This window comes from Oncorhynchus keta, chromosome 28 (genome assembly GCF_023373465.1).
Source record: "Oncorhynchus keta strain PuntledgeMale-10-30-2019 chromosome 28, Oket_V2, whole genome shotgun sequence".
NCBI lineage: Eukaryota > Metazoa > Chordata > Actinopteri > Salmoniformes > Salmonidae > Oncorhynchus > Oncorhynchus keta.
The window spans coordinates 27902934-28156378 of NC_068448.1; the positions used below are offsets into that span (position 1 = coordinate 27902934).

Here is a 253445-nt window from a genome sequence, read left to right on the forward strand (position 1 = left end):
TAAACCCATGTGCCTTCGGCAGGGGCGGGCATCTTCCTCCTGAAGAACCAGGTTGATATCTCAGCCTTTAGACTCAAGCTGCAGAACATTGCTGAGAGTCAATGCAACAGGAAGCTGCTTTTTCGCCTGCCCCAGGAATGCATCGTGCAGCGGTAGGTGAACAATAGGGCTGTGAACACTGTTCTATTAGGACATTCAGTACTTTGTCTGCCATATGGAATTGCAGGTTATATGATCATATCATAGAGATAGATAGAGGACATCTTTGCAGCTGAGCCATTATTGCGTCTGTGAAAGCATGGGCAGCGCCATTAAGGCAATCTCCAATTTGAAGTAGTCCATTTTCTTCTTCACAATTGGCTGATCCCTCCTGATGACTCGGTTGGACATGACTCCAACAAGGTCACCAGTAGGGATCAGTCAATGAAGTTGGAAGTCCCACCCAGTTGACTACATTGAAGTGGTGGATGCCCTCAATGGCGATGTCTTCAATGGCCACTAGAGGTCTCTATCATTCTCTATGGATCAAATACATTTGGAAATTCGTGTTTAATTCAATGTGGTTATACTGTAGTACTCCGCGGCAGCCACGCAACTTGTATAAACCAAATTTAGAAAAGTGTTTGAAAATTCTCCATGAATTGCAAAACTGCCAGTGTCAACCAGAATCGGATATGTTATTCCATTTCTTACCAACAGAGGGAATTCAAGATCTGTTTATAAAAGAGAGATACTGTAGATACAATGCTTTGGGCCTGTATATGTGCTGGTCTAGGATCAGTTTAGCTTATAGATAAAAATGAATAAGATGATATGGACTGGCTTGATCCTAGATCAGCCAAGTGGATTATAATATATAATAACTAATGTTTCCTCAGGTATGTCCAGAACACTCTGCTCCTGAAGGCGAGAAAGTTTGACGTGTGCTTCTATTTCCTCATTGCCTGCGCCACACCCACACACCTGTTCTTTCGCCATGGTTACCTGCACTTCCTGTGACCTTTGTGACCCCAACCCCCACAACCCCTCTTCCCATTTGACCAATAAGATGAGTAGAAAAAATATGCTTCTCTTGCTCGGCTTGCAAAATAATTTTGCATCCCCTGACCTGCAAGTTTAGTAATATAATCTGACATTCACTATTTCAGAATCAGGTTGTCAACAGATGCATCGCCATAGAATACTGCATGAAAATAGACCAGAAACCAGGTCATAAAATAATGGTACCAGTCCACTTTCAACAACTCTCTCTCTCTGGCCCATTCATGTGTATCCTGATCCCCTTGCTGTTTCCCCACAGTACAAGCAGAAGAAAAACCCTCTGTACAGTGTGCTGAAGGAGGATGACAAGCTCAGGGTTGACAAGGGCCTGCCTAGGGAATGGGTGCTGGGTACTAGGTATTTTGATCTGATTGGGTGACTTCATGATTTTCGAGAACTTTAAGGCTAATTTGTTTTTAATATACATTGTGTGTGTGGGTTTCAATATATCTGTTAGTGATTGGTGAAATTAACATCTGAAGTACTTGCTGTGTCTGGGTCTGTCCGAATCTAGGTTTGGCTGTTGAAGATGAACTGTAACCCAGTCCACCACACCAACTGCAAGGTCCTGAAGGAAGTGATTCCCAGTACTGTTGAGGACACTTCAGGTGAGCACACACTACCCTTAACCAGTTCTGTTGGATTGTATGACCTAACTCATTTCTCCTCAAATACAGCTGATCTCAGAAATAAACTCATTTCGGAACTTTGCCTTCGTAATTCATGATAGTGAGATGATTTGTTGATGTGTCCCAGTTCTCCTTTAATTTGTTAGTTTGCCCGTGTGTGGCTGCTCTCTGTTTTTCTGTTGGAGCGTTGAAAATAGCCTAATGTGTAATACTGTAGCTATGCCTTATCTCCTGCATGTCTGACTCTGGAGATCTTCAGCAAGTGTCACTGTTGGCTGAAGCTGCTGCCACTGGCAAGTAAAAGGAACTTTTAATAATGAGGAGACTGCCCCTGTCCCTGTTCTCAGCCGCAGGAGCAAAACGGCAGTACACTTCCGAGCCCAGCGCTCACAAATAGTGCCTCCACCCAAAAGCTCTCCACCACCAGCAGGACTCAGAAGGCCGAGTCTGTAGCATCAGTGTCTGGGGAGGTAATTGTAGAAACATAGTTTCTCCTACAGTCATGATGGCTGTCTCTGAATCCCTCACTGGCACTGATACCACTCAACCGCCACCGACCCTCCTGTCCCTGTCACTACACTTAATGATCCATCCCTGCAGGCTGCTCCTAACCAACCCACAGGCCCAGCAGGCACCCCCAGAGCCCATCCCACCCCAAAACCCAGTACTCGGCCCCCCAAGCGAGACCGCACTCAGCTGGAGCTCCGGCTCAGCAATTTCTGGTAGTGGCTCCCGGGGGAACACGCAACACTGCAAGCCACTAGACCTCCTGCAGGTGAAGAGCACCTTCATGACCCTTTCCATTCTGGCTCTGAGTGAAGGCTTTCACCTCTCTGTGCGACGCCTGCCAGTCACCAAAGCCTGCCCCCACGCCCACCCCGACCAGGCCCAACCCTTCTGCTACTCTGTAAGGCCCATCCAGTTCCACCTGGCCCAGCCGGCACCAGCTGCCCCGTGTGGACAGACAAACAGGAGAAGGAAGGGGGGCAGGGAGGAGAGGGGGGCCAGGAGCCAGGTGAAGACACACAGAGCTCAGCCAAGGAAGAGAAAGAGCACACGGAGCTGTGATATATTCACATTGAGACACTCATTTTGGTTAGTTGGCAGCAATATGGAACCTCGTCATGAAAGGAATCCCGCTTAGCTTTTCATTACAGAAAATCCCTAGATCATGTATGAAAATAATAAAGTATGTTTATCCTCTGACCAAAACAGATGATTCTGTCTTTGACGCTTTGCATTTTGAGGTGGCTTCAACAATACAATTGCACGATCAGTATGACAACTGGTCCTAGCACACCTACTCAACACTGTTCTAATCTGTAACAACAATAACAACTGCAGCACAATACACACACAACCGTGTTGAAGCTGTGGCTTGTTTTTATGACTGCTTTGTCTCTCATGTAAACAGGAGGATTCTTTCAACAACAGTCAACAGTGTCTCTTGTTTCTCAATTGCTTAATCTGCAGAATTCTAAAACGGAGGCTGATAGGCTTCAGAAGAAGTTAAGTTTTCTTTGTGACACCGTCAAAGTGAAAATACCACTGAGGAAGTTGCGTGGCTCTCTGGGTGGTCTGAGTGCAAACTGACAGGAAGGAAGAAAGAGTGCACTGTTACGCTGCTCACAGTTTTTCGCTTCTTGACTAAACTCATCTCAGGAACTTTGGCACCTTTTTCTTGGTATTTCAGGGACAGTGATATTGTGTTTTAGGAAAAAGGGGGAACTAAGAAGTTAAGCGACAGGCGTGTCCTCTTTTCCTCTCCATCCCCCCTCCCTCTCTCTACATATCCCCCTGTCTGGTCTTAGTGTGGTGCAGAAGCTGTAGGGATGGGTGCAGATGGAGGCAAATGGTACAGTATAGTTAGTGTGAGGACTAGGGCCTGAGGGTGAAGGAAAGAGTTCTCAGTCTGTCTGGACTGGACTAGGCTGCAAGAGGAGAGGAGAGGGCTACCTGGTCATGGGATGCTGTAGTGTGACTCAGAGAGGAGCGCATTCTGGGATTGACGAGGTGGGCCCTGACGAGATCGAGCTTCTGGAGATTGACAACTCAGGGTGAGTCTTTGTTTGTTGATAGTTTGATGTATAACAGAGGACCATGAACTATATCAATCCCTCATGAGAGCGGTCTGTTTAAGTTTGATAGCCATTCAGCTTTTCACAACCTCACAATCCCATTTTAAGTTGATTCGGAAACATGACTGTGGAGATTTTTATATACATATTTATGACACGACAGCATCTAAGACTAACAAGAAAATTCTCTGATATCTCTGTTGAAAATACTGAGCCTCTTAGCTTTGGAGGAAAGTTTGAATGAATACTATTAAATAGTACCTATTGTTGGATTTTGGCTGATTAAAGGTCATAAGACGAGGCATTGAGAGGAAGTGGCGAACCTTTGGGTGATGGGTGGAAAAAATAGTGCTTCAATCACTGTGGCTTCCACTATCCTTTTCAAACAAACAAGTTTCAAATTATGGAAGAGAGATCACTGTGATAAACAGTCCGGGTTTATATTCAAGTCTCTTCGTCTGTGTTTCTGCAGAGTTTTTGCAGTTGCCAGCACCAGTCAATCAGAATAACTATATAGCCTAAGGCAATACCACAATCTTATATTGCTTTAGCTTTTACAGCGAAGCGATGATGATCATGGTTTTAATAGGAAATGGACAATGAAATTGGAAGACCTCTTTCTCTGAGCACTTTAGTTCCATGAGTAAGAAACAATAACATTTGAGGGCATATATTATGGAACAATGAATATATCTGTGTCGTTTTCATTCACACAAAAGCACACACAGAGGCAGAACGCTAGTTTGGACTCTGTTTAGACATGAACATATTGATGCGACACTGATATGATTAGGACATGAACGGCCGGTGAAATCAATCAAATGTATCAAAATGTATTTTCAGAAGTTGTCACAAAGTGCTATACAGATACCCAGCCTAAAACCCCAAAGAGCAAACAATTCAGATGCAGAAGCACAGGAGGGAGGGATATTGTCTCGCTAATTAGCAGACAATACTACCGCTCATCTCTCTTTTGTCCAGCCTGGTCTAACACTGACCAGGCCACTAAATCCCCTCATTAAAGGAATGGGGGCTTAAAACAAGGAGCTAATCAAAATAGCAGCTCACAGACAGCATGTGTCCAAACTGAGAGAAGACGAGGGATCAGCCACCAGCAACATATACTATGCACACACGCAAGGATGCTTGTTCGTACACACACAGAGATAGACACACAAGCACAAACACAGATGTAACATAACTGTTACCATACCTAAGGAATGGTTTAGGGGTGTGTGACTACTATAACACTACCAGATAAATGGTCCAATGAGGGCAACAGGTCTTTGTGTGAGGTGATCAGATGGTGGGTGTCTGCTCCTTGTGTGCACCCCACTTTAATCTGCTTATGAATGGACACTGGTCGGGTGGAGAGGGCTCAGGCTGTAAGTGGGGTGGGCAAATTGGTCTACAGTAAAAAAAAAAAAAAAAAATCCCTCTTCTACATTTGCTGTCACCACACTCAGTTCAGGGGAATTGCACATGTGTTTGTAGACTAGTTAGGTTTGTGAGATGCTACAGTAGAGTGTGGGGTAAATGTAACATGGTTTAATGGGATATGGTAAAATGAGATTTGGGGTTGACTGCTGATACAGTATATATTATTGTTTCAGGATGTGGACTCTAGGAGAGAGCAGGCTTCAGCTCTCTGTGAGGAATGGAAAAGACGGTCCAACCTCTCGCTACCCTTCAGTGAGACACCTCGATCAGGAGGTCAGTGGAGAAGGAGAGGGTGTATGTGAGTGAGAGAGAGAGAGAGAGAGACAAACAGAGAAAGGGAGTGTCTGTATGAAAATGACATTAAGATATAAATTGGAAAAAGTTCTGCCATGCACTTATCACACGGTAAAACCCCCAGATTTGTACTCGGGGGTTTGAACTTGCAACCTTGCAGTTGCTAGTCCACCGCTCTAACCACTAGGCTACCCTGCCGCCCCGCCCCACATTAATGATACAATAATACTGATGTATACTAATGTAAACTCCTCCACTACATCCTATTTTTACATGACACCTACAATATTCTATTCTATTCCCATAGATTATGCTATGGGGCAGGAGCAGAGAGGAGCTATACCACAGCATATACAACCAGCCCATCCGTGATTGGGAGGGCCAGCCTGCACACATGTATGGAGAGATAGTGCACTCCTCCTGTGTGTCTCTCCACAACAGCTACACACAGGTAACATCTCTCTACACCATGTTCATATATGCTGTAGATGTCAATCAGCACTCACTGACCAGCACTCACTGTCCAGCACTCACTGTCCAGCACCCACTTTCCCGACTCTAGGACTTCTGTACTGATGTTCTGTTCATGTTTTCTTTGTTTATGTTCCTATAGGAGACAAGTGAACACTATCTGGTGCTGTTCTCCTTCCACTTATTGATTCTATATCTGGATCCCTCTCGTCAAGACTTTATCTACGAGGTTGGTTGCTTTACAGATGGGGAAATACTGTAATGACACAGATGCATGTTGAACATTTAACTTGAATGTACATGTCATTCCCCTAAGGCTAGTCAGTGTGTTGCTTCTTCTTTCTCAGGGCATCCTGCCTCTCTCTGGACTGTCTTTCCAAGCCACCTCACTGGACTCCAACAAGCAACACATATTCCAGATCAGTGGTGAGTCCTATTATCATAATGGATCAAAAAGCTTCACAGTTCAATAAAGCAATTAATACACAAGGCTGTTTGATTTATTGTGGTTTGTCACAGCTGTGCTATGGTCATAGGTGTGAAGCAAGCCATCAGAAAAGGGTTTAATTATTGTATTGAACATGGCAAGCATCTCCCTCCCACTATTAGGTCCAATGGTGGACTCCAAAGTCTTCACCTGTGCCAGTGCAGCCGAGCTGAACAAATGGATACACCACATGGAGGAGAGGAGATACAAATCCATTAGCCAACCGCTAAGCCCCTCCAGCTGTGCGCTGTCTTACCTGGTAAGGTATCCAATCAGAACACCCCCTAGAAGAACCACCCCCTTTTGCAGTAAATTATAGATCTTAAACAGATGTGTCATTGTTAAATCTAAAACCTCTTAACAATTGTGAGGTTTACTTTGCTTGATCACAAATTGAACATCTAATGAGCTAAATACATCATCATGAAACGACATTTGTAAAAAAGAAACTCTCCAAATATGAAGCTACATTTCTGTTGTAATTTACTGTAGGTACCCTGCGATGAGAGCTGGAAGAAAGAGGAACTGAAAAAGTATTTACTGCAAGCCCCAATAAGGCACTGGGAAGGGGCCCCTATCCAGCACATGGGCCAGCCAGGATACATATCCATGGTCCACATCTTCAATACACAGAGACAGGTATCTAACACAACCCACGCTGTAACTTCTGTACTCACCACTACTCTGAAGTCCATTTCAAGGGGTCTTGATAGCTTAATAGTTGTCATGCTAGCCGGAATTTTAGAAATGCTAAACAATTGAAATATGTCACAATAAGGCACGTTGTCCAGGAATGAAAAAGTCAAACATATGTGGAATATTGCAATTTAGCAGACACTCTTATCCAGAGCTACTTACAGTAGTGAGTGCATACATTTTTAATACATTTTTCTGTACTGGTCCCCCGTGGAAATCAAACCCACAACCCTGGCATTGCAAGTGCCATGCTTTACCAACTGAGCAACACGGGACCAAATGGTGGCAGAAATGGTGGCACAATGACCATAAAACTGCAGAAATCCATTATATCTCCAGCACTAAGCCCCAAAAGCTCAACAGCTGCTCAAGAGCTCAACAGTATTTTATGCAAGTAGTAAGCTGGGTAGGTGAAGCTAGCTAACCAAATTGTACTGAGATTAAAACTCACCGAATGACACAAATCCACCAAAAATGGCATCACTGCTGCCACCATTGTAACTTTAGGGGCTGTATACAGCTGGATGGATGACTTCCTGTAAGCAGCAAGGACTGGGTGATGGAGAATGATGGAGATGGACAACTATTTAGGCAGACCCCATTGATTAGGCTGTGGTAACTAGTGACAACCCTTTGAATACCATTTGCCACAACTCAAGAACTCTGTCTCTTCCTGTTTCAATAAAGGTATTAAAACACGATTAATGCATTGGTAAATCAGATAACAGATCATTAGTTCCCATGCAAAGATGTTCTATTATATTGACAAGATAGTCTAATGACCGCTCTCACAATGTAAATTCATGTCCTCAAAGATGGAAGGCAGTCGGGAGGAGGCGAGATCAGATGTGACCATTCTAGCCAATGAGAGGGCAGATAGCCATGTAAACAACAGGCACAACTCCGATATAAAGTAGTTTTTCTCAAATCTGTCGTAATGCATACACTTACATCAGTGCATTCGTAACAACCTAACCATTACGAAACTTCTATTCGAGCAAATGAGCCTCACGTAGCATATTAGTAATGATTTTTTTGTTGACCAAATTTGACACTCTCTTATTGACCTCCATACAAGAATTCCTCACTTCGTGGTCTTATTTTCATGGACAGATTTTTGGCGGAGTAAACCCTCTCACTTCGCCTCTTCTTCTCTTTTCACAGGTTAATACTGAATGACATATTTCCAGAATTAGGCGAACACAGTTTCCTTCTAAAACACACATTCACCACATATTAGAAATGTGTATAAATGCCATACGAATTAAACAATTACAATTACAATAATCCTATACTAGTTTACTCAGTCAGAACTATCTGCTACATAAAAAAAGCATATATAAATAATGCTAATATTAATACATATACGAATAGTAAATAATGATCATAGGGCTAATAATAGTACTTGATTATGCAAATAGTCATATTGCTAATGAAAACAGTAACTATAATGATAATAGTGGACTTGAGATAAAATAAACACTGTGACAACATTGATACATTCTTGCAGGGACTTCATGAGCGGCTACTCGTACTCTTCCCTCAAGATGTCCTCCTGCTCTCTGTGGATAACGAGCGCCTCAGTGTGAAATATGAGGTACAGTCAAATTATGTTCTCAAGGATACAATGTCACAGTAAACATTGTGAATCTGGTGACCTTACCTAGTTTGCCAATTTCCGCTATACAGTAGATGTTGGTGTGACATTCTAAAATGTACAGTTCAGAAGATGTTGTAATTTATAGAGCTGATCCAATACATGACACTTCAACCTGTTTGTCATAACACTTTAGGGTAAATTGTCTCGGAAAAGCATCGCAGCCGTGGAGAGGTCTGCATTACCTGGGAGGCTGGAATTTGAGTTAACAGGTAAAATACAAAACAGGCATTACGTACGTCAAAATGCTCTAACACTTTTGCATAATGAAGCAAAAGGACCCGAAATTAAACATTGAAACTGCGACTAGATCTGCAGCAAGTCAACTGTATCAAGTGTTGCTGTAGACAGTGGTGAAGAGCATTGTCCTTCTATTGTATGTTGTGTGGTGCAGGTGAACTGATGGAGCCGCTGCAGGTATCCTGCACCTGTCTTGAAGACTATCAGAACTGGATCTTCCAGCTACAACAGGTACAGTACCATTACAGTCCCATTAAAAAGGGAAATGAGGGAACAAAGATAAAACTGGTTGGAAAAACTGTGTGGCTGGCCTTCTCTGCCTATATATATTGATTCCAATTGAGCCATATATACATGTATATCCATTTTGTGAAGATGCAGGATGCTAAAAAATGTGTTAGCTTAGCCTTGAACTGTTATGATGGCAGATTAATTTACAGAAGAAATCAAGTTAGTGACAGTAAATCCCCAAAAGTAGTCCCAAAATGTAATAACCTAAAAATTCATTTATTTTCTCACATAGCTGGAAAAAAACCTCCAAGCTACCTCAAACCACACGGCTCCACCCCTCATGCCAAAAAAACTGTGGAGCAGGAAGGAGTCCCGGGAACCAATGACAGTAGCACAAAACTGAGACACACTGGCCAATGGCCTCACTCAATAGAAGACTCATGCCTCTTTTCATCAATAGACACTGAAATTGTGGATAGCATGTACTGTATACAGTGTATATGCATACATTATTCAGTCGGGTACAATGAAATTAAGAGATTCTGGTGAAATTTCTTATGCTGTAGGTTACTGTCTGTAGAACTCTGCTTCACTAGTGACAGTAATAGCAATGGATAGGGAGTATATTTTTAGTGCACTGATCTTACAATATTTTTCGTCAAATCGCTGTTTAAACCAAAATAGAAAATGTAGTGCTGTTCATGACCTTTTCCATATTTTCTATTAGGTTGTTCTTGATACTGTATGTACAAACTCAATAAAAACGTTTTTTTCATCACTACCTTCCCCAAATTGCGTAGACCTACTTATTTTGTACAAGGAACTCAAACTTTATGTCATGTCAGCAAACATTCAGGCTCCACCTACATACTGTATTATTGGGAGAAAAAAATGTCAGTAGTCATTTAAATCACTGAAAAATGTAAGTATGTGCATTTATTTCAGGGGTAAAGCATTTACAGTATTGTGCTCACAACCAGAGATCTCAAGTAGCTCACATGTGTTATTAGTCTTTTGTAATCTATATTTTTCAATTCTAATATTTGTTATAATGGTATGGCATGTTTTTGGCAGATCCTGGCCCTTATAAATTACAGTCATAATAGTAAATTAGACATATATTCATTTAAACATGTAAGTACATCTACAGAATGTAAATTTACATCATTTTCTCCATAGAGAATAACCAGCTAGGAGCATAAACAAATACACATGCTGCAACAGCAATCATTTAAATTAGTACTAACAACTCAGAAATTCAACAAAGGTATATTTAAAAATAATAATAATGTGCCAATGGAATGGTGTACATCTACATGTAGATTGTAGTAGTGGTTGGTAAATAGTATTGTGTGCTTCCATCTTAATTTTGGTCTACGCGTAAACAGCTCTCAATGTCAAATCACAGGGAAGATGTACAAACTCTGTAATCCTCAATGTTTTGTTGAAATTGACTTTCTCCATTAGTAAATTAGTAGGCTAGTCATGATTTGAATGTAGAGTATGTCTGAAATTGTGTTTATTTGAATGCTGAGAGGACTCTTTAAGATGACAATTAAAGTGCTTGGGGCAAAGAAAAACACTTGATTTCTGATGTCCCAGTAGTTGTGTTACAGTAGTTGTATATGCAGTCATAGCAAGCGTGAGTGAAAGGAAATTACTGCTATGCAGCTGGAAAACCATACTACTTAGCTATATTGCTTATGGTCAAGATACGCCAAATCTTATGAGCACCTGCAGACTAAATAAAGCTCCCACATCCAGATCACCTGAAACTGCTCAGCTATCATATAACTGGTGTTGCGTAAAAGCTGGGACTTATAGATATTTGGGGTTGAGAGTTACTACACCATTACGATTGGACATTCCAAGTGTAAGTTAAAAGCTGCAGGGTGGAGAGGACACTTAAAAGAGCTCCTCCTCCAGTTTCTGTGTGACACACTTGATGCGGATGTTTTCTCTGAGGTTGCGGAGACGCGCACTGCGATTTGTGATCTCCTCTACATTGGTTTTGGGGAACCAGCCCCGCTCCCCATCTGACAGCCGAATGCCCTCCACCCAGCCTGTGGATATAGAATACACGACAACCTCAGCAAACGAAAACACACCCAGTGACATTATCACTTGTGGCGGTCTGTATGTTTTACACTGAAACTTTGGGTTTGACATATGATAGAAAAGTCCTATGAACTACTTTAAGGGTACAATGTTTTTATCTTAATGAAGTTGCCCTTTAAATGTATACTTATTATGATAGTGTTTAATGTGAGGTCGCCAAATGGAGTGTCTCACCGTCACTTGTAATGGTCTTGGCTTGAAGAATATCAGCCTTCTCCAATGTTAGCTCGTCATGCTCTTGGGCCTGGTAGCTCTTGATGCACTGAACTTGAGAAAGATCTGAGAGGAGAAACAACAAAATGTATCGAAATTCATGAAAAAGGTGTAGTGCTGTTAAAATCTATTTTTACACCTTTTTAAAGCATGAAGAAATATTTTCCAGGTTACAGTCAATTAAACAATAGAAACTCGGTGACACTGCAACATGCGACTGCTTATACTCACCATCATTCTCACTGGCCTGCTCAATGTCTTCCAATGGATCAGAGGGGAACATGGCTGTGATCCATCTCTGTTTCCCACTCCTGGGAAGAAACAAAACCCATGTAGAGGCTGTCAGTTCTTACATTATCACTACCATTACAAATCATGATCGTGATTGATAGCGGTATGTGCACTAGCTCACTCAGTGTGGGCCTTGAGCAGGATGTGGTGTTTGAGCTGCTGGCCCTCACACAGCTGGAGGTGGAATATAAAGCCTGAGATGCCCTGGAGCTTCTGACTGAAGTCCTTCACCTTCAGCTGCCCAATCTTAGCGTGAACAAACACCATGAACTTCCACGTGCTGCAGACAGATCAAGGACAGGAATTTGTCAATGTATGCCATGCATCACTCAATCAACCAGCATTTAGGACATAATGCTATGAGCTATACATGCCATTGTATAGTATAGCATGGCACAGGTTAGTATACTGTAGTATAGCATAGCATATTTTAGCATATCTTAGCATAGCATAACTCCATATATATAAAAAAACATACAGTTGAAGTCAGGAGTTTACATACACTTAGGTTGGAGTCAATAAAACTCGTTTTTCAACCACTCCACAAATTTCTTGTTAACAAACTACAGTTTTGACAAGTCGGTTAGGACATCTACTTTGTGCCTGACAAGTAATTTTTCCAACAATTGTTTACAGACAGATTATTTCACTTATAATTCACTGTATCACAATTCCAGTGGGTCAGAAGTTTACATACATTAAGTTGACTGTGCCTTTAAACAGCTTGGGAAATTCCAGAAAATGATGTCATGGCTTCAGAAGCTTCTGATAGGCTAATTGACATCATTTGAGTCAATTGGAGGTGTACCTGTGGATGTATTTCAAGGCCTACCTTCAGACTCAGTGCCTCTTTGCTTGACATCATGGGAAAATCAAAAGAAATCAGCCAAGACCTCAGAAAAAAGTAGCAGACCTCCACAAGTCTGGTTCATGCTTGGGAGCAATTTTCAAACGCCTGAAGGTACCACGTTCATCTGTACAAACAATAGTACGCAGGTATAAACACCATGGGACCACGCAGCCGTCATACCACTCAGGAAGGAGACACCTTCTGTCTCTTAGAGATGTACGTACTTTGGTATGAAAAGTGCAAATCAATCCCAGAACAACAGCAAAGGACCTTGTGAAGATGCTGGAGGAAACAGGTACAAAAGTATCTATATCCACAGTAAAACGTGTCCTATATCGACATAACCTGAACGGCCGCTCAGGAAGGAAGAAGCCACTGCTCCAAAACCACCATAAAAAGCCAGACTATGGTTTGCAACTGCACATGGGAACAAAGATCGTACTTTTTGGAGAAATGTCCTCTGGTCTGATGAAACAAAAATAGAACTGTTTGGCCATAATGACCATCGTTATGTTTGAAGGAAAATGGGGAGGCTTGCAAGCCGAAGAACACCATCCCAACAGTGAAGCACGGGGGTGGCAGCATCATGTTGTGGGGGTGCTTTGCTGCAGAAGGACTGTGCACTTCACAAAATAGATGGCATCATGAGGAAGGGACATTATGTGGATATATTGAAGCAACATCTCAAGACATCAGTCAGGAAGTTAAAGCTTGGTTGCAAATGGGTCTTCCAAATGGACAATAACCCCATACTTCCAAAGCAAAATGGATTAAGGACAACAAAGTCAAGGTATTGGAGTAGCCATAACAAAGCCCTGACCTCATTCCTGGGCAGAACTGAAAAAACGTGTGCAAGTAAGGAGGCCTACAAACCTGACTCAGTTACACCAACTCTGTCAGGAGGAATGGGCCAAAATTTACCCAACTTATTGTGGGAAGCTTGTGGAAGGCTACCCGAAACGTTTGACCCAAGTTTAAAAAATAAATAATTTAACCCCCTTTTTCTCCCCAATTTCATAGTATCCAATTATTAGTAGTTACTATCTTGTCTCACCGCTACAACTCCCGTACGGGCTCGGGAGAGACAAAGGTCGAAAGTCATGCGTCCTCCGAAACACAACCCAACCAAGCCGCACTGCTTCTTAACATGAGACAAGGATATCCCTAATGGCCAAACCCTCCCTAACCCGGACGACGCTAGGCCAATTGTGCGTCGCCCCACGGACCTCCCAGTCGCGGCCCAGTCGTTTGACCCAAGTTAAACAATTGAAAGGCAATGCTACCAGATGCTAATTGAGTGCATGTGTGAACGAAATAAAATATGAAATAAATCATTCTCTCTACTATTATTGTGACATGTTACACTCTTAAAATAAAGTGGTGATCCTATCTGACCTAAGACAGGGAATTTTTACTAGAATTAAATGTCAGGAATTGAGAAAAACTGAGTTTAAATGTATTTGGCTAAGGTGTACAGTATGTAAACTTCTGACTTCAACTGTACATTTTACACATTTAGAACTCACTCTTTCCTCCTGGACAGCAGAAGACAGTCATTGAACAGATGCAGATAAACAGGCCTTGTGGGCAACTTGAACTTTGACCCAGAAATACTCATGGTCTGTGTGTCCACCTCCAGCAGTTCCCCGTGTTTGACCAGCCAGCGAGACTGGGAGATCAGAGGGAATATCTTAAACGGGGAGATGTATGTTATTAATGAGCATGAATGAACAGTTAATGAATTATTACTGGGTTTAGAGGCATAGTAGTTTCTTTACTTGGGATATACAATGGGCAAACATGATAGGGTTAACCCATACTATGGCAATAAGAAATAGGATTCTTTGTTCTCCAAAACCAATACCGCAATGGATAGAGGAAAGGGGAACATACTGTACATGAACATACAGTAGGTGTACTGAGAATGAATGTTCTCCGTGTTCATAATGAGTGATGTTTTCATCTACCTTGCCCTCAAAGTGGATCTTCTTATTGAGGTGAATGAGCTCTTCCATCCTCTTCATTGATTGCACACTGGAGTTACACTCCTTTATAAGCTGTTTTGGGCACAATAGTCTATTATAAAAGAGTTTCATTGTTTCTTAAAAATGCAATGTCTATGTCTATGCAAAGTCTACTGTTAATGACCAGAAATTGGCCTCACTCCAGCTTTTGGTATAAGGAGTGGCTGAGGTTCTGAATTCTTTGCAACCCTCTTGCCGATAACTAACGATCTGAAGCTTCTGTGCATGTGCAGGATTCTCTACTTTACGCACAGTCTCTGATCTGCTTGTTCGGCTGCTCAAAGAACAGGCTAATCTGACTAATTTCAGTGATGATTGGGGAATGGTGCTCGTGCAAGATGACAGTATTCGACATAACACAACCAACTATAATAGCATATTATAAGGCTACTGTAAGACAAAAAACACCACCTCATTTTTTCTTTTTTTTACTCATGCGGAAAAATGTGTGCTTTGATTGAAACAAAACACAGGTAGGCCTATGCTACTTATGTTAACACCATCTACTCAAAAATGTGCTCACTGTTCATAATTTCAAAACAACACTGCACTTCGAAACAGCACTGTACATAACTCAAGAAGACCCAAATGCATATTCCCATGAAACTGATTGAGATCAAATGGTTGGCATGCAGATGCTGCATGGACATTTTACTGGTAAAACTTGAAGAATTAGCAATCACGATTGACAGTGAGAAATGTAAAGGGAGGGTGACCACAAAAATGTGCGTAAAGTATTTTGTATATTTTCTGTTACCTTTTTCAGTTCATTGAAGGCCTTGGTGGCTGTGTCTTCACCCCTAGAGCCTGGTGTTGTCCTCTTCAGGATATTCTACAAGATAGAAGGAAGATAGAACATTTTGGATCTAGACTTTCACCTCAGGGCACTGCAAAAACTTACTGCTGTGTCCTGGCATGTTCGCTGGTCAGTAACCTGATGTAAGATAGAGTAATGTTCTGTCCCTACAGCCAGGCATGAATAGTTGAGTTTTATGGTGAACAAGGGGCGCTCTATATCGTACTTCCACCAGCATCTTAAGCCGTGTGATCCTCTGGAAGGGGAGGATGAGGAAGGAGGCAAGGGGAAGACGCTGGCAGATGGGGTCTTCCTCCAAACGAGCCAGGATACCTGGGAAGCGAGCATTCTCCTGTCTACAGAGAAAATATAAAACACTAAAATCAAGCAACATAGTCGGAAAACCTTCACTGGTATGGATTGGATATGTAGTGTATATCCATGGTCACGAACCCTGGAGAGCTACGGGGTTTCGTTCCAACCCAGCACTAACGCACTTGGTCTTGATGATTAGTTGATTAGTTGAACCAGGTGTGTTATTGCTGCGCTGGAACAGAAACCTGCACACCCTCTATGGGTTAACCACCCAATCCATATGTATAAAGCAACTATTTAAGTGTGTGTACTAGGCACTGAGTGACATACGGTCATTTTCAAGCATCATACTTACAGACTTGAATGTGCAACAAAGACCAATAGAAATAAACACAAAGTAAGATGGCTCACAACAGGCGCTGGTAGGTCTGTTCCTGGTAGGCCTGGTTGGTCACGTAAGGGAGGTAGACCCTTCGCAGGGCGGGACAGTGGGCCAGGACGATGTCGCATACGTCAAAACGCAAGATGTCCTCCTCCAACCTGTGCTCCAGGTCCTGCAGGAACCTAGACCGAGAGGAAGAGAGAGCGAGAGGAAGAGAGGGAGAAACAAAGAAAGTGAAGAATTCAGAGCAAAAAGAGTGAGTGATTAAGATAGAAAGATGCTGAAAGCCAGAGAAATAGAACCCCCAAATACTGAGCGAAAAAACAAGACAGAAAAAAACAGAAATAATCTCATGATATATATTCAAGAAATGTCATGTTACTATACTATACCGCTCACTGACGTCCTTGACCTCGGGCAGCTTGGAGAAGAGCCACTGTCTGTCCTGGGTCCCCAGACACTCCCCCAGCTCCTGGGACAGCATAAAATGGTCCACCGCGATGGCCAGGCTCCGGATGTAAGACGCCTCAGATGTCACTAGCTCAAACTTGGCCTGTGACGAGGAGACATTATGGGCCTTTCAGAAGCAATAGGAGCACCTCTCACTCACAATTAAAATCAAGGTGCTTTATTTATATTTAAAACATAGTTAAAATAAAATCATGAATATAATGTTATGACCACAAATGTTATGTCAAAATATGTTAACCCATAAAAAATGTAATCCATCACATAGATGAAACAAATCAACTTAGCTGGACATGCTAAAAGGACATGCTAAAAGCCTGTAGGGTTGCCATAGAGATGTATAGAGGGTGCACTTTCCACAAAAGTCATGCACAACTTCTATGCATCCCTTTGAGTGCTGACTAAATCCCAATGTGGCTTGATGTCATCCTCATGCTCTCACCTCCTGTAGTTTGCGCTCCTCGTTGCTGAAGTTGTCCAGCTGATCGCTGGTCTGGACATCGGGGATGTCCTGCCACAGGGAGAAGGCGGAGCCTCGTGACGAGCAAAAGGAGCTAGACGGAGACAGATTGGACGGAGATGGGGCCTCCCCAGCCCCTTCTACCCTTAGCCTCTCCTCCTCAGCACCTGGCTCCTCCCCCTGCTGCCTCTGGATTTCTCGGTTGATTGCAACATCACTGTACTCCTGGTACAGAATTGCTGAGGAGAGTGAGAGAGAGCAAGAGCAAGAGCAAGAGCAAGAGCAAGAGCAAGAGCAAGAGCAAGAGAGAGAGAGAGAGAGAGAGAGAGAGAGAGAGAAAGAAAGAAAGAAAGAAAGAAAGAAAGAAAGAAAGAAAGAAAGAAAGAAAGAAGGAGCGCAAGAGAGAGAGAGAAGTAAGAAGAGTATACAGGGTTGATTGAGAATTAAAATCGTTATTGAAGAAAGTTGAAAAAAATACTTTCAGATGTTATGTTGTTATGTAGCATGTAGCTGAACAAGCGTGAAACAATTGCTATGCCATATAAATACCACTGACACTGGAGGTGGAGAACGGAGGTGGAATTAACCAAATTATTGACACAGGATAAGAGGAAAGTAAGACTCACAGCTGGGGAGAAACCGTGACAGACGATTGGAGCTGCTGACTGTGTGAGAAGTAAACCAATCCTCCTCGACGGATTTCTTCCTTATACTGTGGGAAGGGTTGTAGTTATAATCATTATAGCAGTGTTATTTACAGCAGACATCTTTACGACCCACTTCCAGCAAAGACGTATAGTTGAAATGTGACTTTGTGAGTTTAATCCTGATAATATATACCCATTTTAGCTGTTAAAACACACTTTTTGATTGCGAATCCAGTGCTCCGTCGATGTTGTTGCGTGTTATTGTCAGCAGTGGGTAGTGGCGGTACAGGTCCTACAGGACTGTGGGGGGCGCTGTGACTGGAACCACCTGAGCCACGGTGCCTGGAAGTGGTCTTATCTGGAGAAGAAGAAGGTTGTCACGCCCTGGTCTAAGTATTTTGTGTTTTTCTTCATGTATTGGGTCAGGCCAGGGTGTGGCATGGAGTTTTTGTATTGTGGTGTGTTTTGTCTTGGGGTTTTGGTGTGTATGTATTTGGGATTGTAGCTAGTGGGGTTATCTAGCAAAGTCTATGGCTGTCTGGAGTGGTTCTCAATCAGAGGCAGGTGCTTATCGTTGTCTCTGATTGGGAACCATATTTAGGCAGCCATATTCTTTGAGTTTGTCGTGGGTGATTGTCCTGAGTGTCTTGATGGCCTTAGTCTGTGTTAGTTTGCACCAGTTAAGGCTGTTTCGGTTTTCACTACGTTTATTGTTTTGTAGAGTTTGTGTTTATTCGTGTTTACGTTGTTTAAATAAACATGAATCGCAATCGACACGCTGCAGTTTGGTCCGACTCTCCTTCACCACATGAAAACCGTGACAAAGGTAGATGAGGTAGAGGTCTTCATAAGTCCAACAGACCCACAATTCTGAGATCCAACCCAGGACACGAGCAGGTCCGCGTCTTAAATTCTGACTTTTGTCTTGGATCTGGGTGGGTCTGATATAATTGCCATGGGCATGTGCAATTAAAATTGATTTACCGACTAGACCCATTTGGACCTGTCCTCTGTTAATTTACTGTTTGTGTGATGAGAACTGCTAAATGACTTAAATGTAAATGTAAATGTAACTGCACAAGCTTGTTATCTGTGTCAGCCAATTGCAACTCAATAAAACGTATAGCTTATGTCCAGCTGAAACTGGTTCCAGCTGCTCACCTCACGTGCGACCTGCTGCTTAGGGGAGAGAAAGAGAGAGAGAGAGACAAAGACACAGAGACACACACACAGAGAGAGAGGTAGTAAACAAAGCCTTGGGCGAGGCTACTGTTGATTGCAAGGATGGATTCTCTTTCAATGAAGTAAATCGAAAGTTAGAGGACAAAGAGTATGGTGGAGGCCTCCCGGGTGGCGCAGTGGTTAAGGTCGCTGTACACCAGCTGTGCCATCAGAGACTCTGGGTTAGAGACTCTTGGCCTAGTGTCGTCCGGGTTAGGAAGGGCTTGGCCGGTAGGGATGTCCTTGTCTCATCGTGCACCAGCGACTCCTGTGGCGTGCCGGGCGCAGTGCGTGCTAACCAAGGTTGCCAGGTGCACAGTGTTTCCTCCGACACATTGGTGCGGCTGGCGTCCGGGTTGGATGCGCGCTGTGTTAAGAAGCAGTGCGGCTTGGTTGGGTTGTTGTATCGGAGGACGCATGACTTTCAACCTTCGTCTCTCCTGAGCCCGTACGGGAGTTGTAGCGATGAGACAAGATAGTAGCTACTAAAACAAGTGGATACCATGAAAAGGGGGTAAAAAACTAACAAAAAAACAAAAACAAAGACTATAGTCCTCGGGGACAAGTTTTAATATTGTAGTGGACAAAGATGAGAAGAACGTTCGCACGGCCAAATGGATTGTCTGCAACTTGTTCTTTAGGTTTGATGCAATTTTCTACCTTTAATTTATTTATTTAGTATTTATTATCAATTGTTTAGTCATTAATGATAATAATAATTATTATTATAGGCCTGTTGTAAAATAAATAGCATTAGCCTATTACTGTCATTTGTTGGGTAAGCCTAAAGTAGGCAATCACATTTGTTGGTAATAGCTGCAATATAAGCCTGTTCAAAACTTTTTTAAAGATTTCATTCTGTTTTGCCATTTTTGTTGTAACGTTGTGTTTGTTGCAATATAATAGAATTACCTGTCGGCCCACTATGCTACTCCCACTCAAACCATGAAAAGGAATAACCATAGAAGGCAAGATGTAAACAATGACTTGACTTACTTTTAATCTTACCCTAATAAAGTTAAGCAATTTTTGTGAAAGTTTGGTGTGGTGTGGCTATTATTAGGTTTAGAATAGGTTTAGCTACTGCAGGCCTGTGAAGGCAGTGCGCGTCGGCACTACAACTGACTCCGACAGTGGAACTTGAGGTGAGGAATAATGTTTTAGGTCTACCAGAGTTACTCCTTTAATCAAAAAAAATAATGCTTATTTTTATAAAAAATACTCTGCTTGAAAATTTACGAATAAGCCTCTTTCTGTACGCCTATATCTGTATAGCAGTAGTAGCTTATCTGACAAGTATAAAGAAATGCATGTCGATGTAGAGAAAATGATGCCGGCATATCTCTATCTTTGTCTTGGTCTCTATAGCGCTAGGCCTAATGTTGTCTCCCTTAATATTTGTTTTATATGAATATCATACAGTGGACGCCCAGACCTATGCCTATATGCAAGCAATGCCCTGATGCATTTAGTGCTCAAATCTCTGACAGCTGAAACATGTGGTACACAATTATTGTTTTAGGAAATTAAAAACCAATAAAACAATAGACTATATGTTTTGAATATGCTACACATTGAAAAACAACAATAGTTTTTTTGTAAGTTGTTATTGGCAGTTTTTAAAGAGACGTAACTGTGGATCATTTGGCCAATACAGCTTGTTTATTGATGGCACTGGCAGTGCACAGTTGGAGGTTTCTTTCTCTCTCTACTCTCGGATCTGAACGGGTCTCTCGGATCTGAACCAGCATGGGTCTGTTTGGGTCTGTTTTCCAAGGTCCTTTTTGGGTCTGACTGTCCAAGGGTCCATTTGGAACGGTCTTTAATTTCTTCAAATTAATTTACGCATATCGGGTCAGGTGGACCCATGAAGACCTCTAGATGGAGGTGGAGGAAACTAGCAGACACACAACCACCACAGAATGTTGCCTCAAATTGCAAAATTATTTATTAGCATTCTTGGCTAATGCGGGACACTTACAGTCAGAGCTGGGGCTGAGGTTGCTGGAGGTCTGCCTGTCACGGGAAGCCACACGAGCCGACAGCGACTTGCCTAGCTTTAGCGTGAACGAGTTCTTCCTCTGGGACAGCTGCAGCCGTGAGATCAGCTCAGAGGCAGAGAAGCGCCGCCGCTCGTGTTCCGCCATACGAGAGCAGGCTAAAGCGCTCCCCCCGGTGGCTGAGGAATTCTCTACAGCCCCAGAGTTCAAGACAGAGGAGTCCTCTGACGACCGATGTGGCTCTGCGGACAGAGGTGGAATCTTTGGAGGGTTGGGGGTTTGGGGGTCTACGGCACCCCCTGTTGATGAGGGACTCGCGGCATCTTCAGGGTCTCCCCTGAGGTCCTCTTCCAGAAAGAAGTCAAAGGGTCCTGGGAAAAGGTAGTCGCCGTCCAGAATGGGGCTGGCCAGAGACTCGTCACTCAGGCTGTCTGGTGAGTACACCCGCACCTTACGCCCTGGGACACAACACAAACAAGACTCAGGTGAAAATGCCCCCCCCCAAATATTTCTGAAGTAAGTGTGATTTTTAAGTCCTACAGATAAAAATAGGTGAAGTGGGAAAAAACATTCTCATGATGAGGACTAACAGAGAGTTGAAGATGTGAAATGAATAGATACTGTACATACGGATGGACTTTTCCCTGAGGGAGCTCTGTGATGACCTCCTCTGGGGTCGACAGGTATCTGGGCTCTGCAGCCATGGAAGCTCGGGAGAGGATGGAGAGCCAGGTGGCTGAGAGTCCCAGGAGTCTGTGTCTCTGTACAGAGAGGACAGGGGGAGGGACAGGGGCAGGCTGAGGGCTGTGTGGAGGGGAAGAAACACAGATGACACCGTCATGGGTCTCTCATACTGCTCCTGCACTGGAGGGTTAGTCCTGATATCTTCCTGGATAACCAACTCAACCTCGCCCCCTAGCGTCGGAGAGTCTAAACTCAGGTCCGTATTAGTATCAGTGTAATAATCACTTCTCCCACTGCCAATTTGTGCTTCACTCGTGTGTTTAGGATGATTCAGAGGCAAAGGGCTGAAGCGTTGAGTGTCTGCAGTTGGGGAGCCCCAGCCTTTGACGCTGGGTGTCACAGGCGGCTGCAGCTCGATGAAGGTCAGAGTCTCCTGCTGACACACAGCGATGTGCTTGTGGTGGCACTGCCGGAGGAGAGGCATGTCGTCCGGGGCCTCACTCAAACTCTGGGACTCGCCTGAGACCGGGATCCACATAATGGGGCTCTTTCCTCGGAAACGGAAGGCGTGTAGATGAGGCTGGAAGTCAGGGAGAGGGAAGAGTCCATATCCAGGAAGCATGACTGAGAGAACACATGGGAGCTGCAGAAGAAAGGAGAAAATGTTTTTGCCATAAACTTCAATTGCCAACATAATATCCTCTTGCCATATCTGGTAAAACAGCACTGACTGTAGGCTATATTGTATTAACTTATCTCTGTTAAACACTTCATAATTTGGTCTCATTCCTGCTTCCCTCTATAGAAGGCATGAAATACAGTTGAGCAGGTCGAGAACCTCAAGTTCCTCAGTGTACAAATCTTTAAGGACTTAAAATGGTCCACTCACACGGGCACAGTACTGAAGAAGGCGCAACAGCGGCTCTTCCCCCTCAGAAAGTTGAAAAGGTTTGGCATGGGCCCTCAAATCCTCGAAAAACTCTACAGCTGCACCATTGAGAGCATCTTAACTGTCTGCATCACTGCTTGGTATGGAAACAGCACTCCCCTCGATTGCATGGCACTACAGAGGGAGGAGCAGACAGCCCAGTACATCACTGGGGCCAAGCTCCCTGCCATCCAGGACCTCTACGTCAGGCAGTGTCTAAAGGTAGGCCCAGAAAATTGTTAAAGACTTCAGCCAACCAAGCAATAGACTGTTCTCTCTGGTTCCGCACGGCAAGCGGTACCGTTGCATCAAGTCTGACACCAACAGGCTCCTGAACAGCTTCTATCCACAAGCCATAAGACTGCTAAATAGCTAACAGAATGGCTACATGGACTATCTGAGTTTACCCCTGCACTGAGAGGACTTTTCTGCACACTCACAGGACTCTACACACTCACCCACACTGACACTTCAACACACACATAAAATGCACACACATTTATACTGACTTTACTCACACACACACACACACACACACACACACACACACACACACACACACACACACACACACACACACACACACACACACACACACACACACACACACACACACACACACACACACACACACACACACACACACACACACTCATCATTTACGCTGCTGCTACTCTGTTTATCATATATCCTGAAGTCTAGTCACCGTAACCCTACACATACAGTGCATTCAAAAAGTATTCAGACCACTTTACTTTTTCCACACTTTATTACATCACAGCCATATTTTGAAATTGATTAAATAAATGTTTTCCCTCATGAATCTACACACAATATCCCATAATGACGAAGCAAAAACAGTTTTTTAGAAATTTTTGCACATTTATAAAAATAAAAAAAAACTGAAATATAACATTTACATAAGTATTCAGACCCTTTACTCAGTGGTTTGTTGAAGCACCTTTGGCAGCGATTACAGCGTCAATTCTTCTTGGGTATGACGCTACAAGCTTGGCACTCCCGTATTTGGGAGTTTCTCCCATTCTTCCCTGCAGATCCTCTCAAGCTCTGTCAGGTTGGATGGGAAGCGTCACTGCACAGCTATTTTCAGGTCTCTCCAGAGATGTTAGATCGGCTTCAAGTCCGGGCTCTGGCTGGGCCATTCAAGGACATTCAGGGACTTGTCCCGAGCCATTGCTTACAGTTTGTGTATGCCAAAACAGGCCCCCTCCACTCATAATTGTCCAGGTTTTGTAATGTATACTGTTCACAAATTGGATGTTTCCTGTGATATTTTCAGTTTGTTCTACCTCTCACTCACTATGTAACAATCTCTTGTGGACAGTGTGAACGATATACTCGTTAAGGAAGAAGTCTGTTCATTGGAGCACAATGGAGGTTGAACTTGGATACATGTATAGGAGTGTGCCTTTCACCTGCCCCCCCCCCCCGCCCCCCAGGTCTGGCCCTGTGCGGCTGCTGAGCCATGTCTTCCTGCTTTAATTAAAGACTGCTCCACATACAGCTCTCAGCCCCCTGTATTTATTCTCCACACACCACCTTCATCTACAGATTGCATGGCCAGTGCCACAACAGGCACACATTCAGAACCCTTCAACAGACGGCCAAACCAAGTGGGACAGTATCCTCAGCCCCTGAAACCTTTCACTTGAGAATATAGACCCATCTTTCTCTCACGGTGTTTAACCTTTAACCTGGATGTTATGATCAGTGGTCAAGAGATTCAGAGAGAGAGAGAGAGAGAGAGAGAGAGAGGAGGGAGAAAGAGAGTCACAGTCTGGGCCGTTGGCCCACAAATGATTCACCCACTGACTCATGAATAAGAGTACTGAACTTCACTCTAGTGTTACTAACTATAAGGAAATTATGAACAGTGAGGGATGTTCTTGGAATGATAGTTTCTCACAACAGACCTTCATAATGCTGTGATAGTTTCTCACAACAGACCTTCATAATGCTGTGATAGTTTCTCACAACAGACCTTCATAATGCTGTGATAGTTTCTCACAAGAGACCTTCATAATGCTGTGATAGTTTCTCACAACAGACCTTCATAATGCTGTGATAGTTTCTCACAACAGACCTTCATAATGCTGTGATAGTTTCTCACAACAGACCTTCATAATGCTGTGATAGTTTCTCACAACAGACCTTCATAATGCTGTGATAGTTTCTCACAACAGACCTTCATAATGCTGTGATAGTTTCTCACAACAGACCTTCATAATGCTGTGATAGTTTCTCACAACAGACCTTCATAATGCTGTGATAGTTTCTCACAACAGACCTTCATAATGCTGTGAATGTTTCTCACAACAGACCTTCATAATTCTGTGATAGTTTCTCACAACAGACCTTCATAATGCTGTGATAGTTTCTCACAACAGACCTTCATAATTCTGTGATAGTTTCTCACCACATACTTGATTGATAGACAAAGAAAAAAGAGGTATCCTTCTAAGTAAAAGAACATCCTCCTAGCCATCGGTTTCTTCCTACTGCACCCCTCCTCACAGCACAGGCAACTCTCTTTACTCTCTCTCTAACACCACTCAGGTAACAGGTACAGGCTCCCAGTTAAAGAGAGACACACACGGACGCACACCTGCTGCACAAACAGCTCCTTCTCCTTTCACATAACCACACCCACTCTTGAGTCCACAGATAGGCAAGTTGCAGCCCTCTGCCTCTTTTGTACGCACGCACTCACAAACGCACACACGAATGCAGACACAATCGGTTGCCTGTTCCCTGCTTTAGACAAAGGCCTTCTTTATCCTTATGGCTCGGGGTAGGTTGCCTGGTACACAAGATATCTAAGAGGGTGTGGGAACTGTTTGTGATCCTTCCACACTAGAGAAGAGTCAATTACTCTCACAGTAAATGAATGCATCTTGAATATATACAGTGCACTCCATAATTATTGGGACAGTGAAGCATTTTTTCTTCTTTTGGCTCTATACTTTAAATGTTGGACGAGGTTAAAGTCCCAACTGTCAGATTTAATCTGAGGGTTATTTCATCCATATCGGGTGAACAGTTTAGAAATTACAGTACTTTTTGTACATAGTCCCCTCATTTTAGGGGACCAAAAGTATTGGGAAAAATTCACCCTGTATATGCAAAGTGCATTGGGAAAGTATTCAGACCCCTTGACCTTTTTCCACATTATGTTACGTTACAGCCTCATTCTAAAATGGATTAAATTATTTTTTCCCTCATCAATCTACACACAGTATACTATAATGACAAAGCCAAAAACAGGTTATTAAACATTTTTGCTGAAATATCACATTTACATTAGTATTCAGACACTTCACTCAGTACTTTGTTTAAACACCTTTGGCAGAGATTACGCTACAAGCTTGGCACATCTGTATTTGGGGAGTTTCTCCCATTCTTCTCTGCAGATCCTCTCAAGCTCTGTCAGGTTAGCTGGGGAGCGTCACTCCACATCTATTTTCAGGTCTCTCCAGAGATTTTCGATCGGATTCAAGTCCGGGCTCTTTGTCCCAAAGCCACTCCTACGTTGTCTTGCCTGAGTGCTTAGGGTTGTATTGGAAGGTGAACCTTCGCCCCAGTCTGAGGTCCTGAGTGCTCTGGAGCAGGTGTTCATCAAGGATCTCTCTGTACTTTGCTCTGTTCATCTTTCCCTCGATCCTGACTAATCTCCCAGTCCGTGCCGCTGAAAAACATTCCCACAGCATGATGATGCCACCACCATGCTTCACCGTAGGGATGGTGCCAGGTTTCCCCCAGACGTGACGCTTGGCATTCAGGCCAAATAGTTCAATCTTGGTTTCATCAGACCAGAGAATCTTGTTTCTCATGGTCTGAGAGTCCTTCAGGTGCCTTTTTTTTACGTGCATGTTAGTGTCTTCCGTCTGGCCACTCTACCATAAAGGCTTGATTGGTGGAGTGCTGCAGAGATGGTTGTCCTTCTGAAAGGTTCTCCCATCTCCACAGAGGATCTCTGGAGCTCTGTCAGAGTAACCATCGGTTTCTTGGTCACCTCCCCTGACCAAGGCCCTTCTCCCCCGATTGCTTAGTTTGGCTGGGAGGCCAGCTTTAAGAGTCTTGGTGGTTCCAAACTTCTTCCATTTAAGAATGATGGAGGCCACTGTGTTCTCGGGGACCTTCAATGCTGCAGACATTTTTTGGTACCCTTCCCCAGATCTGTGGCTCGACACAATCCTGTCTCGGACCTCTAGGGACAATTCCTTCGACCTCATGGCTTGGTCTTTGCTCTGACATGCACTGTCAACTGTGGGACCTTATATAGACAGGTGTGTGCCTTTCCAAATCATGTTCAATAAATTGAATTTACCACAGGTGGACTCCAGTTAAGTTTAAGAAACATCTCAAGGATGATCAATGGAAACAGATGCACCTGAGCTCAATTTCGAGTGTCATAGCAAAGGGTCTAAATACTTAGGTAAATAAGGTATTTCTGTTCATGTTTAATACATTTGCAAACATTCCTCAAAACCTCATTTTCGCTTTGTCATAATGGGGTATTGTGTGTAGATTGATGAGAACAAATAATCATTTAATATATTTTAGAATAAAGCCTTAACTAACAAAGTATGGAAAACGTCAAGGGGTCTGAAAACTTTCCGAAAGTACTGTATTTTAAAGTAGTAAAAACAAAGTATTTGGTCCCATAACATACAATGACTACATTAAGCTTGTGTCTCAAACTTGTTGGATTAATTTGCTGTTTGTTTTGGTTGTGTTTCAGATTATTTTGTGCCCAATTGAAATGAACCGTAAATAATGTATTGTGTCATTCTTTGAGTCACTTTTATTGTAAAAAAAAATAACAGAATATATTTCTAAACAATTCTACATATAAATGGATATTACCATGATTACGGATAATCCTGAATGAATCGTGAATAATGATGAGTGATAAAGTTACAGACACACAAATATCATCCATCCCCAAAAATGCTAACCTCCCCTTGTTTTGCAAGGGTGAGATGTTAGCATGTCTTAGGGGATATGATATTTGTGTCTATAATTTTCTCACTAATTTGTAGTGTCACAAGCTTGATGTAGTCATTGTGTGCTATGAATATGGGACCAAATACTTAACCTTTTAATAAGTGAATTTGTCCCAATACTTTTGGTTCTCTAAAATGGGGGGGACTACGTAAAATTTCTAAATGGTTCACCCAATGTGGATGTATAAAGATGTGCGCTGAGAGTCAGGAAGCAAGTTCAGGGAGTGAGTGTTTTTAATAAATAAATGCAACATAAAACAAATCAAGAACAATGCACAGACTTAACACTGGAACCGAAACAGAAGCAACATTACCTGGGGAAGGAACAAAAGGGAGGGACATATATAGGGAAGGTAATCAGGGAAGTGATGGAGTCCAGGTGAGTCTGATGACGCTCAGGTGCACGTAACGATGGTGACAGATACGCACCATAATGAGCAGCCTGATGACCTTGAGGCCGGAGAGGGAGCACACATGACAGGATGAAAATACCCTCAAATTAAGCGGACAGTCTGCCCTTTAACCTCAGAGTCATTATTTGATATTGTCACAGGCGTCGTAAGAAGCGGACCAAAGTGCAGCGTGGTGAGCGTACATATTCCTTTTTTATTAGAATGTCACCAACAAAAACAATAAACAAGACGATCGTGAAGCTTAACAGGGCTATGATGCCTCTAACAAAGTTAACTACCCACACTGAAAGGAGGGAAAAAGGGCTACCTAAGTATGATTCCCAATCAGAGACAACTATAGACAGCTGTCCCTGATTGAAAACCATACCCGGCCAAAATATAGAAATAAAGAAACATAGAAAAGAAAACATAGAATGCCCACCCCACATCACACCCTGACCTAACCAAATAGAGAAATAAAATGGTCAGGGCGTGACAGATATCAAATCGAACTTTGAGTATTGAGCCAAAAGAAGAAAAAATGCCTCACTGGCCCAATAATTAGGGCACTGTACATGTCAGGTGGGGAAAATGTTATTACCAAAGCAGTGTGGGATAGTATAAGAGACACAAGTTGGCTGACACACACTCAGTTAGTTAGTATGGTCATACACACATGTACAATAAGACAGTATCCAGTCTGATTCTATAACCTGTTCATATCCAGTCTACAACTGTGTTGTGCCCCAAAGCCTTAGGGTGTCGATACTATCATGCAGCAAAACATGTAACACCTTGCAAACCTGCCATGTCTGTCCATTCCATCTAGGCACCGCATCTACTGATAACTGCCAACAAGGTAATCTCCATAGTAAGTTATGTATTTCATGCACTCATTACATTTCTCATGAAGTTACATTTTCATTCATTCAATTCAAAAGCTTATAATTTGATTTTGGTTATAAGGTGTTATTTGGGAGTGTTATGAACTTTGGTGTAGGTGTTTGTTTCTATGTCATTTTAATAAGCCAAGACAGAATGTCTACATCGTTAATTAGTAGTACACTAGCATCTCTTTTGAATATGATTAAGAACAATGTAATTTGTGGCATAATCCCGTATCAGACTCATATATCATGGATATGACCATAAATTCAGGAAACAGCAGGGGGAGTATCCCCCAACCACATCGACGGGACAGTAGAGGAGAAGGTGGAAAGTTTTAAGTTCCTCATCACTGACAAACTGAAATGGTCCACCCACACAGACTGTGTGGTGAAGTCGTAAGAGTGCCTCTTCAATTTCAGAAGGCTGAAGAAATTTGTCTTGTCACCTAAAACCCTCACAAACCTTTACAGATGTACAATTGAGAGCATCCTGTCGGGCTGTATCACCGCCTGGTATGGCAACTGCACCGCCCACAACCACAGGGATCTCCAGAGGGTAATGCGGTCTGCACAACGCATCACTGGGGGCAAACTACCTGCTCTCCAGGACACCTACAGCACCCTATGTCACAGGAAGGCCAAAAAGATAATCAAGGACAACAACCACCCGAGCCACTGCCTGTTCACCCCACTATCTCCCAGAAGGCGAGGTCAGTAAAGGTGCATCAAAGCTGGGACCGAGAGACTGAAACATCTATCTCAAGGCCATCAGACTGTTAAATAGCCATCACTAACACAGAGAGGCTGCTGTCTATATACATGGACTTGAAATCATTGACCACTTCAATAAATGGAACACTAGTCACTTTAATAATGCCACTCTAATAATGTTTACATATCTTGCATTACTCATCTCAGATGTACAAACTGTATAATATTCTATACGATTCTACTGTATCTTAGTTATGCCGCTCTGACATTGCTCGTCTATATGTTTATATATTTTTAATTCCATTCCTTTATGTGTATTGAGTATATGTTCTAAAATTGTTAGATATTACTTGTTAAATATTGCTGCACTGTCGGAACTAGAAGCACAAGCATTTCGCTACATCCGCAATAACATCTGCTAATCACGTGTATGTGACCAATAGAATTGGATTTGAAATTCAATTCTGATTCAAGTCTCCATGTCACGTTCTGACCTTAGTTCCTTTTTTATGTCTTTGTGTTATGTTGGTCAGGGTGTGAGTTGGGGTGGGTAGTCTATGTTCTTTTTTCTAAGTTGTTACATTTCTATGTGTTTGGCCTAGTATGGTTCTCAATCAGAGGCAGGTGTCGTTCGTTGTCTCTGATTGAGAATCATACTTACTGTAGGTAGCCTGTTTTCCCCATTTTGGTTGTGGGTGTTTGTTTTCTGTCTCTGTGTCTGCACCAGACAGAACTGTTTCGGTTTCGTTCGTTCACGTTTTTGTATTTTTCAGTGTTCTATTAAAAATCATTCTGAACATGTACCACGCTGCACCTTGGTCCTCACCTTCTTCCACCTACGATGTTCGTTACACTCCATGTCTGTATCCTCAGACACTTTAAGTTAGCATGTTTTCCATTTGGCAGGACAAACCATAAAGACAGAACATAGTGTGATCTCTATGGGATAGAAAAGGGTAATAATGTCATTGTGGTATTCACAGCAGTTAAACAAGCACATTGTGACTGTGGTAATATGGTATGATGACTGGTGTCACTGTTGGGATTGATTAACAGCCTTACGACAGTCAACACTCTTTCAAGAGTCAGTCCTCCTCAATCTCGATCAACTTGCATAAATCTCTCTGTATCTCTTCCCAGTTTCAAAGGGAAAGTCAGGGGACAGACAGAGACCTGTCCTGAAGATGGAGTCGTGCGTCTCCTCCATGTCCCTTGTCCAGAGTTATGTGGTCTGTTATGGGATGAGTGTGTTTGAGCAGGCGGAGCAGAGTGGCCTGGCGGTGTGGTGTGACCCCGTCCTGTGTGTGTGAGGAGGCAGTAAAGCCCTGTCACATCGTGACATGGGGGACTCAGCCTCTATGCCATAGACATCTGATATACCCTGTGACATCATTGGACTCTGCACTATCGGCTATGCTGGTGAGGCACCGCCATATCATTGAAATGGCCAGACTGGGCTTTCCCATTCAAGTTAAGTTCTAGTAATTATATTTCTATGGGCAAAGTGGTATCGGACTATGAAGGAGATTATCAAACCTTTCCTCCACTAGAACTGAGAGTAATGTGAGGAGATTCATTCAGGATTGGATACTGAGATGAAAATTACATCAAATGTATTTATAATGAAACCCCACCTGAAAAGCAAGTGCAACACTCTGAACCACTTACTGCGACCATTCCCTCAAAATCAAAAGACTAAAGTGTATAGTCGTTGATGTGACTTGCTGGGTAGATGTTTTTAAAAAGGGGTATTCTCATTTCTCCTTGTCTGCTGTGTGCACCCATAGGTGAGGTTCTCTGAGGCCATGGATGGAAAAGAAAGTGCCCTTAATGTTGACACTTGGTATGGGTCCTAAGCCTGTTCGGATCCTAGGGCAGCTACCCCTGCCCTTTTAAGACATACTGACAACCTGGCTTACCATTGCACAAAGAACTGACATACAGGGAGAACTTTGGTGGACGGACACACACCTGAGTATAGCGAGAGAGTGATTTTAGCTGTCTTTGATTAGAGGGACACAACATTAGAAAGATTTCTTGTTGAGTATATGACCTCCGACAAATTCGGCAAAGAGTCGGGATCCTAGCTAACAGACAGCACAAACAACAATTTATTATTTAAAAGCCCACAAAAATGTGGAGCTTCTCGCATGTAAACAATAAGACATCTGCAGCTTTGCCTTCCCCCTCTCGGTGCACCAGCACATCCTGTCCCCTCGACAATAATATCCCCCCTGTCAAAGAGACAGATTGTGTGAAGGAGACGAGCAGCAGACACAGACTCGGCTTAGTCAGGAGGGTAAGTTTCAAACCTGGGGTTCAAATACTATTTGAAATCATTTCAAATACTTTAGCTGTGCTTGATTGAGCTTCTGTGTCACAATGAACCATCAGAAAATTCCCAAAAGTGCAATCCCCGCCCATCTGGCACTTTAGGCAGGGTAAAGTCAAAATATTTGAACGATTTAAAAAAGTATTTGAATCCAAATCTGACGAGTTTATGAAGGAAGTACTCTAATTAAAGGCTGATTTCTTGTCTCAATTCAGATATCAAAATATTAGTAAATGTGCTCTATTATTGCTTTGTATTGATCTGTTCACTTATCTAGGTTAGTCTCATTTAGATTACATTTATTTTGCAAGATGCTGCCTAATAGATGGGGATAAATTACTAATTACATTACATCTTCTTCTAGGAATAGCATTGAATTCAGGTGAATGCCATAATATTGAATTGTAAAAAGTAGGCTAAGGATGAACTGAAGACCTCTCATCACAAAGCAAACTGAAGCCCTGAGATGTTTGAACTTTTCAACAATCCTGTGTGAGAATCCACATCATCGTAACAATGGACAGCACTGTTTCATTGACTATGGTAGATCCATAAATTTGGATGCATTTGTGAAGGCCTTAAATAACTTAGGACTTTGAAAAGTAAGGCAAAGGAATCTTGCCAAAGTTCTGTTATTGATGTGTTATTTACATTTAGTTCAGATCCACTCAAACAGCTTTCAATCAAAGATTGCTTAATTCAGATCTGATCATGTGTCAGAACTTGTACATGTACTTTGAACATTCTGTTGATGCATCTGTGGTATTCATCCACTTCTACCTCTTTCTCTGCTCCAGTTTCGATCCAAGACAGCATTTTTTGTCTTTCTCTCTCCTTTATTATCTGGACAGGTATGGACAAGTCAACTGAGGGCTGCTTGTTTTGAAACATGATTGGGGTTGGTAGAGAAACCACCTCAAAGTTGAATAGGCTGGCAGGTAGCCTAGTAGTTAAGAGTGTTGAGCCAGTAACTGGAAGTTTGCTGGTTCAAATCCCCAAACTAACTTGGTTAAAAATCTGTCTATGTGCCCTTGAGCAAGGCACTTAACCCTAATTCCTCTGGATAAGAGCATCTCCTAAATTACTAAAATATACGCAGTAATGTTTGTTTTGCATGTAGGGGGAAGATACAAACTATTAAAAAACAAAGGATGAAAGAGCACAGCCTCGGGAGGTGAAATGGAGTCAGGCTAAAATGCTAACATTTGAACATTTCAAAGGACAAACTCCTTAGTTCTCTTTCAAGTTGGCAAGTAAATGACAGACACTGTACCTTGCAGCCATATCTGGGGTTCATTTTTGAACAGAATACTAACATGTACAACTGAAGGGATTAACTCATGAAGAACACTGCACAACTGTCTTTTGATTGAAGAACTGTTTAACTTTATTGTAGGACAGAAATGTATTATTGTGCATGAGTGCATATGTGCGTGTGTGAAACCCTCCCTATATCAATTTAGATTATGCGAGGCCATAGCCAACTCAGTAGTTGGAACAGCCTGCAGGCTTCAGCTCTAGATGGGTGTGCAAGAAACATTGTCAGGAAGGGCCTTTCACACAGCCCGTGAGCCAAGCTTCCTCTCAGCTCGGGTTTATAATTCACATAGAGGACCAGGGCCAAAATTTCCCCTCAGCTCTGTTTTATAATTCAAATACAGGATCACCACACACACTCATAAACAAAAGGAGAAACATACACGTTTGTGAATCTAATGGGTATTTTAAAATATATGTTTTCTGAATACACCCAAAATATGAGATATCATCAAGGGGAAAAACTGGTTGGTTGTTTTATGGTATGTACATTTTTAGATTTATCATTCCATCCTTTCCACGTTTGATCAATGCACTGTACGTATCAATGTGATATCACTACAGAAAATGTGTCAAAAATGTATTATAAAAAGTCACATTTGCTTACAATTTAAATGATATGTACATCATCGAGGGCACACTGCCTGCCCTCCAGGACATCTACAGCATACGGGGCCACAGGAAGGCTAAGATGATCATCAAGAACCTCAACCACTTGAGTCACAGCCTGTTCACCCCACTAACATCTTGAACATGGAGACAGTACAGGTGCAGCAAAGCTGGGACCGAGAGACTGATAAACAGCGTCTATATCCAGGCCATCAAACAGTCATCACTAGCCTTCCTCTGCCCAGTACCCTGCCCTGAACCTTAGTCAGCAGCATACCACTCTGCATCTCACTGCTGGCTTGTCTCTGAAACTAAGCAGGATTGGTCCCTGGATGGGAAACCAGATGCTGCTGTAAGTGGTGTTGGAGGGCCAGTAGGCGACACTTTTTCCTCTTGTCCCCCCCAAAATATGCCAATGGGTGCTGTCTTTCAGATGGGATGTTAATTGGATGTCCTGACTCTGTAGTCAATAAAGATCCCATGGCACTTATCGTAAGACTAGGGGTGCTAACCCCGGCTTCCTGGCTAAATTCCCAATCTGGCCCTCATACCATCATGGCCACCTAATCATCCCCAGCTTCCAATTGGCTCATTCATCTCCCCTGTAGATATTCCTCAGGTTGTTGTAAATTAGAATTTGTTCTCAGTGAACTTACCTGGTAAAATAAGGGTTAAATGAAAGACACAGTCAATACCCAGCTACCACCCAGAACTCTACCCTGCACCTTAGAGACTGCTGCCCTATGTACATTGACACCCCTTGACTTTTTCCACATTTTGTTACGTTACAGCCTTATTCTAAAATTGATTGAATTGCTATTATAATGACATTTTTGGTAACTTATAAAAAAATATATATATATATTTATGCAACGATGCTCCTGACAGAGCTTAAGAAGATCTGCAGAGAAGAATGGGAGAAATTCTCCAAATACAGGTGTGCCAAGCTTGTAGCGTCATACCCAAGAAGACTCAGTGCTGTAATCGCTGCCAAAGGTGCTTCAACAAACTACTGGATAACGGGTCTGAATACTTAAGGAAATGTGATATTTTTATAAATGAGCAAAAATGTCTATAAACCTGTTTTTGCTTTGTCATTATGGGGTATTGTGTGTAAATTGATGAGGGAAAAATACAATTTAAAGCATTTTAAAATAAGGCTGTAACGTAACAAAATGTGCAAAAAGTCAAGGGGTCTGAATACTTTCCGAAGCCACTGTACACCCATGCATACGTGTACACACTCAAACACAGCCACATGTGCACATTAAATGCACAGGACACACATGCATAAACACAAAACACACACACGTGCATACATGTATACACGCACAGACTGTCTGAGTGACAAGTGATGGGAGAGAGGGAGGGGAGGGACGTAGGGAGGGAATATGAAGGAAAGAGAAGGGGAGGGAGTAAAGTGTACACTACAGTAAATTAAGTTGTAAACCTCAGTGAGGTCTAAGTGAAGGCACATCACTCTTGACCTCAAATAAAAATCCATCACTCAGAGGACCATCACTCAACTGTTGACTCACAGCAAGAAAACCTTAGATCAACATAGTCATAACATGATAACTAATAATAACCATTATGGATATTCTAAGTTTATAGTAATATACAGGCCATTTCCCTGGAATGATTTACCACTGACTCAATGATCAGTGATGATAAGGAACCCACCAGGCATAGTTGAACCAACCTTCTGTCAATGTTTCCACCGCAGCTGTGTTTTTGTCTGTGGGGTCTGAGTCAGTCAAGTTATGGCTGTCTCCTTCACCTCCCCCAGACAACAAACATTACTATATGACTGTGACATCACAGACTGTGGGAAGCCCCCACAGCCACACAATAATTATGGTCTGATCCAAAGAGTGCTTTAGTCACAACTTTACCCAATATTTGTTATGGTATATTCTATCATATTTGCCTATATGATAAAATTACTCTGTCAATACTTTCCTTCCCACAGCAATATATTCTGGTGTTAAAATTGCATGCTGAGGAGCAAAACAGTCAGCGATCAAGGGATATGTTTAATTTCCTAACGAAAGATACATTCAACTTGGACAATTCTGCAATCTATATTGAATCTGTTTATGTAAAGTGAAACATTGGCTCTTAATTCATTGTTATGTACAGATCCTCGTATAAGCCTGGAGTGCAGCAGCTGTTGTATGTCTATCTGTTTCTGCAAGTAGATATATGCTATAAGCCGGTAGGCAAATCAGTAGCACAGACTCACACACAGAGATATACCCTCACACACATTCATTCAACCAGCACAGACACCGACACAGACAGAGACACGCACAGGCTCGGACGCAGGCACACACACTCACACACAGTCTTTTCCCAATGACAGCGCACTTAGTCATACACAAGACAGACTAAATGACTTGTGGGTATTCTCTAAGCATCACCTTGGCACTCTCTCTCACTACAGCCATTAGTGTTACATCAACTATCTATATCTAAACAAGAAGTCGTTTTTTGGGGACATGGCCTCAATCAAACTTAGTTAAAAAAACAAAGCCGATTAGAGCATGCCTGCATCCCAAATGATACTCTATTCCCTAGTATTTATTTGTTGAACCTTTATTTAACTGGGCAAGTCAGTTAAGAACTATTTTTTTTATTTACAATGATGGCCTATGAACAGTGGGGTAACTGCCTGGTTCAGGGGCAGAACGACATATTTTTAACTTGTCAGCTCAGGGATTTAATCTAGCAACCTTTCGGTTATTGGTCCAACGCTCTAACCACTAGGCTACCTGCCGCCCCACTTTTGACCGACATAGGGAATAGGGCGCTATTTGGGACAAACTCCATGTAATAGCCTCACAGGCACTAAACAGTTATATTGCTATGCTGTTGAGTGTCATCATTGCATCAGTTGTTTGTTCCTCAAAAAGGTCTGTAAACAGCTTAGCCAGATTGCAGTTCCTATGAGACACAGAGTTAAATGGGCAAATAAACATGCTAGGAGGCAGAGTGAGGGAGAGAAAAACACGCTCCCTGCACAAACACTGCTGTGAGAAACACAAACGCACGCACACACACACACACACACACACACAGACACAGACACACATGGCTGCTCCTCAGTTTACAGTGTAGTCACTAGAGGGCCTGCAGCTGAACTGAACTGTCTCCTGGTGTAGACTAAGATGTGGAAAGAGTGTGTGAACACTACAGCACCAACTTTCAGCAATGTACAGTTCATTTAATACCCCCCCAACCTATTCCAGACGTGCACTTACCTGCCCTGCTCTGCAACTACTCACAGCTCCTGCCTGCTACTGTAACCACTACACCTCAGCCTCAAAGCCTCACAAAACCTAAGGTCCTATACTGTACCCAAGAAGATGGAAATAGAATCAATGCAAACAATAACACTTCCAGTGGTGGAAAAGCACCCAAGAGAGATACCTTAACTGAAAATGACCCAAGTAAAACTGAAAGTCACCCAGTAAAATACTACTTGAGTAAGTCTAAGTATTTGGTTTTAAATATACTTAAGTATCAAAAGTAAAAGTAAAAAATAAATAATTTCAAATTCCTTATATTAAGCAAACCAGACAGCACAATGTTCTTGATTTTTAAATTACGGATAGCCAGGGGCATACTCCAACACTCAGACATACAGTATATAATTTACAAATGCTTCATTTGTGTTTAGTGAGTTCGCTAGACCAGAGAAAGTAGGGTTGCTTTCTTGATAAGTGCGTGAATTTGACCATTTCCCTGTCCTGCTAAGCATTCAAAAATGTAACAAGTACTTTAGGGTGTCTGAAAAGATGTATGGAGTAAAAAGTACATTATTTTCTTTGGGAATGTAGTAAATTAAAACTAAAAGTAGTAAAAATAAAGAAAACCCTAGAATGAGTAGTGTCCAAACTTTTGACTGGTACTGGATACTAGGGTTTTCTTTATTTTTACTATTTTCTACATTGTAGGATAATAGTGAAGACATTGAAACTATGAAATAACACATATGGAATTATGTAGTAACCAGAAAAGTATTTTTTATATTTGAGATTCTTCAAAGTAGCCACCCTTTGCCTTGATGACAGCTTTGCACACTCTTGGAATTCTCTCAACCAGCTTCTCCAACAGGCTTTTCCAACAGTCTTGAAGGAGTTCCCACATATGTTGAGCACTTGTTGGCTGCTTTTCCTTCACTCTGCGGTGCAACTCATCCCAAACCATTTCAATTGGGTTGAGGTCGGGTGATTGTGGAGGCCAGGTCATCTGAGGCATCACTCTCCTTGGTCAAATAGCCCTTACACTGCCTGGAAGTGTGTTTTTGGTCATTGTCCTGTTGAAAAACAAATGATAGCGCAAACCAGATGGGATGGCGTATCGCTGCAGAATGCTGTGGTAGCCATGCTGGTTAAGTGTGCCTTGAATTCTAAATAAATCACTGACAGCGTCACCAGCAAAGCACCCCCACACCCCCTCCTCCTCCATGCTTCATGTGGGAACCACAAATGGAGATCTTCCGTTGACCTACTCTGCGTCTCACAAAGACACATCAGTTGAAACCAAAAATCTCCAATTTGGACTCAGACCAAAGGACAGATTTCATTAAGAAGGAAAGAAATTCATTAAGAAGGAAAGAAATTCTGCAAATTATCTTTTAACAAGGCACACCTGTTAAATGAAATACATTCCAGGTGACTACCTCATGAAGCTCGTTGAGAGAATGCCAAGAGTATGTAAAGCTGTCATCAAGGCAAAGGGTGCCTACTTTGTTTAACACTTTTTTGGTTACCACATGATTCCATTTCATAGTTTCGATGTCTTCACTATTATTCTACAATGTAGAAAAAAATAAAGAAAAACCCTTGAATGTGTACAGTAGGTGTGTCCAAACTTTTGACTGGTACTTTATATACCTAGTGAAGTAAAGATACCCCAAAAACGACTTAAGTAGTACTTTAAAGTACAGTGCCTTCAGGAAGTATGCATACCCCTTGACGTATTCCACTTTTTGTTGTGTTACAGCTTGAATTCAAAATTGATTAAAACAAAATTATTCAACCATCTATCTACACACAATATCCCATAATGACAAAGTATTTAAAAAGTTTTTTAAAATGTTTGCAAATGTATTGATAATTAAATACAGAAATATCTCATTTACATAAATACCCCTGAGTCAGTACATGTTAGAATCACCTTTGGCAGCAATTACAGCTGTGCGTCTTTCTGGGTAAGCCTCTAAGAGCTTTGCACACCTGGACTGTACAATATTTGCATATTATTATTTTTAAAATTCTTCAAGCTCTGTCAAGTTGGTTGTTGATCATTGCTAGACAGCCATTTTCAAGTCTTGCTATAGATTTTCAAGACGATTTAGGTCAAAACTGTAACTCGGCCACTCAGGAACCCTCAATGTCGTATTGGTAAGCAACTCCAGTGTATATTTGACTGTGTGTTTTGGTTATTGTGCTGAAAGGTGCATTTATCTCCAAGTGTCTGTTGGAAAGCAGACTGAACCAGGTTTTCCTTCAGGATTTTGCCTGTGCTTAGCTCTTTTCCGTTTCCTTTTATCCTAAAAAACTCCCTAGTCCTTGCCGATGACAAGCATACCCATAACATGATACAGCCACCACCATGCTTTAACATATGAAGAGTGGTACTCAGTGATGTGTTATGTTGGATTTGCCCAAAATATAACACTTTGTATTCAGAACAAAAACAGGATGCATGTTTTGGAATATTTGTATTCTGTACAGGCATCCTTCCTTTCTGCTGTCATTTAGGTTAGTATTGTGGAGTAATCACAATGTTGTTGAGCCATCCTCAGGTGTCTCCTATCACAGGTATTAAACCATATAACTACTTTAAAGTCACCATTGGCCTCATGGTGAAATCCCTGAGCGGTTTGCTTCCTCTGAGCGGGAAGTTTGCAAGGGAGTTAGGAAGGACGTCTGTAGTGACTGGGTGTATTGATATGTCATCCAAAGTGTAATTAATAACTTCACCATGCTCAAAGGGATATTCAATGCCTGCTTTTTAAAAATATATATATTTTTTAACCTATTTACCAATAGGTGCCCTTTGTGAGGCATTGGAAAACCTCCCTGATCTTTGTGGTTGAATCTGTTTGAAATTCACTGCTCGACTGAGTGACCTCACAGATAATTGTATGTGTGGGTACAGAGATGAGGTAGTCATTCAAATATCATGTTAAACACTATTATTGCACACAGAGTGAGTCCATGCAACTTATTATGTGACTGGTCAAGCACATTTTTACTCCTGAACTTATTTAGGCTTGCCATTAAAAAAAGTTATTTTTATTTTTTTATTTTATTTCACCTTTATTTAACCAGGCAGGCCAGTTGAGAACAAGTTCTCACTTACAACTGCGATCTGGCCAAGATAAAGCAAAGCAGTGCGACAAAAACAACAACCCAGAGTTACACATAAACAAACGTAGTCAATAACACAATAGAAAAATCTTTGTACAATGTGTGCAAATGTAGAAGAGTAGGAAGGTAAGGCAATAAATCAGCCAGCAAAATATTAACAATTTGGAATTAACACTGGAGTGATAGATGTGCAGATGATGATGTGCAAGTAGAGATACTGGGGTGCAAAAGAGCAAGAGGATAAAAAACAATATGGGGACGAGGTAGTTGGGTGTGCTATTTACAGATTGGCTGTGTACAGGTACAGTGATCGGTAAGCTGCTCAGACAGCTGATGCTTAAAGTTAGAGAGGCTATTTTGTAAATGACATCGCCGATGTCAAAGATCGGTAGGATAGTCAGTTTTAAGAGGGTATGTTTGGCAGCATGAGTGAAGTAGGCTTTGTTGCGAAATAGGAAGCCAATTCTAGATTTAATTTTGGATTGGAGATGCTTAATGTGAGTCTGGAAGAAGAGTTTACAGTCTAACCAGACACCTAGGTATTTGAAGTTGTCCACATATTCAGTTGTCCACATAAGTCAGAACCGTCCAGAGTAGTGATGCTAAGCGGGCGGGTGCGGGCAGCAATCGGTTTAAGAGCATGCGTTTAGTTTTACTAGCATTTAAAAGCAGTTGGAGGCCACGGAAGGAGAGTTGAATGGCATTGAAGCACGTCTGGAGGTTATTTAACACAGTGTCCAAAGAAGGGACAGAAGTATACAGAATGGTGTCGTCTGCGTAGAGGTGGATCAGAGAATCACCAGCAGCAAGAGCAACATCATTGATATATACAGAGAAAAGAGTCATCCCAAGAATTGAACCATGTGGCACCCCCATAGAGACTGCTAGATGTTCAGACAACAGGCCCTCCGATTTGACACACTGAACTCTGTCTGAGTAGTAGTTGGTGAACCAGGCGAGGCAGTCACTTGAGTAGCCACGGCTATTGAGTCTGCTGATAAGAATGCGGTGATTGACAGAGTCAAAATCTTGGCCAGGTTGATGAAGACAGCTGCACAGTACTATCTTTTATCGATGGTGGTTATGATAGCGTTTAGGACCTTGAGTGTGGCTGAGGTGCACTCACGACTAGCTCGGAAACCAGATTGCATAGTGGAGAAGGTACGGTGGGATTCGAAATGGTCGGTGACCTGTTTGTTAACTTGGCTTCTGAAGATTTTAGAAGGGCAGGGCAGGATGGATATAGGTCTATAACAGTTTGGGTCTAGAGTGTCTCCCCCTTTGAAGAGATGACCGCTGCAGCTTTCCAGTCTTTGGGGATCTCAGACGATAAGAGAAGTGGAACAGGCTAGTAATAGGGGTTGCAACAATTTCAGCTGATAATTTTAGAAAGAGAGGGTCCAGATTGTCTAGCACAGCTGATTTGTAGGGATCCAGATTTTGCAGCTCTTTCAGAACATCAGCTGTCTGGATTTGGGCGAAGGAGAGGCGGGGGGCTTGGGCAAGTTGCTGCAGGGGGTGCTGAGCTGTTGGCCGGGGTAGCGGTAGCCAGGTGGAAAGCATGGCCAGCCGTAGAAAAATGCTTATTGAAATGATCGATTATCGTAGTAGATCTGTCGGTGGTGACAGTGTTTCCTAGCCTCAGTGCAGTTGGCAGCTGGGAGGAGGTGCTCTTATTCTCCATCAACTTTACAGTGTCCCAAAACATTTTGGAATTAGTGCTACAGGATGCAAATTTCTGTTTGAAAAAGCTGGTCTTAGCTTTCCTAACTGACTCAAGACATTTCAGCTTTTTCTTTTAATTAATTTCAAAACATTCCTAAAAACATAATTCCACTTTGACATTATGGGGTATTGTTTGTAGGCCACTGACACAAAATCTAAATGTAATCCATTTTAAATTCAGGCTGAAACACAACAAAATGTGTAAAAAGTCAAGGGTTGTGAATACTTTATTTACAGTTAATACTGTATTTTTACTTAAGTACTTTACACCACTGAACGCTTCCAATATAATATTTTACAATTTTAATGAATAATTGATGTGAAAGTTTGAATCTGTACTTTAGGTGGTGTTCCTAAAGTATCTATATGTAGTGACAGATGCCTGTGTGCATTATATGGATACATAATCCTTATACAGTACACAATACTGTCTCAGACTGTAAAGTCAGTCTCTGGATTAGAGCAAATGTGAGGGATTGTTATTGTTATTGTTGTTGTGCATATTTTACTCTATTACATTTATTGAGTTGTTAAATGCACTTTAAAATACATTTTAATTTCATAACAGTGAAATATTATGGAGTACACCCATATGATACTGAAAATTGACCCTTGAACTATCACAAACTGTCTTACTCTAAAAGCACATTATGTCGACTGCACATTAGAGGAACACACACTCTCAGTTCAAATGCCATGAAAATAACATAATATGACCTGGTGCTTTTTTCAATATCATGTAAAATTTAGGGTGTTTTTGATTATCTATTTTTCCGTCTACCTCAAAATGTGTGCATCTGACCCGCAGCAAAGCAATAGTCTGAAAGCAGCACCATGGCACTGTTTTGACTCCCCCCAAAAAAAAAACACAGCCAGGATTAACTTTCATATTGAACATCATAATCCGCCCCATACCAGACCACACCCTTATCCGAAGGTCACAACATCTAACAATGGTACACACTGAGTCTACATTCCACATTACAATGCACAGAGAGAGAGAGAGATAGGAATCCATATGGATAGATAGGCTATACTACCTCATGAGTATCAGTAGCTTCTGGGCTGGACGGTTGCCAGCGACAGTGTGAGAATCCAGGCCATCCTAGCGTCTGGCTGAGCCTCTATGTGCTATCCATGACTGCCTTGTGTTCCTCCCGGCTTCTTTCCCTTCAGTTGTTCTCCTTCACTTTTTACTCCACTCGTCTGAAGACCAGTGTGCCCAGGCAAGGGAACTGGTTGACAGGGTCCAGACTCCTCCGTTGTATCCCTCTTCTCCTTCTCCACCAAAAAGCAGTTTAAAAAAATGTTTTAAGTGTTCGCTCTTCTGGCTACTTACCATGCAGATCCCTCTTTAAGCTTTTGCTCTCCCTCTCCTTGCTCACAATCCTTCTCGCTCTCTTTCTCTCCCTCTGCTACTGTTGGGGTAGTGCACTCTCTCCTATTCTTTCTATCCTCCCTCTCCTCTCTCTTTGTCGGTCTCTAATAGTTTAGTGTTGCATATTAACACCTGCTTATAGAAAGAGAGGGAGAGAGGAGTGAGCTAGCAGTCATCTGTTTGAGTGAAAAATATTTCCTCTCTGTGAGTATGTGTGAGAGTGTGTCTGTCTGTGTGTGTGTGTGTGTGTGTGCATGCATGCATGGGTCGGATTCTCGTGTGTCAACAAAAATGTACTGCAAGTGGATAGCAGGCAGGTAGGAGGGGGAAAGGGGTGGGAAGTAGACAGTGTGTGTGCTCAGGCATGTGTGTGTGTGTGTGTGTGTGTGTGTGTGTGTGTGTGCGTGCGTGCGTGTGTGTGTGTAATTAAGTAGGTAGAAAAATATCAGTTTGCAGAAAGAAAGTATCTACAAGACATGCTTGAACTCCTTGGCTTCTACCTCTCTAGCACTGTAACTCCCTAATTAAACATTTAAAAAACAACAGTTAACACTGACGTGTTTTGAAGTTGACTTTCTGAGTTTTATTTTCATGATGTCTAACAATTAACCAGAAATCAATCATATAGATTCTGTCTCTAGTTGGCAGTTGATGTGCTTTCATAACTACTCAATATTGTACATTCAATCTTACAATAGCAACTTGTTTGTGGATAAATGACAAGTTGACACTTTTCAATCAACACATCAACTGAATACCATTGGGTGGTGTTATGGGTTCTCACTCCCTGCCTTTGAGTGCTTCCCTGCTCTGTTAAGTGTGGTGTTGAGGTATAAGGGGAGAACTATTAGTACAGTGTCTCTGTCCTAAATAGCACCTTATTGCCTACATCGTGCATGACTTTTGACAAGTAGTGTAGTGTACTACAGTATATAGAATATGGTGCCATTTGGGACACACAGTGTCTGGTGGAGGCTGTGTCCACGTTGCATACCTGCCTCCACTAGTTGACATGTACTAGCGCACACTTCCTGCAGGCTGAATGGCAAAGGAACACACTCACAGCAATCATAACAATCAAAACATGAACGCTACAGCAGTAGAGAGAGAGGGCGAGAGAGAGAGCGAAAAGAGACAGGGCGAGAGAGAGAGTTGCCCAAGGCAATAGGAATATTTTGGAAGGGTGCGTAGGAGAAGAGGGAAAGGAGGGAGAGAAATCATTAACAGAACACCTGTCTCTCTCTGACTCCTAATAAATCAGAGGGGTTTCATCTGTCTGGATTTCTCATTTTCTGAGGGGGTCATGTTTCCGAGCGAGTGGGGAGGAAGGGAGGAGGAGATTTTTTGGTAAGATAAGTTCTCCGGCATTTCGAAATTTGAGAACATATTTGAGATTTTATTTGACAACGGCAGTATCTAGCACTTTGAAAATGTATTTGGAGGATCAAAAATGTCAAATTCATCCAACCAAGCAGATGTTGTAGCTAGCGGGTGCAGTGAAATGCTTATGTTAGTAGCACCTAACAATGCAGTGAAATATCAAACAGGCACACAAATAATTCATTTCAAAACCCCAAAAAACGGAAAGAACAACAAGAAATCAAGAAATGTCGGAACGAATCCAATTAACAACGAAAATAGCACTGTAACAGTAATCCAAATGCAATCTATAAGTACAGTGTATACATTGGATGAATTTACACAAGATATACTAGAAATTATATATAGAGCAGTAGAAATATTAGTGTGACCTATGTCAAGAATCCAACATAGAAATAAATATGCGGTGTATATAAACAGTGTAACTAAAATTCAATGTACAATAGTATAAATACTACAATGAGCTATGTCAAGAATACAATATGTACTGTAAGTACACAGTACAAAACCACGTAGGAAAATGGATAGAATTGCAAGAAATTAGCTTCCAGAAATGAGTCCGGAATATAAATAATATTGTATATGTGTCTGTGAATGATGTGTATAGACATTATGGACAGTATGTGAATATAAATGTGTGTACAGCAGTAGTTATATAGGATGAGCCATTACTAAAATACAGTATATATATATATAAAGTAATTAAAACAGTATGTAAACATTATTAATATTGAAATGCAAAACAGTTCGCACAAAACAGGTAACACATGCAGGAGGACTTCAATCCTATGATAGTACAGCAGTAACTCTTATACCAACAAGATAAACAAGATATGTTTCGGGTTTTATCTCCATACAAATATAGTGTAGTGATAGTATAGAAAAGCAGGACCAGTTTCACATATGTAAATATTTATGTATACCTACACACAACAGAGCAGGCTGTCTGAAGAAAAGTGTAGACAACATTACTGTTTGAGTAAATCAAGCTTGTCCTTTTAACACAGTGAGAGCATTACAAATCCTCAGAGTTGAAGGAGGTCAAGTCATCTGCTAATAGTCAAGTAAAAAAAATTGGAATAATACAAACCCACTATCACATACTGAAAACCAGGTGGTGGCCTTCTGGCCAATAATACCAGCAAAAAGCCACTGTAGGTGCCAGGTTTTGTCCCAGCCCAGCAGTAACAAATATTATTAAACTAATCAAAGTTTTAATGAAAAGTTGGTCATTGAATCAGATGTGTTACAGCTTGGCTAAAACAAATACCTGCAACCACACCGGCCCTTTGCGGATAAGTCATCCCTTCCGGAAACAAACCTAGAGACTGACCATAGACAACAGACGGAGAGCAACAGGGAAACAAATCCATTGATGGGGCCCGAAATGCAAAGGAATCTCTTATCTCCCTCTACCCCTCCTCTCCATCTGTTCTGCTTCTCTTGGTGCAGAAGTTCAGCACTACCGTTCTAACTCATGTTGCCAAAGGACGCGTTGCTTGCTTCGAGGCATACAGTACAGTTGAGTTTGTTCAGGGAGAAAATGAGGAAGGAGAGACAACATGAGTACAGCTTTGGTTAGAACAACTGTAGAGAACACTGAAGCACACAAGAGCAAACATACATATAGCAAACTTCATATCAGAATATTACATACACTGAGTGAACAAAACATTAAGAACACCTTCCTAATACTGAGTTGCACAGCTCCCTTTTGCCCTCAGAACAGCCTCAATTCGTTGGGTCATGGACTCTACAAGGTGATGAAAGCTTTCCACAGGGATGCTGGTCCATGTTGACTCGAATGCTTCCCACAATTGTGTCAAGTTTACTGGATGTTCTTTGGGTGGTGGAACATTCTTGACAAGCATGGCAAACTGTTGAGTGTGAAAAACCCAGCAGTGTTGCAGTTCTTGACACAAACTGGTGCGCCTGGCATCTACTACCATACCCCGTTCAAAGGCACTTAAATATTTGTCTTGCCCATTCCCCCTCTGGATGGTACACATACACAATCCATGTCTCAATTGTCTCAAGGCTTAAAAATCCTTCTTTAACCTCTTCTCCCATTAATCTACACTGATTGAAGTGGATTTAACATGTGACATCAATAAGTGGATTTAACATGTGGATCATAGCTTTCACCTGTATTCACCTAGTCAGTCTAAAAAGCAGGTGTTCATAATGTTTCGTACACTCAGTTTATATACCTAATAGAAACACAACAGACTGCAGGAGTGAGATTGTCTACTCACCCCATCCAAGACCTTCACGACAAGAAACACAACGACCAAAACGGCATGGTCAGAACACAGGGAAGCACACACACCACCACACAACTGACACGACCACAAAGAGAAACAATGGTTGAGAAAGCACCAGTCTTGTGCTGATGGGATGCGGCGAGAGAGAGAGACTACATATTCCAGGGGAAGAGCGTTATGGATGCATTAACTTAGGTTCATGTTTTATGGGTTAGGCTTTGAGCACTTGAGCATTTCTGTGGCCATATTATGACCATTGTAGTCCAGTCTTTAAACATTGCGTGTGGTTAGCCATTGCTTATGTGTGTGTATGTGTGCGTGTGTGCGTGTACGCACATGTTCGTGCACAACTAGGTTGTCAACTCGGCAGACAACAGAATCTGAATTGTATTTTATTTTATTGAGTATGAATGACAGAGCAACCAGGCTAGCCATTGGTGGGGGGCATTGAGTCAAGCCTTTGGTGGGGGGGCATTTAAAAGGCTATAAAGTCTGCAATTAATTTATGAAGACCAAATTGGTTTCAGTGATAGTGTAATATGTAACTTAATAACAGCATCTTTAGATAATTTCAGTCAAGCAGTTACTTCAACATGTCTCCTGTTTTTACCACCCATAATACTCCAGGAAATTTACAGTGGATTCAATGAGCGTCCTGAGTCCCAAATGGAACCCTATTCCAAATATAGTGCACTACTTTTGACCAGAGCCCTATGGATGCCCTGGTCAAAAGTAGTGCACTATGTAGGGAATAGGGAGCCATTTGGGACTTACACCGAGTCATCAATTCATATCCTTAATGACTTACTGTACGTCTGTATAATTTCATATGAACAGGAGCCCTAGCTAATGAGTAGCCACAGGTATAATATTTAACATGGATAACACACTCCCTAATGAGGTAATGGGTGTTTTACTATTGGCACTGTATCAAACAATGGAGTGAGGTGAGTGAACACATAAGAGCCTGTGTCCCCCAATAGTTTTAATATGCTTTCTCTCCTTGTCTCCTTCCCCTCAAGAGGCTTTCTCTCAAATCAAACTTTATTTGTCACATGCCCAGAATACAACATGTGTAGATATTACCGTGAAATGCTTACTTAAACAGTGCAGTTCAAGAAAGAGTTAAGAAAATATTTACAAAATAAACTGAAGTAAACAAGAATGAAAAGTAACAATAAAAAAAAAACAATAACGAGGCTATATACAGCGGGTACCGGTACCGAGTCAATGTGAGGGGGTACAGGTTAGTCGAGGTAATTTGTACATGTCGGTAGGGGTGAAGTGACTCTGCATAGATAATAAACAGTGTGTGTGTGTGTGTGGGGGGGTCCGGTGGCCATTTGATTAATTGTTCAGCAGTCTTATGGCTTGGGGCAGAAGCAGTTAAGGAGTCTTTTGGTCCTAGACTTGGCGCTCCGGTACTGCTTGACTTTGGTGACTGGGGTCTTTGACCACTTTTGGGTCTTTCCTCTGACAGTATGTATATAGGTCCTGGATGGCAGGAAGCTTGGCCCCAGTGATGTACTGGGCCACACGCGCTACCCTCTGTAGCGCCTGACGGTCAGATGCTGAACAGTTGCCTTACCAGGCGGTGATGCAACCGGTCAGGATGCTCTCGATGGTGCAGCTGTAGAGCTTTTTGAGGATCTTGGGACCCATGCCAATTCTCTTCAAGTCTCCTGAGTTGGAAAAGGTGTTGTCGTGCCCTCTTCACGACTGACTTGGTGTGTTTGGACCATGATAGTTCGTTGGTGATGTGGACACCAAGGAACTTGAAACTCTCGACCCGCTCCACTACAGCCCCATCGATGTTAATGGGGGCCGAACAGGCCCGCCTTTTCCTGTAGTCCACGATCAGCTCTCCTGATGACCATTGATTTGAAAGGCCTTGGACAGGTTAAAATGGCAAGGTGGTGGAAACCCATTAAGTGTACGTTTATCACCGGTCATGATGGAAAGGAGACAAACCAGGAAGCCTTTTAAGGGATCCAGGACATATCAAAGAGTCATAACAAGCAGATGACTTTGCATTGCTTCTTTGGTAGGTCAATGATACAGCATGAAAGTGGAGGTGGGGCCAATGGTGGCTTGCAATGTGTGTGTGAGTGTGCCTGTCTGTGTTTTGTGCATTTATTTACCCAGGAAAGTCATGACAAATTACAACACATTCTCTTTTGCAATAACGACCTGACCGACCTGACCAGCACAATGATTCCGTGCAGCAAAGCAGTGTGTGTGTGGTGAGGGTGTGTGAGCATCGCTGTGTTCCACTAACCTTGGCTGGAGGCCGAACCTCGATGACTCACCAACAGGGCCTCCTGGTTGTCTGCCAGGGCCTGCTTGGCCAGGTAGCGCTCCCTCTTCACCTTCAGCCCCAGAGACTCAGGGACGTCCGGCACCATCCAGTCTATCGCTCGCAGGACAATGAACACCACATGCTGAAGAGAGGGAGGGAGGGAAAAATAGCACACATTAGCGGTGACAGGAAGGTAGAGAATAGAGAGAGAGAGACAGAGAGAGACAGATGGAAAAGAGGGCCGAGGGTGAAATTACAGAGAAACCTCAGTGGAAGTAGAGGGATTCTGAGAAGAGCAGTATCAACAGAGTTAAGGTGATAAAATATTAAAGAGTAAAATAGCATGTGAGGATGGAGAGTCAAAGATTAGTAGGGAGCAAGCAAGCTTCAAATGATCAAAGGTACACAATAACATACACAGGTAGTAGATAAGAGGGTAAGAACAGGACAAGACAAGTAATGAATAGAAAGGTGGGCATGGCAGGCAGGCAGGCAGGCAGGCAGGCAGGCAGGCAGGCAGGCAGGCAGGCAGGCAGGCAGGCAGGCAGACAGACAGACAGACAGACAGACAGACAGACAGACAGACAGACAGACAGACAGACAGACAGATCCTTGCGTACCTCAAAAGCGATGATGAAGCCTAACCTCACAGCCAGGAGTTCCCAGTAAATCAGAGTGTAATTTCCATTGTTGTCCCTAAAGGCTTTATATCTACAGACAACAGAACACACAGTCAGGGTAAGAACAACAGATCAGGGTTGCCAACATCAATTGTGCCCTCTACTGGACAGACTTGGGCATGACATTTAAAACATGCTAAAACAGGAGAATTCGACTTTCATGGAGTTTTGGTATAAAAATGCTTATAGCATTTGTTAGCAGTTGGCTAGTTTAAAGGTGTCATGATGTTGGCCTGTTGGGGGAGGTTAATGACCCCCATAAATACCTTTCCCCTTTTCCCTCTCTCTACAGGGCTCCGGGCAGCCGAGCGGAAATGGAGGAAAACTCGCCTCCCTGCGGACCTGGCATCCTTTCACTCCCTCCTCTCTACATTTTCCTCCTCTGTCTCTGCTGCTAAAGCCATTTTCTACCACTCTAAATTCCAAGCATCTGCCTCTAACCCTAGGAAGCTCTTTGCCACCTTCTCCTCCTCCTCCCTGAATCCTCCTCCCCCTCCCCCTCCTCCCTCTCTGCAGATGACTTCGTCAACCATTTTGAAAAGAAGGTCGACGACATCCGATCCTCGTTTGCTAAGTCAAACGGCACCGCTGGTTCTGCTCACACTGCCCTACCCTGTGCTCTGACCTCTTTCTCCCCTCTCTCTCCAGATGAAATCTCGCGTCTTGTGACAGTATCTGGTGTGACCACCATTTGCCTCATGTAGTGTGACACATCTCCTCCGCATAGAGTTGATCAGGCTGTTGATTGTGGCCTGTGGAATGTTGTCCCACTCCTCATCAATGGCTGTTGTTCACTTCGATCCAGAGCATCCCAAACATGCTCAATGGGTTACATGTCTGGTGAGTATGCAGGCCATGGAAGAACTGGGACATTATCAGCTTCCAGGAATTGTGTACAGATATGGGGCCGTGCATTATCATGCTGAAACATGGAAGTGATAGCGGTGGATGAATGGCACGACAATGGGCCTTAGGATCTCGTCACGGTATCTCCGTGCATTCAAATTGCCATTGATAAAATGCAATTGTGTTTGTCGTCCGTAGCTTATGCCTGCCCAAACTATAACCGCACTCTGTTCACAACGTAGACATCAGCAAACTGATCGCCCACACGACGCCATACACGCCATCTGCCCGGTATAGTTGAAACCAGGATTCATTTGTGAAGAGCACACTTCTCCAGCGTGTCAGTGGCAGTCAAAGGTGAGCATTTGCCCACAGAAGTCGGTTACGACACCAAATAGCAGTCAGGTCAAGTGGTGGTGAGGACAACGAGCATGCAGATGAACTTCCCTGAAACGGTTTCTGACAGTTTGTGCAGAAATTCTTCAGTTGTGCAAACCCAAGGTTTTATCTCATTTTGTCTGTCATAGTTGAAGTGTATCTATGATGAAAATTACAGGCCTCTCTCATCTTTTTCAGTGGGAGAACTTGCACAATTGGTGGCTGACTAAATACTTTTTTTGCCCCACTGTATATACATATACACATATATATATATATATATACTCACATATATATACACACATATATATATATATACATATATATGGCACGTTGTGTTAGCACGTTGTGTTAGCTAATCCAGGCGTATAATTTTAAAAGACTAATTGATCATTAGAAAACCCTTTTGCAATTATGTTAGCACAGCTGAAAACGGTGGTTCTGATTAAAGAAGCAATAATACTGGCCTTCTTTAGACTAGTGAGTATCTGGAGCATCAGCAGTTGTGGGTTCGATTACAGGCTCAAAATGGCCAGAAACAAATACCTTTCTTCTGAAACTTGTGAGTCTATTCTTGTTCTGAGAAATGAAGGCTATTCCATGCAAGAAATTGCCAAGAACCTGAAGACCTTGTACAACGCTGTGTGCTACTCCCTTCACAGAACAGCGCAAACTGGCTCTAACCAGAATAGAAAGAGGAGTGGGAGGCCCCGGTGCACAACTGAGCAAGAGGACAAGTACATTAGAGTGTCTAGTTTGAGAAACAGACGCCTCACAAGTCCTCAACTAGAAGCTTCATTAAATAGTACCCGCAAAACACCAGTCTCAACATCAATAGTGAAAAGGCAACTCTGGGATGCTGGCCTTCTAGGTTGTCACCTGGAATGCATTTAAATTATCAGGTGTGCATTGTTAAAAGTTCATTTGTCGAATTTCTTTCCTTCTTAATGCATTTGAGCCAATCAGTTGTGTTGTGACAAGGTAGGGTTGGTATACAGAAGATAGCCCTATTTGATAAAATAGCAAGTCAATATTATGGCAAGAACAACTCAAATAAGCAATGCGAAACGACAATCCACCATTACTTTAAGACATGAAGGTCAGTCAATGCAGAACATTTCAAGAACTTTAAACGTTTCTTCAAGTGCAGTCGCAAAAACAATCATGTGCTATGATGAAACAAGCTCTCATGAGGCCTGTTACAGGATAGGAAGACCCAGATTTACCTCTGCTGCAGAGGATAAGTTTATTAGAGTTACCAGCCTCAGAAATGGGCAATTAACTGCACCTCAGATTGCAGCCCAAATAAATGCTTCACAGAGTTCAAGTAACAGACACATCTCAACATCAACTGTTCAGAGGAGACTGCATGAATCAGGCCTTCATGGTCAAATTGCTGCAAAGAAACCACTACTAAAGGACACCAATAAGAAGAAGAAACTTGCTTGGGCCAAGAAACATGAGCAATGTACTTTAGACCGGTGGAAATCTGTCCTCTGGTCTGATGAGTCAAAATGGGAGATTTTTGGTTCCATCTGACATGTCTTTGTGAGACGCAGAGTAGGTGAATGGATGATCTCCGCATGTGTGGTTCCCACCTTGAAGCATGGAGGAGGAGGTGTGATGGTGTGGAGGTGCTTTGCCAATGACACTCTCTTGTGATTTATTTGGATATCAAGGCACACTTAAACAGAATGGCTACCACAGCATTCTGCAGTGATACGCCATCCCATCTGGTTTGCACTTAGTGGGACTATAATTTGTTTTTTAACAGGACAATGACCCAAAACACACCTCCGGGCTGTTTAAGGGATATTTGACCGAGAAGGAGAGTGCTGCAACAGATGACCTGGCCTCCACAATCACACTCGCAAGGTGGGGATGTATTTGGGTACACAGACCCGCAAGCCACTGTGGCCCCTCATGATGAGCTCAGATTTTTTTGTGGCCCCCACCCCATCAAAAATGCCCATCCCCAACTTAATTGCAAAAATCTCGCACTATCCCTTTAACAACACCAAAATGTGGATTGCAGTCACTCCTTTTCCATAGACTGCTGCCAAGCGATGGAATCACATATCTAAACATGTCATTTCACTGAACCATGCCTTTAAGTATGTACAACAGCTATACTATATCTACTATATTATGTTCCAGTGTGTATTTATGATCACAGTTACCTGCACATGGGATGGCTGGTGTAGCTGGGAGGAGCATAGGCCAGAGTGAAATTAACATATCCGTTCAGATCGTTGTCAAACTTGTACTGGTAGAGCAGTCGTGGTAAGAAATCCGACGTGAAGGCGATCAAGAAAGCCTGAAAGGGGTAGTATGACATACACAATTATTTTATGGTACAGTAAATTAAAATGAACACAAATGATAAAAACTCGACATAATAATATTAGAATCCTTTTAATATACTGCTTAAAGTGACATTACAAAATCAAAGTTTATCAGATGTTTTCAGACCAGGTGTTTAAAAATAAATAAATACAGCACACGGGTAATGACTCACGTTGACGATGACGGACAGGTGCGACAGGGCCTCCAGGATGTTAAACCACACGCCGATGTTCTGAGCGCGCTCGGCCACAGGCCGCCGGTACTCACACACAAACTTGTGGGCGTCCAGGCGCACCTCGGCCCAGTTGTTGAGTAGGGCAAAGAGCGGTGCCAGGGGGAACGCAGCCACGAAGATTGTGATAAAGCCAAACTGGAGCACTGTGGACGAATGGAGAAGGTCATAAGTTAGCAACTCTACTGAGGAAGTCGAGGGATAAGGGTGGGGGGAGTTGACAGGAGGGATTTTTCTTTATTCTTATGATAATATAAGAAAGTAATGCATTGACAATACACCAACAATATCCACTTGAAAGAACAAAAAAGTCATGCACCATTGATACAGCAAGATTCACACATTTTTATGTATGCAAACCGATTTGTGTTTGTTCTTTGTTTGTTTGTGTCCCGGAACGGTGAGTTCTACTAACTTGATGGATTTACACTTTATGTAATTCATTAACTTTTAGCCTTCAAGTATTGTATTTGCATGTATGCAATAAAAATCCACTGAATCCATAAGGAATATATTCTGAGAGTCTCAGAGTGTGGTTGTTGTCTTACCGATCTCGAGGTACTCCTCAAACAGGCCCTCGCACTCCACCAGCTGATAGTCCTCCTCCCACCGCCGAGGCTCCTGGGAGTTCTGCGTTCCCCGCACCTTATTCAGCGCCCTCTTCTGTTGCCATGCCTTCACCTTACTAAGGAGAGGAGGAAAGGAGGAGAGGGAGGAGAAGAGAGGAGAGAATGAGCAAGGGTGTAAAAACAATTTAAATAGAGAGAGCATTTCTCAGCACCACCACAATGGCTCATTTGCTGGCTGGGCCAATACTGCAGTACAGTATACTACAGGCTGACCTCAATCATCAGGTGAATTGTGTTTCTTCCGACACATTGGTGCGGCTTGCTTCCAGGTTAAGTGGGCGGGTGTTAAGAAGCGTAGTTTGGCGTGTCATGTTTCGGAGGACGCATGACTCGACCTTCGCCTCCCGAGCCCGTTTGGGGAACTGTAGCGATGAGACAAGATTGAAATTGGGGAGAAAAAGGGGTTCAAATGAATTTTTAAGCCGAATTAGGTCAAAACTGTAACTCGGCCACTCAGGAATATTTACTGTCTTCTTAGTAAGTAACACCAGCGTAGATTTGGCTTTGTGTTTTAGGTTACTGTCTTGCTAAATGGTGAATTCATCTCCCAGTGTTTGGTGGAACTTTGGCAGAACTTACTTTAGTGCCTTGTTGCAAACAGGATGCGTGTTTTGCAATGTTGTTGATCCATCCTCAGTTTAATCCTATCACAGCCATTAAACTCTGTAATTGTTTTAAAGTCAACATTGGCCTCATGGTGAAATCCCTGAGCAGTTTGCTTCCTCCCCGGCAACGGAGTTAGAAAGGACGCCTGCATATTTGTAGTGACTGGGTGTATTGATAAACCATCCAAAGGGTAATTAATAACTTCACCATGCTCAAAGGGACATTAATTGTCTGCTTTAAAAAAAATAGACCTATCTACCAATAGGTGCCTTTCTTTGCGAGACATTGGAAAACCTCCCTGGTGTTTGTGGCTGAATCTGTACTTGAAAATCACTGCTCAACTGATGGACCTTACAGATAATTGTATGTCTGGGGTACAGAGATGTAGTGTTGGATTCTAACTTGAAATATACTTATTCCTGTCACCATATTATAACTTATTGATTACGTTTAAGGGTGAATAGTAACTTTTTGTATGGAAAGTTACTGGGTGAGACAAGAGGCAATTTTCCAAAACATCTTAATGTTGAATTTTAAATTCCTAAGGAAGGAGGTAAAGAGCAACAATCTAGTCAGTTCCTGATAAGGCAGGCCGGTTTCGGGGAAATTAGTACCAGGAGGGATGTGGTACTCAACTCAAGATAAGGTCAACAGTTGAAGAGAGAAGAAACCTCTGGGAGGGGGGCCAGAGAGGCCCGCTATAACAACCCTTTATCTACAGTCCACACACACTTACATGCCCATGACAATACCAATGAGAGGAACAGAGTGTTCGTTCTTGCCTAGTAACATAGACAGATTTCTATCCTAGTCATATAAGGTGACTCCGCCTAGTCAGAAAGTATGAATATACAGTATGCTTGTGTGACTTGTATGTGTCTCTGCAACTATAGCACCTAGTGGGTTGAATAAACTTGGTTTGAGCTTTTTCTTGTCATCTGTTTGAGATTTTACTCTATTTGTTCAGAACAGAAGGAATTCAAAAATCATGTTAAACAGTATTATTGCACACAGAGTGAGTCCATGCAACTTATTAAGTGACTTGTTAAGCAAATATTTACTCCTGAACTTATTTATACTTGCCATAACAAAGCTGTTGAATACATATTGGCTCAAGACAGTTCAGCTTTCCATTTTGAATTAATTTGTAAAAATGTCTAACAACATAATACCATTTTGACATTATAGGATATTGTGCTTAGGTCAGTGACAAAAACATCTAAATGTAATCCATTTTAAATTCAGGCTGTAACACAACCTAATATGGAAAAAGTAAAGGTGTGTGAATGGACAACAAAAGGGTTGGCTAAAGCAAAGCAGATCGTGCTCCCAAAAACATAATACTTTCATGGCCAAAAAGTTATACAAAGGATGACATAGTCATAACTTCCAAATGTTCACTGAGTCATGGATTGATGTCAATAGTAGACTAATGGAAAATTTGACATAAAGCTGCAGTATGTAACTTTTTGGGTGGCGTGATCAAATTAACATAGAAATGTGTGTTATAGATCTGTCTTTCGCATTGAACACAAGTCTAAGAAGCGCTTGATCTGTTCTATGTATAGATCAATGATGAAACTCTGAGCGCAGCCCTATCCAGAAATCTGGCAATGGCTTCTGATTAAATTCAGTTTTCACAGAACCGCTTGTTGCAATTTCGATAAGACTCTCTTATTCAGATATCGGTAAGTGGACTGGACGCAGGACATGAAAGGGATAACGAATCCAGTTGTTTGTGTCATCCGTTTCTGGAAAGTACCTGCGTAATTGCGCACCCAGCTCACTCAGGTGCTTCGATATATCACATTTGACATTGTCCGTGAGCTTGAGTTAATTTGCACACAAAAAATCATACAATGATGGAAAGACCTGTGTGTTGTCCTTGTTAATGCAGACAGAAAAGAGCTCCAACTTCTTAATCATAGCCTCAATTTCGTCCCGCACATTGAATATAGTTGCGGAGAGTCCCTGTAGTAATCCTAGATTCAGATCATTCAGGCGAGAAAAAACATCACCCATATGGGCAGGTCATGTGAGAAACCCGTCATCATGCAAGCGGTCAGACAAGTGAAACTTATGGTCAGTAAAGAAAACTTTAAGCTTGTCTCTCAATTAAAAAAAGAAAGAGAAAAAAAACCTCACCCAAATGTATAGCTCCGTTGGAAAATATGAATGGACTGTTTGAAAATGTGAAGAAAATCATTTAAAAAAAAATGTGAATCACATTTGTATTTGGCGAACCTTTGACAGCCTTGCACTGCTCTACACTATACTTGCTTGTTTTGTCACATAAACTGAAATTAATAGAATTATTAAGTGATTTCTACATAGTTCATCTTTAAGTGGAAGTTAGGATTCGCCCCAGAGGTAGAAGTAGGATAGTCAGGAAGGAAACATACGGGATAACAAACTCCTGAACATTGCTGATGAGCTGTTTCCCCACCATGATGATGAAGAGCTGCTCAGCCAGTTCAATGAGACAACCCCCTGGACCACACTGAAACACACACACGCGCAAAGTAGAGACACACAGAAATGCATAACATCAATATACTGGTACACACTTACATCAGGTAACATGAAAATGTCTGTATGAGAACATGGCTCTTTGTATGCAAAATGGGTTGTAATTTCTGAAAACTTACATCTTCATTTCTCATGCCAAGCAAGGTACCATAGTGTCCAGGATAACCCACAAACCTGCCAATAGAATAGGGTTTTCAAACCAGCCAGATACCTGTTGCATCATCTAACAATAAACACTACCTTCTATTCTCACCTTCCCTTGAAGAATGCCACATAGAAGGGGGAGGAGTAGAAGTTGACAAACTGGAATACAAACACCTTGAAGGTAAATGCATCTTCGTACTGGGTCTGTGTTCTGTGCATCTCTGTCCAAACATCCCAAAACAAACAAATCAAACAATAAAAAAAAATCTTTAAACAAATATGAATCCATGAAAGTAAGAGAAAAAACTTTGAGGGTAATATTATGCATTAAATGTACTTTACCGGTATCCAAATACATATGCTGTACTGTAATGACACCACCACTTTCAATATACTACTTGGTGCTTAAATGGTCTTCACGCTTATCTGATAGACAATGTTTTTTATTTTAGGCCACTGTGATTGATGTAGACACTTAATCTAAGTCCAAGGAAGTGGATTTCCCTGTGGGTAGATGTATTACGTGGAAGTGTATTGGCTGAAGCAGAGGGGGAGGTGTCTGAGGGTCATGTTCTTACCCCATTTAGTGAGCTGCAGTGCCAACGCAGTATAGACCTGCCCCATCAGCAGAATCAGGGCCAGATTCACCATACTGCTGGAGATATTAGCAATGTTCCCTGCCTGAGGGATCACACGCACGCACGCACGCACGCACACACGCACACACACACACACACACACACACACAGAGAGAAAACCTAAGCTAATGTATCCAAGATTATGTATCTCTCCAAGCTAATGTACAGCATCTCCTAGCATTAGCTAAATGCAGGATGTCAGCCATTATCAGGTGTTTTGAAGGGTATTCTGACCCAGTGTCAGCAGCTGTATTTATCAGAGCAGAGTATTGTACTGTACCTGAGTGCGCAGCACAAAACTGCCTGTGCGGTACATCATCACACTCACTATTCCACGGTACATAATCACTGACACCAGGAAAATCATAACCACACACAGCTAGGGACAGGGGTAGAAAGAAAAAAGAGGAGTGAGGAGAATACGACAATTATTAGTCCAACTACACCTTATTTACACACTGTCTCAAACGCAGTACACTAAAATGGCATCCTTTCTTGGCCTTTTCCTGATCAGTAGGGTATGACGTTTTGCCAACTCGTTTAGTCATTGAAGCGCTTTGAGATCCTTTGAAAAGCTCTATAACAGTTCAAATAATAATAATAATAATTGTCATGTCAGTGACAGATCTGGGACCTGGCTACCCCTGACGTACTCCGCCACGTAAAAGACCATAGAACAAAGGACACAAAGAGAGTAAAACTGAGTGTCTTACCATGATGACGATGACCATAGAGCCAGTGAGCATGCGAGACAGCCGGGCCCTCTCTGGGAAGTAGGGCTCTTTCACTCCCGTCACTGGGTTGTACTCTATAGAAGGAGCCATGGCCGCAAACTCAGGCCGCGGACGCTCCTAGGTACACACACAAACCAATGGGGGACATATGTTCGGTGGTGAAAGTACTTAAGTAGTTTTTTTTGGTATCTATACTTTACTACTTATATTTTTGCCAACTTTTACTTTTAGTCCTCTATATTCCCAAAGAAAATAATGTACTTTTGACTGCATACATTTTCCCTGACACAAAAGTACTCGTTACATTTAGAATGCTTAGCAGGACAGGGAAATGGTCCAATTCACGCACTTGTCAAGAGAACATCCCTGGTTATCCCTACTATCTCTGATATGGCGGACTCACTAAACTCAAATGTTTCATTTGTAAATAATGTCGGAGTGTGCCCCTGGCTATCCGTAAATAAAATTAAAAATGAAAAAATCATGCCGTTTGTTTAATATAAGGAATGTGAAATGATTTATACTTTTGGTTCCTAAGTATATTGTAGCAATTGCATTTACTTTTGATACTTAAGTATATTTGAAAACAAACACTTTTAGACTTTGACTGAAGTACATACAGTACACTGAACAAAAATAAAACACAAGCATTTCAAAGATTTAACTGAGTTGCAGTTCATATAAGGAAATCTGTCAATTGAAATAAATTCATTAGGCCCTAATCTATGGATTTCACATGACTGGGAATACAGATATGCATCTGCTCGTCACAGATATAAAAAAAAAAAAAAAAAAGTAGAGGCGTGGATCAGAAAACCAGTCAGTATCTGGCGTGACCTCCATTTCTCTCATGCAGCTCGACATCTGCATTGCATACAGTTGATCAGGCAGTTGATTGTGGCCTGTGGAATGTTGTCTCACTCCTCTTCAATGGCTTATTTCTGGATAATGGTGGGAACTAGAACACGCTGTCGTACTTTGTCGATCCAAGGTATCCCAAACATGCTCAATGGGTGACACGTCTGATGAGTATGGAGGCCAACAACTGGCACATTTTCAGCTTTCAGGAATTGTGTACAGATCCTTGTGACATGGCGTCGTGCATTATCTTGCTGAAACATGAGGAGACGGCGGCAGATGAATGGCACAACAATAGGAGACGGCGGCAGATGAATGGCACAACAATAGGAGACGGCGGCAGATGAATGGCACAACAATAGGAGACGGCGGCAGATGAATGGCACAACAATAGGAGACGGCGGCAGATGAATGGCACAACAATGTGCTTCAGGATCTCGTCACAGTATCTATGTGCATTCAAATTGCTATTGACAAAATGCAATTGTGTCTGTTGTCCGTAGCTTATTCCTGCCCATACCATAACCCCACCACCACCATGGGGCACTCTGTCCAAAACATTGACAACAGCAAATCGGTTACGAAGTCGGCTACAATGCTGAACTGCAGTCAGGTCAAGACCCTGGTAAGGAAGACGAGCACACATGTGAATAAGAAATAAGCTTTTTGAGTGTATGGAACATCTCTGTGATCTTTTAATTCAGCTTATGAAACATGTGACCAACACTTTACATGTTGCATTTATATATTTGTTCAGTATAGTATTTCACTTTTACTTGAGTCATTTTCTATTGATAATTGAATACTTTTTCCACCGCTGCATATGTTAACAAAGCAGTCTCCATATCTGTGAACAATACTACAGTAAAACTGGATAAAGATGTGCCCTTGCTCAAGAACTGGGTTATTTTACAAATATGTCAAATATGAGGCTCAACTTAGTTTTGTTGATTCTCTGTTTTTATAGTATGTACGGTAACACATATCACAGAATTATGAAAGAATAGAAATGTAAATGAATGAATTGGCTATTATCCAGACCTCTTCCTCCTGGAAGTCCATGCAGTCCCAGTGGTGAGCCAAGGTGGCCATCTTGCGTTTCCAGTACTCCAGGAAGGTGACAGCCCAAAAGGACATGAACACACTGAAGAAGACTGTCCCGGGGTGGTCAAACAGGTAGCCCACCTGCCAACACATACACACAACATGGGCCTGTCATCTATGGATTCCTTATAGTGGGATGGCTAAGCTATCCATAACGATCGTTCATTATTGTGATAAAAGCAACACATTAGGCATAGAGGTTTCAATAGGCACATCAAACAGTCACTCACACCCCCTTGTTACTGTAAATGTCCAGCATACAATACCTTAGCCATGGGACAGATATCAGACATGTTCCAGGGCTTGCAGGTCTTACAGAGAGGACACATCAGGTAGCTGCCCCCACTATTACAGATCTCCTTGCTGTGGACAGTCAGACACACAATCACAGACACAGACTTCACTACTTTTAGTCCAGGCTGTGTCTGAAATGGCACCCTATTTCCTATATACAGATGTTGAATCTTAATTTGACCCCTTTTGTTGCAGGAGGAAAATAATCCTGAAGCAGGACGATTTTAATACCTGAAAAAATATTTAGAATCGATGCCAGGGGGCAGCTGGAAGCAGTGTTTGTATCCAATGCAGTACCATACCTACATTGAACCTTATGTAAGGTAGGTGCAGGCTGCAGTGCATCTCTTGTGGATTCTTATGTGGATTCTTATGTGGATTATAATAAATGTACATATATTTGGAGGGGGTATATGTCGTTTTCGTTACGGAAAATCTTTTAAATTTTTTTTAAATCAATCGTTTTTTAATATGTTCAAGGCATGCAATTGTGCCTGTGTGGTCTAGCAGTTTACCCGACACACATATGCCAGAGTTGGCATGGGTTCGAATCCGGCCCACTCCCCTTTGACTCATGGATGAATGTCTATTTTTGACACATTAATTCTGCGTGGTTACAGGGTTAATTCCGCATGGTTAAAAAAGGGTTAAAAAAGAAACAACACAAAAGGTTAACAGTTTAGGCATTCATTCCGAGGAGTTAAGGTTAGGGGCGGGCTATGGTTTGGGGAAGGCTTAAAACAGTGCATTCGGAAAGTATTCACACCCCTTCCCCTTTTCCAAATTGTGTTATGTTATAGCCTTATTATAAAATGGATTAAATAAAAACATATCCTCAGTAATCTACACACAATAACCCATAATGACAAAGCAAAAACAGGTTTTTATAAATGTTTGCACATTAAAATAAAAAATGTAAATAAAAAAAACTTTATATTTATCCTTTATTTAACTAGGCAAGTCAGTTAAGAACATTATTATTTACAAAGACGGCCTACCGGGGAACAGTGGGATTTTTGCCTTGTCAGCTCAGCGATTCGATCCAGCAACCTTTCGGTTACTGGACCAACGCTCTAACCACTAGGCTACCTGCCGCCCCAATCAATACTTATTTACATAAGTATTCAGACACTTTGCTACGAGACTCGAAATTGAGCTCAAATGCATCCTGTTTCCATTGATCATCCTTGAGATGTTTCTACAACTTGATTGGAGTTCACCTGTGGTAAATTCAATCAATCAAATGTATTTATAAAGCTCTTTTTACATCAGCCGATGTTACAAAGTGCTATACAGAAACCCAGCCTAAAACCCCAAACAGCAAGCAATGCAGATGTAGAAGCACCTCATCTCAACATCATTGAGATGTTTCTACAACCTCATTGGATTCCACCTTTAGTCAATTCAATTGATTGGACATGATTTGGAAAGACACACACCTGCTCTGACAGTGCATGTCAGAGCAAAAACCAAGCCATGAGGTCAAAGGAATTCTCTGTGAAGCTCCTAGATTGTGTGGAGGCACAGATCTGGGGAAAGGTACCTCCATCATTCTAGTCAGGATCGAGGAAAAGGGGGGCCTCCCAAGTGGCGCAGTGGTCTAAGGCACTGCAGTGCATAGACATCACTACAGATTAGATCCCAGGCTGTGTCGCAGCCAGCCGCGACACGGGAGACCCATGATGCGATGTACAATTGGCCCAGCGTCGCCGGGGTTAGGGGAGGGTTTGGTCGGCCGGGATGTCCTTGTCCCATCTCACTCTAGCGACTCCTGTGGTGGGCCGGGCGCATGCATGTTGACACGGTCGCCAGTTGTACGGTGTTTCCTCCAACACATTGGTGCGGCTGGCATTCCAGGTAAAGCAGGCAGTGTTTCAAGAAGCAGTGCGGCTTGGCAGGGTCGTGTTTCGGAGGACGCATGGCTCTTGACTGTTGACTCTCCTGAGCCCGTAAACTCACTTAATTGACAACTTCCTTCACTTGATTTGGTCCACCGCAAGCCTCCGAACCCTCTGCAATACCGTGACACCCTCTGTACGGAGCCTCCTGACCACATTTCCGGATCAAGCATAAATCGTGACCTAAGGCATGTCACAATTTTCGATGAGGGTTGTTGATATCAACCGCCTGTATTCAATGGAGAGGGATGCTCTTAGCCTCATTCCATGAATATGCATAGGCATCTCAAGACAACTCCAATATAAAGTGTTTTTTCTAAAAGTTGCATGTTATACTTATATCAGTACACTCGTAACAACCTAAGCATTACAAAACTTCTATTAGATCAAATCAAACCTTACATAGCAAGCAAATACGTCATTACATTTTTTGTTGACTGGACTTCCAGGATCCAGCAGGTGACCACACATCTGCCACTCTGATCCTCAACACCGGGGCTCCTCAGGAGTGCGTGCTTAGTACCCTCCTGTACTTCCTGTTCACCCACGACTTCGTGGTCAAGCACGACTTCAACACCATCATTAAGTTTGCTGACAACACAATGACAACAATGAGACAGCCTATAGGGAGGAGGTCAGAAACCTGGCAGTGTGGTACCAGGACAACAACCTCTCCTTCAATGTGAGCATGACAAAGGAGATGATCGTGGACAACAGGAAAAGGATGGACGGGGCTGTAGTGGAGCGGGTAGAGAGTTTCAAGTTCCTTGGTGTCCACATCACCAACAAACTAATGTAACAGATTTTTTTGTGTTTGTGCTTTTCTTACAACTAGTTTCTGTGTTCTATTTATGTGCTCTTCTATAAACCAGTTTCTGTGTTCATGCAAGTGGCTGACTGAACAAATCCTCACTATCAGTAGCTGCAATTTGGCAGTATGCCCAGACCTTGTTTTGAGAACAAAAACGAAAGATATCTCAGTTTCAAGGTCTCAGCTTAGAGAGACAAAGCCTTGTGAGGTATTGGTCTGTCACATGTTATGAACCAGTATTGGTCGGTCACATGAATGAAACAAAATGGTAATGATTGATTAATTATGCTAAATCATGCAAATATAACTGTGTATAGCCGTATAGAAGACAACTGCTGGGACGGCCCAGGGGGATCTCCTGATTGAAGTGTACTATGGTGCATTGAGTTGGTTGGAACCTCTCCAGCGCACTGACAAATGAAGGATTGTTCTTTTAAGATTGACTTTGAGTGTCCCTGTGTAAGAATTTCCATGACAGTATCATGGTCGAAACACACCTATAAACTCGTGAAGAGGGCCCGACAATGCCTTTTCCCCCTCAAGAGACTGAAAAGATTTGGCTTGGGTCCCCAGATCCTCAAAACTTTCTACAGCTGCACCATCGAGAGAATCCTGACCGGTTGCATCACCGCCTGGTACGGCAACTGCTCGACATCTGACCGTAAGGTGCTGCAGAAGGTAGTGCGTACAGCTCAGTACATCACTGGGGCCAAACTTCCTGTCATCCAGGACCTATATACTAGGCGGTGTCAGAGAAAGTCTCAAAAATGGTCAAAGACTCCAGTAACCCAAGTCATAGAATGTTCTCTCTGCTACCACACGGCAAGCGGTACCGGAGCGCCAAGTCTAGGTCAAAAAGACTCCTTAACATTTTCTACCCCCAAGCCATAAGACTGCTGAACAACTAATCAAATGGGCACCTGGACTATTTGCATTGACCCCATTCCCCCCACTCGGTACCGGTACCCCATGTATATAGCCTCATTATTGTTATTTTATTGTGTTACTTTAAAAAAAAGTTTTACTTTAGTTTATTTAGTAAATACTTTCATTGTTGGTTAAGGGCTTGTAAGTATTTCACGTTAAGGTCTACTCCTGCTGTATTCGGCGCATGTGACAAAAAGGTATTTTGATTAACATCACAGCTTTATGAAATAAAATATTAAAGCCACACAATACAGGCTTTTAATCCACACCAAAGACCATAACTAAATGAACAAATGATACATAGCCTAATTATAAAACGTGGGCGAGCATCCACACTGGAGGAACTTTTATCGTTCTATATCTGTCAATCAACTGATGTCCAAAATCAAAATGTGTAAGTCAGTAGGAGGAATTTAGTTAGTTATGCCAGAAGGGCATTGGCCGGAATTGAACCCAAGCTGACATGGTAGGTCTATGTGTACGCACTGAAGACAGCAACCCTAACCGCTAGACCCCAGGCCATAACTGAACTCAATTTTGAAAGTTAATTCATGACGTTAGGATACACTTGACACTTCTATGTTGTATCCTAGTGGAGATCAATATCTATATTGTGTTATTAAGCTATATAAAACAACGGTTGTTGATGTGTATGGCTGCATTTCAGATAAAAAAGTAATAGGAACTAAGCATATTTGAGTGAGAAAGACAACCCCAGTCTGCATTTGCATGTAATGCAAAGATTATTATCCCTTGATTTCCTGCTACACAGTAAATTACCCGAGACTAAAGCTCTCTGGCTTTTATAGAGTACAGTGAATGATAGCACTAATCCACAATGAACAGGAGGATTTACAATAATGCCCGTGGGCTTGTAAGAGGCTCAATGCTATTCTTCCTTCTCTCTATTATTGCATCTTTAGTCTCACTTTCTCCATGTTCGCTCTTAATGTAAATCTTCTGTGATTCACCACCAAGCCATCAAACACTGATACCCGAGGAAGCAATTATCAGCATCTTGCCATGGAAACAGATTTGAGATGGAAAACACTGACCAAAATGTTTTTCTCCCCCTAACACACACAGAAACGAACACGGACACACATGCGAGTGCAAGCACACACACACACGTCTTACTATAATTGTGAGGACCAACAATTGATTCCCATTCCAAATTCTATTTTCCTTAACCCAGAATTTAACCCTAACCTTAACCCCTAATCCTAACTCCTAATCCTAACCTTAACCCTAACAGCTAAGACTAAAAAAGCCTTTTTATTTTGAATTGAGGACAGGCAAAATGTCCTCACTTCTCTGAATTTTAGTTTGTTTGCTATTCTTGTGAGGACTTCTGGTACTCACAAGTATAGTAAAATGTGCACATACACACAAACACACATATACAAACACACACAGCACAGTGAAGCAATGCAACAGACTAAGTGCTGCATGAGTACACTGAAGAGGACTCTTGTGGGTAATGCATTATGTCTGAGCAGCCTGCATGACATTTGCAGACTGTGCCTTACACTAGGCCACTCTGTTGCATAAATTATACTGGTACAACATCACTTTGATCCAGCTTTTCGTCTCTATTCATAGTAAAGATATATAATCTGACCTCTATACTGTACAGTTTTCAAACCATGAACCTTGATAACAGCCAAAGGAATGAATCTGTTAGAAAAGCATTGTAAGTGAAGGAGCTTCAGGACTCACGCAGGAGTGTTGGTCCCCATGGACATGAGTCCTGACACAAAGACAAAGGCCCCCACCACCGCCGCTGGGAGCAGCCAGGCTGTGTAGAACCCTACAGAGGAGGATCAGAGAGACAAAAACCTCCTCAACAACTCTCTATGTCAAACAATACAATGGGGGTAACTCACAAAACTGTACTGTTGTGGTAAATTGACCACATATCATAAGTGAAAAGATATTGATCTCTCTTTCATCTAAGTCTTCGTAAGTATGATGCTTGCCACTAAATCTCAGATTTTTCTGATGTGTTCAGTTTCATAAGGCCCCCACCCCAAAGTATAACCATAAAAGCAGTACAGAACAAAATATTGGTACTGTATCAGATTTACTATATGAGGAATCCTGCTTACCCAGCCAGGCAAAGTAAAGGGCTATTTTCTCTCCAAAGTATTCTCTGATGTGGTCAAGTGGCTGGTACTTGTACCATTTAGACCAGCGGGCCCAATACTGGAACAAGACCTGCCTCTGGTTCAGCTCATCTGGATGCACCTCATACTCTGGAAGCTCAAAGGGGCCCTAACAAACATACATGTACATACACACATTTAACAAAGACTGGTGTACTAGGCAGATGTCTTTGTGTGTGGCGGTTAGGGCTGTCCCCGACTAAAAAAATTGTGGTCGACTGAGAAGTGTCCTGATCTGTTTAAATGTATTTTTCCATATATACAGTGCATTCGGAAAGTATTCAGACCCATTGACTTTTTCCACATTTTGTTACGTTACAGCCTTATTCTAAAATAGATTAAACACATACATCTACACACAATACCCCATAATAACAAAGCGAAAAGAGTTTTTACTTTTGTAAATGTATTTAAAATAAATAACAGAAATACCTTATTTACATAAATATTCAGACCCTTTGCTATGAGACTCGCAATTGAGCTCAGGTGTATCCTGTTTTCATTGATCATCATTGAGATGCTTCTACAACTTGATTGGAGTTCAGCTGTGGTAAATTCAATTGATTGGACATGATTTGGAAAGGCGCACACCTGTCTATATAAGGTCCCACAGTTGACAATGCAGGTCAGAGCAAAATCCAAGCCATGAGGTCAAAATAATTGTCCGTAGCTCTCTGAGACAGGATTGTGTTCTCTGGTTTGATGAAACCAAGATGTACATTTATTTTATTGTAAATGAAATTGGGGCCTGAACAAGCGTCACATCTGGAGGAGACCTGGGGAAGTGGGGAAGGTTTTCAGTGGCAGGGACTGGGAGACTAGTCATGGTCGAGGGAAAGATGAACGGAGCAAAGTGCAGAGAGATCCTTGATGAAATCCTGCTCCAGAGCACTCAGGTCCAGGCTGGGGCCAAGGTCCACCTTCCAACAGGACAATGTTCCTAAGCACACAGCTAAGACTACACAGGAGTGGCTTTGGGACTTGAAGGCCGAACTTGAATCCGATCAAACATCTCTGGAGAGACCTGAAAATAGCTGTGCAGCGACGCTCCTCATCCAAACTGACAGAGCTTGAGAGGAACTGCAGAGAAGAATGGGAGAAACTCTCCAAATACAGGTGTGCCAAGCTTGTAGCGTTATACCCAAGAAGACTCGAGGCTGTAATTGCTGCCAAAGGTACTTCATCAAAGTACTGTGTAAAGGGTGTGAATACTTATGTAAATGCAATATTTCAGTTCTTTATTTTTAATACATTTGCAAAAATGTCTAAACTTCTTTTTGCTTTGTCATTATGGGGTATTGTGATTAGATTGATGAGGGGAAACAATTTAATCAATTTTAGAATAAGGCTCACGTAACAACGTGTGGAAAAAGTCAAGGGGTCTGAATACTTTCCGAATGCACCGTATACAGACACACCCTATGTGTTAGTATAAAATCAACTATATATACACCGAACTTGTCTGATGCTGTAAGCACACTGTTTCATTTAATAATTAAGACACACAAATGACTCAAGAAAGAGCCCGATGGTCACATTGTGTTAAAAAACAAATCCAGCGAATGCCTGAGTGACTGGCCCACGTTGTCTTGATCTCCTCCCTACTGCAGCGAAAAGGCACCACATAATTTCAGCCATTTAGTTACTTACTTGTTTCTGACTGGAAGGTTTGGTTACCGAAATCCCTAATTTATTTAGGAAAAATTCCCTATTCCCTCAACCCTTGCACTCTGAGTGAAATTGCTTGATCCGACATTTTGCCTTTGCATGAGGCTTGGTGCTCACAAAATCGGTAGGCTATTTAACAAACACAGAAGGCAACAGAAGCAAGATCTGCCTTATCTCTGTAGACATATATGGATTATTTATAAAGCCAGACACATTTAACAGTTAGGCTACTGATTATAGACCTACTTAAGTTGGAGATTCCTCTTGCCTCAATTTTCCAAGACAATTAGGCTACGGTTGTTTCCTCGTCTCTGCTGCTCCTGCCTCCACCACATTCTTCTCAATCCTAATAAGCGTGTTAATTTTGCTATTATGCACATAGCAACATAGGAAAAGGCGCCAAATCTACAGTGCAAGATTGTTTCAGAACTGCGGACAGCGACCGTACCCAAACGGGAGAAAGCGCATTAAAATAATATTAGATTTATTAGTGTTGTACCATTATTTGTACATAATATAACCATATACAATTTCATTATCACGTCTTAGAGTGATGGACTGTGCCATCCCCGTAGCCTCTGCAATGGATTAGTCCACTGAGACAGGCGTGAATTAGACAGGATTCTTGTGCACCATGCAAAAAAAGAAAGAAAGAAAGAAGAAATCTCGGTCGACCAACAGCCTATCGACCAGTCAACTAATGGTGTCAGCGTTAGCGGTGGTACATTAAGAATGTCTCTGACCTCATGCAAGGGAAACGCTGCAGTGTATGCCCCCTCGTTGAGCAGTCGAGCCACGCCCACCTCCGCTCTCTTCCTCTTGCCGTACACCGTTCTCGCCAGAAGCTCATACACCTGCCATGGACAGCCAATTGGCCATATGAGAATGACATAGTCTGAAGTAAAGCATTTTTGACCACATATAGGTCGGCCTATATACAGTACAGTATGTCCATCTATTCCTGGTGTACATCCATCATTATCCAACAAATGGGTAAAGATGCAGAAAGTCAATAAATGCACTCACTATACGGTGTCTCTGTGTGTTAGTAAAGTAGGTGTCATGGTTCTCACAGCCGAGGAACCTGAGAAGTGACAAACAGAGCGAGGTTAAACCTGTAGTCCTTTACAACTTACAGTAACAGGGTCTTTTAATAAAGGTCAGCACGCAATGTGGCTCAACTAATTGTTGAGGATTAGCAATCAAATCCGATATCAGGAAGTTTCCGGGATGTAGGGACTCACTTCTCCATCTTTGACTTGCGAAAGGCACAAGTGTAGTAGTCTAGTGGCCTGTTTGGCAGGGACTCCGCCATGAGGTTGGGAATGTATAGTTTCCGAAGGATCCGGTCAGAAGTGTTGAAGTTTGGGTTCGGTTGGGCCTGCGACACAAAAACAACATTCTCCGTAACACTCCACACACCATAGTATCGGTTTTACCGTATTTTGCACTACTGTATTTTGCACTGTCATAAAGTGTAGTGTTAGCACTGACCTGTAGGGGTGCTCTCAGAATGAGCTCCTCTGCGTAATACACCAACACATCCCAAGGGGCGCTCAGGTTCAGATAATGGATGGTTTTTTTCTCGCTCGCCGTCTCCTCCTAGTGCCAAACATCAATCATTACAGAACATTCACAAAATTATTAATTATATGTTACAGTGTGCTGCAGCATATAAGCATTATTAGATTGAACAGTAAAACTGTCAACAGAGCATTAGCATTAAGAAGGAACAATTGTTATTGGGAAAGTAGAAACACTAGATCTAACCACTAAGTCTTGTGGAGCTAGGTGAGTTAGTAGTGTATATTATATTACCTTTTCCAGCAGTATGCCGGCATTCTGCAGGTTTTGGGTGAATTTGTTCCTCCATCGAGCCAGCTGAGCCTTTCTCCGCTCAGACCTGCTGCTCCCCTCCTCTGCCCTGGCTCCGACCTCCTCCGGACCGCTGGTCTCAGATTGGCCCCTCCATCTGGAGCGATGCTTTCTCGGTTTCACCTCCCATACTAGAACAAAGTCTGATTCAGGATCAGTCAGACAAAGCCATAGGTTAGAGTTTGATTGGTGGCTTGTTCTTTATACTGTCTGTTACCAGGGATCTGCCACTCGTTTCCTGGAAAGCTACTGGGTGTGCAGGCTTTTATTCCAGACCTGGACTAACACACCTGATTGAAATGATTAAGGCCCAAAGTGAAGACCATAATTATTTAATTATTTGAAAAAAGGTGATTTTAGTGCTGTGGTGGAAACATTCAAGTCAAGCAACTTAAAGTAAAATGTAATACTGTATAGATATACAGAAAGCCTAAAAGCACCTATTTTGGTTCTTCCATCTCTAAAGTAGTTCCCCCCTAGTGGTTGTTCCGGTCGGCTACTCGTTTTATCACAGTGTATATAGATGGGGTCATCCTCATCATCGTCATTATCATCAGAAGAAGCCGCTGCAGCTGAAAGCTGAAAATATTTCCGTTATATAATGTATATCAATATAACGTCCATTTACATATCAGATAAATAAATAGGACAGGAAAATGGCTGTAATGACAGTGAAATCTAATTGTGTCCTCGTGTTACTATTGTATTTGTATTCTTATTTTTAAACTCTGCATTGCTGGGAAGGGCTCTTAAGCAAGCATTTCACGGTAAAGTCTATACCAGTTGTATTCGACAAATAAAATGTGACTGATTTGGAACGAGCTGTAGCTATTGCAATAGGCAACAGCACAAAAGCTTTATTCGCAATATTGATTTTAGATTCAATCACCACAAAATAACATTTTCGTCAAAATGAAAACACTGTTTTTAGGGAAAATATTTTTTGGGGATCATATTGACATCAATACAACTATATGAGGAGAAAGCTTGAAGTCAAATCAGCACTAACCCCCATTCAAGATGCACTGCAACATTCAACATTCTAGGTAAGTCATCATCAGAGCAGCAATTGGATGAGACCAAATCAGGGAGGGAGTGGGGGACACTTACATATCTTGGTGGGATGAAACCCCCGTTCTGCAGACTCCCATAGCTGTCTGTGGTTTGGGGTTCGCCCCGATTGCCCGTCACGTAATCCAGATCGAGCAGCACCTCCCTGTCACCTCCTGTGGCCAGGAGCAACTCCGAACCCTTCCTCAGCATGTTGAAGAAGATGAGGAGGGTCTGCGAGTGTCCGTCTCTAGTCAGTCAGTCTGCTTAGAGAACTACGAAACACAACATACATGCATAAACATACAAACTGTATGTCACATGTACCGTATATATACACTCAAACTCTGATGAAGGTATTCATGCAGTGTTGCCATGCAGGTTCATTAATTAATTGCTATCATTCAAATGAATCAAATCAGATTAAATGAAAAGGAAGAATGGATACATTATTCCAGCAAGAGATGGAGGAGTGGAGGGGCGAAATGACAGGATACTTCTACCTTAGTGGAGAGGGGGCTGGAAATAGGAGAGAATAACGGGTGGATCTGCAGTAATCTCTGCCTCTCTCCCTCGCTCTATCTCCTCCTCTCCACAGGGAGAGAGCCGAACAGAGTAGAATACCGTAATCCTCCCAGAAAAGAGGCAGCTGAGTTTTGCTCCATCACTCTCAGCAGAGGAAACATGCACATGGCCCCATGCCAATAAATAATCTAACACCCACTAAGGGAGAGGACCAGCATTATTTTAGGGGTGGTGATGGATGTTGGGCATATGAGAGGGGAAAGGGTTTATCCGATCTTCCTGTCGGAGTGTATTGCCCCAATCTTAATTAATACACACATTGTGTGTGTTGGTTCTCGCACACTGGTACACACTCATGAATAATAGAGGGGGGGATACATTCAGGATTGTATTACTTCCCCGACCATAACGTCAACTAATCTACATGGTCTTCAACACAGAAGGGGAGAAGCGGTCGAGGGGGGGGAAACTGTGTCAGTGTATGTTCCACTCAAATTGGGACTCCTGCTTTTACTACAAAGGAGGAAAGACAGATCCTTTGTGCTCATTAAAAAACAATGAGTAAGTAGTTACCATGACACCAACCACCAGCCAAGATTACACAGCGCAACTGCATTCTCATGCATTCTTCTGTATTCTCATGTGTCAGAAGGAGCTCCTTGTTTCCAGTATGTTACAAACTGGTTCATGATTCCTGATTGTTACAAGTTTCTGCATTTCCTGAAAGGTAACATTACAGTTGCTAAACTTCTTGCTGAACTGATGTTATAAACCACAGTATTTATAATTTTTTTATTTACTCTGACAAAATTGCCTCTAAGCCGTGGAAAAGGGAACAGATCAGCTGTCCAGTCTGTTTGAACACTCTGACAGACCGTACAACTCTTTGAAGTGGACACAACTTCTGCATCAGCAAATGCAGGGATGAAAGTGGAAGCAGCAGCACTGAGGTTTCCTGCTGCCGGGAGACGTTCAGCAGGCGCCCCACACTGACCAAGAACTCAATGCTGGAAAAGATGGAGAAGCTGAGGAAGATGACTCTACTCAACAGCACTATTGGTTATCCGTACGCCAGTCCCGACATGTTTACTCTTGTAGGGTCCAGGAGGAAGGCAAAGGCTGTCAGGAGTGGTCCTACTGCCAGTCTCAATTTAGAGCTCATCTGAATGTCCCTCTGTTACAGAAGCACACTCTGGTGGGTGTAGTGGTCAAGGAGCTGCAGCTGGAGAAGCTGTGTTCCCAGCATGACAAACTGCTGGCCATGTACTGCAGGCTTGAAAGGTGGATCTGTTCTCTGTGTGCAGCCGATGTCACCAAACAGCTGAGATGGAACATGTGGGTTTCCATGGGTTTCCATTTGTATGTGGAATGTCAGAAAATTATTGTCAGCGAATAGCTCCATGAACAAGCCCTCTAAATGCACAACTGGAAAAGTGAAAGTAAATTATAGGTGGTTGGAACGAGTGGTAGGTATAACAGTTCTGTCTAATACACCCAACATGAGACTCAAAATGTGGGTCAGTATGGTCATGTAACATATAACATGTAACATATTGGGGTGTTAATCCTTACAAACTGAAATGTATGGATTTGGTTGTGGTTTGTTCCCAAAGGATCTCCTGGCAGTGGAACAGAGAAAAAAAAGTACATGACTTTACTGAGCCACCATTCAGTTTGCCAGTGGAGGCTCATCCAGGGAGGAGGATGGTGCTCCTCATTAACGTACTATATGTTACACAATAGACACCTGGTGATGACAAATTAATAGACTGAAAAAAAGGATAGTACGTGCTATATAGTATTATCTAAATGAGAAACTCTAGTTAACCAACCACAATCAACTACACATTTTTAAGACATCATTGAGGATAATTGGCAGAATCTACCACACACCGAAAACCGATTAATGAAAGTTCTGGAGGCTAAATGCAAAACTGGAGAAAATTGAAAAAGTCTCCATATTGTCGTTTTAGAGAATTTGTCAGCACGTCCTATCGGCTTCACAACCACAGACTGTGTAACCACGCCAGCCCAGAATCTCCACATCCGGCTTCTTCACCGCCGGGATCATCTGAGACCCACCACCCGGACAGCTGATGAAACAGAGTTGTATTTCTGTCTGTAATAAAGCATTTTTGTGGGGAAAAACTCATTCCCAGGTGAGTGGGCCTATGCCCTCCCAGGCCCACACATGACTCCTGCATGCTTTGTTGACTATGAACTTTGTTTACCCAACCGTGGGACAGACTATGTTTGTTCCCACACTCGGGACTCTGACTCTCTATTGGTTACACGGACTCATGGCCCCCCATCCTATTCTAACCACCTCTCGCCAGCTTTGTATTCATGTTACCTGATGAAATAGATATATAATATGATTTTGTTGCCATCAAATGTCATAACTCTCCCTGTCCTCTGCCGTGCCTTGATTCTACTGTTGCTATCCCCAATTCTGACACGTGCTCTGATATTGGTTCACTGATTTCTGTTCTTGTAAAAGCCTGGGTTTTCCTCACTTTAACACCAGAAGCTTATTACCTAAAATGGATCAATTGAAAGTGTGGGTTCACAGCTCCAATCCAGATGCGTTGGTCATTACGTCGTTAAGAAAGAGTGTTTTGAATACTGATGTTAACCTTTCTGGTTATGACTTTTTCGGGCAAGACAGATCTTCCAAAGGTGGGAGAGTGGCAATCTTTACCAAGGATCACCTTCAGTGCTCAGTTGTCTCCACCAAGTCTGTCCCCTAACAATTTGATTGGCTGGTTTTAAGCATTCAAATTCCAAATAGCTTTTTGTTGACTGTTGCTGGGTGTTATCGTCCTCCATCAGCACCGGCCTGTATCCTACCTGCCCTAAACTCTCTGCTGGTCCCTTACACTAAGTCTCAATTTGTCCTGCTAGGTGATCTAAACTGGGACATGCTTAAACCACCTGACCAAGTCCTAAAACAATGGGACTCCCTAAATCTTTCTAAGATTATTAATCCTAATCCCACTAGGTATGATTCCAAACACCTAGAAAAGGCTACTCTCCTCGATGTTATCCTTACAAATAATCCTGATAGCTGTCAGTCTGGTGTTTTCTGTAATGACCTTAGTGATCACTGTTTTACAGCCTATGTTCGTAATGGCTGCGGAGTGAAACGACCTGTTCTGATTTGTCATAGACACCTGCTAAAAACCTTTAATGAGCAAGCCTTCCTTCATGACCTGACCTCTGTAAATTGGCACAGAATCAGCTCGAAGACACTTGGACCTTTTTCAAAATATTTTCAGTGATATTGTTAAACACACCCCCATAAAGAAAATGTGAATTAAAAACAGGTTCGGCCCCTGGTTTGACAGTGATCTTGCAGAGTTACGCCACCGACTGGCTATTGTTCAGGCAAATAAGAAATAAGTACACTCAGGCTATCCGGAAGGCCAAAGTTAGTTACTTTAAGGAGCAGTTCTCTCTCTCTGTGGGTCAAACCACAAGAAGTTCTGGAAAACGGTTAAAGACCTGGAGAATAAACGCTCCTCCTCACAGCTGCCCATGTCCCTTAAAGTTGATGTGGTTGTTACTGACAAGAAGCACATGGCTGAGCTTTTTAATCACCACTTCATTAAGTCAGGATTTCCATTTGACTCAGCCATATCTCCCATCCCTTCTAATGCAACTCGCCTCAATTCTCCTCCCTCTTTTCCCCCTGCCCCTTTACAAAGTTTCTCCCTGCAGCCGGTCACTGAGTCCGAGATGCTAAAGGAGCTCCTTAAACTTGACCCCAAGAAACCATCTGGGTCAGATGGTTTAGACCCTTTCTTCTTTAAGGTTGCTGCCCCTATAATCTCCAAGCCTGTCTCTCCTCTCTGGGGAGGTTCCCATTGCTTGGAAGGCAGCCACAGTTCATCCTTTATTTAAAGGGGAAGATCAAGCTGATCCTCACTGTTATAGGCCTATTTCTATTTAGCCCTATTTATCAAAAGTGTTGGAAAAACTTGTCAATAATCAACTGACTGGGTTTCTTGATGTCTACAGTATTCTCTCTGGAATGCAATCTGGTTTCCGCTCACGTTATGGATGTGTCACTGCAACCTTTAAGGTATTCAATGATGTCACAATTTCCCTTGATTCTAAGCAATGTTGTGTTGCTATTTTTATTGACTTGGCCAAAGCTTTTGATATGGTAGACCATTCCATTCTTGTGGGCAGGCTAAGGAGTATTGGTGTCTCTGAGGAGTCTTTGGCTTGGTTTGCTAACTACCTCTCTCAAAGAGTGCACTGTATAAAGTCAGAACATCTGCTGTCTCAGCCACTGCCTGTCACCAAGGGTGTACCCCAAGGCTCGATGCCAGGATCCACGCTCTTCTCAATTTACATCAACAACATAGCTCAGGCAGTAGGAAGCTCTCTCATCCATTTATATGCAGATGACACAGTCTTGTACTCAGCTGGCCCCTCCCCGGATTTAGTGTTAAACGCTCTACAACAAAGCTTTCTTAGTGTCTGACAAGCTTTCTCTGCCCTTAAACTTGTTCTGAACACCTCCACAGGTGTGATTGCTCTCCCCACAGGTGTGATTGCAACCTCTGAGGGTTTAGAGCTTGAGGTAGTCACCTCATACAAGTACTTGGGAGTATGGCTAGACGGTACACTGTCCTTCTCTCAGCACATATCAAAGCTGCAGGTTAAAATTAAATCTAGACTTGGGTTCCTCTATCGTAATCGCTCCTCTTTAGCGAACAAACTAACCCTGAATCAGATGATCATCCTACCCATGCTAGATTACGGAGACGTAATTTACAGTGCCTTGCGAAAGTATTCGGCCCTCTTGAACTTTGCGACCCTTTGCCACATTTCAGGCTTCAAACATAAAGATATAAAACTGTATTTTTGTGAAGAATCAACAACAAGTGGGACACAATCATGAAGTGGAACGACATTTATTGGATATTTCAAACTTTTTTAACGAATAAAAAACTGAAGAATTGGGCGTGCAAAATGATTCAGCCCCTTTACTTTCAGTGCAGCAAACTCTCTCCAGAAGTTCAGTGAGGATCTCTGAATGATCCAATGTTGACCTAAATGACTAATGATGATAAATACAATCCACCTGTGTGTAATCAAGTCTCCCTATAAATGCACCTGCACTGTGATAGTCTCAGGGGTCCGTTAAAAGCGCAGAGAGCATCATGAAGAACAAGGAACACACCAGGCAGGTCCGAGATACTGTTGTGAAGAAGTTTAAAGCCGGATTTGGATACAAAAAGATTTCCCAAGCGTTAAACATCCCAAGGAGCACTGTGCAAGCGATAATATTGAAATGGAAGGAGTATCAGACCACTGCAAAATCTACCAAGACCTGGCCGTCCCTCTAAACTTTCAGCTCATACAAGGAGAAGACTGATCAGAGATGCAGCCAAGAGGCCCATGATCACTCTGGATGAACTGCAGAGATCTATCAGTCGTATATTGCACAAATCTGGCCTTTATGGAAGAGTGGCAAGAAGAAAGCCATTTCTTAAAGATATCCATAAAAAGTGTCGTTTAAAGTTTGCCACAAGCCACCTGGGAGACACACCAAACATGTGGAAGAAGGTGCTCTGGTCAGATGAAACAAAAATTGAACTTTTTGGCAACAATGCAAAACGTTATGTTTGGTGTAAAAGCAACACAGCTCATCACCCTGAACACATCATCCCCACTGTCAAACATGGTGGTGGCAGCATCATGGTTTGGGCCTGCTTTTCTTCAGCAGGGACAGGGAAGATGGTTAAAATGGACGGGAAGATGGATGGAGCCAAATACAGGACCATTCTGGAAGAAAACCTGATGGAGTCTGCAAAAGACCTGAGACTGGGACAGAGATTTGTCTTCCAACAAGACAATGATCCAAAACATAAAGCAAAATCTACAATGGAATGGTTCAAAAATAAACATATCCAGGTGTTAGAATGGCCAAGTCAAAGTCCAGACCTGAATCCAATCGAGAATCTGTGGAAAGAACTGAAAACTGCTGTTCACAAATGCTCTCCATCCAACTTCACTGAGCTCGAGCTGTTTTGCAAGGAGGAATGGGAAAAAATGTCAGTCTCTCGATGTGCAAAACTGATAGAGACATACCCCAAGCGACTTACAGCTGTAATCGCAGCAAAAGGTGGCGCTACAAATTATTAACTTAAGGGGGCTGAATAATTTTGCACGCCCAATTTTTAAGTTTTTGATTTGTTAAAAAAGTTTGAAATATCCAATAAATGTCGTTCCACTTCATGATTGTGTCCCACTTGTTGTTGATTCTTCACAAAAAAATACAGTTTTATATCTTTATGTTTGAAGCCTGAAATGTGGCAAAGGGTCGCAACGTTCAATGGGGCCGAATACTTTCGCAAGGCACTGTATAGATTGGCAGGTAAGGGTGCTCTCTAGCGGCTAGATGTTCTTTACTATTCGGCCATCAGATTTGCCACCAATGCTCCTTGTAGGACACATCACTGCACTCTATACTACTTTGTAAACTGGTCATCTCTTTATACCTGTCGCAAGAGCTACTGGTTGATGCTTATTTATAAAATCTTCTTCGGCCTCACTCCCCCCCCTACCTGAGACATCTACTGCAGCCCTCATCCTCCACATAAAAATACCCGTTCTGCCAGTCACATTCTGTTAAAGGTCCCCAAAGCACACACATCCCTGGGTCGCTCGTCTTCTCAGTTCGCTGCAGCTAGCGACTGGAAAGAGCTGCAACAAACACTCAAACTAGACAGTTTTATCTCATTCTCTTCATTCAAAGACTCCATCATGGACACTCTTACAGTTGTGGCTGCTTTGCGTGATGTATTGTTTTCTCTACCTTCTTGCCCCTTGTGCTGTTGTCTGTGCCCAATAATGTTTGTACCCTGTGCTGCTGCCATGTGGTGTTGCTACTATGTTGTTGTCATGTTGTGTTGATACCATACTTTGTTGTCATGTGTTGCTGCCATGCTATGTTGTCGTCTTAGGTCTCTCTTTTTGTTGTCTTGTCGTGATGTGTGTTTGGCCCTATATTTTTATTTAAATTATTTTTAATTTTTAATCCCATCCCCTGTCCCCGCAGGAGGCCTTTTGCCTTTTGGTAGGCTGTCATTGTAAATTAGAATTTGTTCTTAACTAACTTGCCTAGATAAATAAAAGGTTAACATTTAAAAATATATATAATAATAATTGTAAAAATTGCTGCGCCACTGCCCAGTCATGTGAAATACATAAAGTTGAAGTCGGAAGTTTACATACACCTTAGCCAAATACATTTGAACTCGGTTTTTCACAATTGCTGACATTTAATCGTAGTAAAAATTCCCTGTCTTAGGTCAGTTAGGATTACTACATTATTTTAAGAACGTGAAATGTCAGAATAATAGTAGAGAATGATTCATTTCAGCTTTTATTGCTTTCATCACATTCCCAGTGGGTCAGAAGTTTACATACACTCAATTAGTATTTGGTAGCATTGCCTTTAAATTGTTGAACTTGGGTCAAACATTTCAGTTAGCCTTCCACAAGCTTCCCAGAATAAGTTGTGTGAATTTGATCCCATTCCTCCTGGCAGAGATGGTGTAACTGAGTCAGGTTTGTAGGCCTCCTTGCTCGCACAGTCCCTTCTGCAGCAAAGCACCCCCACAACATGATGCTGCCACCCCCGTGCTTCATGGTTGGGATTGTGTTCTTCGGCTTGCAAGCCTCCCCCATTTTCCTCCAAACATAACGATGGTCATTATGGCCAAACAGTTCTATTTTTATTTCATCAGACCAGAGGACAATTCTCCAAAAAGTATGATCTTTGTCCCCATGCGCAGTTGCAAACCGTAGTCTGGCTTTTTTATGGCGGTTTTGGAGCAGTGGCTTCTTCCTTGCTGAGCGGCCTTTCAGGTTATGTAAATATAGGACTGGTTTTTCTGTGGATTTACATACTTTGGTACCCGTTTCCTCCAGCATCTTCACAAGGTCCTTTGCTGTTGTTCTGGGATTAATTTGCACTTTTCGCACTAAAGTACGTTCATCTCTAGGAGACAGAACGAGTCTCCTACCTGAGCGGTATGACGGCTGCGTGGTCCAATGGTGTTTATACTTGCATACTATTGTTTGTACAGAGGAACGTGGTACCTTCAGGTGTATGGAAATTGCTCCCAACATTTTTTTTCCTGAGGTCTTGGCTGATTTCTTTTGATTTTCCCATGATGTCAAGCAAAGAGGCACTGAGTTTGAAGGTAGGCCTTGAAATACATCCACAGGTACACCTCCAACTGAATCAAATGATGTCAATTAGTCATTTCAGGTAGTTAATTGGCCCCAATTATTATTATTATTATTATTTTTTTTTGTAAGTCGCTCTGGATAAGAGCGTCTGCTAAATGACTTAAATGTAAATGTAACACAGGACTGATGGTTGCTGATAAATGGGCCTCTGCACGCCCATCTAGATATTCGATTTTTAAAAAATAATAATACATTTGTATTTTATTTTTGGAATTTTTTTTTTTTTTTTAATCGGCCGTTTACAGCTACAATAGTCATTTACAACATTAACAATGTTTACACTGTACAGTCGTGGCCAAAAGTTTTGAGAATGACACAAATACTAATTTTCACAAAGTCTGCTGCCTCAGTGTCTTTAGATATTTTTGTCAGATGTTACTATGGAATATAATTGCAAGCATTTAATAAGAGTCTAAGGCTTTTATTGACGATTACATGAAGTTGATACAAAGAGTCAATATTTGCAGTGTTGACCCTTCTTTTTCAAGACCTCTGCAATCCGCCCTAGCATGCTGTCAATTAACTTCTGGGCCACATCCTGACTGATTTGTTTTGTTCCCCGAGCCACTTTTGCCTTATGGCAAGGTGTTCCATCATGCTGGAAAAGGCATTGTTCGTCACCAAACTGTTCCTGGATGGTTGGGAGAAGTTGTTCTCGGAGGATGTGTTGGTTGGTACCATTCTTTATTCATGGCTGTGTTCTTCGGCAAAATTGTTAGTGAGCCCACTCCCTTGGCTGAGAAGCAACCCACACATGGTCTCAGGATGCTTCACTGTTGGCATGACACAGGACTGATGGTAGCACTCATCTTGTCTTTTCCGGACAAGCTTTTTCCGGATGCCCCAAACAATCAGAAAGGGGATTAATCAGAGAAAATGACTTTACCGCAGTCCTCAGCAGTCCCATCCCTGTACCTTTTGCAGAATATCAGTCTGTCCCTGATGTTTTTCCTGGAGAGAAGTGGCTTCTTTGCTGCCCTTCTTGACACCAGGCCATCCTCCAAAAGTCTTCGCCTCACTGTGCGTGCAGATGCTCTCACACCTGCCTGCTGCCATTCCTGAGCAAGCTCTGTACTGGTGGTGGCCCGATCCCGCAGCTGAATCAACTTTAGGAGACGGTCCTGGAGCTTGCTGGACTTTCTTGGGCGCCCTGAAGCCTTCTTCACAACAATTGAACCGCTCTCCTTGAAGTTCTTGATGATCCGATAAATGGTTGATTTAGGTGCAATCTTACTGGCAGCAATATCCTTGCCTGTGAAGCCCTTTTTGTGCAAAGCAATGATGATGGCATGTGTTTCCTTGCAGGTAACCATGGTCGACAGAGGAAGAACAAATGATTCCAAGCACCACCCTCCGTTTGAAGCTTCCAGTCTGTTATTCAAACTCAAACAGCATGACAGAGGGATCTCCAGCCTTGTCCTCGTCAACACTCACACCTGTGTTAACAAGAGAATCACTGACATGTCAGCTGGTCCTTTTGTGGCAGGGCTGAAATGCAGTGGAAATGTTTTTTAGGGATTTAGTTCATTTGCATGGCAAAGAGGGACTTTGCAATTAATTTCAATTCATCTGATCACTCTTCATAACATTCTGAAGTATATGCAAATTGCCATCATACAAACTGAGGCAGCTACCTTTGTGAAAATGTATATTTGTGTCATTCTCAAAACTTTTGGCCACGACTGTATTACAGATCAATTTGATGACATTTTTATGGACAATTTATTTGAGCTTTTCTTACAAAAACAAGGACATTTCTAAGTGAGCCCAAACTTTTGAATACAGCTTTTCAAACACCAAATGACACCTCTTAGATTAATTTTAAAGAAACAAACAAAACTGAAGCAAAACAGGAAATAAAATAAAAGGCTGTTGAGGGAATAGCCTAGTCCTTACTCTCCATAGTCTACGTTGCAATAAGCCATCCATCAACGTTGTTCATTAACTTTGCTTAGAACATCTGTAATCAGGTCATTAAAACAAAGTAACTAAGACCTGCTCTTTAAAAGTTAAGGTTTTAATTATTTTATTAATGTAGTCCTATTCACAAGCCTTTTTTCATACATTCATTATCATATGTACAATATAAAAACATTCAATACATGCAGGAGGGTTAGCATACAATAGATTCATCCCATTATTGTTTATATAATGAAAAAAATAACTGCTAAAACAATATACATACAGTACCAGTCAAAAGTTGACACACCTACTCATTCCAGGGTTTTTCTTTATTTTTACTATTTTCTACATTGTAATGTAATCATGTGGTAACCAAAAAAAGTGGTAAATCAAAATATATGTTTTATTCTACATTATTCAAAGTTGCCACCCTTTGCCTTGACAGCTTTGCACACTTCTTGGCATTCTCTCAACCAGCTTCATGAGGCAGTCACCTGGAATGCATTTCAGTTAACAGGTGTGCCTTGTTAAAGTTAATTTGTTGAATTTCTTTCCTTCTTAATGCATTTGAGCCAATCAGTTGTGTTGTGACACGGTATGGGTGGTATACAGAAGATAGCCCTATTTGGTAAAAGACAAAGTCCATATTATGGCAATAATAGCTCAAATAAGCAAAGAGAAAAGACAGTCCATCATTACTTTAAGACATGAAGGTCAGTCAATGCAGAATATTTCAATAACTTTGGAAGTTTCTTGAAGTGCAGTCGCAAAAACCATCAAGCGCTATGATGAAACTGGCTCTGATGAGGACAGCCACAGCAAAGGAAGACCCAGAGTTACCTCTGTTGCAGAGGATAAGTTCATTGGAGTTAACTGCATCTCAGATTGCAGCCCAAATAAATGTAACAGAGTTCAAGTAAGAGACACATCAACTGTTCAGAGACTGGGTGAATCAGACCTTCATGGTGGAATTGCTGAAAAGAAACCACTACCAAAGGACACCAATAAGAAGAACAGACTTGCTTGGGCCAAAAAACACGAGCAATGTACTCAGTGGAAATCTTTCCTTTGATCTGATGAGTCCAAATTTGAGATTTTTGGTTCTAACCGCTGTGTTTGTGAGATGCAGAGTAGGTGAACGGATGATCTCTGCATGTGTGGTTCTTATCGTGAGGCATGGAGGTGGTGGTGTGATGTTGTGGGGTGCATTGTTGGGGACACTGTCTGATTTATTTAGAATTCAAGGCACACCCAGAATGGCTACGATAGCATTCTGTAACGATTCGCCATCCCATCTGGTTTGCTTAGTGGGAATATCATTGGTTTTCAATAGGACAATGACCCAAAACACACCTCCAGGCTGTGTAAGGGATATTTGACCAAGGAGAGTGATGGAGTGCTACATCAGATGACCTGGCCTCCACAATCACCCGACCTCAACCCAATTGAGATGGTTTGGGATGAGTTGGGCCACAGAGTGAAGGAAAAACAACGAACAAGTGTATGTGCGTATGTGGGAACTCCTTCAAGACTGTTGGAAAAGCATTCCTCATAAAGCTGGTTGAGAGAATGCCAAGAGCGTGCAAAGCTGTTATCAAGGCAAAGGGGGGCTACTTTGAAGAATCTCAAATATATTTTGAACAATTTTGGTTACTACATGATTCCCTATGTGTCATGTCATAGTTTTGATGTCTTCACTATTATTCTACAATGTAGAAAACAGTCCAAATAAAGATAAACCCTGGAATGAGTCGGTGGCTGAACTTTTGACTGGTACTGTAGATATAAAAACTAAATGTAAGAACTAGTCAATAAAAATATGTAATCCACCATCGGCCAGCAATGTCCAACATTCAAATTACTGTTCATAACAACAAACTTCACTTAACTCTGCATACGATTCCAAGATGCTTCATATTTCCTTTCCTCAATCAAATATTGACAAACTTTTCAAATACCGTTCAAAAGTTTGGGGTCACTTAAAAATGTTCTGTTTTTGAAAGAAAAGTGCCATTTTTGTCCATTAAAATTACATCAAATTGATCAGAAATACAGTGTCGACATTGTTAACCTCTTGAAGCTAGGGGGCAGTATATGTTTGGAAAAATAACATTCCCAAAGTAACCGGCCTATTTCTCAGGGAAAGAAACTAGAATATGCATATAATTGACAGATTAGGATAGAAAACACTCTAAAGTTTCCAAAACTGTCAAAATATTGTCTGTGAGTATAACAGAACTGATATTGTAGGTGAAACCCTGAGGAAAATTACACTTACATTTACATTACATTTAAGTCATTTAGCAGACGCTCTTATCCAGAGCGGCTTACAAATTGGTGCATTCACCTTATGACATCCAGTGGAACAGCCACTTTACAATAGTGCATCTAAATCTTATCCAATCAGGAAGTGCCTCTTATTTTAAAACCTCTCTGTTCCTATGCATGCCTATCCTCCATTTAAAGGGATATCAACCAGATTCCTTTTTCTATGGCTTCCCTAAGGTGTCAACAGTCTTTAGACATAGTTTCAGGCTTTTGTTCCTCCCGCTGTTATTGAAAAACCTACACACTCGGTTGATATATTATCAAATATATATTTTAAAAACTACCTGAGGAATGATTATAAAAAACGTTTGACATGTTTCTGTGGACATTATGAAGACTATTTGGAATTTCCGTCTGCGTTGTCGTGACCACTCTTTCCTGTGGATTTCTGAACATAACGCGACAAACAAACAGAGGTATTTTGGGTATAAAAATAATCTTTATGGAACAAAAGGAACATTTGTTGTGTAACTGGGAGTCTCGTGAGTGAAAACATCCGAAGATCAAAGGTAAACGGTTAATTTAATTTCGGGAACAAGCTTCCTGATGCTACGTGTACATAATGCTATGCTAGGCTATCGATAAACTTACAAACTTTTTGCTTTCGCTGTAAAGCATAATTTCAAAATCTGAGACGACAGGTGGATTAACAAAAGGCTAAACTGTGTTTTGCAATATTGCACTTGTGATTTCATGAATATTAATATTTTTTAGTAATATTATTTGACTGTTGCGCTATGCTATTCAGCGGTTTCTGACGAAAATGATCGCGCGACAGGGATGGTAGCGTCAAGAAGTTAATGCTGTATATGATTATTGGAGCTGGAAACGGCAGATTTAAAAAAAAAATTGAATATCTACATTGGCACAGGGAGGCCTGTGTTCCAATGGCAAGTTGTGTTAGCTAATCCAAGTTTATTATTTAGAAGGATAATTGATCATTACAAAACCCTTTTGCAATTATGTTAGCAGTTTAAAACTGTTGTTGAGTATCTGGAAATCAGCATTGTGGGTTTGATTACAGGCTCAAAATGGCCAGAAACAAATACCTTTCTTCTGAAACTCATCAGTCTATTCCTGTTCTGAGAAATTGCGGCTATTCCATGCGAGAAATTGCCAAGAAACTGAAGCTCACAACGCTGTGTACTACTCCCTTCACAGAGCATTGCAAACTGGCGCTAACCAGAATAGAAAGAGTGGGAGGCCTTGGTGCACAACTGAGCAAGAGGACAAGTACATTATAGTGTCTAGTTTGAGAAACAGACGCCTCACAAGTCCTCAACTGGAAGCTTCATTAAATAGTACCCGCAAAACACCAGTCTCAACAGTCAACAGTGGGCGACTCCGGGATGCTGGCCTTCTAGGCCGAGTTCCTCTGTCCAGTGTCTGTGCTCTTTTGCCCATCTTAGTCTTTTCTTTTTATTGGCCAGTCTGAGATATGGCTTTTTCTTTGCAACTCTGCAACAGTAATTTACAACATTAACAAAGTCTACACTGTATTTCTGATCAATTTGATGTTATTTTAAAAATTGACAATTTTGTTTTGCTTTTCTTTCAAAAACAATTAATTTTCGAAGTGACCCCAAACTTTTGAACGGTAGTGTATAAGTACCGTAATTGTACATTTCTCTAAAATAGACTTAAGTATAGGATAGGTACCAACAAAAGACGAAAGGAGATATAAAATGACAAGTCAGTTGAAACTAAAATGTAGGACACGGTTACCCCTGGCTTGAGGTGTTGGGTCTTTTCTGCATGGGATCTAGGCTACTACCTTTAAATTATTTGTACCATTTCTAACCTGAGATGCAAAATACTAGGATGTTGGCTTCCCACGCCTACAGAAAAAGCAGAATAGAGGCAAGACCACAATGCTCAAAGCAGAGAATATGTTTACTACTATTACTATAATACAATGGTTAGACAAGGAACACACATAGGTCTTATACTGACACTTAAACAGTGTGTGTATTATGACTTGTCAGAAGCCCAATTCTCAACAGCAGTATAAGGCCACATTCAAGAGTAATACTTTATTTGGTAAAAATTGGGCCTGAGGCCAATATCTCCAATCAAATTAAGGTAATGAAAAAGGCCACATGATTATCAGGAGCAACTGGCAATGAAGCTGAAAGCCTCCAGAAACCTTCTCCTGATGATAGAGCAATTCCAGGATAGCAATTCCAGGATAGCAATGGCATTGGATAAATTCTCTTCTCGCCAATAGCAACACAAAAATTGAATTTTGACATGTCTACATCAGCAATTAGCTACATTGTCAAAATAATATTTGTGAGGATGATTTGCTTTTACTTATGTATGAATAGAATATGAGGTGGGGGATAGATTGTTTCAGGGGTAAATTGGATTGATGCAATGACAAATCATATGAATGAAGTAGTATAATCACTAGTCAACTAGATTTTTCTAGTTGACTAGAAAAGCAATGGTCTGTTGTGTCTCAACAGCGATATTACCACTTCATTGAGTGTTCTCCCAATGGGACGAAATAACTAACTACGACCTTCTCTTCTGAGCAACATCAAAACTACAGGGAGAATAATAAAGTAGGGATGCACTGATACCTCCACCAGACGTAGAACATAACTACATTGACACTTCCCACATCTTGACCAGGCCACTCTCAACATCTAAAACTGCAATGACAGACACTCACCTGATAAAGGAGTACTCACTCAAATAACAAAGACTAGAACAAAAACAATAAAATTAAAGTAAACTTATCCCCTTTATAAATTGCACACAATTACACTACAATAACAAGTCGTGTTACAAATAAACAACTATTTGCTTAAAAGTAAAACGCAACACTGAACATGAACTTTGCACACAACCCCAATGAACTTATCAGTCCCCTCAAAATCGAACAACATGGACCAAACCCAAAAGCAATGTGCAATCTCGCATTCGATGGCAAGTTAGTCTCTCCTCTCATCATTCTTGTTAAAAGTGTATCCATGCTAGGTTATCCCTTTCCCCACTATGATACTCCAATACTGACTTTGACCTGCCAAACCATCATAACTAAAAGTGGAAAACCCAATGGTAAACCAACATGGCTGACAAAGGCAATAGACGAGTGCTGTTAACGTCACAGTCCAAGTGGTAAACTCTCCATAGACATTCTTCATAGTTTAGGCCACTTCAAGTGACCGTTGATCCTTGAGCAAAATATCCATCACAACCCGTGCATTGGAGAGAAGGGTTGAGTTTTGTGAGGTATTTTTCAATAGACAACCTATATGAGCAGAAACCAATGTATGTTTGGATTCATGGAGGGATGGGCAATGTACATTTGAGTACGGATTGATTATAATATAAGTCAATACTATACTGCACCATACACCACACTATAAACGTCGTGCAGTCGTTAAGGTTCAAAATAACACCTTAAAGCTGTTTGCGAACAACATCTTATTCTATTGGGTAAGGGGTGCACTTCCTACCCTAACGTCCGGCTTGATATTTGTGAAGGCCAGGAGTGTGAACTGAGATTCAAACTGACATTCGTCTCGCTACATCTGATGATGATGATGCGACCCCTCGTATACTTATAATCTTCATGATGTACACAAAACGGAGTGTGTTTCCCTCTATTTGGCTATTGTCATAATTAACAGGTTTGGTGTGAATTCCATTAAAACTCTGTCTCCCAAACAAATTCAATTCAATGATCGAAAAAAATCCTCATAGAAAATAATGGTCCAATTTCTATCCACTTCCAGAATTTACAGATTTTGAATGCGATTGACCCGAATCCTGGTGTTTAGAGTAGGAGTGCTAGTGAAAGCCTTTTGTCCTATATGTCCGTCCACCTGTCTGTTTGTCCATCAGCACCAGGGCTCTCTCTGGGCGCGTCCCCGGGCAAGGCTGTCACTCCTCTGCCAGGCGCTCCTCATCAGAGCCAGGGCATCGCCACAACGCTTCTGCACCAACGGCTCTGACACCCTCCTACGAGGCAGACACACCTGGATCATCACAAGAAAATGAAAGAGGGGTGGGGGAAAAAAGTGTGAGAAAGAGATTGAGATTGAGACACAGGAAATCATGTTATTGATATAATGCTTTTACCGTCACAGCAAATCCTTTCCTCTTCCATTCTTCTCTACCTTACCTGGAAAATGTCTCTCCAGACACTCTCTAGTGCCTCCAGCAGGCGGTCTCTTTCTTCACAGCCACTGAAGTACAGCACCCAGGGAGGCAGGAACTGAGCTCGGTCCGATGCAAACTCCTACACACAAAGTAAGAGAGATGGGAAGAGAATGTGAGGGAGAGGTCAAGACAAGAGACATACAGAGGGAGAGAGTAGAGAGTGAAAGAAAGAGAAAAAGAGCAAGGGAGAATGAAAGAATGTTAGAAAAAAAGAGTATGGGGCAAGATAAATAGTCAACTCCAATACCTGTCAATGCCTTTCTAATTTCCCCTCAGGGATTAACAGTAATATTTAATTGAGAAGAAAAATGGATGGGATGCACATCTTTCCAGTTTGAAGATTAAGGTGTTAGTTGATCATCAAAACAGGAGGACCCAAGGCATTCTTCATTTAATTTGAGAAACAGGAAAAAGTATCTGCACATTTCCAGTCAGATGCAAATGTATTTTAATAGTAGCTGAGCCTTCAGTCAGTCGACCTTCATGATAGCTCATCTACTTTTAAAATACATTTTCATCGGACTGGAAGTATGCCGAGACCTTTTCCTGTTTCTCCAGTTTAGCATTTTGCCTCCAGCACCTTTACTAATCGTTTTTGGGTGTGCGGTAGATTCAGCCTATTATCTACAATATTCTTCATATAAGTAAAATGCCTTTATAGTGGTGGCATGTTCAATAGAACAAATTCAATTTGTTCAGAACATTTAATTGAGACACAGAAAGAAAAGACTAGAGAGCACAGGAAAGTGAGGACAACCGCCATTTGGTCAGAGGTTAGGCAGGCGTGAGGTCACTCACAACAACACAATACTCCTTGTCATCCTCCAGACTGACAGAACTAATGTCAGAGAGCTCAGCCCCGCCCAGTGAGCGGAAGAAGCTGGTCTGGCAGTCCTGGTGGCATGTCAGCAACTCCCTGTCCGTCACCACCAGGCAACAGGGGATACACGGCGTGGGCGGCACTCCCTGGGGGATCACCTGCAGTCACAGAGAGAGGGGTAAATAATGAAAACATTTATATTGGGGGGGGGGTCATCTAGGGAAACCAGTCTAATATAATTCTAGAATACAGACATACAGTTGAAGTCAGAAGTTTACAAACACTTAGGTTGGAGTCATTAAAACTAGTTTTTCTTGTTAACAAACTATAGTTTTGTCAAGTCGGTTAGGACATCTACTTTGTGCACGACACAATACATTTTTCCAACAATTGCTAATAGACAGATTATTTCACTTACAATTCACTGTATCACAATTCCAGTGGGTCAGAAGTTTACATACACTAAATTGACTGTGGCCTTACAAACCTGACTCAGATACACCAGTTATGTCAGGAGGAATGGGACAAAATACACCCAATTTATTGTGGGAAGCTTGTGGAAGGCTACCCGAAACGTTTGACCCAAGTTACACAATTTAAAGGCAATGCTATCAAATACTAATTGAGTGTATGTAAACCTCTGACCCACTGGGAATGTGATGAAAGAAATAAAAGCTGAAATAAATCACTCTACTATTATTCTGACATTTCACATTGTTAAAAAAAAGTGGTGATCCTAACTGACCTAAAACAGGGAATTTTTACTAGGATTAAAGGTCAGGAATTGTGAAAAACGGAGTTAAAATGTATTTGTAAACTTCTGACTTCAACTGTATTTAGCCTATGTACTTAAGAACTACTGATAAACAAAATAAAATAAATCTGGAATTCAAGATTTAAAATCATGGAAAGATCCCTTTTCTGCAGTGAACCATCGATTTAATCTGGAAGAACTGTACTCAAAAGGTGGGAGAGAAGTAACGACATGGTGTGGGACCGTTCATGCATACAAAGGTTTTGAATACTACTAGGGTATTCTGCTCCTCATGCCAAAAACATGGTAAAATCTGCATGTATAGCCATGCATGGTCACTAATTTTCCCACAGGGATGTGAGCAAAGCCAAGCAGCCATGAGGTGAGTTTTAAACATGTGCTGGGAAGTATGTAGGTGCTATGTGAGTGTGTGTGTATACACGGCGTGTGTGAGTCAAAGTGTATCTGTGTCAGAGTGCAGGGTGTGTGTCCTCACCCCTTTGGAGACTGACTGGCAGAGCACCAGCATCCAGTCGGACATGTCTCCCTCATTGTCAGCGCTCAGCACCAGAGGAGGCCGCTCTGTGAGGATCACCTGGAAGGCATGAGGCAGCTCTGTGCTGTTGGAGCGCCGGCAACCTCCGCAGTGCTCACCCCTCGATTAAGAAAAAGTGAGAGTACACATAGATGGTCAAACAACAATTAAAAGATGAAGTCAACCATAGCCTACTATTTCCAATTAAATAAGAGAGGGTAAAACATTTTATTTTCATAGCAATAGATGTAGTATCTATGGGTATTTCCTAAACAATGACTTCGGATGATTCAGCAAAATAAGTGTGATCAACTATGTTTGAACCCAGTCCACTTGTTCTAACCACTTAACCCATAAAATCTCTAGCCACAAATCCATTCTCTTGAGAAAATTACCCCACCATAAACAGACACAGCACACGTGATTATGAGCAGTAACACAGTATGACTTACCCCATAGTGATGGACATCAGTGGTGTCGCATCACTCTTTTCTGTATACTGGTACAGATTCCCATTGCTGAACAAGAGGATCACATTATTGAAATATATTATTGTATGTAATGTATGAAAGAGCTATTCATATGAAATGTATGATTAGCATTATATTATTACATTTAATATTGCAGTTTCATTAAAATAAGAACAACATGTTAAATGGTTATTGTAGCCATACTTCAACCTGTTAAAGTAAAGTTACACAACATTCTATTACAAATGTAAGGGGCAGATATGTAAAATCGGTAGCACTTAAAGCATTCAGGTATAATGCTTTATTACTTGTTTTAAGCCTTTATAATGTCTAATAACAAGCTGTTGTCTTGTGGCGGAGGAATCAGAATTAGTTGTGTAACATAGATAAATAAGATGTTTTATTTATCTAATATGCTTATGTGAGATACTTATCATTAGAATGTATCCTTTTGGACTATAGTGTTGGCAGTTGCATTTTTTTCTAAGCTGAGGCTCAGTCATTTGGGGCCCAGAGAGGGGAGAGGTCAGGATTGTCTTTTACATGTCTCTGGTGCTATGCAGAATATCAGAAAGGGAAGAGGACAGGATGGGACATTGTCTTCATATGTGAATGTATCTGTTAAATCATGTGAAGGGATGGCATGATTAAGGGGGGAACCAATTAATTGACTCCACAATGTCTGTGTACAAGTCACTCCCCTCAGTGAGCTTGTCCACGAGTGGGGAGAAGAGGGGGTTTACTTGAGATGGGAGTATATAGAGTTGACAATTGAGAATAATTGACCATTCAATTATGCCTTGGATGAGGTAATGTTTTGGTACTATGAAGTACCAGGAACGAGATTAGAAACTAGTTTTAGAAACCAAACTGAGCGATAATTTATAGCGAATGCAATCTGGCTAAGGGATACTCCTTTCTCAAGTAAAAGGCCCTTTGTGAAGAGATCCTAAGATCTGTGGTTTGTCATGTAAGTTGAGAGGGGTGTATCTTTGCTATAATAATCTCAATTGCCATTATGTTGGGACTCTCAACAATTAATTATAAATAGTGAGTTGTTGAAAGTCAGGGCTATTGTAAAGCTCATATTATTAAAGATGAAGATGAAGTTTAAGTATAACTCTGATTGGTGTGTGGTTTGTAACTCTCCTCATTTGGTAATACAGGATATTTCCACAACAGTCTACATACTGCCTGTTGGTATTTGGCCTTTTACTCTTAATAACTATTTAATCAAACTGTATTAAAACAAAATTTACCAATGCCTTGCTTTGTCCTCACAACTTTTTCACCCTGGACACTTTACCTGGACATAGTTCTGCCGGACCACATCCAGCCGAAAAAAGCTAAGTAACATTATGCCTTCTCATTGCATTCGCTGTACTCATAATATACAGGAGAACTATCACGTTATGGTGATGATAGCAGAGTTGCAAGCTCTGCATCAGATGCAAATCGTTAGGCAAGAGCAATTTAAGTGTTGGAAAGAATGGTACAGCGTCTGTGCTACCAATAAATACAGGTAGTTGTGTTAATCCCCCTGCACAGTCCCAGCAGCCAGATCATTTTCTCATGGCTTCTGGAAAGCAATGCTGTCGGCATGCTCCACCGGTGCCGCTCACTCAGGCGATATTAACTTTCACCCGGTTTTCCCCACTGAGTCAGAGCCCGAACCTTCTCATGTCTCTGAGCTGCCGAAGCCTCCCTCCCACAAATTGAAAACCCTAGTCATTGGAGACTCCATTACCAGCAATATTATACTTAAAAATAATCATCCAGCGATCATACATTGTTTACCGGGGGGCAGGGCTACCAACGTAAAGGCTAATCTGAAGATGGTGCTGGCTAAGGCTGAAACTGGCACGTGTAGATGGCATAGGGGTATGTTGTCCACGTAGGCACTAACAATGTTAGGATGAAACAGTCAGGTCACCAAGCGCAACCAAATACTTATTTTCCACCATCATTTGCAAATAAATTCATAAAAAATCCTACAATGTGATTTTCTGGATTTTTATTTCTCCTTTGTCTGTCATAGTTGAAGTGTACCTATGATGAAAATTACAGGCCTCTCACCTTTTTAAGTGGGAGAACTTGCACAATTGGTGGCTGACTAAATACTTTTTTGCCCCACTGTACATATTACCTCAATTACCTCAACACCGGTGCCCCCACACACTTACTCTGTACTGGTACCCCCTGTATATAGCCCCGCTATTGTAATTTACTGTTGCTCTTTAATTATTTGTTATTCTTATCTCTTACTTCTTTTTTTAGGTATTTTCCTCAAACTGCATTGTTGGTTAAGGGCTGTTGTATTCAGCGCATGTGACAAATAACATTTGATTTGATCATTAGAAAGCAAATTAAGGACTCCTCTTTGAACATGCATATTTCTCTAAAATGCATTTGTCCTGAGTCTGCACAGAACTGCCAAGACCTAGGATCAATGGAGATGGAGTTTTTTTTTTAAATCCTGAAACTCTCAACACATTTATGAAAATAGTCATGGCCTCTAAACCTTCCAGCTCCCTACTGGACCCTATTCCAACTAAACTACTGAAATAACTAATTCCTGTGTTAACCACAATAAACGTCTCCCTATTCTCCGGATGTGTACCAAACTCACTAAAAGTGGTAGTAATAAAGCCTCTCCTGAAAAAGCAAAACCTTAAACCGGAAAATGTTAAAAACTAAAAACCGGCCTATATCGAATCTATTTTTTATTTTTTTATTTCACCTTTATTTAACCAGGTATAGTTGAGAACAAGTTCTCATTTGCAACTGCGAAAGATAAAGCATAGCAGTGTGAACAGACAACACAGAGTTACACATGGAGTAAACAATTAGCAAGTCAATAACACAGTAGAAAAAATGGGCAGTCTATATACTGCAAAAGGCATGAGGAGGTAGGCGAATAATACAATTTTGCAGATTAACACTGGAGTGATAAATGATCAGATGGGCATGTACAGGTAGAGATATTGGTGTAAAAGAGCAGAAAAGTAAATAAATAAAAACAGTATAAAAACAGTATGGGAATGAGGTAGGTGAAAAAGGGTGAGCTATTTACCTATAGACTATGTACAGCTGCAGCGATCGGTTAGCTTCGGATAGCTGATGTTTGAAGTTGGTGAGGGAGATAAAAGTCTCCAATCAGCATTTTTGATTCGTTCCAGTCACAGGCAGCAGAGTACTGGAACGAAAGGCGGCCAAATGAGGTGTTGGCTTTAGGGATGATCAGTGAGATACACCTGCTGGAGCGCGTGCTACGGATGGGTGTTGCCATCGTGACCAGTGAACCATAAGGCGGAGCTTTACCTAGCATGGACTTGTAGATGACCTGGAACCAGTGGGTCTCGAATATGTAGTGAGGGCCAGCCGACGAGAGCATACAAGTCGCAGTGGTGGGTGGTATAACCTTTAGTGACAAAACGGATGGCACTGTGATAGACTGCATCCAGTTTGCTGAGTAGAGTGTTGGAAGCCATTTGTAGATGACATCGCCGAACCGAGGATCGGTAGGATAGTCAGTTTTACTAGGGTAAGCTTGGCAGCGTGAGTGAAGGAGGCTTTGTTGCGGAATAGAAAGCCGACTCTGGATTTGATTTTTGATTGGAGATGTTTGATGTGAGTCTGGAAGGAGAGTTTGCAGTCTAGCCAGACATCTAGGTACTTATAGATGTCCACATATTCAAGGTCGGAATCATCCAGGGTGGTGATGCTAGTCGGGCATGCGGGTGCAGGCAGCGATCGGTTGAAAAGCATGCATTTGGTTTTACTCGCGTTTAAGAGCAGTTCCTGCCATCATGAAGAAAAATACATACGAAAGGATCCAGTCTCTTTTAGACCCCATCATAGTACTGAGACCACGCTCGTGAAGGCAGGAAATGACCTTTCAATGGCGTCAGACCAAGGTTTTGCATCCATCCTTATGCTCCTCGAACTTAATGCCGCTTGACACCATCGATCCCAGCATACATGGACTTGCTCCTACCCATCTCTCTGATTTGGTCCTGCTGTACATACCTATACATATGCTACAGTCACAAGACGCAGGCCTACTTATTGCACCTAGAAATTCTAAGCAAACAGCCGGAAGCAGGGCTTTCTCCTATAGAGCTACATTTTTATGGAATGGTCTGCCTATCCATGTGAGAGACGCAGATTCTTGACCTTTGTATTTATTAGGGATCCCCAAGCCAAGGCAGCAGATACTCTTCCTGGGGTCCAAACACAGTAAGGCACTTACATCACACATAAAACAAAAGATAACACATAATATAACATTATTGCACCACTACATATTTACATTACAAAACAACATTACAATATTCTTCTGTGTAGAGTTTGTGTGCTAGCATGTGTGTGCCTGTGTCTGTGTGTTTTCACATTCCCCAAGCTGTTCCATAAGGTGTATTTTTAGCTGTTTCTTAAATCTGATTCTACTGCTTCCATGTAGTCATGGCTCTATGTAGTACTGTGCGCCTCCCATAGTCTGTTCTGGACTTGGGAATTGTGAAGATACCTCTGGTGGTATGTCTTGTGGGGTATGCATGGGTGTCCGAGCTGTGTGCTAATAGTTTAAAAATAGACACCTCTGTGCATTCAGCTTGTCAACACTTCTTACAAAAACAAGTAGTGATGAAGTCATCCTCTCATTGACTTTGAGCCAGGAGAGATTGACATATATAATATATTAAATGATAGCTCTCTGTGTACATTTAAGGGCCAGCCGTGCTGCTCTGTCCTGACCAATTGTAATATTCCTAAGTCCCTCTTTGCAGCACCTGACCACATGACCAAACATTAGTCCAGGTGAGACAAAAGTAGGGCCTGTAAGACCTGCCTTGTTGATAGAGTTGTTAAGAAGGCAGAGCAGCGCTTTATTATGGACAGACTTCTCCCCATCTTAGCTACTGTTGTATCAACATGTTTTGACTATGACAGTTTACAATTCAGGGTTGCTCCAAGCAGTTTAGTCACCACAACTTGCTCAATTTCCACAATATTAACTACAAGATTTAGTTGAGGTTTAGTGAATGACATGTTCCAAATACAATGCTTTTAGTTGTTGAAATATTTAAGACTAACTTTTTCCTTTCCACCCATTCTGAAACGAACTGCAGCTCTTTGTTAAGTGTTCCAATCATTTCAGTTGCTGTAGTAGCTAACATATATAGTGTTGAGTCATCCGCATACAGACACAATGACTTAACTCAAAGTCATTAGTGCCTCCAGGACACCTACACCATCTGATGTCACAGGAAGGCCAAAAAAATCATCAAGGACAACAACAACCCAAGCCATTGCCTGTTCACCCCGCTATCATCCAGAAGGCGAGGTCAGTACAGGTGCATCAAAGCTGAGACCGAGACACTGAAAAACAACTTCTATCTCAAGGCCATCAGACTATTAAACAGCCATCACTAACATTGAGTGGCTGCTGCCAACATACTGACTCAACTCTAACCACTTTAATAATGGAAAAACTGATGTAATAAATGTATCACTAGCCACTTTAAACAATGCCACTTTATATAATGTTTACATACCCTACATTACTCATCTCATATGTATATACTGTACTCTATACCATCTTGCCTATGCTGTTCGGCCATTACTCATTCATATATTTTTATGTACATATTCGTATTCATTCCTTTACACTTGTGTGTATAAGGTAGTTGTGAAAATGTTAGGTTAGATTACTTGTTAGATATTACTGCATGGTCGGAACTAGAAGCACAAGCATTTCGCTACACTCGCATTAACATCTGCTAACCATGTGTATGTGACAAATACAATTTGATTTGATTAGTAAAGATTGAAAAAAAATGCGCCAAGACAGCTGCCCTGGGGCATTCCTGAGTCTACCTGGATTATGTTATAGAGGTTTCAATTAAAGAACATCCTCTGTGTTCTGTTAGACATGTCATTCTTTATCCACAATATAGCAGGGGGTATAAAGCCATAACACATACATTTATCAGCAGCAGACTATGATCGATAATGTCAAAAGCTGCGCTGAAATGTAACACACCTCCCACAATCTTTTAATCATCAATTTCTCTCAGCCAATCATCAGTCATTTGCGTACGGGCTGTGCTTGTTGAATGTCCTTCCCTTTAAGCGTGCAGAAAGTCAGTTGTCAATGTTCTTTTACTGTAAAATGGCATTGTATCTGGTCAACACAATTTTTATTTTATTTTTACTAAGGGTTAGTAACAGGCTGATTTGGCTGCTATTTAAGTCAGTAAAGGGGGCTTCAGTAAACTGGCCCCCTCCCAGTTAGGGGGAGCGATGAACTCTACAGCAGAGTCTCACAACTCAATCGCTGGTTGAAAACTGTTTTCTGCCCCTCCCAAAAGATATCATTTGTAGATAATTGGTCCTCTTTCTGGGACTCACCCACAAACAGGACCAAACCTATTATTATTATTATATTATTATTATTATTATATTATATTATTATTATTATTATTATTATTATTATATTATATAAACCTGACCTGCCGAGGAGTGACGGACTCCATCCTAGCTGGAGGGGTGCTCTCATCTTATCTACCAACATAGACAGGGCTCTAACTCCTCTAGCTCCACAATGAAATAGGGTGCAGGCCAGGCAACAGGCTGTTAGCCAGCCTGCCAGCATAGTGGAGTCTGCCACCAGCACAGTCAGCGTAGTCAGCTCAGCTATCCCCATTGAGACCGTGTCTGTGCCTCGACCAAGGTTGGGCAAAACTAAACATGGCGGTGTTCGCCTTAGCAATATCACTAGGATAAAGACCTCCTCCATTCCTGTCATTATTGAAAGAGATCATGATACCTCACATCTCAAAATAGGGCTATTTAATGTTAGATCCCTTACTTCAAAGGCAATTATAGTCAATGAACTAATCACTGATCATAATCGTGATGTGATTGGCCTGACTGAAACATGGCTTAAGCCTGATGAATTTACTGTGTTAAATGAGGCCTCACCTCCTGGCTACACTAGTGACCATATCCCCGTGCATCCCGCAAAGGCGGAGGTGTTGCTAACATTTACGATAGCAAATTTCAATTTACAAAAAAAAAGAAGACGTTTCGTCTTATGAGCTTCTAGTCATGAAATCTATGTAGCCTACTCAATCATATTTTATAGCTACTGTTTACAGGCCTCCCGGGCCATATACAGCGTTCCTCATTGAGTTCCCTGAATTCCTATCGGACCTTATAGTCATAGCAGATAATATTCAAATTTTTGGTGACTTTAACATTCACATGGAAAAGTCCACAGACCCACTCCAAAAGGCTTTCGGAGCCATCATCGACTCAGTGGGTTTTGTCCAACATGTCTCTGGACCTACTCACTGTCACAGTCATACTCTGGACCTAGTTTTGTCCCATGGAATAAATGTTGTGGATCTTAATGTTTTTCCTCATAATCCTGGACTATCGGACCACCATTTTATTACGTTTGCAATTGCAACAAATAATCTGCTCAGACCCCAACCAAGGAACATCAAAAGTCGTGCTATAAATTTACAGACAACACAAAGATTCCTTGATGTCCATCCAAACTCTCTCTGTCTACCCAAGGACGCCAGAGGACAAAAATCAGTTAACCACCTAACTGATGAACTCAATTTAACCTTGGGCAATACCCTAGATACAGTTGCACCCCTAAAAACTAAAAACATTTCTCATATGAAACTAGCTCCCTGGTATACAGAAAATACCCGAGCTCTGAAGCAAGCTTCCAGAAAATTGGAACGGAAATGGCGCCACACCAAACTGGAAGTCTTCCGATTAGCTTGGAAAGACAGTACCGTGCAGTATCGAAGAGCCCTTACTGCTGCTCGATCATCCTATTTTTCCAACTTAATTGAGGAAAATAAGAACAATCCGAAATTCATTTTTGATACTGTCACAAAGCTAACTAAAAAGCAGCATTCCCCAAGAGAGGATGGCTTTCACTTCAGCAGTAATAAATGCATGAACTTCTTTGAGGAAAAGATCATGATTATTAGAAGGCAAATTACAGACTCCTCTTTAAATCTGCGTATTTGTCACATTCTGACCTTTATTTCCTTTGTTTTGTATTTATTTAGTATGGTCAGGGCGTGAGTTGGGTGGGCAGTCTATGTTTGTTTTTCTATGTTTTGGGGTATTTCTATGTTTCGGCCGAGTATGGTTCTCAATCAGAGGCAGGTGTCATTAGTTGTCTCTGATTGAGAATCATACTTAGGTAGCCTGGGTTTCACTGTGTGTTTGTGGGTGATTGTTCCTGTCTCTGTGTTTGCACCAGATAGGACTGTTTAGGTTTTCACTTTTCTTGTTTTGTTTAGTCTGTTCATGTATAGTGTCTTTATAAATTAAACATGAATAACCACCACGCTGCATTTTGGTCCGCCTCTCTTTCACCAGAAGAAAACCCTTACAGTATTCCTTCAAAGCTCAGTTGTCCTGAGTCTGCACAACTCTGCCAGGACCTAGGATCAAGAGAGACACTCAAGTGTTTTAGTACTATATCTCTTGACACAATTATGAAAATAATCAGGGCCTCTAAACCTTCAATCTGCATACTGGACCCTATTCCAACTAAACTACTGAAAGAGCTGCTTCCTGTGCTTGGCCCTCCTATGTTGAACATAATAAAACGGCTCTCTATCCACCGGATGTGTACCAAACTCACTAAAAGTGGCAGTAATAAAGCCTCTCTTGAAAAAGCCAAACCTTGACCCAGAAAATATAAAAAACTAAAATCGGCCTATATCGAATCTTCCATTCCTCTCAAATTTTTTAGAAAAGGCTGTTGCGCGGCAACTCACTGCCTTCCTGAAGACAAACAATGTATACGAAATGCTTGAGTCTGGTTTTAGACCCCATCATAGCACTGACACTGCATTTGAAGGTGGTAAATGACCTTTTAATGGCATCAGACCGAGGCTCTGCATCTGTACTCGTGCTCCTAGACCTTAGTGCTGCTTTTGATAACATCGATCACCACATTCTTTTGGAGAGATTGGAAACCCAAATTAGTCTACACGGACAAGTTCTGGCCTGGTTTAGATCTTATCTGTCGGAAAGATATCAGTTTGTCTCTGTGAATGGTTTGTCCTCTGACAAATCAACTGTAAATTTCGGTGTTCCTCAAGGTTCCGTTTTAGGACCACTATTGTTTTCACTATATATTTTACCTCTTGGGGATGTCATTCGAAAACATAATGTTAACTTTCACTGCTATGCGGATAACACACAGCTGTACATTTCAATGAAACATGGTGAAGCCCCAAAATTGCCCTCGCTAGAAGCATGTGTTTCAGACATAAGGAAGTGGATGGCTGCAACCTTTCTACTTTTAAACTCGGACAAAACAGAGATAGATGCTTGTTCTAGGTCCCAAGAAACAAAGAGATCTTCTGTTGAATCTGACAATTAATCTTAATGGTTGTACAGTCGTCTCAAATAAAACTGTGAAGGACCTCGGCGTTACTCTGGACACTGATCTCTTTTGAAGAACATATCAAGACTGTTTCAAGGACAGCTTTTTTCCATCTACGTAACATTGCAAAAATCAGAAAGTTTCTGTCCAAAAATGATGCAGAAAAATGTATCCATGCTTTTGTCACTTCTAGGTTAGACTACTGCAATGCTCTACTTTCCGGCTACCCGGATAAAGCACTAAATAAATTTCAGTTAGTGCTATATACGGCTGCTAGAATCCTGACTAGAACCAAAAAATGTGATCATATTACTCCAGTGCTAGCCTCCCTATACTGGCTTCCTGTCAAGGCAAGGGCTGATTTCAAGGTTTTACTGCTAACCTACAAAGCATTACATGGGCTTGCTCCTACCTCTCTCTCTGATTTGGTCCTGCCGTACATACCTACACGTACGCTACGGTCACAAGACGCAGGCCTCCTAATTGTCCCTTGAATTTCTAAGCAAACAGCTGGAGGCAGGGCTTTCTCCTACAGAGCTCCATTTTTATGGAACGGTCTGCCTTCCCATGTGAGAGACGCAAACTCGGTATCAACCTTTAAAACTTTACTGAAGACTCATCTCTTCAGTGGGTCATATGATTGAGTGTAGTCTGGCCCAGGAGTGTGAAGGTGAACGGAAAGGCTCTGAAGCAACGAACCGCCCTTGCTGTCTCTGCCTGGCCAGTTCCCCTCTTTCCACTGGGATTCCTCTGCCTCTAACCCTATTACAGGGGCTGAGTCACTGGCTTACTAGGGCTCTTTCATACCGTCCCTAGGAGGGGTGCGTCACTTGAGTGGGTTGAGTCACTGATGTGATCTTCCTGTCTGGGTTGGCGCCCCCCCCCCTTGGGTTGTGCCATGGCGGAGATCTTTGTGGGCTATACTCTGCCTTGTCTCAGGATGGTAAGTTGGTGGTTGAAGATATCCCTCTAGTGGTGTGAGGGCTGTGCTTTGGCAAAGTGGGTGGGGTTATATCCTTCCTGTTTGGCCCTGTCCAGGGGAGGTCATCGGATGGGGCCACAGTGTCTCCTGACCCCTCCTGTCTCAGCCTCCAGTATTTATGGTGCAGTAGTTTGTGTCGGGGGGCTAGGTTCAGTTTGTTATATCTGGAGTACTTCTCCTGTCCTATTCGGTGTCCTGTGTGAATTTAAGTGTGCTCTCTCTAATTCTCTCTCTCTCTTTCTTTCTCTCTCTCGGAGGACCTGAGCCCTAGGACCATGCCTCATGGCATGATGACTCCTTGTTGTCCCCAGTCCACCTGGCCGTGCTGCTGCACTGTTCTGCTTTATTATTATTGGACCATGCTGGTCATTTATGAACATTTGAACATCTTGGCCATGTTCTGTTATAATCTCCACCGGGCACAGCCAGAAGAGGACTGGCCACCCCACATAGCCTGGTTCCTCTCTAGGTTTCTTCCTAGGTTTTGGCCTTTCTAGGGAGTTTTTCCTAGCCACCGTGCTTCTACACCGGCATTGCTTGCTGTTTGGGGTTTTAGGCTGGGTTTCTGTACAGCACTTTGAGATATCAGCTGATGTACGAAGGGCTGTATAAATACATTTGATTTCTTACAATAGAACAGCCAAAGACAACAGCTGGTGCAATGGATGAGGTCTAGCCGTTCTTTCACCTCGAGTGGTTTCGCTTTATAAACACATTTGATTTATTGAAATTTGATTGGTTATATTAAAAGGCGTAATGTGTAGCTTTGTGGACGACCCGACCAAATGCACATAGAAATGTGAGTTATAGATCTGTCATTCTGACTGAAAGTCTGATAAGCAGAGGATCCGTTCTATGTGCGCTATTTCTATGCTCCCCAGCCTTAAGTACACTGGCTTCAAATAGCTCAAAATAATCTTATTTTTGGTTATTGAAAATATATTTCACAGCGGTTTAGACATGACTTGTTTTGTCACAAACTGAAATAATGGAAACAGTTCAGAATTTTAGCAACCAGGCAATGGTGGAGGGATTTCTGCATATTGCTCCACTAAAAGCCTATGGCTGCCCATACATACCTCAGTACGAGGTAACAGCTCTTCCAGAGCTCCTTGCCCAGGTAGGTGGTGCCAGCTCTGTAGAGTAAGGGGCCCTCTTTAGTGCTGGAGGAGTCTCCAGCACCCACCAAGGCTGTCTGGGGGGCCAGAGTCATATCCATGGGGTCCTCCCAGTGGACCAAAGAATACAGGCGGATGACCACTTCAGAAACCTACAGAGACACACAGTGTCAGTAAACAATTCTATCATTTGTCTATTACTCATTGTTATACGTGTTGGGCATATACACTACCATTCAAAAGTTTGGGGTCACTTGGAAGAGTCCTTGCTTTTGAAAGAAAAGCTGATTTTTTTGTCTATTAAAATAATCAAACTGATCAGAAATACAGTGTAGACATTGTTCATGTTGTAAATGACTATTGTAGCTATAAATGGCAGATTTTTTTATGGAATATCTACATAGGTCCATTATCAGCAACCATCACTCCTGTATTCCAAGACTGAAAACTGTTGTTCTGATTAAAGAAAATATAAATCCGGCCTTCTTTAGACTAGTTGAGTATCTGGAGCATCAGCATGTGGGTTCGATTACAGGCTCAAAATGACCAGAAACAAATCACTTTCTTCTGAAACTCGTCAGTCTATTCCTGTTCTTAGAAATTAAGGCTATTCCATGCTAGAAATTGCCAAGAAACTGAAGATCTCGTACAAAGCTGTGTACTACTCCCTTCATAGAAAAGCAAAAATTGGCTCTAACCAGAGTAGAAAGAGGAGTGGGAGGCATTGGTGCACAACAGAGCAAGAGGACAAGTACATTATAGTGTCTAGTTTGAGAAACAGATTCATTAAATAGTATCCGCAAAACACCAACAGTGAAGAGGCAACTCCGGGATGCTGGCCTTCTAGGCAGAGTTCCTAGTGTCAGTGTTCTTTTGCCCATCTTTTATTTTTATTGGCCAGTCTGAGAAATTGCTTTTTCTTTGGAACTCCGCTTAGAATGCCAGCATCCCGGAGACGCCTCTTCACTGTTCTATGAACAGCATTGTAAAAGTTCTTCAGATTCTTGGCAATTTCACACATGGAATAGCCTTCATTTTTCAGAACAAGTATAGACTGGCGAGTTTCAGAAGAAAGTTCTTTGTTTCTGGTCATTTTGAGCCTGTAATCGAACCCTCAAATGCCAGTGTTATTGCTTCTTTAATCAGGACAACAGTTTTCAGCTGTGCTAACATAATTGCAAAAGTGTGTTCTAATGATCAATTAGCCTTATAAAATTATCAATTTGGATTAGCTAACACAACGTGCCATTGGAACAGGAGTGATGGTTGCTGATAACGGGCCTCTGTACGCCCATGTAGATATTCCATTAAATATCTGCTGTTTACAGCTACAAGTCATTTACAACATTAATTTCTACACTGTATTTCTGATCAATTTGATGTTAAAATGGACAAAATGAAATGCTTTTCTTTCAAAAACAAGGTAATTTCTAAATGACCCCAAACTTTTGAACAGTAGTGTATACTGTAGAACACATATGATTGAGCTGGTGATGTCTACTGATGCATATAACCACTCCATCAGATGAAATCCATAATTTATGACGGTTAAGTGCCTCTTGTAATTTGATTCCAATCAAATTTAGACTTCACTTCTTGAGCATAAATCAGTATCCAGGCATTTTTCAACATGACATTTGTCTTTCATTTACATGACAGTCCATGAGAAATTATGTTAGTGTGCAGGCCTAGCTAGATATCGGTGTTCCTCACCTCACAGTGAGACTCCTGGGAGACAAACTTAGTGAGGGCTAGTTTCTCCATGGTGGCATCGGTCAGCACCGAGGGGTAAGGAGGCTCCCTGCACCCCTTAATCATGGCCGACTTCAGGGCTGCCAGGAACCAGCTGAAAGATAGAGAGAGAAGGAAAAAGAGCATGCTGGATTAGAAAAGAGAGGGAGGGATAAAGAGAGTGATTTCCTCTACTGGTCTCCTCTCCTTCATCTATACTGATATGAAAACATGATCTAAGTGAGGGCGTGCCAACTAGGAACTTTCTTTCTCAGTCCAGCCCTTTAGTGTCCGTGCATTTGGAGGAAAGGAAATGGGAGAGGAAGCCACCTTAGACTATAAAGATGCCACCAGGGACAAGGGGAGAGCAGGGCAGAGGAGAGGAAGCACTCACATAGTCAACGAGGAGTCGGATGTGTCCAGGAGAAACTGCCGTCTTCGGTTTGTGCAGACCAGCGTGACCGTCTGCTGGTCCACGCCCACCTGAGAGACGGACAGGGACAATATCACAACTTAGTGGAATGGACATTGACAATAACTCTTCCTTCTTGTCGTTTTCCTTCTGTGCATCAGCTTTTTAGGTGTTGGTCGTGAAGCAAATGTGCTATATAAAACCAACTTTTACATTTTTATGAAAATTGTTAAGGCTTCCTTCAATCACTTCCATTAAACAGCCCAAAGTGCTTCATAGCCTAAAATGATATGGTGGCATCCACACTATCTGGAAAATCAATTCCATTACATAACTGTAGAACATAAAATAAGAATTGGGCATTCACTTTCTTAAATTCCAGCTGCTGCACATTTGTCCATATAAGACCGGCAATTTGTATTTGCACATGTTGAAGTCGAATGAAAGACAGTCACAGGGACAATGGCTTTCAAAATGGCTGCGTGATTGTCGGCCATATTGGAATTCACATAAACAACACTAGAATGACCTGAACCTAGTAAACTCATGAACGATCTGACCTCATTAACCTTGTAATTTAAGGATCCTGCATGACCCTGACGCTAAACATTGACCAAGACAACCTTCAAGCTAACCTGGAAGAAAACCTATTGCGCGCTTGCAGAAAACACAACCATGTTACATTACAAGAAACCAGTCACAGACAATCTTGACAGTAGAAAACATATCCCAGCAGTGTAGACAACTCACAGAGACATAGTCCAACTCATTGTAAGAGATGGCGTCCTCCACTGTATAGGGCTTTTCTGCTGCACCTGAAAGAGCGAGAGAAAGGGAGAGCGAGAGACAGCATGACAAGCAAAGTCAAAAGCCACCACCAAATGTTGCTCTTATCCAGAGCAACTTACATACATTTTACATGCATACAGATTTTTTTTTATTGTTCCCCCTGTGGGAATTGAACCCATAACCCATGCTCTACCAAGTGAGCCACACGGAACCCACCATTAGAGAGCGAGAGAGAGTGAGACGGAAATAACGAGTATCTGAGAGCGTGGTGAGCAGTAAACCCTCACCTTTCCTCAGCAGGTAGATGTAACAGTCAGTCAGCAGCAGGTAGAGAGGCTGCAGGTCTCCCTCCATGTGACCCGTGCTCATCCTCACCATCTGGGAACAGACAAAAATAACCAAAGACTCAGGACTGCACCTTTTCATATAGACTACAAAGCATACTAATCTCACTGATTTACTTACCAATACCTTTGAAATCAATTTGTTTCAGATAGTGTACAAATAAATAACTTTCCTCATATTGCGTTGCACCCACCCTCTTTTGCCCTCAGAACAGCCTCAATACGTCAGGGCATGGTCTCTACAAGGTGTCGAAACATCAACATGGATGCTGGCTCATGTTGACTCCAATGCTTCAAGTTAGCTGGATGTCCTTTGGGTGGTGGGCCATTCTTGATTCACACGGGAAACTGTTGAGCGTGAAACCCAGCAGCGTTGCAGTTCTTGACACAAACCGGTGTGTCTGGCACCTACTACCATATCCCATTGTCTTACTCATTCACCTTCTAAAATGGCACACATACACAATTCGTCTCAATAGCCTCAAGCTTAAAAATCCTTCTTTAACCTGTCTCCTCCCCTTCATTAACATTAATTGAATTCAATTTTACAAAGGATCATCATTCAACTGGTCAGTCTGTCATGGAAAGAGCAAGTGTTTTAATGTTTTGAACACTCAATGTATGTGTATAAAGATACATTCAGAGTAGAGATGGTTGGGAGGCCCTGGCAGCGTCCCGATTATCCATGCTTCTCCTAAAGTGTGTGCTTGCACACACACTCAGTCATGGATTTAAATGCATTAGATTGAAGGAAAGCATTGGCTGGAGGGAATTTCCACCATTGTCAAATCCATAACGGGGAGTATTTAAATGCACATTTCAGAATAAGAGTGTTAGAACTGATAAGGCCCCGGGAATTGATGAGGAATTGAAAAGCTGTATGGTTGAGAAGCACCAGGCAAAAGGAGTGGCGAATAAGTCTGTCCCCACATCCAATCCGAATGACAAACTTACTGTAAATTGAGAAATTGTGTGACTAAACTGAACAAAAAGAAGAATAAACTGTATTAATGAAACCAAGATAAATGACAAAGTATGACGAAAAAAAGCTTTGCTATAATACAAATTAAATTATGGGGCAGAAAGACAAATTCAACTCCATCTTTCATTAAATCAGATAGCTCATTTATCACAAAACCTTTTGATGTTGCCAATTACATTATTGACTATTTCATTGGCAAAGTAGGCAAACTTAGGCATGAAATGCCAACAACTGTGAGCTATCATATTCATGCATAAAATACCAAACAATGAAGGGAAAGCATTGTAATTCAAAACTGTGTGTTGTTAGTGTGGGTGAGGTGGAAAAGGTATTGTTGTCCATCAATAATGAGAAACCACCTGGTATTGACAACTTAGAATGGAAAGTTATTGGGGATGGTAGAGAACTATATCGCCACTCCTATTTGTCATTTGTCAAAAAATGGCTTCCCTCCAGGTTCGAGGACAGTCATTCCGTTACCAGCCAACCAATCAGCTTGCTGCCGACTCTTGTTCAACTTTTGGATACATTTTTTGTTGTTGACCAGATACAATACTATTTCTCTGTAAACAAATTAACAACAGACTTTTAGCATGCTTATAGAGATGGGCCCTCAACATGTACTGCACTGACACAAATGACTTATAATTGGTTGAAAGAAACATCATTATAGCCATTTCATTTCTTACTTGTTTCTCTGAGGGAAAAGATCTGTAACAGAAATAGCTATTTTTTTGTGGAAAAACATTCCCTATTCCCTCCATCGTTGCTCTCTTTACATAAAACATGCATGCTTACGGATTCGGTAGACTATTAATCACTCAAACTGGCAACAGAAACAAGATCTGTCTTATTTCTGTAGATATTATGGATGATTTCTAAAGCCAGACACACTTAAAAGTCGGGCTATTATTACTTATAGACCTACTTAAGGTATACTCTCTCTTCAATTTTCTTAAACAATTAAGCCAAGGGTGGTTTCCTCACTCTGCTGCTTCCTCAGCAGCATTGTTCTCAACACCAATATGCTGGTTAAGTTTGCTATTATGCACATACCAACATATAAGGAAAGGCGCAAATTTAATGACGTACTGAAGATTATGTTTCAGAACCGCGAACAGCAACTGATATCCATCGTGGGAGAAAGCGTGTTTGTTATAAAATAATATAATATTTATTAGTGCTGCACCATTATTCTAACATAATATAACCATGTACAATTTCAGTACCACGTCTTAAGAGTGATGGACTGCGCAAGCCCCGTGGCCTCCACAATGGATTAGTCCACTGAGACAGGTGTGAATCAGACATGTGTATTGTGCACCACTTAAATCAATTTGTGACTAAAGAAATGTCGACCAACAGCTTATTGACCAAACAATCGACTGCCGACTAAATGGGTTCAGCCCTAATCAATACAACAGTATGCTTATGTCTCTCTTGGCTAAAAAACTACATGTTGGAAATTCCAAATTGTTTGCATAGGCAACTTACGCACAGCACTGACACACACACGCACACACGCACGCACGCACGCACACACACACACAAGCCACCAGGGGTCTTTTCACGGTCCCCAAAACCATAACAAAATCAAGAAAATGTACAGGATGATTGCACGGAACTCCCTTCCATCAAAGATTCCTCAAGTGAACAGCAAACCTGGTATAAAAAAAAAGATTAACACCTCGCCACACAACGCCTCTTCCCTATTTGACATAGCTATTGTTTGTTTCTACTGATATGTAGACTATGTGTGATGTTTTAAATGTATATAGTTCTGTCCTTGTCTATTAAAGGAGTACTTCTATTTTTTAAGTAAATGGCATGTTATGGAAGGGTCCAGACACCTTTGTGATTTCACATGTTTTTGAGAAACTACGGGGGCCCTGAAAAATCATGAACAAAGGCTCTAAAAAAATATTTTAAAAAACAAACAAATGCAGTGCATTCGGAAAGTATTCAGACCCCTTCCCTTTCTCCACATTTTTTTTTACATTACAGCCTTATTTTCTTTATCTTTACAAAATACCCCATAATGAGAAAGTGAAAACAGGTTTAGACATTTTTGCACATTTATTTAAAAATACCTTATTTACATAAGTATTCAGACCCTTTGCTATGAGACTCGAAATTGAGCTCAGGTACATCCTGTTTCCATTGATCATCCCTGAGTTGGTTCTACAATTTGACTGGAGTTCACCTGTGGTAAATTCAATTAATTGGAAATTATTTAGAAATACACCTGTCTATATAAGGTCCCACAGTTGACAGTGCATGTCAGAGCAAAAACCAAGCCATGAGGTCGAAGGAATTTTCCGTAGAGGTCCAAGACAGGATTGTGTCGAGGCACACACCTGGGGAAGGGTACCAAAAAAAAATTCTGCAGCATTGAAGGTTCAAGAACACAGTGTCCTCCATCATTCGTAAATGGAAGAAGTTTGGAACCACCAAGACTCTTCCTAGAGCTGGCCGCCCAGCCACACTGAGCAATCGGGAGAGAGGGGCCTTGGTCAGGGAAGTGACCAAGAACCTGATGGTCACTCTGATAGAGCTCCAGAGTTCCTCTGTGGAGATGGGATAACATTCCAGAAGGACAACCATCTCTGCAGCACTCCACCAATCAGGCCTTTATGGTAGAGTGGCCAGACGGAAGCCACTCCTCAGTAAAAGGTACATGACAGCCCGCTTGCACCTAAAGGAATCTGAGACCATGAGAAACAAGATTCTCTGATCTGCTGAAACCCAAGATGAAACTCTTTGTCCTGAATAAAAAAGGGAGGAAATCTGGCACCATCCCTACGGTGAAGCATGGTGGTGGCAGCATCATGCTGTGGGGATATTTTTCAGAGGCAGGGACTGGGAGACGAGTCAGGATCGAAAGAAAGAAGGAAGAACTGAGCAAAGTACAGAGAGATCCTTGATTAAAACCTGCTCCGGAGTGCTCAGAACAAGGGCGAAGATTGACCTTCAACAACCCTAAGCACACAGCCTGATTACACCCCCTCCACCCAACATAATATACTAGGCTTACCTTGAAGAGCTGCTCCTCGGTCTCTCTGAAGACGTGGATCATGAGCAGTAGCAGATGATTGTTGTCCACCCTGAAACAGCCACACAATCAGAATCGCCCCAAAAAAGGCTTAACAGTTATGTAATTTTGTGCACGACCGACAGATTTCCGATCAAAATGCTAGTAATAGATCTGTCATTCCGATTGCTTCCCTTCAGTAAGTTTCATTTGTTTATTTTTACTTTCAGTTTTGTACATCAGACTCATACAGCTACAAAAACAAGCTATTTCTGCCCAGATAGATTTTTTTGTTATTGAAAAAGATGGTACAATGATTATCTACACTATACATTGCTTGTTATGTCACAAACTGAAATCAGGTGGACATCTAAGAAAAAATATTTTCCAGATATTGTGCCTTTAAAAACCGCTAGAGTCGATGTCTGCCTTGCAGCAATCTAACTTGCATAGTAACAAAAATCACCATCAAAATCAGTCTATTTTTTTGTTGTCTGCATCTCAATCCACCACATCCACCAACAGTGGCCTTCCGCATCTGCGGTGGAACGTGGCCGAGCTAGAGCGGTGTTTGTCAGACAGTGAGACATCCCAAAAATCGGTGTTGTCGCTAAAGTGTCTGAATGGTTTGGCCTATAAACTAATCATCTGACCACTCTACATAAAGATGAGACTCTCATTAACACGATGGTATTCTTTGTTTCGCTCTACGGCCAAAAGCATCATGGAACTCGACTGAAGTTGGTACCGCTTATCTGCCAACTTCTGTCTGTTGCGTCCGAACAGTTTGAGCTACGCACTAATATGACCCCTCTATGGAAAGGTTAGACTCTCACTAGCACGTACATGTCGGAAAATGAAGGTATAAACAGAGTGTACAAAATATTAGGAACACATTCCTAATATTGAGTTGAACCCCCTTTTGCCCTTAGAACTTACTCAATTCGTCAGGGCATGGACTCCACAAGGTGTCAAAAGCGTTCCACAGTGATACTGGCATATGGTGAGACTCCAATGCTTCCCACAGTTGTGTCAAGTTGACTCGACTTCCTTTGGGTGGTGGATTATTCTTGACAGACACGGGAAACTGAGTGTGAAAAATCCAGCAGCGTTGCAATTCTTGACACACTCAAACTGGTGCGCCTGGCACCTACTACCATACCCTGTTCAAAGAAACAAACCTTTGGCCTTGTCCACTCACCCTCTGAATAGCACACATACTTCCAGTTCCTCTATGTCCAAATCACTAAAGACTTAAAAATGGTCGAAACACACACGTACAAAAGGTGCGACAGCGCCTCTTTCCCCTCAAGAGGCTGAAAAGGTTTGGCATGGGCCATTAAATCCTCAAAAACTTCTACAGTAGTACCATTGAGAGCATCTTGACTGGCTGCATCACTGCCTGGTATGGTGCTAGAGGGTGGTGCGGACAGCCCAGTACATCACTGGGGCCGAGCTCCTGCCATCCAGGACATATAAAATGCATTCGGAAAGTATTCAGACCCCTTCACTTTTTCCACTTCGTTACATTACACGCTTATTCTAAAATTAATAAATAATCCCCATCAATCGAAATACAATACTCCATAATGACAAAACAAAAACAGGTCTAGACATTTTGCTAATTTAGTACAAATATTAAACTGAAATATCATAATTACTTAAGTATTCAGACCCTTAACACAGTACTTTGTTGAAGCACCTTTGGCAGCAATTATAGATCCTCTCAAGCTCTGTCAGGTTGGATGGGGAGCGTCGCCCCACAGCTACTTTCAGGTCTCACCAGAGATCTTCGATCAGGTTCATGTTTGGGCTGTGGCTGGGCCACTCAAGGCAATTCAGAGTAGAGGTCGACCGATTATGATTTTTCAACGCCAATACCGATTATTGGAGGACACACAAAAAAAAGGCAATGCCGATTAAATCGGCCGATTTTAAAAATGTATTTGTAATAACGACAATTACAAAAATACTGAATGAACACATTTTAACTTAATATAATACAGCAATAAAATCAATTTAGCCTCAAATAAATAATGAAAAATGTTCGATTTGGTTTAAATAATGCAAAAACAAAAGTGTTGGAGAAGAAAGTAAAAGTGCAATATGTGCCATGTAAGAAAGCTAAAGTTTAAGTTCCTTGCTCAGAACATAAGAACATATGAGAGCTGGTGGTTCCTTTTAACATGAGTCTTCAATATTCCCAGGTAAGACGTTTTAGGTTGTAGTTATTATAGGAATTATAGGACTATTTCTCTCTATACCATTTGTATTTCATATACCTTTGACTTTTGGTCAATTGGCACTTTAGTATTGCCAGTGTAACGGTCTAGCTTCCGTACCTCTCCTCGCTCCTACCTGGGCTCGAACCAGGAACACAACGACAACAGCCACCATCGAAGCAGCGTTACCCATGCAGAGCAAGGGGAACAACTACTCCAAGTCAGAGCGAGTGATGTTTGAAACGCTATTAGCGCACACCCAGCTAACTAGCTAGCCATTTCACATCACATCGTTACACCAGCCTAATCTCGGGAGTCGATAGGCTTGAAGTCATAAACAGCAGAGCTGCTGGCAAAACGCACGAAAGTGCTGTTTGAATGAATGCTTATGAGCCTGCTGGTGCCTACCATCAGTCAGACTGCTCTAGACTTAATTATAACATAATAACACACAGAAATGCGAGCCTTAGGTCAATAATATGGTCAAATCCGGAAACTATCATCTCGAAAACAAGACGTTTATTCTTTCAGTGAAATACGGAACCGTTCCGTATTTTATCTAACGGGTGGCATCCATCAGTCTAAATATTGCTGTTACATTGCACAACCTTCAATGTTATGTCGTAATTACATAATATTCTGGCAAATTAGTTCTCAATGAGTCAGGCGGCCAAAACTGTTGCATATACCCTGACTGCATGCAATGAACGCAATAGAAATGACACAATTTCACCTGGTTAATATTGCCTGCTAAACTGGATTTCTTTTAGCTAAATATGCAGGTTTAAAATTATATACTTCTGTGTAATGATTTTAAGAAAGGCATTGGTGTTTATGGTTAGGTACACGTTGGAGCAACGACAGTCCTTTTTCACGAATGCGCACTGCATCGATTATATGCAAAGCAGGACACGCTAGATAAACTAGTAATATCAATAACCATATGTAGTTATAATTAGTGATTATGATTGATTAAGTTTTATGCTAGCTAGCAACTTACCGTGGCTTCTTACTGCATTCGCGTAACAGGCGGGCTCCTCGTGAGGCAGGTGGTTAGAGCGTTGGACTAGTTAACCGTAAGGTTGCAAGACTGAATCCCTGAGCTGACAAGGTAAAAATCTGTCATTCTGCCCCTGAACGAGGCAGTTAAACCACTGTTCCTAGGCCGTCATTGAAAATAAGAATGTGTTCTTAACTGACTTGCCTTGTTAAATAAAGATTAAATAAAAGGCGTAAAATAAAAACCGGCAAAAATCGGCATCCAAAATTACCGATTTCCGATTGTTATGAAAACTTGAAATCGGCCCTAGTTAATCAGACATTCCGATTAATCTGTCGACCTCTAATTTAGAGACTCCCAAAGACGCTCCTGCATTGTCTTGGCTGTGTGCTTAGGGTCATTGTCCTGTTGGAAGGTGAACTTTTGCCCCAGTCTGAGGTCCTGCGTGCTCTGGAGCAGGTTTTCATTAAGGATCTCTCTGTACTTTGCTCTGTTCATCTTTCCCTCGATCCTGAATAGTCTCCTAGTTCCTGCTGCTGAAAAACAATCCCCACAAGATGATGCTGCCATCACTAAGCTTCACCAAAGGGATGGTATTGGCCAGGTGATGAGCAGTGCCTGGTTTCCTCCATACGTGACACTTGGTATTCAGGCCAAAGAGTTCAATCTTGATTGTATCAGACCAGAGAATCTTGTTTCTCATGGTCTGAGAGTCCATTAGGTGCCTTTTGGCAAACTCCAAGCGGGCTATCATGTGCCTTTCACGAAGGAGTGTGTTCCATCTGGCCACTCTACCATAAAAGGCCTGCTTGGTGGAGTGCTGCAGAAATGGTTGTCCTTCTGGAAGGTTCTCCCATCTCCACAGAGGAACTCTGGATCTCTGTCAGTGACCATCAGGCTCTTGGTCACCTCCCTGACCATCAGGTTCTTGTTCACCTCCCTGACCAAGGCCCTTCTCACCCAATTGCTCCGTTTGGCCAGGCTGTCAGCTCTCGGAAGAGTCTTGGTGGTTCCAAACTTCTTCTATTTAAAAATGATGGAGGCCACTGTGTTCTTTGGGACCTTCAATGCTGCATAAAATGTGTTGGTACCCTTCCCCAGATCTATGCCTTGACACAATCCTGTCTCGGAGTACTACAGCCAATTCCTTTGACCTCAAGGTTTGGTTTTTGCTCTGACATACACTGTCAACTGTGGGACCTTATATAGACAGGTATGCCTTTCCAAATCATATCCAATTAATTGAATTTACCACAGGGGGACTCCAAGTTGTAGAAACATTGCAGGGATGATCAATGGAAAAAGGATGCGCCTGAGGTCAATTTCGGGTCTCATAGCAAAGGGTCTGAATACTTATGTTTTGCAAACATTTCTAAAAACCTGTTTTCACTGTCATTATGGGGTATTGTGTGTAGATTAAATAAATAAATCCTCAATCGATTTTAGAATAAGGCTGTAATGTAACAAAATGTGGACAAAGTGAAGGGGTCTGAATACTTTCTGAACGCACTGTTTGTCAGACGGCCAGTAAAATCGTTAAAGACTCCAACCACCCAAGCCATAGACTATTCTCTCCTCTTCCACACGGCAAGCAGTACCGTTGCATCAAGTCTAACACAAACAGGCTCTTGAAAAGCTTTCTTCCCAAGCAATAAGACTGATAAATAGTTAACAAAATAGCTACACAGACTGAGTTAACATCTTTATTGACCTTTTACTTTTACACTGTCTACATGCACACTGACAGGCCCTACACTCACTCAACCATCTGCTCACTCACACATAATATGTACTCTACACACACACACCCACTCACATACAAGCTGCAGCTACTCTGTTCATCTTATATCCTTTTGCCTCGTCACCTTACCCCTATACATACTGTATCTACTCTCCATCACTCCAATATCCGGTGTAGGCCGTCAATGTAAATAATAATTTGTTCTTAACTGACTTGCCTAGTTAAAATATATACAGTGGGGCAAAAAAAGTATTGAGTCAGCCACCAATTGTGCAAGGTCTCCCACTTAAAAAAATTAGAGAGGCCTGTAATTCTCATCATAGGTACACTTCAACTATGACAGACAAAATGAGAAGAAAAGAAATCCAGAAAATCACATTGTAGGATTTTTAATGAATTTATTTGCAAATTATGGTGGAAAATAGGTATTTGGTCAATAAGAAAAGTTTCTCAATACTTTGTTATATACCCTTTGTTGGCAATGACAGAGGTCAAACGTTTTCTGTAAGTCTTCACAAGGTTTTCACACATTGTTGCTGGTATTTTGGCCCATTCCTCCATGCAGATCTCCTCTAGAGCAGTGATGTTTTGGGGCTGTTGCTGGGCAACACAGATCTTCAACTCCCTCCAAATATTTTCTATGGTGTTGAGATCTGGAGACTGGCTAGGCCACTTGAAAGGCTTCTTACGAAGCCATTCCTTCGTTGCCCGGGCAGTGTGTTTGGGATCATTGTCATGCTGAAAGACCCAGCCACGTTTCATCTTCAATGCCCTTGCTGATGGAAGAAGGTTTTCACTCAAAATCTCAGGATACATGGCCCTATTCATTCTTTCCCTTACACGGTTCAGTCGTCCTGGTCCCTTTGCAGAAAAACAGCTCAAAGCATGATGTTTCCACCCCCATACTTCACAGTAGGTATGGTGTTCTTTGGATGCAACTCAGCATTCTTTGTCCTCCACACACGACGAGTTGAGTTTTTACCAAAAAGTTATATTTTGGTTTCATCTGACCATATGACATTCTCCCAATCTTCTTCTGGATCATCCAAATGCTCTCTAGCAAACTTCAGATGGGCCTGGACATGTACTGGCTTAAGCAGGGGGACACGTCTGGCACTGCAGGATTTGAGTCCCTGGCGGCGTAGTGTGTTACTGATGGTAGGCTTTGTTGCTCTCTGCAGGTCATTCACTAGGTCCCCCAGTGTGTTTCTGGGATTTTTGCTCACCGTTCTTGTGATCATTTTGTTCCCACGGGGTGAGATCTTGCGTGGAGCCCCAGATCGAGGGAGATTATCAGTGGTCTTGTATGTCTTCCATTTCCTAATAATTGCTCCCACAGTTGATTTCTTCAAACCAAGCTGCTTACCTATTGCAGATTCAGTCTTCCCAGCATGGTGAAGGTCTACAATTTTGTTTCTGGTGTCCTTTGACAGCTCTTTGGTCTTGGCCATAGTGGAGTTTGGAGTGTGACTGTTTGAGGTTGTGGACAGGTGTCTTTTATACTGATAACAAGTTCAAACAGGTGCCATTAATACGGGTAACGAGTGGAGGACAGAGGAGCCTCTTAAAGAAGAAGTTACAGGTGAGAGCCAGAAATCTTGCTTGTTTGTAGGTGACCAAATACTTATTTTCCACCATAACTTGCAAATAAATTCATTAAATATCCTACAATGTGATTTTCTGTTTTTTTCCCCTCATTTTGTCTGTCATAGTTGAAGTGTACATATGATGAAAATTACAGGCCTCTCTCATCTTTTTAAGTGGGAGAACTTGCACAATTGGTGGCTGACTAAATATTTTTTTGCCCCACTGTATAGCGAAATCCCTGCTCCTTGTAAATCCCTGTAAATATGCTATTGGAACTTTACCATGTATATAGTATGCTTACTTAGTTATTGTGTTCTTCATATTTCTTATTTATTGTGTGTTTTACTAGTATTACATTATTATTGATTATTGCAAAAATCCTTCTTTAACCTGTCTCTTCCCCGTTCATCTACACTGATTGAAGTGGATCATAGCTTTCACATGGATTCCCCAGGTCAAGAGCAGATGTTCCCAATGTTTTTACTCAGTGTATTGTGGAAGTAGTTTAGTGCCCAAAACAATTGGTTAAATATGGGTAAAAAATGTAATAATTTCTTACATTTTTTAAATAATCGCTCAGATATAGGACAGACACTTAAACGTGTATGAATCTATTATTCAATGTGTTTATATGGGTTAATTAGTGGCCAAATTCAATGTTTCAAATACATGTTTTATATATTCTTTTGATACCTAAATGGGTTCTAAAATTCTAAATAAAATAGCTCAATGATCCTTGGTATGACCATCTTAAAACAGTTCTATGTTAGCAGGGTAGAACATCCCCCCCCCAGCTTAGACAATGATTAAAAAAGGTTCCATTCATGGTTCACCCAAACATGTGTAATTAATCTCCCAACTCACTTGAATTCAGCAGAATGGGAGTTTTCTGTTGGACTGAGCCTGTCCTCTTCAGTTTCTCCAGCAGGCAATCCATTCTCAACCACCCCTGCCTCCTCTAAGAAAGGGTCCTGTCCTGGTGGTGCCTCTGCCTCTCTCTCATCTTCATGGCCACCAGGAAGAGCCTGCGTCTGGCCATGCCCTGCAGTGTCATGGTGGCCACCACGTGTGGCAGCAGCATCTGGACTGTGGGGGATAAAGCAGTAAAAGTCTGCAGGGGCCGGAGGGGCCTGCAGGAAGCTGGGGCTCGGGGCCAGAGCAGGGCGCAGCAGGAGGGGGGCCCCAGCTTCCGGGTCAGGCGGTTCAATAATCGGATCCCCCTGAAAGGGCTGCTGCCCCGGGGGCTGGGAGTTGGCTTCAGGGCTGCCAGAGGAGGACCTTCTAGGGAGGGAACTCTGATGGGTCTTTTCCCCCTCCTCCCCCTTATCTTCTTCCTCTCTGTCTGGTCGCCACCAGGCCTGGCCCCCGTCCAGAGCTCCATTGAGCCGGTCCATAACATCACGTAGGGGCTGGCCCACACTGTCCATGGAGGTGTCAGTCATCTCCGGCAGCCGCAGGAGACCCTCTGACTCATCCTCCTCCTGGCCTTCCTCATCCCCCATCCCTCTCCTTCTCCTCACTGTCTCGGCCCCTGAGCCCTGCGGCGGCCCCACAGAGGGGCTACAGGAGTCTCCATCCAGCCCCTCTCCCCCTCTCGCCTGAGTTCCGTCTTCTACTTCCGCTTGCTCGGAGGCCGCTGTGTTCTGTTCACTGCTCACCGTGGAGTTGCTGGAGCCCTTCACGACATGGCGCTTCTTGGCTGGCTTCCTTCGTCTGGCCATCCTGGTGGAAAGAAAAGCAGTACGTCATAATAGTTAGTCCATGTGTACTCCTCCTAGGTCCATTTGAATTCCTAACATTTCACAAGCCAAAAAGCTAGGTGACTTGCTGACCTGTATGAGTGTGCCAATAAATGAGGGCTTCGCTTGACCTGATAACCCCGATGTTTGTTGAGCTAAAATGAAGTTGGAACATGCCATTTGGATTCAATAACTCCAAGCTCTGTGTGTTGAGGCTGAGAAAAAGTGTGGGCAACATAAACCTGATAACCAGTTAGTGGCTAAGCAGCTAACTAGCCTAAATCTCATGTAGTTTTACCCATAGAGACTAATGTTAGGAGTGTGTGCTGTACCTGATAACCTCCAGCTCGTTGCTGGTGCTCTCCGTGTCGTCCATGGTGGTGGTGGTGTCGTGGGGGTGGCGGCTAGCAGTGTGGACGGGGGTGATGTCGGCCGAGGTGTTGGTGTCTGAGTCCTCGTTGAAGGGGTTGTGTCTGGTGGGGCTGCGGGGCGGGGAAGTTCCCCTCACTGGGATGATGGCAGCCCGGAGAATCACAGAGTCTTTGAAGAACGTCTGAGGGTCTGAGGCGCTGGAGCGAGGACAGATAACCGGGTTGGTGAGGTCACCCTCTGCGGCAGGACGGGAGAGGAACACACACAGTAAACAAAATAGCAGAACATTCACACATACAGTATGCTACAGATACTGTACACATTCTGGATCCAAATAATGAGAATGGATACTGGTGGTGCTTTGGCTGGGACAGGGATTAGGGCACGCAACCACACATTTCCCACAGGATGCACAGGACAAAGACAGGCAGGCAGAAAAAAAGACAATCTTTTTGAGTGACAGGCATTGGTGAAACTATGTCAAATGAATGCAGTGATAGTTTATTTTATTTATCTGTTATTTTACCAGGTAAGTTGATTGAGAACACGTCGTGTTCTCATTTGCAGCAACTACCTGGGGAATAGTTACAGGGGAGAGAAGGGGGATGAATGAGCCAATTGTAAACTGGGGATTATTAGGTGACCGTGATGGTTTGAGGGCCAGATTGGGAATTTAGCCAGGACACCGGGGTTAACACCCCTACTCTTACGATAAGTGCCATGGGATTTTAATGACCTCAGAGAGTCAGGACACCCGTTTAACATCCCATCCGAAAGACGGCACCCTACACAGGACAGTGTCCCAAATCACTGCCCCGGGGCATTGGGATATTTTTTTAGACCAGAGGAAAGAGTGCCTCCTACTGGCCCTCCAACACCACTTCCAGCAGCATCTGGTCTCCCATCCAGGAACTGACCAGGACCAACCCTGCTTAGCTTCAGAAGGAAACCAGCAGTGGTATGCAGTGCTATAGTACATGCTACAGTTGGTGACAAAAGCTTTGAAGGCAGAGTTGAACGTAGAACAAAGCCATGCAATCCAATGGTTCCAATGAGAAATAGAGGATATACCACATATATGCCGGCAGACACCAGAGTGAGTACCAGCTACATCAGGCATTGCAGTTCTCTAGTATTATTCCACATCAATGCTGCGTAAGCTTCAAGGTCACGTCTTGTAAAATAAACGTTGCGTGGTTAATTAAAACATAATAGACAACATTAACAATTCACCAGTGCATAGAAATGTCTGCTTAGAAAATAACTTACCTGGCAATAAAATCGTATGAAATGTTGGCAATAGTGCCACATTTTCTTGCATAAAGGTGATTCAGTAGTGTCTTAAAAGATAAGTGTAAAAGCACAGCAACAGTGGATTTTAATATGCTTACGAATCCATCTAGCCTACTTCCCAATAAACTAAAGTGCATAAAACAGAAGCCCCTTCATTGACTTTTCTACCATTTCCCTCTCAGCATTGATATTGCAATTGAGATACTCCAATTAAACCACTGACTACACAGAGGACCAGAATGCATTGAGCACACACTGTGGGATGGAGGACATGCATGATGCTGTGATCGGGGAGGAAGGGAGGAGAGGGGTAACCATGTCCCACCTTCCCAGTCTGCAGTTGGCTGCAACACGGGGAAGATGTCACCGAAATCATAATCTAAAAAGGAGGGATAAGACTCAACGTTAGAACTGGAAGGTCCGAGACAGAGGTAGAACATGTGACATATGAGAGAAATATGATACACTTGATGAGAACAGTTACTGGTATGGATAGGCAGAGAAAACTACAAATGAATGGGGGCTCAACGGTTTATGGAAAGTGACAGGAGATAAAGCATTCACACCCTGGAGTTCATATACTGTGCCATGTGATCAATGAAGAGCACTTCAATGTGAGTGCTAAGCTACTATTTCTACATTAAAACCCATGAGCCACAAGTGTCTTCCTGATCGATCCAACTTCAGCATCAATACTTCATTACTTGACAAATCAGCCTATGAATTAGACTAGTGACACCACATAAGACAGACGGGGAGAGACGGGGTGGAGAGAAAAGACAGAGGTGGATAGGTGGAGCCCGACCTTCGCTGGACGGGGCGATGGCGCTGTCGTCCCACTCCAGGTTGGTAGAGGTGAGGGAGGTGAAGGAGAGCAGAGAAAGGCTGTCAGAGCTGGGAAGGCGCTCCTCAAAGTCCAGCAGATTCTGGGGCTTGTAGTACTCCGGCATGTAGGGTGCCACATCCAAGTAAGGGACATCCTAACATCCAGAAAACAATTGGGGTTTGAGAGTGTTCTTGATGTTACATCACACATTCCCTTTTGACTGAACTATTTATTAGTTTTACACACAAACCAAATACTATGTTTAGATTATTTGGTTAAAGCCTGAACCGTTGGAAGTGTATTAATATGAATTATAATGGTTGTAAAGCACTGTCTAATAACTGACCAACTCCAGATCAAAGCGAATGAACTCCAGTCCCGACACCAATGTGAGGAAGAGTGTGAGGTGATCATGGCTGCACACCAATGCATTTCTGGGAAGAGATTCAAATCAGATGGTTTATGTAGAATAAGGATTATACGCATTAGTCATACAGACACACTTTCATACTCATCATATGCTGCTACTACTCTGTTCATCATTTTACTCTTATTAACTATCCTTATGCCTAGTCACTAAACCCTGCCTTTATGTAAACTCAACAACAACAAAAATCTCCCTTTTTCAGGAACGTCTTTCAAAGATAATCGAAACAACCTCACAGATCTTCATAGTAAAAGGTTTAAACACCGTTTCCCATGCGTGTTCAATGAACCATAAACAATTAATGAACATACACCTGTGGAACAGTCGTTAAGACACTAACAGCTTACAGACAGACGGTAGGCAATAAAGGTCACAGTTATGAAAACTTAGGACAATAAAGAGGCCTTTCTACTGACTCTGAAAAACACCAAAAGAAAGATGCCCAGGGTCCCTGCTCATCTGCGTGAACGTGCCTTAGGCATGCTGCAAGGATGCATGAGGACTGCAGATGTGGCCAGGAAAATTAATTGCGATGTCCGTACTGAGACTCCTAAGACAGCGCTACAGGGAGACAGGATGGACAGCTGATCGTCCTCGCAGTGGCAGACCATGTGTAACACATGCACAGGATCGATACATCCGAACATCACACCTGCAGGACAGGTACAGGATGGCAACAACTGCCCGAGTTACACCAGGAACGCACAATCCCTCCATCAGTGCTCAGACTGTCCGCAATAGGCTGAGAGAGGCTGGACTGAGGGCTTGTAGGCCTGTTGTAAGGCAGGTCCTCACCAGACATCACCAGCAACAATGTCGCCTATGGGCACAAACCCACCGTCCCTGGACCAGACAGGACTGGCAAAAAGTGCTCTTCACTGACGAGTCGCGGTTTTGTCTCACTAGGGGTGATGGTCTGATTTGCGTTTATCGTTGAAGGATTGAGCGTTACACCGAGGCCTGTACTTTGGAGCGGGATCAATTTGGAGGTGGAGGGTCCGTCATGGTCTGGGGCGGTGTGTCACAGCATCATCGGATTGAGCTTGTTGTCATTTCAGGCAATCTCAATGCTGTGCATTACAGGGAAGACATTCTCCTCCCTCATGTGGTACCCTTCCTGCAGGCTCATCCTGACATGGCCCTCCAGCATGACAATGCCATCAGCCATACTGCTTGTTATGTGCGTGATGTCCTGCAAGACAGGAATGCCAGTGGAAGGAAGGCCATGGCCAGCGAAGATCTCAATCTCATTGAGTACATCTGGGACCCGTTGGATCAGAGGGTGAGGGCTAGGGCAATTCCCTGAAGAAATGTCCGGGAACATGCAGGAGCCTTGGTGGAAGAGCAGGGTAACATCTCACAGCAAGAACTGGCAAATCTGGTAGAGTCCATGAGGAGGAGATGCACTGTAGTACTTAATGCACCTGGTGACCACACCAGATACTGACTGTTACTTTTGATTTTGACCCCCCCATGTTCGGGGATACATTATTCCATTTATGTTAGTCACATGTCTGTGGAACTTGTTCAGCTTATGTCTCAGTTGTTGAATCTTGTTATGTTCATACAAGTATTTACACATGTTAAGTTTGCTGAAAATAAAACGCAGTTGGCAGTGAGAGGATGTTGCGACAATGAGCTCACACTCTGGCTGAGTGTGAGCTCCGGCAAAGGTCATGAATTTTTCTCTCTCTGTACATTCAAGACCAGTTGGAGTCCATAAAGGGAGTCCTGCGGTAACTGAAAAGCAGTCTGGAGATCTTCAACAGCCTGAACCAGAGAAGGAGAACATTAATAAATTACTAGCATCTGCATATAGATGCAACTTCGGTTGCATCCCATTTCCCAAATGCTGTCACTTGCCACTGGCATAGCTGCAGCTTTGGTGATGTGCCCTGGTCTAAAGCCAGACTGAACTGCTCTCAGTATGTTCCTTTCAATTAATTTGTTTTTAACTGTGTGTTCATCAGGGATTCAAAGACCTTGGCCAGGATATGGAGTTTAGAGATAGGATGATAGTTATTAGCATCTGAGGAATCTTGCTAATATAAGCAGATTTCCAAATGCTGGGTATGGAATTGGTCAAGAGACTCAAGTTGACAATGTGAGCCACAGGTTCAGTAATAATACCATCTGCTATCTTTTAGAGGTAGGAGGGATCCAGGTTGTTTGGACCTGCAAACATTTTAGTGTCTCTTGCCTGTAGAGCTTTACAGACCTTAGCAGAAGAAACAGGCTCAAAATGTTAATGGTTCACAAGGGCATTTAATTTACAGTAATAGAGCTTACATTAGAAGCCTGAGCAACAACATTATCAAAAACGTACAGCATGCAGTTGAAGTTGGAAGTTTACATACACTTAGGTTGGAGTCATTAAAACTCACTTTCAACCAATCCACAAATTTCTTGTTATCAAACTATAGTTATGGCAAGTCACTAAGGACTTAATTTTTCCAACAATTGTTTACAGACAGATTGTTTCACTTATAATTCACTATATCCCAATTCCAGAGGGTCAGAGGTTTACATACACTAAGTTGACTGTGCCTTTAAACAGCTTGGAAAATTCCAGGAAATTATGTCATGGCTTTAGAAGCTTCTGATAGGCTAATTGACATCATTTGAGTCAATTGGAGGTGTACCTGTAGATGTATTTCAAGGCCTACTTTCAAACTCAGTGCCTCTTTGCTTGACATCATGGGAAAATTGATTAAGGACAACAAAGTCAAGGTATTGGAGCGGCCATCACAAAGCCCTGACCTCAATCCTATAGAAAATTTGTGGTCAGAACTGAAAAGGCGTGTGAGAGCAAAGAGGCCTTACTAACCTGTCTCAGTTACACCAGCTATGTCAGGAGGAATGGGCGAAAATAGACCCAACCTATTGTGGAAAACTTGTTGAAGGCTACCCGAAACGTTTGACCCAAGTTAAACAATTTAAAGGCAATGCTACCAAATACTAATTGAGTGTATGTAATCTTCTGACCCACTGGGAATGTGATGAAAGAAATAAAAGCTGAAATAATTCTCGGTACTATTATTCTGACATTTCACATTCTTAAAATAAAGTGGTGATCCTAACTGATCTAAGACAGGCAATTTATACAAGGATTAAATGTCAGGAATTGTGAAAAACTGAGTTTAAATGTATTTGGCTAAGGTGTATGTAACTTCAACTGTACATGAAGTGCTTGTTAAAAAACCCTACAATATGGGCTTTATCCTTCACTTTATTAGAATCCATCATTAATTGGTCAGGAAGGCCAGAGGAAACATTAGAACCTGACATTGATTTAATATCCTATTTTATTTGTCACATGCATCTTAATGCTTACTTTCAAGCCCTTAACCAACAACGCAGTTTAAGTAAAAATAAAAAGTAACTAATTAAAGAGCAGCAGTAAAACAACAATAGCGAGGCTATATATAGGGGGTACCAGTACAGAGTCAATGTGCGGGGGCGCCGGTTAGTCGAGGTAATTGAGTTTAATATGTACATGTAGGTAGAGTTAATAAAGTGACTATGCATAGATAATAACAGAAAGTAGCAGCAGCGTAAAATGAGGGGGGTGCTAATAGTCTGGGTAGCGATTTGATTAATGTTCAGAATGTTCAGTGGGGCAAAAAAGTATTTAGTCAGCCACCAATTGTGCAAGTTGTCCCACTTAAAAAGATGACGCCTGTAATTTTGATCATAGGTACACTTCAACTATGATAGACAAAATGAGGTAAAAAAAATCCAGGAAATCACATTGTATGATTTTTAATTAATTTATTTGCAAATTATGGTGGAAAATAAGTATTTGGTCACCTACAAACAAGCAAGATCTCTGACTCTCACAGACCTGTAACTTTTTATTTAACCTGTTATGGCTGCATCCCTTTGTTCTCAATTTCCACCTGAAGACATACCCTAATCTAACTGCCTGTAGCTCAGCCCCAGAGGCAATGATATGCATATTCTTGGTATCATTTGAATGGAAACATTCTGAAGTTTGACCTATAACTATATACAACATATCAAATAACTATATACAACATATCAAAAAGCAATTCTAACACACACAAAAGAAAAGTTTAAAAAATAAAATAAATAAATAAAAAGAGTACACCCTTTGGAAGTGCTCGACACAATATTTTGCTGCCTGTGCGATGTCCCACAGCAGTCTCTTTCTGATGTAAAGCAGAGGCAAACTGAACAAGTGGTTCAGTTCATGCGACACAGAACACAACGACGCCTCCATGCTGTGCCCTTTTGGCCCTGAGGCACAGTCATGCCTGCAGTAATGAACTGTGGCATATGAACACCACTGGGGGGGCAGAGGTAGTGCGGGCAGCATGGCACCCGGGGCTCCCAGTCAGAGTCGCTATCACTGTGAAAGAAAACATTTAAAAAAATATTTGTATTGTATGAGCCTTTTATCATCACATAAAATAAACAGATATGTATTGTATAGAGCAGAGGGAACAGTCACTAAGGTGAAGTGCTGTTCCATTCAACTCCGGCCATTGTTGTGGGCCTGCCCTCCCCTGAACAGCACCCAATGGCTATTTTATATGGAAATGGAGAGGAGTAGCAGGCGCAGTGGCCTGTGTGTTTGCTGTTCTACTCCATTCCATTTTAATTAAAAAAAAATGGAAAATATAATCTGACATGGAATACATATACACACACAAACAAACCACACATTTCATTTCAAATTGTATTTTTTTTGCTCAATATATATATATTTATATTTCATAAAACGGCATTAGCACTTACCCGTCCAGAAGTACATCCTGTCCTTGCAGAAACAGCTCCTCAGTTCCTGTTTGAATCATAACACTCAAAGATTCCTCAAACAAAAAAATCTGTCTCACTTTCACTTTTACTTTAGACTTTGACTTCGCTTTTCCTGATTTATTCGCCATGAAAAGTTCAATGAAATCATTGAAAATACAACTTTAAGAAATACAGCTGCGTGTAACAAGCCTCACAGCAACTCCTCTGATCGCCAAGGCGAGAATGGAGTTCGTTACACATGCGATATTAAACAAGGAATGGTGCTCCAACCCAAAACCATTACATACTGCCGTTTACCTCAGCTCATTGGCTATCTACCCAGCTAGATTTCAAGAAGATCAGTGGTCATTGGGCAGAAATACAGTCCATCAACGAAGCTTCGCTAAAATGATTGGTGAGCAAGGTAGTCATTGCTCGTTGTCTTCAAATCAGTTCACTTCGGTCAATACGCCCCGCAAAAAAAAAAAATGTTTGGCTGTGTTGCAAACATCCAGAGGAATGCACTGAAATCAACCATGACTAGATAAACAATATTTTACCGTGTGTAATTACGTCGAATGCTCCGTAAAAAATTGATAGAGATGGAATTCACAGCACAAACAGGTTCAAATGTTTCGATTTAAGCTAGAAAAATGGATTTTATCAAAGAAAACGGCACTTCATTTGATCACTGGGACCCTCAGGAAGAGAAATAAGAGCAAGATATCAGAATGTAAGTCATAATTTTACCTTCAGATGTGAATGTGTAAAAACTGTCATGGTGGAAAATGTTTGTTGCTGATTGCTCTTCTCAAACAAAAGCATGGTATTTGTTTTCTGTAATAGCTATTTTAAATTGGAAAACGTAGTTTGATTACCAAGATTCTAATCTTTTGAAGGGTGTAAGACACTTGCATTTTCAAAAATGTTTAATGTTACGACGTTGTATTTTTATTTGTCACTCTGAAATTTCCCCTGATGTTGATCCCTGTACAGGGATCGCAGCCATAACAGGTTTTAAGAGGCTCCTCTGTCCTCCACTCGTTACCTGTATTAATGGCCCCTGTTTGAACTTGTTATCAGTATAAAAGACACCTGTCCACAACCTCAAACAGTCACACTCCAAACTCCACTATGGCCAAGACCAAAGAGCTGTCAAAGGACACCAGAAACAAAATTGTAGACCTGCACCAGGCTGGGAAGACTGAATCTGCAATAGGTAAGCAGCTTGGTTTGAAGAAATCAACTGTGGGAGCAATTATTAGGAAATGGAAGACATACAAGACCACTGATAATCTCCCTCGATCTGGGGCTCCACGCAAGGTCTCACACCGTGGGGTCAAAATGATCACAAGAACGGTGAGCAAAAATCCCAGAACCACACGGGGGGGACCTAGTGCATGACCTGCAGAGAGCTGTGACCAAAGTAACAAAGCCTACCATCAGTAACACACCACGCCGCCAGGGACTCAAATCCTGCAGTGCCAGACGTGTCCCCCTGCTTAAGCCAGTACATGTCCAGGCCCATCTGAAGTTTTCTAGAGAGCATTTGGATGATCCAGAAGAAGATTGGGAGAATGTCATATGGTCAGATGAAACCAAAATATAACTTTTTGGTAAAAACCCAACTCGTCGTGTTTGGAGGACAAAGAATGCCGAGTTGCATCCAAAGAACACCATACCTACTGTGAAGCATGGGGGTGGAAACATCATGCTTTGGGGCTGTTTTTCTGCAAAGGGACCAGGACGACTGATCCGTGAAAAGGAAAGAATGGATGGGGCCATGTATCGTGAGCTTTTGAGTGAAAACCTCCTTCCATCAGCAAGGGCATTGAAGATGAAACGTGGCTGGGTCTTTCAGCATGACAATGATCCCAAACACACCGCCCGGGTAACGAAGGAGTAGCTTCGTAAGAAGCATTTCAAGGTCCTGGAGTTGCCTAGCCAGTCTCCAGATCTCAACCCCATAGACAATCTGTGGAGGGAGTTGAAAGTCTGTGTTGCCCAGCAACAGCCCCAAAACATCACTGCTCTAGAGGAGATCTGCATGGAGGAATGGGCCAAAATACCAGCAAGTGTGTGAAAACCTTGTGAAGACTTACAGAAAACATTTGACCTCTGTCATTGCCAACAAAGGGTATATAACAAAGTATTGAGATAAGAATTTGGTCAATAACAAAAGTTTATTTTCCACCATAATTTGCAAATAAATTCATTAAGAAATCCTGCAGTGTGATTTTCTGGATTTTTTTTCTCTCATTTTGTATGATGAAAATTACAGGCCTCTCGCATCTTTTTAAGTGGGATAACTTTCACAATTGGTGGCTGACTAAATACTTTTTTGCCCCACTGTATGTGTGTGTGTGTGTGTGTGTGTGTGTGTGTGTGTGTGTGTGTGTGTGTGTGTGTGTATATATTAAATATTGTATTTTCTTATTCCTTGTTTACTATTTACTATTTTTATTATATTTTGATTCTGCATAGTTGGGACAGGCTCGTAGGCAAGCATTTTATAGCAAAGTCTACACCCGTTGTATTTGGTGCATGTGACAAAATTATATTTGTTTTTAGTCTAAATGCATAATTTAGGGCTCTTTGGGTCAGAACACTCACTTGAAGTAATACTTCTGCAGCAATCCTTGGTTCTCTTGGAAGAGACGGAGATAGCTTTCTAATGAGCTCTCACTCAGTGCTAGGTATAGCCAGGCACGACCTGCATAGAAAATAAATATAAACAAGGGACAAATATGGGCATATGTAGGCATATTTACTAGTACCATGTATTATTTATTTCCTGCCTGAACTTCGAAATAAGTAGGCCTGCAAAGAAACTTCTGTAAAAAGATAAACATATGTGCAAACACCAATGGTAATTACTGTAATCCTGACCTCAAATAACAACATCATCATGCTACATTTCTGGCATGTGGCACAAGAGGAACTTACAATTGGCAAACCACTGGCTAACATATGTCATTCCTTTTATCACAGTAAATATAGGTGTATGAATTGATTGACAGAAATGGCATGTATGTATTAGGGTTAACTGCTGTGAAACGTTTGTTTCTCAAGTTGCCCACAAGACTGACCATGAATGTGGATGTGTGCGTAAGAAAGCAGTAAAAATTGTGTTCTTACTTCGCCCAAGGTTGGTTGCTATGTGCTGGAGCTCGTCTACCTGCCGGACCACTTCCCTGCGGGTGAAGTGTAGAACCAGTACCCAGTAACCTGAGGAGATATCCTGCAGCCTGCAATGCACAGACTATGAGAATTGAACTGAGTTAGGATGTATTAAAGTACTGAGCAGATTTAGCTCTCAGTCTTCTTACCCATAGAGTAGAGCATGGTCAAGGTGCTCACACAGTCGCTGTAGGACCCGGTCGTGATTCCTGATGGCTGGAGTTTCATCCTCACAGGCAGCAAAGTAACTCTGCAACTGCAGTCAGAGCACAAAACATATGGAGCTGACAAGAGTACTAGGCCCACAGCCAAACTAGAAATATAGGGATATCTTCTTCATGAGATGTTGAGAGGAGTCCCTCAGTGACAGATATCTGCAAGCATGGCGCCTGAAATTGGATAATTGCTACTGTACATCTTATCCACTAAATGGTATTACTATGACTGACTTAAAAGCATTAATCAGACTTTTGTTCATAACCCCTGAAAAAAGACTAGTTTAACAGGACTGACTGAATATAAAGGAATGTAAGGATCTTAAATTCCAGTCACCTGATGACGATCATGTGACTGGGAACAGGAACAAACTGAATATAAACTGGAGAGGACTTGAAAATCATACCAGGCAAGGTCTATTAAAGCACTGTCAGTCTGGCACAGTGCAAATACTTTGGAAGGATAGGACTGAACGTTAAGTGTACAGATGTATGCAAAGGTGAACATCAACAAACATTCAACCAGGGTTTAGCTTAATTGATTAAGTAACCCAGAAGTCAAATTGAATGTGGTCACAGTATGCGTAACTATGCCTATATTAAGCAAGCATATTGAAATGTGTTTGGAAAATAAGCAACAAAAGTTATTTTGGTTTTCATAAATAGACCTAGCTAACCGAGGGTTGTTGAATTGGCCGTGACTCAGAATTTTAGAAGCAAGAAAGTGTGTTTACGTGACAGCATTAGCGAATACAACACAGTGTCAGCTAAATTAGCAAGACAAAACACCCATGACATTACACACGTAATCCATGTGTTTAACGTTAGCTAAACAATCTTCAAAGACCTCACAGATAGTCAGCAAATGTTTTCTACGATGAGTCAGGCCCACCTATCATGGCAAGCAGGGTAATACTGGTGTTTACCGTCTTCAAATAAGTTAGCTGATCTTACTAACATGACTTTGAGTTAACTGTATGTGTATAGACTTGATATCAGTCTTACCTTCTTGACAGACGAAGAAATGTTTTCCAATATTCGGTCCTTGACTTTGAGTTGATCCATCACTGACTGGTCTCCTTGGCTGCCTGCAGCTGTCAGCTGATTTCCAGGGGTCTCAATGTGGTCTGCTGTCGATGTTCTCAAAGCTAGCCAGCCATATATTTTCAACACTGATAATTGGCTAGCGAAGCGAACAACATATCAAACAAAGAGCTGGCTAGGTAATGTAACAACTAGCATAAGACAACATGGCCATGGCTAATAACGTTTATTGGCAATGTCGTCCTCCTACTAAGGTTCGAATGGCTAACGTCGTTAGTCAACCGAACTGGCCAGCACGTTAGGTGGCGTCAGCGCTAGTAGGGAGTAAATATCCTGCTGTCGTAGCCGGTAACTTTTACTTTTTGTAGTTGGGTAGCACTCAACTTGTTTAAACTTATGTTGTAGTTCAACTTTATGTAAAATGTAGAAACCATGACCAAGTTTTAACAAGCTCGATGTTTAGTCCGGAGGAATATATTCAAGACAATGCTAACCCAGTTTCTAAAGCCAGGGGTGCAACATCGCGAGGCTTCCGGGAACGCTTGCGAAACAGAGCAAGCAGAACAGACCGGGGTTTCGGATTTAACAATTCAATTACAGAAGTGAAAAGGTATTCTTTAATTAATTTTCTAGAAATGTCAATACACAACCTAGATTCGAGCCCACGTCTTAAGTAATTGAACATGTTATTACTCCAACCTCGTGAAATTGACACGTTTTCCTTTGTCAAAAATTACTTTATCGAAGGAGTGCCTTTAAGTCGGCGTCCAGCACGTGCGCATTCCGAAGCGAGACCATCATTAGACAGAAGTGTTTCTGCGCATGAGCTTAGCTAGCCAACGTCGCCATGACATGGCCTAGAAGCGTGATCGGGTATCTCCATTTGGGAAGCAATTTCTGCCCATCTTCATACTGTACTGTCTATGGTTAAGTTTAGCAGCTAGCCATTTGAAGTGAATATAATTGACTGATAAGTCACCAAATGCCTGTGAACGAGCCCGTGACACACTAACATCACCTCCAACAAATGTGGGTAACTGATTTTTTTTTGTGCTGTAGTTTTTATTGTACTACATGTTCTCTACCCTATCCAGCTCAATGATTTATATATATACACACAATTGATCCAGCTGCGGGTTACTAAATTAGATTAAGGATAGTAATAAGACTTCAACAGAGTGGAATGTCAACATTTTATTGTAGTTTAAGGATTTGTGTAACGTTTGTTGCAAATATGTTAGTGTTTCTATTGGCAAGTCTATTTGATCAGACAAAACACAAATATTCAGTGCATGTACTGCATCAAGATGTTTTTTATCCTCATACACAAGGGGGTGGGATAAACATACATTCATGGGATTTTTCCAAACAAGTGTTCCATCTGTTATTGAGATCGTGAAGCAACCATATCCAATTGCTGACTGAATTCAGAGATGTGTAAAATAATCACTCAAATGATCTGTGCACAAGTGTATTATTTTCAGAATTACAAAAAATCTCAGCCACAGCTGAATTAGTTTGCCTGCAAAGCCCTCATTAAATTCCCCCACAACCAATAGAGAAGCAACATGTTCAATTCTCACCAACTCTTCTTGCAGACTCTGCCAGATGATTTAAGCAACCAAGAACCTTCACCCCGATAAGGCAAATTCTTAATCTTACCACCCCTCCCTCCTAATTTAATAAGCGTTTCATCTCCCTAGTCTGATTTTTCCTTTTCTTTCATGTGAAGGAAGACTATGCTGAAGACAAAGAGTCCTCCCATCATGGAGAAGACACTGGCATAGTAAGGGAACGCTGAGGGGATGAAGCGCTCATACTGCGTGTGCTGCAGAGGACGCACCGACACCTATGGGAGAGGACATGTATACATTAGCAATTGAGTACTATACTTTGTTTGCTTATAGTGTGACACGTACAATGAATTAGCTGGTGTAGCCCTTGATATACTCAAGAGCCTTTCAAAACAAGACAGTTCCCTCACCTGAGTAGAGGAGTACAGGTGTGTGTAGCCTAGCCTGTTGTAGTCCACCTTGAACTGGAACACTCCATACACGTCAGGCAACTTGAACTGGACGCTGTATTTATCTCCTATTCAGGTAAATATAATTATTTGATTGACATCAAACTGTTCAATCAATTTCCACAATGTAAATAATTATGAAAATAAAGAGTAATCTCTGAAATGTTCATACCATTTTTCTTGAGGTAGGTCCTGACGAAGGGGTCGATTCTCACAAACTCCAACTGGATGTCTTCCCCATCAAAGGGAATCCAGCTGCCCCCGGACAGCATCTCAATTACAACGCTGTACTCCTGTGTCGGAGGAAAAGGACAGAAACAATTGGCACATTTTCACATTTTAATGTTTCGTTAAATTTAGAAAAATAACTAAATACTGTCATAATGGACAGCAAAAATGTCTTACCACGAGATGTTGATGGATTAAATAGTGACTCACCACAAGGTCTGTGATGGTGTAAGCTGCAGGAGGGGTGCTCTCCCCCACAGGATGATGTGTAACGGCTCCCACCCGGAGTACACCGGCTTCCTTGAACACCCAACGGGACAGAGCCTCGGCTAATTCCATGTTCCCAGTCTGAGCGTACCTACAAGAGATCCAAGACTGGAATTAAAACACAGTTATTCCATTTCTTAAAATATAAAAAGGTGATTATTGAACAATGAAAATCAGATTAAAAGTAGGGCAGGCAACAACAGAGCAGATGATGAAAAGCATTATGAGAAAGGGTTACCTCTGGGAGCCAGGTGTGGCCTTCTGAACAGCGGCGTTGAAGTAGGCGTCGCTGAAAAAGTGCAGTGAGCCACTGAATACCACTCGGGCGTTATTCCTGGCCTGGAGCCCAGCAATCAAAAGAGTGTTCTTTCCAACAGCATGGGGGTACTGTCCAGAAAGGAGAGCGTAGTGTCAACCAAAATATAAAGTTTCAGTTATAAACACCGTACACACATAAGTTAGTCAAATTTCAAAGGAGAATGTTTGATAAGGAAGGAAACAGTGCTGGTATTACCTGAGAGATGGGTCGGTCAGGGAAGTAGGAGTAGGAGGTGGAGGAGCCAGTCAGAATGTCCAGGACCAGGGGGTTATCTGGGTCTGCCACCATGCTGGAAGAAGGGGAGAGGACAAAAATCCTTTACCATAGAAAAATATGTCCATAGGGGTATAATAACATAATACCAGTGTAGTAACTCCCTCGTTTAGAACTGACAATACTTGTTCTCAACTGTAATGGTAGACTCACCCAACACCCTTGAAGAGGATGGGTTTGTCACTGGGGTTCCCAACAATAGTGGGAGCCTTCAGAAGATTGTCTGGATCAGCAACAATCAGGGTATGCTAGGGGAAGGAATAGGGGGGGAAGTTTACCTCTTATGATTCACTTCATTCGCCTACCTCAAGTGCTCTGCAATTTTAATGGTCACTCAATACCCATTTCACACCTTTTCTTGAGACTTAACTTAGGAATTCTACATTATTAGACAGAAGTGTATTGACACATGCCCCTGTAAGCAATTGCAAAACCTAATGCTATAAGGTTTACATTAGAATGTTCTTTCTTCTGCTTACCTCACCAGGGTCTGACACATCGTAATGGTGATGATCAATGACAGCAGTCTTCTCCTCATCAAACTCAATTCCACATTCACTGCCTATCTCTCTCAGAGGGTCACCTAGGACAAAGGAGATTACAGGAGAATGGCATTAGTTACTGTGAAACATTCTGACCAAACCGACTCAGTGCGCGCATGTTTTGTCTATCCCCATCAGACGTGCTCATGACAAGCAGGTTTAAATACCAAACCAACTGAATGAACTATATTCATTATTGGACAGGTCGAAACACACATGAAACATTCATGGATATTTAGCAAGCTTGCTGTTGCTAGCTAATTTGTCCTGGGAGATAAACATTGGCTTGTTATTTTACTTGAAATGCACATGGTCCTTTTTTTCTTTGTAAAATTTTGACCCATTTTGAGTCACAAAATCATGTGTTCTCTACTCTGACAATTAATCCATAGATAAAAGGGGAACCCTAGTTAGTTTTATTTAATTAATCTTCCCTCCTTCATTCTTATTCTTCTGTGGATTCTATATGGCAGTTGGCAACCAAATTTAAGGCGCATTACCACCACCAACTGGACTGGCGTGTGGATCTTGTTCATCTTTCAATCAACCACGTGGGTTCGTATGCTCCTAAAAACCAATGAGTAGAGAGGCAGGACTTGCAGCGGGTCAAGCGTCTAAAATGGAACTAAGTTTGTTGATGTTTGGATGAAATTATTAAATAACCCGTGTACATTTATTTTGCAACATCTTGGTTATTTTGGTAAGCACGTACACGTTGTAGAAACAACATCTGTGGTTTTTACACAAGTAAGAATAATATATTTTTCACTTACCAATATCAGAGCTTGCAGCAACCAGGACATTGCCTCCACCATCGATGAAGGAAGTGATTGTCTCAACACTGATGTTGCCACCAAAGTCTTAAAAGGATAAAAGTTGCATTAAATATTTAGTACTCTGTTTGTTGTAACAAAAATGATTTGATGCAAGATAAATGTCAAAAATTATAACTGCAATGTTAGGTAACTAACCTTCCACGGATGGGGAGAAGATGATGAGGTGGTCATAGAGAAATTGGCCATATTTGATCAGTGAAAGAGAAGGATCATCTGCAGTCTTGAATGAAAGGTCAAAGCCACGATCTGCAAAGAGGGACATAGAACTACATCAGCCTGGTGGAAATTGATTTGGAATTAAGTCCGCTAAGTTACTTTGTTTTAAACCATTTTGATGCCCAGGGTGGGTTAACACAGCATTTCTAGTGCATAAAAAACAACACACACGTATGCATCATTTTGGGATAAACATCATGTAACAGTACATGCGCAGTAGGGACTGAAAGAATGTGTATGAAGTAGTAGTACAATCACAGTGCAAAAACAAACATTCTCAGGTGCCCCGGACACGTAGTTGTGCAAGTGGACAGATACGACCTTTCTTTGCCTTTAACATCGACAATGATAGCTAGCTAGTTACTTCTTTTTTTCCCCCCCAAATCAATGCCACATGCCCCAGTAGTGACACCTATTCCTACCCTATGGAACGTTGCGTTGGCAACCTAGCTAGCAAAGATTAGCTAACAAGCTAACGTTAGTGGAGTTACGAGCGCTAACTAAGATAACATTAGCTTACTAACGGAACGAAAACAAATTAATGAAAACAAATCTTCGTTATGGATTTTTAAAAAATAAACGTATAATTGTAGCTAGCTATCTAACAAATGGCTGAGAAAAGAACATGTATTCCTTCCACCTGCCAGACTGCGGAAGAAGATTGCATGGGTATCTCTGATGTTGAGGTTGTCCAACAAAACGAGCGTCTTTCCGTCAGCCAATGCCATGTGCATCATGGACGATATCATCAAGAATAAAATAAAATTATTTCCCAACAATCTGGATTTTGTTTGAGCCATGCTTACAGTGCGTTTTTTTAACAACAAAGTAGAACTGCACCAATTCATTTGCTTGTCTGAGGTCCACTTCGCCATTTTGGAGAAGAAGTCGACGTCAGCGTTCTTCTTCTTCTTTTTAAAATGTGTACTGGCTGATCGCAACCAACTGAAAGGCGCATACACTGCCATCTACTACACTGGAGTGTGTGAGGCCCTATTAATCTTTTTGTTGTATCTTGCCCTGTGTTTGCGCCTACTGTTTTTGAGCGTGAATTCGTTCCACTTTGTGACACAAAAGGGAGGGAAAAAATGTCCCTACCATCTAACCCTACACCCATTAAACCTATCCTATCTGATCCGATACTATCGCTCAACACACCTTGTAACTCCTCTGCAGTAAAATATCATACACCCAAGTACTTCTCTGCAGCTACCACCACAACATCTATTTTCTGTGATTTACGTTTCCATTTCTGCAGTACAGTTGATATCCATGGCTATGAATGTTAAGGAGCCAACCTCACTGAAACACATTTAATTCCTATCACTCTCTATTGGCCTCAGCCTACTCACAGAGAGCTTCTCAGGATCCCTTACACTGGACCCCTTTTCCTCTGCTACTCTCTTCACTGCCTCAGCATACAACACCTTCTGAACTACTCTGATCCTGGCAACCTCAACCTACCTTTCTCTCACCAGACACTTCTGATCTCCAGGACCATGGGCACCCTTACAGTTAACACACACAGCTTTTCCCACCAATACTACACATTACTTTGTCTCATGCCCTCCTGCACACTTCTCACATCTAAGAATCTCCCTCCTACACACGGTTGCAACATTACTATAAGCTTGGCACCTAAAGAACCATAATGGCTTCAGAATAAAAACTCTCACGGGATAAGTGACATCCCAACTTGACTTTGTCGGGCAAAGACTCTGCATCAAAACAGAGCAGGACAGACAGTGTATTCTCTGCTTCACCACACTCTCCACTGGGTCTGCGTCACACCAAACGGCAGGCGTTGCAGACACCACAAATCTTCCAAATTCAGTTGGTCCTCCTCAACACTTAACATCACTCCAATTATCATTCCTTTCAATTGCGCCCAGATAGCAGAGAAAGTCACAGGTCTTGTCCTGGGACACCTGCTCCTTCAGGATGGAAGACACAAAAGTTACTTTCACCGATTCAACAGTCCCCAACCTCTTCTTCACCCATCCTGATACCACATATGGATCAGCCAGAAGGCAAGGATCCATTCTCTCCAATGTTGTGTCAATCCTAAAAAACAATCTCCTACCAAAGCTATGGTTACCTGCAGATTGACTTGGTGAATGCTTGACCGCCTCGTACTGTCCTTTGTCTTCCTGACTATGTTCCCGATGTCTCTATCTAGGGGGTAAAACCTCCTCTGAACATTTCAAGATACAAAGATGGAGATGTGTCTGACTTCAATTACTTTCCTAGCACCAGCCAATGCACATTTTTCAATATGCATCTCTATCTCTATTACTGGCTAACGGATCTGAGCTGCCTATAAAAGCAAGCAATAATGCAATATCTCTTTGATTAGATAATTGCACAACAGATCTCTGTTAACAAAACAGATCTCTAAGTCAGTCCTAAAAGTAAATTATGTTGACCTGATTGCTCTTGATCTCTCCCACCACAAGATGGTTCTTGTGCTACTCAATCTCAGGAAAGCGTGCAACATATTGTTGGCCCCATGTTTCGTGAGCTGAAATAAAAAATCCCAGAAATGTTCCATAAACTCAAATTTGTTAACATCCCTGTTGGTGAGCATGTTTTCCTTTGCCAAGATAATCCATCAACCTGACAGTTGTGGTATATCAAAAATCTGATTAAACAGCATGATCATTACACAGGTGCACCTTGTGCTGGGGACAGTAAAAGCCTCTCTAAAATAAGCCATTTTGTCACACAACACAATGCCACAGATGTCTCCAGTTTTGAGGGAGCGTGCAATTGGCATACTGACTGCAACGTTGCTTTAGAGAATTTCTCAGTATATCGAACCAGCCTCACAACCACAGACCACGTGTAACCACGCCTACCAAGGACCTCCACATCTGGTTTCTTCACCTGCGGGATTGTCTGAGATCAGCCACCTGGACAGCTGATAAAACTGTGGGTTTGCATAACCAAAGAATCTCTACACAAACTGTCAGAAACAATCTCAGGGAAGCTCATCTGCATGCTCCTCGTCCTCACCAGGATCTTGACCTGACTGCAGTTCATCGTCGTAACCGACTTCAGTGGGAAAATGCTCAACTTCGATGGCCACTGGCACGTTGGAAAAGTGTGCTCTTCATGGATGAATCCCGGTTTCAACTGTACCAGGCAGATGGCAGACAGTGTATGGCGTCCTGTGAGCGAGCGCTTTTGTTGATGTCAACATTGTGAACAGAATGCCCCATGGTAGCAGTGGGGTTATGGTATGGGCAGGCATAAGCTACGAACAATGAACACAATTGCATTTTATCATAGCAATTTTGATGCACAGAGATACCGTGGCGAGATCCTGAGGCCCATTGTTGTGCCATTCATCCACCACTATCACCCCATGTTTCAGCATGAAAATGTCCTAGTTCTTCCATGGCCTGCATACCAGACATGTCACCCATGGAGCATGTTTGGGATACTCTGGATCAACGTGTATGACAGTGTGCCAATATCCATTAACTTTGTATAGCCATTGAAGAGGGGTGGGGCTAAATTCCACAGGCCACAATCAACAGCCTGATCAACTCTATGCGAAGGAGATGTGGTCAAATGGTGGTCACACTAGATACTGACTCGTTTTCTGATCCACACCCCTACTTTAAAAAAAAGAAGGTATCTGTGACCAACTGATGCATATCTGTATTCCCAGTCACATGAAATCCAAAGATTAGGGGATCATTTATTTCAATGGACTAATTTCCTTATATGAATTGTAACTCAGTAAAATATTTGAAAATGTTGCAAATCCAGTTTATATTTTTGTTCAGTGTATATTTTGGAATGGCTGATGTTAATTTCGGGAGGCTGCCATCAGCGAAAAGGGAACAAAACACATTTTCACAACCCGCCATATAATATCTAAGTGGCGCAACGTTCTAAGGCACTGCTTCTCAGTGCTAGAGGCATCACTACAGACCCTGGTTAGATCCTAGGCTGTATCACAACTGGCTGTGATTGGGAGTCCCATAGGGTGGTGCACAATTGGTTAGGGGAGGGTTTGGCCAGGGTAGGCCATCAATGTAAAATAAGAATGTGTTCTTAACCGACTTGCCTAGTTAAATAAAGGTTAAAAAATAAAAACAATGACAATCGTTGGCTGCTATGTATTGATAATGTGACTGTCTTGTTGGTGTGTAGCCAGTGACTTTTATAGAGACCACTCGAATTACCTGTGTTATTTGAGAAAGAAAATTATAGCTGCGTTCAAGGCTCTAAATTTAAAACGAAAATATTGGTAGCACTGGTACTCCCTTCCTAAAGAAAGGTAGGAGCCCCCCAATTAAATTTAGGAGCACCAGAATTTTTGGGGGGAGATACAGTCTATATTGGGACTATATGAATTCTAGCTACATTTGAAGCACATGTTGTGCCATAGAAATGTATGTGTAACACTGTAAATACATCAGCTTATTATAAAAGCTAAAATGTTGATATGAATACCTGTCATTGAAATGACAAAATAAGTTGTTTCTACATTGTGTAAAGCACTATATTCTTATTGAAACGCATTACATTGTACACCGTCTCTTTAAAAATGTCAGGTTTGTGACAATAACGTGCAATAAATCTCGCTCATTCACCGCTTTCTGGTGGCGCTTTGAATGCCTTGTTCAAAACAACTGAGAACTCGGAAATCTCCGAATTCCCAATTCAGCGCGTTCAATACAACTGGGAACTTGGAAAACGAGCTCCACCTGGAAAAAAAATCATTTTGAACGTTCATCCAACTCAGAATTTCCACTCGGGCCTCTTTCTAGAGCTCCGACTTTCCGACCTGAAGGTAACTGACTTCATGATTTGACCTCGTATTTTTTTATTAGTTCTCATAAACCCCCTACGAAAAGTCCAATTTGACAAAATCTTTATCCCTTCTTGACAAAATCCACACACGCTTCCGTGACGCTAATGTTGGGCCCGGGTTCTCCCAGGCTGCCGGCTTGGTGTAGGATCAGATAGAGCCAAGTAGTGGAATAGTGGTGCGTTTTTTTGGATGTAGGGTTAGTTAGTAGGGCAGTTTTTCTTCCCTATTCACCGTCCTTTTCCCTTCCATTTTTGTCTCAAATTGCAATGAATTCACATTCCAGAAGTAGGCAGAAACGCAGGGCCCAGATAAGAGAAATGGATTAATAACCTCGATTAATAGGGAAGGCCTCACACTCCAGTACAGAAGGTGGCGCTATATGCACCTTACAGTAAATTGTGATCTGCCACACTCATTTGAAGAAGATTTCTTGGGAGAACGCTTTCTCGCTAGAATAACAAAGACCAACTTCGTGAAATGTGAGTACAACGTTTATTTATTCAACAAATTACTTTCATTTGAATGTTTAATTCGATCATTGGGGCATGCAACGCCGAGTGTGTTTTCAACATCATCCCACTAGCCAAGCAAGCTATCTAGCTAACTACTGTTAGCTTACGTTGTTGGACACTACCGTCCGATTAGTAACGTAGGGACGAAAAACCCGTTTTGGTGATTCTTGGTAAATCATCCAAATAAATAAATCACTGCAAGTTTTTGGACTCATTCAGCAGTACAATACCATTAAATTAAATGCTCAATTCAATTTATTTTCCTATAACTTTAGTTGAAAATAATGCAGCCGCTGCTTCCTGTTGACAAGACATTAATAAATAGCCCAATGTCCAACAGTTTTAAAGTGTCCAAATCAATAACCAATATGCAGAAACAGTTCGTGATATATTGAAAACGTAAACATACAATTTACTATCTACACTTACATTTGCAACAATAGTAATCATATTACTTGTATTTTTTAAACGAGCACCCTATAAACTCCACACGCACCAAAACTCCGTTTTGTCAAGTGGTACTAAATCATTAATCGATGGGGTGATATTCACTGTTCAAACTACCACAACTCAAAACCACATGGAATGAGGATATTTTTACTTCACTGGTTAGAGGATACCCTTCACAACGGTCAGCTGCATTTTGGAATGTTGCATTTGGATATGGGGGTCACCAAAACAAGAGAAACGCAACATTGTTTTGTCAATCACTCCAATCTATTATCATGTTGAAATAAATTGCCCGAGAGGGGGGAGATTAGGTTGCACGTGCTGTTAAATCTCACACACTCAAAAACCACACGGAATCTGAGAATCATGTGTACATCACTGGTTGGAGGACAATTTGTAGAAGAACGCTAGCTACAATTTGAAGTGTTGCATTTTGATTCAAGTAGGTCACCAACGAGGTAAGTGTAACAACACCAATCTGTTAATCACTTCCATCGATATCATACTGACATCAATAGAACAGGGGGTAAACGTTTGGGTTGTAGCGCTGTTTAAACTAACGCTATTCAAAGGCCACACGGAAACTTGGAATAACCTGTACATGGTTGGTTAGATGATAATTTGTATAAGGCTTCTATCTTTATTTTGAAATGGCGGATGTTGATTTTGGGAGGCTGCCATCGTGGAAAAGGGAATACAACACTTTTTCTGTTTAGTTAAGGTATAAGGTATCAACATTGACAACGGTTAGCTGCTATTTAAGTAATCGTTTGACTTTCAATTCCGTCTATTGTTGTGTAGTCATCGACTTTTATATAGACCGTCCGAATTATCTGCGCCATTTGAGAAATAACATGTTATGAGCGTTCTAAATCCTGCTACCCTCAGCGTGTATGACAAAATCAACATTACAACACCAAAGATATTGATCTGTTTTAAGCTATTTATATTTTGTCATCGTGTTGACGATAAACTTTTATACTAACATCACCAATCTGAGGTAAAAAGCATGTGTAACCCTCCCCCCATTCGATGTGGTCAGTTTGTGTAATGTAGTAGTAACACACAGTTTATATACTGTCCACATCATGGAAAGTAGCGTAATATACATTAATTACATATTAGTCCTATTTTGTATTTTGATATGGCAAAATAATTAAATATCTTAATTTAGGATGATAATAAATTATGCAAACTCACAGATTTGTTCAATAATCACATTTCTCACAAGTTTATCCATTTAGAGATGTAAAAAAATGCTCATAAACACAATTTAACCATTGCTCTAGACTGGAGAGACCATGGATAGGGTCTCTGCAGCAGGCTGAACGTTTATGTCCCTGCTGATTGCCAGCAGGCGGTGTTTAGATAAACAACCAAAGTTAAACTAACTAGTTAATTGTACATTCAGGAATGTGTCAACTACAAAGAACCGCTTATTTTTTAAATCCTGAATTGGTTATTTGGCTAGCCAGGAAATGTTGCAAATCATCGTTTTAAATCTGTTTTCTTTCAGGGACTAAACAGGCCAATTGACGCTTTACCAGGACAAAGCACTCTTTCCTGACTGGTGTGGAGGTAAGATATTGTAACATTATCTGATTAAAAACATTCGACATTCAGCTAGTTGTTTTCTGCTTCATGATGGCTTACTAGCCAATTAATTGATTGTGCATCCTTAGCTACATGTATTAATGTTGTTTCCTAGTGAATACATGCATTCAGTGTCTAATTACTGCCAGTTCCCTACCTCTCTCTGTATTGGGTTGAGGGGTTGAGGGGCTGGGCAATGTTGCCAGTTAATTTTATTTAATTGTATCATTATTTTAGCAGGGAGTCACCATTGAGATGAGGTTCTCTTTCACAAGGGAGCCCTCTATATATAATTTCATGAATCTAAAAATTAAATACTATATGAAACAAGTAAAATACAGCACTACACAAATATTCAAGGAAAACTACATTCCTCAATAAGCAGGTCCCCAATCAATAATTTAAATTGCCAGAGTGGCACCAGAACATGCAATTGTAATGTATTTTATAGTTGGTTCCAGCAATGCGGTGCTTTAAAACTAAAAGCAGATTTACCTAGTTCGGTGGAGACCTGAGGAACCTTAAGATTCAACCAACCTCGTGAATGGGATTTTATATTTGAACAGTGAAGTTAGATAAGTCGGAAGCTTGTGTAGTAGTAGTTTGTAAACAAAAAGGTAATAATTAACTGATCTACGGGACATTAATGAGAACCAGCCAACCTTTTGATACAGCATTCAGTGGTGAGTATTGAAACTGTCACCTGTGAAGGGCGCTATGGGAGACATGGCATCCAAAGGTTTAACAGTAATGGCTGCTGCAGTCTGGTAAATGGTGTCACCGTAATCAAGAACTGGCACGAAAGTTGAATGTACAATCTGCTTCTTGCTATTTAGGGAGAGGCAAGATATATTTCTATAAAGAAGCCCACATTAAATCGTGGATTTTTAACTAGCTCATCCATATCTTTTTTTAAACATTAAATATTGTCAATCCAAATGCCCAGGTATTTAGTGCCGGGAACCAGATTGAAGGGAGAACCAGCCAATGAATAAATATGTAGTCAAATGTTTTTTGTTTGCGAGGATTAGAGAACAACATACAACAGTCTTGCCCGCATGAAGTACACGTTTTAAACCAAACAGGCTATTTTGTAAGGCAACAAAGTCAAATTGCAGCTCTAATATAGCCTTGACAACAGTTGGGACAATAGCATACATAAGTGTATCTGAATACAGATGAATATTACAAGTTTTAACAATTCAATATTATTTATATGAATGGGAAAGAGAACAGGTCCCAATACTGATCTCTGCGGTACACCTTTTGTAATATCCAGAAAACTAGACAATCAGAAATCACGCATTGTGACCTATTTGACAGATATTTGTCAATAAAAGTCAGAGGTATTCTACTCAAACTGTAAAGACTTTTATCAGTAAAATTATTAACCTGACAATGTAAGGGGTTATTAATTGTTACAATGCACAGGCCATGTTATGATGATGGTTCAAGATAATCTGATAATTGTTATGAACATGTTTTGAAGTATGAAATTATCATGCTTATGAATATGTAAAACTACATAATGATGGAACATTAAAGTACAGAAACATTAATGGTGCTTTCAAGACAACTGGGAACTTGGGGGAAAAAAACAGGGTCAAATCACAATGTCAGTAATCTTCCAGTTGGAAAGTCTGAGCTGTAGAAAGATGCCAGAGTTTCTGAGTTAGAATTCCAAGTTGGATGCACTTTTTAAATTGTGAAAGAGCAAAACATTTGGCACATATGAATTTCAAGGCAACCTGCAGTGTTGTTGATGCACATTTGACAGAGAAGAACAGTGTTCATTTTCATGTGAGAGAAGCTGAATTTATATGTCTTGTATGTTGATCCAAACACCGTTAAAAGAAAAAACGTCAGTGCTGTCATGTTTGGGAATTACTCTGCAGTAATATGATCAGTCCAAAACATTGCACAGCCCACAGACTTAAGTGCCTGCCTCAGATAAGATGTTTGCATGTCTACAGCTGGAGGGAACCCTCGGTGAGTGACGTCGGCACCTGTTTAGCTTTTGCATAGAAGTGCCCCCTCCCCGTTCAGTATCGAACATGTCCCTAACAAAATACATCACCTCTGTGGGGAGATTAAACTCGCCAAATCTCGTTGCAAAGATGTTTGGGAAAATACAACATGTTTGTAACACTTTACTTGACACCCAGCGTCCTTACACATTATGAAACGGTCATAACCATGTCATAACAGCTGACATAACCTGGCATAATTACACCTGTTGTGACATATTAGATTATTTTATGGCTGGTTATGACGCCTACATAAATGTCAAAACCCACAACCTACCACACAAAGCAAAACATTTCATTACACCATAGCTTACTTGTCAGTAGTATGTTTATGTTACCAAACATTTTTTGGAATTGACCAGAATTTAATATCATTGTAATTGTGCACACATTGATGTCAGACATGCAACTACCCAAATGCTTTGTTTCTGATGACTGGGATGCATGCAGGAGCAGATTTAAGAAACAGGACAAGACACCCTCTATTTGACTGATGACTGACATAAGGGAAAGTACGCGATAGACATATCTGGCTTATATGATTATGATGGTCATAATGATCATAATGCTTTATGACAAATTATTTAAAATATGACAGAGAAAAAAATGACTAAATAATTTGTTACAACAACAAACAAAAGGAAAGTTATTGGCAGGAAAAAAACACATTTGAACATAACCAGCCATAACATGATGCAATTTGTCTCAGCAGGTGTACATATATGGGTCATGAGTGTTATGACTATGTTATGAAAAGTTATGTTAGCTGTTATGACATATTTTGACATGGTTTTGACCGTGCCATAACGTTATGATACTGGGTGTCAAGTAAAGTGTTACCCAAATTTCTTTGGAAAAGCAGACTATTTTTAATTTATGTCATTAACTGTTTTGTCCCTCCCCTGTAGTCCCAAATTAAGTCCATTCAAGTGATTGAAGATATCACAAAAAAAATCATTTTCTCTGGAATGTGATGGGTTTCTTCTGACGGCAGTCGAGAGATAATCAACTCTCCCATCCCTAAGCTCACATACTCCCTTGAGAGCGTTAGGTCTACCCTTATTTAACCACTGAATCATGATGCTCAGCAGACATGTCTTTCAGCAGACTAAGAAACAAGCTATGTTGAAGGCTAAATGTTGATCAGATAAAGTTTATGATGGCCATAACTGAGTCCAGTGCATTCTTTAACTCACCGCAGAGTTTAGCGCAAAGCACACTCAGGCAGTGTAGTCACATCTGCGGTGAAAGAGTCCATACCACCTATAGGCGGCCAGACAGACCCTGTACCCCTGTTAGCTGCTCTGATTGGCTGTAACTGGTATCTTAGTGCTATTGATTGACAGCACTTAATGGGCAGGACGTTAGGAAAACAGATTCTCCCATTGGAGAATGTTGAACTCATTTTGGCACTAAACATTGGATTTCTGCATGGATTTTTAGCTGATGAAATTGTTTTTTATGTTTGAGCAAATGGCCAATCTAAATTGGTAAAAGGCCGCATCTTGCCAACTGGCAGCCAGTTGAATAGCCCTAACCTAACATTTCAGCTTGTCTGTGTCACTCTTGCTAGTAAGGCGCTTTGCTTCCTTTTTTATTTTGGAAGACTGTCAGTTCAACCTCACATAAGATGCAAGTCACTGATATGAGTGTGGTCATTTCATTACCTGAAATGGTTATTTTTAGATTTTCTTTTCAGTCAAGCTCAGAAATGGACAATACATCTTCTTCAACCAGAGAAGTGGAGAGTGTATTTGTAAGTATCATTGTATATCACAACACAAAATGGCTGATATTATTTAAGTCCTGCAAAGTTGTCACCACTTGTGTTTGGGGAGAAATGTTTGGGGATAATTGTACAATAGCCATTTTGGAGCTTGTTTCTCTTCCATTGTGTGTCAGCAGCAACTATGTCATGTTTTAGGCTGACTGTGAACTGCAATTCTGCAGAGGCTTCTGCCTTCCTGATTTTCAAAAACCCTTGACATACTTTGCCTTCAGAAAGTATTCATACCTCTTGACTTATTCCACATTTTGTTAAGCTGCTGCTACTCGCTGTTATTATCTATGTATAGTCACTTTACATATTACCTCGACTAACCTCTACCCCCACACATTGACTCTGTACCGGTACCTCCTGTACATAGCCTCGTCATTGTTATTTTGTAACTTTTTATAGTTTATTTAGTAAATATTTGCTTAACTCGTATTTTTCGAAAACTACATTGTTGGTAAAGGGCTTGTAAGTAAGCATTTCACGGTAATACCTAGTGTATTCGGCTCGTTTCCCCCCCATCTACACACACACAACCCCATAATGACAGTGAAACATGCTTTTAGAAATGTTAGCGAATGTATAGAAAATGAAGGATAAACATCTCATTTGCATAAGTATTCACAACCCTGAGTCACTACTTTTGTAGAAGGACCTGTATCAGCTTTGCACATCTGGATTTGGGCATTTTCTCTTGTTCCTGGCAGAGTTTTGTAAATTAGATTTTTTTTTTTTTAAATATATAAATATATATCAGCTAAAAAAGAAACGTCCTCTCACTGTCAACTGCGTTTATTTTTTAGCAAACCTAACGTGTAAATATTTGTATGAACATAAGATTCATCAACTGAGACATAAACTGAACAAGTTCCACAGACATGTGACTAACATAAATGGAATAATGTGTCCCCGAACAAAGGGGGGGTCAAAATCAAAAGTAACAGTCAGTATCTGGTGTGGCCACCAGGTGCATTAAGTACCGCAGTGCATCTCCTCATTGACTGCACCAGATTTGCCCGTTCTTGCTGTGAGATGTTACCCCACTCTTCCACCAAGACACCTGCAAGTTCCCGGACGTTTCTGCGGGGAATGGCCTAGCCCTCACCCTCTGATCCAACAGGTCCTAGACGTGCTCAATGGGATTGAGATCCGGGCTCTTCGCTGGCCATGGCTGAACACTGACATTCCTGTCTTGAAGGAAATCACGCACAGGACGAGCAGTATGGCTGGTGGCATTGTCATGCTGGAGGGTCATGTCAGGATGAGCCTGCAGGAAGGGTACCACATGAGGGAGGCACAGCGTTGAGATTGCCTGCAATGACAACAAGCTCAGTCCAATGATGCTGTGACACACCGCCCCAGACCATGACGGACCCTCCACCTCCAAATCGATCCCGCTCCCGAGTACAGGCGTTGGCGTAACGCTCATTCCTTCGATGATAAACGTGAATCTAACCATCACCTCTGGTGAGACAAAACCGCGACTCTTCAGTGAAGAGCCCTTTTTGCCATTCCTGTCGGGTCCAGCGACGGTGTGTTTGTGTCCATAGGCGACATTGTTGCCGGTGATGTCTGGTGAGGTCCTGCCTTCCAACAGGCCTACAAGCCCTCAGTCCAGCCTCTCTCAGCCTATTGCGGACAGTCTGAGCACTGATGGAGGGATTGTGCATTCCTGGTGTAACTTTGGCAGTTGTTGTTGCCATTCCGTACCTGTCCCACAGATGTGATGTTCTGATGTACCGATCCTGTGCAGGTGTTGTTACACGTGGTCTGCCACTGCGAGGACGATCAGCTGTCCGTCCTGTCTCCCTGTAGCGCTGTCTTAGGCGACTCACAGTATGGACATTGCAATTTCTTTCCCTGGCCACATCTGCAGTCCTCATGCCTCCTTGCAGCATGCCTAAGGCACGTTCACGCAGTTCATCTTTCTTTTGGTCAGTAGAAATGCCTTTTTAGTGTCCTAAGTTTTCACAAGTGTGACCTTAATTGCCTACCGCCTGTAAGCTGTTAGTGTCTTAACGACCGTTCCACAGGTGCATGTTCATTAATTGTTTATGGCTCATTGAACAAGCATGGGAAACAGTGTTGAAACCCTTTACAATGAAGATCTGTGAAGTTATTTGGATTATCAGGGTCCTGGGATGTTTCATTTATTTATATTTATATATTTATATAGTTGAAGTCATAACTTTACATACACCTTAGTCAAATATATTTAAACTTAAGTTCACAGTTCCTGACATTTTAATCCTAGTAAAAATTCCCTGTCTTAGGTCAGTAAGGGTCACCACATTATTTTAAGAATGTGAAATGTCAGAATAATAGTAGAGAGATTATTTATTTCAGCTTTTATTTCTTTCATCACATTCCCAGTGGGTCAGAAGTTTACATACACTCAGTTAGTATTTGGTAGCATTGCCTTTAATTTGTTTAACTTGGGTCAAATGTTTAGGGTAGCCTTCCACAAGCTTCCCACAATAAGTTGGGTGAATTTTGGCCCATTTCTCATTTTGTGAGCATTTCTCCTTTGCCAAGATAATCAATCCACCTGACAAGTGTGGCATATCAAGAAGATATTTAAACAGAATGATCATTACACGGATGCACCTTGTGCTGGGGACAATAAAAGGCCACTAAAATGTTCAGTTTTGTCACAATGTCTCAAGTTGAGGGATGCTGACTGTAGGAATGTCCACCAGAGCTGTTGCCAGAGAATGTTATGTTAATTTCTCTACCATAAGCCACCTCCAATGTCGTTTTATATATTCTGGCAGTACATCCAACCAGCCTCACAACCGCAGACCACGTGTATGGTGTCGTGTGGGCGAGCATTTTGCTGATATCAACGTTGTGAATGGAGTGCCCCATTGTGGCGTTGGGGTTATGGTATGGCAGGGATAAGTTACAGACAAGAAACACAATTGCATTTTATCGATGGCAATTTGAATGCACAGAGATACCGTGATGAGATCCTGAGGCTCATTCATCAGCAGGAATCACCTTATGTTTCAGCATAATAATGCATTGCCCCATGTCGCAAGGATCTGTACACAATTCCTGGAAGCTGAAAATGTCCCCGTTTCTGGCCTGCATACTCGCCAGGCATGTTTGGGATGCTCTGGATCGACGTGTAGGAACGCGTGTTACAGTTCCCGCCAATATCAAGCAACAAGTGTAGTGGGACACCATTCAACATTCCAATCAACAGCCTGATCAACTCTATGCGATGGAGACGTGTCACGATGCATGTCTGTATTTCCACTCATGTGAAATCCATAGATTAGGGCCAAAGAACAAAGATCATACCCCCAAGACATGCCAACCTCCCCTGTTATTGCTAATGGTGAGAGGTTAGCATGTCTTAAGGATATGATCTTTGAAACACAACCAAAACAAAGCGTGAATGCAACAAGTTTGTGTAGTCACTAGCTTGATGTAGTCCATGTGCGCTAAGAATATGGAACTAAATACTAAACTTTTGACAGAGGGGTCAAAATTATCTTCACCCATCTTTTTAAGAGAGAAAAAATATTGAAACAATCTATTTCTCTGAGAAATTATATCAGTATAAAATAATAATTAGAAAACTTTTTGGAGCATAAAATATAGCTCAGTATTGGTATTTAGTTTAGTCTTTTTTGCTCTTCTTTATCAAGGGTGCCAATAATTTGAGGTGACTATGTATTATATGGGCCCAATGAGATCTTTAGCTATCTAAAAATGGTCTACCTGAGCAAGTCACCATTCCGGAAACTTTAAAGTCTGAAGATTATCCCTGAGTTGATATTTCTGTCTGTGACAGAGTCTGAAGAGGTCGAGCAAGACTGAGCTCAGGCCCAGATACTGTGGATATCATATTTCTAAGGCCACTCTGATTTGTGTTCATCATACAGGGATGAAATTAGTCTCATTCCTTTCACAAGGACCAAATCTGTCTCGGTATCCCTTTAGCTGTGGAGTTAGTCAGGAACTTAGAGACCTGATACATGTTTTACTCTGTACACTAGCATACAGAATAGATAATGGAATGATTACAAATAAGAAAGGAGCATGGTTTCATTTTATTACTTGATTGCATGAAATAGGCCCTTTCAGAATAATAAGGACACAGTTATTGGTTTAGTAAATTAGTTGATATGTTGGAGTAAAACAGTTCAGGTTTTCAGTGATCAGACATTTACATTTACATTTAAGTCATTTAGCAGACGCTCTTATCCAGAGCGACTTACAAATTGGTGCATTCACCTTATGACATCCAGTAGAACAGTCACTTTACAATAGTGCATCTAAATCTTAAAGGGGGGTGACAATGACAATGCATTTAGTAAAACAAATGTATCAATTCTGATTTGTTTTCATGATTTCAGCTCAACAAACACATGCTTGGATATGATTCTGAAGATTCAATCAGCAACATAGAAATAAAAGAATATGAATATGTTCCAGGAACAGAAAGTGACAGTGAGAGCAGCTTAGAGGACTTCACTGCATTAAAGGACAAATGCACCACTAAAGCAAGATCTGCACCTAAAGATGGCCAACTTGACAAAGACTTGCTTGGTTATGATTCTGAAGACTCAATCAGCAGCATAGAAATAACAGAATATGAATATGTGCCAGAATATGAATATGTGCCAGGAACAGAAAGTGACAGTGAGAGCAGCTTAGAGGACTTTACTGCATTGAAGGACAAATGCCCTACTAAAGCAAGATTGGAACCTAAAGATGGCCAACTTGACAAAGACAGGATTGGATATAATTCTGAAGATTCAATCAGCAGCACAGAAATAACACGAGATGAATGTGTGTCAAGAACAGAAAGTGAAAGTGAGAGCAGCTTGGAGCACTGCACTGTATTGAAGAACAAAGGCCCCACCAAAGCAAGATCTGCTCCTAAAGATGGTCCAAAAAAGACTTATAAGAGACATAGAAATACAGAATCTGACACCTCTGTGCAAGAATCGACAAGTTCACTTGAAGTCATGCACGTTACAAAGACTAAAGATGGATCAAGAAGATACACCAAAAAACATTACTGTCTCTTTTGTGAGAAACCACAATCAAAAATTGCCCGGCATCTGGAAATGATTCATAAAAGTGAAGCTGAAGTCGCAAAGGCCCTTTCTTTCCCAAAGAACTCCAAGGACAGAAAGCTCCAACTGACTATACTGAGGAAACGAGGGGACAGAGCACACAACATGCAAGTCATAAGAGAAGGCAAAGGTGTTATAGTTCCTTGTAAACAAACCAGTTCCCCAAATGGAAATCCAAAAGACTTCTTGCACTGTGCAAATTGCCAAGGACTCTTTAAAAGAAAATTCCTATGGAAACACATGAAACGGTGCCCACTGAGTGGTGTACGGCTGAAACCTGGTAAAACACGAGTGCAGGCTATTTGTGCCCATGCACAACCTGTGCCAGATGGGATAAGCAAGGGACTGTGGAAACTCGTCAATGATATGACACAAGATGAGGTGGTAGATGTCATAAAGAGAGACAAATGTATCATCCAGTTCGGGGAGCAACATTACAACATCATGGGACACAGACGTGCCAATCATGAATTGATACGGCAGAAAATGCGCGAGCTGGGGAGACTGGTTTTGAAAGGGAAGCATGTATCACCTCTCACGAGATTGGAGGAATACATTGATCCAGCTAACTTCCTCCACACAATCAGTGCAGTGAAAGCTGTTTGTGGCTTTGACAGTGATAAGAATACACTAAAGACACCTTCACTAGCCTTAAAACTTGGCCATAACCTTCAGAAGGTTGCAGACATAGTTAGTTGTGAGGCTAGGGTCTCCGGTAACAAGAAAAAGGCTCAGAAGGTAGAGGACTTCAAACATATCTATAAGACATGCTGGAGAGAGTACATCTCGTGTCATGCTCACAAAACATTTGAAGAAAATAAGTTCAATGCTCCACTGATCTTGACATTTGCTGAAGATGTCAAGAAACTGCACATCCACCTTCAAGAAAAACAGAAAACATGCTACAGCCAACTTTCCAAAGAACCTAACAGGAAGACGTGGGCACAGCTGGCTAAAGTCACTCTGTCACAAATGACGGTCTTTAACCGAAAAAGACTAGGGAATGCCTCCCTGATGACAGTGGCCTCATTCGTGTCTCGAGACAAAACTGCTTTACATGACGATTATGGGAACTCCCTTTCAGATGTTGAACGGGCGCTATGCCAACATTTTAGTCGCATAGAAATATGTGGAAAGCGATCAAGAAAAGTCACAGTGCTTCTATCCCCTACAATGATCAAATCAATGGAGCTGCTTGCAGAGAAGCGTGAACATTGCAGCGTTCTGAAGGAGAACATCTATATGTTCGCCATTCCAGGCTGTCCAACATCATTCAGCGGATCAGACTGCCTGCGTCTCTTTGCCAAGAAGTGTGGGGCTAAATGTCCAGAATCCCTCTCGTCCACCAAGTTGCGTAAACACATCACCATGATGTCTACTGTACTCAACTTAAATGACACCGACATGGACCTGCTAGCCGATTTCCTGGGACATGATCTACAGATGGACAAAAAATATTACAGGTTACCTGAGGGAACACTTCAGCTGGCAAAAATCACCAAAGTCCTCATGGCGATGGAGCAGGGAAGGCTAAACGAATTCAAGGGGAAAGGTCTTGACCAGATCCACATCAGTCCAGTGGGTATGTAACAATCTGTCAAGTTGAACCTGGTACCTCAACCCTGTCATGGTGACATTTTCTGAGCAACCTGTCTATTTCGCTCTCCTTGCTAAGAGATGTTCTTGCTTGCTTGTATTTCAGAGTGTGTTGAGCTGGATGAAGAGAGTGATACAGACTTTACTGAAGAAACTCCTGGAAGGTCATGTGAGCCACAAGGTAAAGATTTTGATGTGGAATGAAAGCATTTAATGCCCAGCAGCTTTTAGAAACTTGTTCAATTTTAATTTCCAGCCATAACATATTCATAAATGACACACATTGTACCTTAGGGCCAACAGTTTAATTGATACTGTATATGCAGACAGCATGTTGTAGGATTTCAATACTGATCCATGGGATTTAGGAATTTGTATTCATGTGTTTCCATTGGCTCACCAGAGAGGACACGGGAGGCCATGGCAGGAAGATCAGGTAAGGAACCTGCCCAAATTAATCTTATTGATGTGTTTGTTCCCTCTTCCACTTGGCTCTTTAGTCTCTACTATTCTAAAATGTCTGCATGCATTTCCAGCACTTAGTCATGTCAAAATAGTTTCTCTGTTTACTCCCACAAACATTTTTATTATAGACATATTAGTCCTTGCACGTAGACTCTGGTTGGTGAATTAGTGGTTTATATTTCCTGCCAAGCCAAATCTTAGAGCTCTATTCTTTAGTAAGTGGTACTCAGCCACTTTGCTGAAGGAGTCTCAAATTGTGGCTCTAAAAATGAACAAGTAATCCACACACTCGTGATTTCATTACTCATGCTCCAACAATTACATTCTTATAATGCAATGTTCCAATTTTTTAAAGAGAGACTCAGCGAGACCAGTGTTCATTTTGTTAGCTGTTTTAGTCTTAGTCACATTTGAATAATTTCATCTCTCGTTAGTTTTAGTTATCTAAAACTCTGGACAATTTTAGTGTAGTTTTAGCCACAGCAATTTATTATAATTTTTACAGTTAGTGCAATCATCTTAAGATAGCTAGGTGGGACAACCACATATCACAGTAATTTTTCTACCCATCGTAACTATCAAGGGGGCAAATAACATTGCTTTCCAAAAATGCCTGAAGTATTACTGTACTCCTAATACTCAACAAATAGCATTTGTTTTTCCCATCGGTAAATGGCAACTACAAATCGCATTTGCGGATCGTGAGAAACCCCATCCGAATCAATGTGGTCAAAGCAAAAATAGCCTACATGAAAGTAAGAGAGTGAGTAAACGTTATTGTTTCTACACTGAACAAAAATGTAAACGCAACATGTAAAGTGCTGGTCCCATGTTGGATGAGCTGAAATAAAAGATCCCAGACATTTTCCATATGCATAAAAAGCTTATTTCTCTCAAATTATATGCACAAATTTGTTTACATCCCTGTTAGGGAGCAGTTTATCCTTTGCAAGATAATCTATTCACCCGACTTGTGTGGCATATCAAGAAGCTGATTAACAGCATGATCATTACACAGGTGCATTTTGTGCTGGTGGGGGTGCTGAGGAGTATTTCTGTCTGAAATAAATCCCTTTTTGATGGGAAAAACACATTTTGATTGGCTGGCCCTGGCTCCCTGGTGGGTGGGCATGTCATAGGATTCGGGAGGCCATGGCGGCCTCTATAGTCTCTCCTATTCTAAGATCTCTAAAACTCTCTAGAGGCTCTGAAACTTAATTCTGTAAGAAACTGAGAAGATATATATTTGGCCATTTTAACAATTTATTGAATCAACTATAAATGGCAATATATTGAGTATGGACTCTGATCCTTTTGGGATACTCCCTACAACAAAAGCACCATAACAAAGTTCACAATTAAATGAAAAAAAATAGGTAGAGAATGGAATAATCTACATTCCCCATAGGGATAGAGCAGACCCAAAGCAGGTGGAGACTGGGGTGGAGGTAGGTGTGGAGGTAGGTAGCCTAGTGGTTAGAGCGTTAAGCCAGTAATCAAAAGTTTGCTGGTTCGAATCTCTAAGGTGAAACAATCTGTAGATGTGCCCTTGAGCACTTAACCCTAAGTAAGTCGCTCTGGATAAGAGTGTCTGCTAAATGACTGAAATGTTAAAAAAATAAAAATGTATCCAGTTTGTAAACAGCATGCAACATAACGCATGACTTCAGTTAAGCAGAAAAAGCGCATGCATAGAATTCAAATACAGCATGATGTATGGTGACGCAGCAAAAATGCCTCAAATATTTTTTAATTGTTGTTTACTTGTCCCAAGGTTCTAAGAAGAGGAAGTGGAGTGAGGAGGACAAAGGGACAGTGGAAGAAACATATATTCAATTCATGGACTCTGGAGCTACTCCAGGGAATGCAGACTCTTGCATGCATCAAGGCAGTGCCACAAGCCCTCAGAGAGCAGGACTGGCGGGCAGTGAAGTATTATGTCAAGAACAGAATTACAGCACATGTGAGCAGGAGTACCAATAAATGTTGTAGTCTGTCTGGCCCTCTGTCTGCTTGTCTTTCTGCCTCTGTCTGTTCCTCTACCTGCATATCTGTCTGCTGCGTGTCTCTGTCCCTTTGCCTGCTTGTCTGTCCCTCTGCCTGCCTGCCTGCCTGCCTGTCTGTCAGTCTGTGCCTCTGCCTGTCTGAAATGCAGTGCCTCCAGATTCCCTAGTTGTAATCAAGACGATATTATGTACAATGTTTAGTATTCACACAATTACCCCAATAATGTAAAAGTTAATTTGCAGTTTGTTTATCAGATTTTTTATTTTTTTTTGAACGGGTATTTAGTCCTAGGCAGTGTTGTGATTAGTTATAAGAACATGTAACAAAAGTAATGTTACAATATTACTTTGCATAGAAAGTAACGTTATATTACTTTGTTACTTTCATGAACAGTCTGACCTCACTGTTTGACTGTCAGATGGAGTGAGGCAAGCCATGCGTGCTCTACCAAAGATACTACTAATAATATCTAATTCGTTAAAAAAATCAAACATCTTGGTCATTACTTTTTCTTCCTAAATGGTGTAGACTGGTGTATTTGTCTGAATTTTGCAGTAAAGATTATACAAGAGTATAGACTACACCCATAGCCTGGCCCCTTTGCGACATAAAACATTTTATGCACTCGTGAAATGTTGGCCAAGAACCGTTGTACAAATAAACATGATGGCTTTCTTTTAAACTTACCATGTGTTATTCACTACTGCAGTTATTTTTAAAGGTTTCCCAGAGTTTTATCTTCAAGTACATTATTAATAGCATAACAAGAAGGCATTCTGTAGTCGCAGATAGTTCGACAGGCAGGCAAGCTGACGCATTGGACCACCAGCAAGTTAATTAAATCAACATTGATGAACAAATTGTAGCCAAATTAACCTCTACAGCATCGGTGTATCCCCTGCCGGACGGTTGAGCTAACGTAGGCTAATGTGATTAGCATGAGGTTGTAAGTAACCAAAATTCACAGGACATAGACATATCTAATATGGGCAGAAAGCTTACATTTGGTCATCTAACTGCACTGTCCAATTTACAGTGAAAGAATACCATATTATTGTTTGAGAGTGCACAATTATGAACTTTAAAATGTATTAATAAACCAATTAGGCACATTTGGGCAGTCTTGATACAACATCTTGAACAGAATGCAATGGTTCATTGGATCAGTCTAAAACTTTGAACATATACTGTCGAAATTGTGGCTATATTCCTAAGTCATATTGGCCTTTCTCTTGCATTTCAAACATGTTTTTTACATTATCTTTTAACAGATCTAATGTGTGTTATTCTCCTACATTAATTTCGCATTTCCACAAACCTCAAAGTGTTTCCTTTCAAATGGTATTGAGAATATGCATATCTTTGCTTCAGGTCCTGAACTACAGGCAGTTAGATTTGGGTATGTCATTTTATGCAAAAATTTTATAAAAGGGTCACATCCCTAAGCAACTTTGAATTGTGCACGGATGAGTTGAATGCAGTATTTGTTTGCATTCTCTATATTATGTACCGAATACGTAACAATATCTAGACTTCCTAGATTTACCAATTAGGCTTACATCTTTATGGCCACATGGCTTCGTCTGCTTACTTCCTATTTAAAGAAACAAACAGAAAATCAAAATACTAATGAATGAATACTGGGTCTTAATCTATTAACTGTCCATAGAGGAACTGCATAGACTGAGGAGAGAGGCTGTAACTCTGGATGGAGTATATGGGAGGGGTCTGGGATGATTTGATTGAGACAAACATCAGACAGGCCAAAAATATCCCGCCCCGCAGAGGAGGCTCCCTTGACCAGACATTTTGTTAAAAGGGCAACTTTTCCACGAGGCAAGGAGGCAAGCAGACCAGATCACAGCCCCGCCCCAAATTCTAAAGAATTATGACTGGCGTGTCTCAGTTTCATCTTCGGTCTCTGTCTGTTCATAGACAGTCTGAAGGGATGGTGTTAACTCACACCCATTACCTTTAACTGACTTGCCTAGTTAAATTTAAAAAACATTACAAATAAAAATGGCTGTCTGGATTAGGTGGGTGACTGTTGGATTTGATTTAGTTTAGTGGCCGCTAATTGACAATGCTCAGAGCACTGAACTGATACTGGTTGTGTCCAGTGCTTTCCCAGTGTCTTGCTGGCATTTGAAGAACATTTTTTCAGGTTCTTTCTTGAAGTTGAGTTGGATAAATACATTAACTTAAAAATATATTGTTCATGAAAAGCTATATTCTTATTTTATACGACCCAAAATACACTTCGCCAGTTATCTAGATTAGAATCCATCTTCCCCCTTGTGCCCCTAAACAATAGCCTTATTTCAATTAATTAATTACAACTGAGGCGTTGGATAGCATACCTCTTTTTTAAATAGGAAGACATAGGCTCCAACAAAGCCCTCGTTGTTAAGTCTAATGAAGACGATTGTTGAAATTAATTAGGCTACTCAAATGACTTTCAACACCATTTGCAGTCCACCTCTGATTGTCGAGGCCACGCTTCACTTTTCAGCACTCCAAAGCTGTCGGCCCGCTTACCTTTTTAGTTGACTGTCTCCTGCCCTCTCTTCAATAATTGAGGTTAATATACCTTTTGCATTATTTAGATGGGGTAACTTCCTTCTTGGGACATTACTTTTGGGACATTTTGCATAAAAATAAATAAATATGGGGGGCCAAAAACGGTTGCCTGTTGCCGACCCCTGCATTCAATGGTCCCCAGTTTGAATGTTGTACAGCAGGGGGGTGGGCACTAATTTTCCCCGGGCTGCCACATTGAGAATTTCAGTGTGCATCGTGGGCCACATGCCTCATAAAAATAAACACCAAATAACAAACTTATTTAACTCTAAACACTTATTTTCAAGGTAATGGTAAAACACACAGATAGGCCTATAGCAATGTGTTTTGCTTCTTTATATATATATATATATATATATATATATATAATTTAACTTTATACAATGTCCAAAAAACAAGCCAAACGGTTTCTTCCCAAACTTTGGACACAGATGTTCATGTCACTGATGCAGAGACTCAGAGAGACCCAGAGAGTGGCAGCTTCGTATGAGGTATTGTCAGACCCCAGTAAGAACTTGACTGCTTTGCATTTTATTCTTATTCTTGAGTGCCACATCACTGCACATTCCACACTCCATCTCTTCTCCTTGTCCTTCTTCTGTCACAGCCTTATCTTCCTCCTCTGGCTGGGGGTCAGCTTGGGCCACCACCTCTCCTCCCTCCTCCTGAGTCACCTCATCCCCTTCCGCCTCAACCTCTCGGGTGTGGAAGACGAGCTCCCCTCCCTGGATAACCTGCTCGGAAGTGGGTTGCCAGGTTGTGGTAACATCTTCCCCCACGGTGGTGGCAGCTGCGGTGTACTGATGGTAGAAGTCAGAGTCAGCTTGGAACATGACCAGGGCCTGGGCGGTGTGGATTCGCACATGTTGGGCCAGTGAGCTGGCGTCCAGGAACTTCTCACCGCAAGAGTCGCATGCATACAGGATCTGAGTGTTGGGGTCTGGGAGGGAGAGGAGATAGACAGTGAGGATGTATGAGGAAGTTCTGAATAGTAAAAGTTATTCAAAGCTGTGTGTGGCCAGTCTCACCTGCTTCCTGCACCTTCTCCACAGCCTTCGCAATCTCAGCTTTCAGAGCCTCCGTCTCATCTGCTGACACTGATGTAGCCACAGGCACCACTGGAAACAGACAGAATCCCATATAAACACATGGCAGGATAATTTTATTTTATTCCCTTTGTTCTGAGTCCATTTCCTTCTTACTCTTACACAGCCACCTTCCTTTCATCCCATTCCTTTTAGTCACATCCCTTGCATAGTCCCCTTCTCCCACCCGTCTGAACTACATTACCCAGCATTCGCTCCATCTGACCTGTCAGCTGGGACACAGTGCTGCCAGCCAGGGCCTCTGTTGCCAGGGTGACGATGTCCTCGGTGGTGACAGTGACTATGTTGATCTCATTTTCGTCCATCTCCGAGGCCGACCCGCCATGGAACCCGTAACCCCCGTCATCACTGTCACCCCCGGCAACCACCAGGCGCTTCATCCCAGCCTTACCCTGGTGGACGGTCTTGACGTGGGAGCGTAGATTGTCGACACGATTGAACCCGCGACCGCACTTGTCACACAGGAAGGGCTTCTCTCCTAGGGGATGGTAAAAAAAAAGAGAACAAGGCAACCGTAAACATGTCCTCCCCCAAGAATGATGCAGCATCCCCATTGGGCCAATCACTGTAATTTTGTAAGTTTAGTCAAGATCGGGCCAGTGGTGTCTGATATCGCGTGACTTACGTATGTACAGATCCATAGCCCGTCCGTCCCCCTCCCCCTGATTTCATCATGGGGGACAATAAATGTGATTAATGCTCTTTATTTTATTTATTTTTTAATAGGGGGTGCTTATACTTGTGTATCCCGCTTCCTCGGAGACCAGGTCATGGCCAGGGATCAGCCATTATTGACAGCAACCCTGGAGCAATTAGGGTTAAGTGATAGATCAGCAGATTTTTCACCTTGTCGACTCAGGGATTCGAACTATCAACCTTTCGGTTGCAGGCCCAACACTCTAAACGCTAGGCTACCTGCTGCGGTTAGAGCGTGGGTAATTGTCAACTGTATCGAATTAGTGCCCAGGTTACACACTTGTGTTATTTGACCACATTAGTCACAGGTGATATCTCAGACACCACCCGTGGGGGAGAATTACTTGAAGGGGGAAGGTAGACTAATGCAGTTAATGTTATACCTCAGGGGAAGGAGGTTGGAGGCACACTAAAGATGGAGGGGAAAGAATGTGCCCAGATACCCAACAGCTTTGTTATCTAGATAAATATACACAAGATACCTATATTCCACAAGATAGTGACATATTATAGACTTCTTTGACTATCCATTAATATCCACTACTCCCAGCGAACCTTACTTTTTCACTCACAGTTAGTTGTACATTCCATGTCTTCCTACCTGTGTGAATGATGATATGCTTGGAGAGGTCCCCGACGTTGACAAACGCCTTTTTGCAGTTGTGACACTTGTGTGGCCGGATGTTATCATGGTGACGGATGTGATTGGCCAGCTGACTGGACTGGACAAACCTGGAGTTGGAGATAGAGCCCTTTTTGTCTTGATGCCCTATGTTACATCAATAGGATTATAGTGTGTGTGTGTGTTTACCTTTTGCCACAGCGGTCGCAGACATAGGGCTTCTCTCCGGTGTGCTGGCGGACATGAGCAATGAGTGAACTGGCCTGGGTGAACCCCTTCCCACAGATCCGGCACAGACACGGCTTCTCCCCTACAGGACCCACACACAAGCATGCACACAGACATTAAAATTACATGACAGTCTCCAACCTATCATGCTATGCACAGGCATTCCCTGTTCTTTCTGCACATGTTTAGGCTACACATGTTTGGCTACACATGTTTGGGCTCCCGAGTGGCGCAGCGGAATAAGGCACTGCATCTCAGTGCTAGAAGCGTCACTACAGACCCTGGTTCGATTCCAGGCTGTATCACAGCCGGCTGAGATTGGGAGTCCCATAGAGCACCGCACAATTGGCCCAGCGTTGTCCGGATTAGGGGTTGTCCATCATTGTAAATAAGAATTCGTTTTTAACTGACTTGCCTAGATAAATAAAAAATACAAAGAAAGAGGTCAATGTGAACATAATCCTTTAAATCCAGGACTGTTACCTGTGTGTATGCGCTCATGTCTCTGCAGTGCCCCTGGGTCAGCGAAAGCTCTCTGGCAGTGCATACAGATATAGGGCTTCTCCCCACTGTGCACGCGCAGGTGTCTCTTCAGGTTCCCTGGGAATCAAAGACTACAGTTATATATCAATGCGACGACCAGAGACTAGTTATATATCAACACATCGAGAGACCATGGCCTGTGTTCATAAAGTGTGTAAGAGTACTGATCTAGGTTCAGGTCCCCTCCCTGTCCATGTAATCTTATTAGGACCAGTGTTGCCTTTTAGATCATAATGAATAAGATTACATGGACAGTGAGTACCTGATCCTAGATCAGCACTCCTACTCTCTGAGATGCTTTATGAATACAGGTTCGGAAGTCCATGTCTGGTCTGGTTTTACCGGAAGTGGTGAACTGTTTGCCACACTCTTTGCACTTCAGAGGGCCGTCTGTGATGTGGATCTTCAGGTGAGCCTTTAGATTCCCAGTCTGTCCAGACAGAGGAATAGCCAGGTTAGATTCAGTTCAACATTTCAATGCAAGGATAGAGAGTGACTATATACAGGATTGTACAAAATAGGGCTACTTAAATCAAACACAGCGGTGTAAAGTAACTAAGTTTAAATACTTTAGAGTATTTACTTTTTGAGTATGTACTTTTTGGGGGTATTTATATTTTTGAAAATGTTGACTTTTACTCCACTACATTCCTAAAGACAATATGCATTTTTTACTTCCATGCTTTTTTCCCTGACACCCAAAAGTACGCACCTATCAATATAACGCAATGTCATCCCTACTGCCTCTGATCTGGTGGACTCACTAAACACAAATTCCACATTTGTAAATGATGTCTGAGTGTACCCCTGTCTGTCTGTAAATAAAAAATGTAATAACATTTTCGCTGTCTAGTTTGCTTAATATAAGGAATTGAATGTAAAGCATTTAATTTTACTCAAGTATGTCAATTGAGTACTTTTTCCACCACTGTACTTAAGTACATTTAAAACGGGATACTTTGACTTTAAAAAATAATGACTCAATAGTATTTTACTGGGTGACTTTTACTTGAGTCATTTTCTTTTCAGGTATCTATTTTTACTCAAGTATGACAATTGAGTACTTTTTCCACCACTGCTCAAACACATTGCCACGCTATCTCCCAACTATTTACATGCAGGTCAAATTCTCCCTACTATCCCCGATACTGGTCAATGTAGTGGTCAAGAAGTGGTCCTAACCTGGTTGAACCGCTTATCGCAGTGTGGACAGCTGTAGCCCTTGTCTGCGTCGTGGGTCTCCAGGTGGCGCATCTTAGCGGTGGGGTCGGAGAAGGCCCGGTCGCAGTAGTTGCAGTGATACGGCTTCTCGCCGCTGTGCACCAGAATGTGGCGCTTCAGGTTGCCAGACGTGGTGAAGAGCTTGCCACAGTCCTTGCAGCTGTATCGGGCCTTGCCTGTGTGCCTTTTGCGGTGCAGGTTGAGCAGGCTGATCTGCCGATAGCTCTTCCCACACGAGGAGCAGCAGTAGGGTTTCAGGGGGCTACACAGAGAGAAACACAAGCTATTTAAGTAAGATATAGCTACTTACTTTGGTCCTGAGGTTCGAGGGGATGTTGATGAAACTGTGATTACTATGACTGTCTTGATTTTTAATTCACTATCAATTTGATCATTGTTATTATCAATTAATAACTATTTTACAAGAGGACGTGTTGCACAAATGCGTATCGTCTCTGTCATACAAAGGGTTGTTATTGAACACTAAGGGATTTGTTTGGCATTGGGCCAAAGAGACACAGAAAGACCGGCGATGAGGTTGATACTAACCTGTGTGTTTTCTCGTGAGCCTTGCAGGCAGCCGGATCTGAGAAGGCCTTGTGGCAGTCACGGCAGCTGAAAGGTTTCTCTCCTGTGTGAATGCGGATGTGTCTTTTGAAGTTACCCGTGTGGGTGAACTTCTTTCCACAGTCCTAGAAAACACATGGCAATTTAGTGAGTTAGATATGCTCAATCCCGAATTACATGAATGTGAATACAATATTCTCTAGTAGACTATTTTGAATGTATACTGAACAAAAATATAAATGCAACAATTTCAAAGATTTATATAAGGAAATATGTAAATTGAAATACATTAATTAAGCCCAAATCTATGCTTATGTTAGAGAAATTAACATTCCATTTTCTGGTAACAGCTCTGGTGGACATTCTTGCAGTCAACATGCCAATTCCATGCTCCCTCAAAACTTGAGACATTTGTGGCATTGTGTTGTGTGACAAAACTACACATTTTAGAGTGGCTGTTTATTGTCCACAGCACAAGGTGCACTTGTGTAATGATCATGCCGTTTAATCAGCTTCTTGATATGCCACACCTTTCAAGTGGATGGATTATCTTGGCAAAGGAGAAATGCTCACTAACAGGGATGTAAACAAATTTGAGCACAGAATTTGAGAGAAATAAAGATTTTGTGTTTATGGAAAATGTCTGGGATCTTTTATTTCTGCACATGAAACATGGGGTCAACACTTTCATGTTGCGTTTATATTTTTGTTCAGTGTATATTATTTTTTACTAGGTGTTTCCAATGACGGACTATTCCCTCTAATCAGGGTTGTTTGTAAAATGCTTGGTTCAAAATAATTTTGTATCATCGTACCCCCGGACAAAGGCCATGCAACCGAAACAAGTCGGTTAAAAATAAATCATGGTTCCATTCCAAAATGTATTTGAATTAATTATATGAAGAGTGCCTTGGTCCTCCTTTCTTTTTGAAGACAATTTTGTCTATATGATGGTTCATTTGAAAGGAAAATATACATACACAGTTCAAAACAATAAGTCCTCTAATAGGGAATGGGTCATCCAAAAACATTCAATCCTTTACATTTCTAATCGCAGTGTGCAAAATAACCACACTCAAACTAGCACACGCAAACACACACGGTCCTCACCTCACACTTGTGTGTCACAGAGCCGTAGGACCGTGACTCGGTGCGGTCGGTGACGGCACCCGACTGTAGCTGCTTCCTCTCCTCTCCGCTCTCCGTCCCCTGGCCATCTTCTCCCTCATCCTCCTCCTCTTCTTCATCCTCCTCTCCACCTCCCTCTTCTTCATCCTCCTCCATCTCACCCTCTTCAACCTCTTTTTCTTCATTTACCGTCTTTGATGCGCTGTTCCCCTCATCTGAGTCATTATCTATGAAGAGGAATTGTATAACCATCAGACACTGTGGCCCACTGCAGTCAAATATTTTGAAAATGTAGCCGTCCATCTTTCCTTCCTCGAAGTAGTCACTGATCAAACATGATTGGGTAGGAGAAAGCATGGCAGATTAGTGATTGCTCCTAGGTAGGAAGGTCAGTCAAGCTGTTTGTTTACCCTGAGAGTGGTTGCGATGAGGAGCTCTCCTTGTCCTTCTTCTCCTGGTACTCATGTAAGATATACCGGCTTCAGACTTGAATGGAAACTCTTAAGAACAAAATACATCTTTATCCGCACAGCAATATTAAACATACAGATCACCAATGAAAAGTATGAAGACTAATTCACTGACTGGGAGTGTAGTCCACATCCGAGTGGTCATCTTGACACTCAGGCACATCTTTAGTAGGGCTCTCCACCTCCATCTCCTCTCTCTCTGCTGTGGCCTTTCTTGGTGCGGCGTAGTTGGAGGTTTTGGAGGGTCTTCCTCTCCCCGGGGTCTGTGGGTTGGGTTTGTCGGGGGTCTTACTGTTGATCTGTCCATCGTCTGGGGTGGTCTCGTTCGGGTCCTCCTGAATGCCCTTTGACCCTCTGTCATCTGCTGTTTTTAGCATCTCCTCGTCATGTGACCATGTCTCTGATGGATCCTTCTCTATGTTCTGCTCTCCTTCCTCAATCTTGTCTTTATGGTTTGGAAGAGATTATGGGAGAGAGCAATATAAACCACAAAATGTACATTTCCTGAAGAAAATCAATGTGCTTGCTTCAGCTGTGCAAAGCTATGACGGATAACATTAGTGGGCTTGTTAAAGAAAGCATACTAATTATTGATGGATATTTCTGTGTACTAATAACCAATGTTTGTGTACTGATCTGTACTGTACTCACTGTCATTTAAGTCTTGTATTGACTGGGATGTTGTGGAGAAAGCCAGCGACTGGTAAGCAGAGCAGGCATTGACTATCTCCTGCATCTGAAGGAACGTGGCCACTGCCACCACATCTTCCAAATTCTGAGAACTCAGACTCAGCTTGGCCGTGTACATGAACTCAAGGACTTGGCCCAGACCTGCAGAATACACACAGGAATGGATCCATGAGCCCTGCGGTGACTGTGAGACAGAATTTATTTTATTTATTTAACTAGGCAAGTCAGTTAAGAACAAATTCTTATTTACAATGATGACCTACACCGGCCAAACCCGGACGATGCTGGGCCAGTTGTGCGCCGCCCTATGTGACTCCCAATCACAGCCGGTTGTGATACAGCCTGGATTCGAACCAGGGTGTCTGTAGTGACGCCTCAAGCTGAGATGAGATCCAGTGCCTTAGACCGCTGTGCCACTTGGGAGCTCAAGCATGATGTTCAACATGGTCTTGGATATTAAGGTAAAGCAAATAGAGTTCAGATGAATTTGATATCACTTTGCTTCATCTTATAGCAGAACCAAATTACCTGGATTGCAGTTAGGTTACATTAAAAGTACATGGTGCAAATTATCAATGCAGTTTAAGATCCTGCACAGATTATAACAGCAATTGTGAAGATCTCCACAGATCTGCGATGTCTTATGCATGCTATCTTGAACACTATAAATCAAATCAAACTTCAAATGCACTTTAAATCAAGTTTGATTTAATTTAGCCCTATTTTTTTACTTCGATTTTTGTTTGAGATGGAGACATGAAATCAAACATATCAATTATTATTTTGTAGATAAACTGGAACTAAACAAGACCAGGGTTGGGTAGGTTACTTTCTAAATGTAATCCGTTACAGTTACTAGTTACCTGTCCAAAACTTTAATCAGTAATGTAACTTTTGGATTACCCAACCTCTGTAATGTAATCTGATTACATTCAGTTACTTTTAGATTACTTACCCCTTAAGTGGCATTAGAAGAAGACAAAAATGAATGTTACCAATTGAACGACATCTATTGCAGGATACATCAATGTTAAAGTTTACATAGCTGGCCATATATGGATGTACATTTTTACTTTATGGGTTGGTTATGTAGGCTTCTTCTAAAACAACGCTTTCTACTACATATAATAATTCCATTAAATTATATCTTTACATTAAAAACCAAAGTCTATCAGAATTCCAGTCATTCCAATAAATATTATACCCTTTGATCTTCAAGAATAGGACGTGGAAATATGGAAGTCTAAATTAGCCATATTGTTTCACCTGAGCATAACCCCAAAACTAAAGATCCAACCCAACTCTGTTGTTTATAATTTTGTTGTCATGGAGGACTGATTGGGCTCATTGATTCAAGTTCAAAAATAAATGTGGCGCTCATGGAATGGCATGCTTTGAGCACTACCGAAAAGTGCTGTTTACATGTGAAAAATGAATGCCATATGCTGCATTTGCTATAGGCCTATTGTTTACCTTTTAGTTGGTGACACTTTGATATCTTGCTAATATGCAGCTGTTTAAAGGGCAAATCCATAGATGAAACAATAATAAAACGGTTGCCCCATCTCTGTTTTGGTAAAAAGCTGAGGGATGGGCCCTCTCAGATTAATAGGCAGTGCTATGGATGCAAGGACTGACCATCCATGATATCAAAATGATTGTTGTAACTGTGTTGAGACTATACAGTGTTTGTTTACATTTACAATGTTAATAAACATTGGCGAAAAACAAGCTTATATTTTGGGGTATCATGGAGTGTGACAGTTGAACTAAACTCCTGAGGCATTTAGAATGTATATTCTTCAAGAATCTATATATATATCCAAGTCCAAAAATATATGTATCAACGACAGATTGCCCCTTTAATCTATAAAAAGTGTGCGAGTTTGAACATGTGTCCATTAGGTCTATGGATTAAAATGTTTTATCAGCATGAATTAGATTGAGTAATAAAAGCCCCACTTTTATTCCATAGGCTGGGATCCGCAATGTGCAGCTGTTGCAAGAGCACATTATTCACTGGCTGTCCCACTGGTTTCAAAAACAATGATTTATAGGCAGCTTAAACTTCTTGAATTCAACCATTATTGAGTTGAAATTAGGGTTGCAAAGAGTCTAACAACTTTCCTGAAAATTTCTGAACATTTTCCATGGGAAGTTAAGCACGGGAATTTTGCCTAAATTCATAAAAAAAAGTTAGCTTATAACAGTGAACCGTTTTTGTGGGATACACATAAGGCAATTGTAGGTCTTGTGGCATATTTTGGATAAACTATCCCCAATTCAATGGAATTGCATGCACAGTGCATTCTTCATCACATGTGCAGGGCACTCTTCCATCACATGTACAGCTGATTACATTTACATTTACATTTAAGTCATTTAGCAGACGCTCTTATCCAGAGCGACTTACAAATTGGTGCATTCACCTTATGACATCCAGTGGAACAGCCACTTTACAATAGTGCATCTAAATCTTTTAGGGGGGGGGTGAGAAGGATTACTTATCCTATCCTAGGTATTCCTTAAAGAGGTGGGGTTTCAGGTGTCTCCGGAAGGTGGTGATTGACTCCGCTGTCCTGGCGTCGTGAGGGAGTTTGTTCCACCATTGGGGGCCATAGCGAACAGTTTTGACTGGGCTGAGCGGGAACTGTACTTCCTCAGTGGTAGGGAGGCGAGCAGGCCAGAGGTGGATGAACGCAGTGCCCTTGTTTGGGTGTAGGGCCTGATCAGAGCCTGGAGGTACTGAGGTGCCGTTCCCCTCACAGCTCCGTAGGCAAGCACCATGGTCTTGTAGCGGATGCGAGCTTCAACTGGAAGCCAGTGGAGAGAGCGGAGGAGCGGGGTGACGTGAGAGAACTTGGGAAGGTTGAACACCAGACGGGCTGCGGCGTTCTGGATGAGTTGTAGGGGTTTAATGGCACAGGCAGGGAGCCCAGCCAACAGCGAGTTGCAGTAATCTCCCAGACGGGAGATGACAAGTGCCTGGATTAGGACCTGCGCCGCTTCCTGTGTGAGGCAGGGTCGTACTCTGCGGATGTTGTAGAGCATGAACCTACAGGAACGGGCCACCGCCTTGATGTTAGTTGAGAACGACAGGGTGTTGTCCAGGATCACGCCAAGGTTCTTAGCGCTCTGGGAGGAGGACACAGTGGAGTTGTCAACCGTGATGGCGAGATCATGGAACGGGCAGTCCTTCCCCGGGAGGAAGAGCAGCTCCGTCTTGCCGAGGTTCAGCTTGAGGTGGTGATCCGTCATCCACACTGATATGTCTGCCAGACATGCAGAGATGCGATTCGCCACCTGGTCATCAGAAGGGGGAAAGGGAAGATTAATTGTGTGTCGTCTGCATAGCAATGATAGGAGAGACCATGTGAGGTTATGACAGAGCCAAGTGACTTGGTGTATAGCGAGAATAGGAGAGGGCCTAGAACAGAGCCCTGGGGACACCAGTGGTGAGAGCGCGTGGTGAGGAGACAGATTCTCGCCACGCCACCTGGTAGGAGCGACCTGTCAGGTACAATCCAGCGTGGGCCGCGCCGGAGATGCCCAACTCGGAGAGGGTGGAGAGGAGGATCTGATGGTTCACAGTATCGAAGGCAGCCGATAGGTCTAGAAGGATGAGAGCAGAGGGAGAGAGTTAGCTTTAGCAGTGCGAAGCGCCTCCGTGATGCAGAGAAGAGCAGTCTCAGTTGAATGACTAGTCTTGAAACCTGACTGATTTGGATCAAGAAGGTCATTCTGAGAGAGATAGCGGTAGAGCTGGCCAAGGACGGCACGTTCAAGAGTTTTGGAGAGAAAAGAAAGAAGGGATACTGGTCTGTAGTTGTTGACATCGGAGGGATCGAGTGTAGGTTTTTCAGAAGGGGTGCAACTCTCGCTCTCTTGAAGACGGAAGGGACGTAGCCAGCGGTCAGGGATGAGTTGATGAGCGAGGTGAGGTAAGGGAGAAGGTCTCCGGAAATGGTCTGGAGAAGAGAGGAGGGGATAGGGTCAAGCGGGCAGGTTGTTGGGCGGCCGGCCGTCACAAGACGCGAGATTTCATCTGGAGAGAGAGGGGAGAAAGAGGTCAGAGCACAGGGTAGGGCAGTGTGAACAGAACCAGCGGTGTCGTTTGACTTAGCAAACGAGGATCGGATGTCGTCGACCTTCTTTTCAAAATGGTTGACGAAGTCATCTGCAGAGAGGGAGGAGGGGAGGATTCAGGAGGGAGGAGAAGGTGGCAAAGAGCTTCCTAGGGTTAGAGGCAGATGCTTGGAATTTAGAGTGGTAGAAAGTGGCTTTAGCAGCAGAGACAGAGGAGGAAAATGTAGAGAGGAGGGAGTGAAAGGATGCCAGGTCCGCAGGGAGGCGAGTTTTCCTCCATTTCCGCTCGGCTGCCCGGAGCCCTGTTCTGTGAGCTCGCAATGAGTCGTCGAGCCACGGAGCGGGAGGGAGGACCGAGCCGGCCTGGAGGATAGGGGACATAGAGAGTCAAAGGATGCAGAAAGGGAGGAGAGGAGGGTTGAGGAGGCAGAATCAGGAGATAGGTTGGAGAAGGTTTGAGCAGAGGGAAGAGATGATAGGATGGAAGAGGAGAGAGTAGCGGGGAGAGAGAGCGAAGGTTGGGACGGCGCGATACCATCCAGTAGGGGCAGTGTGGGAAGTGTTGGATGAGAGCGAGAGGGAAAAGGATACAAGGTAGTGGTCGGAGACTTGGAGGAGTTGCAATGGGGTTAGTGGAAGAACAGCATCTAGTAAAGATGAAGCGTATTGCCTGCCTTGTGAGTAGGGGGAAGGTGAGAGGGTGAGGTCAAAAGAGGAGAGGGGAGTGGAAAGAAGGAGGCAGAGAGGAATGAGTCAAAGGTAGACGTGGGGAGGTTAAAGTCGCCCAGAACTGTGAGAGGTGAGCCGTCCTCAGGAAAGGAGCTTATCAAGGCATCAAGCTCATTGATGAACTCTCCAAGGGAACCTGGAGGGCGATAAATGATAAGGATGTTAAGCTTGAAAGGGCTGGTAACTGTGACAGCATGGAATTCAAAGGAGGCGATAGACAGATGGGTAAGGGAGAAAGAGAGAATGACCACTTGGGAGAGATGAGGATCCCGGTGCCACCACCCCGCTGACCAGAAGCTCTCGGGGTGTGCGAGAACACGTGGGCGGACGAGGAGAGAGCAGTAGGAGTAGCAGTGTTATCTGTGGTGATCCATGTTTCCGTCAGTGCCAAGAAGTCGAGGGACTGGAGGGAGGCATAGGCTGAGATGAACTCTGCCTTGTTGGCCGCAGATCGGCAGTTCCAGAGGCTACCGGAGACCTGATTCTCAAGATCTTGCACACTAATGATATGCTATTGAGCCCACACTACTACACTGTCTGAGCCAAGGACTACATGCATTCAGGTAAGTTTTGATTACAGTACTGGGTGGGGTGAATATATATGACATACATTATTTTTTGTTAACTAGTAAATGGTGGCCTACAGCAAAGTGTGTTTAAATAATTTCTAACTTATTAACAATTTCTGAAAGTTAGTTTTTGCTACCATGTGGGTTTTAGCTTGCTTGAGTCTGCTAACTGAGGAGTGTTAATTCACCTGTTTCCAAAACATTTATCCTACAAAGGAGTTGTTTAATCTAACTGCTTAACTATCTATGTGTACATGGAATTGTATTTGGGTTTTTTAAACAACTTTTTAAAATAATCTTTACAGCGGGCACTATCTGATGTGTGGATACATTTCACTGCAGCTAATGTAGAAAGAAAAGCTGTGTACATTTACAAATACTGTGCCAAATCATATGTGAAGAATGCAACAAAGTTTCAGAATCAGCCAAGTGCATGAAGTTCCCTCAGCGCTCACAACAAGCAACCTCTGACAAAAGTCCCTCTACTTCTATTCGAGGTGAAAATTATGAATCAGACACCTTATCGATAGAAACAGCTCATGGTCCTCCTGGAATCAGAAGTTTTTTTGACTCAATGGAGGAACGTAGTCAGAGAAATGCTGATGAATGTCTTGCTAGAGCTGTGTATGCAACTGGTTCACCTCTGATGCTCACAGGCAATGTGTGTTGGAAGAGATTTATGAATGTTCTTTGCCCAGCATACACCCCTCCAACCAGACATGCTTTATCTACTAATTTGCTGAATGCAGAGTTCAACAGAGTTCAAGTGAGGGTCAAGCAAATCATAGAGTAAGCAGACTGTATATTGCAATCATCTCTGATGGGTGGTTGAATGTTCGTGGGCAATGAATAATTAACTACATAATCTCCACCCCTCAACCAGTATTCTACAAGAGCACAGACACAAGGGACAACAGACACGCCGGTCTCTACATTGCAGATGAGCTGAAGGCAGTCATCAATGACCTTGGAACACAGAAGGTATTTGCACTGGTGACAGACAATGCTGCGAACATGAAGGCTGCTTGGTCTAAAGTGAAGGAGTCCTACCCTCACACCACACCCATTGGCTGTGCTGCTCATGCATTGAATCGGCTCCTTAAGGACATCATGGCAGTGCAAACAATGGATACCCTCTACAAGAGAGCCAAGGAAATGGTTAGGTATGTGAAGGGCCATCAAGTTATAGCAGCAATCTACCTCACCAAGCAAAGTGAGAAGAATAAGAGCACCACATTGAAGCTGCCCAGAAACACCCATTGGGGTGGTGTTGGCATCATATTTGACAGTCTCCTGGAGGGGAAGGAGTCTCTCCAAGAAATGGCCATATCAAAGTCTGCCGATATGGACAGCCCCATCAAGAGGATCCTCCTGGATTATGTATTTTGGGAGACAGTGGTAGCAGCCTGAAACTCCTGAAACGTATAGCAGTAGCCATTGCACGGATTGAGAGAGACAATGCCATCCTGTCTAATGTTCAGACTCTGCTTGCAGATATAAGAGAAGAAATCTGTACTGCCCTGCCCATTTCACTGAGAAAACTGCAGTTCTGAAATACATCAAAAAGTGTGAAGACTTCTGCCTGAAGCCCAAACACGCTGCAGTGTACATGTTGGACCCCAAGTATGCTGGCAAGAGCATCCTGTATGGTGCAGAGATCAACAAGGCCTATGGTATCATCACTACCGTGTCTCGCCACCTTGGCCTGGATGAGGGCAAAGTTCTTGGCAGTCTTGCAAAGTACACTTCCGAGCAAGTGCTTTGGGATGGAGATGCAATTATGGCAGTCGTGCCAACATATCTCATCAGCCACCTGGTGGAAGGGAACTTGTGGATCTGAGGCTCTTTCCCCTGTTACCTCCATCATCCTCCAAATCCCACCAACATCAGCCGCCTCAGGGCGCAACTGGTCCTTGTTTGGGAACACATACACCGAAGCACGCAACAGGCTGACCAATAGAAGGGCTGAAAAATTGGTGGCCATCCGGGCAAATTTGAGGCTTTTTGAGCCTGACAACGAGCCATCTTCAACAAGATTGGAAAGTGACAGTGAAGATGAGGCCTCAGAGTCTGATGTTCAAGAGGTGGACATTGAGCAGGTCCAGGGAGAAGACACGAAAGCCTGAGAGGAAGACAACCAAAGCTTCAGTTTTTAGACTATCATTTTACAGATGTATGTTGAAAACGTTTTTGGGAGATACGATGGATCATTGGGGATCATTCAATATTCCCTTTCTTTTGTTGTTCAGTGAAATCATCCCATGTGAAGAGTCAACTAATTTAATTAAATTCGTAACTAATTATTTTTATTTTTTTCTATTGGAAGGATTTAATCATTTGCAATTATGTCTACTTATGATAAGATAAAATGTTTATGTTTCTGTCCCAATATGATATGGTAAATATATCCAATGTAAAAAACATTTACATTTAAATTAACATTAATTTCAATATATTTCTGTTAATTCCCATATATTCCCATGGAAAGTTTCCACCTCTGAATATTCCCCAAAATGTGCAACCCTACTTTAAATACACATTTAGATTTGTGAACAGCCATCCACACAACAACCACAATCCGTAAGGCGCAAATAGCTAAATGAGAGAGCAGCAGTGTAATTCACATCAATGCGGAGTGTGGTGTCAGGAAAATAACCTCACACTCAACGTCAACAAAACTAAGGAGATGATTGTGGACTTCAGGAAACAGCAGAGGGAACACCCCCCTATCCACATCGATGGAACAGTAGTGGAGAGGGTAGCAAGTTTTAAGTTCCTCGGCATACACATCACAGACAAACTGAATTGGTCCACTCACACTGACAGCGTCGTGAAGAAGGCGCAGCAGCGCCTCTTCAACCTCAGGAGGCTGAAGAAATTCGGCTTGTCACCAAAAGCACTCACAAACTTCTACATATGCACAATCGAGAGCATCCTGGCGGGCTGTATCACTGCCTGGTACAGCAACTGCTCCGCCCTCAACCGTAAGGCTCTCCAGAGGGTAGTGAGGTCTGCACAACGCATCACCGGGGCAAACTACCTGCCCTCCAGGACACCTACACCACCCGATGTTACAGGAAGGCCATAAAGATCATCAAGGACATCAACCACCCGAACCACTGCCTGTTCACCCCGCTATCATCCAGAAGGCGAGGTCAGTACAGGTGCATGGACTGAAAAACAGCTTCTATCTCAAGGCCATCAGACTGTTAAACAGCCACCACTAACATTGAGTGGCTGCTGCCAACACACTGTCATTGACACTGACCCAACTCCAGCCACTTTAATAATGGGAATTGATGGGAAATGATGTAAATATATCACTAGCCACTTTAAACAATGCTACCTTATATAATGTTACTTACCCTACATTATTCATCTCATATGCATACGTATATACTGTACTCTACATCATCGACTGCATCCTTATGTAATACATGTATCACTAGCCACTTTAACTATGCCATTCTGTTTACTTTGTCTACATACTCATCTCATATGTATATACTGTACTCGATACCATCTACTGTATGCTGCTCTGTACCATCACTCATTCATATATCCTTATGTACATATTCTTTATCCCCTTACACTGTGTATAAGACAGTAGTTTTGGAATTGTTAGTTAGATTACTTGTTGGTTATCACTGCATTGTCGGAACTAGAAGCACAAGCATTTCGCTACACTCGCATTAACATCTGCTAACCATGTGTATGTGACAAATAAAATTTGATTTGATTTGATTTGCGCTATGTAGATACCAATAATAAGTGATATCTGTATCGCTATAGACTACACTGCTGTCACCCTTACCTCCAAGTGTTTATTCACATTGGATAATCTTTGGATGCCGACAGCATTCGCAACATTGGAAGAAATTGCTTGGACTGTAGCCTACAAAAGCCTATTCCTGCTCTTTTCCCGCGATCCATCAAACCCATTTGGTGTGTCATTATAGTGTTCTCTGACTTGTGGTCAGACTCGCTCAGGTGTAACTATCTTACATTTGCGCCTCTTTTCTATGCTGATTTAAACATCATTGAGAAAACAGAAGTGACAAAGATTAATTTTTCCGCAAACATACTTTCTGCATTTAAAAGTAATCCTCAAAGTAATCATCTAGTTTTTCAAAAGTATCAGTAATCGGATTACAATATTTTAGCTGGTAACGGATTCCAGTTACCGTTATTTTTTTGTAATCCATTATATGTGGAGTCTATTAAAATGTAACATGTTTCAAATGAAACTGTTGTTAGTTTGTATCCTGTTTAGTGAATGATTACTGTGAGTATTAATGGAGTTTAGGCCATGAAACTGTGTATATGCTAATTTAGAAATGTTGACCTAATCAGATAAGAGGAAACTGCCTAGGATCAGAGAGCAGGGTCAGGCCCAGAACAGATGATGGACAGGGTGTGATTCTGACATCTGGCTAAACAAAGAGAGAACCATGGACATTCCACAAGGGAACCAGAGGGAAACTCATTGGGGTCATAAAATCTATAGCTGGGGAGGTGACATGTGACACCTACAAGGGAAGAGTATAACATGTGTTGTGAGTTTTCTAAATGTACGCACTCAGCTGACTGTATCCATGGTATTAAACACTTGAAACTTCTCTTAAGCTTTTGGTCTCAATTCCGTATTGTAAAGTGGTTGCAATAGCATTTTTCTCTTTAACATATGTAATGGATTACATGGAATCCGTTACTCCCCAACCCTGAGCAAGACTAAGTCAGTGGCACAGATTAAACTGTCTCCTTCAAATGATCTCCTTCAAATGTTGATATTTGGTTGCGTTCACAACCAAACACAATTCAATATCACTAAATATCATTACATTTGAAATCAACCAGTCCTATTTTATTGCCTATTTTTAGCTGAATTCTGGGTTCAATTGCTGTTAATGACTTAGCAAATGTTATATACTGTAGAGATAAATAGCATCATTGATGACTGATAATATATGATCACATTTAATTTGCTCTGTTAAATCTACCCTTTGGAAGGACTTCAATAGCAAAAGTGAATCAGTGTCATTTTTAAGTGGAGATCTCTCAACAATCATTCTCACGACAGCACATTGGTAATAGTCATTGACAAATAATTAATATAGCTTAGCTGGGCTTGGTTAAAACATCGGATGGGAGACCAAAGGATAGCTGTAGATAGATCTATTCTCCATTAGGAGGTACTGACCAGCCTATAGTATTTTTTTCTTATATTGGGGCCTAGTGGTTAGAGCGTTGGGCCAGTAACCGAAAGGTTGCTAGATCGAATCCCTGAGCTGACAAGGTCATTCTGCCCCTGAAGAAGGCACTGAAGAAGGCCACTGTTCCCAGGCTGTCCTGTAAGTAAGAATATGTTCTTATCTGACTTGCCTAGTTAAATAAAAAAAATATAGTGTTGATAATATGACATCGTTTTAAAAGTACAAATAAAAAAGTTGAAACAAGATTTGTCTGTGTTGAAATTAAGTCACCATGATGACATAATCCAGTGGTTGAAATTTCACTCTCAAATGTTTACGTTGATACAACATTGATTCAACCAGTTTGTACCCAGTCGGATGTACCTGCTGCATTGCTGATGTCCAGGTGCACCACATCCTTCTGGTCCAGAAAGAGGGTGTGGAAGTAGGCGCTGCAGGCAGCGAGCACGGCCTTGTGGGCCTTGAAGTCCACCCCGTCCACCACGAAGGTACAGTCACACAGCAGTCCCAGCTGGCGCTGGTGGTTGAGCTGTTCCAAAACCTTGCCACTGTGCCAGGGAAAGTCCATCCTGGTGAGAGTGGGCAGTGGTGGAAAAAGTACCCAATTGTCATACTTGAGTAAAAGTATAGATGCTTTAATTAAAAAATGACTCAAGTAAAGGTGAAAGTCACCCAGTAAAATACTACTTGAGTAAAAGTATTTGGTTTTAAATATACTATCAAATATAGTGTCAGAAGTTAATAATGTCACATTTCTTATATAAAGCAAACCAGACAGCATCTTTTTCTTGCTTTCTTTGCATATACGGATAGACAGGGGCATGCTCCAACCCTCAGACATCATTAACAAACAAAGCATGTGTTCAGTGAGTCCACCAGATCAGAGGCAGTAAGGATGACCACGGATGCTAAGCATTCAAAAAGTAACAAGTACTTATGGCTGTCAGAGAAAATGTATGGAGTAAAAAGTACATATTTTTGTTTGGGAATGTATTGAAGTAAAAGTTGTCAAAAATATGAATAGTAAAGTACAGACACCCCAAAAAACGACTTAAGTAGTATCTTCAAATATTTTTACTGAAGTACTTTACACCACTGAGTAAATATGGGTTGTGTTGGATTTAGTCAATCAGATGAGGTAACACATTACCACTGTCAAACTTATCAAAATGTTTGAAAATGTAAAAAGCCATGACTGGAGGGGATTCTCGTTTCAAATGTGACTAATATGATCATACAGTATAATCACCTACAGCTAGTTGTATTCCTGGGTGATTTATGACATGCAATTTAATAATTTGACATGGCCTGACAACCAAATCATCGGTGCTCACAAGATATGGGGTTGTTTTATAGATAAAGATGTTAAAATATTCAGTTTATAGCAATGCAAAATTCAATTTATCAAAAGAGTTGGCCTATACCGCCTATATGGCCTCCCGATTATTAATATCAGAGTCCTAGTTTAATAATCGACGAGACATAATGTTGGTCGTTTTCAACTTCTTCCATTTTTGTTGGGTTGACGATGCAGTGGATTGATTACAAATACTACATCCTTCTACATTCGCTATCCGGGATTAATTTAGCCTGCCTAGACATACATGTTTTGGGGCCTTTCGTTCTGCCCGTCCTTAGAGCCTCTTTGTGTGCTTTAAGCATGCACCATCTTTCAAAAGACGTACATTCAAAATACCTCTTGATGATCGCTGAATTCCCTGCTCCAAACGCTTGTTATGGTGTTGTTTTGTACTATTTTAACACAATCCGTTGAATTCCTTCAATCGATTTTTTCGGTGATCGATCTAGCCCCACGGACTCGATTTACCCCCATCTTCCACTCTCTGATCGATTGATAGTGGCCGGGTGGATAGTTTACATATTGCGCACGCGCAGTTTTATTCCTGCGTATGGAATGGTGTTTAAAATGACCACGCGATGGCGCGCTATGCCTGATCGTACTCAGGATGCTTCCAATGTGGTTCAAATCAAATGTTATTTGTCACATGCGCCGAATACAACAGGTGTAGACCTTAAAGTGAAATGCTTACTTACAAGCCCTTAACCAACAATGCAGTTTTAAGAAAATCCCCCCAAAAGTCAGAGACAAGAATAACAAATCATTAAAGAGCAGCAGTAAATAACAATAGCGGGGCTATATACAGGGGGTACCGGTACAGAGTAAATGTGCCAATGTGCAGGGGACACTGGTGTCAAGATAATTGGGGTAATTATGTACATGTAGGTAGAGTTATTAAAGTGGCTATGAATAGATAATAACAGAGTAGCATGGGGGGGGGTGCAAATTGTCTGGGTAGCCATTTGATTAGCTGTTCAGGAGTCTTATGGCTTAGAAGCTATGGGTAAAAGCTGTTCAGGAGTCTTATGGCTTAGAAGCTATGGGTAAAAGCTGTTTAGGAGCCTCTTGGACCTAGACTTGGCGCTCTGGTACCGCTTGCTGTGCAGTAGCAGAGAGAACAGTCTATGACTAGAGTGGCTGGATTTTTAGGGCCTTCCCTGGATGGCAGGAAGCTTGATCCCAGGGATGTACTGGGCCGTACGCACTACCCTCTGTAGTGCCTAGCGGACGGAGGCCGAGCAGTTGCCATACCAGGCAGTGATGCAACCTGTCAGGATGCTGTTGATGGTGCAGCTGTAGAACCTTTTGAAGTTCTGAGGACCCATGCCATATCTTTTCAGTCTCCTGATGGGGAATAGGTTTTGTCGTGCCCTCTTCATGACTGTCTTGGTGTGCTTGGACCATGTTAGTTTGTTAGTGATGTGGACACCAAGGAACTTGAAGCTCTCAACCTGCTCCACCACAGCCACGTTGATGAGAATGGGGGCGAGGTCTCTGACCTCCTCCCTATAGGCTGTCTCATTCTCAACACAGTGATAAACTTATTTTACTACTCTCACAACTACTTTGTGCTGCCCTAAACTTTTATAGTATGTGCTTATAATGGTCATAATGACATGCTAAAATAATGGACAGCTCTGGTGTAAATGTTTGAAAGGGGTAAGTGAGAAATGTAGTGATGTGCATTTCTTTGCACTTTTTAATCTGTTTTTTTCTCTCTGTCACTGGTCTAGATCTTCTGAGCCATGACAAACACCATACATTGATGAACACAACAGTTTATATTCTCAAAATAGGAAATCATTTATCAATCAACTACTCACAAAACTATTACAATGTACAAAACTGGTATGATAGCAGTACTGTAGAGTTCAGTAGAAGAAGCATTACTTTATTGATGGATGGGATAGGGTGTGCACACACATGGAGGTGATGTGTGATTACGGTAGCAAAATGGTTTTCTGGAAAACCAGAGAGTTTATTGAAAGACATTTTTCAACCCCATGTGTGATAACTGTGGGAAAACATAAGAACAAAGTAGGCTAACTACGGTCAATTCAAAGCAGCTATATGGGAGGAGGTGGTATGGCAGAAGAGGAAGACATCCAGAATGGACAGGTATAATAGTAAAGACAGGCAACTTTTATTCTAGTGTAAAAATGTATTTATTTCAATCCTGCCCTCAGCTCGCAGCACCCAATTAATCATCAATTTGGAGCGCAGCTACATATGACCTGATCATAATGCCCATGGTCAATTTGGTTTGACATTTGATATCCCTATCGGGCAATTTAGGGACCATCAGTAAATCAAACAATATTTAAAAATGCCAATAGCTCCAAATGTCAATGTCTTAAAAACCTCAAACTACACATTTTAGAAATTCATGTACAAATAGTGAACTAAAAGATTGAATAATATTGTCCCATTTACATTGTGTAAATTATTGACGTTCCCTAAGTAGCCCTAGAGATTGGCTAGCCTATGTCAAACCAATTTTGCCACGGTCGCACACGAGCCGGCTGAAGTTAATTGGCGAAAGTAGTTGGCAAGTTATCTAGAATGGTGAGTGACTAACTGTGTACTGTTTTGGCAGAGTGAATGTACAAATTCCTGCCATGTACAAACACACACACACACACAAAAAGACACCCACATTAAACGCCCTCCCTTGAAGTCAACTCTCATTTGGCTTCAGTCATGGCCGCTGCACATCTTAATGACCAAATCCCCCCAGCCACAATTATTAATTTACAGGTGAGAGAGAGAGACTCGAGTGGTGAAGCATTTAGAAACAGGTGGTAAGGTAAAGTGAGACTGGAGTTTAGAACAAAATGAAGAGAGACTAGAGAAGCAGAGAGTGAGCGAGAGCGTGTGTGCTTGCATGTGTACATGCATGCAGAGAGAGCGATAATGACCTACACACAGGGTGAGTTAAATTACATTAGCAATCTTCCAGAGACTGACTGGCTTTTCTGTTTTTCATCAGCTCTGCAGAGTGGTCATTAGCTGGCACAGCTACAAAGTCAGAAAATCTGATTTTAAACCTAACCTTTACCACACTGCTAACCTTAAATTAAAACACATTTTCATGAATTCTTACAATATAGCCTTTTTCGTCTCAAATGAACGATTCATAATGAAAACAAAAAAAGGGCTTGTGAACAACATCTACAGATTAATCAATCTGGGCATGTCTCCTCTGGGGTCCGGGTAATCAGATGAGCCGTTGGTGGAAACAGGCACAACGCACATGCACACGTACACACACGCACACACACGCACACGCACACACACACACACACACACACACACACACACACACACACACACACACACACACACACACACACACACACACACACACACACACACACACACACACACACACACATTTCTCCCAGCTGGATCAAATATTTGCAAATCCATCCATACAGCAAATGGGCTCTATCACAATCAGGTACAGTACCTTTTCTCTGGTCAAGCTAGCTAGCTAACACCCAGTTAGCTAGCCATCTTATTCCTTGTGTTGGTTGAGAAAGTAGTTCTTACCTTGCTAATTACTGTAGACTTAAGTTAGATGTAACCTGCTAGCTAGATCAATTAACAGTTTTTTCTCATTGTAATATTAAATGGTGGGTAAACTCACTTAACTAATGTTGTTTATAGCTTTAAAATTAGGATCCTATACCTTAAGTATTTGGTTTATCTAGCTAAGTAAATGTCTTTCTCTTTTACTTTTCTTATTTCAGAGAGAGCATGTACACCATCTTAAGAAGTATGGAGAACTAGCGGCAAACACACTGAAGAGAAAACATGCCCCTGACTCCCTTCACCATCAAGCAGAGCACATTACTGAAGACAGTGTCTCAAAAATCCATCGACCAAGCTGTGGTGAAGTATGTGGTCCAAGGGCTGCAAACATTTACTGTTGTAGAACAAGAACCATACAGAGAGTTTGTCCAGGATCTGCAGCCTAACTTAAATAACTTATCAAGGCCCACACTGTGCTCCAGGATGATGAAGCCTCCAAAGAAAATAAGAAGTTGACCGAGGCCATGAGAGGAGTTGACCACATCACCACCACCACTGACTGCTGATCTGCAAGACAACAGAGCTTCACTGGTGTCCCTGCTCACTGGATAGACCCTGAAACACATGCCCAGCATCCCTGTCAACGGTTGAGAGGATCGCACACCTTTGATGTGTTGACAGGCGACCTTAATGACATCCATTCTGAGTTTGAAAGCCGGGTTAAGATTGTGAGAACAACAGACAACGGCTCTAACTTCTTCAAAGCTTGCCAAGATTTTGGATAAGATTAAAACAACGAGACAGTGGAAGCAAAGGAGAGGTGGCCATCAGAGTTTTCTGCACAGACTGAGATTCCAGTGTAAGTAAGGATTATGCATTATTTTGTCATAATTGAAGGTCTTGAATGTTGTCTAAATCTGTTTCAGTGTTTCTTGACCGTTTGCTTGGGGACTAGCAACTGTTTCACATGTTGTAGCCATACACTATCATTGATCCATTTAGTCAACCAGCCATTGAAATAATGTTGTTAAATCAGGTGAAATGATTAGTGGTCCCCTTTGTATAGGGTTAGGAAACACAGTATTATTATATACAGTTGGAGTCGGAAGGTTACGGACACTTAGGTTGGAGTTATTAAAACTTGTTTTTCAAACACTCCACAAATTTCTTGTTAACAAACTATAGTTTTGGCAAGTCAGTTAGGACATCTACTTTGTGCATGACACAAGACATTTTTCCAACAATTGTTTACAGACAGATTATTTCATTTATAATTCACTGCATCACAATTCCAGTGTGTCAGAAGTTTACATACACTAAGTTGACTGTGCCTTTAAAAGAACATGGAAAATTCCAGAAAATTATGTCATAGCTTTAGAAGCTTCTGATAGGCTAATTGACATCATTTGAGTCAATTGGAGGCGTACCTGTGGATGTATTTCAAGGCCTAACTTCAGACTCAGTGCCTCTTTGCTTGACATCATGTGAAAATCAAAAGAAATCAGCCAAGACCTCAAGACCTACAAAAAATTGTAGACCTCCACAAGTCTGGTTCCTCCTTGGATGCAATTTCCAAACGCCTGATGGTACCACGTTCACCTGTACAAACAATAGTACGTAAGTATAAACACCATGGGACCACGCAGCCATCATACCGCTCAGAAAGGATTCTGTCAGGAAGTAGATGCCTTCTGTCTCCTAGAGATGAACGTACTTTGGTGCGAAAAGTGCATATCAATGCCAGAACAACAGCAAAGGACCTTGTGAAGATGCTGGAGGAAACCGGTACAAAAGTGTCTATATCCACAGTAAAATGAGTCCTATATCGACATAACCTGAAAGGCCGCTCAGCAAGGAAGAAGCCACTGCGCCAAAACCTCCATAAAAAAAGCCAGACTATGGTTTGCAACTGCACATGGGGACAAAGATCTTACTTTTTGGAGAAAGGTCCTCTGGTCTGATGAAACAAAAATAGAACTGTTTGGCCATAATGACCATCGTTATGTTTGGAGGAAAAGGGGGGAGGCTTTCAAGCCGACGAACACCATCCCAACCGTGAAGCACGGGGGCGGCAGCATCATGTTGTGGGAGTTCTTTGCTGCAGGAGGGACTGGTGCACTTCACAAAATAGATGGCATCATGAGGTAGGAAAATTATGTGGATATATTGAAGCAACATCTCAAGACCTCAGTCAGGAAGTTAAAGCTTGGTTGCAAATGGGTCTTCCAAATGGACAAAGCCCTGACCTAAATCCTATAGAATTTGTGGGCAGAACTGAAAAAGCGTGCGTGAGCAAGGAGACCTACAAATCCTACTCAGTTACACCAGCTCTGTCAGGGGGAATGGGCCAAAATTCACCCAACTTATTCTGGGAAGCTTGTGGAAGGCTACATGAAACGTTTGACCCACGTTAAACAATTTTAAAGGCAATGCTACCAAATACTAATTGAGTGTATGTAAACCTCTGACCCACTGGGAATGTGATGAAAGAAATAAAAGCTGAAATAAATAATTCTCTGTATTATTCGGACATTTCACATTCTTAAAATAAAGTGGTGATCCTAACTGACCTAAAGCAGGGAATTTTTACTAGGATTAAATGTCAGGAATTGTGAACTTAAATTTAAATATATTTGGCTAAGGTGTATGCAAACTTCTGACTTCAAATGTTTTTATTTTGTTCATAGGTTCAATCCAGCTGAACTCTCCTTCGCCTTCTTGCTTGGTTTGTATAGATGGGGGATGGATTAATGTAGGCTCACAACTGCATGATTTCTATTGTCATCTCCCTTGTATTCCAGGAATGGACTACATCTAGGTGATGGCACCAGTTCATCAGATGAGGACTTCTTCTTTGCCATGGATACATCTCAAACACAAGAAAGCGCCAAACAGCTGGACGGATACCTAACCTGTTCAGCTGATCATATGGCGTTGCTCAAGTCCTTCCCGGCAGTCTATAAGCTGTCTTTGAGGTTAAACACACCTTTACCTGCATCAGCTGCCTGTGAAAGTCTGTTCAACATTGCAGGATTTGTTTTCAGCCCCAGGAGAGCAAGGCTGGACTCCATAAACTTTGAAAACCAGCTTTTACTGAAGATGAACCGTAAATTCCTCAACTTCAAGTAATGACAGCTTAATGCGAACAAGCCCAAGGACACGGATGCCTTATGCATTTTGTTAATTTGTTTAAAATTCACAGGTTATAGGTGTCCTTGTTACAATGGCATGACCTGACACACTGATTTCTAATAGAGTTCCATTAGTGATGATGTCGTCATATTCCTACAGTGAGGTATGTACTTTTGATGATCTCAAATTATACTTTTTTTATGTTTAGGGTTCTATTATAGGATGTTTTTTCTAAAGCAAAGTGATTAAGTGCGTATGTTTACTGGCTATATTCCTTCATTATTAAGGCATAATTATATTTTGTCTGTAAGATGTATTTTGAAATGTTGCCTATTTGAGAATCCACTTTTTAAATCTTCTTGCATCCGTAGGTCTGGCTGTTTTTGCTTTTTGGATTTATGGCTCTCACGTTTCTTACTTTTGATACTGAAGTACACCCACCACTGCCTAATATAAGGAATTTAATGTAACTTTTACTCAAGTATGATTGAGTACTTTACACCACTGTACCCTAAGTACATTTAAAACCAGATACTTGTACTTAAGTAGTATTTTAATTGGTGACTTTCACTTTAGTAATTTTCTATTAAGGTATCTTTACTTTTCCTCAAGTATGACAATTGAGTACTTTTTCCACCACTGGCTATCATACACATCCAACCATGACGGTAGCCTTGACTGCCAGATGAGTCTTTAGTTAAATGGTGTCTCTAAACAAGGCTAATCTTGTAGATCCTGACAAATCTGCCTCTAAATATTGCATAGCTGTAAAATGTAGTGAGCAAAATTAACACAAGACCAACATGACGCACATGCCATACATTATGTATACATTACTTTCTGGGGATAAAATGGCTGGCAACTGTTAACTATGTTAAACACTCTCCTATGAACATGACATAGCAGCCGTCTATAAATACATTCATTTTGACACAGTGTAAGCTGCTGAATGGAAATGTAGTGTCACTGGGTTTGCCGACTCGGACTGTCTCAACTCAGGTGTGCGCACACACAGCAAGCATTTGTATGTATCGGTCGACATTACTTTTGTCTCTCAACACATCAAAATTACCCCAACACTAATGTTTTAACTAGAGCATGCTGGAGCTCTCTCCCCTGAAACAGTCGAATCCTCATTGGGAAAATCCTGTTCCCATGACAATCCCTTACTCTATGCGTTGCTGTGTGCTAATCCGGTAAGGAGGTGAATGTGTGATGACATGTATTTGAAGATGGAGGATTAGATTACTTGTGATGAATTGAGTAATTACTCAATCTCCTGCAATCCTAGGATCAGCTAACTGAAAAGATCCTGAAAATATATCCTTTAAAGTAGCAGGATTAAAGCAGTGATGCTTTGAAGGAGATTTGGAACACACTAAACAAAGAAACAAATAGCTGTCTATCCAAAATGGAGATGTATGGATAAACCACTTCTCCAATATTTTTGGCCCTATAACAAATAAACATCAAAAACATATGCATGAACAACTACAAATCTTGCAATCAGCTATTAAAGACTTAGAACCCACTGGATTCTCCAATTACATTGAATAAACTACAGGACAAAATACAAAGCCTCCAATCTAAAAAAAAAACTGTGGTGTTGATAGTATCTTACATTAAATTATAAAATATTCGGACCACAAATTCCAATTGGCTATACTTTATCATCCTCAGCTCTGGCATCTTCCCCAATATGTGGAACCAATCAACAGAAGTGGAGACACATTTGACCCCAATAACTATCGTGGAATCTGTGTCAATAGCAACCTTTGTAAAAATCCTCTGTATTATCATAAACAGCACACTTCTACATTTCCTCAGTAAAAACAACATCCTGGGCAAATGTCAAATTGGCTTTTTACCAAATTGCCGTAAGACAGACCACATATCCACTCTGCACACCCTAATTGACAAACAAAACAAAAGTAAAGTATTCTCATGCTTTGTTGATTTCAAAAAATATTTTGACTCAATTTGGGATCTGCTATATAAATTGATGGAAAGCAGTGTTGGGGGGGGGGGGACATAGCATAATATTCATGTACACTGATTTCCTTCCTCAGGGCTATGGGGTGAGACATGGCTGCCGCTTAAGCCCCACCCTCTTCAACATATACAGTATATCAATGAATTGGCGAGGGCACTAGAACAGTTTTCAGCACCTGGCCTCACCCTGCTAGTATTCTAAGTCAAATGTCAAACCTTCCATAACAAAGCCATCACCTACAGAGAAATGAACCTAGAGAAGAGTACCTTCAGCAAGTTGGTCCTGGAGCTCTTTTCACAAACACAAACAGACCCCACAGAGTCCCAGGACAGCAACACAATTAGACCCTACCAAATGAAATTACTTGACACATTGGAAAGAACTAACCAAAAAACAAAGCAAACTGGAATGGTATTTGGCCCTAAACAGAGAACAGACAGTGGCAGAATACCTGACCACTGTGACTGACCTAAAAGTAAGTAATGCTTGGCCTTGTAATTGAGAGTCCACCATAGGCAGACCTGGCTCCTGAGAGAAGACTGCCCACTGACCACAAAATGAGTTGAAAACTGAGCTGCACTTCCTAACAGAGACATATTTCAGTCAGATTAGACAGACCCACAAAGAATTTGAAACCAAATCAAATTAAGATAAACTCCCATATTTATGTTTGAAGCCTGAAATGTGGCAAAAGTTCGCAAAGTTCAAGGGGGCCGAATACTTTCGCAAGGCACTGTATTTATCAGTCTATTCATTTTCCCTTTTGTACTTCAACGAAACTCAGCAAAAAAGGAAATGTCCCTTTTTCCAGACCCTGTCTTTCAAAGATAATTTGTAAAAATCAAAATAACTTCACAGATCTTCTTTGTAAAGGGTTTAAACACTGTGTCCCATGCTTGTTCAATTAAACATAAACAATTAATGAACATGCACCTGTGGAACGGTTGTTAAGACACTAACAGCTTACAGACAGTAGGCAATTAAGGTCACACTTATGAAAAGGCAGGTCCTCACAAGACATCACCGGCAACAACTTCGCTTATGGGCACAAACCTACCTTCGCTGGATCAGACATGACTGGCAAAAAGTGCTCTTCACTGACGAGTCATGGTTTTGTCTCACCAGGGGTGATGGTCGGATTTGCATTTATCGTCGAAGGAATGAGCGTTACACCGAGGCCTGTACTCGGGAGCGGGATCGATTTGGAGGTGGAGGGTCCGTCATGGTCTGGGGCAATGTGTCACAGCATCATCAGACTGAGATTGTTGTCGTTGCAGGCAATCTCAACGCTGTGCGTTACAGGGAAGACATCCTCCTCCCTCATGCAGGCTCATCCTGACATGACCTTCCAGCATGACAATGCCACCAGCCATACTGCTCAGTCTGTGCGTGATTTCCTGCAAGACAGGAATGTCAGTATTCTGCCATGGCCAGCGAAGAGCCCGGATCTCAATCCCATTGAGCACATCTGGGACCTGTTGGATCGGAGGGTGAGGGCTAGGGCCATTCCCCCCGAAATGTCAGTGAACTTGCAGGTGCCTTGGTGGAAGAGTGGAGTAACATCGCACAGCAAGAACTGGCAAATCTGGTGCAGTCCATGAGGAGGAGATGCACTGCAGTACTTAATGCACCTGGTGGCCACACCAGATACTGACTGTTACTTTTGATTTGGACCACCCTTTCTTCAGGGACACATTATTCTATTTCTTTCTGTTAGTCACATGTCTGTGGAAGTTGTTCAGTTTATGTCTCAGTTGTTGAATCTTATGTTCATACAAGTATTTACATGTTAAGTTTGCTGAAAATAAACGCAGTTGACAGTGAGAGGACGTTTATTTTTTTCTGAGTTTATTTGCACATTGTTTCAAGACAATACATAGCCAATAATAACATTTGAAATGTCTGTTTTGAAACTTGTGAGTGTAATGTTTACAGTTCATTTCTGATTGTTTATTATCTATGTTTCCCATGCCAATAAAGCACTTTGAATTTAATTGATATGGCTAAGTTGAAATCAGAGTATGGGAGCATGTATGATCTGAATGTAAGAGAAAGAAGAGTATGTAGGAGGAGGCTGACCTCTACTGGTGTTCATTTACAAGTGCAGCATTTCCATAATTAAAATGAAATAACCACACACAATCACATGTACACACGCCCCCAAACTTTATGTCAAGGTTTTTGCATGAAACATACGCTGGGAAAATGTGTCTTCTGGAGTATTCCCAGAAGTGTCAATCATTGCCTTCCCTGGAGTGAACTAGCTTGGCCCTAAACTCGCCTCATGTCCCCTCCCCTCTCTCCCATAACCTGTCTTGACCCCCCTCCTTCTGTAAACCTCTTTCTAGGGAGTGTAGATAAACAGCTATTCTCAAATCCAGGGTCTAAATCAACAACTTTCTATTGTCAGTGTTATTACTGAGGCTTGTATTGACTCTCCACTTTCCTCTCCTCTGTCTCCAGCATGTTGACATGTTTTACGGCAAATTAAATCAGTAATCTAGGAGACTGTCGTTTTAACTCAGGAAAGTCAGATAAACAGACATCTGCAGAGTAGCACCATGTGAAAGATTCAATAGAATGTCTTTGTAGAATACTGATGTTTATAGCATGCTTTTTGTTTCATTTGGTGTCTGATGTGGAGCTTGTTCCAACACTTCACAATACTATAAAAACTACCACAAAGAGGTGGTTCTACGCCTTCTGATTATACTGTAAACAAGGGACTCATGTTATGAGACCATTATGAGACAGTGTACTGTTTTTAGAGACTTTGTTGGCGATAATAACTTCATTAGAGCATAGATTCTGAATGTTTCACAGGTATTGGCAAGGTTTGTAATTGTTTGTGTAAGGGCATTGTTACTTTCCTTGGAGAAAAAATAGATCACGAATGACAATCAATTAAACATATGAACCTGATTACAAGAGCAATCAGTGGAGAATGACATTGGAATTTGCTTAATCAGACTGCGGACTAATTTGCAGAGTAATAACGACCAACAATTGCATTGATGGATTTGACCCGCTTTCAGATTTGGAAGTGAAAGCTCCAGAGAAAATGGGATTTCTTGTAAATAAGCTATTTATTTCAATTGAGTCCATGTTTGAGTTAAAGATGAACTATTTAGTTGTAATAAAAAGTACCATAAGTTGTTTCTAAATGATGAAAGTCCATCATTCAAAACTGTCCATTAAGACTTGAGTTTCTAACATTTGCTAAAATCCCAACTGCGCTCTTTTCAGAGTTCACCTACATAGGCCAAGCACAACAATATGACTACTGGGAAACATTTGTCTGAAAGAACAAAGTGTACAAATACGTGTCCACCACAGTAACCATATGATACTTCACAGGGAGGTGTCTGTAGCTTTCCCAACATGGTTTGCTACGGGAGAGTTTTATCCCATCTGACTCGATGCTGCCGAAACATGCACAATGCCTTGTGTCTCGCAGTTCTAGGCCTCCTACTGTTCCCAACACAATGAAACCAAAACATTGACTCAAGGATTGCAGGATGGACAGAAAATGTTGAAAACCAATGTCTGCAGAATTCACTACTCTTTTTTCCCCTGCCACTCCCAATCTCGTTCTCTCCCCTTTCTCTCCAAAACCACAGGTAGCACTTTAAGCTCCACACGTCACGATGACAAACCTAAAATGGCCACCTTGTTCTCAAAAACGTGGCTTTTGGACTATGGTGCCTTGCCTGCAGTTAAGTTGGCAAGGTCTTTCCAAGGCCACACTGACAGGAAATTGTATTAATCCAGAACTGGGATGAAGTAATGTCACTTGGTTCTTAAAACGATGCCAGAGCTGGGGGAGACCACCTCGGCCAAGGCCTAGTCCTGAGCTGGATAACAGGGCCAGGCCTCAGGGCAAGACAAAGCCTCCTCCATCTGCCTCCTAATTGGTTTAAGGACTAATTATCTGCTGGGGTTCACGTTGTGCACCAACGATTACTGGCCCACAAAACATGTAGACACAAGGAAACATAGCAGTGGATGAATAGCAGATTGGCTAAAAGGACAATAAAGTTGGGAAAGACATGTCTTGCTGTGTGGGCCAAGAGCACTTGAATGATGAGCTTCTCGGTTTTGTTTTCTGTGAAATGTGTTTAACCCTGAGGGTTCGTATATCCAGAGGAGGGAGCAGCACTGGAGTGAATATTATTGTGGCTTAACGCATCATCCAAATGTAGAATTATTTATACCAAACCTGGGGCCCACATGTACAACTATACCACCCAGACTGTGTGTAGTTAAACTCAAAGCTTTTGCAGAGCAAATTCTTACTGTTAAGAAGCACCCATGAGAATCCACACAGACAAAATATTCATACCCCTTGACTTACTAAACTTTGTGTTACAGCCCAAATTTAAAATGTATTAAATAAATACACATTCTCACCCATTGTTTGACATTTTTGTTATTTTATTGAAAATAGTACAGAAATATCTAATTTACTTAACTATTCTCTCCTGAGTCAATACTTTGTAGAAGCACTTTTGGCGGGAATTACAGCTTTGAGTCATCTTGGGTATGTCTTTATCAGCTTTGCACATCTGAATTTGGGCATTGTTCTGTTGGAACGTAAATATTCGCCCCCCAGTCTAAGGTTGGTTGCACTCTGAAGCAGGTTCTCATCAAGGATTTGCATGTATTTGACTCCATTCATTGTTCCATCTATCCTTACCAGCATCCCGGTAGCATGATGCTACCATCACAATTCTATTTCGGAGATCTACGGACAGTTCCATAATTTCTGCTGTAACATGCACTGTCAAGTGTGGGACCTTATATAGACAGGTGTGTTTCATTCCAAAACAAATCCAAACAATTGAATTGACCACAGGTGGACTCCAATCAAGTTGTAGTGAATATCTCAAAGATAATCAAAGATTATTGGATGCACCCGAGTTCAATTTGGAGTGTCATAGCAAAGGGTTGTGAATACTTAATGTATATACAGTTGAAGTCGGAAGTTTACATACACTTAGGTTGGAGTCATTAAACTTGTTTTTCAACCACTCCACAAATGTCTTGTTAACCAACTATAGTTTTGGCAAATCGGTTAGGACATCTACTTTGTGCATGACACAAGTAATTTTTCCAACATTTGTTTCCAGACAGATTATTTCACTTAATCACAATTCCAGTGGGTCAGAAGTTTACATACAGTAAGTTGACTGTGCCTTTAAACAGCTTGGAAAATACCAGAAAATTATGCCATGACTTTAGAAGCTTCTGATAGGCTAATTGACATCATTTGAGTCAATTGGAGGTGTACCTGTGGATGTATTCCAAGGCCTACCTTCAAACTCAGTGCCTTGACATCATGGGAAAATCAAAAGAAATCAGCCAAAAAAATTGTAGACCTCCACAAGTCTGGTTCATCCTTGGGAGCAATTTCCAAATGTCTAAAGGTACCACGTTCATCTGTACAAACAATAGTAAGCAAGTATAAACACCATGGCACCACGCAGCCGTCATAACGCTCAGGAAGGACACGCGGTCTGTCTCCTAGAGATGAATGTACTTTGGTGCAAAAAGTGCAAATCAATCCCAGAACAACAGCAAAGGACTTTGTGAAGATGCTGGAGGAAACCGGTACAAAAGTATCTATATCCACAGTAAAATGAGTCCTATATCAACATAACCTGAAAGGCCACTCAGCAAGGAAGAAGAAACTGCTCCAAAACCGACATAAAAAAGCCAGACTACAGTTTGCAACTGCACATGGGGACAAAGATCGTACTTTTTGGAGAATTGTCCTCTGGTCTGATGAAACAAAAATACAACTGTTTGGCCGTAATGACCATCGTTATGTTTGGAGGAAAAATGGGGAGGCTTTCAAGCCGAAGAACACCATCCCATCTGTGAAGCACAGGGGTGGCAGCATCATGTTGTGGGGGTGCTTTGCTGCAGGAGGGACTGGTGCACTTCACTAAATAGATGGCATCATGAGGGATGAAAATTATGTGGATATATTGAAGCAACGTCTCAAGACATCAGTCAGGAAGTTAAAGCTTGGTTGCAAATGGGTCTTCCAAATGGACAATGACCCCAAGCATACTTCAACAGTTGTGGCAAAATGGCTTAAGGACAACAAAGTCAAGGTATTAGAGTGGCTATCACAAAGCCCTGACCTAAATCCTATAGAAAATTTGTGGGCAGAACTGAAAAAGTGTGTGCGAGCAAGGAGGCCTACAAACCTGACTCAGTTACACCAGCTCTGCCTTGAGGAATGGGACAAAATTCACACTTTTTCTGGGAAGTTTGTGGAAGGCTACCCGAAATGTTTGACCCAAGTTAAACAATTTAAAGGCAATACTAACAAATATTAATTGAGTGTATGTAAACTTCTGACCCACTGGGAATGTGATGAAAGAAATAAAAGCTGAAATAAATCACTCTCTATTATTATTCTGACATTTCACATTGTTAAAATAAAGTGGTGATCCTAACTGACCGAAGACCGGGAATTTTTACTAGGATTAGGAATTGTCAGGAATTGTGAAACTGGGTTTAAATGTATTTTGCTAAGGTATGTGTAAACTTCTGACTTCAGCTGTACATTTTCAAAAATGTCTTAAATATTTTCCCTTTGTCTTTACAAGGTATTGTGTGTAGATTTATTTTGTTTTAATCCATTTTTAATTCAGGCTGTAATAACACAATGTGGAATTGGAATAAGTAAATCGGTATGAATTCTTTCTGGAGGCATTATATAAACGGTAATCAAACAGTATTCAATAAAATAGGTAAAAGTAATTCTGTAGTTCAGATTATTGCGGAAGCTGAGAATCTCGCAAGACTTTGTGCAATATCCTTCCCAGGTTCAACCAGCCAAGAGCTTTTGAAATGCTTCCACTGCAATATGTGTGAGAGTATTTCATGATTATACCAAATAAAACCTTGTCAACATCATTACAATGCAATATTTTATATCTGAGACGACTTAATAGATGACAACGCAATGAAAGCAGGAAAATGGGGAAACGACTTAGGAAGAGAATCATTTTTAAAAGCCTGAGAGTAAGGGGGGAAAAAAAGAGAACTGAAAGACGAAGGAAGACCAATATAGACCAAATTGGAGGATGTGTTTTTTGGTCAGGAACCCATCTCTAAAATTAGCATGAATGTAAATTCCACAGTGTTGCCGGTTTTAAATCCACACATAAAAATGAGAGCTACTCAGAACTAGGTTTGCAAAACTACAGAGAATTCTGTAATTTTGGTAATTAACAGGTAATCTATGGCAATCTATGTTAACTTTTGTCATTTTTACTTGAAAACATGAAATAAAAATGTATTCATATATCGTATTAATTGTTTGTATGTGTCAATATTGTCCATGAGTTTCTAGTGGATAGACCCTATGATTCAAGAGAAAATGGCCTAATTAATGAAAAAAAGCATATCATCAACATTTACATTTACATTTAAGTCATTTAGCAGACGCTCTTATCCAGAGCGACTTACAAATCAACAATGGCATTATTTTTAATGAACTATTTCCAACTATTGACTTATTTCACAACTGCCACCAGTTTGGCACAAAAACATTGACATCAAAGACATATAGTATATAGTAAAATATAAAGGATATTTCATGCTGAAACCCTCATATTAAACACCAATGGTATTAACTAAGTTGATGGTTTAAATTCAGGATAATGTTTTATTGCTTTGTTGTTCACTTTTATTTAAGACATTGTACATATGATAAGGCCACACAGAGAGCCATAGATAATGACAGACACAGTACCAAAAAGGCCACTACATGTCATGTGATAAAACTCCCCAAAAGACTTGAAAATTATACAAATTCTGGTATTTTACTGCTAAACTTCAAAAGTTAATATACCCTGCCTTTGCAAGCCTACCTAGAACAAAAAAAGGAATGGACGAGAGAAGTCATATGTGAACAGTGGCATGATCATTTCTTTCCCCCTCTCTTTTATAGAAGAACAGAGACATCTTCAAAGCCACAAAAAGGAGGAGTAAAAGCCACAGCCAGCCCACAAACAGAAGAATCCACAGGGCAGACTTTATTTTTACCATGTGTCCCAGACACAGGCATTGACTCACAGCCTTCAACACAATCACTGCATGTGTGCTATTGTGGACTGCAGCTAAGCCACGTATGACGTGTGAGTGCACAACTGCATGCATGTGTAGCACATGGGAATGTGTGAAACTTACTCCTCAGCCTGAAGTGTCTCCACTTGCGCTGCCAAATTGCTAACTATTCAGTGGCACCGACTGGTAAGATGCTTTGTGACGGTGGTCATGTGTGCTAGTAAAGCAGAGGTCCTGAGTTTGAGTCTTGGTGTGAGACGAATTAGGAGGAAGTGGTACTCAGTAAGCAAGCAGTGTTACAAATAGTGCTAGGGACCTTGGATCTGCATATGCACTCAACGCTAAGGTTGCTGTGGAGTAAGTTTGGTGGGTAAATTAAGCACATGGGCGCAACTTTGGCTTTAGAAGTGGGGGGACATACATATTTTTATCCAGTCGGATAAACACTCCAAACAGTCTACACAGCCACTCAGAGGCGCTGCATGGTCCTAAAGCACACTGTTGCCATGTTTTGTATCTCATTCCAATGATACAACTGGGGTGGGGGGGGCAAAAATGCAATTTCAGTCCCCAGTGAAAGTTGCACCCCTGTGGGAATGTGTGAAACTCACTTCTCAGGTTGAAGCTGCTGAACCACTTGCGCTGCTGAATTGTTAACTTTTCGGTGGCGCTGGAAGTGGTACTCACTAAGCAAGCAGTGTGACGTCTGTTACATAAGCACACACCAGCTCGAACACACACCAAAGGTGTGCAAAATGAAATGACTGTATATACAAATAAACTGACAAGACATACAACAACTGTTGGCTTACATATGTTCTGACATGGATTACCACACAAACATGAATACAAACATTTAGCAAAGAAATAGCTTGTTATGGTTCTGCTCTTGTTTTCCCCTCTGGGAACATAGACAAAAGGTTCCACTTCATATGAGACACACTGGAAGGGTGGAAGACTTTCTTTCTTTTCTGTTCACACAAAGCCGTGACTATTTCTAGGTGTCACATTCACCTCAAAGTGTCGTAGATTACACACTGCAGGCCGAGACTAAGTCAAGGACAGTCATGCTTACATGACTATCACTGTGCCCACTCTACTCTCTGTCTACCTGTACTATTTCCTTGTTAGTTCTTTGTTTGCCCATTTTCCCAGCTAGACTAAAGTCTATCTAAATATTTACATTCCCTTTCTTGTATGTTCGTCTTATCTATAGAATGCATTACATGCTTTGTTACCTGCATCAATCAATCCCAGCTGATACATTTAAAATATATAGTGTCACACCCAAGTGACTTTCAATACAAGGTCAACCTGAATGAGATTAGGAGAGGCTTGGTCAACACCAAGTGCAATTTAAAGGAAGGGGCATGTCTGGGCTTGCTAGAATACATTGTACAGCAGTTTTCATTGTCATCTGCATGTTGACCATGACTCATTACAGATTTTAAATCTCGAAAAGCCAGTGTTACCAGTTGAGTAAATGGATGATGACTGGTCTTATTATATGAAGTTTAACATAAGCTTAAAGTTCATGGGAGAAGTTCTGATACTACACGTTGGTGACTTCCCAAGGGAAAAGTCAATTCATTGCAGGTCAAGATATCATCTCTTTTGAAACAAACAAAATCATAAAGTCTAACTTTTTATATCATTGTTTTTATATATACGTATATATATATATATTTAAATGTGTTTTATTTAACTTTTATTTATCTAGGCAAGTCAGTTAAGAAGAAATTATTATTTACAATGACACCAAACCTGGACGACACTGACCCAAATTGTGAGCCACCCAATCACAGCCAGATACAGCCTGTATTAGAACCAGGTACTGTAGTGATGCCTCTTGACATTGAGATGCAGTGCCTTAGACCGCTGTGCCACACAGGAACACAATTTCAGGGGTTGTTCGTTTTTTTGCTATGAGAATCTAATGCCCTTTCCAACTCAAATTATTTAAATTACTGTATGTTGACACAGGAACTGCATTCATATCTATTAAAACTGGAATTAAGTTTATGTAATACACAACTCTTTAATATAAGGAAACACATGTTTGTGACTCAAAATGTGTGTAAATATAATATGAACAGCCATATTAAAATTACATCCAGGTTTAATTTAAAAATCCCTTACTCTGTAGCCTATAAAACATAAAAATAAACGTTGATACAGAAAAACAAAATTCTCAGTACTGTGTGTAAACTACATCACCAAGTGGACAATGCAAAATGAAATCAAATTTCAGGCTTAAGTTAAGGTAAGTGGTGTTTTGGAGTGTCAATCAGTCAACAGAAATTAATTAAAGTATATATTGTATTGTAATTTGCACTGTACTATGTATTAGGTCTAGATAGTGTGTACTGTGCATTCAGGAGGTATTCAGACCCCTTGACTTTTTCCACATTTTGTTACGTTACAGCCTTATTTTAAAATGGATCAAGTTTTTTAAAATTCTCATCAACCTACACACAATAACCCATTACAACAAAGCAAAAACAGGTTTTTATAAAATGTTGCAAAATGTATTAGAAATGAAAAACATAAATACCTTATTTACATAAAAGTATTGAGAACCTTTTGCTATGAGACACCAAATTAAGCTCAGGTGCATCCTGTTTCCATTGATCATCCTTAAGATGTTTCTACAACTTGGAGTCCACCTGTGGTAAATTCAATTGATTGGATATGATTTGTAAAGGCACACACCTGTCTATATAAGGTCCCACAGTTGACAGTGCATGTTAGAGCTAAAAACCAAGCCATGAGGTGGAAGAAATTGTCCATAGAGCACAGGATTGTGTCGATGCACAGATCTGGGGAAGGGTATACAAAAAAAAAGTCTGCAGCATTGAAGATCCCCAAGAACACAGTGGCCTCCATCATCCTTAAATGGAGGAAGTTTGGAACCACCTAGACTCTTGCTAGAACTGGCCGCCACGCCAAACTGAGCAATTGGGGGAGAAGGGCCTTGGTCAGGGAGGTGACCAAGAACCCGATGGTCACTCTGACAGAACTCCAGAGTTCCTCTGTGGACATGGAATAACCTAACAGAAGGACAACCATCTCTGCAGCACTCCACCAATCAGGCCTTTATGGTAGTAGCCAGACGGAAGCCACTCCTCAGTAAAAAAAATCACATGACAGCCCGCTTGGAGTTTTCCAAAAAGCACCTAGAGGACTCTCAGAACTATGAGAAATAAAATTCTCTGGTCTGATGAAACCAATATTGAACACTTTGGCCTGAAACCCAAGTGTCATGTCTGGAGGAAACCAGGCACCGCTCATTACCTGGCCAATACCATCCCTTCAGTAAAGCATGGTGGCAGCATAATGCTGGGATGATGTTTTCCAGCGGCAGGGACTGAGACACTAGTCAGGATCGAGGGAAAGATGAGCGAAGCAAAGTACAGATGGAGAGATCCTTTATGAAAACCTGCTCTAGAGCGCTCAGGACCTCTAACTGGGGCGAAAGTTTACCTTCCAACAGGACGACCTTAAGCAAACAGCCAAGACAACGAGGGAATGGCTTAGGTCTCAATGTCCTTGAGTGGCCCAGCCAGAGCCTAGACTTGAACCCGATAGAACATCTCTGGAGAGACCTGAAAATAGCTGTGCAGCGATGCTCCCCATTCAACCTGACAGAGCTTGAAAGGATCTGCAGAAAATAATGAGAAACTCCCCAAATACATGAGTACCAAGCTTGTAGCGTCATACCCAAGAAGACTCGAGACTGCCAAAGGTGCTTCAACAAAAGACTAAGTAAAGGGTCTAAATACTTAAGTAAATGTGATATCAGTTTATTTTTAATGCATTTGCAAAGATAGCTAAAAAAACTGTTTTTGCTTTGTCATTATGGGATATTGTGTGTAGATTTATGAGGGGGAAAAAAGGCTGTAAATGTGGAAAAAAAATGTGGAAAAAGTGAAGGGGTCTGAATACTTTCTGAATGCACTGTATGTACTGATACGTAGGCTGTGTGACATTTTAAATGAATGTATTTCAGTCTTCGACTAGTAATGTTCTGTACTATGTATTATGTCATGCTTCATGTGGACCAAAGGAAGAGTAGCCGATGCTTTTGCAGCAGCTAATGGTATCCTAATAAGTACCAAATATGAATGAAAGGCAATAGTTTATTAAGACTGAAAAACAACCTTCAATTACAAATAAATCCCAGCTCAGTGTAAAAATTACAATAAATAAAAGTACAAAAATAGACTTAAATAGTATAAAATAGAGTTTACTTTTTAATCAAGAAACTGCTAATTTGTCTGCTTAAAGAACCAGTAGTCAAAAATTTAATTTTCCTGTTTTTTTTTATTTTTAAAATATACACGGAGAAAACATTAAGAACACCTGCTCCTTGCATGTCATAGACTGACCAGGTGAACAATGATCCCTTATTGATGTCCCTTGTTAAATCTAGATAAAGGGGACGAGACAGGTAAAGAATAATGTTTAAGCCTTGAGACATGGATGTGTGCCATTCAGAAGGTGCATGGGCAAGACAAAAGATTTAAGTGGCTTTGAACGGGGTATGGTAGTAGGTGCCAGGTGCACCGGTTTGTCAAAATGGCAACAACGCTGGGTTTTTCACACTCAATAGTTTCCTGTGTATCAAGAATGGTCCACCACCCAAAGGACATCCAGCCAACTTGACACAACTGTGGGAAGCATTGGAGTCAACATGGGCCATCAAACCTGTGGAACGCTTTCAACACCTTGTAGAGTCCATGCCCCGACGAATTGAGGCTGTTCTGAAGTGCAAAAGGAGGTTCAACTCAATATTAGGAGGGTGTTCCTAATGTTTGGTATCCTCAGTGTAAATTTCCACACTATGTGGTTGGAATAATACTATGACATTGAAAATGATAATGCCCGTTTAGCGTAAGAGCTGTTTGAAAAGACCGCCTGAAAATTTAGCCTGTTTTGGTGGGATGGAGTTTTGGCCTGCCTGGTGACATCACAAGGCAGTTAACTAGTTAATAGACCAATAAGAATTCCAAATCTCTCTGCCATTAACAGCTAGTTTTCCCCTCACCACTCCCAGACATTCTTATCAAAATTCTTGGTTGAGATATCGCTCTTTGTTAAGAATACATTTTTTTCTTTAAAAAAAAAATATATATATTTAATTGAAAACCACAGTTAATGATTTGATATTGAGATAAAACAGCTGTATTGGGGGCTTTAAAAAGGCAAATTATACAAAAGACAATAACCCAGGAAAAAAATCCCTTTTACAAATGGAAATTTAGTAATCTAATAATGTTCACAAGACATATGAAACAAGGACCATCATATTTTCATGAAATTAGACAGTACAAAATGTTACATAAAAGAATTCAAGTCGTGAAGAGAGAGTAAACTGATTTTCAGTCTTCTTTTAAGAGCATTGGGGTACATTATGAACAGTGTCTTTTGGATATAGACTAGTCCCAGACCTGTTTGTGCTCTTGCCAACTCCATTGATGTCATTGTTTGATGTGAGTTGACGAGCACAAGCAGATCTGGGGGGAAAAATGTGGATATGCATGAGCTGGTCAATAAAGACGGAAGGAAATGTATACTTTCTTGGCATTACCAGAAACAGCCACTATCAATGGAATGCAATCAGAGGAAAAATAATACACCAAGCTTACTAGTATATCTGCATTGTCAAAGCAAATAGTTTCATCCCAGAAAAATGTTGTTACTGAACACCATATAAGAAATCTGGATAATGCAATCGGAATAAGAATAGTTTCCAAGTTCAGATTTTTTTATTTTATTTTATTTTTTAAATACTACTTTACTGTCACTTTGAAATTGCATATCAAACTACACATTACACTGTCTGAAATCTCACAAAGCATTTCTAACCCTCCGAAAAGCTACTTTTTTAGGCATTTGTATTTTCAAATAACTTTGAAAAAAAGGCACACACTCAATGTATTCCTGGCTTGAAGCTTGACAATACCTTTCCAAATTAAATTCATCATTATTAATATAATTCTTTCTGCATCATTTTATTTCAAATGTGATCTTCCTATGGCATAATGACAATAAAAATGGCAAGTTAGATCTTTTAGATGAGACAACTTAACCCAATTGTTACTCATTTAAGTGCTACACAATATACAGTGCATTCGGACAGTATTCAAACCCCTTGACTTTTTCCCCTTTTTGTTACGTAACAAACTTTTTCTAAAATGGATTAAATCGTTTTTTTTCATCATTAATCTAAGCACAATACCCCATAATGACAAAGCAAATATAATTGATTTCAGATGTATACAATTTTTTTTTTAAATACCACATTTATTTTGTTGAAGCACCTTTGGCAGCGAATACAGCCTCGAGTCTTCTTAGGTTTGACTCTACAAGCTTGGCACACCTGTATTTGGAGAGTTTCTCTCATTCCTCTCTGCAGATCCTCTCAAGATCTGTCAGGTTGGATGGGGAGCGATGCTGCACAGCTATTTTCAGGTCTCTCCAGAGATGTTTTGATCGGTTTCAAGTTCTAGCTCTGGCTGGGCCACTCATAGACATTCAGAGACTTGCCCCGAAGCCACTCCTGCGTTGACTTGGCAGTGTGCTTAGGGTTGTTGTCCTGCTGGAAGGTGAACCTTCAACCCAGTCTGAGGTCCTGAGTGCTCTCGAGCAGGTTTTCATCAAGAATCTCTGTACTCACTGGGTGACTAGTGAGATATACCTGCTGGAGCACGTGCTAAGGGTGGGTGCTGCTATGGTGACCAGTGAGCGGAGATAATGCAGGGCTTTACCTAGCAGAGATTTGTTGATGACCTGGAGCCAGTGGGTTTGGCAACGAGTATGAAGCGAGGGCCAGCCAACGAGAGCATACAGGTCACAGTGGTGGGTAGTATATGTGGCTTTGGTGACAAAACGGATGGCACTGTGATAGACTGTATCTAATATGTTGAGTAGAGTATTGGAGACTATTTTGTAAATGACATCGCCGAAGTCGAGGATCGGTAGGATGGTCAGTTTTACGAGGGTATGTTTGGCAGCATGAGTGAAGGATGCTTTGTTGCAAAATAGGAAGCCGATTCTAGATTTAATTTTGGATTGGAAATATTTAATGTGAGTCTGGAAGGAGAGTTTACAAACTAACCAGACACCTAGGCATTTGTAGTTGTCCACATATTCTAATTCAGAACCGTCCAGAGTAGTGATGCTGGACGGGCGGGCAGGTGCGGGCAGCGAACAGTTGAAGAGCATGCATTTAGTTTTACTTGCATTTAAGAGCAGTTGGAGGCCACGGAAGGAGAGTTGTATGGCATCGAAGCTCATCTGGAGGTTAGTTAACGCAGTGTCCAAAAAAAGGGCCAGAAGTATACAGAATCGTGCCGTCTGCGTAGAGGTGGATCAAAGAATCACCAGCAGTGAGAGCGACATCATTGATGTTTACAGAGAAGAGAGTCGGCCCACGAATTGAACCCTGTGCCACTCCCATAGAGACTGCCAGAGGTCCGGCCATACAACAGGCCCTCCGATTTGACACACTGAACTCTGTCTGAGAAGTAGTTGGGGAACCAGGTGAGGCAGTCATTTGAGAAGCCTTGGCCAGGTCGATGAATACGGCTGCACAGTAATGTCTCTTATCGATGGCGGTTATGATATCATTTAGGACCTTGAGTGTGGCTGAGGTGCACCCATGACCAGCACTGAAACCAGATTGCATAGCGGAGAAGGTACGGTGAGATTCGAAATGGTCGGTAATCTGTTAACTTGGCTTTCAAAGACCTTAGAAAGGCAGGGTCTTATGAGACTCAAAATTGAACTCCGGTGCATCCTGTTTCCAAAGGGTTTTCGTTTTGTCATTATGGGGTATTGTGTGTAGATTGTTGAGGAAAAATTATATTTGATCAATTTTAGAATAAGGCTGTAAAGTAACAAAATGTGGAAAAAGTCAAGGGGTCTGAATACTTTCCGAAGGCGCTGTAAGTGATGTTCTTTGTTGCAATCAATCAATACAAGCCTTTACAGCATGTTAAACTGAACATGATGAGTACCTCATATCTTTTCACACTGTTTTTATATAAACTCAAATTCATGATAGTTTAACATCTGAATTAAGCCCACATAAGGCATAACAGTAGCCAACAACAGCCCAACCTGGACTTTAAGACAATAACCTCAAGACTGGCATATACCAGTGCCCCATGTTAACTTATGGCCAGCCCCTTTCAGGTCCACTCTCTGCTTCGAGTCCATTTTCATTATTTTAGCAAGAGATTACGCCGACCAGAATGCATTTCACTCAGTGAATTGCAATGGCATCGGCAACACCAGAGTCATTCCGAAAAGGGCACAGCAGTCCACGTCACACAAAGAATCATATTAGTTGAACTAAGTATAAGTGGTTGTGTCACTTTTTTCATTTTCTCTTCTCAATATTGGGTGCTAGAGATGGAAGCATGCATCCCAAAAATATATAAAACAAAGATTGAGCAATGAACTGTATCTGTACAATGGAGATGGATAATAAAAAATATATACAGTATAATATACACAGTCTAATTAATACATCTATTGCTGTATAAATTCAAAAATATTAGCAATCACTTAACAAGTCTGTTACAAATCTCCAAGAATGTACAATATGTCAGTCTCTTTTGGCTGGACCATGGTCCTACGACGTGTTCAGTTTGGTTCTGCCTGTCCAAAGCCGTTCCCGCAGCTCTGCTCCAGTCCAGTCCAACACTGAGTTCAATATTCAGTCAGAGTGTTGCCCGCTTTAGTGCCGATTCAAATTCCTGTACCACTAGTATTGAGTCACACTGCAAATACACTCAGGGTGCTGGTCTGGTCTTTCAAGCCCAGGATGCTATATGCAATTCTCTTCAGGTGGCCGGGCAGTCTTACGCCAATGTTCTTGATATCCCTTTGAAAAAGAAGACGAGAGAGATTGAGAGAGTCATTGGATAGCAACGGGGGAATTCACGTCTTGACTTGGTTCAGATTCCTTTCATGTCACGTGTCAAACTCATTCCGTGGAGGGCCAAGTGTCTGTGGGTTTTTGCTTCACCCTTGTACTTGACTGATGAATTAAGGTCATTAATTAGTAAGAAACTCCCCTCACTTGGTTGCCTAGGTATTAATTGAAAGGAAAAAACTAAAACCTGCAGACACTAGGCACTAGCAAAGCAAAGATAGCAACCTATTGAGAATAACCTCTAGAGACTAGCTGGGAGGATGGAAGGACAATTTCACATTTTCAAGAAAGGGCAAACCCCTCACATGTCCACACGTGCTAGAATCTGGCAAAGGTGTCCCACATCTAAGTCACTCATTACCAGGTTTAATTACATTTTTAATTAGTTAATGAGGATTTCCCATCTCGCCCATCAATCACTTCTCTCGCGAGCAGAGGGAGTGTCGTAAATAGTTCCTGGCTAGGTCGAGTGCAACCAGATGACAAGAGATCGAGCATGGGACCGAAAATCTCACCAGGGAATATATGACACACACTTCAAAGACGTTTCCCCTGTTTCCACACAGCGCTCATTTTCATGTGTTTTGTCTGAAGACTAACTAACTCCCAGATACTGTAATTATTGAAAGACTGATATGATATTTTGGGACAGTGCTTTCGTCTGAATATCTGTTTGGGGTGTGTGTTGCCCTAAAGTCCTCTCCTCATCCACAACTGTTCTACACTACATGTGCCTTAATTTCCCTTATCTCCACATTGCCCCTTCTACTCTAGTGGCTGTTCTCTCTTCTTCTCCTTCTCTTTTATGATGCATAAGTCACATTGGCTTTTGCCCTACACAGCCATGATCTGCTGCAGAAGTGCTGCCCTGGGCTGCTGGTGTGGGCAAAGGAGGGAAAGAATTGTAAAAAGGACAGAGGGAAGAAGAGAGGGGGCAAACCACAAGCCACCACCAGGCCACCACAAATGAGCCCTGTCTTTCTTTCGCTCTATAATTTCTTCCATCTCACTTGTTTTCTCGAGTTGTAGAAATGCCAGAGCTTATATTGTGCGTAAACTGTTCTCTGGCTTTGAAAGCAACTTTTTCAAGAACAAAACCCCAAAATACTCTGCAGAAGTCATATCCATAACATGTTTTGGAAAACTAAGAAAGGGCCCAGCTTGGGAACCAGTTGTTCTCCATTGTGCAGATACTCTATACATATATTTGTACTATTCTATTCCAACAATCTCAACCAATCTTAGATTATTTGCAATCAATAGTTTCTCAGATTAGATATTTTTTATGGTGAACATCTCATCTAGCAACAAACAATGTCCCCCCAAAATAAAAATAAACGCTTAAAAAAACACGACTCACTCGTTCTTCATCTGCAGCACCTGGTCCATGGTGAACACTCCGGCACAGGTGAAGTTCTCACTGTACTGGCTCATCTTGATGGACTCCAGCCACTCGGACACCGACCTGAAGGGTGAGCCATCCGAACCACTGGTGCTGGGCAGGCGGATGGATACGCTGGAGTAGGGAAAGTAGAGAAGAGCAAGGAATAATCATCAACAGCCGGCCGACAATGAAGACAAGGAAAAGGCTGTAATAACCCTGCGAGGAAACAGTGAGATAAAAAGTATTTGGTGCAGCTATGGAGAAACTGATTAAGGAAGGAACCTGACAGCTCTTTGTTTTTTGTGTGGCGGCAGGTAGCCTAGCAGTTAAGAGCGTTGGGCCAGTAACCGAAAGGTTGCTGGTTCGAAACCCTGAGGTGAAAAATAAGTTGACGTGCCCTTAAGCACGGCATTTAACCCTAATTGCTCCTATATTTCTCTAAATGACCAACATGTAAATGTGTTTAAAACATGTTCAGACACACATTATGCTGCCACACTATCCTACCAAGAATTTAACCAAATCTGCATTTTTTTACACTCCACTCTGTTTTGCTGTTTAATTCCCTTCTAGAGATTAAAGAACTCTTACCGGGGGTCGAAATCTGCGATTGCCTTCAGGGACTCAGGGCTCCTGAGCAGCTTGTCCAGCAGGCTGACAATGTCCGGGAAACGGGGCCTTTTGGAGCGTTCCTGCAGCCAGCACTGCAACATGAGCTGGTAGACGGTTGATGGGCAGTCCATGGGCGCCGGCAGCCTGAACGCCTCGTTGATGGCCTTCATTACCTGACAATCAGAGGCTAGAGGTTACTTTGAGATCTCAGACTAGCACCAAAATTATTTTACAATCATTCGTTCTGAACAGAACCACATTTTTTCCCCCCCAACTCTTCCAACCAGCAAAATAAATGTTCTGACTCGGTTCGAACCCCCCCCAAAATATTGGTTTATATCATTTCTTTCTGTTATTTTTTAACCTGTGAAATCAGTTTTTTTTTTTTTACATCTAGCGCATTAAATTACTTCACCAATCAGTGCACATAGAGCAGGCAAGCTAGTTGTTTACATGTTTGATCGACAGTGTAGCCTATGGCGCAGGATGCGACAGAAATTTTGCGGGTGAGATGAGCGCAAGAGAGAGTTCAGGAGGCTTAAAGCACTGGGCATCTTGTTATGACACGCATTATCTGAATTAGGTCCACAGAATTATACCTAGGAGGAGCGGCTTCTATGGAGGAATGTTGAATGTCCTTTGAGCTAGCTAGCTAACAAGCTTGAGCTAGCTAGCTAGCTGTGTGTGCAGAGCGGCACCAGAACTAAAAACACGTCTTACCCTTTTGCACTTCTTGTATATTGAAAAAGTTAAATCTCTCTCCCATCTTCTGAATCACGCTTGTAATGTCAGTACAGTAGCCTATGGTAACATCAGTACAGTAGCCTATGGTAACGTCAGTACAGTAGCCTATGCTTCAGACGTTGGAGGGCAGGTAGCCTGGTAGCCTAAACACGCACAAGGATTTTCAGCTTGCAGGCAGATCCTGGAATAAGCTTCTGAGTGACAGAGTGAGGGCTTTGCATAGGCACTTTGTTGCATTTTTTTGTGGGATTAGAGCAAAATGCCTGGAACGTTAAAGAACGTTATTAACTGGTTCCCATGCTTTAAAAATAACGGTTCTGTACCAGTACAGTATGGATCACATTCGTTTCCGTTCCTTGAAAATGTTTGTTATTTTACGGTTTTCGGTTCTGTTCCCTGAACTGGTTCCAACTCCTGGTTAGCATTAGAATTGTAGCATACCTCGCAATTGCTCATGTCCCAGTAGGGCCGCTCGCCAAAGGCCATGACCTCCCACATGACAATGCCGAAGCTCCACACGTCGCTGGCCGAGGTGAACTTCCTGTAGGCAATGGCCTCTGGGGCTGTCCAGCGGATGGGGATCTTACCACCCTGTTGGAGGGGAAACAAGTGGACAACACTCAGGTCAAAGCCCAAAAAATACAGTTTTGCTCAATTTAATTACATTTGATTAAATTAAAGTCCTCTGTGAGCAGTTTACACTGAAATACAGTGTTTACAAGGCAAATGCATAAGCAAGGGCTAAGTAAAGCCAACCATTCTAACGTCCAATGATAACTCACACTGGTGGTATAGGTGCCCTCAGGGTCGTCCTCCAGCACTCGGGACAGGCCGAAGTCAGACACCTTACACTCCAAGTTATTGTTGACCAGGATGTTGCGGGCAGCCAGATCCCGATGAACGTAGCTCATGTCGGAAAGATACTTCATGCCTGCGGCGATGCCACGCATCATGCCCACCAGCTGGAAGGAGGGCAACTCGCCATCGTGATCCTGAGGAGGAAACACATATGGTTGCACACACATACTGTTAGAAAGACATCATGTGAAGTTTCTGTGGTAACTCAGTGGCAACGCATTGCCCTTCACTTATATAGGTAACTTGCATACGATGTACTGTACTCACCTTTAGGTACTTGTCCAGTGCTCCGTTCTCCATATACTCAGTCACAATCATGGCATGTTTGACTGGAATCAAAAATGGAATAAATGTTAACTACTGCCCAAAACAGGCAGGAAGTGTATACAGATGGAATTGATATATAGACCGGGTAAGTGAATGTTTGACAGGAGCATACTGTTCTAGGTACAGGTAGCGTCCAGTAGACTAACAGAGCCTTCTTACATTTGGTGACGACTCCCTCCAGGCGAATAATGTTCTGGTGGGAGAACTGTCCCATGATGCTTGCCTCTGAAAGGAAGTCTTGCCTCTGCTTCTCCGAGTATCCCGGCTTCAGCGTCTTAATGGCCACCGCCACTTCCTTCCGCCCTGGCGCTTTCAGAATACCGCGAAACACCTCTCCAAATTCCCCTAGAGGCGCAGAAGAAAACAGTTTTAAAACCCAAAGACAAGATTGAGCAATATTTCAAGCCCTATCCTTTATATGGTTGTGGCTTGTAGTTAGGTCTGGGCGATATCAAAATTCAATTAGTTCAAATGTTTTTGTGCAGAATCCCTTTATTTTTTTTTTGCATTTATGTTCACTTGTTCTCATGTTGTCTTTTTGGTCTCGTCTCCTTTGCTCTTTCTGTGCACCTTCCCATTCTCTCACACACGCACGCACGCACGCACGCATGCACGCACGCACGCACAACCCCTGCCACTCACACCAACAAAGATGAGAGATCACTTCATCCTCTCTGACAAGCAGTTTCAACTCACTATTTGCATTTAAGGTTTGGTCCAACTGAATCAATCATATGGACACAAACACACGGACACATTATTTTACTGTAATAGAGAAGTTAACCTTTCCAACAATACCCTTTTAAGTCTCAACTCCTCAAATTGCATGCAGAACAGACACTACTAAAACAGGAGTCTCAACGAACATTGATTCTGAAAAATTCATGCTCAGTTTGTTGAGCGTGGCATTGCAGTATCGCATACCGCTAGCAGCATTTTAGCCAAAGATCTGAACAAAGTGAACAGGCTAGCATCCTCTTCAAACAGTTGGAGACGGAGTGAATGGATGTGTTCAATACCAATTCAACCGTTCTACCTCGTTAGCTAGCAACAAGGTAGAACGGTTCAATTGGTATTGAACACATCCCTTCACTCCGTCTCCAACTGTTTGAAGAGGATGCTAGCCTGTTCACTTTGTTCAAACTTAGAGAAAACATACAACAAAAAAATTATATTGTGAATCGCCCATAAGTTTGAAAAAAAAGGTCATATCGCCCAGCCCTACCTTTAGTGTCTCTCGAGGGTTATGGAAATTGTGTAAGGAGAAAGTAAACAAGCTGTTTTGCTCCAGGCCTTTCACAGAGGTGTGTTATTGTGAGATTGTGTAAGAAATATGTGTTTCTCTCCATGATTGGGAGTCCCATAGGCCGGCACACAATTGGCCCAGCGTCGTCTGGGTTTGGCTGGGATAGGCCGCCATTGTAAATAAGAATTTGTTCTTAACTGACTTGCCTAGTTAAACAAAGGTTACATTAAACATTTTAATCTCTCATTGGTGGAGGCTTGCGGCCTGTGTGGGAGCATGGGAATCAGCTGTCACAGAGGACAGAGCATGGTTGGGGAGGAGAAGGGGAGGTGGGGGTTGGGGGTTCAAAGAGCAGAATGGCAGATGTTGTCACACTGCAATAAAACTATTATTTGCCTAATAAGAGTTTGGGCTCAAGGGGTTATAGCCTCTCAAATACTCAGTTTTCTGCTCCAGTTACTTTTGTTTATCTTATTATTATTTAATGTGGATTTGGAGATAAAGCACTGGTCCCCGAAGCCAAGCAGAGTTGCCACACTGAATTATGTCTAAACATGCAAGTCGAAGACGCAATCCATCAATACCAATCTGAATGGTCTACCCACTGTAACTCAAGAGCTCAAGTTGTAGCCTTAACACACCAAAAAAATATATAAACTGGGACTTAGGGGATGGAAAAACCCTTCAACTCCTTAATCCTTAGCCCTTAAGTACATTGTTTTAACTTAGTTCTGAACTCACCAGCTCCAATGACTTTCTGCTTGGTCACGTGGCTGGGATGGATCTCGCTGGCAAACTTGAGGATGGCTGTGTTGGGGTCCTCATACGTGTGCGGATCCACATAGGTCTTTAGCGGCTTCAGTTGCTCTGGAGAATAATACGAATAGATGGGCATTTGTGAAAGAAAGATAAAAATACGTAGAGAGAGAGGGGTACTTATTTTCTTTTGTCTACCTGAGCTAGAGAAGTAAGTATCTTCTGGTTCTTGTCTTGTATGGGAGTTCCTTCTCCTGAATAACAGAAAAGAAATATCATCAGTAATTATCATCCAAAATCGAATGATCTGTTTTTCTTTTTATCCTTCCATGTCCAGCTAGTTTCAAAAGACGCCTCGTCATTGGTGTGTGCCGCCTCAATTCACTGAGGGAAAGCTTTAATAAAGACTGGAGCCTGTCTGTGTTTCCTAAGCCGTGTCAAAGACAGATGGACGGATCGACGGACAGATAGCGGTGTGCTGCTGTGCTGAAGGATTTGCTACAGTATGCCACAAGAAGAGCCGACCAGCTCTTATTCCAAAACAATGTGCCACTTGGGCCCGCTTCCATTCAAAGCCACTACTTGTTAGAGTATACTCATTGAGCAATGACAAGCTGCACTCAATGCCAATTCTCCCCTAGTGATTGCTGGAAAACAGATAGAGATAGTAGCAAAAGGAAGGGGAGAGAAGGGCAAAAGTAAAGAAGAATGAGAAAGGAAACCAGTGAAGGGGTGAGTGTTATGGAGGTGCTTAACAAAAGTGGAGAGAAGCAAAGGGCGAGGGGCAGAGGGGGGGAAAGGAGGTTGCTGCTCACCGTTTGCGTACGAGCAGGACGACCACCACAATGAACAACATGGCCGCTCCGCCAACTGCCGCTCCGAAAATGACCGCCGTGTTGCTCTGGGGCACTGTGGCACATCAACAACAAACCCTGAGACACAATGGTAACACACTGACAAAAAAAACAAAAAAACACACACACACACTGGTTCTTTCATTTCGAGGCCCTGTAGTATGGGGCGGTGTCCCAATCATCTCAAATAGCATCCTATCATTCTCCCTTCTCCTTATTAGCCTCACATGGCCATCGTCCTTACTATCAGGCAGGGTCTCAAATTCATCCTCCTTGGATCCTCCAGGGCTGCCCTCGGGGCTCAGGGCCTTGACCCTGAATAGGTAGGCCGTGGCTGGGGACAATTCACTGATCTGCACAGAGCTCTTCTCCAGAATCAGAACAGTGTACGTGGTCACATCCAGATTGTCATCCTGGAAGAGTTGGAGAGGGGGGAGAGAATTGAAAGATGAGATAAGTCATGATTGATTCACTGGGTTTCAGTAAGGACTCAAAATAATAATAATTTTGTTATGCGATATTGGTCCCTTTATGTGGCATTTATCCTCCATGAAACCCCGCTCATTTTCTTTCTCTTACTCTTTCTTTCCTTTGTGCACTATCACAACATTAAATTTTTAAGTCCTTATGTAACAAAAGACACAATAGAACAGTGCAAAAATATGCACCCGCTAGTGGTGGCGTGGGTGGTACTGTACCTTCTTGCGGTAGCTGAGTTCGTAGCGGGTGGGCCGGGGCAGTGGCCTGTGGGGGGCTACAGCCCAGGACAGGGAAAGGCTGGTGGGGCTTCGCTCGACCAGACGCATGGACGTCACCTTGGGGGGGTCTAAGGAGAAGGAAGGAGGGGAGATGTCAAGGTTCAACACAGGTTCAACCAACCAAGAGCTTTTGAAATGCTTTCATTGCAATATGTGTGAGAGTATTTAGTTATCATGCTTGTATGAAAAGCCATAACTACATTTCAGATCCCATTTGATCATGCATAATTAAAATGTTTCTACTACTTCTACTACCATTACTCCTAAGTACGGTAGCCAGTGTTGAGGGTAAAGTGTTACAAAAGTAACGTGTTTTGCAATCAGATTACTTTATGAGTAACGGCGTAAAGTAACGGTACGTTTTTACAAATTGGTTAATATTATTACAGTTATTTTTGTCAAAACCCATGATCCAAACTTGTCTCGTTTCCTCATTTAGTTCTCGAGCGAGCAGAGAAAGGCTGTTTTGAGTAAAATCATGACAGCTGTTGTCCATGCAAATTTATAGAGGACGCACCTCTGATCTTTGCCCATAGAGGGCTTTCCCGTCTTGTGGCAAGTGGGCCCTCTATACATCTCTATGGGTCAGTGTACGTGCGGTCTATAAACAGAGCTGGCGGCTCGAGATAAATATTTTGAATGAAAAGATTGGAAATCTGTACAGATGTTTTGCTTAGAGTATACACCGAGGGTACAAGAATTTGAAACACCTTCCTAATATTGAGTTGCACCCCCTTTTGCCCTCAAAACAGAATTCATTCGTCAGGGCATGAACTTTACAAGGTGTCGAAAGGGTTCCACAGGGATGCTGGCCCATGTTGACTCCAATGCTTCTCACAGTAGTGTCAAGTTGTCTGGATGTCCTTTTGGTGGTAGACCATTCTTGATCGACATGGGAAACTCTTGAGCGTGAAAAACACAGCAACATTGCAGTTCTCAAAATGGTGTGCCTGGCACCTACTACCATAAACTATTCAAAAGGCACTTAAATATTTTGTCTTGCCCATTCACCCTCTGAATGGCACACATACACAATCCATGTGTCAATTGTCTTAAAAATCCTTCTTGTCTCCTGTTTCCTACCCTTCATCTACACTGATTGAAGTGGGTTTAACAGGTGACAACAATAAGGGATCATATCTTTCACCTGGATTCATAAAAGTAACACAAAGTAATACTGTAAAGTAAATGTAATGAGTAATACGTAATGTATTACTTTTTCAGGTAATAAATCCCAACACTGATGGTGACTCACCTGTGTAGTGCAGGGCAGTGGTCAATGTGCTTGTGGACGGGGGCCTGTTGGAGCGCGGTGCCACCTGGCTGGCAAACAGCGACACTCCGCTGTGGGCCTCCACGGTGAAAGTGTAGTTGAGGTGGGGCTCCAGCTCGCTCACCGCCACCCAGGTGTGCATCAGGCCCAAGCTGGCTGGCTCGAGGCGCACCTTCTCCCCGCACGGCTGGCACGTGGCGCCATCACAGCATCTACACTCAACACTGTAGGTGATGTCACTACGGCCGCCCGTGTCCTCCGGTGGGCTCCATGACAGATGCAGCTTGCCCGCGGCCAGCTGGGTGGTCGTGGCGACCAGTTCTTGCGGCGCTGAGGGCAGGCCTAAGGCAACAGGAGCAGGAAAATGGATGCATAGTATGTTAGTTCACAATGTATTTTTTTATATATTTTTTTATTTCACCTTTATTTAACAAGGTAGGCTAGTTGAGAACAAGTTCTCATTTGCAACTGCGACCTGGCCAAGATAAAGCATAGCAGTGTGAACAGACAACACAGAGTTACACATGGAGTAATGTCATCATTATGTCAACCACTGTAGCATTCTGTGATTTTCTATTTAGTGTCATTATGCCATTATTTTGGTTAAGAAGAGAGCACTATGAGCGCAATAAAAACTCTCATTAGTTGTCAGTGTGGGATCCACCAATGGTGACAGTGCACATTAAAGTCATTTTCCTAAAATGGACACCTTCCTCCTCCTAACCTGAGCAGGGCCCTGTTGCCGGGTCGTCGGGAGCGCGGTAGAAGCCTTCTGCACATGGGCAGAGCAGCGCCCCGGAGCCCAGCAGCTGGGTGTTAGCAGGACATAGTTTGCACGTGTCGCTGGGCACGAAGGCTTTGAAGAAGCCTGGCTGACACTCTGAAAACACAAACACACACAGGGGAGACTTTCATTAGGAACTGAAGGAAACTACTTAAGAAACGGGAAATTAAAACATGGCAAGGAAAACATGGTGTGTATCCCAAATTGCACTTTACTCCTTATATGGTGTGTACTGCTTTTGACCAGATCCCTATGAACCCTGATGAAAAGTAATGCACTATAAAGGGTTTATGTAGATGATTATTACAGTGTTTTCCTACATCTGAGTGGGTGTTTGGTGCAGAAACAACAGCCATACTACTACTCTTTAAACCTTTAAACCATCCACATTTTCTCGCTCTCTCTCTAAACCAATACAACCAGTCTTCCCACATTTCCAGGACAGTAAGTCAGCCATCAATACTCCACGAGAAGAGTAGAGAAAACAGAGGAGTGCAAGCCAGAATCAAGTGGGAAAAGAAATCAGAAAGAGAGAAAATGAATAAGTGAAACCATTATGTGCATACTTTTAAAAAGACCCCTGTGCAAATATGAAACTGTATCGCTTAGATAAGATGTCTGCTGATTTCACACATGGGAGAATAGAGTGGGAGAGATACAGGTAAGCTCAAGCTGTGCACCAACAGTAGTTGGAATCAGAGTAAGACGGCGTGAAATCTCTGAGGGTCTCATGGAGGAAAGTGAAAATGAGAAGGCCGCCCTTAAATGCTCCAAAAACATTCCAATGGCTTCTGGTCATGTCCGTGCTCTATCCCCTTACATGACTACACACACACGGCGAGCAAATCTGACTTCAGAGGAAGGATTACTGTTCTCTTCACCTGTTTCCCCTGCCCTCTCTCACACACACACTGTTTGCTTTGGTTCTTCTATTTCCAGGCCCTGCAATATGGGTCTGTATTCCAATTATCTCAAATAGCATCCTTTCTTCAGCCAGCTCTCTTTTCCTAGGTTGACTTCATTGCTTTATCAGACATTAGGGGAGGCGAGAGAAATTGATTACAGGCAATGGAGGAATGACCTGAGAAAGAAGGTGAAATATGTAAAGAATCAATGATATATGGTTCCAGTGTCTCCATCCAAAAGGTAACACCAGGGGCAAGTCAAGAAGGACACCGATGTCTATTCTCAGAGAAATATCAGCTTTGATCAGTTACCGCCTTCGCTGAAGTTTACTTGGAACACGCAAGTAACCTCACACTCTCCTGAAAGAAAATCACCCATATTTCATTTATTCAAGTAACTATGAGACGTTCCCTTCGCTCCATTCGTCTTTTGCCTCATTGAGGCCTACAAGTTGCAGTTGCCATTTGTCGGCAGTAGGATGACATGGCGAACATGAATGACAGTAGTGCATTCTTAGTTGAGAGAAAAATCGAAGCATGAAAAAATGATTGAAAAATGATTGAAATGATGAAATGATTCACTCATTCTTTCACATCCCCTTTCCTCTCTTTCTCTGCCAGCTGATTCTATAACATTCATGACTACTCATTAACAAGATCTCGAAGGTCGAAAAGACATGGCGGGACAGAGAAACAGAAGGGCAGCAGAGGGATAGAAAGAAAGAAGGGTAGATTACAGCAATGTACACGAAGAGCTAACAATAATATTCACGTAAATCTCGAATGGCTCAAAGTGGAGAAAAGAATGACTTCATCACTACTTGTTTTTCTAAGAAATGTTGACATGCTGAATGCACTGAGCTGTTGGTTTAAACACATAGCACACAGCTCAGACACCCATAGATGCCCCACAAGATGTGTCACCAAAGGTCTCTTCACAATCCCCAAGTCAAGAGCAGACTATGTGAGGCGTACAGTACTAAATAGAGCCATGGCTACATGGAACATCAGGTAACTGATGTGAACAGTAAAATCAGATTAAAACATTTTTTATACAAATACTCCTTATGGAAAAGCGGGGACTGTGAAGAGAGACACACAGGCACAGACACACATAAATTAAATCAAAAATCCAATCTTACTAGGCACATGCGCCGAATACAACAGGTGTAGAACTTAAAGTGAAATGCTTACTTACAAGCCCCTACCAACAGTGCAGTTTCAAGAAATATGGATAAGAATATGCGAAAAGTAACAAGTTATTTAAGAGCAGCAGTAAAAAATAACAATATATACAGGGGGGTGCTGGTAAAGAGTCAATGTGTGGGGGCACCGGTTAGTTGAAGTAGTATGTACATGTAGGAAGAGTTAATTAAAGTGACTATGCATAGATGACAACAGAGAGTGGCAGTGGTGTGGAGACGGGAGGGGGGGAGGCAATGCAAATAGTCTGGGTAGCCATTTGACTAGATGCTCAGGAGTCTTATGGCTTCGGGGTAGAAGCTGTTTAGAAGCCTCTTGGACCTAGACTTGGCGCTCCGGTACCACTTGCCGTGTGGTAGCGGAGAGAACAGTCTATGACTGGGGTGGCTTAAGTCTTTGACCATTTTTAGGGCCTTCCTCTGACACCGCCTGGTATAGAGGTCCTGGATGGCAGGAGGTTTGGCCCCAGTGATGTACTGGGCCATACGCACTACCATCTGTAGGGCCTTGCGGTCAAATGCCGAGCAGTTGCCATACCAGGCAGTGATGTAACCAGTCCGGATGCTCTTGATGGTGCAGCTGTAGAACCATTTGAGGATCTGAGGACCCATGCCAAATCTTTTCAGTCTCCTGAGGGAGAATAGATTTTGTCGTGCCCTCTTCACGACTGTCATGGTGTGCTTGGACCATATTAGTTTGTTGGTGATGTGGACACCAAGGAACTTGAAGCTCTCAACCTGCTCCACTGCAGCCCCGTCAATAAGAATGGGGGAGTGCTCGGTCCTCTTTTTCCTGTAGTCCACAATCATCTCTTTGTTTTGATTATGTTGAGGGAGAGGTTATTGTCCTGGCACCACACGGCCAGGTCTCTGACCTCCTCCCTATAGTCTGTCTTGTTGTTGTCGGTGATCAGGCCTACCACTGTTGTGTCATCGGCAAATTTAATGATGGTGTTGGAGTTGTGCATGGCCGTGCAGTCATGACTGAACAGGGAGTACAGGAGGGGGCTGAGCACGCACCCCTGAGGGGCCCCTGTGTTGAGGATCAGCGTGGCAGATGTGTTGTTACCTACCCTTACCACCTGGGGCTGCCTGTCAGGAAGTTCAGGATCCAGTTGCAGAGGGAGGTGTTTAGTCCCAGGGTCCTTAGCTTATTGATGAGCTTTAAGGGCACTATGGTGTTGAACGCTGAGCTGTTGTCAATGAATAGCATTCGCACATAGGTATTCCTTTTTGTCCAGGTGGGAAAGGGCAGTGTGGAGTGCAATAGAGACTGTATCATATGTGGATGTGTTGGGGCAGTATGCAAATTGGAGTGGGTCTAGGGTTTCTGGGATGATGGTGTAAGGCAGACACACAAGGCATGCACTCTACATACACGTACACATGGATTTTGTATTGTAGATATCTGGTAGTAGAGTAGTGGCCTGTGAAAAGTGTTATGAAATGTAACATATGTAACAATGTAACATATTTTAAATTGTATATAACTGCCTTAATGTTGCTGTACCCTAGGAAGAGTAGCTGCTGCCTTGGCAACAGCTAATTGGGATCCTTAATAAATACAAATACATTAACACAGAACCCATACAGGCTGCACGCGTGCGTCATCGTGCATAAATGCATTTTGTACCCCCACACCAAACGCGATCACGTTAGCAGGTTAAAATATCAAAACAAACTCTGAACCAATTATATTAATTTGAGGACAGGTCGAAAAGCATTTATGGCAATTTAGCTAGCTAGTTTGCACTTGCTAGCTAATTTGTCCTATTTAGCTAGCTTGCTGTTGCTAGCTAATTTGTCCTGGGATATATACATTGAGTTATTTTACCTGAAATGCACAATCTCTACTCTGCCAATTAATCCACACATAAAATGGTCAACCAAATCATTTCTAGTCATCTCTCCTCCCAGGCTTTTTCTTCTTTTGACTTTATGTTGCGATTGGCAACTTTCATAAATTAGGTGCATTACCGCCACTGACCTCGTTAGTCTTTCAGTCTCCCACGTGGGTATAACCAATGAGGTGATGGCACATGGGTACCTGCTTCTATAAACCAATGAGGAGATGGGAGAGGCAGGACTTGCAGCGCGATCTGCATCAGAAATAGAACAGACTTCAATTTTAGCCCTTGGCAACACAGACAGGGGCAGTGGGTGCAATAATTGAATAACATGTATGTCTAAATTTATTTTGCAACACTTGCCCACGCGACGTGAGTGGTGTAGTCAGCCTGTAAGAGTCAGAGACTGTAATCAACAGTCATTCCAGAATACACCACCCAGCGGTGGACCATAGGGTTCAGGCCCATTTACTGCCTTTCATCACAGGAAATGAATCCAATATACGTGATGACCAGGAGTCAGTGACCACCAGTTTCTGAGTTTAAGAAGAATAGAAACTGAAGAAGGGTAAAAGAATGTTCTAAAGGGAGCTAGAGAGAGGGGAGGAGGAGGGGGCTTAATCTTTGCTGGACACAACAGGAAGCATGAGGCTGACGCTGAGCTTCCTTCATCCAGCAGCCAATCAAAGCATGCGAGGGAAGATGGTCACAGCCACAAATAGAGTCCAGGGAAAGAATATGGGAGAGAGCTACATTGTTGTTTTCAAAGAGAACATAACTGGGAGTAAAAACACAGTGCATTTCTCAACTAAATAAAAGTCTGTTAAGCTCTTTAAGAGCCAGACCGCTGAGAAACTTAAGTGAGAATGTCTTTTTTGCCCTTCGGGGTCCCCTGGGAGGTAGGCCCTGTTGTCATTTGAGAGGTCCTGTGTCTAAAGAGCCTGGGCGTTTATTTATAGTGAGTGACTGGCGGGACCTGGTGGATTCTGGAAGTGGAGTTGGCTGGTTTGTCAGCCGGAGTTAAGATGGATGGAGATGGAGACCGTGATGAATGCACGGACCGATGGATGATTGAATGGGTACTCAGTGGTTGGACAACAGAAAATCCCCCAAGGACTTGAGTTAAGTGGGGGTGCTCTAGAAAAGAAGAAAAAAAGCTGAATTCAAGTCCTGGGCTCTTTAGCTTTTAAAGCACATGAGGGTCATGTCTGCCTCAGGGTAGTAGTGAGTTAAACTGTCCTTGACTACCGGGAGTCAATAGCCAACTAAAACAAACACAGGAGTGAGCAAAGGAGAGAGAGAGGGGAAGAAGTGAGAGACGGGAAATGGCTAAAGGCTACCGCATGCTTTGGGTCGGCTGGCGCCTAACTGAAATCGGCTAGGTGAACAAGCTCGCATACACCCTTAAAAGACCGGCAATAGTACGGTTTGTCCATCTTGAGAGCCATAGGAATCACGGACACTCTTACTGACAGTTGCGGCTGCTTCGTGCAGAGGTGGGACAAAGTCATTGTTTTACAAGTCACAAGTAAGTCTCAAGTCCCAAGTAAAGACAGGCAATTCCGAGTAAAATCTCAAGTCCAAAACTTTGAGTTTTGAGTCCTAAACAATTCATAATGTGCTCTTCACCAAATGTAATACCATTTCATATTTTTAACAAGAGTAATAGTTCAATAGTTCAGCTTCAAACGTCGAACAAAGTTGGAAATTGTTGCGCCTCCGACTGTAATCTTTTTCCCTGCATGTCTTGCAAGCTGCAATCCGTTTTTTATAGAGTGTCGTCTTTATATCCGAAAATAATAATTTTGGGTATCATCTTTCCAAGAGCTCCATCTGAATTCACCCGCTGACGTTCCTCTGCACTGCCACACACATCTTTTTCTCAGCTGGCACAATTTGATTGGCTGCTGTCCGATTCAAACTGTAATCCGTTAAATGAAGAGTTGATGCGCTGCACACTTTTTTAATAGCATCATTTTTAATATTTGGGCTTGGGGAGGGTATCAAGTCAGGTCGTGTCAAAAGGCTCAAGTCCAAGTTAAGTCACGAGTCATTGGTATTAAAGTCAAAGTCGAGTTGCAAGTCATCATATTTGTGACTCGAGTCCAAGTCATGTGACTCGAGTCCACACCTCTGGCTTCATGTGATGTATTGTTGTCTCTACCTTCTTTCCCTTTGTGCTGTAGTCTGTGCCCAATAATGTTTGTACCATGTTGTGTTGCTACCATGCTGTTTATGTAGTGTTGTGGTGTCTCTTGACGTGATGTGTGTTTTGTCCTACATTTTTATTTTATTTTTAATCCCAGCCCCCATCCCCGGAGGAAGCCTTTTGCCTTTTGGTAGGCCGTCATTGTAAATAAGAACTTGTTCTAAACTGACTTAGCTAGTTAAATAAAAGGTTAAATAAAAAAATTAAGCCTGTATATACTTCCTCAAAATAGTCTGAAATAATACAAAAAATAAAGAAATCGGGCATACATTTCTTCCAAGATCTTAGTCGCACAATTCTACATCTAACTAAGACATTAAGTGCAGTATTTCAAGTAAAAAATGTGCACGTGAAAATGAGTCGTCTATCGTTGAACACTAACACTTCATTGAAGAATCCCTACTGTTAACCAATCTCAGACGAAGGGGCGTAGACTTCAGCTTCAGAATTTTTTTATGTGCACAAACAGCAAAAAAAAAAAAACTTGCTGAAAGCCAAAACCAACAAAAACTGTACAAAATGTCATCATAATATATGCACGAACTGTTCCGAACTTTTTCAGATGAGAAGCGTACTTATTGACTAAAATGTATTTTTGGCTCCCATTTTCAGTTGTTTTGCATCTCTGTAATTTCTACGTGTTTCCACTAATGCTGCATGAGCAGGACAACGTCTCATTGGTGTATTAGGGGGTGGTGGAGGAGTAGTTGAGTAGAACAAAGTGTCTCTATGATGGGGGAGGTATGGTAGTAACATGAAGCCAGAGGGGTCACAGAGAGAGGAGGGGGGTGGAGAGAGGGGGATGGTGGGGGTCAAGGTGTGGGGTGTGCGTGCGGGTTAAGGTGTGGGGAAATAGTAAAAAGGATTAGCTGACCAATGGAGCAGATGTAAGGGAATTACATCTGTTTTACAATTCCACTTAGGCTTGCATCTGGTTTTTAACAAACACAATACATTCCCTAATCCCTTTCTCTTCACACTCCTCCTCCCTCGGGCTGCTCACAGAACAGGGAGTAGTGCAAATGGGAGAGAGAGAGGTACAAATAGGAAGAAAGAAGCCATCAAATCACATTTTATTGGTTACATACACGTGATTAGCAGATGTTACTGCGGGTGTAGCGAAATGCTTGTAAACTGACAATGCCATTCAAATAACCATCACACAAACCAACAGAGGTCTAACACTAAATAGATGTCCCATGACCCGTCCTTCAACTACACTGTCCAAACAACAGCCACCACGGTCATCTAGGACACACTTCCTTTGTCTTTCCTGAAAGTCCAGTCTAGACATCCAGGTGGCAGTACATGCTGAATTCCAACAACATGTCTACTTCCTGTTAAGAGAGGCCAAATGAACCAATAAACAAAATTACTTGTAATCGGTGGGGTGAAAAAGGAGTGACTGCGGGCAACAATGGAAAACAATGGAGAGTGGCTGCGGATTAGGTGGCGTCCGGTTTCCGCTGGAGCCCGTCCTGTTTGCGGGGGGGGGGGCTGAGCTCACACACCAGCAGCACAATACACAAATCTCCACGGCCCCACCACCACCACGTTGCACAGGAATGCCATACAGAGGAAATATGCACCCAAAACCTGCCCTGGAAATGGAGCTCTGTGGCACCTGGGAGTACTTATATGCTGGATACTGGTAGAATAATGGGACAAATGTCTTTGACTCATACAAATTCAACACAGACACCAAATGTTTATTGTTCTATTTTTGTTTAAAGGACAATTCCACCACTTTATAACCAGTTATTATGCTGTTGGTATATATGCACTACTGTAAGATTTGATAGACATTTAAGTTAGCGTTTTTGTCAGTCATACTGCACGATACCTAATTTTTCTTTACTTCTACATTGTCCTCATCTACAGTATAGTCCAATTCCCAGAGTCCATTTCACCTCCCAGGATGCAATGCTTCACCCAGTCTGTAGTTATCTTATGGCTAGCAAGCCTAGACAAAGCTTATGTCATAACTTATGAGTGCATTTCACATTACTTTTGGGTTGTAATAATATAATGCTTGCATGAATATCTAGCCAAATATATCCAAATGTCATTGTCACCAATCCATTGCATTACACTCAAAAATAAATTATAATCTAGATGCTAACGAATGCTAACTATAAGTTAGTCTGATGGTTTGCTAGCACGCTAGTGCTACATCCAAAATAGTGTTTGCAACAATAACAGCAGTTTAATCTTAGCGACGATCTTAACATATAGTCCTGTTAGAACTCAACATTTATTATGAAATCACTACAAAATCCTAGTCTTTCATGATTGAAACCCTTATCTTTGGTGCTAACATTAGCAATGCTAGCCAGCTAAGTAGCTAACCCTACTGCATCTGAAAAATTTAAAAGTGTTAAACAATAACAGCCTTAACAATTGTCCAAGCCAGAACACTGTAGACCTATTGGAACTAATAAAAAGTAATAACTAATATAATATACACAAATATAGGCTATTTGGAAGGGAGCAATGGCTGCCGGAGCTGCAACTTTGGGAGTGGTTTCGAAGAATGGAATCATGGGAGCGTGAGGAGCGTGAGTCTTGAACAGAAAAAAATGGAATAAACCAACTATAAATATCATTCTATAGGTTATTGAGTGTCCATTGATATATATTTTTTACAGATGTTAGAGGAAGACAACCAGAGCACCATATACAGTGCATTCGGAAAGTATTCAGACCCCTCCCCTTTTCCACATTTTCTTACAGCCTTCTTCCAAAATGGATTAAATAAAACATTTTCCTCAATCTACACACAATACCCCATAACGACAAAGCGAAAACAAGCAAATTTGAGTTTAAAAGAAAAACAGCGCTAAATGATATGAGGTACTTATCATGTTCAGTTTAATGGGCCGCAAAGGCTTGTGTTGATCGATTGGGACCAAGAACATCACTTACAGTGCCTTCGCAAAGTATTCAGACCCCTTGACCTTTCCCCCACATTTTGTTACTTTACAGCCTTAATCTAACATGGCAAAAATAAAAAATGTAATCAATCTACACAAAATACCCCATAATGACAAAGTGAAAACAGGTTTTTAGAAATGTTTGCAAATGTTTTTTTTTTTTTTAAATAACAGAAAAATCTTATTTACAGAAGCTTCAGACCCTTTGATATGAGACTCAAAATTGAGATCAGGTGCATCCTGTTTCCAATGATCATCCTTGAGATGTTGCTACAACTTGGAGTCCACCTGTGGTAAATTCAATTGATTGTACATAATTTGGAAAGGCACACCCCTGCCTATATAAAAAGGTTGCACAGTTGACAGTGCATATCAGAGCAAAAACCAAGCCATGAGGTCGAAGGAATTGTCCGTAGAGGACTGTGTTGAGGCACAGATCTGGGGAAGGGTAACAAAACAAGGTCACCAAGAACACAGTGGCTGCCATCATTCTTGAATGAAAGAAGTTTGGAACCACCAAGATTTCCTAGAGCTGTCCGCCCGGCCAAACTGAGCAATCGGGAGAGAAGGGCCTTGTTCAGGGAGCTGAACAAGAACCCAATGGTCACTGACAGAGCTCCAGAGTTCATCTGTGGAGTTGGGAGAACCTTCCAGAAGGACAACCATCTCTGCAGTACTCCACCAAGCAGGCCTTTATGGTAGAGTGGCCAGACGGAAGCCACTCCTCAGCAAAAAAGGCACATGACAGCCCGCTTGGAGATTGCCAAAAGGCATCTAAAGAACTCTCAGACCATGAGAAACAAGATTCTCTGGTCTGATGAAACCAAGATTGAACTCTTTGGCCTGAATGCCAAGCGTCACGTCTGGAGGAAACCTGGCACCATCCCTACGGTGAAGCACGGTGGTAGAAGCATCATGCTTTGGGGATGTTTTTCAGCGGCAGGGACTGGGAGACAAGTCAGGATCGAGGGAAATATGAACGGAGCAAAGTAAACAGAGATCCTTGATGAAAACCTTCTCTAGAGCACTCAGAACCGCAGACAGAGGCAGAAATCCACCTTCCAACAAGACAACAACCTTAAGCACACAGCCAAGACAACACAGGAGTGGCTTCGGGACAAGTCTCAATGTCCTTGAGTAGCCCAGCCAGAGCCCGGACTTGAACCCGATCTAACATCTCTGGAGAGACCTGAAAATAGCTGTGCAGCGACGCTCCCCATCCAACCTGACAAAGCTTGAGTGGATCTGCAGAGAAGAATGGAAGAAATTCCCCAAATACAGGTGTGCCAAGCTTGTAGCGTCATACCCAAGAAGACTTGAGGCTGTAATCACTGCCAAAGGTGCTTTAACAAAGTACTGAATACTTATGTACATTTTATCCGTTTATTTTTTATACATTTGCAAATAAAAAACAAACAAAAAAACAGTTTTTGCTTTGTCATTATGGGGTATTGTGGGTAGATTAAAGAGAGAAAAAATGATTTAATCCATTTTAGAATAAGGCTGTAACATAAGAAAATATAGAAAAATTCAAGCGGTCTGAATACTATCCGAATGCACTGGAGCAGTTCAATATGAACCCGAAAACTACAGACGGGTTATATAGATCGCTGAAATAACAGTCAAGATAATAATTTATTTTATTAATCATCTCAGGGATCCTACTTGAAAATGTCAGAAGCAATTTCCGGTTTCGCTCATCACTAAACAAATCAAATCAAATGTTATTTGTTACATACACATGGTTAGGAGATGTTAATGCGAGTGTAGCGAAATGCTTGTGCTTCTAGTTCCGACAATGCAGTAATAACCAACAAGTAATCTAGCTAACAATTCCAAAACTACTACCTTATAGACACAAGTGTAAGGGGATAAGAATATGTACATAAAGATATGAGTGAGTGATGGTACAGAGCGGCATAGGCAAGATACAGTAAGACACGAAATCATAAAATTACACTAAAACTATGTAGGACATCACTAAATACTTCATAATAACAACCCAAATGTTAAGTGGCGGAGCTGCCTTTTGAGTTACTCTACTGTTGTACTGTCAGCAATATGAAAAAGTAGACCTATATCAATCTATGTCCTACATATGCACAGAGAAGAGCCATCTTCACTCATTATCATGACTAGCAAATGCTATTATGCCATATTATGTACTGCCTATGAGTTTCTAACACTAACCCTTCTCATTTAATTAGGAAAGATTTTAAAAAAGGGGCAATCTGCAGTTGCTACATCCATTTTTGGAATTAATGATATGTCCCCATTGAAGACTATAAGCTTATAAATGCCTCATGAGCAAAGTTGACATGTTGCCGATGACATGAATGTCGATTAAGGAAGCCCCCGCACATCTCTGATTCAGGTGGGTTGGGTTAAACACATGTAACTGGCTAGGTATTCTTCTTTCCAGCTGTCGTACCCCACCAGGACCCGAAATATGAGCTTGTTTTACACCAATGTTTGTAAACAAAGTACATTTAAAACACTATACATGGTTGGTTAAAACTATAAATTATAAACTATAAAACATCCATAGCTCAGTCTATGAATTTGAGATTAGTTACATCTTTCAAGCCCCATCCCTCCGCTTTTACCGAAACAGGGGTTGGGGACTATGCTGTTAGTTTTAACTGCTGATTACCCCTTTAACTGTACCGCTGGATCCTAAAATCAATAGGATTTGACATGTGACATTGTAACCACACCTTATAGGCCTATTGAATTCATGTAAAAGCAAAGGCTAAACTTGCGCCATCAATTCAAATGCACTAATTCAACAGCATCAGTGAAAAATATTTATAATTCACAATTTAGATAAATATTGGCCACTATGCCGTGAATTTTTTTAGGAATAATGACGGGTCCTATATTTATTCCAAATGGAGCTTCACCATGATAGCGCATGACACTGATGAGGCAATTTACTCAGAGTCGCTCCATTATCTAGCCCACGCTCTGAACCTTAGTTTGAGAGGTCGATATCAACTTGGCACAAGATCACAGAAACACATTCAATGTAATCACAGTCAATCTCCTGAAACCTCCCCATTTTCAAAGGTTAAGAAAGAAAGACTGATATGAACATCTGCTGAAAGTCCAAAAATAGCCCTTAATGAGGATTTCTTTGACTATCAACACAATGCAATCATAGGCCAAGTAAATCCACAGTATCCATAATGATGACTCCTCTTAAGCTATGGATTCCATGGAGCGGGAAATAGTATATGTAACACTGTAGGCCTATACACCCCATCTGATAAAGAACAAAACGTCACAAACCAGTCCCAGAGATGTTTCTTTCTGATTACAATAAACAAGTTGGTTCCAGCACCAGACTGCACTGCTGATATGTTGCACCAAAATAACAATTGTTCCGCTCTTCATAATGACTCTCTAGGGAGTAAACTGGGGTGAATCCTCTCTTTTTGTCAAGTATTCACTATCACCTGTGTCATATCAATGCTGTGATCCCAGTAGATATATTCAGAACAGTAAAAAGTTTTTACATTTCAGTTGACATTTTATCTGGACAAAATGTGGACGTTTCTTGTCCAATATGTGAAGAACGGCAACTGTTTTTGCTGCATGTACAGCACAGGAGGTTGGTGGCACCTTAATTGGGGAGAATGGGCTCGTGTTAATGACTGGAGCGGAATAGTATGAAATACATGGTTTCCAGGTGTTTGATGCCATTACATTTGCTCTATTCCGGCCATTATTATGAGCCGATATGAGACGGTGCCAACAGATATGGCAGCTCTGCTTCTAGCTCCTAAGCAGCAATATTTCTTACATTATTAGGCCAGAAAAATGTTTGTGTTATTACATACAACTGGAAATTACTTTTGGATATCCCCAGCATTTCTACCAAGAATATAACTTTCATGAAGTGCTTTGAGAGGCTAGTTAAGGATCATATCACATCTACCTTCCTTGATACCTTAGATCCACTTCACTTACCGCCCCAATAGATCCACAGACAATGCAATCGCCATCACACTGCACACTGCCCTATTCCATTTGGACAAGAGGAATACGTAAACTAGGCAAAAAAAGAACAGCCCTTTTTCAGGACCCTGTCTTTCAAAGATAATTTGTAAAAATCCAAATAACGTCATAGATCTTAATTATAAAGGGATTAAACACTGTCCCGTGCTTATTCAATAACCCATAAACAATTAAAGAACATTCACCTGTGGAACAGTTGTTAAGACCCTAACAGCTTACAGACGGTAGGCAATTAAGGTCACACTTATGAAAACTTAGGACACCAAAGAGGCCTTTCTACTGACTCTGAAAAACACCATAAGAAAGATGCCCAGGGTCCGTGCTCATCTGCGTGAACATGACTTAGGCATGCTGCAAGGAGGCATGAGGACTGCAGATGTGGCCAGGGCAATAAATTGCAATGTCCATACTGTGAGACACCTAAGACAGCGCTACAGGGAGACAGGACGGACAGCTGATGGTCCTCGCAGTGGCAGACCACGTGTAACAACACCTGCACAGGATCGGTACATCCGAACATCACACCTGCGGGTCAGGTACAGGATGGAAACAACAACTGCCCGAATTACACCAGGAATGCACAATCCCTCCATCAGTGCTCAGACTGTCCGCTATAGGCTGAGAGAGGCTGGACTGAGGACTTGTAGGCTTGTTATAATGGTCCACCCACACAGTGTGGTGAAGGAGGAGCAACAGCACCTCTTCAACTAAATTTGGCTTGGCCCCTAAGACCAACAAACTATTACAGATGCACAATTGAGAGCATAATCTCGGGCTGTATCACTGCCTGGTAAAGGCAAACTGCACCGCCCGCAACCGCAGGTCTCTCCTGTGCGGTCTGCTCAATGCATCACCGGGGGCAAACTACCTGCCCTCCAGGACGCCGACAGCACCCGATGTCACAGGTAGGTCAAAAAGATCATCAAGGACATCAACTACCCAAGCCACGGCCTGTTCACACCAACTATCATCCAGAAGGCGAGGTCAGTACAGGTGCATCAAAGCTGGGACCGAGAGACTGAAAAACAGCTTCCGTCTTAGGGCCATCAGACTGTTAAATAGCCATCACTAGCCGGCTTCCACAACCCTGCTGCCCTATATACATAGACTTGGAATCACTGGCCACTTTAATATTGTTTAAATAATGTTTTCACATCTTATGTGTATATACTGTATTTTAGTCAAAGCCACTCCAACATTGCGCAATCTAATATTCATATATTTCTTCATTCTGTTATTTTACATGTGTGTATTGTTGTGAATCGTTTTTCAATACTACTGCACTGTTGGAGCTAGGAACACAAGCATTTCGCTACACCTGCAATAACATCTGCTAAATGTGTATGTGACCAATAAAAATATGATTTGATTCTGCCCTCAGCAGCCTCCTGTGATGTACAGTATGTGTATCCCTACCAAACTACGGTACACAGATCAGGGATACTTTTCAAATGTAGCGTCTGTTTATTATTTTTGGAGAGAGTCGTCAAATAAGCAAAAAATACTTGTTTTATTTACTGGCATACACAGAACAGCACAAAGTCTAAATAGTCACATCTGGGTCGTGGGTCGTGAAACGGGATGTTGCGATTCAAATGGTGTCACATTCAGTAGATGCACACAGACCAACCATAATAATATCTTCATCATCCAGAGAGCAATAGAAAATGTTGTCTTGTAGCTGGTTCCATGAGGGAATAGTCAGTAATAATGTTACGTTTGATCATAAAACTTACAGGAGAGTTGGAAAATGGAGATTAGAAAGGGGGGTAGAGCCTGGGAGCAATAAAGAGAAAAAAGAAAATAGAACGAGCAAAAGAAATGAGGCCAGGAAGACAAAGACGCAGGCAGAACCAGTAGTTACTGCACATAAAGCACACACACCCAAGTCAATTACTACCCATAAAGTCATTCACCACATGGCAGGCACAGTCATGCAGCTTCAACTTAGTCACCGACATCAGTTTAGGGGAGAGGAAAACTAGGCCTAGATTACTGGAAAAGGGAAATCCTCCTTTGGGAGAAAATAACCTTAACAGAACTAATTTACTGGTTCCCTCAGGATTTTTCCCACAGACAAAAAAAAAAGAGCTCAACAACATTCAGACTGTGTGTAAACAAGAGCATTTAGATACTGAGTGTGCGTCTCAAATGTCCCTGGTCAAAAGTAGTGCAGTTCATAGGGAATAGGATGCCATTTGGAACGCAGGTCAAGTTGGCCTTAAGACATATTTGCCCAGCTCTGGGATGAGTGTGCATATGGCTTTAATGTGGGTGACAGGGTGTGGGCACGGTCAGCTCGACACAATCCAAGGAGCAGCCAGGTCAAATGTGTGTCTTTGTGTGGTAACACAAAGTTTGTATTCCTTTCTGCCAGCAAAGATTATGTGTAAAGAAAGGCATTCTTAGAGGGTAGGAAGCATGTGTTTTTACTCAACACAATGTGGTCAAAGACTTAGTTGTAGTCACGATCTGGTAACCTATAACTATACTGAACAAAAATATAAACGTATCACGTAAAGTGTTGGTCTCATGGTTCATGAGCTGAAATTAAAAGATCCCAGAAATATTCCATATCCACAAAAAGAGTATTTCTTAATTTTGTGCACAAATGTATTTACATCCCTGTTAGTGAGCTAATTGAACAGCATTACCATTACACGGGTGCACCTTGTACTGGGGACAATAAAAGGCAACTCGAAAATGTGCAGTTTTGTCACACAACACAATGCCACAGATTTCTCAAGTTGAGGGAGTTTGCAATTGGCATGCTGACTGCAGGAATGTCCATCAGAGCTGTTGCCAGATAAATTAACATTCAATTATCTACTATAAGCCACTGTCATTTTAAAGAATTTGGCAGTATGTCCAACTGGCCTCACAACCACTGACCAGGTTTAACCATGCCAGACCAGGACCTCCACATCTGGCTTCTTCACCTGCGGGATCATCTGAGACCAGCCACACGGACAGCTGATGAAACTGTGGGTTTGCACAACCGAAGAATTTCTGCAAAAACTGTCAGAAACCATCACAGGGAAACTCATCTGCGTGCTCGTCATCCTGACCAGGGTGTTGACCTGACTGCAGTTTATCATCGTAACTGACTTCAGTGGGCAAATGCTCACCTTCGATGGCCACTGGTATGCCAGACAAGTGTGCTCTTCACGGATTAATCCCAGTTTTAACTGTACAGGGCAGATGGCTTTGTGGGGGAAAGCGGTTTGCTGATGTCAACGTGAACAGAGTGCCCCATGGTGGCGGTGGGTTATGGTATAGGCAGGCATAAGCTATGGACAACAAACACAATTGCATTGTATCGAAGGCCATTTGATTGCACAGAGATACCGTGAAGTGATCCAGAGGCCCATTGTTGTGCCATACATCCGCCACCATCACCATATGTTTCAGTACGATAATGCACAGCCCCATGTCGCAAAGACCTGTACACAATTCCTGCAAGCTGAAAACGTCCCAGTTCTTCTATAGCCTCCATACTCAGCAGACATGTCACCCACTGAGCATGTTGGGGATGCTCGGGATCGACGTGTACGACAGCGTGTTCTAGTTCCTGCCAATACCAAACAACTTCACAAATCCATTGAAGAGGAGTGGGACAACATTCAACAGGGCACAATCAACAGCCTGATCAACTTTATGCAAAGAAGATGTGTCAGGCTGCATGACGCAAATGATGGCAACACCAGATAAACTGTTTTTATTTTAAGGTATTCCCTGTCATGTGAAATCCATATATTAGGGCCTAATTAATTAATTTCAATTGACAAATGTCCTTATATGAATTGTAACTCAGTAAAATATTTGAAATTGTTGCATGTTGCGTTTATATTTTTGTTTAGTATACACACAGTGGGTTGAGAATTTTTACATATTTCTTAACTTATTTCCGGATAGCTTCAGAACTACCCACAATGCACTATTTCTCAACATCATATGGAGAACCGGTGCTACCTAGCTAGTTCCAGCTGGCTAACGTTAGCTACTCGCTATGCTAGCATGTAATTACATTCCAAACCAAGTGTTGGTGCTGGTGAAAATCTACAAAGAAACCATATAACTTCATGCGAAAGATCTCTTCTCCTGTGCGTTTAGTAGTGGTAGTCAAGCGAGCATTGTAGTAGTTTTCCGTCATTCATAGCTAGTGCAGTAATACCCACATATCGCCATAATATCCACAAGGACGGAGTTACAACTCAGAAATGAGAAGCTAGCTTTGAAGCGGGACCGGTTTATTCGGTTTTGGAATGAGACTGACTGAAACCAGGTGCTGTGCCGAGCGTGAAGCCTGCAACCTCTATTTCTTACCGACCTACTGGTACATCGCGAGAGTCTGCAGTGATGGAGATAAACCGGTTAAATTCAATGTGGATTAGCTGACTCTCCCTCGGCTGGTGAAACGGCCTCTCCCTCTGAAGGCCCCTCATTGGTTCTTTAACTTAGGTAGCTAATTTAGCGTCAATTGGTAAGTCTCTGCTCTCTCTACTTTATATCTGATGGCAATTTTTGTTGTTGTGTTCTGTGGGTTCCAGCCTGTGCTAGACTAGTTGTTGTCTGGCTTACTACTCAGCTATGTTGAATGTGGTGGTTGGCTAGCTAGCAGGCTAAAATAAACTTTATCAGGATGGCTTGCTTGCTAGCTAAGATAACGGCATGTACTGGTAACATTATTTAATAATTGGTTAGATGGCGTTATGCATTTAGGACACCTTGATTTACTTTAATATAGCTGTAAGCTAGGTGTCGATAGCAACTGGCCGACAGACGCAGTGCTAACGTAATGTTAGCAGGCTCGTAGGCCTAACGTAAGTAGGCTAGTTGGCTAGCAACCTTGCAAGCTGATATGTAACAATACATTCATAAAGTAGTAGCTTGCAAATAGGCAGAAAATGTGAGTGCAAACTATTTGTTTAATTATAAATGATTTCTGTTGGAGTTTATATTATAGGGAATAGTCTGGCTTGCCAGGTTATCCATATTATGTCACACCACGCAAATGTTTTTCCAGCATAACTTCAGCATTCTGATCAGTTTTATGTAATAACTCGAAAAATAGAAAAGTGAAGTGTAACTTTGCATTGGGACTTTTGATGCGCATTCTAATGCTAATCCATATGTTACATGTGATTACATTTATGCTACCTACCCTTTAAGGAAGAAAACTGTCAATGTCAACAGTGAGTCAACTGGAGCACACTGCATGGGGGGGGAAGAGGGTGTGTGTGTGTGTGTGTTTGTGTGTGTATGTCTTTGTGTGTGCATTTGATGTACTGTATGCACAGTTTTATCTGTGTATGTTTCCACTCCTAATGCCAAGCTCATTTACTTTCACCTTACACGGTAGCTTTCTGTATTCAACCTGTATTCAGCCTCAATCCATTTTTTATGTAAGGTGGGAGCAGGAGTGCGTCCCAAAATGCATCCTATTCCCTATGTATAGGGCTGTGGTCAAAAGTAGTGCATTATATAGGGAATAGGGTTCTATTTGGGACACAGGCCAGGAGTTTTCCATAGGGAATTCCTCAGACCTGCAGTAATCTGGGAGTAAATGGAAGAGGAATGCAGTGGAGAATGGGAAGGGGAGGGTGAGAGGAGCCAGTGCCTACAGCTCAACACTGCACCTCATTGTTCTCCTACCTTTCCATTCCATTCCTCACTTTTAAAAGAAATCTCTCACACACACACACACTACAAATGGAGGGGAAACAGATTGTGTGTGTGTGTCTCCCAAAATCAGTGGTGTAGCAACATGCTTAATGTTCCAGTGATGGGAGTTTGCCACATCGCAGAACAGCTCCTAACAGGCCTGAGCATGCCAACATGCTCTCTCTCTCTCTCTCTCACCCTGCTGCAGTCACACACAAAAACACTCACATGGTGAAACCTAGTCTCTTACAACAGATATGAGAGAGAGAGGGAGAGAAGGAATGCCCAATGACTTAAGGAATGACAATTTCTCTGATGCATTTAACGAAGAAAGCCAGAGAACTGAAATTGAATTGATAACCAGAGTGGCATTCTCTCCTCCACCTCTCTACCTTCCTCTTACCTTGCAGAAGTCAATACACCACCACCAGTAGTTTCAGTGACTTCTGCCTCTCCAGTCTTTGAGCAACATCTGTCATTTTGGCAGGACTGAGGAGATGTAGACTAGAGGGCCTCTGATGAGGACTTGAATACAACATGGTGGCAACATGACTACAAAGCCCAGGTAAGGCTATGTATGAGTATTTAAGATAAGAGAATGAATGAATGACAATAAATTAGCAGGATACTAGCTTACAAGGGCCAAAGGTCCTGATACAAATGGCTACAAAAAAAGAGTGGGTGACCTCAAACACTTTTCAGTTATGGAATGATGCCGAGAATCAGATTTGATTGCAAAGTTAAACAAACCAGCTAACTATGCACAATGATGACATTTAACAATTTCCACTAAAAATGTAGCATAAATGCATTTACATGAAGAACAGTGCAGATGCAAAGTTTGGGAACAGAATGACTGTTTGTGCTGTTTGTTCCGTCATTCTGTTACCAAACTTTGCATTTGCGCTGTTCTTTAAGTAAATGTGTTTTGTAAAATTCTGTGGAAATTGTTAAAAAAAAAATGTTAAAGTGAAAAATGGGAGTCTCAGCATCATTGTGTTACTGTGGAATTGCCTTTTAAATATTTGCATTTTTTATAGCCAACACAAATTAAAGAACATAACTCACACTCACAAGCCCCCACACACATACACAGCATTAGAATCCATGATGCGAAAGGGGAAAGATTCTCAGACCACCAGCCAACAAAGGAACATACACCTTACCTCGGCATGTGCCGTTGACGGCCTCGTAGCCGGGCCTGCATTGGCACTGTCCGACGGGCACCACCCACTCTCCATCCACCGTGCAGTAGATGCGGGGCGTCTCCTCGCTCACCGCATTCTCTATGCAGGCCCCCGCCACTTCCCTCAGGGCCTGGTTCTCCCCCCCCCCTGCTACTGTTTCGGGGAAGGCTGCCAGGCTTTTGACAGTGGCCGGGCAGGTCTTGTAGTAGACCCTGACAGAGAGCAGCGCCACACAGGCTCCGATGTCTTGGAAGGCAAGGTAGAACCCTTTCCTGCTGAGGCTCTCCACCACCCGCGTCTCTGTGTTGATGTGCAGCTCATTGCGGCTGGTGATCTCGTCGGGTGCGATGGTTGCCACCTTCTTGAACTGGCCCTTGCGGAAGTTGGTGCCGATATCAGCGTCCGACTCAGAGGAGAACAGGTTGAAGGTCTCCTTGCAGGTAAGCGATGAGCCGTCGAACGAGTTGCAGTCACGCACGATGAACTGCAGCTCCACGAAGACTCTAGAGGCTGACGGGCGGCGCTGGATGAAGGTGGTGCGCAGCCAGTTGTCCTGCTCACGCTCGCCCACGTTACACACTGAATAGGTATAGAACTGTGAGCCGTTGAGACTCCTCTGGACCACCTCCCACTGAAACAACCACACAGACAGACTATCAGGGATTTTTTTATTTTTTTTTATTTCACCTTTATTTAACCAGGTAGGCTAGTTGAGAACAAGTTCTCATTTGCAACTGCGACCTGGCCAAGATAAAACACTTACTCTGGGGGATACATTTTGAGCAAAGTTAAAATGTTCAATGCTTATTGGGGGTTCCCTACTGCCCATGTTGACATCTTAAATCCTAATGGGGGTGCCTTGATTTGTTATAGGAGTGACTAGCACCCCTGTAATTTTAACCCTGGAGGCAAAGGGAAAGTGAGTGAGGGAGACCCTGAAGGAACATATCAAGACATAAGTGGTGAGAAAAGTCCAGAGGTCTTAGCGAAGGAATGAAACCTACTGATTTTTACAATACTATTGAAATACCCCTGAGGCCTGTCAACAATGAGGCATCTTAAGCAAGATGTTGATCCATGTATCCAACTCTTGCTGCCACAGCAGTTAGACATTTTAGTGAGAAGTTTTCCAACTAGGGCTGTGGCGGTCACGAAATTTCATCAGCCGGGGATTGTCAAGCAAATACCTGTCGGTCTCACGGCAATTGACCGTTAATTAACAAACACATTTAGCATCTCCTGGCTTCCACACAAAAAAGTTGAATACATCCATGTAATCTAGCCTACACCTTCACAATAAATCCTTTATTTATTTTAGACCGGTATAAAGAAGCATGATATGAAGAAATGTAGTTCATTTCAGAAGAAAAGAATAGCATACTCCGAGTTGTCCTTATGTTAGGTCCTGATGTGGTTATGCCAAATGGCTGTGGACTACTTCATTTAGCAGACTAGATTTGTTTATAATTCTGTGGCATTATTTTATAGTATGAAGGATACAATTGAACAAACCTGTATAAAAATATTTATATTTTCTCCAAGCGATTTGAGGGAGTGCGCACATGCGGCTATTCTGTGTTGAGCGGTTAACAAAGAAATAGGTACTCCTATATGCTTAATTTAGAGAAGCCTAATTACCATGACTAAATGGTCATGTGGAATTTGACTGCCTTCATGACTCATGACCGCCGGTGTGGCGGTAATACGGTCACCGCAACAGCCCTACTTCTAACATGCTTCAGCGTAATAGTGGATGCTCAAATACATTTGGCCCCACGGGTGGCTGAGCCTGTGGTTTGTTCTCTGCATGTTACCACTATGCTATTTATTAAAAGAATGTGCTTTGTTGGCTGACTGTGTGGCATCACATATAAACGGAGGCATGCAACACGAGAGCAAGCAGCTCCATAAAACTATTGCAAAATGTTTTGGGTGATTCAAACGTGGTAGAAACATTTTGAATTATAATACATGATATCATAATTATCTTGATACGTGTCAATTTGGTCTACAATTAAGTGCTATAAAAACATAAAATATTGTAAAATAACAACTATTCAGGCTTTCAATTAACTTTATCTTCCTGGTCTATACAGTAGTTGAACTTCAACAAGATTGTGCCAGGTGAAATTCAACATAACTGTTAGTACACAATTGAAGACACTATTTTGAGGAATTTTAAGATAGGATTATGTATGTTCAGCATGCCCAAATTTGCCTTTGAGTCATCAACCCATCAAATAGACCAACTTGTAATTATTTGCATGCAACTGAATGACCACTCAAATGTTAATGACACAAAATTGGGCCCAAGCACGCATGACACAAAAGCAAACGATAAGAAAAAAAACCAACAATCAGTTTTACTGTGATGAAAGACAACCCATTTTCTACTTATGGGAAACGACAGATAACTTAACTCGCTACATCAAATTTTCCCCAAAAGGTACCATATGCTCCAAACTTAAGTTAATTGCACCCTTACATACAATTCTGAAACGAAGGACTTAAAACCACAAGTATTCTCTACCACGCTTGCTATAACTGCCATTCTCTCTAGACTGTCTCTCCCTTGGAGAGTCCAGACATGATGCGCACTAAAACCCAACCTCCATTAAAATAATATGACAATTTCACATATTTAACTTGACATTACAATGACTAACATTTGTACTTGAGCACCAAGTTGTAAAGGCAGATACTGGCTAATAAGAGTTGTGAAAGTAGTGTGAAGGTGAGACATTCAGACATGGCATTTTATGTGCTACTCCAGCCCTACTTCCCCAAAGAGAAGAGTACAGGAACAGGGCATAGGAAAGAGTGGATGGATACTTACCCCTTGCTTGTCTCCTTGTTCATATGGCCCGGTCAGCCAGCCTAGCTCACTCCCTGATGCCCTCATATCCAACAGCACCTCTGCACAAGGGAAAAAGTCAAAATTAAGTCTAATTCAACCACTTTACTTAGTGAAGCGTAGCAATGCGCACATGGTAGTAGGCTATAAGCGCAAATGTTCCATTAGCAGAAAACACCATTATCAAAAGTGACCGCAAATGCAATGTAATACTATTATTATAAAAGGGTGCATTTTTATGGTATCTTCCCCAAACTTGAAACTTGTGCGCTGCTAATATATGCCAGTTAGGCTCTACACCCCATGTAAAGCAGATGAATGTGCTTCATTTTAAGATGGTATTTGGCCACTTTAGCTGTGATACAAAGCTTATTAAAACATATGGGCTAGGCTACATGAGGTGTGCGACTATGATTCTAACAAGTCGCAAAGGGCATTGTTTCTTATGCTGGACATCATACACAAGTGATAATATATCATTCACAAGCGATAAACTAATATTGTCACCCATCAGACTATTCTTGATGTAATCTTGTCTTAATGTGATTGCTGTAACAGAGAGAGCTGGGACAAGTACACTTTGAAGTTTATTTGCTTCTTGGTATTATAATTGGCACTCTAATATTTGCTCCATTTAACTTTGTATTCCCTTACACTTCCTAAATTGAGACTTAAACATAGGCCTATCTCAGTGACTTAAAAATAAAAAGGAAGCTTAGGGTGTAATCATTAACTTGATGAAATAGATGATAAAGTTAGTATATTCTATCATTCAACGTGCACTAAGTAGTAACAGACATGAATGTTCAGCCCAGCCATGCAGATAATTATCCATGTCTCCCATATGTAGTTGTTAGGCTACCTTGCACTGACAAGTGTGAAATCGTTTTTTAATTCCCTTTGAAAAAACATGGAAAGAAATCTCCACTTAATATATATATATATATTTTTAAGTATCTGATCATTTTATTTCAGTGTAGGACAACTATGGCAAAGTAGCATCGTCTTTTTTTTGTCTAAGAGTCTGTGCTATATTTAATATGTTCATACAATGTCATACTGCAACCTTATTGATCTAGAGACAATCTGTAAATTCAAAATTCCAACCTCATGTTGATAAAGTGATCAGGGATAGACAGCTGATAATCGAATGTATATATATATGTTTTAACTTTGTGGTCAAAATGCAACAACAAAAACCAAAAATGTCTACAAGTTGCGTTATTGTATCAGTGTGTTCTTGCGCTGCGCTTTATATGTTCAACTTCCTCGTGGTCCCACAACCTGGGCATAGGAGGATAGACTTGTTGCAAGAGGAGAAATTATATTTGTAAAAGTAGTACTTAGCTTACCTTCTTTAGTTTGCAGTGTAATAAATATAAAGCTAATAAATACATAGGAAAACAACAAGAGCTTAATTCCACGGGGATCCATTTGGGAAAGTGTTCTTCTTTATTTCTAGGCTAGGTTGGGATACTTCAACACTCACATTAGTAGCTCAACTGAACGCTGGGCTCGCGGAAGCGTCATTCGCAAATGAGGAGGTCATCAACCCCCGCCTGTTGGAATGTCATCAATTCCTTATAGGGAGGGGGTGTGGCAAACAGGGAAGTGATTTGGCATTACGGTTTGATGGCCTCAATAATTTGCCTGAGCCACAAGCAAAGCAGATATATTTAAAAAAATGGCCTATTTACTTTTTAATGTTTCTTTCTCTGTGTACAAAATAAGAAGAATACTGCGTGAAACTCATGACAAAAGTAAATAAACAAGATTGTTTTCCTATTCATATTCTAGAATCTGAAGCAATGTGACACAAACACAATTACTCCACAAAGTCAAGAGAAATGGCAAATCATTTTACATATGGTCTTTAGAATTTGAAATACCATCCCCTTGATCAATATTAGTGAAGTAGAACAGAATCTGTATTCTCAGAGGGAGAGATAGAGAGGTTGGAGTATGGATTATGGGGTGTGGGAGGGTGTGCTGGTATGTATGAATATAGAGGATTAAATAATCCATCACCTAGCAACTCCTTTGCAAAGGAATTTGAGAGTCAAGCTCTGTCTACTTTCATTATTTATTGTACCGTGTAACTATGATTATGTGTGTGATATATATATATACTATGCATTTAATATGGATTTCTTTTTACCAGTATCTTGTAGTTTTTTAAACCATGGTTTCACTAAAAAACTCCTGAATACTTTGTCAACCTGTTAGATTTTCTGGGTAGATATGTACCTTTCAATGCTGTCTTCACAATAGATGATTACAATACAGTGTGTCATTGATTTTGCAAGAGTCACACCTGTCTAGGAACATTAAGATTTTATTGACTTTATGTTCCTAGACACCTGTGGGTCCAACTCTGCGGGAAAAGATTGGGCTTCTCCCTCTCTCCCAGCCATGTGTGAATCCACACTCCCCATGCCGCCTCCCCGTACCCTGAGGCTCTGGTTTCACAAAGCCCCTCACACCAGGGAGAATGAATTGAGCCTTATGAAATGCCACATTAGTGAGCTTTGAACCTAAAATCCCTCTGCTCTCTCTCTCTTTAGATATATATTTAAGACAGAGAGAAAGAGAGAGAGAGGGAGAGAAGAGAGGGGGAGGGAGTAAGCAAGGGGTAGAGAGAGATGAAGGGAGGAGAGGGGGAGAGGGGCGAGTGAGAGTCACAGTGTATCCCTCTTAGACGATTGCATTTCTCCATTACAGTTTTTCTCAGTCGCGTACAAGCAACTTTTGGATCTGTATTGAAACGTATCTATAGCAGAACAGTAATGATAAAATCCTCACATACATTTCCAAACCTTCTAATGTACAGCAAAGTGTCAATACAGGATTAAGATTGAATCCTACTACAGCAGCTCTGACGCTCGTCGGATGTGGCAGGGCTTATTACAGACTACAAAGGAAAACCCAGTCGCGAGCTGCCCAGTGACACGAGCCTACCAGACGAGGTAAATGCCTTCTATGCTCGCTTCGAGGCAAGCAACACTGAAGCATGCATGAGAGCACCAGAGGTTCTGGACGACTGTGTGATAATGCTCTCGGTAGCCAATGTGAGCAAGACCTTTAAACAGGTCAACATTCACAAAGCCGCTGGGCCAGATGGATTACCAGGACGTGTACTCAAAGTATGTGCGGACCAACAGGCAAGAGTCTTCACTGACATTTTCAACCTCTCCCTGACTGTAATACCAATATGTTTCAAGCAGACCACCATAGTCCCTGTGCCCAAGAAAGCGAAGGTAACCTGCCTAAATTATTACCACCCCGTAGCGTCACGTTGTTAGCCATGAAGTGCTTTGAAAGGCTGGTCATGGCTCACATCAACAGCATCCTCCCGGATACCGTAGACCAATTCTAATTCGCATACCACCCCAGCAGATCCACAGATGACGCAATCTCAATCGCACTCTACACTGCCCTTTCCCACCTGGAAAAAAGGAACACCTATGTGAGAACGCTGTTCATTGACTATAGCTCAGCGTTCAACACCATAGTGCCCAGTCACTAAGCTAAGGACCCTGGGACTAAACACCTCCCTCTGCAACTGGATCCTGGACTTCCTGATGGGCCGCCCCCAGGTGGCACGAGTAGGCAACAACACATCTGCTACTCTGATCCTCAACACTGGCAACCCTCAGTTTTAGCTTTGTCATTTCGGATATTGTGTGTAGATTGATGAGGGCGAAAAGCAATTTAATCAGTTTTAGAATAAGGCTGTAACGTAACAAAATTTGCAAAAAGTAAAGGGGTCTAAAAACGTACAATTTAATACATTTTAGAATAACGGGGCTATGCAATACCTGTTTTTGGCTCTGTATCTGACATTGTTCCCCATTGCCTGTCAGACTTACAGCTATTCAGTTCCTAAGTAGACAAGTATTATTTTAATACAATGAGACCAAAGTAAAAAATGTTGAGCTAACTGTCTGTGGGGTATCTAAAGGCTGATAGGGTGAGTAAGATTGAACAATATCCTCTCAGTGATATACTATTGGACCTTGGGTAGTTGGGGCTGGAGGTGTTGTGTCAGAATCCCCAGTCATTAGCGGACGATCGAATTTGGAACTTGAGAACTGCTAGCCATTGTCCGAGTAAACTTCAGACGCAACCCCATGTCTTGCAAAGACTGATTTCAGGTAGGTGATTACAGCTTTGCTGGAGGTAGTTGGCAGTGTTGCTACTTCAGGGTAGTTTGAGTAGTAGCCGGTAACAACGTGACCTTTGCCCTTGCAGTCAAAAAGATCAACTCCAACTTTGTAGTAGGGTCTGTTGGGTACTGGATGAGGCATTAGCAGCTCTGCTTGCTGCTTTGGCCTGTAGGTCAAACACAGTGCACATGAAGCAGTGTTCTGGCTGATTTCCTGGTTCATTTTTGGCCAGTACATTACTTTTTGTGCATTTTTCCTCACCAAAGTGGCCCTCGTGTATTTTCTGTAGCATTTATTTGCAAAGTGTCATGGGAATGACAATCTTGTTGCCTTTGAACACAACGTCATCCTCAATGGTGAGCTCTGCTCTGCACATCCAGTAATCCTGTATTCTCCTTGGACAGTTGTTTTTCTGCGCGGGCCATCCTATCCCAGTGTTGGCCTGGGATAGGATGGCTAGGAACACTGAATCTCAGTGTTTTTCTGTGTGTCGAAGCTCTCTTTTTTGTCGACTGCTCGAGAAAGAGTGTCGGCGGCGAACATTAACTTTCTCGGGGTATAGATCATCTTCACATCATACTTTTGCAGTCTGATCAACATTCTCTGGATTCTCATTGGACAATTATTCAGTGGCTTAGACATGATTGACACCAATGGTTGGTGGTCGTTTTTGTGGACTTCAAAGTCTTGTCCGTAGACCTGTTGATGAAACCTTTCGCACGCGTATGTGCTCGCCAGTAGTTCTTTCTCTATTTGTGCATACCTTCTCTCTGCACCTGTCAAGGCTCTGGACGCATAAGCGACGGGACGTAGACCAGTTGTAAATGCAACAAGTACTGATGTTCTATCATATAATAGGTTGACAATAATTCTATTACACAATTTCTGATATATTACATGCCTTTGTTTTATTTTCCTGCATAAGTAAAATCAGGATTATGATTATTGCCATTCATTCCAAATAGACTGCTTTGGATTTCTCCCTGAACAATATGTCTGCCATTTTCACCACATTCGGGAACTTTGAGGGTTCATGACATGCGCATTTGTTTGTGTGTCTGGGTGAGAGAAAGAGAGTGAGACAGAGAGAGAGCGAGACAGGGAAAGAAGAAAAGAAAGACTAAAAGAGAGAGAGACATAAAGAATGAACTAAAATAAAATGGAAAAAAAGAAAGAGAGAGATGTATTAGTTTTTACAGTGCCAGGTTCTTTAGGGTTGTTTCTAGGCTGAATGGTTGATGATGCTGAGCAGTGATGTCATGATGGTAGGCAAGACCTGTCCTTGTAGTTGCCCCTGTAGGCCTATAGTGAGTGGTCTGCAGTTTTCTGAAGTAGGCATGTGAGGCACGTCTGATCCTTCTCCATATGCTACCGGCCCCCACTTCCTGGCAAAGAAGGGGTGTTGTGTCAATAATGTGTTCAGATGGCTATGTGTGCGTGTGCGTGTGTGTGTGCATACACGTAAGTCTGTTACTGAAAGTAAGAATGACACAAAGTTGTAGTGTTGATAGTTGTTGTAGTCAGTTGTGGAAAAAGTATCCAATGTTCATAAAGTAAAGATGCCATAAAAGAAAAGGACTCCAGTAAAAGTAAAATTCACCTAGTAAAATACTGCTTGAGTAAAAGTCTAAAAGTATTTGGTTTTAAATGTACTTAAGTATCAACAGTAAAAGTATAAATCAATTCAAATGTCTTAAATTAAGCAAATAAGACGACACAATTTTCTTGTTTTTTAAATTTACGGATAGCCAAGGGCACAGTTCAATACTCAGACATAATTTACAAACTAAGCATTTGTGTTTAGTGAGTCTGCCATATCAGAGGCATTAGGGATGACTAGGGATGCTCTCTTGATAAGTATGTGAATTAGACAATTTTCCTGTCAAGCATTCAAAATGTAATGAGTACTTATGGATGCCAGGGAAAATATAAGGAGTAAAAAGTACATTATTTTCTTAAGGAATGTAGTGGATTAAAAGTAAAAGTTGCCAAAAATATTAATAATAAAGTAAAGTACAGATGCCCAAAATAACTACTAAGTATTTTTACTTAAGTACTTTACACCACTGGTTGTAGTGTTGTAGAGTGGTACTTTTGGTCTCCAGCAATTTGTCTTATGTACAGAGCTTATGTAGACGAGGAGAAACAGGGTTGGTGAACATTTTTGCTTACATCATTACTTGGTAAGACTATTTCACATGAGACAATGCTCAGAGGGAAAATATTTCAGAGCCTTTTTGATTGAGCTAAGTGATGTGTTTATACTGTTTCTTTCAACCATGTCATCTTCTCATCATAACAAGGCTTGTGTACTGTATTGTATATAACATAGTGCCAAATAAGGCTAGGGTTACAAAGGAGGACATGGTAAGTGTGTGTGGCTAGAACCTGCAGATGAGGAGGTATCAATTCACACACACACACACACACACACACACACACACACACACACACACACACACACACACACACACACACACACACACACACACACACACACACACACACACACACACACACACACACACACACACACACACACACACACACACACACACACACACACTTAATTTTTCATGCTGCTCTGCAAGTGAAAACAGAGAGTACATTTCAACTATTAGGTGACCAAATACAGCTGTAACTTCCATTGAGGCGAAAGGGGCGTGAGCATACAAACAGGTGTCGTGGGTGCTAGCCATGTGGGTGCTAAGCTAATTAAGCGTCACTGGGACTTAGGTAGTTAGACAGTGCTGGGGGAAGAAAGTAGTGTGTATGACAGCTGTCTTTGGAATGGCAGCTCATATCAAAGCTTGTCACTCCTCTAGCACGTCTCAGAAAGCTTGTTCCTGCTTGTCTGCTCTCGTTCAACAGCTCCCAGTTCCAAACCGCAGAGAAACCTGTATGTCTTTTCTCAAAGACAAGACAGAATGATGAAATTCTGTGAAAAGGTTGGCATGTGAAGTGTATGGGTTTGAGACAGCAGTGATTCAGTGAAACCCACAAGAAGAGTCACAGTTAAGTAACACATAATTTCAAATGGATATTTTGGTATTGCTGTGTCAAGACCAGACAAGTTGCCTCCCAGGAGACATGTCCAGTGGTGTTGTGGATGTTGGATTAAGCTGTTATGGAGTCCAAAGATCTTAGTCGGAACACTGTGTCCCAGTGAGTCTGTAAGGACTGTGCCGTAAATCACATTTTTATGTAAAAAACAGACAATAAACCAGTCCATGATAACTGCTTAAACCACGGTTAATCCACAGTGTACTGTAAATGTACTGTAAATCTGTAGTGTACTGTAAATCAGAATGGAAGCAGTTTGAGAGGAGTTGATTTTATGAAATAACATCAAGTTTTTTTGTATCCTCCCCGATGTCAATTCACTAAACACCTGACTTTCTACAGTAAATTCCTAGCATCTTGCGACGGTGATATCAAATCACACTTTGGCTGTCTTGCGATATGAGAAGAAAATTAAACTTGCGATTGTGCTTGATGCCACAGTGGTCACCACAGATTGTGACGCAGAAAGAAAAAAGGGAACTTTTCAACCAGCAATAAACAAATACATAGGTGCAACGATTCAGTAAATGTTGGTGACCCTTCCTAACCCCTTAACTACCATCCCACCCCACCCTTTTTCTGATGAGCCCTGCACAAAACCCCTTGAGGAATTACAAAATGAAAAATAACCTGAGGTGACTTTAATCCTGCGTCACCATCGACCTACAGTAAGAACCCAACAGATACAATCTCTCACACTCATTCATTGTCACTGGCATATTGGATTTCAACTCTGGAACGGATAAAGCCAAAATAGAAGGGGGCTGTACTGTATCCACAGAATTGAAAAACCACAAAAACACTATTTAAACCCTGAAAGTGAAACGAGCACAATCGACATCACTTCCACAAGTTCCTCCAAAGCCACATTTAATTTCATTACCATCCAAAACCGACTGTGACGTAACAGTAGAAGAAAAAAACAACTTAAGAGAGTGTATGAGAAATCATGTAATACATATCTGCTTGTTACTTGTGTTTCAGGGGCCTTATTCACAAAGTGTCTCAGAATAGGAATGCTGATCTAGGATCAGTTCAGCCTTTTAGATCACAATGAATAAGATTACATGGACTCCTACTCCCCTCCAATAGCTCTCCATCCAGGGACGCTGCACTGCGTCTGACTCTGTGTCCCTCTGTGTCCGTGTGTGCGCGCGTGCGCGTGTGTGTGTGTGTGTGTGTGTGTGTGTGTGTGTGTGTGTGTGTGTGTGTGTGTGTGTGTGTGTGTGTGTGTGTGTGTGTGTGTGTGTGTGTGTGTGTGTGTGTGTGTGTGTGTGTGTGTGTGTGTGTGTGTGTGTGTGTGTGTGTGTGTGTGTGTGAATTGATACCTCGGACGGGCGCGCATACACATAAGACCGTTACAGAAAGTAAGAATGACACAAAGTTGTAGTGTTGATAGTTGTTGTAGTCGGTTGTGGAAAAAGTACCCAATTTTTATAAAGTAAAGATGCCTAACCAAAGAACAATAAATGATCTATTCTACTCTGAGATGCTTGATACATATGGCCCCAGATCAGATTTCAGCCTGGGAGGAAAGGAGCTGATGAAACCAGATGATAACAAGTTTTTATGTATTTATGTTGACTCTGAGTCACCTGGTAAAGACCAATACCTGGAGCTCTCCCTTCCTGTCCCAACCTAAGAGTCTATTCTACAACATGTACCATGACCCTTTAGAGTTTGCAATTCCTCCTGTGGCATTGTATTGGGGTATTGACTGGAGAAAGTGGATCTGTCACGACTCCTACCGTAGGTGGTCTCTTTCCTGTTCGGGCGGCGCTCGGCGGTCGTCGTCACCGGCCTACTAGCTGCCACGGATCCCTTTTTTCCCCTTTTCTTGTTTATTGGTTTCACCTGTGTTTAGTTTAGGCTGATTGGTTGGGCTTTATTTACCAGCCTGCTGGTTGTGCGGGATTATTTCGAGGTACATGCGTACACGTCTGTTTGTCACGGTTGTCCGTGTGTTTGGATTTTTGCTGGACTGTTTAAGTCCCCCGTGTTTGGGGCATTTGTTTTGGTTGGCGTCTGTTCACCGTTGTGGTGCATTAAAAGTTAGCGCTACCCTGAACTCTCTGCTTCCTGTGCCTGACTTCTTCCCCACTACACCCCAGGTGTTACAGGAACTATCACCTCATCCTATTCCTTTCTCTGGTCCTATCATGTTTAGATGATAATATTGACCTTTTCGACAAAAAGGCCTCCAGATGTGAACTCACTTAAAGGAAAGCGTGTTGGATGTGTCATACATGCAGTATGTACCGTGGGTTGACACCTTTCTCTTATGACCAGGTAATAGGGACAAAAGAGGACTGGGAGGTATTAAACTTTACATATAGGAGTGTATGGAGGCATAGCCATGTTGTACTGAGAACAATGGGCCAAAAGCCAGATGTTGAAAGAATGAGTCAGAGACCAAATGCAGTATTTGTGGTATTAGGCTGTGTGATGTTTTGCATTACTGCATAAACTGTGTGTATATCTATACACATGACCTTTGCTCCCTTGTACTTCCTGCTTCTACTATTATTCTGCTACTACAAGCAGCCTGTCATCTGTCTCTCACCAAATTGTCTGTGTTCATATAAAGGCTCTTAGATTAAGGAGTTTACAGAAAGGCTCCAGTCTATGTTACTCTCCATAACATTTTGCATTCAATTGCCCATTACTAATGAAATGCAATAGCCGTAAATACCATTCATTAACTGATTATTGCAAATAATAAAAGGAGAAAATAGAACCAAGATTGGTGAACACCACCAAGATTGGTAAATATTCCCAAGATTGGTAAATACCAGAAGTTTACGGTTGAGCTAACATAGGCTAATGTGATTAGCATGAGGTTTTAAGAAACAAAAAAAAATCCCAGGACATACACATATCTGATATGGGCAGAAAGCTTAAATTCTTGTTAATCTAACTGCACTGTCCAATTTGTAGTAGCTATTGCAGTGAAAGAATACCATTCCATTGTTTGAGGAGAGTGCACAATTATGAACTTGAAAATGTATGAATAAACCAATTAGGTACATTTGGGCAGTCTTGATACAACATTTTGAACAGATATGCAATGGCTCATTGGATCAGTATAAACGTTGCACATACACTGCTGCCATCTATTGGCCAAAGTCTAAATTGAGCCTGGGCTGCATTTCAAAGATCATCGTACAAAATCCATTAAAAAAAATGCATGGGTTTTTCTTTGTATTATCTTTTACCAGATCTAATGTGTTATATTCTCCTACATTAATTTCACATTTCCACAAACTTCAAAGCGTTTCCTTTCAAATGGTATCAAGAATATGCATATCTTTGCTTCAGGTCCTGAGCAACAGATTTGGGTATGTCATTTTAGGCAAAAATTGAAAAAAAGGGGCGGATCCTTAAGAGGTCTTCATCTTGACTTACAACTTAAGACATTAACCTCGAGTCCCACTTTCATGCCTGAGTGATGTAGTGCTTCTAACCCCTTTTAAACATTATGTGATTATCCTGTCTTATCTGGAGTCCTATGTGAATTTATGCATGCTCCCTTTAATTCTCTCTCTCCCTCCCCTCCCGGAGGAACTGAGGCCTAGGACCATGCTGCAGGAGTACCTAGCCTGATGATTTTTGGATTTGTCTATTTCTTCTGCATCCACCGATACCAACCATTAGCCTGTGCAATTGAAGGGTGCTGAACTAGAGCAGTGTTTGTGAGACAAGGGTAGATCCTGAAAACGGTTATTCTCACAACAACAACTGTAAAGTCTGAACGGTTTGAGCTGCAAACTATACTGAACAAAACTATAAACACAACATGCAAACATTTAAAATATTTTACTGAGTTACAGTTCATAAAAGGAAATCAGTCAACTGAAATAAATAAATTAGGCCAAAATCTATGAATTTTACATGACAGGCCAGGGCACAGCCATGGATGGGGCTGGGATGGCATAGGCCCACCCACTGAGGAGCCAGGTCCAGCCAACCAGAATGGGGATTTCGCCACAAAAGGGACGTACTGCCAAATTCTGTAAAATGACGTTGGAGGCAGATTATGGTAAAGAAATTAACATTTAATTACTGGCAACAGCTCTGGTGGACATTCCTGCAGTCAGCATGCCAATTGCACACTCCCGCAAAACTTGATACCACTGTGGCATTGGGTTGTGAGACAAAGCTGCACATTATAAAGTGTAATTTTGTTGTCCCCAGCACAAGGTGCAACTGTATAATGATCATGCTGTTTAATCAGCTTCTTGATATGCCACACCTGTCAGGTGCATGTATTATCTTGGCAAAAGAAAAAATGCTCACTAACAGGGACGTGAACAAGTTTGTGCAGAACATTTGAGAGAAGTAAGCCTTTTAGAACATTTCTGGGACTTTATATTTCAGCTCATGAAACATGGGATTGAGTAAATGTTTTTATTACTCATCAATCTACACACAATATACCATAATGACAAAACAAAAAACAAGTTTAGAATCTTTTGCAAATGTATAAAAAATAAAAAACTGAAATATGACATTTACATAAGTACTCAGACCCTTGTTGATGCACCTTTGGAGGCGATTACAGCCTCAAGTCTTCTTGTGTATGACGCTACAGGCTTGGCACACCTGTATTTGGCGAGTTTCTCCTATTCTTCTCTGCAGATCATCTCAAGCTCTGTCAAGTTGGATGGGACAGCATTTGTGCACAGCTATTTTCAGGTCTCTCCAGAGATGTTCGATCGGGTTCAAGTCCGGGCTCTAGCTGGGCCGCTCAAAGACATTGGGGTGGCAGGGTAGCCTAGTGGTTAGAGCGTTGGACTAGTAACCGGAAGGTTGCAAGTTCAAGTCCCCGAGCTGACAAGGTACAAATCTGTCGTTCTGCCCCTGAACAGACATTTAACCCACTGTTCCTAGGCTGTCATTGAAAATAAGAATTTGTTCTTAACTGACTTGCCTAGTTAAATAAAGGTAAAATAAAAAAATCACTCCTGCATTGTCTTGGCTGTGTGCTTAGGGTCATTGGTGAACCAGTCTGAGGTCCTGAGCACTCTGGAGCAGGTTTTCATCAAGGATCTCTCTGTACTTTGCTCCGTTCATCTTTCCCTCGATCTGGACTAGTCTCTCAGTCCCTGCCACTGAAAAACATCCCCATAGCATGATGCTGCCACCACCATGCTTCACCCTAGGGATGGTGCCAGGTTTCTTCCAGATATGACGCTTGGCATTCAGGCCAAAGAGTTCAATCTTGGTTTCATCAGACCAGAGAATCTTGTTTCTCACGGTCTGACAGTCTTTATGTGCCTTTTGGCAAACTCCAAACAGGCTGTCATGTTCCTTTTACTGAGGAGTGGCTTCCATCAGGCCACTCTACCATAAATGCCAGATTGGTGGAGTGCTGCAAAGATTGTTGTCCTTCTGGAAGGTTCTCCCATCTCCACAGAGGAACTCTGGATCTCTATCAGAGTGACCATTGGGTTCTTGGTCACCTCCCTGACCAAGGCCTTTCTCCCCCGATTGCTCAGGTTGGCCGGGCGGTCATCTCTAGGAAGAGTCTTGGTGGTGCCAAACTTCTTCCATTTAAGAATGATGGAGGCCACTGTGTTCTTGGGGACCTTCAATGCTGCAGAAATGCTTTGGTAAGTTGTAGAAACATCTCAAGGATGATCAGTGGAAACACAATGTAATATATTTGCAAATATTTAAAAAACATTTTTTTCGCTTTGTCATTATGGGGTATTATGTGTAGATTTCTGAGGACTTGTTTTATTTAATCCATTTTAGAACAAGGCTGTAACGTAACAAAATGTGGAAAAAGTCAAGGGGTCTGAATACTTTCTGAAGGCACTGTATGTAGTTGCAGCATTGTTATAAATGCATTTTTATCAGGTTCATGGCAAACTTTATTTGTATATTGACATTTGTCAATAAAACTCATGAATGAAACTGCTTATGTCAAATTGTTTTGTGTTCTACTTGTAGCCCTGGTTGTCCTGAAAATAAAATGTTAAAACACTAAATTTCAGCTTTTTCACGTTGGGAGCCCGGGAACCAATTGCCACCAACAGTGTTTACTCATAACATTTATTTTCTCCATTACCATTGTTCACAAAAGTTGAATTTAATGACTGTATGTAGCTGTGATGTTAGCCATGCTCACGCTATCACAAAGGCACAGTGAGGGGGTGTTCTTTTAAAACATACTCCCTCAAATTACTCCGTTTTAGACAGGGACCTGGAATTCTCCATACCACCCTATTATCAAGTCCTCCCACACACAGTCAAGGGAGGGGTGAGCCATGCCGCTGAAATCTCCCATCCCAGAGTATCCACAAGACAAACATGTAAAACGCAGGCTGCTTTGGTCTGATCCCCCAAATGAAGAGCTTACTGAACAATGAACATCCCATTCATCATTTGGGGTCACAATTCACTCCAGGGCACATTTGCTGCCCCCACTCTAGACCTCTTCTTAATGGTTCAGCCTAGGTCTTGCAACAGCTATTGTTCAGACAATTAAAATGTCAATCTGAGTTCTCCAGTGGTTTTAAGGATTATTTTCTGTTGCATCCAGAGCCACATTCACAGATTGTTAAGCAGCAATGCTGTAGAACCACTGATCCCATTCTTTTCTTTTTATGCCTTTGCATGACGGAACCTGATTAGGTAAGGTGATCATTCGGTCATAAATGGATGCCTGCATCACCCAGGAGGATGGTCCACATTGATGGCAGATGAAGTAAGTTTACCCCTACATAATGTAACTTCAGGGTATCTTTTACAGACCCAGAGGAAAGCATTTCATAAATGCATTCCATAATTTGTAATTCTTCCTGTCTAGTTGTGTTTATCATGTGTTGAAATGTGTCTGTGGATAATACATTCAGAACAACATCTGCATGGAATGTCATAGCAACAAGCCAAAAATAGAAAAAACAAGAAAACAAGCACTTATCAGTGTCAGAAAAAGCCAAAACCAGCATTTTCAACATTCTTTGTATTTTCTTTTAATACCTACATTTGGCCTTTGGAATGTAATGTTTTGGGCTAAGCATTCAAGAGACAGACTGAAAGGACAGAAAGATGAAGTTGGTTGAGCAAGCATTAAGGAAGCATAACTTGTATCCTTTGTACTATAGCTGCTGTTAGGAGGGGGGTGAGGAGAGGAGCAGCATCTTAAGCTTCCACTTTGCTTTGTGTCCTCCCCTCACACTGTGTCCCAGCACAGCATCTCTACTTCTTCTCATGCTGGGCCTTAATTAACATTCCTTGTCTTAGCCTGTCTAGGCACTATAAATTGCTTGCGCTTCACGTCTTTTCGTAGTCACACTCCCTTTTTCCTCCTATAATGAAAAGAGAAAACTTCATTGTGTCATGTTTTTGCAAAAAGTTTTGCATTAAACAATTGATGTTTATGTCAATTGGCCATGCTCCCAGCAGGCTTTGCGGTGCCAATAGGAAAAGATGAGCCTCAACCACTTGACGCTTATGTCAATACATCACAGTCAATGGGAAAGATGATTGTCACAAGGTTGATGCTTATGTCAATACATTTATGGTCAATGGGAAAATATGACTGTCAATACATGACATTTAAAGGTGAAAAGATGAGTGTCACAAGGATGAGGCTTATGTTAATACATTGCATTTAATGTAAAAGAAGAGTGTCACAGGGTTGCATTGCATTCAATGAGATGAGTGTCAAGTAGAGGTCTTCACAGGTCCACCCAAACCCGAATACCAGATACCCAACCCGGATCCGAGCGGGTCCAGGTCCAAAATTCTAACTTTTGCCTCGGTTCTGGGTTGGGTCCTGTTTGATTGTCATCGGGTCTCGGGTCTATTTAACTACTGTTGATTGACCGAGTGGACCCAAATAAGATGAATGTATTGACTTATATATGGCCTAACCAACATCTAAAATCCTATTCATTAACCAAAAGAACAAGTTGGCTGATAAACTTAGTTTTTTTGTCACTCCGGTCCAATCGGGTCTGTTGTAGACCGGGTCTGGGTTGGGTCTTGGTTTAGTTGTCATCGGGTCCATTCGGGTTCTGGGTCTGATTGTCCTTGGGTCTGTTCGGGTCCGGGTCAAACCTTTTGACCAAAGACCTCTAGTGTCAACCAATTGATGCTTATGTCAATACATTGCATTCAATGGGAAAATATGAGTGTCACAAGCTTGATTGTTATGTCAATACATCACAGACAATGGGAAAAGATACATGTCAACCAATTGATGCTTATGTCAATACATTGCATTCAATGGGAAGAGATGAGTGTAACAAACTTGATTGTTATGTCAATACATCACAGACAATGGGAAAATATACATGTCAACCAATTGATGCTTATGTCAATACATTTACAGTCAATGGGAAAATATTTGTCAACCTATTGATGCTTATTACAATACATTCCAGCCAATGGGAAAGGATGAAGAGGAGTATGTGGAGACCTGCTTGTCGAACATCTCATTACAAAATCATGGGCAGGCTTTCCCGGGGACTTGCTTCCATTCAGCCACAAGAGCATTAGTGAAGTCAGGTACTAACGTTGGGCAATTAGGCCTGGCTTGCAGTTGGCGATACAAATCAGGGTTGAAGTCTGGGCTCTGAGCAGACCGGTCAAGTTCTCCCACAATGTCTCAACAAACCATTTCTGTATGGACCTCACTTTGTGCACGGGGTCATTGTCATGCTGAAACAGGAAAGGGCCTTCCCCAAACCGTTTCCACTAAGTTGGAAACACAGAATCCTCTAGAATGTCATTGTATGCTGTAGCACTAAGAACTAAGGAGCCTAGCCCGATCCATGAAAAACAGCCCCAGACCATTATTCCTCCTCCACCAAACTACAGTTTGCACAATGCATTCGGGCAGGTCGTGTTCACCTGGCATCCGCAAAGCCCAGATTCGTCTGTCAGACTGCCAGATGGTGAAGCGTGATTCATCACTCCAGAGAACGCGTTTCCACTGCTCTAGAGCCCAACGGTGGCGAGCTTTACACGACTCCAGCCGACGCTTGGCATTGCGCATAGTGATCTTAGGCTTGTGTGTGGCTGCTCGGCCAGGGAAGCCCATTTCATGAAGCTCCCGACGAACAGTTCTTGTGCTGACGTTGCTGCTCTGTGAGACTGTGTGGCCTACCACTTCGGGGCTGAGCCGTTGTTGCTCCTAGATGTTTCCACTTCACAATAACAGCACTTATAGTTGACCGGGGCGGCTCTATCAGGGGAAAATTTTTTAATGAACTGACTTGTTGGAAAGGTGGGCTCCTACTGTATGATGGTGCTACGTATGGAGATTGCATGGCTGTGTGCTCGATTTTATACACCTGTCAGCAACGGGTGTGGCTGAAACAGCCGAATCCACTAATTTGAAGAGGTGTCCACATACTTTTGTATATACAGTGCCTTTGGGAGGTATTCAGACCACTTCCCATTTTCCACATTTTGTTACGATACAGCCTTATTATAAAATTGATTAAGTTACTTTGTACACAATACCCAATAATAACAAAGCAAAAATAGGTTTTATAAATGTTTGCAAATTTATATATATTTAAAAAAAAACATACCTTTATATACAGACCATATCACCTCCACCTTACCTGACACCCTAGACCCACTCCAATTTGCTTACCGCCCAAATAGGTCCACAGACGATGCAATCTCAACCACACTGCACACTGCACTAACCCATCTGGACAAGAGGAATACCTATGTGAGAATGCTGTTCATCGACTACAGCTCGGCATTTAACACCATAGTACCCTCCAAGCTCGTCATCAAGCTCGAGACCCTGGGTCTCGACCCCGCCCTGTGCAACTGGGTACTGGACTTCCTGACGGGCCGCCCCCAGGTGGTGAGGGTAGGCAACAACATCTCCACCCCGCTGATCCTCAACACTGGGGCCCCACAAGGGTGCGTTCTGAGCCCTCTCCTGTACTCCCTGTTCACCCACGACTGCGTGGCCACGCACGCCTCCAACTCAATCATCAAGTTTGCGGACGACACAACAGTGGTAGGCTTGATTACCAACAACGACAAGACGGCCTACAGGGAGGAGGTGAGGGCCCTCGGAGTGTGGTGTCAGGAAAATAACCTCTCACTCAACGTCAACAAAACTAAGGAGATGATTGTGGACTTCAGGAAACAGCAGAGGGAACACCCCCCTATCCACATCGATGGAACAGTAGTGGAGAGGGTAGCAAGTTTTAAGTTCCTCGGCATACACATCACAGACAAACTGAAATGGTCCACCCACACAGACAGCATCGTGAAGAAGGCGCAGCAGCGTCTCTTCAACCTCAGGAGGCTGAAGAAATTCGGCTTGTCACCAAAAGCACTCACAAACTTCTACAGGTGCACAATCGAGAGCATCCTGGCGGGCTGTATCACCGCCTGGTACGGCAACCGCCCACAACCGTAAGGCTCTCCAGAGGGTAGTGAGGTCTGCACAACGCATCACCAGGGGCAAACTACCTGCCCTCCAGG

At 41.9% G+C, this 253445-nt stretch overlaps 8 protein-coding genes and 1 long non-coding RNA gene across 16 annotated transcripts; 3 read left to right on the forward strand and 6 right to left on the reverse strand.

The window, feature by feature from the left end:
* Positions 1-876: 876 nt before the first annotated feature.
* On the forward strand, positions 877-10050 carry LOC118360944 (probable pleckstrin homology domain-containing family N member 1). 2 transcript variants are annotated; one of them, XM_052482665.1, is made up of 13 exons: positions 877-1398; positions 1556-1649; positions 2018-3727; positions 5362-5461; positions 5790-5933; positions 6096-6182; positions 6301-6379; positions 6563-6699; positions 6933-7079; positions 8647-8733; positions 8930-9005; positions 9188-9264; positions 9557-10050. In XM_052482665.1, exons 3-13 carry the CDS (start codon positions 3633-3635, stop codon positions 9665-9667), a joined length of 1140 nt encoding a protein of 379 aa, XP_052338625.1. In that variant the 5' UTR covers positions 877-1398; positions 1556-1649; positions 2018-3632; the 3' UTR covers positions 9668-10050. The 2 variants fall into 2 exon arrangements, with proteins under 2 accessions (XP_052338625.1, XP_035596433.1); XM_035740540.2 differs by having other exon boundaries at positions 3482-3727.
* A 135-nt stretch (positions 10051-10185) lies between these two features.
* Positions 10186-44658, reverse strand: LOC118360945 (rho guanine nucleotide exchange factor 19-like). Its single transcript, XM_035740541.2, has 16 exons — positions 43085-44658; positions 21680-22376; positions 21031-21507; positions 18045-18186; positions 17808-17893; positions 17164-17420; positions 16646-16806; positions 16283-16435; positions 15783-15912; positions 15518-15592; positions 14704-14793; positions 14263-14426; positions 12008-12166; positions 11827-11906; positions 11557-11661; positions 10186-11327 (listed from the first exon to the last, which is right to left on the reverse strand). Exons 2-16 carry the CDS (start codon positions 22353-22355, stop codon positions 11170-11172), a joined length of 2913 nt encoding a protein of 970 aa, XP_035596434.1. The 5' UTR covers positions 22356-22376; positions 43085-44658; the 3' UTR covers positions 10186-11169.
* A 139-nt stretch (positions 44659-44797) lies between these two features.
* Positions 44798-88789, reverse strand: ano11 (anoctamin 11). 3 transcript variants are annotated; one of them, XM_035740547.2, is made up of 24 exons: positions 88643-88789; positions 71838-72052; positions 71168-71306; positions 70671-70870; positions 70347-70454; positions 70097-70233; positions 69879-69936; positions 69596-69706; positions 67128-67293; positions 66739-66829; positions 61356-61452; positions 61027-61170; positions 59107-59244; positions 58674-58772; positions 58334-58436; positions 57865-57976; positions 57731-57785; positions 57485-57582; positions 54396-54532; positions 53788-53993; positions 53450-53586; positions 49986-50076; positions 49376-49507; positions 44798-46304 (listed from the first exon to the last, which is right to left on the reverse strand). In XM_035740547.2, exons 2-24 carry the CDS (start codon positions 71988-71990, stop codon positions 46278-46280), a joined length of 2739 nt encoding a protein of 912 aa, XP_035596440.1. In that variant the 5' UTR covers positions 71991-72052; positions 88643-88789; the 3' UTR covers positions 44798-46277. The 3 variants fall into 3 exon arrangements, with proteins under 3 accessions (XP_035596440.1, XP_035596439.1, XP_035596437.1); XM_035740546.2 differs by having other exon boundaries at positions 49345-49507; XM_035740544.2 differs by having other exon boundaries at positions 44798-48956; positions 49345-49507.
* On the reverse strand, positions 82586-131864 carry LOC118360946 (pleckstrin homology domain-containing family M member 2-like). 2 transcript variants are annotated; one of them, XM_035740542.2, is made up of 20 exons: positions 130746-131863; positions 129675-129781; positions 129484-129593; positions 128959-129058; positions 121504-121591; positions 121137-121311; positions 120657-120710; positions 118999-119275; positions 117792-118649; positions 110381-110450; positions 106308-106398; positions 105982-106046; positions 105214-105302; positions 104802-104934; positions 103050-103240; positions 91541-91606; positions 91050-91209; positions 89778-89957; positions 88942-89058; positions 82586-88795 (listed from the first exon to the last, which is right to left on the reverse strand). In XM_035740542.2, the coding sequence occupies exons 1-20, from the start codon at positions 130803-130805 to the stop codon at positions 88658-88660; spliced, it is 3129 nt and encodes a 1042-aa protein (XP_035596435.1). In that variant the 5' UTR covers positions 130806-131863; the 3' UTR covers positions 82586-88657. The 2 variants fall into 2 exon arrangements, with proteins under 2 accessions (XP_035596435.1, XP_035596436.1); XM_035740543.2 differs by lacking the exon at positions 120657-120710 and having other exon boundaries at positions 130746-131864.
* A 101-nt stretch (positions 131865-131965) lies between these two features.
* On the reverse strand, positions 131966-136380 carry LOC118360948 (dolichyl-diphosphooligosaccharide--protein glycosyltransferase 48 kDa subunit). Its single transcript, XM_035740548.2, has 11 exons — positions 136129-136380; positions 135408-135518; positions 135210-135296; positions 134374-134477; positions 134048-134142; positions 133817-133910; positions 133541-133689; positions 133246-133393; positions 132980-133100; positions 132769-132875; positions 131966-132633 (listed from the first exon to the last, which is right to left on the reverse strand). Exons 1-11 carry the CDS (start codon positions 136361-136363, stop codon positions 132484-132486), a joined length of 1401 nt encoding a protein of 466 aa, XP_035596441.1. The 5' UTR covers positions 136364-136380; the 3' UTR covers positions 131966-132483.
* Positions 136381-140184: 3804 nt separating this feature from the next.
* Positions 140185-156519, forward strand: LOC118360949 (uncharacterized). Of its 3 annotated transcripts, none has more exons than XM_035740549.2 (7): positions 140185-140795; positions 142795-142856; positions 146585-146654; positions 151040-153347; positions 153468-153542; positions 153765-153797; positions 155601-156519. In XM_035740549.2, exons 3-7 carry the CDS (start codon positions 146610-146612, stop codon positions 155807-155809), a joined length of 2670 nt encoding a protein of 889 aa, XP_035596442.1. In that variant the 5' UTR covers positions 140185-140795; positions 142795-142856; positions 146585-146609; the 3' UTR covers positions 155810-156519. The 3 variants fall into 3 exon arrangements, with proteins under 3 accessions (XP_035596442.1, XP_035596443.1, XP_035596444.1); XM_035740550.2 differs by having other exon boundaries at positions 146598-146654; XM_035740551.2 differs by lacking the exon at positions 146585-146654 and having other exon boundaries at positions 140200-140795.
* A 2248-nt stretch (positions 156520-158767) lies between these two features.
* On the reverse strand, positions 158768-178156 carry LOC118360951 (zinc finger and BTB domain-containing protein 17-like). 2 transcript variants are annotated; one of them, XM_035740557.2, is made up of 15 exons: positions 177978-178156; positions 176645-176850; positions 165646-165825; positions 165110-165439; positions 164935-165024; positions 164507-164751; positions 163379-163521; positions 162791-163091; positions 161951-162038; positions 161549-161665; positions 161027-161147; positions 160817-160947; positions 159725-159997; positions 159442-159531; positions 158768-159353 (listed from the first exon to the last, which is right to left on the reverse strand). In XM_035740557.2, exons 2-15 carry the CDS (start codon positions 176847-176849, stop codon positions 158911-158913), a joined length of 2757 nt encoding a protein of 918 aa, XP_035596450.1. In that variant the 5' UTR covers position 176850; positions 177978-178156; the 3' UTR covers positions 158768-158910. The 2 variants fall into 2 exon arrangements, with proteins under 2 accessions (XP_035596450.1, XP_035596448.1); XM_035740555.2 differs by having other exon boundaries at positions 177967-178156.
* Positions 178157-182653: 4497 nt separating this feature from the next.
* On the forward strand, positions 182654-185094 carry LOC118360408 (uncharacterized). The gene is made up of 3 exons (XR_004820856.2): positions 182654-182792; positions 183863-183900; positions 183977-185094. It is a non-coding gene; the product is annotated as an uncharacterized LOC118360408 (long non-coding RNA).
* Positions 185095-200142: 15048 nt separating this feature from the next.
* LOC118360952 (ephrin type-A receptor 2-like) lies at positions 200143-237269 on the reverse strand. Its single transcript, XM_035740559.2, has 17 exons — positions 237099-237269; positions 235729-235808; positions 232872-233523; positions 212866-213021; positions 212124-212483; positions 210809-210936; positions 210355-210523; positions 210072-210165; positions 209455-209510; positions 209242-209367; positions 207414-207599; positions 207195-207256; positions 206852-207061; positions 206511-206660; positions 205305-205498; positions 204690-204845; positions 200143-203278 (listed from the first exon to the last, which is right to left on the reverse strand). Exons 1-17 carry the CDS (start codon positions 237178-237180, stop codon positions 203170-203172), a joined length of 2970 nt encoding a protein of 989 aa, XP_035596452.1. The 5' UTR covers positions 237181-237269; the 3' UTR covers positions 200143-203169.
* Between the last annotated feature and the right edge of the window lie 16176 nt (positions 237270-253445).

What these genes read in the sequence shown, in the direction of transcription:
- LOC118360944 (XM_052482665.1), top strand. Translation starts at nt 3,633, where the DNA reads ATGGGATGCTGTAGTGTGACTCAGAGAGGAGCGCATTCTGGGATTGAC. An exon ending in GTCAAGACTTTATCTACGAG is followed by an intron (nt 6,183 to 6,300) that starts GTTGGTTGCTTT and finishes CTTCTTTCTCAG; the next exon opens with GGCATCCTGCCTCTCTCTGG. An exon ending in ACACATATTCCAGATCAGTG is followed by an intron (nt 6,380 to 6,562) that starts GTGAGTCCTATT and finishes TCCCACTATTAG; the next exon opens with GTCCAATGGTGGACTCCAAA.
- LOC118360945 (XM_035740541.2), bottom strand. Translation starts at nt 22,355, where the DNA reads ATGCTTCCTGGATATGGACTCTTCCCTCTCCCTGACTTCCAGCCTCAT. An exon ending in AGGAGCGCAAACTACAGGAG is followed by an intron (nt 16,807 to 17,163) that starts GTGAGAGCATGA and finishes TCCTCGTCACAG; the next exon opens with GCCAAGTTTGAGCTAGTGAC. An exon ending in GGCTTAAGATGCTGGTGGAA is followed by an intron (nt 15,593 to 15,782) that starts GTACGATATAGA and finishes TCTATCTTGTAG; the next exon opens with AATATCCTGAAGAGGACAAC.
- ano11 (XM_035740544.2), bottom strand. Translation starts at nt 71,990, where the DNA reads ATGCTGAGGAAGGGTTCGGAGTTGCTCCTGGCCACAGGAGGTGACAGG. An exon ending in CCGGCATACTGCTGGAAAAG is followed by an intron (nt 70,455 to 70,670) that starts GTAATATAATAT and finishes GTTTGGCACTAG; the next exon opens with GAGGAGACGGCGAGCGAGAA. An exon ending in GTTTTGTGCTGCGCACTCAG is followed by an intron (nt 58,437 to 58,673) that starts GTACAGTACAAT and finishes GTGATCCCTCAG; the next exon opens with GCAGGGAACATTGCTAATAT.
- LOC118360946 (XM_035740542.2), bottom strand. Translation starts at nt 130,805, where the DNA reads ATGGATCAACTCAAAGTCAAGGACCGAATATTGGAAAACATTTCTTCG. An exon ending in GACCATGCTCTACTCTATGG is followed by an intron (nt 129,594 to 129,674) that starts GTAAGAAGACTG and finishes TGTGCATTGCAG; the next exon opens with GCTGCAGGATATCTCCTCAG. An exon ending in CTGATGTCCATCACTATGGG is followed by an intron (nt 91,210 to 91,540) that starts GTAAGTCATACT and finishes TTCTTAATCGAG; the next exon opens with GGGTGAGCACTGCGGAGGTT.
- LOC118360948 (XM_035740548.2), bottom strand. Translation starts at nt 136,363, where the DNA reads ATGGCGAAGTGGACCTCAGACAAGCAAATGAATTGGTGCAGTTCTACT. An exon ending in CTTCTTCCGCAGTCTGGCAG is followed by an intron (nt 135,519 to 136,128) that starts GTGGAAGGAATA and finishes CCCTCTTTGCAG; the next exon opens with ATCGTGGCTTTGACCTTTCA. An exon ending in CTTCTCCCCATCCGTGGAAG is followed by an intron (nt 135,297 to 135,407) that starts GTTAGTTACCTA and finishes TATCCTTTTAAG; the next exon opens with ACTTTGGTGGCAACATCAGT.
- LOC118360949 (XM_035740549.2), top strand. Translation starts at nt 146,610, where the DNA reads ATGGACAATACATCTTCTTCAACCAGAGAAGTGGAGAGTGTATTT. An exon ending in GAGAAGTGGAGAGTGTATTT is followed by an intron (nt 146,655 to 151,039) that starts GTAAGTATCATT and finishes TCATGATTTCAG; the next exon opens with CTCAACAAACACATGCTTGG. An exon ending in GATCCACATCAGTCCAGTGG is followed by an intron (nt 153,348 to 153,467) that starts GTATGTAACAAT and finishes CTTGTATTTCAG; the next exon opens with AGTGTGTTGAGCTGGATGAA.
- LOC118360951 (XM_035740555.2), bottom strand. An exon ending in GGATGTGGACTACACTCCCA is followed by an intron (nt 165,025 to 165,109) that starts GTCAGTGAATTA and finishes TTTGTTCTTAAG; the next exon opens with AGTTTCCATTCAAGTCTGAA. An exon ending in ACATGAGCGCATACACACAG is followed by an intron (nt 161,148 to 161,548) that starts GTAACAGTCCTG and finishes TGGGTCCTGTAG; the next exon opens with GGGAGAAGCCGTGTCTGTGC.
- LOC118360952 (XM_035740559.2), bottom strand. Translation starts at nt 237,180, where the DNA reads ATGGATCCCCGTGGAATTAAGCTCTTGTTGTTTTCCTATGTATTTATT. An exon ending in AACTCAGCTACCGCAAGAAG is followed by an intron (nt 210,524 to 210,808) that starts GTACAGTACCAC and finishes CAACTCTTCCAG; the next exon opens with GATGACAATCTGGATGTGAC. An exon ending in ATCGCAGATTTCGACCCCCG is followed by an intron (nt 204,846 to 205,304) that starts GTAAGAGTTCTT and finishes TCCCTACTCCAG; the next exon opens with CGTATCCATCCGCCTGCCCA.